Genomic DNA, 285584 nt, shown 5'->3' on the forward strand with positions numbered 1-285584 from the left:
GAGCTGGACACGACCCCTGGACTCTGTTGGAACAGTCACTTCACTATGTAAGTCTGTTTATCCAACCCCACCAATCCTTTGCGTACGTACGTAAATGTAGTGAAGAAAAAAAAGAATTGCTATGAACTTAATCCAGGCTGCAATTACGTTGTCATCACAATGTAATTATGAAAACAGTTAAGCAGTAGAATTTCTAGGAGGCGGGATCAAGTATTTGAAGCATCAGAGGCCCTGCAGGACACAAACAATAAGCGATGCCAGTGCCATGCACCATTGAGAGCATCAAACTAACTGTAGCGACAACAAATTTGTACAGATCCATACTCACAACCTAACCTATTTGACCATGGTGAGTCAACGACACAGTCGCATTACTGATACCACGAATAAGGAGCTTCACAGCATGGAATTCTTCTCTGAGGTGCCTAGTAACAACATACTGAAATACATCTGTCATGCAATTAACAGAAGTGTTCCATGAATTTGTCAACAATTTTAAAAGTAAGAGCTTGGGTACTTGTGAGTTGGAGGCTATATTTGTTTTAAGTCCCAATAAGACTATTTGGAGGGAGCAGACATATTGAATAACACCTTTTATGGCACTTAACTGACACCACAAGAGAATACTTTCACAGTGCCTGAGTGTCATCTTTCTTTTGGAGAGAAAACACTGCAGGATAATGGCTGATAATGGGATCTTAATTTAGCTTCACCATGGCCCTATTCTCAAGAGATTTTTAAAACCATGTCACTGCCAAAGGATTGTTTAAGGGTGAAACTAAATTAAATGAATGCATGTACTTTGACAACATTAGCCTAAAAAACAACAATGTCTGGGCCACATTCATCAATTATTTTAGTCATAGCTTCATACCTAGTTTTAATTATAACCAAAGCATCCCACAGTCAATGAGAAATACAATGTAAATCAAGTATTCATTGTAGTGAAACCACTCTGCCAAAGTATGATCTGTTCAAGTGTTGAAAATCACAGTCATATCCAGTAAGCATGATACGGCAGTAATCTGCAGTTTCATGAACTGTTTTTTTATTTAACAGGATAGAATGACACCAGTTGAGACGATGAGGTTTAGAGACCATCTGACATCATTTTTCAGAGACCAGCTCAGTGGCCTTAAGGGGAGTTGTGCTGCGTGGTGTCCAGAGATTTCAGTATAAAATAAGCACTCCCAGGCTTCTCAGAAGTTTTGGACTGACAGGCTGCCTACGAAGGTGAGTGCTCTCCTTTTGCTCTGTCCATGGCTTTAAGTGAACAAGTTCTTTGAGAGTTCATTGCAGGATTATGAAAAGTAGCTGATTTTAGTTTTAGTGAAACTTGCAAGTGTTTCTGTTTTCTGATTATACTTTTACTTTTCCTAGGTTCCACAAAACAACTGCATCACTGACACCAATAAGGTAAATGAAGCTCATGCAACTTGTGACTGTCAAATTCAAACTGAATTAATAAGAAACACACCTTTATTTTATCAAATCTCATCTTAAAAAAATGTTTTATTGAAATGTTCTCATTTCATTTTAACTTTTCTTTTAACGATTCATTCTTACAGAGGGAGCCATGAGTGGGGACGCAGAAATGGAGTGTTTTGGCAAAGCTGCCATATTCCTCCGGAAATCTGAAAAGGAGCGAGTAGAAGCTCAAAACATGCCCTTTGATGCAAAAACAGCATTTTACGTGGCGGAGCCCAAAGAATTTTATTTGAAGGGGAAACTAGTGAAGAAGGAAGGTGGCAAAGCCACAGTTGAAGTTCAAGGTGGGAAGGTATGTGGACATCTATCGTCAAGAATAATGTACAACAATAGACACACATGAAGGGATTGACTACATTACCTTAATCAGATAGTGCTGCACAGTCTCAAAACGACTTCTTTAATTTTTTGGTTCAGAGCTTCACTGTAAAGGAGGATGAAATCTTCCCCATGAACCCTCCAAAGTTCGATAAGATTGAGGACATGGCCATGATGACCCACCTCAGTGAACCCTCTGTGCTGTATAACCTCAAAGAGCGCTATGCAGCATGGATGATCTATGTAAGACTGATTTAAACTTTAAATAAGATTACATTTGTGTTTGTGCAGTTTATAGAGAATATTTTGCAAGTCTTAGGATGACAATAGGTGTATCTGTCCCTTTCTCAAAACAGACCTACTCAGGGCTGTTCTGCGTGACTGTGAACCCCTACAAGTGGCTCCCAGTGTACGACTCAGGGGTTGTGCAAGGATACAGAGGCAAAAAGAGGATTGAGGCTCCACCCCACATCTTCTCCATCTCTGACAACGCCTATCAGTTCATGCTCCAAGGTATCCCCTTTTAGGATACAATCCATTTGATCTTGTTTTGATACCCTTCTTAATGTTGCAACTGGTAATCATGCATTTGAATGTGCTTCGTGACTGGGTTTAAAAAAATAAATTAAAAATAATGCAACAAAACTATTAAAGATGCGTCACTGCTGCAATAATGACTTGTGCATGATTGACTTCTCTCAACAGATGGTGAGAACCAGTCCATCCTGATTACGTAAGTCAATGCTGAAATGAAATAATTTGGACTGTTTTAACTCTCTGACTGAAACTGTCACCATCAGAGTTTTCTTGTCTCACTTGCACTACTAACTGCATATGTTTGTCTGCATTTTAGCGGAGAATCTGGTGCAGGAAAGACTGTCAACACCAAACGTGTCATCCAGTACTTTGCGACAATCGCAGTGGCTGGAGGAAAGAAAGTGGAGCAGACTGGAAAAATACAGGTAGATAATGTGATATACTTAAATTGTCATGAGAGCTATAAAAATCCAAATTCTAACAGATGTCATTTGACATTGTCTTAAGGGTTCGCTGGAAGATCAAATCATTGCAGCCAATCCCCTGCTGGAGGCTTATGGTAATGCCAAAACTGTGAGGAATGACAACTCATCCCGCTTTGTAAGTTTCGGTTCAATAAATTAAACTTTGACTTTGAGAGTGAGTTAAAAAAATATTCACATGCTTACAACTGTCTCCTTCTTCAGGGTAAATTTATTCGCATCCATTTTGGAACAACTGGAAAGCTGGCTTCAGCTGATATCGAAACGTGTAAGCTTTTGGCCCTTCTTCATCAAGATTCAAGATTTTAAGGAAAAGACGAACCGCAAATCATTTATTCCGTGTTTTACAGATCTGCTGGAGAAATCTCGAGTGACATTCCAGCTGTCTGCTGAGAGGAGCTACCACATCTTCTATCAGCTCATGACAGGCCACAAACCAGAGCTGATAGGTGAGCAATGACGCTTATTTCATTTTCAGAACAGATACAGGCTTTGTATGAGTCTGTATCATGAAATGCATCCACTCTCTTTCAGATAGTCTCCTCATCACCAAAAATCCGTATGACTTCCCCATGATCAGTCAGGGTGAAATCAGTGTCAAGAGTATCGATGATGTTGAAGAATTCATCGCAACTGATGTGAGTTTGCCACCCTTAAAACCTCTGATATCATTCAATCTGTTTTGAGCAGTTGATAACAGACAGTGAAGCAGTAAACCTGTGCTAATACTCAAAGACAAAAACACTGTCAATACTGAAAAAGAAAAAAAATATTTTTCATTCTGCAGACTGCTATCGACATCCTGGGCTTCACTGCGGAGGAGAAACAAGGCATCTACAAGCTGACTGGAGCTGTGATGCATCATGGAAACATGAAGTTCAAGCAGAAACAGCGTGAAGAGCAGGCTGAGCCAGATGGCACTGAGGGTAACTGCTGGAGATAAATCTTTAATATCATGTCACAGTACAACTAGTACTTCAACACTGTAATATATTTTTTTATATCATTTAATTTGAGCACCTTTATAGCATGTCATTTAATTTAACCATGTTTCCACAATTGAGAATGGCTGTGTTGTCAAAATTACCCTTAGCCTAATGATTCCTGTTAGCTGGAGGGAGACTAGAGCAGAAACGTCTTGTCCTAATGGTTTGGATCTCTTATATGGTTCTGTAAATGTGGTCAGGGCACAAACCATCAGGAAAAATACATTTGTAAGTCCCAGAAAATGCTGGATCTGTTTTGTTTTTGGAATGTCTCCACATACCTATGAGATAGACATCGGACAGAGGATTTGTATAATATGCAAGCCTGCCACAGCAGTACTTTCCATCCAAAAAAGCAGCACATGATGAATGGATAGATATTTTGAGATCTTAAGCAGTCACCGTTTTAACCAATGAGAGATGTCTGTGCTTTCTGTTTTCATCAGTGGCTGATAAAATCGCCTACCTTTTGGGCCTGAACTCTGCTGATATGCTGAAGTCTTTATGTTACCCAAGAGTCAAGGTCGGCAATGAAATGGTGGTTAAAGGTCAAACTGTGCCACAGGTAATCTTCATAACAATACTAATTTGTGAACATTTATCTATTTATTAATGGAAAGAAATCACTTGCTTTGTACAACCAAAACCTGTTTTGTCATTAGGTGCATAATTCAGTCAGTGCTCTCTGCAAGTCTATCTATGAGAAAATGTTCTTGTGGATGGTGGTCAGAATCAACGAGATGTTGGATACCAAGCAGCCCAGAAACTTTTTCATCGGTGTCCTGGATATTGCTGGGTTTGAAATCTTTGATGTAAGTTAACAGCATGTTGCACTCCATTATTTCATAGAGAGCCAACGGCTGTACAGTAAAGTTTTAAACCTTTTCCATCTTAAGTACAACAGCTTGGAGCAGCTGTGCATCAACTTCACCAATGAGAAACTGCAACAGTTTTTCAACCACCACATGTTTGTGCTGGAGCAAGAGGAGTACAAGAAAGAAGGAATTGAATGGGAGTTCATTGACTTTGGTATGGATCTGGCTGCATGCATTGAGCTGATTGAGAAGGTACTACAAGAGACATTTTTTTAAATGATGAATACATAGTTATCACCAACCACTGTATTACAATACTGATGTTTTTATTTTGTGTTACTTGTGTTACCATGACAGCCAATGGGCATCTTCTCCATCCTTGAAGAGGAGTGCATGTTCCCCAAGGCTTCGGACGTCACCTTCAAGAACAAACTGTACGACCAGCATCTTGGTAAAACCAAGTCTTTTGAGAAACCAAAGCCAGCCAAAGGCAAGGCTGAGGCTCACTTTGCCCTGGTGCACTACGCTGGCACTGTTGATTACAATGTCACTGGCTGGCTTGATAAGAACAAAGACCCTCTGAACGACTCAGTGGTTCAGCTCTACCAGAAATCTTCTATTAAGCTGTTGGCGAACCTTTATGTAGCTCATTCCTCAGGAGACGGTAGGATTTTTATTTTCATATTTCAAGAATAGACCAACATTTAACATGTATGGAACATTTTCAGCCTGAAATCAGCAGTACATTTGTTACTCTATTTTTCATATGTATTAATAGGAGAGCTGATGGGATTTTGACCCAGTCAGCAAGAAAATATTTTATAATTATTGTTTAAGAAAACAAAATGCTCATTTAGGATGCAAAATGAAAATAAAAGTGTACATTTGTTTCACAGATAGTAAAGGTGGAAAGAAGGGTGGCAAAAAGAAGGGGGGATCCTTCCAGACAGTATCAGCTCTCTTCAGGGTAAGTCTTTCTTTGTTTTTTTCAAAAATACATTTTATGGTGTCTCTTGAAGACTTTTATGTAATATTTATTTTCACACAAAAGAGTTCAGCATTGATTGTCAGTGTTTAGTCTCTGTACAGAGATTAAAGAATGTTGGGTCTTTGTAACGTGATATAAACAAGTGTAAGGTCTTTTACCTGCTCTAATGTAAAGTGCCTTGAGATAACATTTGTTATGAATTGGCGCTTTACAAATAACGAGTGACTGATTGATTACACAGCAAACTGTAGGAGACTAGTCCACATTTCTATGCTTATGCTGTTGGGCTGTATCATGTAAAAGTTATAAAAAAAAATGTTGTGAAGTTATATTTGTGGGAACATTTTTGGGGAACTTGATAAAGTTCTGTCCCTCAACAGGAAAACTTGGGCAAGCTGATGACTAACTTAAGGAGCACACACCCCCACTTTGTACGCTGTTTGATTCCAAATGAATCTAAAACACCAGGCAAGTCACAAAACTCATGTTTCTAGCTGACAGAAATCTCCTGTTCCATACATTCAATCAGATGAATGTTTTTATTACTGCATTATCACCAAATGAATGCACTTGCAGGTGATATCTGCTGACAATCCTTTGCAGTTTCACTGGTAGTCATTTTGGTTAGAAGGGTGTTTTTGTTGCTGTTTAAGGTCTCATGGAGAACTTCCTGGTCATCCATCAGCTGAGGTGTAACGGTGTGCTGGAAGGAATCAGGATCTGCAGGAAAGGTTTCCCAAGCAGAATCCTCTACGCTGACTTCAAGCAGAGGTACGGGAGCTGTTCCAGTATCTTTTAGTTTCCATGTGTTAATTCTGGTGAGTTGGTCATCTTATTGAATTTACTCTTTTCAGATACAAAGTATTGAATGCTAGTGTCATCCCTGAGGGACAGTTCATTGACAACAAGAAGGCCTCCGAGAAACTGCTGGAATCCATAGACGTGGACAAAACCCAGTACAAATTTGGCTATACCAAGGTGAATAGACAAACCTTTTTGCCTAATGAGGTTATATCACCAGGTACCTGAAACAAAAGTAAAATAATTGGTTTCTTTTATCAGGTGTTCTTCAAGGCTGGACTGCTGGGCACGCTGGAGGAGATGAGGGATCAGAAGCTGGTTGAACTGGTCATGATTACTCAGGCTCTCTTTAGAGGTTACCTCATGAGGAGAGAGTTTGTCAAAATGATGCAAAGAAGGTGGGCTTAGTATTTTGTACTCAGTTGCACACAAAAACAACAACATTGAAATATATATTTTTTAATATTAGACAGAAACCTGTAAATATATTTATTGGAAGACTTTCAGTCATCGAGCCAGGGCTAGTGTCCAGGGATTTGCAGGGTATCTTGCTCCAAGCTTGTCCTTAATACGGCTCAGTACAGTATGCACTGTGCAGAGGTTAGGAAACTATATGTCTGTTATTGTAAAGAGATCAAGGGATTATTTAAATCCTCAACCAAAAGTACAAAAAACTGGGTAGATTTCATAAGTGAAAATACTGTCCTTATAATCAATGTTACATAGGGAGCCATCTACTTGTGTCCTCTTTACATAGTTTGAACTCTTTCATGCAGGAACAAAAAGAGGCAGTGTGTCGGTGTAGAGGCAGCTGCAAGATATCTGGCTGTACAAAAGGAGTCTTTAGCTCTTGATCAGATGGAACCAATGGTCTCTTTTAGAGCAGAGAAGAGTCTGCTATACTGGCAGGCATCTATCAGGGAGACCTATTGATGACTTCTATATTTAACAATATAAAAAAATAAAAATTTTAATGTTTTTTTTTTTTTAATCTTGTGTTTCCAGAGAGGCCATTTACTCCATCCAGTACAACATCCGCTCATTCATGAACGTCAAAACATGGCCATGGATGAAGGTCTACTTCAAGATTAAGCCTCTGCTGAAGAGTGCAGAGACTGAAAAAGAAATGGTGCAGATGAAAGAGGACTTTGAAAAGACCAAAGAGGAGCTAGCAAAGGCTCTGGCTAAGAAGAAAGAACTGGAGGAGAAGATGGTTTCTCTTATTCAAGAGAAGAATGACTTGCAGCTACAAATTCAGTCTGTATGTAAAAAAGTGGGATGGGAGATGGTCACTTTTTTTAAGAGATCCTGGTGTTTACAGTGTAGTAAATATTACTAACCTATTATGTCCTATCAAATGTAGGAGAGTGAAACTATCAGTGATGCAGAGGAAAGGTGTGAGGGGCTCATTAAGGCCAAAATCCAGCTCGAGGCCAAAGCCAAAGAGGCGGCTGAGAGACTGGAGGATGAGGAGGAAATTAATGCTGAGCTCACAGCAAAGAAGAGGAAGCTGGAGGACGAGTGCTCTGAGTTGAAGAGAGACATTGATGACTTGGAGCTCACACTGGCAAAAGTGGAAAAGGAGAAACATGCCACTGAGAACAAGGTTGGTATATCCACTTTTTGCATTCTTAAACTGTTTAAATTAGAAAATAACTTGTAATAATCTTGTATTTCAATATTTTAAGGTTAAAAACCTTGTGGAAGAAATGACAGCTCAGGATGAGACCATTGCTAAGTTGACAAAAGAGAAGAAAGCCCTCCAAGAGGCACATCAGCAGATCCTTGATGATCTGCAGGCAGAGGAAGACAAAGTCAACACTCTGACGAAGGCTAAAGTCAAGTTGGAACAACAAGTGGATGATGTAAGCTTTTTTACTGATTGTACCTACGTTTTCTGTACATTCTGGTGCTCATTATACTTTATGTGAATGTTTTAGCTTGAAGGTTCTCTGGAGCAAGAAAGGAAGCTCCGTATGGACCTTGAGCGATCTAAAAGAAAGCTTGAAGGAGATCTTAAACTTGCCCATGAATCCATAATGGATCTGGAGAACGACAAGCAGCAGTCTGATGAGAAAATAAAAAAGTATGTAATCTTCAAAACTTGTTTTATGAAATCCACACTGATCCAAAAATATCAATGTAGCATTTTTTTTTTGATTACTCTAACAAAGGAGGGACTTTGAGATAAGTCAGCTCCTCAGCAGGATAGAAGATGAGCAGGCAGTTGATGTTCAACTTCAAAAGAAAATCAAGGAACTGCAGGTAATGTGTCGATATGAGTTGAGTCTTTGTGTAGAGACGTTTTGAATGGGCCTCAGTTACACATATGTTGGCTGTTATTTTTTTACCTTTAGTTCCATGGATACAACTAAATTCAGGGTAAACTTATTTTATATAAATCATATCAACTTCTGGAACTTTGTGGTTCACTCACATCATTATAATTTAGCCAACATTTATGATATGATGATTTATGATGTGAAAAGAAAAGGGACAAATTGAGAAAGTAATATCTTAAATTAGGCTTAACATGATCATTCAAGCATGACTACATGTTTTCATTTGCATCACAGGCTCGTATCGAGGAGCTGGAAGAGGAGATCGAGGCTGACCGTGCTGCTCGGGCCAAGGTGGAGAAGCAGAGGTCTGATCTCTCCAGGGAACTTGAAGAGATCAGCGAGAGGCTTGAAGAAGCCGGTGGAGCAACATCTGTTCAGATCGAGATGAACAAAAAACGTGAGGCAGAGTTTCAGAAGATGCGTCGTGATCTCGAAGAGTCCACCCTGCAGCACGAAGCCACTTCTGCAGCCCTCCGCAAGAAGCAGGCTGACAGCGTGGCGGAGCTGGGGGAACAGATCGATAACCTCCAGAGAGTCAAACAGAAGCTGGAGAAAGAGAAGAGTGAATACAAGATGGAGATTGATGACCTCAGCAGCAACATGGAGTCCATTGCCAAATCAAAAGTAAAATTTGCTTTTGCTTTTATTTAAATAACAACATAATTATTGTTCTATCATCTAAACAGGCATTACCACATTGGTCACGTTTTTTTTTCTGTAGGGTAACATGGAGAAAATGTGTCGGTCTCTTGAGGATCAACTAAGTGAACTGAAGACCAAGAATGACGAGAACATGCGCCAGCTAAATGACATTAATGTTCAAAGGTCAAGACTGATGACTGAAAATGGTGAGTGTTGTTTGAGATGAGGATGTTAAAAACACTCTGAATCAGCAGTGTTCCAAAAATTATTTAAATAATGTAAGTTTGCACCAATCCTTAACCAAGGATGTCAAGTAATCTTGCTATATTTTCCTATCAGGGGAATATAGTCGTCAGTTAGAGGAAAAGGACTCTCTTGTTTCACAGCTGACCAGAGGAAAACAGGCTTATATTCACCAAATTGATGAGCTCAAAAGGCAGCTTGAGGAAGAAGTTAAGGTACTGGAGTATTCTTTTTATGTAGGGACAAATGATGTGATTTATTTCCGAACAGAAAAAAACTTGATTTGCCACATTATGTATAATATCATTGTTAGGCCAAGAATGCCCTGGCTCATGCAGTCCAGTCATCCCGTCATGACTGTGATCTGCTCAGAGAGCAGTATGAGGAGGAGCAGGAAGCCAAGTGTGAGCTGCAGCGTTCAATGTCCAAGGCTAACAGCGAGGTGGCTCAGTGGAGATCCAAATATGAGACTGATGCCATTCAGCGCACTGAGGAGCTGGAGGAGGCAAAGTAATGAACATAATAATCTTCAAATCACTCAGGTTTTCCTTGTGCACAGAAACAATGAATATTTAAAATCTGTTTTACGTTTCATCAGGAAAAAGCTCGCCCAGCGTCTTCAGGATGCAGAGGAGTCCATCGAGGCTGTGAATGCAAAATGTGCCTCTCTGGAAAAGACTAAACAGAGACTGCAGGGTGAAGTGGAGGATATGATGATTGATGTGGAGAGAGCTAATGCTCTAGCTGCTAGCCTGGACAAGAAGCAAAGGAACTTTGACAAGGTTCAATATATGTTTTGCAGCGGGCTGATTCAGCGGGTGACTGTGAGGTGACAGAAAACACTGATTTGTTTTTAACATGTTCAGGTTCTTGCTGAGTGGAAACAGAAGTATGAGGAGAGCCAAGCAGAGCTAGAGGGAGCTCAGAAGGAGGCTCGCTCTTTAAGCACTGAGGTGTTTAAAATTAAAAACTCTTACGAAGAAGCTCTGGACCACCTGGAGACCCTGAAGAGGGAGAACAAGAACCTGCAACGTAAGAAAAACAAATGATGACTGTGATAATTGGCATTCATTGAATTTGTTACTGAATAAATATTAAAACAGAAACTTAAAGAAAGTTCAACATGAATATGTTAACACGAAACTCCAGCTGTTTAAGTTTTGCCTTCAGTGTCTTAAACCTACCATAAAAAAAGAAATGAATGGAGTACTGTCCTCACAATGTAAATGTTGTCTTTTTCTGAACAGAGGAAATCACAGATTTGACTGAACAAATTGGTGAATCAGGAAAAACAATTCATGAACTGGAAAAGGGGAAGAAGATGGCAGAGAATGAGAAAGCAGAAATCCAGTCTGCTTTGGAGGAGGCTGAGGTACATAGTGCAGTATGACCCGTTTGCAGAATTTAAAAGAAAATCCTTGAATTCAAGATTAAAATTACAAACATTCTGTTTTGTTTTTTAAATCCTGAACCTTACATTTCATTTTGCAGGCCACCCTGGAGCACGAGGAATCAAAGATGATCCGTATCCAGTTGGAGCTCACCCAGGTGAAAAATGAGGTCGACAGGAAACTTGCTGAGAAGGACGAGGAGATTGAACAGATCAAGAGGAACAGCCAGAGAGTGATTGACACCATGCAGAGCACATTGGATGCTGAGATCAGGAGCAGAAATGATGCCCTGAGAATCAAGAAGAAGATGGAGGGAGACCTCAATGAGATGGAGATTCAGCTGAGCCATGCCAACCGGCAGGCAGCTGAATCCCAGAAACAGCTGAGGAACGTGCAGGCACAGCTGAAGGTGAAAATGCAACATAAATATGAACACAAATTAAGCTACCAGGCAGAATATGTTATAAATGCTAAATAGAATTTTGATTTTCCTCATTTCAGGATGCCCAGCTTCACCTTGATGATGCTATCAGAGGCCAGGCGGACATGAAGGAGCAGGTTGCCATGGTGGAGCGTAGGAACAACCTGATGCTGGCTGAGATCGAGGAGCTGAGAGTTGCTCTGGAGCAGACTGACAGAAGCCGCAAAATAGCTGAACAGGAGCTGGTGGATGCCAGTGAGCGTGTGGGGCTGCTGCACTCTCAGGTATTACGATTGTATTTTATGAGCCCCTATCATATCCAAGACAATTACAGAAAGCTTAACGTGTTTTTTTTTCTTTAGAATACCAGCCTCATCAATACAAAGAAGAAGTTGGAAACTGACCTCATCCAGATCCAGGGTGAAGTGGAAGATGCTATACAGGAAGCTAGAAATGCTGAAGAAAAGGCCAAGAAGGCGATCACTGATGTGAGCTCTGTTTTAGATTTTTTGTTTATCCTGCTGAAAAATCTTAATTTAAAGGCCAGATGCTTTAACAGAAAGTTGGCCATTGGAGCTCATACTTGTTTATGACACATGAGTGGAAGCTTTGGAGCAGTTGCTAGCCCCCTTCATTTGAATACATTTCACAGCTGAATGAAATTTATGACAAATGAAAGACTACATATAAATAAGAAGCATATATTAACTTAAATATTGAAATGTGAAATAATGTCAGACAGCCTTCAAAAACTACAATTAAGAATGTTTGCAGTGGTGAGTTGAGTGGTTGTCCAAAAGTAGAAGCAGGTTGCTAGTTCCAGCCTCAAGTGAACAAGTTGTGGTTTGTCAGCAGAGCACTAACAGATAAAAAAATAAATAATGCTTCTATTTTCTGATCTCTACAGACAAGGTTCTCTCAAAAAAGGATCTCAGGAAATGGCTGATATAACAAAATATTACTAAATATACTAGGGGGGCGGCCCGCCCCCCCAACTTTATTGTAGGGATAGGATAGTGGATAGAGTCGGAAATCAGGGAAAGAAGTCATTTAAGGATACCTTTCCGATAGAAAAGGATATCTGTCATTAAAAGTAACACATGAACACCAAGATTCCTTCAAGTGTTTGTGTTGGCGTGTCGGCGTGTCCCCACCCCCCCCAACGCTGTAAACCTAGGGGAAACACTGACTTACTAACGAGGAGAATGGCATCTCTCCCATGCCTACAGCACAGCCCTATCACCTGTTTACTGCAGAATGTAACTTTGGCAGCGGGCCGAGGTCATCTCACAGGAATGTGTACGGCTTTACAGCGCTAGTTCACACAGCAGCCTTCTGTTATTAAAAGAAGCCAGTTAGCCCGTCTCTGTACAGTTTGATCCAATATCTGAGATTAAGAGGGAGGGGACAGTGGCAAATGAAGCTAAGACAAAAAGAAGCAGAGAGTACATCCCTGCAGATATTATTCACAACACAGATCCATCTTACACCCAAAAAAGTTCTGTGAAAGGTCTAAAAAGACCCAATGATGTTATAATATTAAGTTTTGTAATCGTTAAGACACTGCAAGCTAATATCCTTGAATGACCATCCTTTTATTTTATTTTTTCAACATAACATAAAGAGGTCGCCAAAGGTGAAATGCACACATTAGTTTATCTTCACTTCACCTAAAATCTTAAGACTTGTCTTTGTTCTGTGTGATGACATAAAATGTTCCAGAAAAGCTCTGTAGTGTCATTTAGCAACTGCCTCACACATAAACAATGTCACATGCTGAACTCTATTGAGCTTCTTACAACTGCTCAATGTTTAGGCTGCCATGATGGCAGAGGAGCTGAAGAAGGAGCAGGACACCAGCTCTCATTTGGAGAGGATGAAGAAGAACATGGAGTTGACAGTGAAGGACCTGCAGCATCGCCTTGATGAAGCGGAGAATCTGGCCATGAAGGGAGGAAAGAAGCAGCTCCAGAAACTGGAGGCTAGGGTAAATTATTGTATTATTATTATGAATTTAGTTTCTTAATATTTATCTTATCTTAACCTGTCAAAATTTATTCTGCAATGCTTATTGTTAAGGTCCGAGAGCTTGAGTCTGAGGTGGATGCCGAGCAGAGACGTGGAGCTGAAGCTGTGAAAAGTGTCCGCAAATATGAACGTAAAGTGAAGGAGCTGACCTACCAGGTACTGAGAACTAGAACACACTTCTTAAACGGTACATCTTAAAGTTCTCTAATTTAATTCTGCTTAAACAAAGTGCATGTAGAATATGTGTCAGACCTCTAGGGGGCATGAATCCCCATCATATGCCTGAAGCTCCACTAGTGCTTGACACACTGAAGTGATATAGAGTAGACAGCAGCTAAGAATAGACAGTCTACTGTACAGATGCAGCTCCTCTCATGTACACTCAGTTTTCACATGCAGCTTAATTGAGAGAGAAAGCGCTGACTGAAGAATGTTGAGGATAAATATCTGTAAATGCCTCTGCTGGGGTGCATTATTTCATGTCTTATGTACTCACTGCTTGTCTAGTTATACTTGTTCTTGACAATATTCCTGAAGCAGCTTCACTTTGTTTCAAGTGTATGTGGGTATGTGGTGTGTGCTATCGAGTGGATTTTCAAGAAACGCTTCAAACACAATGGAGTGGTGGTATTTGATTTAGTGTGGGTCTCAAACAGACTATACTGTATACTGTGCCGCCTCTAGACCGAGGAGGACAAGAAGAATATTATTCGCCTTCAGGATCTGGTGGACAAGCTGCAGCTGAAAGTGAAATCCTACAAGAGGCAGGCTGAGGACGCTGTGAGTGTGAAACATTCAACACATGCAGCGCAAATATGCGTCACAGAAGTTACACCTTTTTTAACAGCAGAGGACTGACAGCTTGATGCTGCATGATTTATTGACTGTAGTTTTTCATTTTATACAACCTCAGAGATTATCAAAGATATGTCACTGTAAATATAAATGTGGTCTTCACAGGAGGAGCAGGCCAACACTCACATGTGCAGGTTCAGGAAGGTGGCATACGAGATGGAGGAGGCTCAGGAGCGTGCTGACATCGCAGAGTCTCAGGTCAACAAGCTGAGAACCAAAAGCCGTGAAATCGTCAGGGTATAATTATTTTGATTTCCCTTTTCGTTCCAAAGCAAAAACATTTTTCTGCAGGAAAGATCAAGATCTTCATAGAACAGGGTGTGTTTAACTTCTTCCTGTCATTGTTGTTTTGATTTCAAGGTGACCGAGATTAAAGAGTGAGCATCAGCCCCGACAAGACAGTGCAAGAAATCATACAATATGATGTTTTTGTTTGGTGTGTCAAGTTTGTAACTAGTAATAAATCTGCAAGCAAATCAATGACAGTCTTTTCCCCTTTATTTACCAAAAGTCTAATTGATCTAAAGTATCATGGTGATTGTATACACAAACTTCAAATTTAACGTGATCCTTTAAATACAACCAGTTCTTAAAAATGAACAGAATGTTGGACAAGTAAGGCATTGTCTTTAATTTAGGACTTTACCTGTAAACTGGATTTTACATTCTGCTTTATAATACAATAAAACCTCTAAACTTAATATTAACTAGTTACAACAGATTCCTTTATCTTAGTCTCTAAATGAACCTTCAGAAAAAATAGAACATAAATCAAGTTAATAATAGTATCACTGGAAACAAACTGTGGTTTTGAGTATTGTACATTGTGTCTACATTTGAGCGCTGTGGTTTTGTCGTTTAAAATAACTTGGTCTCCAACTGTCGCCAGTAATCACGTATAAATTCTTTAGGTTATGATAACTGCAAATCTTCACCTTGTGGTGATAATGTTACTGACAGTCTGGTGACCTTACACTTTTGTTTATGTGCTTCAACATATGTCTCACCCTGTCAAGTTATGGTTGTGCGATGAAAATAGACCTATTAGTGAACCATTACACGCGGTGAAAGTCTTACTGCCACGAAAGCATACAACAAGCAGTGATTTGTCGAGCAGGGAACTCAATTACAGGATAACAACTATTATGTATCTTTTCAAATATTCATAAATGCAACTTTGTGAAATTTAAGTAATAACAAATTGTCAAATTACAAACTTACCTGCTGCCTGAGCAGTATTCCTACTCAGAAGTAACTGTACATGCTGTGCTGCATTAACTTAACACTAGGCAGGTAAAACATGTTTTAGTATGGATTAGAAAACATTATAAAGCAAAACAGTTCAAGCTGGCAGGATGAATCTAGTTTGCACAATCTCGATGTTTCAACTGGAATATTTAGAATGAATGAAAAAACTTGAATTCATTGAATACAAATCAGAATATAGAGTGTTAGCTTAATTCAGACTTAAAATCAATGTATTCTGACTTCCTTTCCATTTGCACCAATCTCATTATATCGAGGTTTATGATCTCATACACCACATGCTGTTTCCCCTCTATACATAAGTATGCTTTTGTTGAGTTATGGATTGAAACAATAATAAAATGATAAATCTGGAAGAACAAATACAACACTGTCAGACAAAGATAGGCAACACAATATTAATCCCACTAGAAGTCTAGAAGATCAATCAGAGAGCACAGACTTCTAAGAAACACTTTCCATATGCTGTCACACAATGGTAGTGCCAGTGTGATCACTGAAACAATGAACATGATTACTTGTTTGTAAGTACAATTATTATCAATATTATGAAACTCACTTTATATCAAAATGCTTGTGAGTCTGATGTGGATCTTGATCATATGATTGTGTTCCTGGCCCATACTGTAACATTCACCAGGATTCGTGAAAATGTGTGTGTGTGTGTGTTTTTGCCATCATCCTGCTGATTTGAAGACAAACTGTCAAACTAACAGCGGTCAAAACCAAGCATCAACAAATATTGCTAACCTTTACCAGCTTCAGAGATTTTCTTCTATTTATACAGAGGTAGCCACCTCTTCAATAGATCTGATGGTATTAGGACCTGGAGGGAAAATCTGAAAATAACTGATCACTCTTTTACAATCGTGTATTTCAGTAGATCTCTCAGGAACTTAATCAATATCGTAGCTGAAAATCTGAAAATTGGAAAGTGGTAACTTACAACTTAAATGAGTTCCTCTAAAATCCAATCCATCTACTATGACGGCAACTTAATCATCGTCACTTTAATACAACTGTGTTAAGTACAACATGCTCCAAATGTGTATTTTTAATATCTCATTCTAGTATTACTTTAAGACCTCAGACTATATAATGTACAGTTGGACACACGTTCGCTCTGATTTATCATCTATTAGTCTTTTTGTATTGTGTTGATTGATCTGAAAGTAAATGTATTAGTGTTGGAGTTGAGCTGCTGAAAGTTAATACAGTAAGCTTGAACAAAAAGTTAACAAACAGTATGATTTCAAAACATCATAAAGCTATTTTATATGAACTTAGTAACACAAGCATCAGTGAGTATGTTCGAATGATATCTGCAACTCACATTTGAAGGTTGTGAGTAACAGTTGCCCTTTTATCAACAGGACCCTGACAAGCCAAGGAAGCAAGTGTTTTATATCAAAGGTTATTCACAGTAAGACTCGAGGCTGTGACAAATGGCTGAGCTCTGAGAGCATTGCTGAGAAGACATTCTATATTTGTATTTCTACCAAATAAGTACAGCCGGGAGCACAAGAGATCAAGTTTCACATTTTTATATAAAGTCCTATTTTGTCTAGTGTGAAGTCCTCAGTATTTGTCTTCTAATGCCCTCGCCCCATCTTTGCCAGTTCAGTGTCATCTTTCAACAAGGAAAGAATGCAAACTACCACACTTCAGACAACATGATCCCCTCCTCGCCTCGTATGGGGAACAAACACTTGACTTAAGGGAAGGTCATGCTTAATGCCCGGCCTTGTCTTCACATCATCTGTCAGGGCACACAGTACAACAGGACCATTTAAAGAAAGAGTTTAAAAATACATCTACACCCTCGAGACAACACAAGTGCCTGTCCAGAAAAACCTGGAGACACAAATCTAGTCAGCTGTTCACCAAAGATTCCTCATTGGACAATAGAGTAATAAGTGTCAGTAATAGAATTTAGTGTATCTAATAAAACAGGTCACATTATGAGAGAAGACAAACAGAACTGTAAAAATCCAGCAGAGTCACGAGAGACGACAATAATGGTGATAAAGAAAGGTCATAAACATTAAACATGAGAGTTCAGACCTTCAGATAAAGCTGTCAGTCATGTTTAAACCTTTGACTTTAACAGCACAGAGGGGGGATTAGAGGGTCAGCGGCTGAGCCCCCACACTGACTGGTGACACTGTTAGCAATGTAGAGGTGTAATCTGATATGGAGTGTGTGAGGGGTGAAAATGATGTAAGAAAAAAAAAAGTTCAAATGGGGATTTAGAACAGGAGCGATAATGTAATTTTTTAAAAATCATTTGTGGGGAAAAAAACTTAGTAAACTCTTTTCTGAAAATTTGAAATACCACTATTATCATTTTTTAACTGTAATAAGTAAAGCGATAAAACCATGATTCAAATATGGGAATCAAAGGGGAAAGAACAAACTTCACATAATCGTGTTGTTCTATACAATACGATTTCATAAGGTATAAAAAAGTTGTTCTTCTGAATAATAAACAACCCTCACTCTGATAAACATCAACGTTTTTATCACCAGTTTTTGCTGCATATCCAATTCAACTCACCATGCTTTTTTTTCAATCAATCAATCAATTAATTAATTAATCATTAATATAATAATCAATCACAACAGAAGTTGTCTGATTACTCTTACTACAGTATAAAGAAATATATTATTTACAGACTTCATCCACAGTGAGAAAAAACACACTAAGTTTATAAGTTTTATTTCATTTTTATTTTACACAATAAAAAATTACACAAATAACAAAAAAATATGAGATACAGAGCAGAAAGAGGTAGAGAACTCACAGATCTTATTTGAAGCCTCCATGAATACTGCTACATTATCACAAAATTACAGGCAAAACACAATTTAAATGTTATAATATTATAAACACTTAATATGTTAAACTAATAATTAAGAATATACACAAAGTGACAACAGCTAGACCTTAAGCAAAGAGGTTTATGAATACCTGTTTGGGTTTGAAACATTTATTTTACACCTTTATTGACACCAGAGTAAAAATACATAGAAGTTGAAGGTCATTCAGATAAAGGTACATGGATAATATTACCAGATGGATATAGTTATGGATGGATATAGAGAACAACAGTTAAATGTCTTATTGTAACATTTTACAGAGAAACTGAGTTTGCCACTTGAGATAATCTGGTGCTGTTAAATGAGACTGAAAATGAACTTCTGCAAGTAAAACATGAAGAAGGATGAAGTTAAAGAGCTTGACGGGTTGAGAGAATTGACCTTTAAAATGGCTATTTATCATTAGCATGCTAATCTAAAACCTATTAGAATTGATTCAGGTATCAAGTATGAACCATTTAAACAGATACATTTTATTTAGACACATTTACAAAATATTAAACCATCTCATTGTTAGAGATAGCCAATATTATACTTGGATGAATGATTTCAACACACAGTTTGTTAGGGTAAAAACAATAAAAATGATGTTTCGATTCAAACTAACAGCAGAAGAGAAATCCTGTAAACAGTCCATTCATTGACCCTGAGGTCTGAATGAAACAGATGGTGTAGTCTGGTGGATCTGTTTACATCTCTTGGTGATGACTTTTGAAACATAATCAGTTGAAACATTTTGAATATGCTTTAAAGGTCAAACTCATCTTTGAATATACATTTTATCAAATGGATCTAGATGAAGCTTCATTATAGCCCTTTTTAAAATATTCTAATAACCGTGTCTGATGAGCCTCCCTGGTGTGAAAATGTTCACAGTATCAGATTTCAGAGTCCATCCCTAGAAAGCTCACGCCCTTTGACCTCCACTGGATCAAAACAGACGACCCCTTTCTGGGTGGACTCGTCTGTCATTAGTCTGAGCTCCAGGATTATCACACCCTCGTGAAAAACGGTAAAAGTCAGACATGTTCCTGGAGACCTGTAAATATTTGTCATTCTTGAAATGAGTGTGAGTTTTCACAGCCACTTGTAGAGAAAAGGAAATGTGAAAACCAAACCTGCATTCTGTGTTCGAGCACTGACAGTAGGGATTAATGGAAACCTGACACCATCACACTTCCAAGCCGCTCCCTAGAAGTCACGCAGACAAATATGAGTGGAGAACATAAACAAAACACAAACCTTTCATAAAGTATTGTGTAGATAGTTGAAATTATTTTTTCAGATTTGTTAAATTAATCATTTAATGTTATTTTTAAAGGCACAAAAATCACTATACACTTGCAGCCTTTTATTCCTGCCAGCCATTAAAAGAAGAATTGTAACTTATATCAAAATAATTTGCACTTCCAAAATTAGAGTTTGAGATTGTCATGTTTACAACTCTCCTGTTATCACATGACCCACACCAAAACACTCCACACAGGCTCCCTCTACCCTCAGACATCATGAAGTTCAAGTTCAAGTTTATAAGTGCCAGAATTTCTAATAGTTCAAAGTACTTTATAAAGTAAAACAAGAGCAGGTAGGAAACATTAAAAAAACAAAATACTGATACACCATAAAAGTAATAGATTAAGAAACTAATGAATGACTCAGAATCAAAAGAATGCTGACTCGTCAGACAGAAAGAAGTTCATGCATGTTCAAGGAAATAAGAGAAGCACTCAATGATATTAGAAATGTTTCATATAAACAGTTTATTAAGATTTTCAAACTCTGCTTATCTATTTAATGATCATCCGTACAGTATACTGCTTGTAGAAGAGTGTGTGTCAGTGATGTTATGGCGTGCCATATGTTATCACATCATCTCAAACACAGGCCCCTTGCTCCCATATTGCCACCATTATTTGTTGTAATGAGATAATTAGACACTTTGGCAGGTCTCTTTATCATTCGAAGTCATAGTGATCTCTTTATAAGGTTTTTATTTCACAACACTGTAGTGGAGGGATTTCTTACTTCAACTGTTGCATACAAGACACATTTTCTATGATAATATTGAGTAAATTAGCATGTTTTGTGATAAAAGCCTGTTCAAAAAGCTGATGTTTTTATTTGATGGCATCATTTTGTGACGGATTCAATTCAATTCAATTCAATTAAAAAAACTTTATTTGTCCCCGGGGGGCAATTCAAAGTTTGAATTTGAATTTGTGTTTGTGATGTTTGCATCACAGGAACTTAGAAGCCGATACCATCACCATTCATTTGAGTTCTGTCTACTGGTATTATTCTTTCTTTCTTCTTTCTATTCTTTCTATTGTCCTTTCCCCCTTCAAAAATCTCATTAACTTGGGGATTTCGTAAAAGACAGACCTCAAGGAGTCTTTCTGTTATCTTGAGGTATCATTATTTTCACAGGTTCTTAGATTAGCAACTGTTAGGCTCAACTCTGTTCCTTTGTCACAGGGAAAACTTGCAAGGCTTCTGGGACAGAATACCAGTGACATATGAGAGCTTCCCCATGGCTAAAGTCGGATCCTCTGCCGTGCCAAGGTGCATTATGAAGATTATCGTAAAGACCAAAACAATGTCTGAACTCTGAACAGAAGAATATTTACACAAGGTTAATAAAAAAAGGTGCTGCATTGTAAGAGTCCTAGTCTATTTATACACTTTAAAGTTCAGTCTCTAGTTTAACTGTGTCTATTGTTTGGCACCATTACTCCTAGTGACATAGTTTGTAATGGGACAAATGTTTTAAGTGTTTTATGTTACTGCAGCCCTAAGGGACACAGTGATTTCTAAAAACAATCCCTTCTGATTAATATTCTTCTGAATGATTGGGGGAAAACATCACATTAACCTGCTGTTTATCTATGTTTGTGTTGGACATGTGACCACAACACTAAAGAAACATAATCATCAACAGTCTTTGTATTTATTTCCCATTTAAGTTCTGGTCATTGTCTGAAACTTGCCTGGTGGAAAGTGTTGAAAAACTTGATCAGTGATTCCACATATCAGATCAAATGCAGAAATACTCGAGCAGGAGAGCCTTAAAGTGCATGACCAAATAAAGAAAGTAATTTGTGCTGACTGAACACTGATCTCTCTATATAAGAAGGGAGGCTGGACACCCCCAAGGACTGACAGGCGAATAGTCAAGGTGAGTGAGAAACAGTCTTTTATTAGCAGGAAGAAAACCAGCAGCTTAATGAACAATGCAGGGCATGACTGCTTACTGCCAGGCACCACAAGTGCATCCACAACCGATGGCTATTAAAGATTTATTTCAGATTGCAGTCCCTTTTTTAAATTTTAAATTTTAAATTTTTTTTTAAATAGGAATGTCTAATCACAGTTAATTATTTCAACTGTGTGTCTCTTTGTTCAGGAACCTCATTAAACCATCAGCAGCTGTTTTTCTGAGAAGAGGGAAAAAGGTAATTGACTTTTCCTACCACGTTTGAATTTGTCCAGAGAATTTTTAATCATAGCAGAGTACAGAATGGATACGATTAATTGTCAAGTGATTCATTTATCAAGTAATTCAGCTTTTGTTTAGAAAATATGTGGTGCTATGAATAGGCAGACTCTCCCGGTGTTTGTTTCAGTGTTACACGTGTCACAGCATTAAAAGTATTTTCAAAGTGTGAAACAGTCAACTACCATCCTGGGTGTAGACATCAGAGCTGAGAACAATTCATCAAATATGTTCTACTTGCAGTAAAGAGTCACCATGGGGGACGCAGAAATGGAGTGTTTTGGCGCGGCGGCCGCTTTCCTCCGGAAGCCAGAAAGAGAGAGAATTGAAGCACAAAACACCCCCTTTGATGCTAAATCGGCGTACTTTGTGACCGAACCTGCAGAGATGTACCTCAAAGGGAAACTTGTAAAGAAGGAAGGTGGCAAAGCCACTGTGGAGACTCTCTGTGGAAAGGTGAGTGTGACCGCACTGTGGGTGGGGAGAAAAAAAGGTTATTCACAAACTTGAAGTCTTGTAATTCTAATAAATGCATAAATCATATCATATTTCTCAAAGTACAAAGCTAATGAGACAACATTTGTGACAGGTTTTCTGTTTTGTTCAGTCTAGGAGAGCACAATTTTGAGTACCTCACTTCCTCTTAAATGCACCTTATATTATATATTATAATACTGCAATAATCAAACCAAGTCTCTATGAATCATCACTTGTCACTTTACTGCACATAATGTCTCAATTGTCCTGCATAGTTCACTTCCCTCCTTTATATTCCAGTTGTACATCCGCCTATTTTATTCGAATGATTGATTATCGATTCTGTTTTATTTTTTTATTTTTTGTACTACCTACTGCTACTTGTCTTGAGCTGCTGCAACATCCGAATTTCCCCCCTGGGGGATCAACAAAGTATCATCTTATCCTATTTTGTTCAACAAAAGTTGTCATTTGTTATGTATGTTTAGTGCATGTCTTGTGATGCATACTCATAACTACAACACTTTAAGAAAGGTCAAGCCTTGAACATTACAGACTTCAAACTGATCTTTTTCATGGCTGAATATTTCAGTCTGTGTATAAAAAGTAATGAGTACTGATCAGCTGGCTGTAACCAGTTCTGTATGGTTTCTGTCCCTGTAACAGACAATCACTGTAAAAGACACTGAGATCTTCCCCATGAACCCTCCAAAGTACGATAAGATTGAGGACATGGCCATGATGACCCACCTCAGTGAACCCTCTGTGCTGTATAACCTCAAAGAGCGCTATGCAGCATGGATGATCTACGTGAGTTTGATTCTGATTATCACATCAGTTGATGAAACCCGACTCCATCAAGAAGTGTGTCAGTAAAAAGCCTCTCTGTCCTTCCCCAGACCTACTCAGGGCTGTTCTGCGTGACTGTGAACCCCTACAAGTGGCTCCCAGTGTACGACTCAGGGGTTGTGCAAGGATACAGAGGCAAAAAGAGGATTGAGGCTCCACCCCACATCTTCTCCATCTCTGACAACGCCTATCAGTTCATGCTCACTGGTGTGTACACAACACAATGTCCAGAAACTTCAAGGGTTTTAGAAGAAAAGCTATTATTTGTGAAGACAAGAGCATTTACAGTACACATCAATGTTTTAGTATGTTAAGCAAGTAGCTGCTAGATAAACTTATTTTGGTTTATTTTATTTTATTTTATGGTTTAGGCTGAATAATGTACATGAGGCAGGTTTGAAACTTTCTCTTATGTAAAAAGCATACTAATGTTTTGTTTTTTTACAGACCGTGAGAATCAGTCTATCCTTATCACGTAAGTTTGAGCATTTTTACAACCTTTTTACCTCATCTACAAGGAAACTGAAATCAATATATGTCACAGAGAAGTCCTGTCATCCTTTAACATAAACTAAAAACCATACACAAATATTTGCTGGACAATATGCAATACACAAAATCTTTGAACAAGAGTTTGTTTGTGCTAATTCATTCTGTATGCCCAAAGTGGAGAATCTGGTGCAGGAAAGACTGTCAACACCAAACGTGTCATCCAGTACTTTGCGACAATCGCAGTGGCTGGAGGAAAGAAAGTGGAGCAGACTGGAAAAATACATGTAAATGAACAAGGCTTTTAACAAGGACAACAAAACTGACATATTGAATGTCATTTTGGACCCTCAAGTATGACGCTCTAATTCTTGTTTCCCTGTTTCTGGTTTACTGAGTGAAGGGGTCTCTGGAAGATCAAATCATTGCAGCCAATCCCCTGCTGGAGGCTTATGGTAATGCCAAAACTGTGAGGAATGACAACTCATCCCGCTTTGTAAGTTTCGGTTCAATAAATTAAACTTTGATTTTGAGAGTGAGTTAAAAAAATAGTCACATGCTTACAACTGTCTCCTTCTTCAGGGTAAATTTATTCGCATCCATTTTGGAACAACTGGAAAGCTGGCTTCAGCTGATATCGAAACGTGTAAGCTTTTGGCCCTTCTTCATCCTTAAGATTTTAAGGAAAAGACGAACCGCAAATCATTTATTCCGTGTTTTACAGATCTGCTGGAGAAATCTCGAGTGACATTCCAGCTGTCTGCTGAGAGGAGCTACCACATCTTCTATCAGCTCATGACAGGCCACAAACCGGAGCTGATAGGTAAAACATTTGATTTAAATGTACTGTTTAGTACCGGCTTTACTGTGTATGTTTGCTTACAAGTATCAACCACATGGGTTAATTTTTTTCAGAGGCTCTCCTTATCACCACAAACCCGTATGACTATTACATGATCAGTCAGGGTGAAATCACGGTCAAGAGTATCGATGACATTGAAGAATTCATTGCAACCGATGTAAGGAAATGATCAAATCCACTACCTTAAAAAAGCTGTATACATTTTCATTAATTGAGAGCAGAACTCATGGCTTTATTTATTTTTTTATACTCACAGACTGCAATCGACATCCTGGGCTTCACTGCGGAGGAGAAACAAGGCATCTACAAGCTGACTGGAGCTGTGATGCATCATGGAAACATGAAGTTCAAGCAGAAACAGCGTGAAGAGCAGGCTGAGCCAGATGGCACTGAGGGTGTGTTGTATTTCCATTTTTTCCCCTTTATTGCCAGAATTAATAAATAAACCTCTTTATAATCTCTTTTGACTAACATCTCTCAATTAACTGTTTTTTTTTCTCAGTTGCTGATAAAATCTCTTACCTCTTGGGCCTGAACTCCGCTGACCTGCTGAAGGCACTGTGCTATCCAAGGGTGAAAGTCGGAAACGAGTTTGTGACTAAGGGTCAGACTGTGCCTCAGGTAACAGGTTCACTTTCAGACAAAGTTGTGTCAATCTTTTTTCTGTAGCCTGTTGAACACTTGTCATTCATCTTTTTTTCTTTTATCATTATTTCTATGAAATCAGGTCAACAATTCTGTCAATGCTCTCTGCAAGTCTATCTATGAGAAAATGTTCTTGTGGATGGTGGTCAGAATTAATGAGATGTTGGATACGAGGCAGCCCAGAAGCTATTTCATCGGTGTCCTGGATATTGCTGGGTTTGAAATCTTTGACGTGAGTGTGCTTAACTGATAATGCATGATCTTCTGTAGCCTGTTTTATAGAGTACAAATAATAGCAATTTTAGCATTTGCTTCATATAGCCTTCACTGACCTTTGCTTTCTTAATCTTCTTAGTACAACAGCTTGGAGCAGCTGTGCATCAACTTCACCAATGAGAAACTGCAACAGTTTTTCAACCACCACATGTTTGTGCTGGAGCAAGAGGAGTACAAGAAAGAAGGAATTGAATGGGAGTTCATTGACTTTGGTATGGATCTGGCTGCATGCATTGAGCTGATTGAGAAGGTGAGCATTGAGCAACATGCTATTTTTCACTTACCAATAAAACTATCTGATTTGATGACTTCAGATTTTTTGTGTTAAATAATCATTTAATCCTGACAGCCAATGGGCATCTTCTCCATCCTTGAAGAGGAGTGCATGTTCCCCAAGGCATCAGACACCACCTTCAAGAACAAACTGTACGACCAGCATCTTGGTAAAACCAAGTCTTTTGAGAAGCCAAAGCCAGCCAAAGGCAAGGCTGAGGCTCACTTTGCCCTGGTGCACTACGCTGGCACTGTTGATTACAACATCACCGGATGGCTCGACAAAAACAAAGACCCTCTGAACGACTCAGTGGTTCAGCTCTACCAGAAAGCATCAAACAAACTGCTGTGCTTTCTGTATGCATCACATGCATCAGCAGAAGGTAAATGTTGTGATCATTCCAAATGGTAGGAAATATTGAAATGTGACGTGTGTTTCTTGTGCTGAATTGAATCTAATGCTACTGTTGTTCCACTGACAGCTGAGACTGCTGGAAAGAAAGGTGCCAAAAAGAAGGGTGGATCCTTTCAAACTGTGTCTGCATTGTTCAGAGTAAGATATGAAAGGATGGCTTTGAAAGTTTACTGCACTAATTTGATGCCTTTAATACATTTATTGTCCTTTAATTCTTCAGGAGAATTTGGGCAAGCTGATGACAAATTTGAGGAGCACACATCCTCATTTTGTGCGCTGCCTGATTCCAAATGAATCAAAGACACCTGGTATGTGTCTCCATGGTGTTTGTTAATGAAGTTATTTTAAAAAAAAACTGAAAAACAACTTGATTCAAACATTTCTTCAAACACATTTACAAATCATGTTACTCAATAATGTTTCATAGGTCTCATGGAGAACTTCCTGGTCATCCATCAGCTGAGGTGTAACGGTGTGCTGGAAGGAATCAGGATCTGCAGGAAAGGTTTCCCGAGCAGAATCCTCTACGGTGACTTCAAGCAGAGGTAGCAGAAAAGCAATCTATAAAGTAACTGAAAATGATTCAGGGTCTTAGAGCGTACATGCCTAACTTTGTGAAATCTTTCATTTTAGATACAAAGTATTGAATGCTAGTGTCATCCCAGAGGGACAATTCATAGATAACAAGAAGGCGTCAGAGAAACTGCTGGGATCCATCGATGTGGACCACACACAGTACAAGTTCGGCCACACTAAGGTAGAGTAAGAAACGCTTCCATGGACATGGCTGTTTCCAATGCGGCCAAAAGACCATCATTAGTAGTTCTGATTTACCGAATACAATTGGTTCTGTTCAGGTGTTCTTTAAAGCTGGTCTGCTGGGAGTTCTGGAGGAGAAAAGAGATGAGAAGCTGGCTCAGCTGGTCACAATGACTCAGGCTCTCTGCAGAGGTTTCCTCATGAGGACGGAGTTCGTAAAGATGATAGAGAGAAGGTAATGTGTTTTTCTGGTAATGATGTAAATTCATTTTTGGAAATCTATCGTCATATATAATAAGATAACTATTTTTGAAAATTCACTGAACTCACTTTTTCCTTTTCTTCTCCAGAGATGCCATTTTCACCATCCAGTACAACATCCGTTCATTCATGAACGTCAAAACATGGCCATGGATGAAGGTCTACTTCAAGATTAAGCCTCTGCTGAAGAGTGCAGAGACTGAAAAAGAAATGGCAATGATGAAAGAGGACTTTTTAAAAACCAAAGACGACCTGACAAAGGCTCTTTCCAAAAAGAAGGAACTGGAGGAGAAGATGGTTTCTCTGCTCCAGGAGAAAAATGATCTGTTGTTGCAAGTGCAATCTGTAAGTTGGACCATTACACAGCTTATTCTTGTATATTAAATATAGTAAATATCCTACCACAAATATGTGAACCTGTCTGCATTGCCTTTTAGGAAAGTGAAAACCTCAGTGATGCAGAGGAAAGGTGTGAGGGGCTCATTAAAGCAAAAATCCAGCTCGAGGCCAAACTCAAAGAGACGACTGAGAGACTGGAGGATGAGGAGGAAATGAATTCTGAGCTCACAGCAAAGAAGAGGAAGCTGGAGGACGAGTGCTCTGAGTTGAAGAAGGACATTGATGACTTGGAGCTCACACTGGCAAAAGTGGAAAAGGAGAAACATGCCACTGAGAACAAGGTAATAAGAAAGACTTTTGATCACATATTCCCTTTTTTGTTGTTGGATAATAGGCCTTTAACTGAAATTCATGTAAACTTTCACAGGTCAAAAACCTTACAGAAGAAATGGCGTCTCAAGATGAGACTGTTGCCAAGTTGACGAAAGAGAAGAAAGCCCTCCAAGAGGCACATCAGCAGACCCTCGATGATCTGCAGGCAGAGGAAGACAAAGTCAACACTCTGACGAAGGCCAAAACCAAGTTAGAGCAACAAGTGGATGATGTGAGTATTCTTCATTACAATTCAAAAAGTTCAACTTGATAATAAAACTGTGAAAATGGCATTTGATGTTAGCATGCTAACAGGTTAATACGAGATGTCCCAGGATTCTAAGGGCCAGAAACACTCTCAGACAGCAACTTAGTCACATATACTGTTCAACTGTTGAGAGTGCTGCAAAACAATTTCACATTATTTTGTTGGATAAGTCCTTTAGGGATATTTCCATTAAACCAAGAGCAACCCTATCTTACAGTAGGACACAAATCCATAAGTTTGCGTCCTAAGCTGCTAATGTGACCGTTCATTTAGACACTATGTGCCCCTTTTTGTCACTCAAACTGTAATCAAATAGATAATATCTTCATTGGATTTCACTCATGCCTTGTTTTATGCAAATCACTTTTGTGCATGAAGTCAACTTGAAATCCAGCCCAGGAATGGGACAGATACAACAGATATGATAACAATGCATGGCTTAAAGACCATATTAGTGAAAAATGGTTATACCTTTAACCTTGTGAAACATCCCTTCCCTTGATAGCTTGAAGGTTCTCTGGAGCAAGAAAAGAAGCTTCGTATGGATCTTGAGCGAGCAAAGAGGAAGCTTGAAGGAGATTTGAAACTGGCCCAGGAAACCGTCATGGATCTGGAGAACGACAAGCAGCAGTCTGATGAGAAAATAAAGAAGTAAGAATAAACAAACACCCCAAAATTAGATTTTTTATACCTGCTTGTACACTATATTGAACAAGTAGCACTAGTTAAATGTAGCTTTAATATTTGGTTTGTTTTCTGCCACTTCTAGGAAGGACTTTGAGATAAGCCAGCTCCTGGGTAAGATCGAGGATGAGCAGAGTCTTGGAATCCAGCTCCAGAAAAAGATAAAGGAACTTCAGGTATCCTTTGTAGTATAGTCAAAGCAGTTGGTACATCAAAATATTGTGAACAATTTTCAGTTAAACCATGTGTGTTTCAGGCTCGGATTGAGGAGCTAGAGGAGGAGATCGAGGCTGAGCGTGCTGCTCGGGCCAAGGTGGAGAAGCAGAGGTCTGATCTCTCCAGGGAACTTGAAGAGATCAGCGAGAGGCTTGAAGAAGCCGGTGGAGCAACTGCAGCTCAGATTGAGATGAACAAAAAACGTGAGGCAGAGTTTCAGAAGCTGCGGCGTGACCTGGAAGAGTCCACCCTGCAGCACGAAGCCACTTCTGCAGCCCTCCGCAAGAAGCAGGCTGACAGCGTGGCGGAGCTGGGGGAACAGATCGATAACCTCCAGAGAGTCAAACAGAAGCTGGAGAAAGAGAAGAGTGAATACAAGATGGAGATTGATGACCTCAGCAGCAACATGGAGTCCATTGCCAAATCAAAGGTGAGGTTTTAAAGACTTCATACAGAGAGTGAAAAAGAATGCAGACATGCACGGACTAATAAATGTTCTGTGTTTTTTACCAGTCAAACCTTGAAAAGCTGTGCAGAACAGTAGAAGATCAACTGAGTGAGCTGAAAAACAAGAATGACGAAAATGTTCGTCAGCTAAATGATTTGAGTGTCCAAAAAGCAAGACTTCAAACTGAAAATGGTAATTGAAAAAAAGTTTTATAATTTTTGCCAGTTCAGAATGTATTCACATGTTGCTTTTTTTTAACTTACATGGTGAGTTTAAACTTTTGTTTTCAACGACCTAACCTATTAGATTGTGAATTGTCATTCACTTCACTGGCTATATTCAATCTGTTGACCTAAAGATACATGCATGCCAATATTTACTATTTTTTACCTTTGATTTTGAACAACCATGTTCCAGCTCATTGCTTCGTCAATTTCTGATTTTTACATTTTTCATCACACTTTCAAATATCAGCAAATGACACCAGCAGCAAACTGCTAAATAAAATGCACTTAAATTATTTTACATATTAAGAAAGCTATTGCACTTTCTGATGCTCAGTAGGTCAGTTATAATCTTTCATTAGGTGAATGTACACGTCAGCTGGAGGAGAAAGAAGCTCTGGTCTCTCAGCTGACAAGAGGAAAGCAGGCTTACACTCAGCAGATTGAGGAGCTGAAGAGGCACGTTGAAGAAGAAGTTAAGGTAAGGAAACCAGCAGGATAGTAACAAAGACAAAGGCCTCCTGATGACTAGTATCAAATATTAATCATGAGCACTTGTATCATAGGCCAAGAATGCCCTGGCTCATGCAGTCCAGTCATCCCGTCATGACTGCGATCTGCTCAGAGAGCAGTTTGAAGAGGAGCAGGAAGCTAAAGCTGAGCTGCAGCGTTCAATGTCCAAGGCTAACAGCGAGGTGGCTCAGTGGAGATCCAAATATGAGACTGATGCCATTCAGCGCACTGAGGAGCTGGAGGAGGCAAAGTAATGAACATATTAATCTTCCATAAGAATGAAAGTGATCCTCAAATCACTCAGGTTTTCCTTGTGCACAGAAACAATGAATATTTAAAATCTGTTTACGTTTCATCAGGAAAAAGCTCGCCCAGCGTCTTCAGGATGCAGAGGAGTCCATCGAGGCTGTGAATGCAAAATGTGCCTCTCTGGAAAAGACTAAACAGAGACTGCAGGGTGAAGTGGAGGATATGATGATTGATGTGGAGAGAGCTAATGCTCTAGCTGCTAGCCTGGACAAGAAGCAAAGGAACTTTGACAAGGTTAGACATTTTCCTATTTACACTGTTTTGACAGGTAATGAGAGGTTAGAAAAAAAACACTCAGTTGTTATTGCACTTGTTATTCAGGTTCTAGCAGAGTGGAAGCAGAAGTATGAGGAGAGCCAAGCAGAGCTGGAAGGAGCTCAGAAGGAGGCTCGCTCAATGAGCACGGAGCTTTTCAAGATGAAGAATTCATATGAAGAAGCTCTGGACCAGCTGGAGACCATGAAGAGAGAGAACAAGAACCTCCAACGTAATTAAGTCTTTAGTGGATATACACTCCAACACTAAGGACTACTGTCATTACTGTACATTGTTTTTTGACTTATTATTCTAAATAAGCTCAATTAATTTGTCCCACTAGAGGAGATCTCAGACTTGACGGAACAGCTTGGTGAAACTGGTAAGGCCATCCATGAGCTTGAGAAGGGAAAGAAGACGTTGGAAAGTGAGAAGACAGAGATCCAGACTGCTCTAGAGGAGGCTGAGGTAAACTTGAATCCTCGTATCAACAGTAAGAGTTCATAGGCACACTAGCTGGGAAACTCCTATGTTCAAATCATTTAGCTGTAGTACAGGGGAGGGGCAGTACAGGCTTGATATCAAATATGACATGATATTTTGTATAAGTCAAATTCAAAGTCTGAAACTGCAAAAAGAAAAAGTCAGATGAATCACTTCCTGTTCATGTGTCTGCTGTCACTGTCAGACAGTTTTGAATATTAACAGAGCTTTAGACCCTACATGTGGGAGATCTATCTTGTAAAGGTTATAGACTTGGCACCTGTATTCTATTTTTCTTCAGGGTGACTTTTTTTTTTTTTTTTTTAAATAAAGAAACTTCTCTGTGCTCCAGGTGATGAATATCTCATTTGTCCACAGGCAACCCTGGAGCATGAGGAGTCCAAGATTCTCCGTGTTCAGCTGGAACTCACCCAGGTCAAGAGTGAAGTTGACAGAAAAATTGCTGAGAAGGACGAGGAGATTGAGCAAATCAAGAGGAACAGCCAGAGAGTGATTGAGTCAATGCAGAGTAATTTGGATTCTGAGGTCAGGAGCAGAAATGATGCCCTGAGAATCAAGAAGAAGATGGAGGGAGACCTCAATGAGATGGAGATTCAGCTGAGCCATGCCAACCGGCAGGCAGCTGAATCCCAGAAACAGCTGAGGAACGTGCAGGGACAGCTGAAGGTACATCCAGTGAAGGATTAGTGGAGAAGTGTCTTGTGTGGAGAAGTGTGTTCATAAAGTAGCTTTGCGTGTTAGCTGATACATCTATCAATGTTTTGCATTTCAGGATGCCCAGCTTCACCTTGATGATGCTGTCAGAGGTCAGGAGGACATGAAGGAGCAGGTTGCCATGGTGGAGCGTAGGAACAACCTGATGCTGGCTGAGATCGAGGAGCTGAGAGTTGCTCTGGAGCAGACTGAGAGAGGCCGCAAAATAGCTGAACAGGAGCTGGTGGATGCCAGCGAGCGTGTGGGGCTGCTGCACTCTCAGGTATGCTGAAGGGCCGACCATCTACAATTTAAACTTTGTTTAACCTTTATTGTTGAACACATGAGAATTATTCATTGTTGTTTAAATAATAGAATACCAGCCTCTTAAACACCAAGAAGAAGTTGGAAACTGACCTCGTTCAGATCCAGGGTGAAGTGGAAGATGCTGTACAGGAGGCTAGAAATGCTGAAGAAAAGGCCAAGAAGGCGATCACTGATGTGAGTGATTCTGAGACTTTTCTGTGTAACCAAAAACAAAGTTTAGTACATAAAATGTAGGTCCCTAACTACTATTTAAGGCTTTTTCACCTCCATATATGGTGACCTAGTGTGCAATAGATTCACACTCAACAAAACTTCATAATTTCAGGCTGCCATGATGGCAGAAGAGCTGAAGAAGGAGCAGGACACCAGCGCTCATTTGGAGAGGATGAAGAAGAACCTGGAGGTGACAGTGAAGGACCTGCAACATCGCCTTGATGAAGCGGAGAATCTGGCCATGAAGGGAGGAAAGAAGCAGCTCCAGAAACTGGAGTCTCGGGTAAACATAAATAGTACAGCAAATTACAAAACATTTTTTTAATGTAAAATCTTGCCCTTTTTTAGTCATTGCAAGTGTTCATATTTGAAAGGTGCGGGAGCTCGAAGCAGAGGTTGAAGCTGAGCAGAGACGAGGAACAGAGGCTATCAAAGGTGTTCGTAAATATGAGAGAAGAGTGAAGGAGCTCACCTATCAGGTAACTAGTTCATTTATTTATTTATTGCAAATAATTGGTTAGATTTGCAAAACTGTGTCTAAACTGTGTATATTCATTCATTTCTGTCATGTCAACTGTAGACCGAGGAGGACAAGAAGAACGTTGCCCGACTTCAGGATCTGGTGGACAAGCTGCAGCTCAAAGTGAAGGCCTACAAGAGACAGGCTGAGGAGGCAGTGAGTAAAAAAGTTGTTACCTGGAACCTGGGAACAGAACAATACAACCATACTCTCCTTTTTATGTGTGCACAATGTTGTAAAATGTAAACTGAATCACCAGGATCAGTAGATCAATAAAGTCTTGATGGATGTTGACACAATGTTGATTTCCCTCACAGGAGGAGCAGGCCAACACTCACCTGTCTAGGTACAGGAAGGTACAGCATGAGATGGAGGAGGCTCAGGAGCGTGCTGACATCGCAGAGTCCCAGGTCAACAAACTGAGGGCAAAGAGTCGGGACATTGGAAAAGTAAGCAGAATCTCGAAGTCAGGCAATAAGCTGGTAGTAAACGGTTTCTGATAATCTTACAAGATAAAATCACAATATGTTGAATGATCTAATGCTGTTCTTCTTTTTTGGGTTAGTGTGCTTCAATGAGTTTTTAGTCATTTATATCTAATTCATTTTCTACATGGCACTCATTATTTCTTTTTTCTATTTTCCACCCACTGTAGGGAAAGGAGTCTGAAGAATAATGTGCATACTTTTTGAGAGACACAAATGAAAATCATACAATATGAATATTTATTGAACTGCTCTCTCTTACTACTGTAGATCTATATTAAATCAATTTAAGCCAGTCTACTGTCTCCGAAACTTTTGTTCCCACCACAAATACACAAGTTAAACCACATGGTTTTATAAAGAAATGTGGAATCTCTGTTTCCGATACACTTTTGTAGGGAAATTATTTGTGCATACTAGTAAAACAAACATTTGTCGAATTTGAAATGATGGTCTCTTTGATCAACCTGAATATGTAACTCAAACTCAAGCCTTATCATCTTACAACACAGATCTGTATTTTAAAAATTAACTTTCACAATTTGTCGTCAAAATCGCCATAATGTCGCCATATTAAGTATAAAATAAAATAAAAGTAATAATCCTTTTCATGTTCTAACTGCAAATTTGTTAAGGTGCAAAAAGCCTTGAAGCAATTATGAAAACCCATTCACACCAAACTGCTTAGATTCAACGCAGAAGTATTAACCAAGCTTTAGCTTCATCCGTCACCGTCCTCTGCTGTCTCTAGCCTCAGCCATGTATCAAGCTTTACAGATACCGGCTAGCTGGCATCTTTTTAGAACTGATGGCTGCTGTGTGAACTAGTGCCTTAAAGCCGTACACAATTCTCGTGAGATGACCTCGGCCAGCTGCCAAAGTTACATAGTGCAGTAAACGGGCATCAGGCCGAGCTGTAGGCATGGGAGAGATGCCATTCTCCCTGTTGAAAGTTATTGTGCTATTAAATCAACCTTTGAAACTATTTTACTACTACTTTAAGGTGGAAAGATTACACATTGTTGCTTTAATCAGGAATACATGTATAGACATTGTTTTTGCATGTGGAGATTAATATGAAGTTCCACAAATCCTGTGGGGGTAGAGTGACCTTCCATTGTTATACTATGTACTTCCTCTTTGGCGAGCAATTTCATTGACGTTGTGTCGAATGACAGCTGCCTTTCTCCCCTCTCTAAGCTTACTGCACCTGTCTGCTCCTGAATCTGTGGCACCAGACGAGCCTTTAAACCAGAGTTATTGTAAGAGAGATCTTTCATACACTGCTTACCAGAGGCAGACAGGTATTTTAGTATTTGTATTGTGCAGATTGGAACTTTGGTCTTTTCTTCTATGCACAAATAATCATATCAGTGTTTAAGGACGATTTCCTTAATAAAGAGATTTGCATCATCTTTCAGTCCTCTTACACTAATTAGCCCTTTTGTCATAAATAGTACATCATTAATTATTCCCTAAAGCATTCAAATCCTCCAGTACATTAGCTGTTTTTAGTGTTGAGATTTTCTTTAAATAATTCTGAAAATTAAAAGTTGCTCACTCTTGAAAGTAAACATGTTTCCTCAATCTTAAACAAAAACATCAATTTCTTTTTAATAAGCTGCTCTGCTGTACACTAAACCAGGCAGTTACAAACACCTGATGCTACCACAGATTTTGGAATAAAAAGTGTTTTACCTAAAAGGGAGTCAAGTTCTGCTGCAGACCTGCATCCGCCCACGTCTGCTGAAAGCTTCATGTGTTCAGATTCTGTGCTGCTCAGTTTGTGAGTAGAGCCTCTGAGGGTCTGCTGCTTATACCATAACATGTGGGATTCAAATGTCAAAAAAGGTTCAACCTGCTTGCCAAACACTGATAGTCTGATTTCATGTCTATATCAGACCATGTATTTCTCTTTAAGCCTCGTAACAAGGCACTCTGCCTGAACTATATCTTAAAAGAAGATATCTCTTATCCAAACAAGATTACTGAGAGCAGCTGGCCAGTAGCACTTTTGGTGTATCAGAGCAGCCAAAACATCCCAAAGCCTCATCCTGAGCTTTTGGTGTCAGTGGAAGTGGCCAGTAACCTATCCTGTTTCCCCTTTAGAGCCCAGCTCAACCTTTGGTATCTTTACTGAGTGACACAATGAGCAAATGCATACGATGAATCATGCAAGCTGTTTCTTTTCTGGTCCTCACCAAGCCACCCTAAATTCACTTTTTAATCCTTGACAGCTGACATTCAAACACAATCTCACTGCAGTAGATAGTTGAAGTATAATGAAGGGACTGTGCTGACTGAGAAACTTACCTTTTGACTTTCAGAAAAGCCTTTTCAAAGGTAGCTGTCCTACTGAGGGGACCAGGGGGAAAAAAGCCAGATTTGATCTTGAAAAAAAAACTTGTGCCTTTGCTACAGCCAAAGGCATTCACCATGTAAAGTATGTAGTTCTACAGTCCTTTGTAGTCTGTTATATACAGTACATCTGTAATACTCAAAAAAGCAGAGCAACGACATTCTTTCAATACCTTCTGAATTCCCTCAATAAAATCTTTTCACAAACAGGTTTAATAGCTAATCTTTGTCAAGCTTAAGAATCCCAAACACTAACAGATTTTAGCTACTTAAATTTTAGAATTGGTCCTTTTCTCAGTTTCATGTCACTCTAATGTGTTGAAGTTAAAGGTATTTCATTTTGTTAGTTAGTTAAGGAAAACAATATAATGGATCCATCTTGATTAGAAACCAGCAATGGGCATATTTGTGGAATTGGGGTTGCATCGGGACCTCCCGTTGTACCCAAATGGCAATAAATTGAGTCCCCCCACATTGTACATTGGAAATAATACATACGCAAACCCTGGGACTGAGCCCCCTAGTGGACTACTGATGTGTAGCACTGAAACAGCAGAGATTTGAACCAGAAAGGGTACGCTTCAGTTTGTCCAATTGGGTGAAAAGGGGCCCAATTGTTAAGTTAGAAACAGCGAAGAACAATAACGATTCAATACTGAAGTGAAAAATATTGATAGCATTTAATCACCAAAGATATAAACATCTAGATATCCATTTGTAATGTGACTGACAAAATCTTTACAAAGTTAGCCTTCATGGTCTGCTGACTGCATCACATCGTCTGTACAAAAATGAGGTGGCATTGGAGACTGGCACAAAGAGAGGAAACTGTAAACGACGTCAGCAAAATGAAAAGCAAAGTTACAGCAAAAACATTCACATTCTTCTCTTTTCATACTCAGTAAATGAAAGAACATGGACATACAGCATTTAGTTTTTTTCCCCTTCTTAACATATTCTTGTAAACTGCTCAGTGCACGAACGCAAGCTTCAAACACATTCAGCTCCTTTCTGTTCAATACATACATGAGCCACAATACCCAAATAAATAACAATTAATAAAATAATACATAATAAAATGAAATAAGCATTATATAAACCTGTTAAATAAACAAAGATGATTGATAAAGGAGTGTCCCCACACATGCCACTGCCTTGTATATGTTGTTACAGTCTTTAAATGCATAAATCTATTCCAGCATTTCAATGTCACTTTTTTTTTTTTGCCTAAATAAATAACAGAAGTTTAATCAGGCAGTTTGTTGCTCTTACTTCTAAACTCATCTGTGCTTTTACTTGCTGCAAAAGACTTAAAATGCAAACACTGACATATAATAGGCTTCACTGAAGTCAAAATTTCAGTTTTTTCTGTTTACACACAAGTGCTCCAAGGCCTTGACTGCAATACTCAGATCTTTCCACAGAGGGCGCCTTCACTTCTCGCCACAGCAGTGGAGAGCTGAATGTGGCCAGGAATGTAAAATATCCAACAAACTATGTACACAAATCTGTAAATTCTTTCAAAATATCATGCAAATAAATACCAGTAATTTAAACAGAACAACAACACTGACCTCAAAAGTAGTAATATATTGTCAGCTATAAAGAGTGTCACAAAATGTCTCTCCTACAATGTTCAACAGTGTTGTTTGAATAATGCAACACAACCTGAAGGTAAAACTTCAGGTCTCAGAGCTTGTTTTTGTCTGTTTTTTTTTTTTAAAGCTTTGTTTTTGCTGAGGTCTCCAAACAGTGTTGAGATTTAAATCTGCTTCTCTGTGTTCCCAGCATGCTTGGGGACAGCAGAGATGCACAACAGTAAGTTAACTGTACATAAACATTCTCTCGTTTCAGTCAGTCCTAATGGAAAAGTACACATTTCCAACAAGCTTCAAATACAGGATATACAGTGTTTGGATGGGATGAAGAAAATAATCTGAAAGTGGAAAGATTATGTGCTTTGATTCAAGGTTGAAACACAGTGTAGCGATAAACAACACATAGCAGACCAGCAGAACTCAATGCTGTGTCACACATCTGTCCATGAGAAGGCAGGACTGGAGGCCAGCTGTTTAACACACCACTGTTGTGCTCTTTAATAGCTGTGCTGTTCTCCTTTAAAATGTTCATAAGTCCATGAAGAGCTTTCTTTCTTTGTTCCCTGACTGAGAAGTCCATTTAGAGTCAAACTCTTTTCATTCAAGCATGTCTTTCACATGGCCCGCAGGATGAATGTCCACTCATCTAACATCCAAATGTTCCTGCTTTCAAAAAAAAAAAGTGCACCAAGGCACTGCAGGGTGGAACAGCGGGCAGACTGAGAGAAACAACATTTTACAAATATTTTGTCAAAAAAAAAAGCTAAATATCCCAGTTAACTCTGATCAGATCAAATGGTAACATAAAAAGACAACGGCTGATGAATCACTGTGGGAAAATGTTTTCTGGATTTCATCAAGCAGACCTCCTGACAAATCCTGCTTATGTGTTCACCTCACTGTAAATGATCCTTTGTAAAATTGTTTGGTATGAGTTGTGATGCAAATAAAATGGTGTCCAGTGGTTGAAATTTTGAAATGAATATGATTAAGTAAGTAATTTCATGTCTTAACACTGCTCAAAACAAAATCCACATTTAAAGCTTTTGGATTTAACTCTAGGAAACGGTGAGGTGAATCTCCAGCTATTTTCTTTACGTTGCTGTGCATCATTTTTGGAGATAATTAAACCTTAATGCCTGTTTTAACAACACATCACAAAGATTTAAGAGTTGTAACCATGAAAAAAATGTAAATCTGAGTGAAAACAAACATTTTCAATTCCAGTAGTAATGATCTTAATGTAGAACAGAATAGACATTTGCTCTGACTGGATTGCTACGTATTGTACTGTCATCATTATTTTAAATGTTCAGATATCACTTTAACATCGAGGTTCACAAGATAACATAAAATTATTCTTCCACAGCGATTCATCACTGAGACATCCATTAAATCTCAAGAGTCTGAAAGCATCACATACTCATAATATGACACTAAAAGCAGTTCAGAAACTACATTCCCCATACAGAAGCATACAGAAGTGCATAAATTCAAGCTAGACAAATAATGGAGATACAAAATACAAAATAAAAGAGCTTCCCCGAATCCAACAACTGCCAGTTATACTGACATCTAGCATATATTTTGTGCTATTATAGATATAGATCATTACGTAAATGTTATAATAAATCTATGGTCAAGATCATTTGTGCTAGAATACAGTTTCCAATTATCACAGCACTACATCACTAAACCATGCAGTGGTTTGGCAGATTAATACTGTATCTTTCAAATTAAATCAGTGTAAACGTTTGATCATTTTGGTCAGTTTGAGATGTGTTTTACACCCTATACCCATCAACTGGAAGCACTTCAAGATCACACTGAGAATCTGTGGAAGCATTTCGACAAATCAAACTGCGACTTTTACAATCCTGTTAGGTATGAAACAACACTAATGTTTCACCAATGATATGTTATGAAAAGTCACACAATCTTGCCTTGCTGTACGTCTAACACTGACGTTTCTTATCATGCCTACTCTTGAAAACTGTCATCTTATAATAAGTCAAAGTGCGCTAAGAAAATATTTTGGGGTAAACTGCTTTTAATCGAAATGATAGTTAGGTTTCAAGATTTAAGAGGCAGGGCGTACTTGCAGAGGGAAGTCATTCTTGGTCGTTGTGTCATATATGATACGATTTTAAGTACACAAACTGTCTTGGCAAAGGTTTAGAGGTGGATTCAAAGACACTGAAGTGAATGTAAGGTCAAGGCTTGGATCTACTGTCATGTTAAACAAAAAAAAAACTGCTGAAGTTGCAGGAACTCCTCTGTGTGCAGAGACATTTACGAAAACCAGGCATGCAAATTAGAAACTGGTGCAGATCATTCATTTTGAATTTCACAAAGTTTACAAAAGCAGAAGTTTTCAGAAGCAGCCAAGCAATCAAGAGGATTGAACTGTGAAGTTCAACCTGCAGCAGATTCTATTTAAAGAAATTGTCATGCAGTTATCTTAATGTGTGTTGTACACAATGTAGATCTTCTAGCTGCGTCAATGACATGGATGGCTAATCTAAGCTGTAAAATGTAAACTTTAATTCCACATGTACAGTAAACTACTGAGGTTGGTTTAATCCCAGGGTGATAATAAAAGATCTAAAACTCAGAACAAAGTCTCTTCAAATCATGTATTTTTTTTTTTAACTAATCATCGAGTGGTATCAATGAAACAACAAATGATAGCATTATGCAAAATGTAAAAATTGTATTGATTTTTTTTCAATAATTTCTTCTCAAGTTTGTTTATAAAGAATGAGTGTTTTAGTGAGTAACTGATTGTTAACAGAAACTTTGTTTACAAGAAAATAAAACAGCACCTTTAAAACTTATACTCAAATATTCTGTGGAGGGAAATATTATTAATATGTTTAATTGAATATATGATAGGTGTAGCTTTTTTTAATTTCATATTAAAGATTTAGTAAAATAATAGATTAAGATATCAAACAGCAGGACAAGTGAAAATTGAGGAGTTACAACATTATTCTGATGATATAATGCACTGAGATAAGTCCAGCCTACTGTCCAATAAAAACTTAATCTTTGAAACACATGCTGTTAATCTCATCTGACACCCATGTTTAAGAGTAACAGACATTAAAAATGAATATATAGAAAATATGCACCTTGTTGCTGATGTTCTAGTTTACTTATTAGGTCATAGATCTGTAAAAAAAAATACAGGATGTTTCATAATCCTTACAGGAGCTTTAAGTTAAATTTGAAAACTTGCTTGTTAGGTTGTATTGCTGCATTTTTGTATAGAAACTTTATATCAATTAAAGATCTCAATACTTCCGTCCACCATGTTCACCAAAAAGTAAAATTAACTTGAGTTTTTAGATCTTTTACAATTTCACCCCCAACAATCTAACCTCAAATTTGAACTGGCTTTGCCTCAGCTGGGTTATTACTCATTGGTCCATTAAAAGTACATTTCAGCTGCCTCCCTGACTTTTAAGATTGTTCTCATGGCTGAGCCTGTGTGCTTAAATCTGAAGCATGCTTGTCCTAGTTAAACTGGCATGCACACTAAACACATTCTCTGTATTCTGTCCTCAAGCCCTGACACACCAACAAATGCATATGCAATAAGGCAAAAAACACTGAGAGCTGATCCACATTTTCTTTTCAGCACAAATGAGTTTCAGGGCTGTCTGCAGATCAAAAGAAGATTTAAACAGTAGCTGTTTGGCATGACCTTCAGTAGATCCGAGCCTGAACCAAAAGAGATGAAAGATGTCAGTTGGAGTGTATGTTCAGTATGTGTCAGAGATGAAAAAGAGGCAGAATAAGCTGAATTAAGAGAAGGACTCCTATGGAGGACTGCAGAGCATGACCCCGTCCACACTCTGACGTGTTTTCCTGCAACAAGAATTGACAATAAGGATTTTTTTTCAGAGAAGAACATACACATTGTAATCTTGTAACCTTGTATGCTTCATGCATGATATTTGTACCTAACACAGAATTTATGTTTCACAGCCAACAATAACACGTTGTAGAGACATCCAAAAGCACATAAGAATTTAATTTGAGTCACCACAAACACCAAGAGGATTTTTCATAAGCTGTTATACCATCTGTCAAACTATTTTTACATAGTAAAAGACCAAGTGGAAAATAAATCAACACTGGAAGATGTGTGGCTTACATGTGTCACTGAGGGCCCACATAAGCCACACATAGTTCATGCAGTTAAGTGACATACTTTATAAACCTTTACAACATTCCAGTTGAAAGTTGACATGCTCGACTCCAGTACCTTTGAAAACTATCTACCTTGATAGGGAGTTAGCTAACTTCTGTAATAATCGTAGTTGCTAAGTAAGCTAGTTGGCTAGCTTGAAAAAATTGCCAGCCAAACATATTTATAGCCATTTATGTAAAACTGAACAATGCAAGCCACCAATATATGAAAAACTCACTTGTAATCCACTGAACATTTCTACCCAGGCAAACTTGGGTTAGTTTAGCTTGTTTAGTGAAAGCCAATGTTAAAGGTGACATGGGATTAGCTAGCTAGCCTACCAACCAAATTAGCAAGGTGGTGCCTAACAAGTAAAATTTTAAAGAGACTTGAGAGTGGACAGAGCTGGGGCATGGAGAGAATGTGCAAAAAATGCTAACAACTGTGTAATATTGAGTTAGCTCTCATTGTTCCCCAAAACATGCACATAACATACGCATTAAATGTTTTTTATTATTGTATCTGTGAGAAAATAATTGATCTATGAAATGTAGTTATCTGCTTAAAAGTGTTTTCCAACCTTATATTTCTCATTTGACACTAAAGAATTGAATATACTTGTGTACTTACTAAGGCACTGTAGTCAAAGCAGGAAGTGGGGCCTTTACGATACCGTGCGTTGCTTAGTACTTCGCATGGATTCTCCTCCTGAACTGTTATTATTAAGTTAAGGTAAAAGTGACCTTACCTGCCACGATTGATATTCTCACTTTCAGCACAAACAAAAGCCCCACAATTTGTGAGCATGAAAAGGATACATTCTGTCTTGACCTGTGTTAGTCTCTCGATCTCACACGAGCTGCAGGGGAGCGTCTCAGCGACCACAAACAGCAGGTTTGTGTTTTCTATCCGCTTGGCGTGAAACAGCCTGTGGGAGACAGTGATGGATGTTAGGCTAACGTCATAGGCTACAGTGTGTACAGTCCAGGTATGACTGCACAAACACACTGCAAACACATTCTGCTGATTCGCCCCTAAAAACACACCGTGAGCAGTTTCCACAGTCCTGCAGCACGTTGTAGGAGTTTGTGGTGTTTGTGAAGTAAAACTGGCTTTGGATGGTCACACAGCTGCTTTCCTTTGTTTCAAAACCTTCCACCAGGACATCATCTACAACACAAACACAACACTTTATATAAAACCCAATTCAGGCTCATTTTGTTTGATTTAAATGAGACTTCATGTATTTAAAAATTTCCTGTATTTTATGGATAAATCCATCTTCAAAACAACACATTTAATTAATAGTCAGAACAAAGTTTTAGCCAAAAGAAAAATAACTAAATGCAAATGAGCCACCTGTGAGGTTATTGTAGAAGTAACTTTTTTCATCTCTTTGTATCACTTTTATCACTAAATTCTTGAATCTTTTTAATTATGTAACTATCTATGCGTGCATAAAGGATAGTGTTAAGATGCACAAATCCACCTTGGTAGAGCCAGCTGTTGTAGGCCAGTCCATACAGTAGCTGCTGGGTCACAGACCTGTAAGAGAGTTCATATTACACTTTGTTAAAGCCCAGAGGTCATTCTGTACCCATCAACATATAACAGTTAACACAGCTACTATAACACTGAGCTTAAAATAACCAAGCGTAAACTCGGCAGCTTTCCAGCAAGAAAGAAAAGAGAATCCCTGCTGGTTTCATGTGCCAAAGTTTATTCACAGCTAAGATAGTTTTGATGCCTCACATGCTGCTGGTGTCATTTGATTTGCAGGGAACAGGGTCTCACCATGCCACTGACGACGTCCACCAGGCCATACTGAGGATGTCAGCGATGGACGGCTGCAGAAACAGACAGAAGTTACACGTGAGAGATTATCATCATATCAATCCAGGTGATACAATGTCCTACAATCCAACTTCTGCAGGTAGCCTCTCACCACAAAGATGCCCCTGTGTGCTGCTCCGGTGTGGCTGCTGGTGGTTGGCTCACACGCAGACTGGAAGTGGAAAGACTGACGCCTGTTGAAGATTGAGTTGTTGTAGAGTGCGTGCATCAGGTAAGGGTCCACATCACCAAAGAAGAGACCAATCTGTTGTAGATGAAATAAAGGGAAGACAGTAAGACAGACAATAACAGAAAGAAAGTGGATCAGGTCTACAGCGCCACACAGTGGTTCAACATGAACTAACTTAAAGTTTATTATTCGTTTCTTTTATCTGTATTTAGTTCTGTTTCATTAATTTACACTGAATTCAAGGGACTTAAAATAATAAGTGATTCTTGACCAGAAACTTATTTTAAAACCAGAAAACACTGGTTAAAGGCTTAATATGCCATTTTTTGATCCAGCAGATGTCTCCCTTGAGCACCAGCATGAATCCAAAACAACTCGCGCTGCATTGTTGTGTTAGCATGCTAATGCTAGCTATTTTTATTATGCTCGTATCTTCACACTACATGTAAATTTACCCGAAATGACCGTGATCAAGAAACGCAGTTAAGCAGTGAGTACAGTATGTTATTCTTCTTTTCTCTAGTCCCTCAATTAAACAACTTTTATACGCAAGGGGATGAGCCGGCCGTCCCGGCGATGTAAACAAAGTGAAGCTACAGCTAGGAAAAGCTCGGAAAACATCACAGACAGTGGGATTTGGGTGTTACACCCATTGTAGACAGTCATGACTCACAGTTATTTTCAGAGGATATACTTAATTTCTATTGCATTTAAGTGTGAAAAATCGCATATTAAGCCTTTAAACATTGGTATCAAAAACACTATTAACAACAGGTAAACAATAAAAACAAATTATACAATACCTCCTACAGGTAAACAGTATCTGCTTTAATTTATCAGAAGGCAGTTCAGCACACAAAGACGTACCTTTTTCCAGTGATCTCTCTGATTGGACATAACCAGGAACCCACCGTCATCAATTAGATAACAGAGGAGGTCCTACAAACATACAAAAATGGGCTGCTTATACACCATGCCTTCCAACCTTCTCACCAATCAGAGCATATTTTACCACATCATACTTCATACGAGGCACCAGTTGAGTTTACAGCCTGTAAAACTCTCTTATTCATCACTCTGGGGGTTAAATTTCAGACAAGCAGCTCTGTTCTACTATCAGACTAATTTAATAATCACATTAGTACCAATAGCACATTTAACATCTGAAGATTATGGTCACAGAACTGATGATAGCATTTGTTTGTAAAGGTGTTAATGTGAGAAGGAAATACAAAACATCCTTACATCAGTGTTCACCTCACAGTCCATCTCACAGCTTCTGGACGGTCCACACTGTTAAGCAACATGAGAGAGTCAATATTTTTGTCACTGTTGTTGGAGTAAATAAGATCCCATCAAGTCATTCGTGACTATTAGTGATACTGTATCCGCGCTTAACCTTGTGTGAGCCCTGTCGACTGTCCGACACGTTGCTGGCCAGGATCTTAAACTTGTCCACCCACGCCTCCAAGTCCAGCTTCACTCCGACCACTGAGTGAGGACAACCACACGGTCAGAGAACAGAGAGGAAAAAGAGAGCAGGAAACATTATTAAGGGGAAAAATACAGAGGTTACTCAATAGCCAAGAATCATGAATCATTTAACCTTTTATTTTTTTTTTACCTGAAGGTTTGAGCAGTTTTCCTCCTAAATTAACCTCAACAGCTGAAGTGACCAGAATTCCAACAGTTCCATTTTCTGCACCAACCGGGTCATCCATTGCTGGTCACAACAACACAAGTTTCAAATATTGATGGGGGGGTCACAGTCTGATGTCAAACATGCATTAATGCTCAATTAAGCATTTTGAATTTAAGTTGAATTGACATTAACCACAGTCTTTCCAGTTGTGAATATAAAATGACTTTATTGACAAAAAATAAAAAATCTTAACTCAAGGTCAATTTATGAGCTTTGGACCATATTTCAATGCCTCAAGGCCCAGGTGTCATCACGCCATCAATGTACGGACCACTGATTTACAGGTCGCCTTATATATAACTCTTGATTCAAAGACTGTCCACAAATACATCATGTTAAGACACCTGCTGAAAACTGAGATGTTTCCACATAATGATTCCAACAATGAGCTTATCTCACACACACACACGCACGCATGCGCACACACACACACACACACACACACACACATACACACACAGCCATCAGATCCATTATTGATGTAAAATGTTAGATGTTAGACTTTCATTCTTGCACTGTCTCTCACATGATCTGGATGGAGCTCTGAACATGTAGCCCTTGTTGTCAAGGCTCCGTCTGTAATAGTTTGAATTGAAGGGTTCAGGATCCTCGTCCCATATTTCAGCAGCTCTGTACAAACACAACACAAATGATTAAATGTTATCCGAAAAAAATAAACAGTTTATGGACAGAATTAACCTCAAACTTAAAATTTTCTTGGATATGTTACTTTGTGTAACTAAAGTAATTTCTCTTACTATCGAATTTACTTACATATTGGGAAATACTCGTGTTATTCCTCCATCAGTGGAAGCAAACACAGCCAGGAAGCCGTACCTGTAACAATTATATTTGATTTAGTTTGTTTGAAGCTCTGATATCATCAAAACAGATGGCTTTACATTTGCACTGAACAGTGTTAAAGCCCAAGTGAGGAGTTTTTAAAGGATTATGAAACAGATTGAAATGAATAGTGATGCCTCCTTTTGACCTACAAAACCAAACAAGACCATCAGCGACCAGATTGACTATTTCTATAGAGCTCTTATTAATGCCTGTAACCACTAGCATAGGGTAAGTGTCAGATGAGACAGTTTACAGTATGCTAAAGAAACAGCCTTTCCTTTTAATGTTATAAAAAGCTAACATTCACAATGAGGGAAAAATTTGACCGTTAAAAGAGAGCAGGATGAGATTTATTTGTTTTTACACAACTCACACGTGTACAAGACAATACCAGCAAAGAAATTAGGGATAACACTGTGGCCCCAAAATCAACACAATCGCCAAAAGTTGCTCACAGGAGTTTATAGCAACAACAAGTTGACTCACGAGTTCAAGTCCTTGTTCTTCCAAACCCGAGAGGCCAGCTGCCCAATGATCCGAGAATCCAAAATGAGGTTGTGGATGAGGCCTTGGTCACCTGACACACAAAACGTGGGGTATGTTATCTCATCTGTGTGTCTGCAGCAGTGGCAGATGTGTAAAGTTCTGTATGCTGTAAAGATGCTCACACTCATCAGATTCTGGAGAAATGTCCAGCATGAGCGAGAGGAAGTTCTGCAAAAACTGGGTGTTGTTATCTGAGATCTGCAGGCGTTTGCAGTATTCCCTGAAGAAACAGAGGGCAGGATTAATGCAAACAGACGAAAACGGAGTAAAATCAGAAGAAGCAAAAAGAGGTGGTGGTCACCTTGGAGCCAGAAACACATGTCCTGCAGACTCAAAGGAGCTGGGCAGCAGTGACTGCATATCTGTGTCAGAGACAGAGGCTGATGTTAGTATTTGAATCACATATTTGTGTTGTGGTCTGATCAAAGAGAATCTTTAATGCTCTGCCTCTTTGTACTCACACTGGAGCTGCAGCATCACATCGCTCAGGTCTGCCTGGATGAAATATTCATTGTAGGGGGGTAATACCAGACCAAGACTACAGGGGGCAGCATCCAAACAGAAACATGTTAATAAAGATACAAGTGCAGTCTTTTATAGCCCACAGCTGCATGTTTAACTAACAACATAAAAACAGCTCACCTGTAATCTGTACCATTGATCGGAGTCCAGGTATAACCCCTGAACACCTCATCGATGTATTGCTGCAGTTAACAAGAAGTTTGTGACAATTCAGCCAAATAATAAAGGTAACAAGAATTTTAATGACTTGATACAACATTTGTGTGATGTGGCTTTTTGGACATTTTACTGTGTTTATAACAGAAGTTTAGTTTAGTAGTTTGTCCAATTTACATAATCAAAATGTCTCTCAAAGTTCTGATATAGTTTTGGGCAATTGCTCAACAAATTGAAGAGTTGCTGCAGCCAAACATTTGACAATTCAGAGTAGGATTTTCTACAACTGTCACTTTTTCTGCAAATCAGTTTTGTACATGGGAAAAGTCTATGTTGAAGATTTTAGTTAAATGAAAACATTATACTCAATTTCTTAAATAACTAATTTGTAAATAAATGCAAAGTGACAGGAGCACTGTGCTTCATACTGTACATGGTATGTTTGTCAGGCTGTACGTTACAGTCATAGTCTGACAAATAAGCATAACAGTAACACAGGATTTGGATTTAAAATCAAAACTTTCCAACATGTAGAGCTGTTTTCTGTGCTTAGCAACTTTGACATAGTGAATATCTCTACAGTGTTTAATAATTTAAGTAAAAATGTTTGGATTTCACTTTTTACTCTCATTTCTACAAAGCCCCCCTGGGGATAACTGAGAAGAAAGGAGATCTGGGGACACAGATTGAGAACCTGAGAGCAGACAGTTTGTAAATTGAGAGCACAGATTTCCATACAACTCTTTCCCCTAAGATTAGATCAGTAGGTTAGATAATACATTTCACGTGTCATGGACCAAGTCTATAGTCTGTTCAATGTCTCAGATACATAGCTCAGATGTCAAATGAAAATAAACCGTTTGCCCATTTCTTAAAGTTACATTTTTTAACTGATAAGATCTTCTTCTTTAAAACACACATGAATGAACTCTAAATGACAACTTCAATCTAGCTGAAAAGGTTTAACATTTTTCAAGAAAGAGAATACTTGCCTCATCAATTGACTTGATAAGAGTTTTGACCTGCATTTCACCTGGTCTCCCATCTATCATTTGTCGCCGGATCTGAAGATGAAAACACAGTCTTTTTTTAGTCCAGAACACGTTATAAATATATGTTTCATTGGCCTCGTTTACTTGAAAAGAACACCACAAACTGTCTTGAGGCAGATCCTGTCTCTTCGGATTGGTAATAATGTTTGACATGAGCTAAGCAACAGCAAGGAAGAGGAGATTCCTGAAACCTAAAACTTTTAAGTCCCATTAGTCACTAAATGCGAACCTCCTCTTTATTGCTGTCCTCCACCTCTGCATCCAGGAAGTCCAGCGTTACAGGCTCAGGGAGGTTCACCAGCTAAGAGGAGTCAAATGAGAAAAATACAATTTCATTCAAATCAAATGTAGAACAGGTACATCAGCATCATAATCATCTCAAACATAATCAGAGTTTGAAAGCCTTACTTTTTTAGTGAACCATATGCCTGTCTCCACTACCTGCATAGTAATATGTGTTTTTTTCTGCATATTAAATATATACATCACCCTAGGCTGAAGATTGGGGTGAAGGAGAAGATATCCATTGGGATCAATGGCAAATATGTATCCATTGGCTCCAAGCTGTTAAAAAAGTAGTGATGAGTCAGCCTGTACGCTCCATCACAAGCAAGAAGAATAATATGACTAATAGAGGTGCTAATGTGATGTACATACATTGTATCGGGGTGTTAGTCTCTTTATCTCATCAAGATGCACGTCAACTCCCATGACACCCAATATCAGCTGATTCTGGACAAAGAAAGCAAAAAAAAAGATGATTTGTTTTGTTGTGGAGCGTTAGAGAGGATAACTGCTGTACGCTGGTGCAGAGAATACGCAGGGGGAGAAACAGCAGCAGGTTAGCTTAGCGCCTAAAAGGAACTGCATCTGGCAAAAAGGAATCAAGTAAAACATTTTGATTTTAGACTTCATCTTTTGTACGAATTTACGAATCTTAGGGGCACCAGGTAGCCTAGCGGTTATGTTGCACGCCCCATGTAGAGAGGCTACAGTCCTCGTTGCAGTAGCTGTGGGTTCGATTCCGAACTTGGCCCCTTTGCTACATGTCATTCCGCTCTCTCTCCTCCCAACATTTGCTGTCTCTCTTCAGCTGTCCTATCCAATAAATGCAAAAATAAGCCAAAAAATATAACTAAGGGAAAAAAAAACATCTTAGTCATTGTGATTTACAGAAGCTGTGATTTTGTCACCACAGGAGGGAGCCAGGTGAGCTGTATTTCCCTGATTCCAATCTTAATGCTAAGCTAAGCTAACAGTCCCCTAGTGGTAGTTTCATATTTAGTGTTCAGGCATGAGATTTGTCTTTTCATCAATCTCTTTTAAAATAAACTGATCAATGTATTTTCCAAAATGTTCAACCAATCCTTTAAATGGTAGGTATTTGACTTTGTAATATTATACAACAGACCTAAAATCTGCCTTTAAAAAGCCGTTATAAACTGAAAATAACCTGCATCATATTTACAATTTTGATAGCACTATACGTTTTACCTGTGAGTTTCCATCCATGGTGAGATTGAACACAGGCAAAGTCCCAGTTACTACCATGCCAAGACCCTACAGAGTCAAAAGAGAATATCTCCGTATCAAATATAAGTTTATTATTCAGTGGTTTCATGTTTTCTGCATTAACTACATTTGATCAAATACAACCAGAAGGGCCATGCAGTCTCACCAAAGCATCCTGATACACGTTGGTCCATTGAACCTGCTTGGCATCACTGCCTGCCAGAACCATGGGGCGTCCCAGCACATCGAGGTACTCCTGACAAAATAAAAAAACTTACTTTACTGGCAGAAGCTTCAAAACAACCCACAACATCAGGCCATGGGGGTAATGGGTGTGTTACACATGGAGGAAGATATTTCTACAGCGCATATGAGCACCACAAGGAGAATTAGAAACAGCGAACAGGGGATCAGCTGTGTCGGGGGCACTAGACAAACCCACCTGGGTGTTTATCCTTATAGCACAGATGGAACGGATCTCAAAATAGTAACCTGGCAAGCAGCAGAGAAAAAGACAAACAGAAAAGAGAGGGAGAGGGAGTGTGAGAAAATGCTTTAAAACACATGCTCGCATACGCACGCACACACACACACACACACACATACATCAAACACACAGGAGAAGAGCTCATAAATATTCCAGATTTTCAATATTAGTAGACTGGTGAATCAGTCACTTAACTCCCACAGAAAAGGGGAGCTTAAAGAAGTTCACCTGAGACCTCGTGGAACCTGATGGTCTTATCAGAATCTGCTCCATGGAAAAGTATTTCTGATTATTTCTAAGTGCAATAGGTCTGCAACTTGGGGTTACATTCATAGAAGTTTAACAAGGGAAAAGTAACTTATCCCATGTATTAATTTTTCAGTATTATTACTGCAATAAAATGTCAGAACAAAAGTGTCATTCGATATCTTCTTTTTAAGAACAACATCTAAATCCTGAATTTATGTAGTTTAGAGTTTGAAAGGACAAAAATCATCAACTCCACAATATTAAGAGGCTGGAACCTGCACATTTGTTTAAAAAAAAGTATTTTTTATATTTTATAAATCCAAAAACTTTTACACAAATATATGTCTGCATACTAAAACCAAACACCTATGGTGTGATAAGGCACTAAAAAGAAGCAGGCTATAATGTTCAATGGTCAATAAGAAAGATTGTGTGATTCATGCATTTCATAAAAATCACATCATTCACAAACACAGGCTGCATGTGTCATCATCAGCTGTGAAGCTCACTCACTCCAGGCGCTATTATATAAAAATATAACTTGATGCGTGTAATCAGATGAACATTTTAGGTTTTTTTAATTTCTTTTTCAACTAATTTGAGACCTTCCTATTCCTGCAACACTTCGTTCTTCAGTTTGAATTGAACACTTCTTGTCAGAATGATAACAAAAGCTGCAATTCTTGCACACATTTTCTGAGTGGCACTGAGTCACTGCATTGAGTCCTGCTTGAGCTCAAAGCATCCTCACAAACAAGAAGTCTCCTGGAAAGATCAATGTCAGCTCCCTGCAGAGCACAAATCTGATCTCCGAGAGCCAAACTGACCTCTGTTTGAACAAACAGACTTCTGAGCAGCATTGGTCTGCCTACAGAAGGCAGACCCATTAGCAGGGTCAATGCACTGCACTGTACATTAGGCTCAGTTATTTATTCATTTATTGTCTGGGCATCAATGAATAAATAGACAGCAGACAACTGCTTCAAAGTTTGAGCTGAGTGGATCTGACAAACAGAAATAAAAGATACTGTGCTGAGCTAAAAATACGTCAGCTCAATTTACTTGCGATGCTTTGTACATGGCAGGAGAGCATTTCAAGTCAGTTTTTGACACTACAAAAAAAGTCAGGACTTTGATTGCAAACTGCTATATTAACTTCTAAAAGACCTCTTTATCAGTGATTCTCAACTGGTCTAGCCTCAGGACCCACCACCAACTCCTTAATGAGAAATCGCGACCCAAATTTCAGATATTATTTAACCAAGGAGATGCATTTAATGAACAATAGTGCAGTTAGGACCTCAAACAGTAACAGAACAAATGTTCTTCATAGACTTTTTCCAGGCACTTTCGCGACCCACTGAAAACTACTCCGCGACCCAATTTTGGGTCCCGACCCACCAGTTGAGAACCACTGCTCTATATCATGGTTTTTAAAAACATGCTAATGTTCCAATTCAAATCATTTTGTTGATAATATCTCAGTGGCAGTGACACCTGAAAGGAAGTACTTGAATCACAGGGAGTATTTCAGTATTGTTCCAATGGGATTTTGAAATTTGATTAAAGACATTTATATTCACATAGTCAGGAGAATTAACAACCAAACAGAAATATAAATTACAATATGGATAAATAATCCTCCAAACTGAAAATGACATTACTGTGACTTTATTATGAGAGGTTCACTCACAATAACTTTCTAACTTTGCTCTTTGGAAACTGATTTGAGTGATAAAAAAAGAAAGGGATCACATATAAACTCAGCTCACCTTTGTTGGTGCATGCGATCCACTGCAAAGGGGTGACATCATAGTTGTGTTGACCCACAGAAAAGGTGAAAACTCGTACCTTTGGAGGAACAAATTCAAATCAAAGTTTTCATGGGTTTGTAAACGCACTGCATCTTTCTTATGTCGGATGTGACAGATAGGTGTCTGATGTGGTCAGATGATCAGAACAAACCAACCGTTTTGTTGGGCCAGTTGTATTGCATGAAGACGTCCTGAGCTCTGTCCTCCCCTCCATCAGTGAACAACATGATTATTTTATTACAGTTCGCCCGAGGGACATTCGTTTTCTGTAAAAGACATTGAAATGGGACATGAATGACAATGAACAGCAGGGTTAGTCGATACAGTTAAACTGTGAGTAATCCCCTGTCGATGTTAATCAATATTTGACTTGCATTTAACAGCTGGTTGAAGGCAAAATGAAATCCAGACTTGTAGTCAGTGGTGCCTTTAGCCTGCATCTGCTGCACTGCGTCCTTGAAGATCTTTTTGTTGCGCACGTTCGCCTGAACAAGATGTTTAAAGCAGGGCACCACAGCCTCAGCCTTCTCATTGAACTGAAACACAGCAGGAGACTCAGTTTAAGAAAAGACTGAAATGCAGGAAACAGAGAGAGAGAGAGATGTAAAAAGATTGATAATCAGTGATGAAGGGGCAGTAAGGGAAGCACATGCTTACCCTTGCCACGTTGACGTAGTCATCGTCAGACAAAGTGTCGAGCATTTCCATCACAGAGGCTTTGATCAGTTTAAGGGTGAGTCCACTGACACTGCCGCTCCTGAGGAAACACACGAGTATCATCACAATCAAAGACACACATAGGGATATATACTAGGGGCTTGGGAATCACCGGAGGCCCCACCATACAATAGTATCACAATACTTGAGTCAGGATAAGCTATCATTGGGATTTTAAACATTTTCTTATATGCTGAGAATTGCGATACAATATATTGCGATACAATATATTGCGATATATATTGTGATTTAATTAAATAATAATAATAATAAAATTAAATCGAGAACTGTTTTTTTCTAATAAGAAAACATTCTCAGTCTATTCATTTCTCTATATATTAACTATAAGTATTGTTTTAATGATCTGTGAAAAAAACCCAAATTAAACTATAGCAATAAAAAACCTCACAGAGTTTCGAAATGCCCAGTGTATGTAACTCATTGTTCCTTTTGGTACCTGAAGAGGTGTGTCAGTGACCATCTTGACGTAATGCGATGTTTCATGCCTATGAAAGTGTATTCATGAGGAGTTCTCTCTTATTCGTCCATATTCAATTTAGTAATTAGATTAACCTTGAACAGAGTGCCAATGAACCAGATATTACACCTCACTACATAGCAATCTTGGTTAGAGAGCAGTTACAACAACAGACTACTACGTGACCATGAGACTGAATACACCAGCAAAGCAAAGCAAACACGCTGCTCTGTGATCTACCCGAGAAGCAGCAACAAAAAAGACTGATCGTGGAAAAGCCTGACTGAAGATTGATACCACTTTAATTTCTTTACTTTTACGTTTTTATATCTGCTGGCTTGTGACCTTAGCCTTTGATTAAAACTGGGTAAAGTAGGGAAACAGCTAACCAGGTCTAAATGTTAACGCCCCCTTTTTATTGGGGTGGTGGTGGTTAGTATTCTAATAACTGAGCAGTAAAGACAACTTCCGGTTATACAGGGGCAATATGAGGCTAGATGTCACCTCAACAGACACACATTATCTTTCTCCTTATTTGACACTCCTTATTCCTTACATAAGTGATGAAGTGTATTTCCATAAAATGATAAACTCCTCTTCTTCCTAGGCCTTCTTTTGTCTTCTTGTCTGGATAACCTTTACCGTAAGCTTCAGGCTGTTACACATGATAAGCAGAATGAGCTGCACATTCAGCCTGTTTCCGTGCAGAGTCAGAGCCAGGTGCTCTCTTTCTCTTTTTTCAAGACAATATATAATTGTTTTTTTTTCCTTCTTTCTTCAGTTTTGCTAACGTGTAGGCTGAGGTGGATGCAGAAGCAGCTCATGTATGTGATATAAAACCAGATGAAGAGAATCTATTCACCTTACTGTTGAGTGGGAAAGAGAAGTGCAAGAAAGGTTCAGGGAAACTTCCCAGATGGATTTGAACACCAGTTAATTATTTAAAACTGTGAGGAAAGTGCAATCGATGCTTTTTTTCCATTCTCACAGGGACACTGACTGAAGCATACATATACTTCTTGCCAGGAAACTTCACATGTAAGCCAGGAAATAAACCCAAGAAAATTATTTTGCAAAAAAGAGAAATGTTCTCTTCTACTTACACATCAACAAGAATGACCATATCTTTGGGGGATGAGGCTCCCTGGATGTACCTGGGAAAAGGAAAAGAGGATGCAATGCTTCAACTCTGTAAGATTACAGAAATATGACATGCATGAGATGTATTTAAAGCAGCACTGTACCAGGGCCTCCGCCTGACGTCATATAAGTCGATTTTATCAGGAGCTTTCCATGGCGTAGCTTTAAAAAAGAAAGAAAGAAAGAAAGAAAGGAAGAGATGTTCAATCAATTTGAAATGACATACAGAAGTCATTCTTCATGTCCAGCATCATTAAGGAAGCACAGAAATGTGCTTGTTTAAACGTACCTGGGTAGTAGCGTGTGACACCTGTCGCGCTCCCGAACGCTTGCCACAGTAGCGACGGATCCTCCTGACTGTTCTCCATGAACACTTTCTCCAGAGCTTGTGTCCAGTTCAGTTCATTCAGAATGACCGGAGCTGATGGGAAAAAAACATGTACACCTTCATATATCGTTCTTTAAGTGTAAAATATATTGTAATAAATCACAAACACATTTGATTATCAACGCTGCTTTGTAATATAGAATATCACGTGCCTCCTTTATAAATGTCTGTGGGGATCTGAACTGCTGTGTACGAGTAGTTGACGTTGTTTTTGAAGTTCGGATCGTACACAAACTCCAGCTTGATGTGTGAAGGATTCTCCACCTCTCCTTCTCCGTCCATGGAGTACTTTGAGAACAAGAGAAAGAAAGCATGTCAGACAAATCCTCACATATACTTACTTTACTTGACCCTTTTTTGTCCCTTACTCACATAATCCAGTTCAGCCTTTGAGTCATAATAAGCCATGTCCAGCTCCTACAAGAATGCAGAGAAGATAAGTTATGAGAAAGCTGCAGTTTTGACAACCCTGAAAAAACACGAGTTATCATAAGTAAAGTACTGGCAAGTCAAAAGACGATGAAAACAATTTATATTATAAATGATCCTCATGTTCAACGTGTAAAAAGTAAATCAAAAAATAAATTAAGTAAAAAAGCATCTTACAAACATTTGTTTATCCATTTATATGGAACAGCATGTAGCATCACTTAAAGAGATACGAAAAAATGCACCAGAGCTCATTTGCTCACAAGAACTGGTTCTGTCAATTTGTACTTTGATGGACTGAACTGCTTATAGGAAAACCTTGCTTATACATTTATCAATTTTGTGCATTAAATTAACGTTCTGTCTCTTGAAAAGCGACAATATCAAACATTTAAGGCGAGAGAAAGAACAGGGGAAAAGCAGCAAATCCTCACATTTGTGAATCTGTATCCACCAAATGTTTTCTATTGTTTTCTGCTCTGCACCATCACATTTTGAATCCGCTGACAGGCTGTCAAGCTTTTGGTAGAGCATCGCCATCTGTTCCACTTAGTTTTTGTGGAGCCTTAACATGCTTCAGAATAAGCATGACACTTACTCAGGGGCTGCTTTGTTCCTATTTTTGGCCTGTTCTGATGACCAAATCTCATCTCCTAAGAGCGCTTTGGTCTATATTTCAATTCCACTTTTATGACAAGTCTGTGTCTGCTAACCGTCTGCTTGCTGTTATTAATACAGATCTTCTGTCTTCACATGAGAAGGTCTAAAAACTTCCCTCCATGATCAGCTAGCGCTCTTTATCAGTCAGTTTAAAGGAGTTGAATGTACGGTGGTCTGCGGGAGTAAAGGCCTTGTAACGGCTGAAAAGACGTACATTTAGAAAAATGTGTAGCATTATAGTATTAGCTTATATAGCGCTTTTTTAGACTTCCAACTACTCAAAGCTACCCATTCACACCCATTCACACACTGATGGTATTCGTCGCTATGTAGTATCATCCATCAGAAGAAACTAAAACTGCCACTGAAGCAGCGGGAGCAATTCGGGGTTAAGTGTCTTGCCCAAGGACACATCGAACATATGTAGTGTACATATAAACCAGAAATTGTCAGCAGGATTTAATCACATACAAAAACATCTCTTGGTTGATTTATGCTTAAAAAATGGAATTGATTGATACTCTAAGAAAGTTTTAAATGTAAACATCTATGGCTATCTAAAAACCTAAATCGAGACCTGATTCGAACAAAACAATCAGACTGTTTTTTTTCTTCTTCATTGAGTGTGCCTGGTTGATTGTCTCTGTATGTTGGCCCTGTGATTGACTGGCGACCAATGGCAGCTGGGATCAGCTCCATTGCATTAGGTACAATATCATACATAACACCATAATTCGGCGGCAGTAGCTCAGTCTGTAGGGACTTGGGTTGGGAATCGGAGAGTCACCGGTTCAAGTCCCAGCACGGACCAAGTCCGGAAATTGGTCTGGTAGCTGGAGAGGTGCCAGTCCACTTCCTGAGCACTGCCGAGGTGCCCTTGAGCAAGGCACCTAACCCCCCCCCACCAGCTCAGGAGCGCCCGCTGTGGGCAGCCCCCTCACTCTGAGACCTCTCCATTAGTGCATGTCCATATGATCCTGTTTGTGCATGTGTGTGTATTTCAGCCTATGTTTGTGTAGCATGTTAACTAGACAGAGTGTAAAAACGAATTTCCCCTCGCGGGATCAATAAAGTATAAATTATTATATTATAATTCATTATTATTCATGATGCATTTATTTTGAAGTTGCTTTGAAGTGTTGTTTGGCTGCTATTGCTTGAGTTAGACTCTCAACATGGCAAGTAAGCAGCAAGCATGAACTTTAATGCTCCAGTAGAAGTTCTGAATACTATTCCCTCTTTTGTAGCATGCAGCCAAGTTTTGTCTTTTTGTCAAATTGTATTAAAATGCTGCACATGCTATACATTCTGTTTAGCTTACATTATCTATATTGTCATGTTTCTATTGTGTTTAGTTTTAATTATTTGGATTTGGAGGAGAAGCTTCAAATAAACCAGTAGCAAGAAAGCCACTTGTGTCTGCCTGTGCTTGGATGGAATTACACCCTGTCTGATGTTGTTGGGCAAATGAAGCAGACCGAGTGGAAAAGTGGAATGCCAATGTGTGTGGGACTTGACAGAAGTACATGTCTGAGTGTGCTCAGTCATCAGTTTCAGCCAGCTGAGCACTGAGGGATGAGACCAGCTGACTGGTGTAAATGTTCCTTTTTCCCAGGTCATCCAATTCAGAGTCACAGCGCCCGTTTGCTCAGGATTACATCAGTGGTTAAATATGACTGTGTTACATTTCTACTATGTGAGTTTTTTGTTAGTAGCAGCAGCACTGAGTCTATACTTCATAATGGGTCAGGTCAGCTCTTCTATTTACTGTTTTTTTTTTTTTAAACTTGAAATGGCAGCAACTAACAGAGAGAGATTAAAAAAACACCTATTATGTCTGGATCTTTTGTAAACCAATTTAAGTTATATGTTTGATTTCTTCATGGTTCAATATGGAGCGTCACAGAGTGAATGGTTAAGCTACAGTGCACTTCAGACAAAACTGTAAACATTTGTAACAATGACAGGAAGTGGTAAAACAAACAATGCCTTGGTAGGTGAAAAAAACTCATCAGCTCACCCTGACTTCATGCAAGAACTATACCAGGGGGCTGTCAAAAACAACTCTGCGTAATGCCGGAGGGAACAAATTGCCTGTTTGCATTCACACATGCATCTCACCCTAAAAACTTCAGGAAGTTGTTTGGCGTTTTGTGCAAGTTTGAAAGTATCATAACATGAACACTCAGCGTTGTCATGCGATAATTTCTCTGTTTGTTCTTTATGTGGGATTGTTTTTTTTTTAGATTTTCCTCTAGCAATTACTCTGACATAAAAAAGTGGGTGTTCTTTAGATACCATAGCTATCCTGTGATATTTTAGTTTGAGAGGTTGAGGTGGGTTTTTTTTCAATAATCATCATTCCAGCAGGCTTCACAGTTGTTTTATCTTACTGTATCACTATCCGTGTTCAATATTTGAAATACTACCTTTATTCCATCCTGCCAAAGATGCTCTCGCTGGAGCCGCTCTGCTTCACTCGCTAACCTCTGAAAGAGAAAAACAGAGAGAAAAATACAAGAGGAGTACGATTAAATGTCAAATTTCTTATTTATGGAGCTCTCCCCCTCCAACATCTGTCTCTCACCCACTATTGACATTTTTAAGACTCACCTTAAAAAATACTCCTGCTCAATTGCCTTGAATTCTCAATAGCAGATCAAGCTCATGGATCCATAACTGTAAGTTTTGTGTTACACTGTACATAATTGTTAACCGTTCTTTCATTTTTATTGTTGATGTTGTTCTTTCCTTTGTCGGTTACTTTCTTATGCTTTGTTTTCACCTCTATTAGCTCTGTTCAGCACTTTGATCATTAGTGTTGTGTGCTATATAAATATAAGTTGAGTTGGGTTTAACAACCTTTAACAAAGCCCCCACTGCATTTTGAACCAAAAGGATGATGTCAATGAAATTCCTCTCTGTCTTATTAAATAAGCTCCGACTACAGCCATCTGTAAGTTTATGTGATTCAAACTAACCATAAAAAAAACATTTCCACTTTATATACCTGCAGCTGAGCTTTCGTTTTGAAGACATAAAAAACACAGACAGATCTTTGACATTTTGTGAATAAATGTTAGAAAGTTATGTTGAGTCCTCAGGCCCTGTCTTACTAAACTTAAATGCTAGTGTTGCAGGAAGTGTTTGCTTTGTCAGCAGAGTTATTTTTCCACAGGATCAAACAAACTACATCTTCAGTCTCATCCAGTGAATTTCAATCACATCTAAAACCCGGAAGACATTTGAAAAAAAATAATAATAATTTAAATCAACTTAGATATGAAAATGCAGATTTTCATTACATGTAATAAAAGTATATCTCAACTGAAACATTACTCTATAACTCCAAATTACACAATTAAGTACTGATATTGTTTCAATTGTAAGGAAAAAATCAAACATTTGTGTTGAAAACAACAGAAGACATAAGTGGGGTAAAACGCCGCACAGTGAGTGGTGTCAGCTCAGTGTTCATTTGTAAGAATCTCATACTCACATCGAGTGCTTTGCGTTTCTTAGCCAGGAGTTTCTCGATGTCTGAGGCCACCCTCTCAACTATCTTTCGAGGCTGATTCTTCACCAGAGTAAACCGCCGTCTCTCCTCGTTGTAAATCTGTACATTTTTAATGGACAAAGTGAAAAAATGAGAGCGATAATTGATGCACCTTCATCCTATTAGGGTTGGTTCTGCTGACATAATCTCCTGCTATTGATGACTTGTAACCTTTTACATATTGTCTTTGCTGACTTGACATAAATCTGTTACCATTAGTGCAGGTTATGGGGGGCGGGCATTGTCTGTGTGATGGTTTTTGATGTTAGAAGTTCTGTCGGCAAAACTATAAATTGTAAATTATTTTTACAAAACAAAGATGTGAAAATGCCATGAAATGATAGAATTCTGGTGCATGAGCATACTGAATTGATTTTCTTAATTGCTAGATCAGGATAGATCTAAGAAAAAAAAAAGAATGATACATTTGCACTTGAAAACAAATGATGTAACAAGATAACATAATCAGCCTCAAATCACACATCCTCCCTTTTAACTGCACAATTTTCAACTCAAGGTGAAAAAAGGCAAACTTGCGTACAGAAAAAGCATTTCATCACACCCACAAGTGAGGTATCAGATTGAAACCAATCAATAACCCTTCCTTTCACAGCATGTAGGAAAAGCTAATCTGTCCATGAAGCTTGCAAGTAATTTGAAAGAACCTCTGCTGAAGCAAAAAGAGGAACTGTCATGGCTGTTCTTGTCACATTCAGCCAGTACTAGCCAGGTACTTTTTCTTTTGTGATGTATTCTTACTACACAAACATAGCAGCAGCTGTATATTATTGCACACAGACACCATGGGGACTGGGGAGTTCACAAGGTTTATGATCATCTGATCTGATGCGTGAGTCTAGATACCTGCAGCACTTTGATATAAGCTCCCTGTCTGGAGTGTTTTTATTTGTCAGGACATCACAGAGAGAAGATGAAGAAGAGAAAGAAATGGAGACGGTAACCTCGATGAATACATTTTTCATGGATGGAAATTTTCAACATGGAAATATACTATATGGAAGCACTCTCCATAAATTAATTTTAGAGAAAATCAACTTCATGACATTACTCATGCTGTGCTCTGACCAGATGCTTTATTGGCAGGCAGTGAAGAGCAGGGTGTTTCTGTGAAATGTGTTCTGTCTGAGAGGTGATACGTTCTGCTTGGACTGAATCCAGTATTGAACTCTACTAGTGTTAAGTCCAGACCACGCTAACCGAGACCAAGACATCCTTGTGCCTAGAGTGCTCCAAGACCGAGACACTTAGGAATCGAGACCGAGTCGAGACCAAGACCATAAATAACACTGAAAAATCCTCATCTTGTGTGCAGCGTGCATTTCACTCACTTAGACCATAACAGCGGGAAGGTTGTGGCCATAAATGGGGATTTAAAATCGAATTATGAATTAAAGTTAATTGTTGTTTTAGAAAGGGGCACTTTCCTTAGAATCAAAGTAATGATGTGGGAAAATAGCCTTACAGTGCTAAAATCCGGAGTCTTCAGTGACCTTCAGTGACCTTCAAAAAGTGACCGATTTCGAGTACTACAACACCAAGCTGTACTACTGACAAAGGATGTGAAGCAGATCAAACCTTTTACAAAATGAATAATTTTATATAAAAAGGACATATAGGACCTGATAATATTCACTTAAACAATCACCGTTTTCAATTTGTTTTCTTGAATTCAAGTGGGTGGATTGCAATTAAAGTTTAGCACAGGTGTCCTTGTTGCCCTTAAAGTAAATTGTTCATTGGTGGTTTGAAGACTTTTTATCTTGTTCCATCATCACACCAAAATCTTATATTTCCACTTTTTCCATTGCTGCAGACGTTTGGACTAAGGCCCTTCTTCAGTGGCTTCAGGCAAACAAACTCAGACTCTGCAGGAATAAAAAAGTGGAAAAATACGATTTTGGTGTGCTGTCCTGAAATACCTTTGGTTAATTAAACCATTTTATGAAAAAAAACCTTCACAATTAGGTTAATTTTACCCGACAAGGAATTAGGTTTTTTTCAAATAGCACATGGTGCATGGTGCAGCTTACAGAGAACAAGTTATGTAGCTTACATCATGAAAACACAAAGTCATATTTAAAAAAAAAAAAATCAACAACAACAACAGTTGCGGTCATAAGAATTGTCTTGGAACTCTGAAAATAGTTTGTTTTTTCTCTAAACTATCTCTGCTTGCATGAGTCACAATGTCACTTAAAGCTGCTCTCTCATTGGTTGCACGTTGAAAGCTCAGAGCTGAGGCCAGGTCAAAACCGATATGAGCAAACAGCACTCAGTATTTTGGTGGCACTATTTACACCACTGCTCTTTCTTACATCTCTTATAATCAAATGCATGCTATCACCATTAACACAGATTGTGAACGGGATGACAGACATTAGATTTGCTTGACATCTCTATATAAGCATTGTCAGAGACTAGCAGATCCGCCAACATCGTTAGTTTCTTTTTGACGATTAAAAAAAATTGTCTTCAAGATTTCACATTAAAACAGCACCATCAAAAATGTGTCCTGCCATATCATGTGAAAGTAATCCAAGTAGTAAAAATAGACTATATGAAGAGCAGGGCTGTATTTCTGTAGCCGTCAAAAGTGTCTTAATGTGTAAAAAGTCAAATGTAAATTAAAAATGAAAGTGTTTCCTAGAATAGGATAAATTGCTCTGAGCTTTGGGAGTAGAGTAATTTCTTTACCACATCCAGGCTATTTCAGGAGGATGGAGGGATTAATGTGGAGGGGATGAACAAGTGAGTCTAACATGAAGGCATTTGTGCAGGCTGCAGGCTGACCATCTGCTCTGCTCCGACACAAACAGAGAGGACACGAGCGGCTGCTCTCTGCTGAGGGAACGCCCCCACACATCCTCACCGAGTGGGTCTCTCTTGCCCCCTACAGATTATCTTTGGTCCTGGTTTCTGGCATTTGCCTTTTCAGCAGGGAAAGGACAGCCATTCATAAGAAGACACCTGTTAAAGCCAGGATATCAAATAATCTTGATAAAGTTTTGGCCAATAAAGGGACATAGTGAACCAAAGCAGAGAGAGAAATCAGGTGAAAATAAGAAATCAGAATCAGTGTAATATTAGACCAGGGTTTAACTCCTTGATACTGCTCAATCTACAGCAGAGATCAGTACAGTTACGTTCAGTTTCAGGCTTTGCTTTAAATTATTGAGGACAATTTTCAACAACTTGTTTTATTAATGGTTACTAAGAATATTATTTTCCTAATTAATCTATAAATACAGTCGTTTGCCAACATGAACCAAACATAAGATAGAAAAGCTCCAAATGACTGATTGTTTTTTTTTAACAAGAGTTAAAGACTTGTGTGATGCAGCTTTGTGGCATGGATTTCAAATATTGTCCTAAAATATTCAAAATGATGTGCCTCAACATGGCAGAGTCGGGTATGGCTGCAGCCTGAACGCCTCTCGCCTCATGCCCTCTCTCCTCATGCCCTTACGTGCATATCCTCAGCTCTCGCCCAGGCCTTTACAACTGTATGTAGACACGTTTTCAGTGTATGGTGTACATGAATGAAAAATTAAAAAAACAGAAAACCCCCAAAAAGGCATTATATGATCATCTTCTGAAATATTTGGCTAACTATTGAGAAATGTGGGTGTTATTAAGCCCATGACTTCAGGAAACAAAGTTGAAGATATTCTAAATGTAACCAGCATGTGTTCAGGCCTCTCTATTCATTTGTGGCAATCATAGCGTTCAAGATTGATAATTAAAGCAAACAATACACAAAGTAATCGAAAAGAAAAAAAACATGGCAAAGACATATTCCAAAAAGAGGATATTTTCTAGAAACTGATTAAAATAAGAGCTCGAAGTGTACTTTTTGCATGTCCATTGAAAACAAAAGACAAGTGTTTTTGACTAATCCTTCACAGGAAATCATTACTTTTTTTTTTGTTGAACCTGCTAAACTTCAGCTGCTAAAGCTAACAGATTAATAGCTTTTTTGCAGACTGAGCTTTCAGCTCAGTGCATCTTTTTTATTGAATTAAAGCACTGCTCCGATGAGTAAGACATTAATACTGTAAAAAGAGAGAGACACACTCACCCCTTTCAACTGCTGAGCCCCAGTGATGTGCTGAAACACTCTGTCAATCTCCTGCTCGATGCGCCGGGCCCAGTGCATTATCCTGTGGAGAGACATCACAGGCTGACTGACACCCAGCACAAACAAGTGGAAAAGGTGTGTGTGTGTGTGTGTGTGTGTGTGTGTGTGTGTGTGTGTGTGTGTGTGTGTGTGTGTGAGAGAGAGAGAGAGAGAGAGAGAGAGAGAGAGAGAGAGAGAGAGAGAGAGAGAGAGAGAGGATTTTACAGTAAACATTGGTGATTTAAAAATAATCCCATCCATTTACATCCTGTACATTGTTTAAATTATTTATATAATACAAATTACTTTTGGTTGGCTATTATGTATAAAAATGTGCTTCAACAACAAACATAAACAATAAGGCACAGTCATTCAGTTCTTTGATATGAAGCAGGGTGAACACAAACATTTGATAGAGAAGAAGACCGTAACATGTAGGACAAAAAAAAAGAAGCTGATCATGACTGAAAACGGCCGTATCAACTACAACTTTTCAAACTCACTACAATGTGGTACACCATTGACCGTGTCAAGTTCCTATCCAATTTTCACTGACATACAAAAGGAATAGAAATGAAGCAATGGACAATACTGGGGTGAGAGGCTTGTTGGATGTTTGAAAGCCAGGTAATCAGCTTTGGTGACTCATCATCATAATTCTGAGGGGGTATTTCCAAAGCAAAGAAAACTAACAGATTGATACATTATTATTCAGTAAGTATGTAAATAGCTTTTAAACCTCCTGTGGCTGCCATGGATCACTCGGTGCAGATGGATTTTCTAGCAGAGCCCCGAAAATAGAGCAGCTAATGAGGCAGGAGATACAAAATATCCACCGGGTTGTGGGAGTTAAGAGCTTCAATAAAAGGGCAATTCAGTAGAGGAGCAGTTTACTTGTGGCTCAAGAGCTGCGTAATTTAACAACCTCTGGCCTTATCAAATCAAGGTTAAGATAATTTACACCACTAAAGTTGAATTCATATTTTTGCTCAGAGACGTTTCTCTCCTTGTCAAAAGCTTTTGATCGTGTGTTTTAAATCTGTTCTTCAGAAGATCGCATATATTCACAGACTGCAGTCAAATGTAGATTTTGTCTTTGCAGTTCCACAGACTGTTTAAGTATATATCCAATACTCAACTATGACCTGGATGATATGAAACTTCATTTCGACACCACGTCGAGTGCATTTTTTAAAAAATACTTTCAAGAAAACATTTAATGAAACACAAAAGTATTTCACAAAACGCTAAAATATTTCATGAAATGCAAAATAACTTCATGAAACTGAAAAAAGGAAAAGTTAGTTCTACACTACTTGTTTGTAAATGGACAAAACCTAAGACTGTGTCCGAAAACACATGCTAACATATTGCCTACTACTGAAACAGTATACTGCATACTAACCGTTAGAATGTCGTTAGCACATACTAAACTAGCTACATTAGATAAGCTAGCATCAAGCTAGCGCCACCGTCATACCTTAAATAGAATTCAACAACAACATCAGTTCATTGCTAATACAGCTACGTGGTCATTTTCATATGATTTGACAACATATAAAACAAATTATTACAGTACGGTTACTTTCAACTATGCTGCAAGTAAGCTGACTGGCAAGCTCATTTGACTTGAGTGAAACATATGGTGTTGTTTAGTATGACCAGTGTGCTCCTGTATCACACAAAATCTAGTATACATCTTAAATGACCAAACTTTTCCATGGTTGTGCACATATTTGGGTGTGTTGAAGAGGTTTTTTAACATACCGTATTCAAGTAATCAGATGTCTCATAATCCTGCCAGACAAAGCAGCATATGGTGTTTCTCTAGAATTTTGAGTTTCAGTTCAGTTTCTTTTGTTGTCTTTTTTAAGGTGGAAACCAGCCTCTTTTAGGCTTGCTCACTTTGACCCGCTCCCTCTCTAAACCACAAATAAGCCCAAGTACTCACCCGCTCACCCATACTGTAATTCAGAGCTATAAATTGTGATATAATAATTCTATAAGATAACTGATAGTGCTATCGACCACCAAGCCCACAAATAATAATACAGACAGTCCAGTGTCCATTACGCATGCAGAGCGAGTTAAGGCCAATTCAGGATAACCCTGATGACATCTCTACGGCATCCTCAAGGTTATTGTCTCACAGTTTGGAAAGATCCCTCCAGAGCCACAGAGGACATTATATGAAAATTAATGAAAATTAACAGCCAACTAAGTAGCAGTGAAAGTATTTGTGACGCTAGGCTTTCTTCTGTGCTAACCTAGAGGCCACACCCTGGTGCTAATCAGGGTCAAATTAAAAGAGGATGTTATACTCTCTAGAAATAAATGAACAAAAGTCTTAATCGGCTGGTTGTTCTCACTCATCCTCAATCCTTAGTGCTTTTGCTGTTCGCATTGCCCTCAACAAGCAGCTCTGTTTTATTGTGTGAACTTGCATAATTTAACTCTTGACATCAGTTTTGTGTTCTTTCATAGTGTTCAAAAAGTTACCTTCAACATTTAGTTATGACCCAGTCATCAGATTGGAATCATGATGTGAGTGCTGAAACAGAGTACAACAGCACTGGGACCTTTAACTATGTGGATCATTCCACCTCAGCCATGTGTTCAAAATACTCTTAATGAGCATTACAGCAGACATTAGCTGTGTCCGAAACCACATACGGACTGTAAACTACATACTCAATATGATGCAACCCAACCTCTAGTATGTCATTAGCAACATAATAAACTGCGGGTCACATGACTACATCAAACGTGTATTTCTGGTCCAAGCGACATTGTGATCCAACAATAATATACACAAGTTCAATACTAATAAAACAACATTGTTATTATTTTTTTTTTTTAAAGATTTATTTTGGGGCTTTTCGTGCCTTTAATGTAGAGATAGGACAGTGGATAGAGATGGAAATCAGAGAGAGAGAGTGGGGAATGACATGCGGGAAAGGAGCCACAGGCTGAATTCGAACCTGGGCCGCCCGCTTGGAAGACTACAGCCTCCATACATGGGGCGCGCGCACTAACCACTGCGCCACCAGTGCCCCACAACATTGTTATTTTAATGTTATTTGACAACATATCTAGCGTATTAAAGTACAGTTACTTTCATTTGTACACCACTTGTTAGCTGGCTGTCGAGCTCCAACTGTCTGAGAGCTGCAATGCTTTTTGGGGCGATTTTATGATCAGTGTGCTCCCATATCATACTTAAAAAGTCTGTCAAATCGAGTATACATCATTTCTGTCATTCACAAAACTACATACTATGATTTTCGATTGACTACATACTCAACTCTTGGACACTGGCCACTGTTTTTTTTCTGACTGGTCAAGCTGGTGCCTCAGAATCACACAGGCCACCAAAGCAACAGTCAACCATAGACCTCCAGAGAAGGTATAAAATACAAAGCAGCTGCACTGCTGAAATGTATGGAAACACAGAAAGTAGCAACGATGATGGAAATGGCTTTTGTGTTGCTTGGCAACAGTCCAGTTCAGTTCAGGTCCAGAAATAGTTGTCTTGGAGAAGCCAAATTAATTATTAAGAAGGAGAGTTAGTTATTTATTTTTAATACTGTATGCTACAATATCACAAAGAAGGGAGTTGTGTTGTACAAAATGTGGTTATCTCTCTCACCCTGCAGCCGGATGTCTAGCACCAAATCACAGTTGTGCTGATATTTCGTACTACAGAACTTCCTCCTGAGATATTTGCTAAAACTACAGCCCTGGAACACAAACTGTTTTCTAATGCCTAAAACTATAAATTATTTAAATAGTTAATTTAAAAGCAAACAGATGACGACTAATCACTTTTGGAATATTTAGTCTCGAGCCAGCCTGAAATCTATAGGGAACCTTATCACTCACATGATTTGAACTACTACAGTTGTTAAAAAATAAAATGTTGGACACAGTGTATGTAAATGATGTTTAGTACACACTGTAAGCCACACAAGATATAAAATATGCACTATGTTTACCTTCTTCTAAATGTGTCCTCTTTAATATAAAACAACCTCATTCCAAACAGCTCTTTAAATGCAGCACTACTGTCAAACACACGCTGTCAAAACAAAAGCAGCACCCTGCAGCAAAAGGAATGATGTCTTTCATGCTTGGTACATCAATTCCATGTCGAATGGTATGCCATTAGCCACAGGGGAAATAAAAAACATACTTTAAAAGACTGAAGATATTGTAAATACTGTAGGATTTCTGCCATAGACGCTTTCATGCTCAGTCTTTGCTACCCATCTCCAGAAACTCTGAATAAATACTCCAGTGATCTATGAATGAATATTTGCATCTCCCTCCTTCACCTGCCTCACCTCAATGGTTAAACCTTCATTCATTGACTCAACTAGTTGCCCTGCTGTTCAGCCTGGACAAATGGATGGGAAGGAGCTATGTACAGGAGAAGCATTTATTTAAGCTTTCTACCTCATTTGTTCAACTAGAAACTATATCTTTATATCAAGAAAAATCGCCCTGAATCCTGTCAGTGCCCAGATAGTCAATTCTTTATTATTCAGACAACTCCCAGGTGAGTTACAAAACATCATTGCATTTAACATGTGAAAGATTCAAAGGCTTGATTATAGAAAGCCCTCTTCAGAGAACTAGACTGTTAAAACTCCAGAAATGTACCTGTGAGTTACAGAAAAATGCCTCGCACGTTAAAGGGCCGGTGTGGAAAAATTGAGATGTAAGGTTTTTTCTGCTGTTTTTGAAGGCCTATTTAAGACATGACTGAATGCTTCACAAAGAGTCTCTGACAAGCAAAGCAAGATTTAAAAGTGAAATTATTTTCAGCTTGAGGCAGTGGAGGCAGCTGCAACAATAAGAAGAAAAAGAACAAACAAGAAAAGGAGTGCCTGGGAAAAAATAAAGAGCAGCAGATCTTTAAATAATCATTTCAAAAAACATATTGTGGTTGTCATTAAATTTAATTTCCCTGATATGTATCACTGGGTAGGGGCTTGTTAATGTGATTAATGTAACTCTTAAACCAACAGCACCTTTGCTGATCAAGCAGTTTTTTTTTGCTCCAGAGATTTCCAAATATAAAACATTACACATGGTGAGTCAGCATCTTGTGACTCACACTATTCTTATATGTTATGGTCTTATATGGCAAAAATAAAATGTATAACATAAGGATATAAATAGTATTGGAAAAAACAATTTGACACTGTTTTCTAAAAACTATAGACCTGAAATATACATTTTTAAAACCTGAATGAGTCTGAGTTTATAAATTGTATCGCACAAGAGGAGCAACTCTGAATGTATAAATATATACAAGTACATGATAAAGTGCATAAGCTCAAGGAATCTGCACATATACAAAAAGGGGTCCTTTCATCACTTGATTATTAATGGGTGTAGTCATAAGCGATATCATCAGTGTGTGTTTCTTATCCAGTAAAAGAACGTTCATGTCATGTCAGTTTACGTTTTGTCACGCTATATGAGAAAGTTCTCATAAAATATTTGTTACTTTCTTTGTCAGTTTTTTATGGTACCAAGTAGATGCATTTTAAAGCCAATAGCTGCGATACGTTTCACATTTTTACATTTTTTAAGCTAGTAGATGTCGCCCTTTAGCACCAGCATTCAACCAAAACAAGCTGCTGTTTGGCGACACCTTCGCAATTCTGAAGCCTCCGCTCTCCTCCAGCGGCTCACCTCCAGCGTTCTCCTCCCCTCTCCACTCGCGTTTGCGTGAAGGAGTTATCAAATGGAACGCACCATAATCAGGCACCATTAAGCGCAAGCAGCGGGCAAAATTGTCCTTTGCTCGAGCTGCAATTGCCTATGGCCTGCATTGTTGTGTTAGCAGGGTTAGCACACTTCAGTTAACGCATAGCTTTATTTTACACATAAAATTGACATGTGATCTAAACACACGTACGTGACATCCAATTAAGCAGGCCAAGTTATTCTTCTTTTTTTCTAGTCCTCGACTGAAGCAGCTTTTATACGTAAACATGATGTAAACACGACTCCAACAGTACAGCTGGCGGGACACGCGCTTCTCACTCATTGTAGACAGTCATGACTCAGAGAGACATTTAGAGGATAAACTTGATTTCTACTGTAGTTATGTATAAAATTTCACACATCCTTCCTTTAAAAACATAACTTTAAAGAGACACATCATCAACTTGTGTATTTTATCTGTATAACTTTCTTGCTCAGAGAAAAATATATTTAATTTGGTCTTGAGCATGAACACATTGAAATATTGTTTATTTGTTCTTTTGGTCAGCGTTTTCAGTGTCATTTGCTCTGATTATTTGGACTTGTTGGTTTGAGAAGGTAGTTTAGTTTGAATTTGGTTCTTCATTTTGGATGAGATCACAGTTTTGACACAGACAGTCAAGAGCGGACTGGTGTAACGCTGTGCTTCAATTCAATTGAATCATTACATTTAATCTACAAAGGAAGGGATCTTTTCTTTCTAACTTGTGCATTTGTCAGGAACACTACAAGCTCCCTTTCATGTCACTTGGTGAACTGGTCAAGTATTGGTCATGTAACGACATTTACAAATTTGGACTATTTCAATTCAATCCAAATCCTACTCACAAACAACCTAAAGTTTCTTCTTTCCAAAAATACAGTTTTTATAACTACACTTATAGATATGATAAGTTTCCATCTTTATTTGACATTTGTGCATACTGTATGTAGATAAGAATAAAGTGCCTTCTGTTTTCACATGTGTATGCTATTTTCTGTGAAATATTTATAATTATTCCAAGAAGATACAGATCTGTGTCAAGGTCGTGAAGGTCGACATGCTCTGAGTGCCACTGTAGTTAATTAATCATGACAATCACTGCACAATTTTTAACGAGTCAGTTCATCTAGTGTTCAAGATTTCCATTTAAAGTATAAAACTGAGACCGGTTGTGAATAAATTAGATATGTTGTATGAGTCTATCCCACAGAGCTGCAGATCGGCTTCCTCTGTGTGAGTCAGTGCAGCTGAGGCTCAGTCCTAACTTTTACACTGTGTGCTCCATTTCCTCTCCTCTGAGCCCAGTGGGACGTCAAACAACTCTGGATCGCAGCTCTGCGCTGAGGCGGCTGTGCAGCATGCTGCATTTGTGCCTCTTCTCAGTTACCTGCTTTACTCAAACTCTCCTGAGACGAGAGAGAGAAGGACTGTGTGGTGTGACCCACATTCACTTACAGCAGAGAGAGCCACGGGTGGAGAGGGTGGAGCAGCTGAGTGATAGGTGGAGCATGAGAAGCAGATAGAACAGATGGTTATAGGCAGCTCTATGTACATGTGTGTGTCATCTGTCTGTCTGCCTACTGTTGAAGTATCTACAGTACAGGGTCAATCTCTCCATCCATGCAGGACCAGGGTCAGCTAAAATGAAATCAATATAATATTCAGCTGTTACAGAAAATATAGAGGTAAATAATAGATGTGACATTTAAAAGAAAACTTATTAAAAGACAAAAAGTGAACAAACATGATCAAATCTCCACTTCAGATGACTGTTAATTGATTATTTTAGGCGTTGGGTCTCTCAGTGGAACAATCAAGGCATTTGAAGAGTTCCCTTGAAGCTCTGACAACTTGTGATCAGCTTCTTTTTCTTGTTTGTTTTTTTCTTTAAAGGTCTACTTAATAATAAACCATGTGGTTCAAAAACATTTTATGTGATGCCTTCCTTTGAGCGGCGGATGTAACAGATTTCAGCAGACTGATTTAAAGGATTTTTTTTTATGATATCACATGATCTAGCACATGAAGTGGATGTTTCTTTTCATCTGGGTTTCTCTCCATTTACTGCCTAGTCTAAAAGTGCACCAAAAATGCACCAACAGGGCTCTGCTAATCCACTGACAGAGAACTTTAGAGAATTCCAGACACTGTCTTAGTTTAGATGTGACTGACGCTTGATGAGCATCACCAGTGTTTCTTTCCTCCTCTCTTTATCTATCTATCTATCTATCTATCTTTTTTTATTTTTTTTATTTATTTTACATGATATTCTATTTTTACTGTATATATGTGTATTAGTAATTTGAGTGTTATTGCATGGCCTTGCGGAACAGTCTTTACATTTCACTGCACATCTGTATGAGCATGTGACAAATAAAAATCTTGAATCTTGAATCTATCTATCTATCTATCTATCTACCTACTGTATCTTTCTGCAGAGACACAGACAGTCGGTACAGTAAGGCGGGGGAGAGGGCAAGGGGAATAAATCCTGGCTGCTGCAGTATTAATTCTTAATTGGAATGAGATGCTGTTCTTCAGTGTAGCGATTCTGCTTCATTTAGCTTACATGAAGAGACCCAGGGCAGAGGGCTGTGTAGCTGTTTCAGAGCACTCAGCAGAAAAATAAAGAGGAAAGAAGGAGGAGGACAAGGAGGAGGAGGAGGAGAAAGCAGCAGCTATATCCTACATGAAATAACCCAATTAATCATAAAACACACACAAACATGTACACTCGCACCCCCCTGATTTATAGACCCCTTTCCTAATTGGCAAATACACCTCGGCACTCCAGTTGTGATTGGACAGAAATCCCTCACTATGTGCCCCGAAGATGAGTGGACCATCTGGCCTGTTCCTCCCTCCAGAGCCGCCTGATTGCAGAGCTTGGAGAAGGGCCCAGATAACTGGAGTCTCGAGTTTAGTGCCAGCTGTACTTAACAGTAACAGGTTAAAGGTCAGGAATTAAGCAACTAAGCACAGGATGCATTTAAAATCGAGAGAAAATGTCAAATCTTTCTTTTCTACGCAACACACACCTCTCTCTCTATGAGTAGAACTAAGCATGAAAGACTACGAAGCCGTTTGAGAGGTTGCAGGAGAGTATTTCTGAAACGAAAGGAATTGTTTTCTCTTTTCTTGGAAGCCTGCATGGAAACATCTGGTATACTCTATTACAAGAACAGCAAGGGGGAACACAAGGGGAAAAAATACATTAAAAAAAAACCTTTTTCAGTTTTACAACAACTGCACAGATTTAAGCAGCCTGTCACCTGCAACTTCACCAACTGTCCTTTAAAGTGTCAAAACGAGAACTTCTCTGTCACCATACTTTACATTCAAACAGAAGCAGACTGACTGAAACGAGAATAAAATGAAAATTGACATGAAAGAAAACAACATTTGGTTCGGGGTTCAAATGTATGCTACAGCTTGCTGTGCTCGGTTGATTAAAAAATAAAGGTTGAAACTCATCGAGGAGAGAGAGAGAGGCTGCATTATTTTTCAAATGCTGCAGCCTTTATTGTGTTGTTTTGAAGAGCAATTTTCAGATCTTCAGTGAGATTAATACACTGACATGTGAGAGATGTAAAGGCTAAATAATATGCACAGCTCTATGCATGCCAAGTCATACTGTGGACTACACCTTACAGCACTGAGATTTAATACCCTGCCTTTTCCATTGATGCAAAAGCCAACACTGTCAAAAAATTACATAAGAGCAGAAAATAAACCAGAATGAATTTAGTAGGCTAGTATCTATTCATACAGGGCTGTTTGGAAAAGCTCAAACTTGTCTCCCATCAGAGCCCCGCTGTGTTTTCAATCAGGGTTTTACTTACGTGTATTGCTGCGGGAACGTGAGACCCTCCGCTCCAGGCCACGATGCGCTGAAAATCAAGATCATCTGAATAGATACCAAGCAGACGATGCTGCAAGAGCTTCTGCCTATCGCCATTTTCCATTAACAATTCTCGTCACGGGGTTTCGGTGCGTGAATGAAGCGCTCCGGACCGTCTCCGGGGCATAAATAGATACCGAGATGATAGCGTGGATGTCCGGCTCAGTTCCCCGACGAGTTCATGTCGGTTATCTGCTGTCAAGTGCACGCGGAGGAGGCAGGCATTGGCCGTGAAGGCATCGCGGACGGTGGGAGATGCACTAATGCAGCTGCCAAGACACTGCAGAGACTCTCCTCCTGCTCCCACATACACCAACACCGACACCGACACCACCACCACACAGGCCGGCGCGCACACGACACATTTCTCTCTCCCTCTCTCTCCCTCTCTCTCTCTCATCAGCAGCGCGTGGGGCAAGGCGCGTTCATGTTCACCAGGCAACAGCGGAGAAGTGGAAGAATCTAGTTTGTCTTTATTTATCTCAGGGCCGCATGGGATTTGTCATCGGAATCAATTTTGTGTTTTACTCAAGACTGACCGCAGCTCTTTTGTGAATTCAAGTGTAAACCTTTAGAATGAAACAGGTAGCTCTGAGTATCCTGCTGAAAGGTCCCCGAATGCCAATGTTTTAAATTAAACTCTTTAACTGATGCATTACGCCAATACCATAGCCTACCTCTTAAGTCTAGAAGTCACTTACTTTTGGAAATGTAATTAATCAAATGTTCCTCCACAAAATCAATTCATACGAAATTGTAAAACATGATTAGATTCTAACCCAGTGCTATACCAAAGCATTTGAACCCTGTACAAAAAAAGCTTTGTGTAGTGAGGGACTCTTATCATGTGTCAAAAGTCAGACATGAAAGGGCTTATGTGGGCCAGAGCCCCTGTTTGAAGTGGTTGCTTTGATATCTCCTACTTGCTATAGTCAGAGAGCTCAGAGGGTCTTCGATTTGAGTACCTGCCATCCAATCCAAAAACGAATTTTATTCATGGCTACTTATTTTCCTCTTTGGTGATGGCACTAGAGCTACATTAAGAAATATCAGAAGCATGTAATCATTTCTATTGTGTGCTGTTGTATTTTGCTCTTCAGCACAGAGAAGTGTCAGTGTGCATTTGCTGATGTAGGAAGATCTGGACAGGAGCCAGACGCCCTTTCCTAATCTCCACCATGAACAAAATACAAAATACAGAGAGTAGCATGCAGAGTACCAGAGAAGCAGCAACAATGCAACTGTCAATTAATGCAACTTGCAATGGGGTTCCTGATTTCAATACAATGAGAAAACTGTTCAGATAGACCCAATGAAGTAAAAGACAGAGACTGCACTGCACTGAAAATTAAATAATGAAAGTTGGCAACCAAACTGGAGCTCCACATTTCAAGGGAAAACAAGATTAACTTGAATTTGCAAAGTTGTCATAAATATTCACTCTTCATAGTTTCAAAGCAGATGTGAGTATATTTGGTGTGTCTAAAATAAGTAAGCTCAAACCAGTTTGGATGGAAACTACAGTACAGTGAAGCCATGAGTGTGCTGTCATTTGTGCACAATGTACAGATGGAATGGGAGAGCAATCGACAACATGGTGACTGACATGGCTTCAGAAAGATGGACAAAATATATGCTATAAAAATGGTAGGAAATACCTTTTGAGATTTGATTAGCTAAATTTGAACGACAGGGAAATTTCAAAGTCTAAAACTTTCCTGATCAGTCTTTTCCTTTCTCTTAAAAACTAAATCAGAATGTGATATAGACTTACTTACATCACACTAAGTGATACACAGTGCATAGAATCAGTATTTAGTATGAGTTTGGGACATGGTGTAGGTCTTATTTTCACTCACAATATGTAGTTTTTATTTACTTACAACATGAATGATGCTTCTTCTACAAGTCTCTATACTTTTACCAGTTTACCAGTTTACCAGTAAGCCACATAACTATAGTAAGCACAACGGCAGGGCCAAGGAGCTGAGCTATTATTCACTGGATTTATTTATGTTGTTAGAGAAATTCAGTTCCTTTATGTCAAAACATCTGTTTTTAAAATAGTTTAGTTGCTATATACAGTATGAGAATCGTAATGATTGAAAACCAAGGGGCAACAGTTAAGTGCAGTCAGTGAAGTGTTAAAAGAAGCCAAACAGCATTTTTTTTCCTCATGAACGCTTTGGGGGAATCCTTGTGCTCCCCCGAGATGAGCCTGTAACTTACTAGAACCAAAGATGTTAAAGTATATAAGGTGAAAAATAAGCGCATGTCCATTGCGGTTCTAGGTGCTTGTGAATCTGTTATCCAGCATCTGGCCTATAGGAATGCATATGGCCGGGATATGCACCCAACTTCTTGGTCCCTTACAATTTTTTTGAATAATTCATGGGTTTAAAACATTAAGTGAGATCTAACAGAATGAGTAAAAAATAGCAAATTCAAAAGCCAAAATTCAAATATTTTCCTCCTTAATTAATTTTAGATGAGCATAATTTAAAATAGGATAAAAATATCCAACAGATGAAAAAGAAGTGTGTTTCTCATTTATCTTCATCAGTGTCATAGATTAAATTTTTTTATTTAATTTTTTCCAACATGTCTTACAGAAATCCCCTTTTTTAATCACATTTTTTGATGAAAACATCATTTTCTTTATTAGCTTATAAAGTTATTTCCAAACCCAACATCCTAAACTCTGTAAAAAAAACAGAAAAGAAAAGGGAAACGGTGTATCAGTACAATGAACTATATTGTGTTCACAAACAGCAGTCCCTGACAGACTACAATTAATTCTCGCTTAAGGGGGCTATCACAGCAGGGTTTAGCTGTAATTAAATCCAGTGGACAGTTGTAATTGCATGCCAGGAGAGAAAGGCAGAGGGAAATACAATCCAGATGGAAGATTTACTGTACGTGTCTTCCTTCATGCACTGCAGCTTCTCTGAATATTAACAGCTCTCCCTGTAAGCAAAAAAAAAAAAAAAACACAGAGAGCTGGAACTCAGTACTATGATGCTAAGATGTAAAAATAAAGCTGGATCTGAGATTGATTTAGTGGAATGGAAGATTTTGATTTATTTTTCACCATATAGTTATACACATGTACGGTGATTGGGATGATATGGTTCTTTCTTACCATCTTACCTTTACACTCACTTTCATCATAGGAAAAAGTCAGCCCTCTAGTTTCACTGTCTTTAAGACCTGTTTGAATATCATAACATTAATGCTGATAACACCACAGCAGGGTGTGTGGAGAGACTGCAGGAGTCAGCTTAAATCTCCACATGTGGGTAAGCTCCCTGCTTAGGTGTCCTTGACTGAGAATTGAATCTCCACCTCACCTTGTCTATGATGCCTATGTTAATAAATCTGACCCCTGATTGAACAAGTGCAAGATTAAAATGATCATATTTCATGCATGTAAAGTACTACGACAGCAGATCGGGAATTTCAGGCACAACTTCATCATCTAACAAGATGCATGAAGAGTGAAAGGCTTGAAGAGGTCAAAATGCTCCATCAACACTTGTAATATGAAGATCAACTTTATTAACAAATAAGATCGACATGTTTCGGCTTGGGGCCTTCACCAGGGTCATGTATGATGTAAAGTACTTTGGCCATGTGGCAGAAAGGCCTGCTTTTAGGTTTATGGAGTTCTGCCGAAACAGCCGAATATGAATCTCATATTGAATAAACTGCTCAACACTATGTCTTTTCACAGCCAGACATTCAGATCCTCAAAAGCTCACCCGACAGGATGACTGCCCCTTTTCCTGGCCCTTCTGGGAGAAAGGATGTGGGATCAGCTTTTTAGCAGTCTCCCTGACGGCTCCATGTGCTAATACTGCTGTCATGTCCTGGGGAGAGAGAAGACTAATTACTGACTGCAGAGTCTTCCTGCCAGTCCCCCTCGGAGAACCATGCACTGTTAATTGGACTACATCTCCAAAGGGAGCTGAACTGTAGATGAGACTGACCTTTACCTCCTGTAAACAGCATTACACAGCAAAACCATTTTATATTTCCTATTGCCCTTTAATGCGCCTCTGTTACACAACACTGCTGTTTACAACAGCCCTAATTTTATCTGTATTTTTTCCTGTCAAGTTCACTTGAATGATTGTAAATAACCTCTTCTAGTGATTCAAGGAACATATTTTAGCTAACTCAGTGTAGTATGGTAACTTTACTGTATGCTAACATCTACCTTTGTTTTATTTTTTTGATTGTTCAACTCAAATGTATGTGTGTTTCTAAAATGTATGTTTTAAATGTAATTCTACTAAGAATTAGCCAACACATTGACTGCATTGACATGACAAGGAGTCCTTCTGTGGGGCTTTGAGGTTGTACCAAAGCACGGCAGTGCTTTAAGCTAAATGCTAAAATCAACACACTAACACACTCGTTATGACAAGATTAACTTGTGTCCATGTTCATCATCTTAGTTTAGCATGCTAGCATGCTTACATTTACTTTATTAGGCCAACAGCCTGGGATACTAGTGATGTCATTTGATATTAAACCACAGAACAAGAGTATGAAGATTAGAGCTAGAAGATGGCATTTCTTAAAAAGTTAAGGAAACACCAATCATTCAAGTTATTTGTGCTTAAAAAATGTTCCTGATTTGGAAATCCACTGTTTTGCTATCTTGGATCAATAAACTGTATTTTGTCCCGGTTTTTCAAAGAAAAATAGATTTGATTAACCATAGGCTACTCGACTTTTAAAGATTACCAAATGTTGATGACTGGCGCTCTTCACGGGGTTTCCTGCTACATTATTTTTCCACAGAGGGCGCCAAACTGTAAAATATTGGCAGGTGTTTACTGGATTATGTCATAGCAAACCCTAATGTATTTATCTATCTGCAGTGTCAATGTAGCTATACAGCAATCGAAATGAAAAATATTAAATGTGTGAGGTATTATCACTGAAAAAATGTGTTTCGACCTACTAAGATTTTTTATTTTTTCCTGAATTTTTTATATCCCTCTTCTATGAACAAGATCATCTTGATATTTTTGATTTGAGGATATCCCAGTTCCACTCAAAAGTGTTAAACACAAACTAAACCATAATCCAGATAAAAAAAAAAACAAGAGTGGATTACCTAATCTAATTCATCATATTTTTTTTGCCTCAGCATTTGATCCAAACTGATTCAGTTAACTTTTGAACAACTTGACAATGAGTAAATGTATTTCATCATGAATTTGAGTGGCAGCGGTTGTGGTAAAACATCCTTAAGATGTTGTGATATTTTCAGGAAATCAAACGTCAGCACACTCTACAGTGAGAAGAATTTATCCTGAAGAACAGCATTAAAAATTGTTGCATCAACCCATTCTGTACTTGTTGAGTTACATCTGTGAAGTTCTCACTGAACAACCAACATTTGCTATCCATAGATCCATGTCCTTCATATGGCTTAAAATTATTCTCTTATTGCTGTATTCAGCCTCTGTGCTTCCTTTAGGACAGAAAGTACATAATGCTGAGATTCACTTTTGTGTATTTTGACTTCACTGTACCTAATGGCAGTTTTGTGATACACTGTTGAACATTGTTCAGCTACACTTACATGTTCAATGATCCTTTGGCATTTTTATTAGTGCAGTTATGGTCAATTTTATGCACATCCTTGAAGCAGATGCTTGTTTAGGGTTACATATTTTTCTGGAGGCAGTCAGAAATCGTCCTCCTCAACCCAGCTAAGCACTGCTGCTCACTCGACTTACCATCTGACACAGATCTCAAACTTGTGTAGAAGAAAAAAGAGCCCCTCAAAAAGTAAAGAACACATACTTTTATTCAATTCAAGTTTATAACTCAAGGTATATCTGTGGAATCGTAGCTACGATCAAGTGAAATCTTAAAAAAGGAATTAAGCTTAAGTTTACTGATTAGTTTATCAATCAAAGTCGTCTTCACATTATAGTAGGTTGATTTTTCCAAACCAACGTTGTGATTAGAAATACAGTTGTCACAATGTATGATATTTCTTTAAGACTGTATACACACAAGCACACTCATCACTCAACAATACGGACAAACAGTAAGTGTGTTGTTAAAAAACCTGATGTAATACAGAGTAATAAAATCTTAATGTCTTTATCCTGAGAATCAAGAAACAAAATCACTTCTATCAAAGGCTAAGTGCTCAGTTTTGGCTTATGATATATATGTTATTATTCTTTGGTAATCTCCTCAAATATTCCAAGTTAAATAATCACATCGTCATTGTAGAAAGGATTAAAAGTGAAGACTTGTCTAAGCCTCATTGGGACAGGCAGGAACGCTGGCAAGAGCTTGGATGAGCCTTTCGAACACACTGATGCCTTTCAGGAAGACTCGCTCATTCAGAAACTCGTTGTGATCATGCAGCAGGATCGGCGTCCAGTTCATTGGGGAGAAGCCGATAGCAGGGATACCCACCTAGATTGAAAAAAGTAAAATGCTTTTTTCCCTATAACAGAACTGAATGTCAGACATCAAAAATAAAATACTGAATATGATATCAAACTCTTGATCTATTCCTGTTGTCATATCCTGTTCTCATACTCACAGCTCGGATAAAACGGCTGTCAGTTGCAGCTGGAAATATCTCTTTTTCCAAAGTTACATTCCTACAGTGGAGAAAAAAATGACACAAGACACTTTGTTTTCATAATACTAGAAAGAAACTCAGCTTTTCCTCAGATTCTGACACAAGTACCATCAGATAGACCAGACAATGCTGTTCTTTATAAACATGAACAAAAAGGGATTGTGGGAGCTGTGTGAATATTTGCAGCTAAGGTGTGAAAACTCATAAGTGACTGCATTAGAAGGTTTGTTTCAGCAATAACTAGAGAATCATATCTTGTTTTATGATCTACTTAAAAAGTGGTTGCTTTATACACATAGTGTATAAAGTGCCTTTGTTTTGTTAACAGGTTTAACGAGAAAAGGCTTCTATAAATCCACTATCAACAGCCTGTTTACGCTTTAATAAGAAAGCGAGGCTGACGACAGAGAGATTATGATTTAGTACATTTAACTCACATTGCTTTGCAGACAGTGCTGAAGGCATTCCACCAAGGATCACCTTCCTCTGTCGAAGTCACGTTCTGGTTCATATGTTTCTGCAACGGATGGCATAGAGAGAGCTAGTTTAATCTCTTGAATAACAGGGACCAACCAACATCACTTTATATCCGAGTACACTTTGTACTGACCTGAGCAAATTTGTATGTGACGTCCTCTCCTGCTTCTTTACACCACTCTTTGATTTGTCTTTCAAAGTCCTGGAAGGAATGATCATAATTAGGAGGCTAGGTCATAAAGTACAGCACCAGACACATCTGTCTGTGGATCAGATGTCAGCAGGACTACAAAAGCACTCTGCAGACACACACTTTCATTAATACAGACATGCACCCACCTGTAGATTTACACTCGGTGGTATCCTCAGATCAAAGCTGACGTCCATTTCAGCTGGAATGACATTGTAGGCCACGCCTCCTTTGACCATGGTCATATTTACTGTGGTGACATCACCGAGCGTGAAGCACTCGCTGGTGTTGAGCCTGAATACAAACATGTTGGCCATAAAATAAACTGATTTACACTCTAATGTGAAAGAATATAACACAAAATAATACATTTCAAAGAAATCTACATCATGTTTATTTTCTTTGTACCACACAAATCACCAGACACCCTGTTTCCTCTCATATTTATTTATGTCCATGGATCAACTAGTGTTTTTTTTAGTATCCTTAGTTGCCTTTTTTTTGTTTTTATTCTAATGGTTTATTCTGATGATTTAATATTTTATTTTTAATCTCTGTAGCACTTTGAGATTTTTTCCCAAAATATAAAGTGCATTACAAATCAAATGTATTATTATTATTATTATTATTATTATTATTATTATTATTATTATTATTATTATTAATAATAATAATAATAATAATAATATTAACAATAATAATAACAAAAACAAACAAGGGACGATTAGCCACCTAGCATTTCCTTTTTCCTTTCAATGACCAGGGGACAAATTCCCTAGATCTCTGATTAATTCCCTTAAAGATTAACTGTTGAGTTTTTGTAACTGGCTGTTAAATAGAGTCGATATAGAAGTAGTATGTTAAATAGATTTCAGTTAGCTGTCTTAAGTTCTTCCTATCCCAGGAAACTTCTCGGAAATATATATTTAGACTATAAAGACATATGGACTCCCAAAAGCAAGCATCTTGCTAGATTGTATATTAACCTACAAATATTGAGGATTTCTATCTTACCGTCAATGCTGGAAAGAATGAAGATGTATACTGTTTTTTTCCACCTCACCTTTGTTTCTCCTTCTCTCTGAAGTCCAGGAAGGAGTTGATGACATGGCGCTGAGAGAGAAAAGAAAGTGATCAGTGACACTGTCCCTCTCAGTCCATGTGGCACTTTCATAATTTATCAGAAATAATATGGACACTTACAAGCTTCTCAGCAGCGGTGTTCTCCACAAACCTGGAGCCATGACCTGGACTGCCCGGGCAGTGGACTGTGATCCCTATGAGAAGAAGTCATTCTGCTTGATTCAAGACTTTATTGCTACAGTTCCAGTACTAATGGTTACAGTATCTGTATTAGTAGTAACAGCTAAGTATGATTACAGTCTGATCAGTCCAGTAATCCTTAAAATATCTGGATTATGATCAGATGACAGAGGTCGTTTGCTGTTTGTGTTTTACACTTACACCAGGGGTTTCTCTCTCCGTAGAACACTGTGTAGGCCTCACCAGGGTTTGCAAGACCTACAAAACACATAAGTACACAAAAGGTGCTGTATTAGGGCAAATACAACACAATTCACAAACTAATACATAAGAAAAGAAAAGGGGCTAACTGCAAAGCAAAAGGACAGAAGTTGATGATGTACAGATTAGCTGCAAAATCCCACAAACCTCAACAACCAGGGACTGAAATTTAGCTACATATTTTTTGGATTAAAAAAAAGTGTGCAACTTTAGAACATTTTAGCATGTGACTCTGGTCATGTCAGACTGAGTAAAATACTAGCTCTGTATCAAACGCCTCTATACAGGCGTTGAACTTTCAGCAACAGTTATTTGACCACAGTTATAGAAATGTACTCCTATTGACCCAGAAGTTCAACCATCCAGTCACCTCACAGTAATGGTTAACTGGTCATGCTATATTTTTTACAAGGACAACCATCACAACAAGAAATGTAAACATTGGTGTTTCTAAATAAGAAAAAGATAATATAAGATGTCCTGGGGGTCAAGATGCAGACCATGACCTACAACATTCAACTCCAGCTCAGGAGGTTTGTAAAGACTTAAAATGCCTCTAAAAAAAATATTGTTTTGTAGTTTAGTCTGCTGTATAGCCTTCGAAAGAACATGTAGGACAATATCGTCTCGTTATGAGAATTAGGTGAAGGCAGAGAAAGCCAAACCTCATTTGTTTCACTTTACTGGTAATGTAGCAAGAACCAAAAGTGTTGCTGCTATAGTAACAGACACTGTAGTATACTTTACCTTGCACACTGATATAGAGTAATAACTACACTATTAATAGGGATGTTAGATGTACAGTTTTATCATACAACTGCAAACTAAACAGTTACTAAACTAAACTCATTGTCCTTCTCCAGTGAGATAACACAATAACTGACCCCAGTTTAAAGGGTTCAGTAACTTTGTGACATTCAGTGTTTGTTGTCTTATTCATTGACTTTGAAAGATGGTGCCAAGTTGTTAACAATGTTATCTAACAGAAAGTATGGTCTTAACCTGCTCTTTGTAAAGAGTCTTGAGATAACATTTGTTATGAACTGGCACTATATAAAGAATGATTGATTGATTGTTTGTTTACCTTCATCCAATGCAAAGCCAATGTTTAATTTTTGGAACTCTGGGTGCTTCACAAATGTTTCCATTCCCTTGTGACCCCCGACTTCTTCATCTGAAAAAAAAACAAAAAACGGTTGTTAATGTCACGTCTTTTCTTATGACAAAATGTTCACAACTGGCAAGTAGATATTTTAACATCTGCATGTCCGATTAGACTTCTGTTCAGGTTGTGGAAAAACAATACATGTATTTTAACTCATATCTAATGAAACAACAAAACCAAAATAGGCAAGCTGATATAAAATTTGGGTTATATCTGATGCCTCACATGTTGCTGGAGCCTCACTTTAAGCAGGTTTTTCCAGATATGCTACTACTTCACACGGACACAAGTGCCCACTGACATACTTCTAATTTGTCCCTCCCGAAAAGATAAAAATTGAATATGCAATTTAGTGTTATGTTTATGTGATGATGATGCACTTACTAACTAGAGCAGAGTTCATCTTTGTTCAACACATTCACTGTTCTGCTGTGTCTACTATATTGTCTATGAAATTGATGTTCATTTTTGGGAATACCAGGAGACGGGCATGTGTCGTTAAACTCAGCTTCACTTAAGAAGAGTTCAAATAGGTTCAATAATAAACAAGTTAGTTAAGAAATATTTGGGTGGATAAGGAGGCAAGCAATCAAATATCTCACCAGGAACAAACATTAAGTGCACAGTGCGCATTAGTCTCTGCTCCTCTGCCTTCAGTCTTCTGATGGCCTGGATGTACCTGCAAAGGAAAGAAGAACACAAAGCAAACTTATTACAGACATAATGCACTGAGTCTGAGCTGACAGAATGCAGGCTAAGAGGAGCTAGTAAAAACAGAATTAAAAGTCAAGGTCACAACAACACTGGAGCTCAAATCCTGTTTAATAACAAGTCATTAATGCAGTTTATACCCACTGTATAGTTACACATTTCATGTCCTGTGATCCCCGGGCATAAATGTTGCCCTCTGCATCTTTGAAAGCACTGAAAGCATCGTATTTCCAATGTTCCTGGAGAAGAGATTCATATCAAGTCCATTTTTTTCATGTCTATTACAGATGAAACAGGATTCAAACACCACAAACAGAGTCAGGCGACATACCTGGTAAACAGGCACAACATCTGTGTGGGAATTCAGTAAGATGGATTTCAGGTTGTTGTTTGTCCCTTCCCATGTCATGATGCAAACGACTCTGCCTGGAAAAACCTAAAGGCAGAAGCAGCAACACATTGGGAACACCGTTTACTCTCAGAGAAAGTTTTACTAACGTTTCGTACAGTTTGTACATCAATGTTTTGGCACATAGATTATGATACAATCGCTGACACACACCTCAATCTTTTTTATGGGTAGCCCAAGCTCCTCTGCAATCCTGTCCAGGAACTTAAGAGCAGCATCTGTAAATGAACAATCAGAGGGCAGAAAGTCTGTTTAACAGTTACAAACTGGACACTGGGGAGTCATAACGTTGTGATTTTAGTTGTGACAGCAATGTCACACTAATCCAAGAATGAAAGTCTTAATCTTGTCAGGGAATCGATTTTCAGCCACTTCCAGGATGGTGTGAGAAGGCAACCACAAGGGGAAAAGCAGCCTAAATGTCTTTTACTGGGCAAACTTGTTCAGCTGCCCGGTCATTATGGAGATAAAGTCCCTCAAGCACATCCGCCTGACACACGTCTAAATTAATGAGAAAGCCTGAAAATTAGGGTTAGGGTCACCATCTTTAGATCACAGTAATTTAATTTATCTATTCTTTTCATTTCAAATTAGGGCCAATTACAGCAGCGCCGTGTTTTTTTTTTTTACATTTCAAGTCAATATGCTTGTGATACAAGTGACTGTACTTAACGTCTAACAGTGGCAGATAAGAATTGGACTTTGACAAATCCTACCACCTGAGTTGACAACATTAAATATTAACAACAGACATTTCACACTTCAAGATGGTTTATTTTATAAACTTACTTATCCTTAGTAGATTTTTACCCAAAGATGATCAAAGTGATATAATCTTACAATTACAGAATTTTAAGTGAATTATCAAAAACTCGTTTTCTTTTTCATATTCCAATGGGTGCTTTAACTCTGCCCCATAAATGACAGTGTAAGACCAGCAAAGGCTAAAGCCAGAAACTAATTCTTGACACTCTAAAAGATATGCCTTGATTTCAGCATGCAGTGAGGAGGATTTCTCACCATAGTCCGGGTCTGGGTGGACAGTTTTGAGGCGGAGGTACTCTCTGAACAGACTCACAGAGGGGTCCTCTCCCTCAGGACAGCTCTGTCTGCCCCCCACACCTGGACCATTTTTGTCAGGCAGCATGGTGGTCTTTATTTACTCCTCTGAAGAAATAGGGATTGAAACAGTTAGAGAAAAATCACGGCAGCATATCAGAATCAAGCACATGCAGATGTTTCTCTTAACCAAATGCCTATACCGCATTAACTTCAGCTCCAGTTAAAGGTAGCTTTTGTTTGTGTCAGGCCTGGTACATTACTGACAAACAACTGCAGTAAGCCCAGTTGAATGCTAAAATAGCTAGCTAGCCTTGTTGTAGTCAACTTACTATTCTCTCCCTGACAGCTGTACAAGCTGCCTCTGAATCATTAGCTAACTAGCATTATAAACTGGATGTGGTATATGAGAATTACATGACTGATGATGGGTTGAATCTGTATTTCATCTAAAACACTTACCTTACGCAGTGAACTTGCTCGGCAGGTGAGCAGCTTTCCCTTTTAGTTGACAGCAGCTCAGCAGCGCCTGACAAACTGCGGTCAAGCTAGCGGCTCCTACATTTTGAGTGCCCACGTATTCTGATCTTTATGGTAAATGCTCCGGACTGCAGAGCGAGCAGGAGTAACAGACAGAGAGAGCGATTTTGACCCGTTATTAATCTCCTTTTCCAGACAAAAAAAATTCTTCCATAAGTAGAAAATGATTCTGATATGGTTGGACTTAGTACGTCCTAGACTACGTGCACAAGTAATATGTGCACGTAGTACCTGTGCATGTAGTCTAGGACGTACTAAGTCCAACCATATCAGAATCATTGTCTACTTATGGAAGAATTATTTTTTACAAGACATCAAAGTCATAAAAACGACTCATTATAGTGATTTATAAGGGACTTTGTCAATGGATTTCTCAAAAAGTACACAGTAAAAGTACTTCATATTACTTGTGCACGTAGTCTAGGAAGTACTAAGTCCACCCATATCAGAATCATTGTCTACTTATGGAAGAACATATATTTTTATATTTTTTTCCCAGGAAAACACCTTATTTTGAAAAACGGAAGTTATCGCAGACTCGCAGTATTATTCTCAAACTAATTTCACCAACCTCCGAAACTATTCCCTGAACAGTATTTTGTTTGCTCCCGTTTCATACACGTATATCTCATAGTCAGTCTTATAGGCATTTAGCACTTCACTTCATCGCTCTCTCTCTCTGGAGTCCGGAGCATTTACCATAAAGATCAGAATACGTGGGCACTTCAAATTTAGGGGCGGCTCACTTCACCATGTAAAAGCGAGGAGCGGCTGGCTTGACCGCAGTTTGTCAGGCGCTGCTGAGCTGCTGTCAGAAAGTCAGTCAGCAACAGCTAAAAGTCCTAGCTCATGGTGCTTCTCTATAGTCTTCTATTTAGGTTATTATTGTACCTATAAACACTAAAACAGTAATTACGTTAAAAAAAGAACCTTTCGAGGAATAAAACAAAAAATATACAACTCGAAGAAAAATATTTACGTACTTGGGCTTATTGAGTGCGTGGTCTGACCAAGCAAAGTAAACAAATGTCACAACGAAAATAGACAGGACCATATTCATCAAGTGACACACAAACAAATTAAACAATCTGTTTTTATTTTAAGCTATGCATATTTCTTATTTTAAGTTTGTTCTTCACATGATTGTCCAAACTTACTGCAAATATATATTACATATAACTTCATCTCCATTATATACATACATGTTTGTTTGTTTTAAAATCAATTTATTTGTTCTATTTTCTTTTTTTTTTTTTCCTTCCAGTTATGTTTGCTCTTTTCAAACGAAGCATTACTTTTTGTTGGACGCTAGAATGTTTAATAGATCTTGTAAAAATGTGTTTGTCAAAGGGAAGCAAACAGAAGCTATTCAAACACAGACACCTGCTACATTTGCATATTTACAGTGACCTAAATGTCACCTAAAAAATAGTAACAGTGAAACAAACACATTCCATGTTTTTACATGCAGAGACAGACATGAAACACATTAAACAAAACTCCCCACTATACTGTACAAGTCTATTTTTAAAATGAGCTGAGATGAACTAGTCTCACATTTTTGGGTGAATGGGAAACTCAAAGAAAAAACTTAAATAATAAAAACATCTGAAATAATTCAGTGTTAACTGTCAGGACAAGATTTGACATGTCATTTTCATGTGTTAAACCCTGCTCGAATGACCACATCCTTTTTTTCAGGTGATAATATGACTACTTCGTACTGTAGACAGATCAACACTTAGTACTCGTGTTAATCCACCTTTTCCTCTTCTTTATTTTGTTTCCATCTTTCTGCCTCTTTATTATCCTCAGCTTTACACCTCACTTCAGTGTGCTGAGGAAGTCGATCAATCCTTGGTGAAATTCTCTGGGTTTGTCCATGTAGCAGGCGTGGCGGGCTCCTTCTAACCTCAGCACAAAGTGATGAGGAAGTTGTATGAGGTTCTTGTGGGACTGTGCACCCAGATTTGTGTCCAGGGCTCCATAAACAATCAGGGTGGGGGTCTTAAAAATGAAACAGACGGGAGAAGACTGTTAGAGTGGACGGTGACAAAACCTTTCAAACATGCAGCTGAGTGAAGACACAAAAGCATTGGATAAATATGTAGAGTATATCAACAGTATTGTTATATTGTAGGTGATCATATGTATATCCAAAAATATCCAAAGATACTGAGAGAGAGAAATATGAAAAACTTTCAGACCCCAGTGATATCTTTATAACGGGCAAAAAAAAACCATGATGTGCTAATTTTTAAATAATACGACTGCACAACATAAGACATATAAAATACAACAAGTAGAATTCATGTCAACTATTACGCTTTAGGTTATAACCAACAAATATTATGTTAACACATTTGAAAAACAAATAAACATTTTCATACAGAGCTGTTGTGGAGCTAAAATGCTCAATGGATAAGACGATCAACAGAAAATGAACAGGACATTATTGTAATAAAGGCGTTGTGATGTTATTATGAATTGTAGAATTGTAGTTGTAGACTATTAGTCCAGCAAAAGAGAGATCTGAAAATGTTACACTGAAATGTATGATTTCTTTTCCACATATGTTTAAGCAGTAATTTGGACTTCTATATATTGAAATCTGTGATTGGAACGTATGGAGAATGTTACAAACACCAGACTCCAAGCTAAGACAGAGCAGCAGTTCCTTTGGGACCTGCAGTTCATTTTTGTTCTAGGACACTTACCGGAATACTTTGGTACTGTTGTGGAGTGTAACTTCGGGTACCAACTGGCGCTATGGGAACGAAGCCATGTAGCTGAGCGTTGTTTTTTATGAGGAAGGGAATGGAGTAGTGTCCACTCATGGAGGGGCTCAAAAGCACAGCTGCCCTGACGCCCAAGGACTCCATGAACCTTGAAATGAGGTCCACACGATTCTGTTCTGTCTTCAAAGCCTCTGAGTCCGGCGATTTTCCATACCCTTAAGGAAGAAGAACTCAGGCTTACTAGACATCTGTTTAGATTGATTTGGATTGGAATTCTTCAAACTCTATGTATTGGTTATTATTGCGCTAATAAAGTCACCCGGACATGTGACTTCAATTCAAATAAACAAAGAAAATCACATTTGCAAATAGTATGGCACACAAGGCAACCCAAACAAGTTCATACATCATACACCATACACAATCACAACACATGAAGTACATTTCTGATTGAGAATCTGTTAACTGAGATTTCTATTTCTTCTTTGCATAGGAAATAAAAAAAACATGTGACTTGTTCAGCCTTCATACAGCATTTATTAATCTACACTCAAAATCATTACTAGTTCATATCATCTTTCTCACCCAGAGCCCATATCATTTCTTAAGAAGCTTTGTGTATATGTAGTTTTTTTAATCTTTGGCTACCTGGCAGGTCCATTGCTAAGGCTTGATATCCATGAGTCGCCAGAAGGGCCATTGTGCCAAGTTCTTCCCAGGTTTTGGATGTGAAGGCCTGGCCATGAAGAAGGACCACTTGAAGCCTGCAAAGACAAAGAAAAAACAGTTTTCTGATTACCTTTAAACAGTAAATTCTACAAGATGAAGGTCAAAACTCTAGGTTAGAAACAACGCTGGTGTTTGAAGGCAACCGACTATTCTTGATGCCTGGCATTTTAACTTCCCAAATAATTGGTTTGATATTGAAAACAACAAGAATAACGCTTATTATCTTACAAAAAAGATCTCACCATGTGTTCACCGTGTTGACTAGAATCAGCTCACCTTGGCAATATCTGTCGTCCAGCTCCATCAACAGGTAAAGCTTCTCTGAAAAACAGTGGAGGGTCCCCTGGAAGCTGTCCTGTGCGGATAGACACGTTGATGGTTGGAATTGGTGGAGGCGAAGTGGACATCAGTCCCATTCCTTGAGCCTCAAGAGACGGCTCCATGCTGCCCTGGCGGATGGACGGTAGCAGCAGGTACAGAAGTAATGTGGCCAACAGCACCAGGCCCAGAACAACCAGACGATTACGCAAGAAATTCATTTCTTCTTGATTAAAGACCTAAAAGAAGTTACAGACAGAGCACTATCTGAGAGAAAATCAAATGGATCCCATTCATACAGTTTTACATTGTTTGACAGTGAATACATAAAGTGAAAAAACAACAATATCCAAGTCCAATTTGAAATGATTCATAGACACATAACCATTGCACAATAATTTGAATACGTTAAAATATCATGTAAAAATATAAACTATGTTCTTACTGTAAGGATGAGAGCTGGCAATGAAACAGATACAGAATAAAGCAAACGACATGTAACCTGATGAATTAAAGCGAATCCTCCCGGACAAAGGATGAACCTCATGCAATATAGTAGCGATAAAGTATTAATTTACCTTTCTGGTTTAATCAGAAAATACTGGTGAAATGTAACGTTAGCTAGATGTGACGCGTCTCTCACAGCTAGCGTTGAATCTCAGAATAATGTGACACCAGGACAACAAGATGTAACCCCAGAGGGAGACATACCAACACAGATGAGACTAATGTTTGACACCTTCACAGACAGAAGGACGACGCTCTCTGCTTCATCGTCATGTCTCCTTCATGTTTGGCGGCTAGTGATGAGAAATATTGCTGAATGGCTTCTCGTAGTCGTTGCTGGTAGCTAGCTTTCTATTTAACACAAATTGTGCGCTCGCTAAGCTGCACATTTTTCACAGACATGAAACGGTCTATATATTTTCATCGTCCTTTGGTTCATTTATAAATTAAACTGCATGTAAACGCTCGGAGAAGAAAGCCGATAAAAAGTTATGGGACATTTACGACTCGTTTCCTACACATAATAATTTCTGCAGCTGTCTCCAGGACTGTAAATAGCTGTCTACAGCTTTTGTTTCGGTCGGATCACATTGGGAACTGCACATAACAACGCCGAGCAACACATCGTCACTTCCGGTCTGTCTCATCTGCTCTCATCTAATGACAAGTGACGATAAAACCAGATTCAGTGACAGATGGTATTGACATAAATGTTACAGGCAGTAATAAACACAAAGGTCTACGTCCTTTTAGAATAAATAAAGGCTTAAACATTTTTATTGATACGTAAGGGGTAGGATTAAATAAATTTTATACTTCATCCTACTCCTTTTCAGGCATATCAATTGAATATATGTAATTTTCTTTTTCTTTTTTTTGTGAAATAATTTGAACATTGTTTTTTGTTTATTGTATTTTCGTGCTTTTCATTTTGTTTTGTATTTTTGATATGTTTGATTTTATTTGATATGTCTGAAATAAATGTAATCAATCAATCTATTTGCATAGGGCATATTATTGCTATATAATTGCTGTATTTCAAGTAACAATGAAGAAATTACTGCATAACTTTTATTAAACATATATTCAACCGACCTACAGCTATCTTAATTCGTAGATATTAACTTCTTTGTTCGCATTCAACTGGGCTCAAGTATTCAAATATACAATGTCTAACACTCAACATAAAGTTGTGATTGAATTTAAAAAATATTATGCATTTTGAAAATGACAAGAACATTGTAAGCTTGTTGATACTTTGATATAAATGTTATATTCATACATTGCACGATGGCGAAAAGAAAACACAAACTTAGCTTGGTTTTTGTGTGACTTTACACACATTTACGTACATTAAAACCCTTAAACTGATAAATATATTTAAACAAATAGACTACAAATCATTGACATTTTTACAGAGCAATGGGCTTTTTTGGGCTCTCTCAGGTAAATATTATTTTCAAACTGAACACTCATGTCATTTGCTTTCCCTGAATCTGGATTTTATTTGGATTGAGTTACTTTTAATTTATCGCTGGAAAGTTATATTATATTTTTCATATTTTTCTCACTTACCTGTCAACTATTTCTTTATGTACCGGTAATACATGATGAATTATATGTATAAGTGTTCAATAAAGTAAAAAAAAAAAAGAAAAAGAGAGAGAACATACAAGTATTTGAACCATCAATAAGTTTAGGTTAAAACAATGCATGTGATCCAGTAAATGTGTGTTTGATTTGGACAATTTTTACTTTTTTTTTGATGAAACTTAAAATAATTGCTGAAGTTCTTCAAAGAAGTTTATCCATTGATGTAAAGATATGTTTGTGTTACTGGTGTAGGGAGGAATATGTGAGACACAAGACTTTTACCATCATTTAAAAAAATTTTTTTTAATGAAAAACTACATTCTTATTTGGATGGAATCTCTGTTGACTACAGTACCCAGAAAAGTAAATCAGACACAGAAGAAAAATAGATCCAAAATCAAATATGTAATGTAAAAGGAGGTTATAAAATGCTTTTTTCTAGATTTGGTTTAAAACAAAAACATCAATACATTAAGGCAGAAAGGGCATGTTACACATTGCTATGTCCTTAATTAGACTCAGGCTGTTTTTAAATCCCCCCCCCCCTCCTTTAATAGTAATTAAATACCTCTCAAACAAGTTCAAACTCTCATGTCTGTATTGATGCTGATGCAATCGTGACCAGACTGATGAAAAAACAACAACATGGAAATACACTGTTGTGTGATTAGACATGGGTGACATTCTATCATACTATCATTCAAGTGTTACCTTTTACAAGTTGGATTCATCTATTCATGAATCTTTCCTTAAACACTAAGACATATGTTACAGTTAGAAAGTTAAAGCTTGTATTACAATTGAACTGTGTTTAGAGGCGAGGAAGAGATAACAATAATGGAGGCAATCATTTCTTTTATAGGCAAGATTCACAGTGGAGCGTCTCTTTTATATGACAATTGAATGAAAAAAAAAAATCAAAACACTGCATCTGTAATGCACCGACAATACACCATAAAGGTCTCTGTGCCAGCAAAAAAAACATTATTTCACTTCTTATAAATATCAACATGTATTAAAGCCAGATCCACCTTAAAAAGCAGATAAAGTGCAAAAATAGATACAGTTTGCAGCATATATAACATGTTTTATTGCATTACTACTCGAGTGATTTCCCATTCTTCAGTTTTGAACAGCACAGCATCACTTGCACACTAGTACCATATCAGCTTTAAGGGTGCTAAATACTTTTTGATTAAGGCCATAGAGAATAAATACAAAACTTACTGTATAAATATGAAAATGCTGAGGAAAGACATTTATTTGGAATAAAGCTAACGCAAACTGCTGTACAATTTCAAGCAAGTCAAACTAAAAACCTAACCCAATGCTGGATGGATGGATATCTGAGGCTGATTAAATGTAAAACACTTTTAAAAAAACCCGATAACAGTGTATCAGCCAAATGTATTTTTACCCAGGTAAAATGTTTTCAAAAACGTCACTTTCATTGGTTATGATAAAATTGTGGCAAACAAAACATATATTTTGGCATTTGTGTAAAGAAATGTGTTGATATTCATCAGTACAGAAATACACCAAAATACCAGTACATCTAGAACAGTGGTTATTAACTGGTGGGTCGGGAACCCAAATTTAATTCTTGAAGCCGTTTACTGTGAATCACAAATGTGTGCCTGGAAAAATAAATTGTGTTAAAGAAAATCTGTGCAGCATTTCTTTTTTTTTTTTGCTTTGTTCCTTCACTTTGTTCCGTCACATGTTTTGTACCATCTGAGGTCCAAATGGCAAAAAAAAACTAAAATTAACACTAAATTAATCTTATTGGTTGAAAAAAAATAAGAATCAGAATCAGAAATCTTGGTTGCCATTATTCATTAAGGAGTTGGTGATGGGTCCAGTGAGGCTAGACCAGTTGAGAACCACTGCTCTAGATCACGCTGAAGTTGGACTCTTTGTATTTATAGTTCAATTCCAAGTACCTGTTTACTATCTTGAACAGTTTGAGGAAACTTGACTTTTTTATCATGCTTTTTCACAGTAATGTCCATGTATATAAGGAGCCAGAATTTGCAAACAATACTACAGATATCTATCGAGCCTTTTCTGATTTCCATACACTTTTAATTGAAATACATTGAAAAGCTGCTAGGCATTAAGTGTTAATATCAATTTAAAAAAAGCACTGTGCCCAGGAGATGGGCTGAGATGAAAACCTCTATAATCAGAGACGGAAAACAATGGCACTAATATGCAAAGTATGTAGTCCAGTTAAGGCACAAATATCATCGTAAACAAGCAGGCCCCGCCATGTTGTTTACCTATCTTCCATTTCTTTCCAAGTCTTTTTTTTATTATGGTGTCCAGATAAATAAAAAAATGTGAACTGATAAAAGGCATCCTCATCTGGTGGTCAAGGTCAGAATGACCCGATAGAGGTCTTTTAGTTGAACTTGTGATTTTTTGACATAATTTCATAAAGAAAATGACCAGTTGTAGTATTAAAGGATGGATATTAGTTCAACAAGGAGGCCCTGAGGTTTGAGCTCTGCCAGTGCAGCTTGTCATTGGGCTGGGATAGAAATCTCCTGTCTTACTGGGAGATGGTCTGACTGTCTGCTGCTGTCGATGAATCAGTATCAGTATCACTAGTGCAAAGAAACTTACCACCATCATGTTGAAAACCCTGTACTGTCCTACTCCGGGGTTGGCAGAAGCATGGAATAGTTTCACTTCTCAGTTTCCTCAGTGTAGCAGGGCGAAGAGTCCTAGTGGGAGTAAAAGGCACAGAGGCCAGGTCCCTAAGACAGAGGAGCCTCTATTCTGCCCTTTTTCTTTCTCTGTACAGTCCTCACCCCTGTACCCACTGTAGCACTGGCATTGAAAGTGTGTGTGGAAAACGTCCAGCTCAGCTCGGCCAGGACTCCCTGTAACCTTCAGCTGGCCGTCCTGACTGGTGATGCTGTGTGTCGAGGGGCTGAGATGGAGGTACACGTCATTGTCTGGTATTTTGCGTAGACAGCGGCCGTGGGATTTACACAACTCCTGACTGCACCGTTCTGCAGCTGTGGACACATTGAGCAGGTACCGGCCCAGCGGTCCTTGGAGGTATCCATCAACGCTTTGGCAGTTGGCCTGCAGAAGAAATTAAAATGTTAGCCCCAAAGCACTAAAAATGAAGCTATTCAGCACTGAAATAGAAGATAAGATATGACACTGACCTGGCTGCTTGCATAGGAGGTGTCCCCCCAGAAGACTACACCTGCTGCTCCAAGTGCAACACTCTCACCAATGGTAGAGACCAGATCCATCTAAAATCATTTACACAAACTGTGAGTGGTCTACTTTAAATCAAAGAAATTGTGATCATAAAGAAAAAAAAAAAGTCATACATTTGAATCGCACTTGGGTCAATTTTTCAAATGGTTACAAAAAGACCAACTTTATTTTCATCCTTGTAATATTTCACCTTCTCATGGGAGTAACAGCGATGCTAAAAGCTCAAACATTGTTTAATGTCCTGTCCTATGGTCACGTGTATAATTGAACTGCTAGTTATCATAACATATATTTACGCTTTCTGCTCTCAATGACTTGTTGCTCTAGCCTTCTTACCTCAGTTAGGAAGGTCATCTGACTGATGTAAGTAGGGCGGGTATAGACAAAAACAGGACGTGCTAATCCATCCCCTGCAGACGCCAGGCGCATTGCCTCCTTCACCCTATTTCGGACAAAGAGGCGCCCATAGTACGTTGAGCTGAGTACAGAGCCGATGTATATGGATGGGAAAAAAGCTGTGCATTCCATCCACAACCAGTTGAGTTGATCATTGCGCGCCTTCTCTACAGCAGGACAGCGTCCTGTGTAGTTTTTCAGGCCACCCCTGTAGTCATGGTTGTAACAATCTGGAAACAGGTAGAATCCCCACAGTTGATTTGGCCTCAAATTCTTGGCAAGTCTTAGGGTCTCCAGCATAAATTTGCGAGCCGACAGCTCAAAATCCTGCTGTGCAACTTTTCCCACTTGCTCTGGGGTCCAATGTGGGTTCTTTTTAGCCACCAGTTCACGCGATTTACTTCGATAGATATCTTTAGTGTCCCAATTTCTGATCCACAATGGTCTCCACTCCTCCCAGTCAATAACAGCCAGACCTTTTGCCTCTGGCTCTCGGATATATTTTTGCACACCTTCAGGCATCTTTTCATAATGCTGAGTGAGGCTGGCAAGCTGCGGAAGGCCTCCGTTCACTGCAGTGCCGTCACGCTCATAATAGGGATACAACCCAAGGCGCTCCTTATAGAAGATTGTTAAGTTCTGCCGGACAAAGCCCTCATTGGGGGAAGCCACAACATCAAACTGGTCCAGAGACAACGTAACACCATATCGTGGGGCACAATCCTGTGTTGGGGCATTCCAGACAAGAAGAACTGGCTTCTGGGAATATAATGGCCATCTTGTCTGCTTTAAATCTGCCGAACACAAGACTGCCCACGATGTCAACAGAGTCTGGAGCAACCAAGGCAGGTTGCCTGCCGTGGTGAAAACAGAGTGAAATGCAAACTTCATGGTCACTGCTCACCTTCTCTCCGCTTTCACTAGAAAATAAAAATAAAGTAGTTTTATTAGTATTAATAGGACTGTACATACATTTGCAACAAATATTGAAGCTGAGGGCGGGGGGGTCTATAGGTAGACTTTTCGATGTTATCTTTATTAAAGTGGCAACATTTAGCATGTTATGTCATGAATACATGTCTGACTGTATGTGTTTTGGAGTTCTTGTGCTCCTGCATTTAACTTATGTAAGCATTTCTCTGCTTTAAAGGCTGCACTTTGGCACTTTCATTACATTTATAATGACAAGGCGACAGAGTATCTTATCTTATCTCTGATCTTGTAATCTCAAGGGTAGACTGAGTTAAAATATAGAATAGAATAGAATTACTTTATTGATCCCAAACTGGGAAATTGTGGCGTTACAGCAGCAGGTTATCCAAACACACAATATGAGTAAAAAAACACAATGTTAGCAGATCTAAACACAATATAATATTAAATACAAAGTAAATAAGTACTAAAAATATCAAAACTAAGAATGTGAATATATACAACCAGGATTTAACTAAGCATTACTAGTCTTAAATAGGAAGATTAAATATGGAAGATTAAATGTAAATGTGCAAAAACAGAGTCGTAAATGGTTGTAAATTAAATATGAAAGATTAAATGAACTTCCTGAAAATAAGTAATATATTTAACACTCAGCTAAATTGGTAGCTTCCTTATATTCTTACGTCTGCTTTAACTTCCGAAACTTCAACGTTGGTTAGAAGGAAATATTAAAGGGGGGAAAAAACATCCACATTATCTTAATTCAACATTAAACTACTTCCTCCTCATTCTTATTTACTGCCTTTCCGTCCACGAACATAGTGGACCTCATTGGAAAAGTTCGTTCAAAGTTTCATTGAAACTAAAGGCGTTTAAAATGAGCTAAGGTGTTGTTCCTTTTTCAGACTGACCTGTTCCGATGAAGCTGACGACGCGCTCTTATGCCACTAAAACACCCGTCATTTACATTACTTTTCCACCGCCCTGCCATGTGAAAAGTAACAACCATAGTCTGCTCAATCCATGTTGATGACTAACAAACTTTGTATGTAGAGTATAACAGAAAGCACGACATGAGAAGTGGTGACGGGGGGATGTTGGGCAACATCAGTTCTGTTTATCGAGCTCCTGAGGAGGAGGAGGGGGGGGGGGTCTGAAATTATGAAAGAAGTCATTTGTCTTGTGCTGCTGTTTGTACAAATATGGTGAAGTGTTTCAATTTGAATGTGTTTTTTGTTTAATTATTAACCATAGTTTCTACCAAACCTTGTGTAACTAAAACATGTTTTCTAGTCCCCGTGCCGATAACCCCTTGACTTGACACTGAAGTGGTCTGTTCAATCGCTGCTCTGTGACGTCGCGCTAACAATAAGAAGCACTTCCGGGTAGGTCCAAAGCAAAAAATTGCGAAAAAGAGTGAAAGGTTATTACCACGTTATCAAGGTTTTTTTTTAATTCAAATTCATTAATTTAACCTTGTTAATTAAAATTTATGTTATTTTTTTGGCAACGTTTTATAGTTATGACGTGGCAGAGATAACCACAGACTCTCCCTGCATTCAGATTGTTGGAATAATCTGTAAAAAGTAGTTTCCAATTAATATTGACGTGAAGACTCCCTTAAATTGGAAAAATTTATGAGAACATTTTGGTAGCCTACATGAACTACTGAGTTGACAGACTTGATATTATAACAGAAACATGGCGTACTAGAGTAGCCTGAAAGTAGGTTTAATGGACAAACAACTTTGCTTTGATTAATTCTAGTTGGCCCATCTTTCTTTATTTTTTTTGTATAAATTTGATTTAGAAATGTGGAATACTGTTTTCCATAGTGTGATACAGCTGAGCTTGAATTACGTCTGTCGTTTTCACAGAACTTGAAACTCACATACACAGCAAAGTTGGGAAAGCAAATTCCTCAGCTCATGAAATCAGATTACCTGAGGAGCACTGACAGTCTACATAGACACCACATCATGGCAATCTTCTTCAAATTATTGACATGTTCAGTAGTATCGTTAAAGGGTTCAGTAAAACAGAATCACAGGCATTCCTGCTGTTTTGGTGGATATCCTAAACTTGCCCTTGAAGAACCTGCCATTGGTCCCTGTCCTTCATCTGCCAATATGGACCTCCTACTTAAACAAGCCATTGAATGAAGGGGCAAGTTTCATTAGAGACTAAAAGGGAGAAAGGACAACTCACACTCAAAAATGTTTGATAGCTCTTGTATTTTGTTACTAGACAGGCATCTTTTTTTATGGCAAAGGACTCAATCTACAGGTAAAATGTTGCAATTCAGCCTTAATGATCAAGCATTTAACATTTGTTCAGGCATGCTCCCTATACTTTTATTTTCTGAAGAAATGGCATTGATTGAAAGCAGTTGTTTGAAGTAAGTTTTTTATATTTGAATTTACATAGACTCAGTTGACTTAAGATCATTTGGTCTCCAAAGGTGAGATTTCATTAGATAATTTGCAACATACCCAGTCTCCTTTTATTCCTAAACAGTGATCGATTAAGCATTAAGAAGTTCATAAAAGCAGTGCTGTAAAACTGAATCACATTATTAGCATCTTTTCTTCTAAGTGACCACGGTCACAACTGAAGTCCCCCTGTGATAATGTTTTATGATTACACCGCAATGGTTATATTTTCAAAAATAAAGTTGTCATCATTACCTGGTGTGTGTCCAGAACATGTCACTTACCAGCAATCGTTTTGTCTCTAATCTCCAGATGAAAGTCGAATCAATCAAGCTGATCCGGTTTCAAACAGGTCATTCTTGTTATTCTGTTTCATTGTCACACTTGAAAGAAGAAAGCAGTTGTCCACTCGGTTGAAGTCCAACACTGACAGCTATTTAAATATCCTGTAGGCTCCTCCTCTGTCTGAGATATAGCGAACACACATGGGCAAAACACCTCACCATAGGAGTTTTCCTTTTTCCATTTTTCAATAAAGAGTTGTCTGAGGAACATTTTTTATCTCAATGCATGACCAACCCAGTTGAGCCACATTCAAAACTTGAAGTATTAGTTCAATGTCATTGACAGTTTTCTTTTTTCAACCTGTATTTAGTTTAAAATAAGAATCCGTTTTGGTCATCATAAACTCTGATCCTGTGAGCTGTTTTTTATTTATTTATATATATTGTTTTCAGATGTTATTTGACTAGGTTTCTCCGAACTTCATCAAACATTCTTCTAAAAGGAGACCTGGCAAAGAAAAAAAGCAGCAGCACTACCTTACAACAATGAATTAAGAAGCAAACATTACGTTTAGAGAAACATTAAATTGATCATAAAGTGTTTGCACAAGAGAGCCTCGATTTCATGGCATTGGCCAGCGTTTTAAAAACTGGAAGTGATTTAGTTTTTAAATTTAAGATCAGTTTTTAGATAGTTCTGTGCAATATGAAAATAACCTTACCAACTGAGTTCATACTTTGCGATCAACAAGGTTGTGGTTTTTATGGAATGATTGATAAGATACACGTTGGGATCATGAAGAGCAACATCACAGTAATTGTTTTACTGTCACAGTTATAGACATATCAACTGCTGCTTTGTTACACACTTTTATAAGCTAAATACCTGACAGACACTTCATGGATTATAAACAGAGCCATAATAAGCTTCAGGGTAATCATGTGATGGTTTGTTGAGAACACTATGTTCTTTTTCTGTCATTTTTGAAAGAAAAATCTCACAGAGGGTCATCTAACTGTCTCAAGAAGATGTCACTAATGTCACCTCAACACAGGGATCTACTAAAGGTGGCAATACCTGTGTGCTTCCGTTTGCATCATAACGTAACTCATAATAGTTTGATGAATGTACACAAAATACATTTACAAGAGCTGATAAAGTAAACAGGGGTTATAGCTGGTTGGTAGCTGGTTTGTTTTCAATGAAGTTGATACAAAACATTCTGGTAAGCTCTCTGTTTGCACTTTAAGCTGAAAAAACATTTAAAGAGCTTTAACAGAGTAGATAATTCAGCTGACTTATCCAAAGTTATTCTTGATTTCCTTCATCGGTTTCCCACATCAAACAAAGCCACGTCATGCAGCTCTATATAATGTAGAAGAATCCACAAATTAATTCTAATGACACGGTAAAACACAGTAATGGTTCCAGTGACTAGAACCTCAATTTGTGACATGTCTTAAAATGTTCCCAGACTTTGGTCAGCAGACTCTAAGGGGCCGGCTGGTGGTTTGCTGATTTCTTTTTTTTTTTTTTTTCTCCGTTCACCCCCCTGATAGTGCAGAATATACTGTGGCCTTGCATATTATTACAGCTTTGTAAAAGTAAACAACAAAAAGTAATTGTAGCACCATGTCTCCCACAGACTCAGCTGAAATAAGGTGCTTGCCCAGAGATAAAAGAGCAGAAAAACCTGTGCCAAGCAAAATCAATTCATAGAGGCAATAAAGTGGAGTTGATTTTGGCCCAGCCCTCTTTATCCTCCGAGGAGAACAATATCAGATAGCTTTGGACAAAAGCCTTTCCCATGGAGACTGCACTGTTGGCATTCCCTTCTTCCTTAACTTCATCCACCCTTCATTAGCAGATACGCATACATCACTTCCCAACAATGCATAGGAAATTGCATTTGCAATTTCCTGTGCAGTCGTTTTATTTCATCACAGGTGGAGGTCAGCCGCTTTATTTCCCTTACATGGGTGAACAGATCCTGTCAGTTCATCTTCAGGCCTTGTATGAAAAGCTGAATTCTTTGTCCTAATTAAAGTGTTTGACAAATAGCTCTTATGGGCTTGCCACTACTCGTCATAGTAATTGAAAAGCCACATTTGATATGTAGGTAAAGAGATGTCCAGTAATATGTTCATTTATCTTAGTTTTTTAAAAATATATATTTATTTTTGGGCTTTTCGTGCCTTTTTTATTAGAGATCGGACAGTGGATAGAGTCGGAAATCAGGGAAAGAGAGTGGGGAATGATGTGTGGGAAAGGAGCCAAGGGTCGGATTCAAGCCCGGTCCGCCCGCTTGGAGGACTACAGCCTCCATACATGGGGCACACGTACTAACCACTGCACCACCAGCGCCCCCATTTATCTTAGTTTTGAGTGCAAATTACTAGCTTTACCATAAAGAAAGCTCAAAGGTCATTTCTCCAAAGTGGTTAATTTTTGGGTGTCTTCTTAATATTCACATTGGGACATTTCAGGACATGCAGGTGTTCAATGCAGCATCAATTGAATTGGCTTAAATTGTTATTTGTACACATTTCGTTTTGCTGCTACTCTTTATTTATGGTACAAAATGTCTAGCAATAAGCTCTTTGTATTTTTAGTATTGAGTTCTATCGTGGTTGTTTGCTTTATGGGAAACACAAATAATTGAATAATAATAATAATGAAGAACTTTAAGTTATAAACATTTTTTTTAAATGGAATCAGATATTTAGATAATCACCTGTTACTTTCCAGTTGTAACTCTTAAAGGTTGCTTTAACTTCTGAAACAGGAGAAAAAACTAGACACACCTCTTTAGTCCTGTTGTCTGGGTTAAGCAGCCTCACCTGTTGTTTAAAAGGTATTGTGTAAAGATGTCAATTAATATTTTTAGACAGCTAGTGATCTATATGCACTTAAATACAATATTCAACTGTCATGTACCAACACAAAAGAGCACCATGACACAGTTCAGCATTTTTAAATTGTAATTAAAAAACAGTTATAATAAATTAAAAGTGAAACAGAGTATGCTGAAGCAGCAAAGGAAACAACAGGATCTCTAACTGGACTCACTGCTGCTGTGTACATGTGTGGCTCTGAGGTCATTGAAGCCAGTCCATCATACTACTACTATGTGACATGAATCCACATCAGAATTTGTCGCCCACTGATTGTCAACACTTTAGACTATTACTGATAAGCAGATACTGTCTCATGCATAATAAAGCAAGTCATCATGGTGTCATAAAAATTAAAGTGTGCACTTTAACTTTACAGCTCTTTGTATGACCATGAAAGAGGAAAAAAAATATGTCACATTCTTCTCAAACTTCTCGAGTTCAATTAATCAACCCATTAAACATTCGGCAGCAAAAACTTCTGGACTCTGACACATTTCATCCCGTGTCTGCACACACGCTCACACTTACATGCATACAAACCATGAACTGTAAAATGGGTAGGTCTCGCCAACTTGGCACCCTTCTAGATCTCCATTGATGATCTATTTTGTGTCTAACTGCACACAAGCCAAAAACAGATCACATGCAGAGGCTCAGCACACATTTGCAGCAGCCTGTCCACGTAAGGGCATCAAATACATCAAGAGATCATGTTATTTTTAAAAGGTGGTTCAGGCATCCAGCTGTAGGGGAAAGCACTGGACGGAGTTGACAGTGACGAGTCCAAGACGCTTCTCAGACATCATCAGGCTTCACAGAGGACAACTGGGAAATCTACATGGATGCAAGGGTGGTCCAGCTTTATAATTCCCTAAAAGATACAAAAGGTGTTAAGTGTTTGGACTGATCATAAAGAGACTTAGCTGATGTTTACTCAAGCCCAGGTGAAGTGCCTCACCTGAGGTGTGAGGTTTTTCTGAATCCTCTTCAGCTTGGCTCTTTTACGTCCATTTCTTGTCACAATTGTCTCTTCGTAGAATTCATGGGCCAAGTCGCCGTCTTCATCAAAAAACATAGAGCTGCAAGCAGAGAGACGAGAATAATTATCAATCCATAAATGGTATGCCTGTGAGTATCCTTCAGTATACTCTAAAAGAACAGATGGTTTACAATAACACAAGATATGGAGCAGATATACAAGAATTGTGCGAAGGATTTTTGGCAACCTGGTGAAGACTGAAGCACGGCAAAACTCAAGCATAAGAAAATGTGAACAAATTAAGCTTTTCAACTTACTCCAAAACATTACAATCCACAGTGGTGTAAACAGAAAAATATTAAATGAACTGTCTTCCTATATTTATTACTTGGGAACCAGGAGAACAAATGAAACATTATGGTGTCAATTTGCAGAGGATGGGTCACAAATGTTGGGCAAACAGTGTGAAACAAGTAGATAATACAAGGCTTCATACAACATTAGTCACATGGTTATTCCATGCAACCACCGTATCTGCACATCCCCTTTTTCAGACTATTTAAAGGGATATTAACCTCAAACTAATCTTTATGTAACAACATGTTATTACGTGAAGTATGCAGTAAAAAGGACATATTCTTTCAGCAGGAGCAAAGAGTAATGACTGTGAGTATTCGTGTTGTAAGACAATACAATAATGTAACATATATTGGACACAACACTAACCTTCGTCTTGTAAACACAAATGGCGTTGCACCAGCAAAACTTCGAACTCTCGCCAGTGGCTGCTCGTTTCCATCTTTGGTGGGATCGTCTGTACTACCTGAGCCAGAAAAAGGCCAATATCCTCTGGATTTGGAGCCACTGCCACCCATCTTCAGCTGCAGCACATTATTTTCTTGGGTCCTAGGACTGCCAGTAGTGTTACAGCGTTACTGTGCCAGATTAAAATATACAACTTCCAGGATATGAATCCTATGAAAATGGACACATTAAAGGGAGGAGATAAATCGTTTTAGTCAATACATATTAACACATTTCACCCCCCCCCCCCCCCCCCCCCCTCCCCCCATTATCATACAAATTCAGGGGGCAGGACAAATTACACATGTATGGTGAATCACAATATATTTTTTTCTTCTGCAGACTGGACAAGGGAAGCCCAAGTAATAAAAACAGCACAACAATAATTATATTTACAGTCTATATGGGCCATAAACCTTTTTTTTTTTTTTTTTTTACTGTATCCATTATATCTTATATGTAAGACATAAACTATAAGACAAACTCCAGCCTGACTCTGGGCCCAGTACATTTAGATAATGTCTGCCCTTTTTGTCTCAGTTTCAGAATATACAAGGCCACTTACGTGACATTGCAACTAGACAATTCAACATTACATTAACTCAAAGCCTGCCAAAGGTGACAACTCTTTCATGTCCTTTAATCACACTAGACTAAATTGGTATTTCAAATTGAGAACATATTGAATAACATTAGTCAGACATGCCTTAATTCTAGAAATCTCGGTAGCAGTAGGTTAAATGAGCAGGAGAGCTAAATTAGGTAGCTGACTTTTACTCGATAAGAACACTAATAAATGAGTTTTGCATTGTGCCCTGCTGTTAGCACTATCGTAATTCAACCCACAGTTAACACTCGTTCACTGACATTAGCTCAGGTCAACATGTTTACCGACCATGCTCATCGTTATCATTAGCTTATTTCATAACACATAAGGGTTTGTTGCTTTAGCTGAACTCGTTGAAAACATACCTAAAGTGTGGTTTGTTGTGTTCGCAGCTTTGATATTTTCTTTGATAAATTTGTTCTAGTTGATAGTTTAATATCTCGACAACAAGAAGATCTCAAAAAACACACACACGACAAACGCTAGCTGTGTATGCTAAGCATCGTTGATCTTCGTCGTCTTTTTCTGGGACGGCTCGTGAAGAGGTTTCGATGAGCTACCGCCCCCACGTGGACAGGAGTGTGAAGTTACAGAACTACAAGGACACTCAGCTGATAGACTGGTGGGCAAAAAACTAACTGCATGACCTTTTACATTGTCATTGACCGGAAAGGGTGTGAAAACATGATACACAATACAGAAAAAAAGTATGGACGGCTCCTACCTTTGAGTTCTTCCTACAGGTTGTCGTGGTTTTGGGCTGGACCACTTAGTGCCGAAATGATTTTGGACTATCCTAATGTACTGAAAATTACATAAACCAGGGGTGTCCAAAGTGTGGCCCGAGGGCCATTTGCGGCCCTTAAGGGGATTTTTTGCGGCCCGTGATTTCAAATGAAGAATCAGAAGATTTTGGCCCGAGGATTGGATTAAGATTGGCACATTATCTTATTTTTATTTTTCATGTTATCAACAAGGGCTGAACAATATTCTTAAAATACAAAATGTTCAGTAACATGTATGTTGTTGTTGTTTTTTTTTGTTTTTTTTTAAATCTACAGCTTTTACTATTTTCCACCTTTTTTTGTTAACTATGAAAAAAAACGTATGCAAAGTTTTTGCAAACAAGCGGACTGTTGTTTAACCATTTAATGACCTGCGCTAAATACAGAAAGCTTTTCCAAGAAAAATGAACCACGTTACAGGCTTGATTCTGAGAAAAAAAAAACAAATAAAGTAGAACGAAGAAATCAAAATATTTGATTTCCTTTTATTAAAGGGTTTCTTTAGCGAGCCTTTTGATTCTGAGCTGCAAAGACTTACTATTTTTTCAACTATATTTTAAAAAACAGAACCTGTGGCCCGCGAGCGATTCTAACACGACAATTTTGGCCCGCAAGAAAATAAGTTTGGACACCACTGACATAAACCTTAAAACAAAAGCACAGTGGTGTAGTGGTTAGGACTGCTGCCTAACAGCGTGAAGGGTCATGGTTTAGGATCCAGTGCACAGAAAGAGAATGCAACTGCAAGGAAAACAGTTTGGAAGGAAAGTTCCTCTCCACCCCTGCCTGAAAGTTTACCTTCATTCTTTAAAAGAACAAAAGTGCAATGGAGGTGTTGGGTATAGTAATTGTGTGGGGTTGGCTTGGGCTGTGTTGGGTCCCACAGGGATATCTTTTCATGGGGCCCAGAATTCCTGCTAACACGGCTGGTGTAAACCATGGACTGTCTGAAAAAATTAGATCTCCATATGAATAAAACAAATGCAACATTGAATTATATTGTCATCAGTTTATTAGGTAACTAGATAACAGAAATAGTTTTAAATCCAATTTCACAGGTTCATTAAAGTGCAAACATTTAAAGACATTATATAAATGAAGCCAGATATTCCCTGATAAATGACCAGAACTACAAAAATGGCCTATAATAAAACTATAAATATTCATATCAAGCAGCATGTGTTTCAACAGGGAGCTGCATCCAATTGCTTTCATGATAAACATTTTTTTCATCCCCATTCAGTTGCTCTGCTTGCACAGAATTAGCAGGGTCTATCCCGTGACACGCGTCCCTATAATTGTAACAGTAGTATCCCTGCTTCTTAAACAACATTTCATTGTCAGAGCTCTTTCCTTCCCTTTTACATCCCTGATCAATGATTCAATACATAATGCTGTTCTTCATGTTTATGCAGAAGAGCTGAATAGCCAAAAGTCAACCAGGAGTGGTAATCCTCGCCATCGCCTGCTTCATCATGTCTCGAGCAAGAGCGTGGCGCTTCACAATCTGCCGCACATGTTCCTCTTCCTCCCGCTGCAGGATTCGCAGAAAGTTGCACAGCTCAGGGAAACTAAAAGCATCCCACTGTGGAGCAGAGTAATTTTACATTAAAAGCAGTAGCACATGTGGCAGGGACTTTTCATATATTGTAAAGTTTGTTTAAAACTTACATTGACTTCTCCGGTCTCATTCTCTTTCAAAACCAGACTCAAGACTTTTTCACTGGGGCCAGCACACAAGCGCAGGTACAGGGGGCACTCTTCATCAGACAGTTTACGCATGTACACTGAAAGAAGTTAAACTAAGTATTTTAGCATAATAAACAAAAATTTAAGTTTTTTTCTTAGCATTACTGAGGACTGTACCTTGACTTTGTTTCTCAGTGCGTTCAAACAGGGCAAACTTGGCTGGGTTGTCCACCACGGTGAACTTGTTGAGCAATGCCTCGATCACTTCCCTTACACGTGTGTGGGAGCTTATATGCAGGTGCTTGGCAGTGTCTTTGGGGAGGTAGAAAGAAGTCCGCCTTTTCAACCATCCACTCTGCTCCTCTTCGTCCTGCGTGGAGCTTAGGCTCTGGCGAGGAGGGAGGGAGATGGGGCGGACCAACTGAAAGTGGACCTTGATAAAACCAGTGTAAGACCCGTCTTTATTCTGCATGGAGGACAGAATTATCTCGTAAAAATCAATGAGTCAAGCAGTCTCATGTAATAACAACAATGTCTGCCAAGAACTATGTAAGAGAAAACAAAAGAAAAAACTAGTGTGTGCACATCCAGGCAAAATGCATACAGATGCATGACAAAAAATGTACTAAGTGCACACTGTTCAGCTCCCAATGGGCGATTTAATTTAACCAGGGCAATGTTTCCATCAACAAGATCTTCTAGATCCTCAGAGTTTTTAGTGTGTTAAATAAAATTGCCTATTGGGAGCTGAACAGTGTGCGGAGCTTTTTCCTTTTTGTCTGTGAAGTATTATATACTGATATAATGAAATTAAAAACAGAGTACAAAGTATGCTTGATTAAACTGCACCCTGAAGAAGGCGCAAGCCGATACGCGTTGGTATTTTTTTATTTTAATGTTTTAGCCCATTGAATTAAAGGCCTTTCATATTTTCCAACCATCCTGAGGGCCAGTACCTGGATTATTTATACTAATGGTTTTTGGTCTTTAGTCCTTGTCCCCTTTTTTAAAAAAGTTTTCCCTTCCATGAGCACCGGTGGTTTAAGGGATACCAGAACTCCTGTTGTCTCACTTATTTTTTTGGTTGATTAAATGTTCAGATAAAAGAAGTGTACTAATCACTTACAACCACCATGTAGAGATTGCTGTTGATCCGTGCGTTGTACTCCTTAATCTTGTGTTGAATCTCACTAACAGACAACTTCTGCTTAGCCCAATCGATCGGCTCATCCTGAAAGAGAAAAGAGCCGCACAGTACATCAGATACGCTACATGATGACAGAGATGGAAGTTGTAGGAACAGAAAAATACATGATTTGACTGAATGAACCAAATCCATAAAATACTATAGCCTCACCCCATATTTACTGCCTTTCTGAAAGAAAGACGCATATGCAGTAAAATATTGTTCCTGCTCTGAGCTGCTGTCCTCTTTACTGCACAACGTGTCCCTTTTAGTGCTCCCCCTCGTCATCTTTAGGTTCAAGTAGGTAAGAATGCAAAAAGTCCTGGTAATCTCCTTTTTTGTAGATCCCAAAAACCCAAGAAAAATTTCTCAAGTTTGATCAGAAAATATCCACATTTCTTGTGTATCTCTCATGTGTTTGGGGTTATCTGCCTACTGAAGACTTTGGGCTCTTTTGACCTCAACATTTCCATTTGCCCCTCCCTGACCATAAAACCTGACAAAGATGTCAAAAGGCCGGCCCACTCACTGAGAGATCTTCTCGAATTATCATAAGAGCAAAACTTTCACCCAATTTTCTGGTTATTTTTGGTTCATTTATTAGGATTAAATGTATTTTCTTTTCTTAAATAATTGACAATAAAGAAGCTCCACTAGTAGCTTCATTTACTTTTGTGTTCTGGCACATTTTACACTCGGTTAGTGACACAATCATTTCGGGCTTCAAAGTTCAGAATATGTCAAATATGGAAGCAGATGCTGAAAAATAGGTAAAGGAATCCTTCATTTTTAGTTAACCTGAGCTGGTTCCACGGACATCTGTTGTTGCAAATGTTGTGGTTCTGAAATAAAGACAGCTGTTTTATTGTGAAGTTGTTAAGTCATCCCTTCCCTCAGCTCTCTCCGAAATGACTTTCTGTATAGATGCCTCGACAATGAGGCGGTAATAAAACCAGTATCTTTGAGCACATATGGCACACTAATACCATTTGGATACCAGTGGACATTCAAGTAGCATCCATCTGCTGTGACGTGCACACCTACACAATAAAAGCATAGTGTATAGTGTGATAAAGTACACTTTATTTTCTTTTTATAAAGGTTGAATGTTTTTTTTTACAGTCAAATTAGAATTTCGGATGTACTTTAACGCAGAAAAGTATCTTTCAATTAGCTATTTTATATATAACACACTAGCCCACTGTATGAGCCCAGCTTTAACAACAAATGTGTGTTGATCAAATGTGTGTGTGTAGCCTTAGTCCTCACCACATTTGTGTCAGTCTCGATGGAGTCAACAGAGAAATCTTCTTGGCTTGTTAATAAACGTCCATCTGTGCTGCAGTCCAGCTGGATGAATGGTCGGCAGCGGTAGTGACAAGTATAACTGCAGTCTGAGGGGAACAGAGAGTGCTCACCATTAGTAGGTCAACGCTTGTTGTGTGGACTACTTTGGTTTGAAATGCCGAATGGTTTCTTGGTACAACATCAAAATGAGTGCTGTTTGACATTTACTGGGATGTTAATAATTGTTTTTGTTTTGTTTATAAAGTGAAACAGCTTTTCAATTTTGGGGTAAATTGGAGGAAACGCCTCCTGACGTCAAATGATAGAGACAGACAAATACATTCCCAGGAACTTTGTACGAACATGAAGCTTACCAGAACTTCCTACAGATTAGAAAAAAACCATGCGTTAAAGTTTCTCAGGAATGGAAAAATAACAAGAGCATCCTGAACTCAAGTGAGAATGGAAAGTGAAAACCTAAAACAAGGCTCAATGCTGTTTGAATGGATGTAAGTTTTTAATTTATTTTATATGGTTACAGAGCGGATTTGAGTATTTGAGTACTTCTTTAGTACTTCCACCGCTTAAGTTTAAATTTAGGACATTTTGGATCATTTCTTGAAAGGTTGCTGGTTTATAGAAACACCTGCTATTGTGAACCACAATGGTGTGACCATTTTTTAAGCCATTTTACAAAACATGATGATTCAAGACTGATACTGTGTGTCAGTGTGTCAGATGAATATTTGGTGGCTGGTCAGGTGTAATTGCTTTTAGGTCAGAGTCATGGGAAAAAAATGTGAGGAACTTAAGAGTTTGTTTGTATTTTGGCGCTGAGCTTTTTTCTTTGTTGATCTTGTCCTGTAAAATAGTATCTGCTGACCAAAAAGAAAATCACCCTGCTTTCTTTTATCAGTCGACTGTTTCACTCACTGTGAATAATTTCCACTATGTGATGTTAATGTCCATGCCTGAAACCTGCTGTGGCAGTGTTTACAGACATTCAAAGTAGATAGAAGTAATCATTCTTCTCATTCTGCATCAGCATTACTTAAAGTATGTTTCGTAACGATATAAAAACTACCTAAGAAGCTTTAACTTAAATAAACGTTGTGTTATTGTATCAGAACTGAACAACCTTCCCAAGGGGTAAATTATTTTCTCTGTGGGACTACTTGGGAGTTTGAACTCACTTGCGCAGCGCACACTTTGCTGATAAAGCCCCCAGATGAATTCTCCACACAGGTCACACCAGGTGAGATGAGTGTAACTGCAAGGCTGAAAGTCATGACCCACTCCAGCCTCTCCTGTTTGACAGCGGGGTGTCTCGATGCTGACATTTTCTCCGACCAGGCGCACGACGTGGAAGTGACCCGTCTGAGTCGGGTTTACAGGAGACGGGGCTTTGCGGACTGCAGGAGCAGCCAGCTCGATGGAATCATTTATACTGAGGTCCTTAAGCTCGATCAGCTCACATTTAGACATCCTGTGATACACACGCTGGCATGTCATGTAAGCCTTCGCTGTCCATGAGTTAGCAATATGTGCATCCAGATGGGAGAACAAACATCTTGATCATACATGCATTCCTGATGAGGAGGTCAGTCTCTATAGTGAAATGTACACAGTTTGGGCCGAAAGGCAGCAGGTCAGAGTTCTGATTCAGTCTCCCTACAGAAAGGTGTGGTGTGCAGAAGAAGAGGTGACCCATAAGTTCTTAGCACCTGCAAGGCAGTAAAAAAAAACATTTATATTTATGGCTCAGTTTAAAATAACGTGTTAAGAATAATAAACATCATAAAATCAATGAGCATGCTGCTGCATGGAATGAGCTTTGCAAACAGGAAAACAAAAGATTAACCTTTAATAACTGGTGGCAGGAATCATACGATTATAATAAAATGTGGGTCAAAATGTTTCCTTTAATCCGTGAAATCCTGTCTGACAATTTAAACTGCTTTTCTGTTTGAGAAACCGCATATTTCATCGTTTAGAAGAACATCCTCCAAAATATAAACACAGAAGTTGGCCTATAGGAATTTGTTCAGAAACTTAAAACATATATATTCAGAATCTACTGGCCACAAGACGGACATACAAATCAACTGAAGCCTTAACATACAATAAAGAATAAACAAAAACAGTAGAACACTTTCAGGTGCAGATGTGAGGCAGTCTTTTAGTTGACTTTAGTAGACTGATTTCATTTTGTTATACAATTCGACCTATACATTTATGTTTGTTTTCATTTGATAAAATATGACGGCATATTGTAGTTCAGACTACACAGAAGTGTCTCAGTACAATGGGCTTCACAACATCCTACTAAAATTCTGCTTGCATGTAATCCTTGGCCTAGAAATGAATGTGTGATATTAATCCCTTTAAAAATATTTGATAAAATGCTATCAAGGGTCATACTGCTGGAAATGTTCATTTTATGTGCATTTTCACAAAGTGGTATTCATTCCAGTTAAATGAAGAACCTAAATACTTCCACACTGCTGGTGAAAGATGGACTAGCTGTAGCAGGGACTGACATATCCACAAACACTTCATGACAGAAAACCCAATTTTATGGACTGTAGACCTGTAAATCCTTTAAAAGGTACTTCAGAAACTTGGCTCCATTCGTTTTCCCATGGTGCTCCATTGTGACTTGAATATGAACAACCCGGGGCAGTATCTGCCAACTGGGTCACCACACGGCGATTTATCCACGCAGGGCAACAAGAACACACTGTAACCGGGACCGTCCATGCATATTTTAAAGGATTTATAGTCATTTGTTTTCACGTAGGATAAATCTTAGCATTATTGGCTTGATGATCTAAAAATCCAATCGGTTCCTTAATTTGTCATTTGTTGCAAAAGCAGTTCAGTCTGTAACGGGACAGCCCGGTTTAATCCTGTCTGAAACGGGACGACACGCTTATTGGATGTGACACCCGAAAGTATCTTCAATGACCGAAAAACCGGTAACAAAAACAAAACCTTACCTCGCTCAACTCTTCCACCGCACGTGTTGTGAACGACGTTTGGAGAGTGACAGTCACTTTGTAGTTTGTATTACCAGAGAACTGCCACTCGCAGCAAACACGCACTCCTGTCCGCGCATGCACTTTGTGACCGTGGGATTACCGTTTAATCCCGTGTGTGTGTTGGAGCATCCTGTGGGAGGCTCCACGGGAGGAATCCCCTCTACCACTAAAAATGTAGCCTACCTCAATAGTAACCAATGATATAACTCCCTAACTATTCACCAGACATGAAGAATGTAATGGCAATTATTGCATTTCTAAAGTCGAGTTAATGAATGCATGAAGTTCAGTTGAAGGTGATCTTTTAACACTTTCACATAGTTTTTTGATCATAAGAATATGCATAATTTTAAAAATGCAAAGAATAATTAAAGAAAAACAATGCAAAACAAAATGTTAGCACTGGATTTATAAAATATTGATTAACATCGATATTAGGGTTTGTTTGAACACAATTATTAATACATTACAATCAGGCCTAAAAACCATGTCAGGACAATCTTTCAACCTAGTTTTATTATGGGGAGACAAGATCTCACGGGAAGGACATAGTGGTCATATTTGCCATGCCACTAAAGCCCCTTAGGTAAATGTTGATTTAAGATTTTAGGCTTTAGTAATAATGCAATTCGCTTGCACTGAATACTTCTTGGATTATTCTTCTGGCTGTAATATAAAGTACTTGTTAGATAGCCTACATGTAAAACAATGAATCATCTTTTCCAAATTGTTCATATTTTATAGCAAAACACCTAACCTAATTAAAGATATTGATTGAAGATGTCTCACTTTGATTGTTATATTTTAGTGTCAACATCACATCAGGAACCCTGCAAGTCTGATTTCCCTGCAAAATAAAGATCTAAATTGACTGTGAAACTGATTTTAGACAGAGAGAGATAGACACAGAGGGAGAGAGGGATTTCCTGAATGAACATGTTGTTTTCTTGCATGCTGCCTGCGTGCTCAGTTTGTGGTGATCCTGCACAGTCACAAGCTTAGTACAGAGTAATTGGAGCACAATAACCAATGATCAGCTGACCAGTGAGTGTCCACTGAGTTCTTGACTATGGAATGGTTGGTATTAGTCTGAGACATCACTTAACCTGCGACTGGCTTCAACCAACAACATGCACCCAACACATTTTACACTCACTGCAAACGTTGAGCGTGGTTTTTACCTTAAATTGGTTAATGCAACTCTAACTAATCACAGCATCTGTCAAAACAACCTTTAAACCTGACGACACAAACTGGATTCAGCCAGAAAATACCCCCCCCTCCTTTTTAAATATATGTGGGAAATGTTACTGGGAGGTGTCCACGTCATCGAGGAGTAGGAGTATAACCATCACAAAAATAAGCAGAGACCATATCCGTTTATTCTTGTTTCAAAGTAAAAGCTTATAATGAAAACATTGGTAAACTGGTTGAAATTGCCTTAATCGATGTAGGCCTACACGCTGCAAAAAAAACACGGCAAAAAGCCAAATTGATCACAAGGCATTTATCATAATATAACATATGTAAATGCTGCATTTTCCCAGACAAATGGGCCCCTACAGTAATCAAAAAAGATAACCCATAACAACAACAAAAAACTTCTCAGAAAATTATCATTTGAGCATTCATCAGCATGATAAGAATGAATGAAAAAATGACAGAAAACATATTTGAGAAAATATTGAAGTTAATAAAAACAATTTTGTAAACCTCATGTCCGTTCTGTTAACATGGAGGGGGCGGGAGATTATGACCTTAACTGCAGCCAGTCAGTAGGGGGAGCTCTACATCTTTTGGCTTTACTTCGAGGTAGCTCTTGTGCTGTTTATGCTTTCCTTTAGTCTATGTGGTGGACTGGTTAAATAACACTTTATTTTGAAAAGAACAACCGGAAGTCTTGCTTTCCTCCCCGTTATATTGAACAGCTTGATAACAGAAATGATTTTGCTTAAACTAACTGGTATGAGACTGGTATGAGACTGGGATTCGTTAATGTGTCTTTCTGTTTAAAATAAGATCCGTCTTTTGATTTACAGTCTAAAAATCTTAGCCTCGAGGGGTTTCCGTTCATCACTTCCGGGTCTGTTTGCATGATTCTTCGAGTTCACTGTAGGTGAGAGGCTGGTGTTCATTTATTGGCTTTAACATGGTTCACAGCAAAGAGACTGAACCTGAGCACTGGGTTTACGGTTTTACCAGAACAGTTTCCGCATCTCTCACCCACCTGATGTGCATCGTGTTCACTGTTTTCATTACTGTTCTGTCCCGACCGGGCACAAGTGAGTGTTACCAAAGTTCAAAGATCTTAATGTCACTGGGCTTCCTGTTATATCATTTTTTTTTTTAGTGTTTTTTTTTTAATTTTCCTCGTTTATGTGTTTTGTTTTAGGTTTGTTTTCCTGGCACCCATTCTTAATGACACTAGCAGTAAGTTTGATGTTTCAAATAAATCTTTCTGCAGTACAGTCTGAATTCAACTCAATCAAACCATCCAAGTTATAATCTGTCAATATCTTTCTTTGTCAACAGAAATTTAAGTAGCAACTATTTTGAAAAGTGATTGGAATTAAAGCCATTTACAAAAATAAAATCAAATCAAAAGCCAAAATTTATCTTGTACTAGTGTTAAACTTCAAATTTGAATATGTAGATTTTGGCTTTTAAAAAATGGAATGGTCTCACACATGATACATGTTAGACCAAAGGATTAACCAAGAATTCAAGAAAACTGACAGCCCAATTTATGTTCTCTCTCTTTTCCACCAGTTCTCCTTATTCATGACAGAAGCAATACTCCTCTTCTCGCCTCGTGGCTCCCCCATAAAAAGTTTGCCACACAAAACCAAAGGCCGTGTTCACTGGATTCTGCAGTGCATCTGTGTGTCTTGTGCAGTCCTGGGCCTTGCAGCCATCTTTTACAACAAGCACTTGAATGATAAACCCCACTTCACCTCATGGCATGGTTTTCTGGGGCTGATCACAGTGTGTGTGGTGGGACTTCAGTCTTTGGCAGCTGTGCCTCTCATCTTCCACTCTCTGGCCAAAGGCTGGTCCCTGGCCAAACTCAAACGCTACCACGCAGCATCTGGACTGGTCACGTACCTGCTGGGCAGTGCCAGCCTGCTGCTCGGTCTCTGCTCTGCCTGGTTCACTGCATCTGTGAGCGGATACACCTGGTACCTGTCAGCACTGTGCCCCGCCCTCACTGCCCTTGTTATGATGAACCAAGTCACCACTGCCTACATGGCTAAGAAAAGGTTTCAGTCCTGAGAGAAGACACCATTTCAACACTTATACAAGAAAATCACAAGATGCAAGGCTTGCCAACGAGATTTAACTATTAAAGGCACATGCATTGGATGCATTTGCACAGTAGTAATATGAGAGATGAGATAATTAAAATGTTATTTAAGTTAAAAAATATATTTTTCTTTACATAACAATCATACTGAAGATCTCACTGAGGTCACTGAGTGAGGGTGTCCTGTATTTATTATTTTATTGCAGGAATTTGGTGATCACATGATCATTCATTATTTCACACTTTCAGGTATATTGCACATTTTTGTCTTTCTTCTGTGGATTCTGATTATTCAAGCGATGCTGAAGTACATTATGACCAAAACGTGAAATGAATGATAAACCATTCAGCCTCCACTCTACTTTGTGTTTTGGGGGAATATGCAGATTTAGCATGCAGATTACAACATGAGAAATATTTCACCTGCTAGACATCAGCATGTTTACATGTTATATTCTTAGCTTTCATCCAAGAGTTGTTGTTCATAAATCCAGCTGCAATGTCCCTTGAAGCAGCATGGCTGTAACCTCTAAGACATTTCTTAGGCTTAATTGGTAAAATCTTGACTGAATTAAGGCAAACAAATTAATAAATCATCAAATTGCAATGAAATTCAAGGGTTAGAGCTGCATTTGGTAATATAATATAAACCTGATGATTGCATGATGATGTCACTTATTTGAAGCCCCTGTAAATAGGTTTTTATGGGGTTATGAATCAGACTGAAATGAATAGTGATGCCTCTTTGTGACCAAAGCAAACAATAATATCAGAATAAAGACTGATTATTTCAATGTTGTTGTTTGTAATGCCTTTAACTGCAGGCTATCTGTCCCAGTGCAGGAAGGGCCCATGCCCGATAGAGGCCTTACACATATTAGAACAGTAGTTAATGTATTTTCAATATTATATTTTAATTTTTCTTGGGGACCAAAATTCCTGGCAGCACCCTTGATCTACTGATGTTCCTTTTTTTCTGTTTCAAATGTATTTATTATACCTTTTGTGTCCCCCTGACTTAAAATCATTAACTGACAGTTGATTTAAAATAACCCCATTAAGTTTTAGGAAGCTTTTTGGTATGTGTCCTCTGACAGGAAGCCGATATTTGTTGTGTATTTATTGATTCACTGATTTACATCTGACGTTATGATGACTGTTTGCAGGCTTGTAGCCACTTTCTATTGAAGTTGCCCCGCCCCATTTTAACAAACTGTTTGCCTGATAAAGGTTTTAATACCAAAGTTTTGCCAATAAATGTTTACAAGTAAGACAGTGTGTGTGTGTGTGTGTGTGTGTGTGTGTGCATGTCTAACAAGTAACCAAATGAAATGTATAATTTGGTTAAAGGGGCTTAAAAGAGTTATTTGAGCCGAAGAGAGGGGCATACGATTATTGCAGCTTAAACATGACCTCCAATGTCCAAATGTTTCCTGGGTTCCTGATCATGTTGAGTTGTTGTATCTCAGGTGGCTTATTTTCCTTCCTTCTGATCATATGCTGCCTCTGATTTGTTCAGCCACCTGTTTGAATAAAACTTTAGATAATAGTAACATGAAAAGCTTTTGTAATTGATTCACACTGCAGTAATAGAGTGTTTTATTGTTAAAATAACATAGATAACACAGTCTTATTCTGCTCCGATCTAGGCAGCATGTACGAAAAAGTCTTACTGGATCAGCCATCAATGGGTCAAACTGAACGAAAAAGGTAAAAAAAGATGTCATTACAAAAACAATATATTTTCCATCATAAATAAATACATTTCAGACACTTACATTGAAATAAGAGAAACGACTGCCAAGTGAGTAGACCCCGATAAGAAGTTATAAAAAACATAAAAGAAGCATGAAACATAAAAATGCATATAACTGACAGGAACAGGCAGACAGGCATTTTTACAGACTGATGATTCCCAAGATTCATATGCAAAATGTTTCCAATGGATAGAGAAGACTGAGAATAAAGACATGGTGTTGTAATGTACCTTGTACAGTTCAAACGCAGATTTGATCCTTTTCAACGTAACAACTCCAACTTCCAAGTCTGAAGAAAATCACAATTCACCTGAACATGCTGAGTTTCCTTAAAGATAGAAATGAAACATCCAACAACAGGGAAGGAGCCAGTAGCAAATCAAAAAAGAAAAGAAAAAAAAGGGAAAGTACTCAGCATGGTTGGAGAAAAAGGTGCCCACAAGAAAACATTTTCTACAAAAAAATGTAACCTTATAGGGGATGACCTGTGTTCTCAGGTTCTCCATGATTATCTAAAGGGCTAATAAGCAATGTGACTTGCTTTTTTCAGGGAAAGAGACTTTCCTAACATCTACATACCTTGAGGTGTCATCACAACACAGAAACACAAGGCTACGGAGAACAGCAAACACCTAAACTCTCTAAAGCATGGCAACTCACACCGACTGAGACTACTGAGAGAAGATACTAACGTGTGCACTGCTTTAAGAGACACACCTCCGTTAAAAGCTACCACACAACGGCACAGTCAGTTCTGTAAGGCCACCACACTTCTTGACCTGGCTCTGCCGCAGTCACAGGTTGTTGTAATAAGGTGTTTAATGGTTGAATGGTTTGTGGCTACACTGACTGAAGGTTTCATCCACTAAGGCGGTGTTAAGTGCATCGTTTTCTACAGTTCAGGTTGTGTTTGTTCGCTGCGATGTTCTGAAAGGAAGAATCCCAAAAAAAAAAAACCTACTTGTGAGGTGTCTGAGTGATGAGATATCCACACATGATGGGAACACTACTCTACAGAACTGCAACAGAACGAGTTTGCTCATGAGCTAGCAACAGAAAAGGACAGTTTCAAGCTACTTTTGCTGTCACTTGGTGCTTTTAGTCACAATGCTGATTCTGCCTTCAACTTGTTTTTTTTTTTTGTTTTTTTAAGTGAAACACTGAATGTCTAAATGCTCAGTAGTTCTTCCAACAGTTTTGTAAAAGAAAGAAAGTACTTAGGATAAATGCTAAGACTCAAGACCCCTATGTGTATTTATATTTAAGGCCAAAAATCAAAGAACACAGTCCAAATCCATGTCCCTGCCCCTGTGGTATCCAAGGCTAACATGAAAGTACATTCATTTTTAGTTTAAAAAACAAACAAAACCAGAGAAGAAAAAAAAAAAAAAAAAAAAAAACGGAAATTAGAAAGTTGAACAAAACTTTGTGTCCAAGCATCAAAACAAGGGCTTATTCATCATCAGGATAGTCACTGTAATAATGAGCCATCTCCCTACAGCTAAAGTCTACACACTGCACAGTATCGACTTGAAATATAAACAATGATAACTGCTATTTACAAAGTATCGACATGACCACTTTATAGTATGACGCATAATATTCTTTCAACAGGATGCTACGATGTCTATCAAATCACTAAAGACTAAAATATGCCCCGAAAGCCTAACATTTCTGTCAAAGGAAAGCTTTGAGGGAAATATTTTTTTTTTGTACAAATATCAACAGCACGTTCAGTAGCAGCTGTTACTTCACTGTGGTGTGTGTAGCTGTCCAGTTCTGTTAACTCCAAAAGAAAGACTGCTGAAGAAAAGAACAAGTCATTTAGCGTTCAGAAAGTGTAACGGCAACAGACATTTTGGTTTGCACTCTACTGTTTCACAGCGTTTTGTCATCAGACGATCCAACACAAAGCTGATTTTTAATCACATTATTTCACTTTGATTCAGAGGAAACCCCCTTGGCCCCCCTGCATGTCAGAGGTTTGTTCCCACTACGCTGATTCTCCAGGTGAACAAGTCTAGAATATCCAGCAGGATGAGGATGATTTTGTAACTCTGACTTGATGAAGTCCTCAAAGTTACAAACTGATGTCAGTGTGGGGGATTGAGCGTTTATCAAATTTAATGAGAGCACAAGGAATGGGAATGCCGTTTGTTCCACTAAAGATAAGATGGCATAATGAAACTATTTTAAATTGCCAGTTTAACAGAAAGACCGAACGCATATCATTTGTATAAATGTTTTCCAATTTAAATGTATGTGTTCGTGGTTAAAATCGATTTGTATTTCCTGAAAAGTTTAGTCTTATTTCAGAATCAAGATCCCAACCTTATGTGTGAAACTGCCTATTTAGGTCTCTACTGTCCTGTCACCTCTATGACGTCATCATCAGAACTGCTGCCGCCATTCTCCGTGCTCTGATGTCTGTCTGGCTGGCTGAGAGCCGCCCCCAACAGGCTGGAAGTGGGATTGTTGAAATGGGAGAGGAAACGTGACGCGGTAGAGCTGGAGTTCGGCGCCTGGAATCCCCCTGACCCCGAGAGTAAGGGGTTGGAGAACATACTGGGCTCTGAGAGCAGAGACTGGCTGTAGTTGAGGGGGAAGCCTGACGAAAGCAGGCCCGCCATGTTGGGGTTCATCAAGTACGGAGGTAGAGAACCCGACACCATGGAGGAAGAAGTTGCCGCTGACGGTGATGATGACATGGGTATGGTGGTGGAGGCAGAAGAGAAAGCTGTGGGCAGAGAGGAAGAGGAGGGGCTGGGGAGGTGTCCGTTCCCTGGGGAGGACTGTCTCAACAGGTCTGAGCCTGCAGAGGGGAACATGGTCTGTAAATCAGTCAGAGTTTGTCCTGGGGTTTGAAGGAATGATGATCCACTGCTACCACCCATCAGAAGAGGGTGACCCATGTGCCCTAGGTTTCCCAATAAGGAGGAGGAGTTCAAACCCACAGGAGGGAAACTGAGCCCACTGGAGCTCATTGACAGGCCAGGAAAACGTGCCGCAGCATTGCGTTTGCCCCCCGTTTGTGTGTTTCTCTGGCCTTCAGTACTCCTGCGTTTGCTGCCACGCATCTCTAAAGCCGAGCTCAGGAGGTCGTCACCGAGCTGCCGGCTGACATCTCCGGCCTGAATGTTTTGGGAGCTTCCACCGTCATCTGCTGGTGTGGCCGACATGTCAGAAGGCGAATGCAACCCCATGTTGGCGTCACCTGTGGATGACGTGTAGCGGCTGATCTCTCGGAGGATCTCGGAGCTCAGGGGAGAGGAGGACCGCTGCTCCCTGTTTGGGGAAAGCTGCCGTTGATCCACAGGGGAAGAGCAGCCATTACTGATGGGATGGATCAGGGAGTCTTGCATGCCTGTGGAGGAGGAAACACGGTCATGAAATGTCAGTTCATCTGCTCTGCTTTGGGATAATTTATTCTCTATATGTTCATACTGGATTAAGCCAGATATGTACTTTCATTTACAAGTACTAATAGAAACTAATACATCATATCAGGAGTGATAAGCAGTGCCTCCTTAATGTGCTTCATGCTAAAAAATAAATAAATACAGACCCACAGAAGACATGAAACAACATTAATGTAGAGTACCTTTCATGATGTGTAAACCTAACTTTATGTATCCTGTTTGTATTGTACCAAAGCTATGATGTTACATGAACCAAAATAGGAAATGTGAACTCCTACCTCTTTGAGCTGCAGAGCCCCCACCTACTGCTCTACTGATCTTTCCAGATCGAATAGCAAATATTCTTCCATCATTGGTCCTTATGTATGTACCTGTGTTAGAGAAACCAAATCAAGTGACGCAAACTGTATTGTGGGCTCATGTTTTTTTGTGTGGGTGGGATATGTATGTATATATGTGTTGTGTTGTGTGTTTGTATGCTGGCTGCTGGAACACCTAAATTTCCCTGCTGGGATGAATAAAGTATATCTTATCTTTATCTTATCTTACATAGTAAGTCGAAATGATTTGAAAGCAGGGAGCAACTGTCCTGTAGTTGTTTCTACCTTTAGATCCTCTGATCACATGGATGCTCTCTCCTGCACTGATTCGTGCTTGCACATCTGTTGTGCTGTTTGCGCCCGGGATTACAATATCTGTAGATACAGACCAGATGGTTGGAGGTATAACACATGGGACAATTCATAATGAATAATAATTCATAATTAATCAAAACATGCAACATTTTGTTGGTGGTGTGATACTCTATTAATTCAAGTATTGAAAAATATTCGATATACACATTACCAGTGGTGGTGACGATCCTCTGCACATAAACTCCAGCTTTCTGTAGGAAGTTAACGGGCAGGCTGCCTGCAGAGCCGGAGCCACCAATGCCCATGCCAACCTGGCGAGGCATCATGGGGATCGGAGTTGACTGGATGGGCCTGACACTTGCCACAGGCTTGTCATCAGGCCGCACCATGGGACGCCTAAAAATATGAATAATCATCTCGTCAGTCATGTCCAGGAAATCTCTTAGAAAATACTTTTTAAGATATCATACACTGCAGATTAGTTTAAGGTTGTAGCTGAGGAGTTTAACTAGTGAACAATATTAGATTACTAGCATCACTTAGCAAACAATTAAATGAGACATTTAAAAGCAATGCAAAGCATGCAGAATGAAACACACCAGCCACGCTGGTTGAATGCTGGTATGTTTGTGAGCGCCTGGTCACTGTTTGGGTAATAGGGGGCATACGATGTGCGTGTGTAGGGCACAGACGCTCGTTTCTCGTCCTCATAGCTCTTCTTGGCCGCTCTCTTCTCTGCCTTGGTTAGTTTAGACTCCTTACGATCCACCAGCAGTGACTCGTGATGGAAAGGTTGCTAATAAAGCAAATGAAAAAGATAATTTATTACCAGAATCTCTGTTTCAAGTAGGTTAACCAAACTTATAGAAAATGAGTCAAGGCTCATACATATCAATGATAGTGCTGTACCTTGGTGATGAGGTGTGGGTGATACTGACAGGCTTTGAGCATCACCTCTTCAAATTCTTCATTAGAGGTCAGAGAGTGGTTGTCAGGTTCATCCTCCACAAAGTGCAGCAGCGACTCCACTTCTTTACGAGTGAAGTTCAGCACCGGGTTTAGGTCATCAACAACACGGTCTACACACACACACACACACACACACACACACACACACACACACACACACACACACACACACACACACACACACACACACACACACACACACACACACACACACACACACACCATTTTAAGGCTTAATATCATTCAGTTACATGTTTTTAACTGCTCACATTAAATCGGAGTGTGTTTATAGCTAGGATGGTGGATCAAAATGGATAATGAACTACCCTGTAAATGGAATATTTAACAAACATCTGGTCCAAGCAAATCTCTTACCAGACATTCCCTGTTTGGAGACTTGTCTGTCATAAATCTTTTTCTCCAGGGTGAAATCACAGACCAGGCGATAAATGTAGCAGGGTTTCCTCTGACCATAGCGGTACACTCTGCACACAGCTTGGGCGTCGTGGCACGGGTTCCAGGAGGCATCAAACACAACAACGCGGTTAGCCCCGATCAGATTCACCCCCAAGCAGCCCGCTCTGAAAGGAACAAAGCAGATGTTCACTGCAACTTCTTGTCAATGTCTCCAGGGAGTGTGAAACATATTTGTAAAAGTATAGAGTAAAGAACGAACCTCGTAGAAAGAAGGAAGACCCATGTTGCAGTGTTCTCTGGGTCGTTAAACTGATTGATTAGTCTCTCTCTCTCTGAGGCAGATGTACTCCCATCCAGCCCTTTACAGAGACAGACAACTAATGTTAACACTTTCTTAACTTGAACACAACATGTGGATGACTTTAACATGTTTCACTAAATAATAAAGATACGTTTAACAGGGTCAAAGCATCTTTGGAGATCAGTAACATGTGTGAATCTAAACCATCCAGTCACAGAGCATAACCGTATACTATGTATGAAACAAAAGTCTTAAACATCTTTGACAAAATTTAATAAAAAAAAAAAAAAAAAAAAAAGATTTCTCCCAACTTTGAACACGCCCTAATAAAGGATGATATGGGAAAGCTTGAGAAATTAGAGTTCAGAAAAAAAATCAATAAAGTCCATCACAGCTTTGAGTTTTCAGTGTGATGACCGCTCTCTTTGCGGTTGTGTTTGGGGGAGAGCACAGATTGGATGACTCACTGTAGTAATTGAGGTTGCGAACCCAGTTTTGGCTCTGGGCGTCGGAGGAGGCGATACCTGGCGGCATGGCTCTCTTTGATAAGAAGTCCTCAATGACTGACAGGGTGGACAAGCTTTGACTAGAGGGTAAACAGGACAAAGAGATAATAAGGAGTGAGAACAAGGAGTGAGCTGTGCTTTCGCAAAAGGTTTCACTTTGAAACTCAAGCTTAAAACCCTAACCTGGAAAAGTAAAAATGAAAACCTTGTAAAAAGGATTAAAATATTAATTTCCAACAGCTTGTAAAAATCTCAGAAAGCTCATAATAAATCAGATTAATTAGCTAACTCGTCCCATCTCTGCTCTAAGCTGCTTAATGCTGGATTTGTGTTTAATGTTGCGTACGCTGGAGCAGAGGACTTTACCTAAACACCAAAATCTTGTCTCTTCTTCTCACACTCTCATCAATCAAATAGAAGAGCAGAACCATCTTGGCAGAGTTCTCCAGAACTCCCATCTGGTAGTTTGACATGATGTCCTTTGCCTGAGACATAGACATAGAAGGAAAGGCTGTTAGATGAAAGCAAGTGGAAAAAAGTAACAACAAACTCATATACTCACATGAATACAAAGATTACATGTTGGTCTAGCACATCTACCTGCACTATTTCAGAGTTTGAAGCTTTACTTAAAGGTGCTTGAGCTTGAAAACAAAGAGAAAAATCTGCAGAGAAATAGTTCCGCATCAGCTGTTGTCATGACATACCCATTCATACGTGATGACTTGATTGGCTCTTTCCTGGGAGTGATTGAGTTGTGGAACAACGTTGTTGACTTTGCTGTTGCTGGAGTCGGCTACTTTGGCCTTGAGGCCAGCACCCGGTGCAGGACAGCGTGGGTTACTAGCCGAAGTGATGTCATCCAGGTCCAGGTCCTGCTCGTTGGCCTGGCTCTCCTTCTGAAGGGCCTCGAAGAGAACATCTGGGTGATTCCATATCTGTCGGAATAAGAAGCTTTCATAATCAAAGAAAATGCGCTAGAAGCACTTTTTAACAGTTGTCTGTGGAAAGAGAAGATTGAGCTGCCGTTCTGACCTAACAGCAGGGAAAACAGTCTCACCTTACAGCATACACAGAAGGCTTTGAGTGGGTTAAGACCAAGCCAGCCGGTGTTCCCTGCTTCTCGAAAGCGTTTCATAAACTCAGAATAGAGAGCCCTCTGAATGGGAGAAAGCCGCACCAAGATCACATGCTCCTCCTTGGTTGGAAGCTGGTCTCGTAGCACATCATGACCTCGTCTTTAAGCAAGAAAAGACAAAGACAGGTAAGCAGCATCCGGGATGGACGAGCGGTTTCTAAGCCCTGCAGAGTCAGAAATCCGTTTTTACCTCTGAACGAACCCCTCCAGCAGGCTGTGTAGCACGTGGCTGCGGTAGCGCATCAAGCGCACATCCTGCGGTGTGCTGTCCACACACTGCCCGTTGAGGATGGGACGCTCGAACATGTTGCTGAACTCCTGCCGCGTGCCTAAAAAGTCGGGCCTGACAAAGTCCACCATGCACCAGTATTCGATCAGATTGTTCTGCAGGGGGTAACCTGTCAGGACCACTCTGCGCCGGGAGCGGATGTTCTTCAGAGCCTGTGATGTGCTGGCATGGTAGTTCTTAATGCGATGACCCTCGTCACATATCACCACATCTGGGCCGGGCCGTGCTATGGATTTTTCTATACCTATGGAGATTAAATAATAAAAGGAAAAGGTGTTAAAAAAAATAGAAAAAAGGTACATCATGTGTGCATTTGTTTGTTTTTATGTGCTTCTGACATTCTCTGACCTCTCATGAGCTCCTGTTGTCTATCTTCTTCGTCCAGGTCGATGATGATTGGTCCTGCGGGCTTCTTTGATTTCCTCTTCTTGCCCATTACAAAGCTCTTCTTCATGGAGAGCAGGCGGTACATCTCGTAACCCATCAGCAGCACCCCTCCCCCTTTGGACCAGTCCTCCACCACCTTGGCCCTGGCTAAGGTGGTTCTGCAGGTCATACAGTGAGGGGGATTAGTCGAAACGTTTGTTAACCAAAACGTCACATTAAAGAATACACAGCATGGAACCTACTTGTGCTCATCGTTGAGGATGTGAACTTTGAATGTGCGGCCTGCGACAAATACGGGGTCATTGTCCGGGGAAAGAGCTTCTTGCGGAGGGAGCCAGAGGTTAAACTCTGTCAACCAGTTCTGAAGTGTGTTCACCTTTTAAAAAAAAATTAAAATAAAGCAAAGATTTCACTCAATAAAAACCAAAAAAAAGCTTTAAAGAACATGAATATGTGCTCAGTCTGTATAAACTCTGATTACTCACAGGAACGATGGCCAGCACAGTGTGAGCCTCCGTATTCCTCAGTAGGATGTCGATGAAAGATATCACCTGCAAAGTTTTTCCCAAACCCATGCTGTGAGCCAGGATGCAGCCAAACCCGCTGCTGGACTTATACCGATCCAGTGATTCGATGAGGTTATCATAGAGAAACCGGATTCCCCCGATCTTAAAAAAATAAGAAAACAAATGTTTTTAGGTGAACCAGCGAGGCTGTTTGTTAGTGAGGGTTTCCATTTAGCAGAGTTTAAGGGAGGGTGTGATTATGTGAATACCTGGTGAGGTTTTACTGCCTTGGCCAACTGTGGAGCGAGGTAAATGTCTTTCTCCTCTGCAGGGTGATTGATATTAACCAGCACGCGACCCTGGGCGTCAGGCATATTCTGGGTGTCGTTGATGTGCGCCCCGCTGCTCTCCTGTGAGCCTGCAGTGCCGTCAGCATCCTCGTCGGCAGACTCGCTGCTTATCTGCAGGGCATCTTCATCCCCAGAGCTCAGCTCAATTACATCTGCGTCATAACAGGAGAAGAAAACACTGTGTGTGTGACAACATGCTCATTACGCATACAGTCTGGAATCTACATAGTTTAACACATTTAGAACTCACCATCTCTAATGGCAAGCGCAGGCAGCTTGGCTTCCCCTTCTTCATCTTCATCGCCGCTGCTGTCCAGACAGATCACATCCTGCTTGCTCAGGAGAGCCGGGACCAAGTGAGATACTTCTCCTAAAAGTGACGCAGTGTCCACTGTTTGAGACATGGGAAGGTTAGTGGAAAATAAGGATATCAAATACTCAAAAAAAGTAAAAATCATACATGAGTGAAAAGATGTGGCTTCAAAGAAAGAGGGGTAATCACCAAGCTGGGACTCTGGGACAGCTGGGGCAGGTGTAGGGAAGTCCTTCCGCTGCTGCTCCAGACGTTTCCGCCTCTCCATCTCCTCTTGTTGAGCCGCCTTGGTCCCAGCCTCCAGCTGATCCTCTTTCAGCAGCTTTCTGTAAGCATAAGGAAAAAGTTCAGTTTAAATACAAACTTCTTCAGAATACATGATGTTTTTACCTGCTAGGGGGGGAAAAAAGTAGATCAACGTACCTGATATTCTTCCTCATGTGTACAGGTTTAGAAGGCTTAGAAGGTTTGGAGCCTTTTGAAGACTTTGAAGATTTGGTTGATTTAGAGGCTTTTTGCTTCTTTGATTTGCTGGAGGGTTTCTTGCTCGGGCTCAACGTTTCTGGGCTGCCTGGAGGTTGAGAGCGAGAGGCAGGTCTGGAGGCAGGTCCAGAGGGAGGCCTGGAGGGAGGCCGGGAAGATGGACAGGATGCCGGCTCCGAGGATGGCTCTCCGGAGGTAGTTGAGGCGGAGTCTTGGCCATCCTGGGCTGCATCTTCCTTGCTCTGGGCACTTGCAGGTCGTTCTTGAGAAGGAGTAGAGAGTGTTTATCTGAAATGCCTCAAATTACAAGATGACAGGCAATGACGTCTGATATTAACATACTATTACATATCCTCCTAAATGACCTATAAATACAGACTACCGATGCAAGTCTTGAAGTGCAGCTATGTTCATATTTTACAACACAACAATCCTTGCTGCTATTTATCACACAGAGTCACTTTAATCACAGTCACTTTATCTTGTCATTCTCTGTAAATACTGTCTCAATTCTCAATTCCCCCCTGCTAACTTCATTCATTCATTCATTCATTCATTTTGTACTTGTATATACCCCTTGTTTTTTATTTTTTATTTTTTTTATTTTTTTTATTTTTATTTTATTTTATTTTATATTTTATTCTTATTTTTATTTTTATTTTTATTTTATTTTATTTTTTATTTATTCTGTTTAATGTGTATTTTGTATTTTCGAGCTTCTTGTCTGTGCTGCTGTAACACCCGAATTTCCCCTCTGGGGATCAATAAAGTATTATCCTATCCTATCCTATCCTATCCTATCCAATCTTCTTCCTGTTCTCAGGTGGTTGTAAATGAATCACTGCTGGTAAACACAATAAACTGCAACACAGACAGTAGTTAATATGTTACTCACCAAGACTATCTTCTTCATCATCCCCATCATTGTCATCCTCATCTTCCTCCATGTCCTCCTCTTCTTCATTTTCCAAATCCTCATCTTCACTGTTAAGGCTGGGCTCCAGGTCACTGTCTGACATCGCCTCTTCAGACATGGCGTCTTACAAAGGCTTTCACAGTATTACCTGCACACCTTCATCAGGAGCCCTGATATATGAAAACATCACATATATTACAATGATGTATGTTATCTGATGACACCTTACAGCAAGCTTTGGGGTTTGTAATTCACACATGGTTGCACTGATAATCAACTGTAAAAATGCAAATTATTTGACTTTTTGTAGTTGGGTCTGTTTCACAACGGTGTAACTTTTTTTGCACTGTGGGCACTTCATGTCTTAATAAAGAGACTATTTTTACATCAATCTCAACTTGTGGACTGTTTCATGGCCTTTTAGACCAGTTCTCCGCAAAGCCTTATCATAATCTAATTTCAGGTCAAAATAAAGTAAGTGTAATGCAAACGACTATCCATTAAAGATCATAAAGCAAGAGCATTTCAACCGATCTGCTGATCTACATGTTTCAGACTTGGACAGAAAATAAAACAAAATAATGTTAATACTGGTTCTCAGAGGACGGAAGGCTACTTCAGTGCTGCTAACATGCAAACAAGAATAAAGACTCAGCATGAATAATGACTCTGACGGGTTTAACTTTGTCATGGTCTCCACGTATGGACAGACCAGTTGCTAACGAACATATATTAAAAAAGACAAATACATAACAATGTTTCAGTTACATTGTTTAGAGGCAGTCCTTTATGTGGTCTATCCAAATGACAGACTATTATCCTACATGATGTTCACAGTAGTTAAATACTAGCCATCTATATCAGAACATGATAGTCAAAGAATTCCTTATTTAAAGGATAATATCTGTCTCTCCATACTGTAATTTGTTCTGTAAATTTACAAGTTATCCCTGCACTCATGTTCACTTCATCTGTCTGTCTACTCGCCGTTATATTGTATAGTTTCTGCTTATTATATGTCTACACTCATGAACTTTAACTTATGTCAATACTGTCCATTTACTACTCTGTTTTTGCACATTTACATTTAATCTTCCATATTTAATCTTCCTATTTAAGACTAGTAATGCTTAGTTAAATCCTGGTTGTATGTATTCACATTCTTAGTTTTGATATTTTTAGTACTTATTTACTTTGTATTTAATATTATATTGTGTTTAGATTTGCTAACATTGTGTTTTTTACTCATATTGTGTGTTTGGATAACCTGCTGCTGTAACGCCACAATTTCCCAGTTTAGGATCAATAAAGTCATTCTATTCTCTTCTATTACCTGATGGTAATTTTTCCTATCGAAACTTCACTTTGTACATAATGAACCCTTGATCAGGATTGCACCTAAAGGCTTTCAAGACAAGGATGGAGGCAGCTAGCAAGTAGCAGTGAGCTACCCCTGCAACACATCTGTCGTTGTTTTGTTAGTTTACATAATATCTGGCATCTCGTTTTAGTGTCTCATAGGTTCACACTGGTACTAACTAGTCAAAGACACACTAATATCATTGATTCCAGGACCGAATCTGCAGATAATTACACAACAATAAACGCGAATACAAACGCTAACACCACTACATTTGATTTTTTTTTTTCATTATCCACAAGTGGTAGAAATGCAGGATGGCTGGTTGTTACTTGGGTCGGAAAAAGAACAACGATTTCTGCCACCAGTTGTTTGGCTGCTACGGAAAGATAACAATCTTACATTGTGTAGGTGTTGCGTTCAAGTAGCTAATGCTAGCCTGTATTCATACAAGGCTAACACTCTCGGCAAGGTAAGACGATAAACTCGATGGTTGGTGCTTACCTCGTAAGCAGCTACACTTTAGTCTTCAAAAACCTCCGTGTGCATACAACTATCGATCATTTATTGGTCCAGTTACGATTAAAATGATCGGATAAACGTTAGTAATTTCCAATTTTTTTTCCAGTGTAACCATAAATACCGTCCCCGTAGGACCGGCTACAACTAAGGTTCCGGAAGTGAAAAAGCCCGGCAACGATGTAATTTTATGATAATGACCACCACCACCATTATTAACTACTACTACTACTTATACGAACTACTACCTACTTCTTACTACTACTAATACTACTATTACTTCTACTACTACTTATGTTATAGCCTACTACTAGGACTGCTCAGCCACCTCTAGTTTTATAAGGAATGTGAGAGAAACAGAAAACTAAAAAGTAGAAAGGAAAGAAGACACGCACATGTATGTGCACAACTACATTTACTATTTCTTTATAGTGCAATTTGAATTCGTTAAATTTCCCAAATATTTCTTAAAGTAGGAGTACACTTATTATTCCCCTCCCTATTTGTTATCCATTGTTTATCTCCACCCCTTTATATATTAAAAATATTTTAGAAATGTATTTCTGTTATTTCATTTATATACCCATAATGACAAATGATGATAAAATGAGTCAAATATTGATTCCAGTGATTTGTGTAATGCGGACAGGACTGTTTTTTTTTCTTTTCTTTCAACCACCCGTCGTTTTTTGATGACGTAGATTGTAGGCGGCTAAATCTCTCTATTGTGTTTATCTTGAGCCCTACACAGTTGTTTGGTAAATGGGTACGACATTCTCGCTGAAGATTGTTAACCCTCCTCTCGTCATGGACTGGCACACGTCTTAAATATCACACGGCTCTGCATAAATGCAAAAATGAACAAAGGCTGGCTGGAACTCGAGAGTGATCCAGGTGAAACATTTCGACTATACACAGCTAACTACGGATAACATTAGCTTCCACATTAAGCCCGATGCACGGTTCGGTTTAACAATATTTAAAAAAACAACTTTAATGCAATAATTCATTCTTTAAACGTGGGAAGTTAGACATTAAGCGTTAATGTGTTTATTGCTTAGCAGGGTCCCTAACCACAAACACCCTGTTATGGCTTTGCAATGGTTTTTCTACGCTAGTTGTTGAATCTTAAAATACTGTTTTTTATAATTTCAGGGCTGTTCACTTTGCTTGTGGAAGATTTTGGTGAGTAACACGACTCTTCTTCCTCCTCCTCACGTAGCTGCAAATTATATAGCCCTCACATACAACTCCACATAGAAATCATGGGGTTCATAAAGTCAGTAAAAAAAATCTTCCCGTATGTTCTTAAGGTGTCAAAGGTGTCCAAGTGGAGGAAATCTATGATCTTCAGAGCAAATGTCAAAGGTTTGTAACTTGGTCTGTTTGATGAGCATCCATACAATTAAATCCAGAATGTGAGGTGGTGTCTGAAAGAAAACAGTGAGCCTTTTTCTTGCACACTCTTGAAATGAAGCATTAAAGTGTAACTTGTGTTTTATATTATTTTATTTTCTAGTCCTGTCTACGGCTTCATCTTCCTGTTCAAGTGGATTGAGGAACGGAGATCCAGGAGGAAAGTTAACACTTTGGTGGATGAGACATCAGTCATTGATGAGGAAATTGTAAATGATATGTTTTTTGCTCATCAGGTAAGTGTTCATGTGATATGTTGACAGTTGTTACCTAATGCCAGTCATAAATTAAAAGCTGTTTAGTAATTGATATGAGATGAGTCTATAATGAAAAGGAAATGCTCCTGAGTACATTTCAATGAAGTCAAAGTAAAAATATTGACAAAATAGTGGTTTTAAGGCACAATAGATAACAACTGATTTTGTTTTTAAGTCATTTTTTATTCATATTATTGGTAAATAATGATACAAAATTACATGTGTAACATGTAAGGTCTTCGTAGTCTTTCATTAGAGTTTGTAGTTTGTTTTGATTACAACACAGTGTTAATGTTAATGTATTTATTTTATTTTAAATGTCTGTGTCCAGAGTTCAGTGGTAATTTAAACTATCTCTATTTTTTTTGGTGTATATCTATCTGCCCATCTCCCCCCCATCTCTCTCTCTCTCTCTCTCTCTCTCTCTCTCTCTATATATATATATATATATATATATATATATATATATATATATATATAAACATGTTTTTTTTCTGATCATTATCTAGCTGATTCCAAACTCATGTGCCACCCACGCTTTGTTGAGTGTGCTGCTAAACTGCAGCGGTGTTGAGCTTGGCACCACCCTGAGTCGCATGAAGGCATTCACTAAAGGCTTCAGTCCAGAGGTGAGATGTTTCTTTTTTTTCAAACTATCCATATATATCTTTCATAAAGTGTTATTTGGTATTGTCCTTGTTATTTCCAGTTTTCATTTAAAAGTGATGTGCCAGATGTTTTTCCTCTGCTGTAACAGTAGATAAATCATACAAAGTTGAGAAATGCTACACAGGTTCTAGTTGAAAAAGGAGAAAGTCTAAATCACCTAGTATTTTGTCCAAATCATGGTGAATGAACACTGGAACACATCAAGATCCTTGCTTGTGTTGTACTTACTCTCTGATGTGCGTCGTTTTGGATAAAAGCATCTGCTAAGTGAATTGTAGAATTGTAGAATCAAGACTGGCTGCTTGTTGTTTGTTTGAAACTCTGCCTGTCTTGAGAAGGACACTCTTGGAAAAGAGATCCTCAATCTCAACGAGTTTCTTCCTTTATTAAATAAAGGTTGAAAAAAGTCTCTCACAGCCTCTGCCCCTTCTCCTTCCCACACTGTTTTGTTGAGATTTTGCTTTTATGAATTTTCAGAGTAAAGGTTACGCAATAGGAAATGCCCCAGAGCTTGCTAGAGCACACAACAGCCATGCCAGGTAGGTTACAGTCACTGGTTCTTTTTCACATTTCCAGGTGTCTGACTGTGTAAACAAAGAAAATCCTCTTTGCTTGTTCCGTTTCACTGTGAGAGATGTCAGGCTTTGTGAATTCATCAGTTTCACAAGCTCTCTTTCCATGTTTCTATGGAGACCGGAGCCCAGGCACCTGCCAGAGAAACAGAATGGGATCAGCGCTGTGCGGACCATGGAAGCTTTCCACTTTGTGAGCTATGTGCCCATCAAAGACCGCCTCTTTGAGCTCGATGGACTCAAGGCTTACCCCATTGACCATGGTAAGACTACAGAATCTATTCCTGTCTTTTAAAAAAAAAAAAATATTAGCATTTTTTTCATTCCATAGAAACACTGAAATCTTCTTAAAACCATTATCCAGTTTCTTTTACTTTAGAGAAATGACTTCAATAGTTTAGCTGATAATGTTTCCTCACGAAGCCCCTTAACAATGAAATGCTCCTCCTAAAGTGACCAAGCAAATTTAGTTTTGTCTTGTAAAATGTACCTGAAGTCAGTTGTGATCTAAGTTTTGTAATAGCATATTTGTTGTGGAATGCATTAACATATTTAGTGTTGTGTTGTTAATTTCTTGAGTATTGAATATTGCTGCCTGCAAGTGTTACATTTCACTCTATCTTAGGACCATGGGGAGAGGAGGAGGAATGGACTGATAAAGCTCGGCGAGTAATCATGGAGAGGATTGGACTTGCCACTGCTGGGTGAGTCATGAGCCGACTAGTTCAAGCCGCGGTGGTTCACCTTCCACGTGTACCCCCAGGGCTTCATTCTTATGCTGCTGCTCTGCTCTTTTCCAGTGAGCCATATCATGACATTCGCTTCAACCTGATGGCAGTGGTGCCTGACCGCAGGATGAAGTATGAGTCCAAACTGGAAATTCTTAAGAGGAATCGACAGACAGTTCTGGAGGGTCTGCAGAAGGTCTACATCATCACATCCTTTATTACAGTTAGCTCCTTTTGGCGACATTAATTTGTCAGGATATTAATTGGATGCACTTTAATTTGAAGTACTTTCAAGTAAAAATTTGAAGGTGTCTTAAATTTGGCCAACAAGGATCTCTGTAACATTGGTTGAATCTAGTGGAATATGTTTTGTGTGTTGTCATATCTTCAGATGATCCGGCTAACTCAACCCGAGCTTGTCCATGACAAGAAGCAGCAGGACTCTTCCTCTCCTGATGAGAACACTGCTGTGATCAAGAAAGAGGCAGATGCAGAGCCAGTTACAGCTCAGGGGGCCGACCAGGCTTCTTCAGGTACATTAATTGGCTCTAATACTACACTTTTTTGTTAAAAGACATTCTGCCATTTGTGACGGGTTTATCAGGAACTTTAATCTGAAATTGACGCTTCTCTCATTTTCGACGCAGCAGAGGAGTCCGGAGGTCAGACTAAGGACGCAGCAAGCACTGGAGGAAACGCCAAAGTCATGGGCAAACCACCAGTCCCCTCAGGAGGAGGTGCTCAGCAGGTTACCAGTCCCAACCCCATCGTTCAACGCCTTCCTGCCTTCCTAGACAACCACAACTATGCAAAGTCTCCAATGCAGGTGAGAGGAGAATCCGGTTTCTGGATCCCAGTTCAGAAAGCTCTTAGTTGTTTCCAGTGTGTGTGAAAGTATGAAACAGTTTACAAAAAAGACCCTGGATGAAATGAATACTTTATAGCATTACTATTATTGATTGTTCATCAAAAATAAGAAATCAATGAAGTAGTTTTCTCTTCTTCTTTTGTTTGGTATTTGCCAACAAATTTACAAGGATTTTAAGAAATTTTGCAAGAGGGGGAGAGCGAGATGCTAATGCTAACCTTGGCATGGACAAACTTTGGGAACCGTTATTCTAAGCAATACAATACATTTGATCCATCTTGTCCTGGAAAGACAATTCATTTTTATAAGGCACTTTTATGACACCGTTTTTCCAACTGTGCTATAGCAAAAAGCTAGGTGTTACATTCAGGGTGACATATCAGATCACACTTTCTCCTGTGTGTTACTGTCTTCATCAATCGTCCGTCTGAATTTGTCATATCTCTCTCTTTAAGCTGAATGGAGCTGTAGAAAACGTCATTCTTATTTTTTAGTCAGAAACAGTTCCCTCTGCACTGTAACACTGATAGAACGACGATTTGAGCTTTTAATCTAACACCAGTTCCTTTTGTTAAGGCAGCCTTAACATGTCCCTGGTGCAGGGGAAAAAAAGACGTGTTTAGAGGTTTATTTGGAGATTCTCTGATTTAACAGGAAGAAGAGGATCTGGCCGCTGGAGTTGGTCGCTCTAGAATACCTCCTCAAACCCCATACTCTGAAGATGAAGATGACTATGAGGATGAGGAGGAGGAAGTGACTGGTTCTGCAGGCACTTCTAAAAGGTAAACATTTATGACATGAATATGGATATTGTGTACAGGTAATTTATGTTTCTAGCTCTGAGTGCTGGATGCTTAATACATACAGTGGCTTCTGTAGATTTATTTTTTTTTTAAAGATTTTTTTCGGGGTTTTTTTTGTGCCTTTAATGGAGTGATAGGACAATGTACAGAGCTGGAAATCAGGGAGAGAGAGTGGGGAATGACATGCGGGAAAGGAGCCACAGGCGGGATTTCGAACCTGGGCCGTCCGCTTGGAAGACCACAGCCTCCATACATGGGGTGCGCGTACTAAGAAATGCGCCACTCTCTCAGACTCTGTCTCCCTCTCTTTCTTTGATGGGGATTATATATGGATAAAACCAAAGAAAAATGGTCGGCAAATATGCTTGGGGGTCCGTAAATATACCTGGGCGGCCCGTCCAAGTATCGTCTATATGTTGGAAATACTGCATTTAACTTTCTTTTTAGATTTGACTTAAGTTTTCAATCATCCATCTTTCAGGGTTAGACGGAAGGCGAGTCTGCGGTCACAAACGGGTCGGGTGGCGACTGGAATGGAGAGCCAGATCGCCCTCACTGTATTGGCTGAGAAACTGAAGAAAGAGGCCCAAAGGAAAGACGCCTTAAATACCCCACTTTCTGTACGCACAGAAGGGCGCACTGGGGGCATTTGTATCACATCTGCATCTCAGCCCTCCCCCACACCCAGCAACGAAAGCACTGACACCGCCTCTGAGATCGGCAGTGCCTTCAACTCTCCGCTGCGCTCGCCTGCACGCTCCCAGGCTGCCACGCGGCCGTCCAGCCCTGTTGCATCCCATCTGTCTCGAGTGCTGTTTGGAGAAGACGAGATGCTGAGGCTAGACTCTAGACACAACCGTGCTGTAAGAGAGCTGGGTCCCTCTGTCAGCATTGCCTTGCTACACCTGCAGGAAGATGGAGTCATCTATGCTTTCCCTCCGTCTGGTGAGTACAAGGGATGTTATTTACAAAGGTGGTTTAAAGGCTTTCCAGTCTGTCACTTAATATTTAGAGCACAGTCAGAGCACATTCATCATTTGAATGGAGAAGTAAACTATGCAGGTTGATGCTTATGCAAATAACATGCACTTCTTATGATATTAGTCTGCGTGTTGCCACTTTTGATAGATGTTACTGTTTTCTGTTTGTCTGCACAGTAGATTTGGCCGCTGATGGCACAAAACAGACTTCTGTGCCTGAGAAGATAAAAGACAAAGTGCAAGCAGGCCTGGTAGCAGGCGCAGCAGACGAAAAGCAGGGAGTCAAAGAGGAAGAGGAGGGACCATCTGTGGAGGTGAAAGAAGAGGAGAATAAAGATGGAGCGGAGGTAAAACCCTGCAAGGAGAAGCTCAGCGCTGTGGAAGCTGCTGCAGACAGCAAGCCCGCTGGGGATAAATACTCTCCCAAAGTAAGTCTGAGCATTTCCAACAATGCACTGTGGTATAGAGCCTGCTTTACTTATCAGCCTGCCAACAGAGCACTCTCATATATATTTTTTTGCTTGTGTTGCCAATTAGTAAGTGTTTTCTTAAGCTGTGTACTATATATTGTAATAAACAAATACACAGAGCGGTCAATCTTCTTCTGTTTCTCGCAGGAGCTGCTTGCACTGCTTAAGTGTGTTGAAGCAGACATCGCCAATTATGAAGTGTACCTGAAGGAGGAAGTAGAAAAGAGAAAGAAATTCAAAGTAGGTTTTTTTTTGCTGTTGCCTGAAACCAAACTAATATTTTGATGCAAGGTTTTTCGATTTTCGATTCATTAAATCCAAATGATTTGTTTCATTCAAACAGATTGATGATCAGAGGAGGACTCATAATTACGACGAGTTCATCTGCACCTTCATATCCATGCTGGCCCAGGAAGGTAATCCGCAAAATCCTTTTTTCTGTCACCATTTTACCCTTAACTGTAGGTCAACATTGAACCTTTATCCTGAAATCCCACTTCAATCCCTGTGGTGGGTTATTAGTGTCAATATACATCTCTGCACACACATAACATCATATTTAAGGATATATGTTTTTTAACTAAATATCTCAGATAACTTACAGAGTCAGTTTGGAGTCATGTCATTAAGAGACTAAATTAAAAAATGACATCACTGCAAAGGGCTGTGCATTAAAACAGTCTGTCCTCATACTCTTTGTGGGAAAATGACACAGTTTGGTCATTTTTCATTTGTTTATCAGATAAAAACTATCGATGCAGAGAACAGCCATTCTTGGAAATATATTTGTAATGACATCATCTCCACAATACAAGATTTCTTTTTGGTTTTTCGAGAAAACAAATTCTACATTATAAGCTAATTAATCACGACTTAAAGACAGATTTTCTTGGCGTTATAATAATGAAGAGATAACAGAGATATGGAGAAAACAAAGCTTGTTTTCTTGTGATAAATACATTTCTGTTTATCTTCAGATAATGGCATTAAATAATTCTAGTCAAGCTGGTCTGTTCTTGACTGATGTAGAGACAGAATACATTTTGAATCCTTTCAATTGTGAGGGTTAATTGGAATAGATGAATGCAATCTTAATACATAGTGATATTTATTTTATCTTGACTCATTAACAGAAACAAAACAACTGGAACAAAAGTTCTACACAAACTAACATTTCTCATTCCAAAAAAGCTGAATAAAACATTGCTGTACTGCTAAAACATGTTGCGTTGCTGCTTTTTTTTACTGATTGTTCTACATGGTGTTTCCTGAAGGCATGCTGGCCAGCCTCGTGGAGCAGAACATCTCCGTGCGTCGTCGGCAGGGAGTGAGTATCGGCCGCCTGCACAAACAGAGAAAACCGGACCGCAGGAAACGCTCCCGACCTTACAAAGCAAAGCGCCAGTAAATACAAACAATCACACCATCTGTGTATAAGTCAATCCTGTGAGCAGTGATCAATCACCACAGAGTAAAGACACTGATGCTGCACTCCTCAAACTGTCTCTTCAAGGCAGTTTGGTGTTGTATTTTAGTCAGACCTTCCTCCTTTTCATGAAATCAACCATGTGATTGGTTTAGTATTTTAATCATTTCTGTATATATGTACTACCGTTTTAGTCTACTTGTACATTTTCTTCTTTCTTGTGAGACTGTTACAAGCAGATTGTAAATATGAAAAAAAAGGCATGTTCCCATAATGCACCTGAACTCTTTGAGTCTTCATTCTTGTTAAAAAGCTCTTCTCTACAGTCTTGCAGTCAGTACAGTTTAGTATGTGGCGAAATATTCAATTTGAAATCAAAAAGTCTCACTCATTTTTTTATTGTGCCAATGAAGTATTGAATGTTTGGAAAGTTACAATCCATGTTTCGAATTTCTCCATAGCTTTTCCGTTCTAGCTGTTCCGTTACACTGTTGGTAATTCCCTTAACATGAAAAGCATCTTTTAATTACATTCTTCATGGCCAATTTTAAACTTGAGAGAAAGTCATGATACATTCAAGGGGTTTCTCTTGACATTGGAATGTTTTGTCTGCCTAAGCTCTCTAGCTGTGTATGTATTGTTGGTTATTTAAGGTCCTGCAGATGAATTACAATCTCCGGGGTTATTTTTCTACCTACAAATGGCTTTCAGAGCGAGTGAATATTAAGTCTGACGTGTGCACTTGTGTGTTTTTGTACATATGTATCCATTAAATGGTTAACCTGTACATTGAGTTCATTTTTTCTTTGTGCTTGCTAGTTCATAAGATAATAAAGTCAATGAAAATATCTTGCTTTAATCCAAATTTCTTTAAGAGGATGTGAATGCAGTGGTCGATTTTGTGTAACAACGTTTTATAATGATGGTGAGTGGATTTGGGTGGGTTTCTATTTAGTCGTTCAACAAAGAATGTTCCAATTGTAAATCACAAACATTGTCTTGCTAGTGTAAGTCTGTTCATTAGATTGTGTGTAGGCGTGTTAAATCAACCTCATTGTTTCATTGTAGTGACAGTTGGTGTACACTAGGGAGAGCAATCATTCAGAGATGGTGTGGGAGCATCTCATAATCAGCTGTTTACCACAATCAAGGGCGATATACAATAACATTTGACTTTGTTTTTTTTTTACTGCAAAGTGACTGTTGTCACACACTGGCCTTTATGTACATATTTAGTCAGACAAAAGTGTCATACTCGTGGAGTTTTGGACAAGTAATTAACTTTTGCTATCAAATATTTCAAATGAAAAAGATTTTTGTTATATTTAAGGTACAGTTTATTTTTTCCTGTAGAAATGATATATCTCAACAGCACATCTTTGGTGGAGCAAATGTTAGGATTCATACTGCAGTGTTATTACACCACTGCCTGCCTATCATTTTCACTGACCAAGACTTCATCAGCCCAACAACATATAGAACATTTTCATGGCATTACATGATTGAGTTTTCAATGTGCATCATAAGTAATAAATTGTTCTCCAGTTTTCTTCAAATCATAGGATAGCCATAAAAATCTCATTCTTCGATAAACATGGGAAATTAAGGAATCTGATATATTTAGTACTTCTTCTTCTTCTTATTGTTTACAAAATATTTGTTGATGTAGCTCCTGTTTGACTACTCAATTAATCAACGAATAATTTTAATTCAATATTGTGATTCAATGCCTCGGTTATTCATAGTGTGGGTTAGCTACCTCTTGTGGATTTCCAGGAGAAGAAAATTAAAAATGTTATTAAAAATGATAAAGAATAGTTGAATTCTAAATATTTGGTCAAGGATATTTAGTCAAGGATTCGATGACGACCCATCAGGTACGTATAGGTATTATAAACTCAAGTGGTCTATAGACCTCATGAGGAGTAGACATTACGTGAATAGGGAGGTCCCAGTCGGCTCAGCTGTAGCCTATTTGCGTGGTGACTTGAGATCATAGAACAACGTGAACGCTCACGTATCAGCCTCCCGAGTTCCCACCCATTGCGTCAGCGCGCTCCCTCGCCCTCTCCGTCAGCGCGCGTGCTCCGTGCGGGATGCTGAATTGTAGGTGATGATGGCGGAAGGGGAGAAGCGCTGAGTTTCATCTGAGTTCTTACCACAGCTGTAGAACCACCTACAACATCGTTTCTCTCCGTCGAGACCTATCCCGAGGCGATGGGGAACGAGGCCAGCATGGAAGGGGAGGGACAGGCGGGACAGCCCGGCCCCGCCGTCCCTGCAGCGGGGGCTCCGGCTTCCATTTCAGCACCACCGGACTCTGGACAGCTCATCAAGCCGAGCAATGGAGCGCCTGTCGGAGGAAGCGGGGCTGTTCCCGGGCCGGGGATTAACAGGTAGCCGCGATAGCTAGGACGCTTCTCCGCCGAAGTGTGTTGAGAAATAAGGTTGTCTAAACGGCAGCGTGGCGTGTACCTTCTTTTTCGTACATCTGTACACGGTGCAGCTTAGATATAGGATCAACCGACTGCGTGTAGATAGACTTGAATGGGTGCTTAATTATTTATTTCAATATCTTTGTCAACACAATTCCCCACCTCCTTTGAGAGCCGTTTCTGCTTTTTTGGCAACGCCACCCTGTCTCTTAACGTCAATATTGGTCGAAGTCAAATCAAATATGCAACACCTTCGATGAAGAATCAATAATAACGTAAATGTAGATTCCACTAGGCATTTCTACGCCCGTTTTCACGGTGTTTGTCCTGAAGCATGGCTGAGTATCATGAATGAATGAGCGACGATTTTTCCTCCTCGTAGTGAGACAGTCCCAACATATAAGCAATATTCAGGCGTGTTGTTTCATTTGATAATGTTATCTGGTACACACATTAGACATGTAAAAGATGCAAAGTGCAATGGCTCTCACGTTGGAGGGGCTCGCTCGCTACCATTTGGCTACAAGCTGATTTTCTGAACATGCTTCGACATGAATGCCAGTAAATACAGAGTCATTCTTCCCGTTGAGGAGACGCCTGTATCCCGATGACAGCATATGTAGGATGATGACCATCAGATATCACCGGCGTCATTGTGAGCACAGGACCATAACGCTTATGATGCCATAGCTGTCTCACTTGTCAGACCTCAATTCAAATCAATGTGCTGCTAGTGAGCTAGTAATTGCTTTTCACTATCATGCACATAAAAAAAAGGTAATGTCTTCTTAAAGAGTGATGTTGCATCTCTCTATAAGAAATCCAGACACTGAACCTGGACACTTTAACAGTGCTAGCCTTAAAAGGCAATATTTCCATTAATGTGACAGCTACATATAAAAAACAAATTGTTGTCATTATATAAGCATATGGAATATTAGCCTCTTCCAAAATGCAGCCCAGATCATTAGTGTTTAATAACATGTAGTTGCCTGTGGGTCTGTATTTTCTGTGTGGGTGTAGGAGGAATTACCCTTCTTACCAGCTCTGATATTGCTTTAATTACACAGTTCAACAGTTGTGGACCTGAATAAGAACGAGTGGCACAGCTGCATCCAATACTTGCACCACCAGCTTCCACCCTGAAAGACGTTAAAGTTTCTCGTACAGTACTAGGTCTAAGTTTAAGGTGAAATTCTTTGGAAAACGTGTTTGAGGTAGAAGTTGACCTGAGTCATTACATAGGTGATTTTAAGGTTAAAGGTGGCCTGTAAGATGTGCTCTGCCACTAGAATCCTGTACCAGTAGTAACACTGAGGCCCATCTGTGTTTATATTTGGGAAAAAGCCCCAGCTCTTCATCCTGCAGGCTGAGTCTAAAAGCCCAGAGCTCCCATGTAACCTCATGATTCTTTCATGTCTTGATTTCTCTCAGGGAACCACCCAGGTGTCATATGAGGCTAAGGGAAGTGATGAGGGACAGAGAGAGGGAGTATATCATATGACTGATGAAAATTGTTTTCTACAGATCATGGGCCTGCATTCTACGACAAAAACTTGTGACAGTGAGAAACAAGACAGTAGCTTGATGGTTGAGACTGCAGAGACAAGTTGCATAAGTTTATTTTTATATGAACTTTGACATATAATGCTATGAATTGTATAACAACATTTATAAGTTCTATACAGCATTTCGCTCTGTCTCTGACTATATAATGATTTATTCAGAACAGTCAGAGCGCTAAATCTGTGCTCATATAGGAGGCCATGAAGCAATGGAAGTCATCCTCTTGTGCACCATGTGGTTGTTTTGTCCTCTGATCACGACAGCTTTGACTAAGTGCACAGTCATCCATGACCTGATGACCAGAACTGACAAGCATTTACAAGTGTAAGAAATTCTGCCTTGTGTTGACCAGAAGCCCTAGACATTTCTTATTCATTGAACAGAAACAATAATGCGCTGTTTTGTTTTCTGTTTATCAACTGAGCCAGTGAAGAGTCGTACTTGCTGCATCATGGGGGTGTTACAGTGCATGATTCATGTTTCTTTTTAAGAATGTTATTTGTAAATACTTGAAAATCACTTGGAATCAAATTTCAAACAAATTCAGTTTGTCAAACCACTGACCATAATTGGATACAGTTATTTTCTGAGACACAAACAAGACGCCCTCATAATTAAATCACCTTCGGAAAAGCACTGCTCACCATATAGGCTAAAAGGTCTATCTCAAACACAATGGGACTAGACTTTGGCTCAACATCAAGTTTAGTTTTCTATTGTTTGAAAGTATTTTTTTGGAGCCATTTTTGACCTTTATCAGATATGAAAGCTGAAGAAAACTACAAGTGTTGGGAGGAAAGAGTGAGGGAGGACATGCAGCAAAGGGCCGAAGTTGGATTCAAACCCATGACCTCTGCGACATGGGCTATAGCCTCCTCACATAGGGCACATGACATAACCACTAGGCTCTCGGCTTCCCTAGTTTAGTGTTTTTACTAGCAGACCGCTACCCCAGTATGTGCCACTCATGCAAGCTAAGCTAAGTTAAGCTAAGTACGGATATCATTGAGAATAAAATGATACAGTCAACAACATAAAAAAACAGAAGGTTGCCTAACAATACTTAACATCGTTCTGAGTGAGTTTCTTTAATCCTGAAAGACTTTTTAGCAATCTGGATGAAAATAAATATGTTGTCGGCGAGACGATAAATATTTTAAACCCATTTCTCCTGTGACTGCAGTTCTTGACCCATCCAAGTAAACTAAAGCAAAACATTTTATATATGAAAAGAGTAGTGGAAATAAACAATACAGTGATGTTACAGATAATTATTCATTAGATCTATCTTCATGATTTACAATTGATCAAGAACATGTAAACCAGGAAAAGGAATCAAGTTTGGGAAGTGATATTTTGACATGCAGTGGTAAAACGGGTTCTGTGCCTGTATATCTGAAAGATAACAAAACACAGCAGACACTATGTGTGCTGTCATTGGTATCTTTTTTCAAGGCCACTTGCGATTTTGATGTGGTCTGCGTCATCTGACAAGCCTGGTCTTCCATGGCATGCTGCAAAGTTTCATCAGCACAGCTCCTGTTTTTGTATCTGAGCAACATGTTTGGGAACATATTGTCTCTACAATTAGCTCTCCCTCATCCATGTCTCTGCTGCTCATTTATATATCATATTTTTTTCCAAACTTTTCTGATAGCTAATGATGAAATGTCTGTAAAATTGAAAATAAGAAGTGCCCTGGGCCAAAACACTGCAATCCATCAATTGTTTATTTAATCATTTTAAAACAGCCTTGACTTTGGACTATTTGTCGCAACTTCTGTCATTTTTCTTCTGATAGTTAACAAATTAAAAAAAGATGTGTTCATCACAATTTCTGACAAAATTCAATTGAATTCGTGTCAGTTCCCTATGAACACTGCAGAGCTAGTATTATCCTAAAGGTTTTTAAAAAATATATATTTTTCCATTTTAATGTCAAAAAGTCTGTGGTCACTGACATTAGTGGAACTTTACTGAAACAGCAAGTGTAGTCCCTGTGTGAATGAGCAGACATTTAACAGTAGATGTATTCTCTACTTGATGTCCTTAACATCCATTTACAAGCAAAGAGTGCATTTAGACATGCCTTCAAGTCGGATACATCCTCTACCTTTCTGATTTAACCTTTAGGTATGACTGAACTGACAGCACAGGAAATGTTTCAGGAGCCACTCAGGTTCATTTTCAGTGGACAGAAGAATAAATCAATAAGAGACATAAAGAACATCCATTATAGAGATACTGACACACATACTCTGTCAGGCAGAAGAACAAGTACCTGCTGCTTTTTAACTGTTTGAAGGGAAATATTTGCAACTTGCAGAGTTAGACCAATCTTTCTGCTACGCTAAGCTAACCAGGTGCTAGCTGTTGCTTCCAATTTGCAGCAGTGACATGAGAAAGGCATTGATCTTTACTCTCCACAGACAGAAAATGATTATAGTTCCTGAAATGTTGAATTGTTTCTTGTCACATGTATTATTGATGCTGTGTAGAGAATCTAATTCTCTCTCTGCTTCCTTATGATAGAAAGTTTTACAGGGCGCTCCCGTTACAGAAGATTGGCAGCTTACAAACCCTTAAACCTTCCACTATCCACTTTGTGTTAAAGCAAGTCATTTGGAGTGATTTATATATAAAGCCACAAGTAACTCTCAGTGGACTCCCATTTACTGATGTAAGAGAATATCTAAAGAAATCTTTTTGAGAGGTGTCCTTCCGTTTTAACTACTTTTTTGGGGGTCTCATTAAGGTGCCTCTGCATAAATCCTAAAAGGCATTGAATTTTTTTTCTCCCCACTGCATCTTTTTTGAGGAGTAATATGCTCTATCAGTGGTCAGTTGTTTGAACATGTCCAGTTCAGGCTTAACTAGAGCAGAGTGAGGGGCAGCACACTATAAGGAGTGTATTTCTAATGTAACAGTGTAGAAGAAGATATAGTTTATTAATCCTGTGAGGGGAAATTCAATTTTACACTCCGTTATTGAGACATGCTACACATTGGCTGAAATACACACACATGCACTAATAGGATCCTATGGTCATACACTAATGGAGAGATGTCAAAGTAATGGAGCTGCCCACAGTGAGTGCTCCTGAGCTGGTGTGTTTGTGTGTGTGTGTGTGTGTGTGTGTGTGTGTGTGTGTGGGGGGGGGGGGGGGGGGGGGGTTGGTGCCTTGCTCAAGGGCATGTCAGCGGTGCTCAGGAAGTGAACTGCCGTGAACCAGAACAATTTTAAGACATAGTCCGCAACAGGACTTGAACCAGTGACCCGGTGATGGTTTGGCAAATGCAGGTTCTTCCTCACTAATCTGAAACATAGTGCGCCCCTACTGAGAGCAGAACAAGGTTAGAGTTTTGTTGAAGCTCAAGTCATCAGCCATGACTCATAATTGCTAACATGCTCTATTTGAATTCCTTTATTCGTCCCTCTATTTCCACCGTTCTCTCTGTGTGGACGCAGAGCTGCTGCTGAGACTGTCTTTGAAGATGACGGCCATGACAAAGCAAGGCCTAAGTTGTTATGACAGCGGAAATCCTCCATTTCTATTAAACTATTGGCGTGGATGCTGGAGGGCATAAGCTAGGAAACCAAAAGTTTATAATACAGTTGTCTGATACACTAACTTGAATTCATTTGGCTGAGGCCAGAACAGAACTGCTTCAAGTGTAAAAACAAGCCACAAGAAGCACTTCACAGAAAACTGATAGAGGCAATATAAAATATTCAACATATGCCTCTCTGTGTGCCAGCATTTTGAGAAGTCTGATTTCACACTTTGATCAACAATAAAATCTTTTAATGGCATGTGGACCGAGTGCATCTCAGAGCTCAAGGCTTCCAAAGTAGAGCTCTCAGGGAGAAGTGCTCTTCCTCCTGAAATTAAGTAGAGCTCACTGGAATGAAACCTACTTGAGAAATCATTAGATACAGCTCATTTAGAAAATATTGTTAGATGAAAATGTATAAGCTACATATTTACAGCGCATGAATAAAATGTTATTAGATATACAAACTAGGTAGCTGTAATAACAACACAAAGCCAATTAAAGGTCTCAGGTCTCTCATTTTCTTGTGCTCATATTCCCTCTTTTCCCCTTAATTCACCAACTCTCTCTTCACTCGACAAAAAGGCTTAATTTGTTACTCTAACAGTGTGCACATAAATTATGGTTGACAAAAGAAACATTACGCTGAAAAACCTCTTGAATGTATTACGTAAAGGTTTACAATTCTATATTATTTAACCACTTGAATTTGTTGAGTTTTGAATAAAAAAGGGTCAAATGGACATGTTTTGGATTTTATACATGAGATTATTTTAGCTATACACAATATTATTTTTCTATTGTGTGTGAAAGTGCATTCTAATCCTGCAATATAACAGTAACTCCATACTCAAGGCCCATTCACTCACTCCTCTGAAGGGTTTGACCACAGCTCAAAATGAAAAACATAATTCTTTGAACAAAGACATCAAGACTCCATTAAACACTCATGGTGATGCTGGGAAGTGGACCTTGAGACTTATTATTTTGTCCACTTGTAATGCATTTCTCTCAACATAGAGTTCACCTTTTGTAACTTTCACACACGGGGCACAACAGCAACACTAGACTTCATTGTATTGTTTTCTCAACTAATCCCAACCACGAACAAACTCTTGTATTATTCAACTTGATTTTGCAAATTTTTACATAGTATTGTAATGATATTACTTGAAAGCATAACTCAAAATAACATTATATGCAATTTACTGTTTTTTCTACACCTAAAACCAAACATAAAAAAATCCTATATTCCTCCATGATAACAGACGACATAACATTGTGTGTCTTTATGAAAGACTTATGCCAGGCTAAAGAAATGTAGCAGGTGAGACAGAATCCAAATCCAGTTTTGTAACTGTACAGGATGATGTGGGGTTTCATCATAAAAAAATGTCTGGCCTGGAGTGGGAAGTTTATGACCATGAGATTGATCCAGCAGGCAAAAAACATTATTTTCCAGGTTTTACAAAAGAGGATGGAAGGTGTGACATGGATGAGAACTTAAGGTTGGCTGGCACTATTGCATTTCTATATGTGTAGCTTTCCAAGTAAAGTTTGCATCTTGAAGAAGTAGAGGTTTGTTTCACATGTCGGTGTCAAATGCAGGTAGATAGGACAGTAGTGAAGAAGTGCACTATGACTTGTTGTTATGGCATCTTGCTTTATGCTATCCTAAGATGTGTTTGAGGTGTTTTTGTTGCATACTGTAAGTGCACGTTACACATTTTTTTAAATTGTGAACACGCTATATAGATACATGTGTGTCCAAAAATGTAACAAACTGTTTTTGAGTAAAAGTAAAAGTTTAAAATAATGCTTCAGGTAATTTTTACATCATAGATCAAGGTCTAATATTCAGCTTTTGTGCTTTCTTTGTCATCTCTACTAGACCACCTCCATCAGACCCAGGACCTAAAGCAGGAGTACAGAGTGATCCTGGGACAGGTGATAGGTTGGCCTCTCATGAAACCCGTCAGCATGCTTCACAACAGGGAGAGCCAGGCCAGGGTCATGTGGCCAGAAAGAGTCTACAGGTGGATTTGGGGAGCAGCAGGACAGGGAGGTCCCCCTCTGTGTCCCCTGACCGAGGCAGTGTCCCCAGCTCCCCTTATTCTGTGCCACAAATTGCACCCATGCCCAGCAGCAAACTGTGCCCCGTCTGTAAAACCACTGACCTGATGGGCACGGGAGATGACAACGTCAACACCTGCACACAGTGCCGCTCCATGGTGTGCAACCAGTGTGGTTTCAACCCCAACCCTCACCTCACAGAGGTAAGCTGTGCTGCTCAACTGGAACAATAATAGAAGTGCAGATAGGGTATCATACAATAGTTATAATTTATTTGCTTCACAGTGGATTGGCATCTATAGAATATGGAAAGTTAAAATCTGAAGGGATATTTGGCCATAGCTTAAAGTAAAAAAATAAATATATATATATAGGTTGTTAGCTACTGTTTGTAATATCATACTACATTTGAAAAGTTTAAGTTATTAGCTAAAATAATATAGTATAAGGTATATTTACTATGAGCTAATTAATAATTAGCTAACTTTACGGCTAGCTAATTAGCTTGACGTTTGTTTAACTAAGAACCAGGGGATGTACATTGTCAACTTGAAATAGGTTGAATTTTATTATTTTTTGCTTAATAGTAGCTAACAGGCTATCAGAAATGTTGATGAACTCTAAAAAAGGCAGAAGTCTCTCCATTTATTAAGTATCAATTGTCTCTTCAGTAGCTATACATTGTGAAGCAAGCATATAATGTCACAAAACAGTTATTCTTGTTTTGCAGTTTTCTAGTTTATGCTCATGTTAGCTGTTGTTTAAGCAGTGTATATCCAATATCTTCACATTACTCATGTTCCTATGAATGACATATTCTTTAAATATCTTGAATATTGTGATCAGGCGGAGAAACCCTGCTTTAAATAGAGCCATATGTCTTCATATTTGTCAATAGCATTCACAGCATCCATAGCATGTAAAGCTGAGGGCATCATGCCAAAAAGAAACCTTAGTGCATAAATAACATTCTGGTATACACTTAGAAGTATTATAACAGGAGTCTCTTACAGTGAGTGACCATTTTTTAAATGTGTTTAAGTGGATGACTCAGGTGATTAAATCAATGGTAATTCATTCTTCTTGACATTTGTGAGTATGCAGCGATGACTATTGTTTTTGAGTTGGTTATGACAGCCTTGCAGGCTGGAGTGCACCAACTGAAGTGAGGTTATGAATCAGTTCCCTGCTGGTTCAGAGCTGTTAGCATCCTGTTTTTAGCCATTGTTCATCTTGATTTGTTAAGTGTTTAATGTTCTGTTGGCCTCATGGTATTTCATCCTTACAGATTTTGTCATCGCGTTAGTCTTCCCAGTAACATTTTGGTCACTTCTTGGTAGCTGTAATGAATCTCGAGCCTCTTATCTTGAGCAAGTGCTATGTTCTTTTTCAGCCCATGCTACCAACCTAAAGCACATAACAGTTGAGCAAAGCTACATCCATCGTTCCTGACAGGCCATAGTGAGCATCCAAACCGTGCCCAAAGCCTCTCCCAAACAAAGCCTTTACTAACACCACCACTGACCGCAGCAGCACACATAGCCCCCCCTCTTTCACATTCATTCATATGCATCTACACAGTCATCAGTGTTAACAGGTAGCTGAGAAAGAGTATTGCCTTCATCCAAAAATAAATCACTTGCCTAATTTGAATTAGACTATGCTTCACTGTTACTGTGAGTCAAGTGTGGCTGTGTCATCTGTCACAAAGTTTCAGATCAACTCCAGTGAGTCATGTGCAAAATTGCAGCCAAGATGCAATGTCAGTTAAGCTGGCCTACAGGCTATAAGAGCAACTGTAGGATAAATAAATATTAGGATTCAGGGAGTAAGTGGTTTGTTTTTGGACTTTTGTTGTGTTCATGTCGATATTTTATTGCACGAGTGCATATTTGTGTGTTTGAGAGTGGAGATTCTGCAGAAGTCGGAAGTGGTAGGAGATGGAAGGACTAGAAAAGGAATGCGTGGAGCAAAGAGGAGACAGACAGTGAAGAATAGATGGTGGCAGCGAGTGAAGGAGAACATGGCAGTAAAGAGATCTGCGGAGGTGGATGTTATGGGTATTTTTCAGCTCAGCCTTGGTGAGCTTGTCAGATGTTGACAGGGAGGGAGACAGAGACACAGAGGGATAGCGCTCAGCCTCTGGAGACCTGAAGATTCACCCCCCTAACCTACTTAGCATGGATTGAGCTTTTGCCTCATGCATCAGATCAAACAGAACCTTATCACTCATCAGATAAATTGATGATGGTTGCATTGTTGGAAGCAAGGTGATGATAATGCTGGAGATGTCGATAGCTTGAATACAGATTACAGTGATGGTGAGTTGCTGTTGAAATTAAGGGGACATTTTCCTCAGCCGTTCAAGCATATATTATTAAATTTGTTTAAACGATATCTGAGGATTTTCTGGGGTTTTAAGTCTTATTTTAGTAAATAGGATTGGCATTTTAATAAAAAGTCACCTGTGGCATAAAGAAATAAAAACAGTGTTTCATTTAGGGTTGTTCCAGTATAGCTTATGGATGAAAACGACAGCTCTGTTACATTCCTCTTGGTACGAGCTACATTTTTTGTTTACAAATATTTTACAGACGCTGATTGAACTGTTCCAGATTATGGGGATAATATGGGAAAAATCTGTTGTTGAAGAGGATTTTCTTTCAAATTACAAAGAGATGGCAGTGCTGATTAAAATGTTGATAACCCAGGGCGATTCCATATCTGGAATTCTTAGATTATGCTTATTCAGCATAAAGTCCCAAATGGTAATCTCAAACCCATTTAAATTAGAGCATTTTTTTAAAACATTCAGCAAAAAGTCCTATTTCTGATCAAGCCAATCTCTGCTTATATATGGTGATTAAAATCAATTGTAGAATTACAGGTTGATGCTTTGTTAAACAATCAGTGGAATGAATGTACATATGTAAACAGCAACAGATAGTTGTTAAATACATCAGTCAGAAAAATGGGCTGAAAAGTGTTCAAGCAGTCATAAGAAAGGGCTCGTTATGATGTAGATTACAGCAAGACAGAAACATTTAGTGAGGGAAAGAAGAAAGCCAGACGGGGAGAAATGAAACAGTCAAGACGAACTCAGAGAGGAGACTAAGACAACAAAGAAAAAGAGCACAGAGAGGTAATGAAAGTACCAAACACCCGACAGTGTTCTCCCACCGTTATAGAGGGGAACATCTGCTTTATAATTGGTCCAATTTCTATTTTTAGATGTACCCTCCTTCTGTCTGCTGCGATGGCCTGGTCCTGAGAAGCCACAGCTGAAAGAAAGAGATCAAGAGAGAGAGAGGGAGAGAGAGAGAGCGAGAGAGAGAGAGCGAGAGAGACAGACAGAGAGAGAGAGAGAGAGAGAGAGAGAGAGAGAGAGCGAGAGAGACAGTGAGGGACAGAAAGACAGCATTACAGATTTACCATAATAGAGCATTCATGCTAAAGCTATGCAAGACTATAGCTCCAAGTGCTGCAAAACAAAAATACAAAAAGCTTTTCTTCATGCATTCGTGTTCTTCTTCATGATGAAGGCATCAGCATTGATTAAACACTGGAAATTTGAAACTTTCTTTGATCCAGTCGACATGAAATGCTTTTGTGTGGAAAAAATGGCTTGGTACTTCTTCTTTGTCTTTTAACCAACAATCCCACAAGTTGAATAACAGTTTTAACAAACGCTCCCACACACAGGATTCTGCAGAGGCGCTCTATAAATCTTCTCCTCCCCGATCAGAATAGATCAGGTAGGAAGCCACAGTTGACAATGTTGGACAAGAACTGTTAAGTTCTAATAAAAAACTAAAGACACGTTTATTTTATCTTCAAATTTCACTAGTTTTCACTTCTAAGCTGTATATATTTGTTTGGTTCAGAGATCTGCAACTTGAAAGTGTTCAGTCCAGTTGTGTTTTCATGATGATAACAATGTAAGCATCTAACTATTGAACATAGTTTAGAAAAATCTGATAAATGTCTGAAGGAAGTATGAGAAAAAATCTTTAATTCACTCATATGGAGCCACTTCTCCATTGAATGATAATGTTTCTCTGTGTCTGCTGGAAGTGTTGATGGGTGCTAATAGATTTGTTACAACAAGTTGTTAAGAGCACAATGATGCCTCATGCAGTAATAGTATTAATTTGTTCTGCTGCCCCCATGTATGAAAAAATAGGTATTTCTACTCTAATGTTCTCCTTTACAGGTAAATTGAGAAGTTTGTGTGAAGTCAATAAAACATTTTTTACCAGCTCTCCTTTAAAAAAAAAAGGGGTGCTTTTTTTGAACTGTGCCTAGCAGCTTGTATGAGTCACTCTGTTGGTCAGTCAGATTTTTCGTCGTTCAGCAGAAAAATCTCTGCAAATGTACAGCTGTAGGATACAGATTATTTGTTAGATACCTTTTGAGTTTGTCAGTCAGAGACAAGGACTCTGCAGCTATCAAGTCTGCTCATGTTCTCATCCCAAGGCCCACCATTGAGTTCTCAAACTTTTCTATAGTAACCCCAAACCTGAGGGAACAAGCTGTTTATAGTTTCCGTAAATATTCAGTGTTTTTTTCATAGTGTGCTTGAAGGCAACATTGTTGATTGTGTAAGCCTCGGGTACAGAATTGTTCTCTTTTTGAACTTCAACATGTGATTACTGCTAAACTCTTCAATAATTTACTTACTTACCTTTCAACTGAAAGCACTGAGTCATTGTATAGAATGCAAACTGTTTCAAATAAACCACCAGATTTCTATTGCATGTCTACGGATTAAAATATATGAACAGAAATGATGCAGTCATATCACTGAAGGATAAGTCCATTATACCTCGAGAGAGCCAGGGCCTGGTTCCAAATCCCTTCAAATTAATTCGAATATTTAGCATCAGACATCTCTAATCCCTCCCTAACTTTTCATTATAAGGCACAAGAGATTCTGTGGCTTCCAGATCTGTCAAAGTAGCAGACAATGAGGTTGTTATATGAAACTCTCAGTAATACTGGTCTGAGCTTCGCTTGCATTCAAGTTAATGTAGACTTAGGATGGCATTGGTACTAAAGGGTGTAATTATTTAATGTAATCAGTGTGATTCATTCAGATTTAACCATTGTACAAAGTTGAAATATTTTATATATTTTATAATACTATTACAGCTCTTGTCCTTGAGGAGACGTTAACCACAATATGTCAGATCTTTTTTCAGTCAGATAGGTTTATGAACGAGTGACCCTGGTAACTGTCATGCTTTCTTTTCTATTGCATTTATTTAGGTTTTGAAATTATTCTTGCCCTGATGAGGGATAAAGAATCTGCCCAAGGCTTTCTGACAGTATTTAAATTACAAAGTAAAAAAACAATTATAAATGTTTTATCTATTTATATAGTTTTGAGACCATCTGCCATCATCAAAGGTTTTGCAGAAAAATGACCTGTTCAATTATTTTTGAATACAAAGAAAGTCAGAGTTTCATTTTGGGTTTCCCGCCAATAAAGTACAGTAATGTCAGTCTGTGTGCGTCATTTGCTGACTTAAAAGCTGAGGCTGTGCTCTTCACAATGAATTCAAAACTTTTTTGTTTAAGGAGAAATATGGTACAATACATTTAAAAATGATATGGTCTTTGTCATAAAATAGATAAAACAAAGATGTAACAGCTTTTATATTTAAAGGTTTACTCATCTAACGTCTGAAAGCATGCATATATATTATAAACACCTAAACAGTCTGACCTAAAAAAAAAAAACCTAATGATCTCAGAATTTAATGTTTGAGCTCAATTAACATCACAGACATACATTTGTTTAAAATGTTGAAGTAGACTCGTATACACTTTTTACTGCAGGTCCTTTCATGTAAATCTGAACAGGGAATCATGCAGACTGTGATCAATTTACTGAACTTACCAAACAGAGAAAAGAAATCAGTGTTTTTGTTCATACTGTGCACCAGGCTGCACAAACACACTGGTGCTTCAATTGGACAAACAGTCTAAAGTGGGTCAAGAATTCAGCTGAGACCCTACAGTACATGCTGGATTTTGCATATTTTCAAAATATTTCTCAGTGAGAACTACCAAGACTAAATCTGGGACACAGGTTTAATTATTACACCAAAGCTCACTTCATGTAGAGTCCAAACTTGCTGAAGTCAGCGGGGCTATCTTCATAAAGGAATATTAGGAATGATCACAATCTGTCATTATGTTTGAACTGAGAAGTTACACACCTATGTTTCTTTATTGTTTATTCCATTTTCTTTATATAGCTCCTGTTATAACCCGGGTACAGGGTAGACAGTCATGCTGCACAGAGGGACAATACAATGTTCTGCCCTTTTTTATATGCAACCATGCTCCTTGTTGTATATATATACCTGTAGAAATAATTTGTTTGGGTCTTTGTGCTTCAAGTTGGAATACAGTTTTTGTAGTAGACTTAAGAGCTTTTAAGAATATAGCTCTATTTATCTTACATTCACTTTTCTTAACATTTGTTTTGAAGGTTTCACAATACACTCGACCACCATGCAGACTGAACTAGAAATCATTTGCTTTTGGTTCAGCATATTTTGTCAATTTAGTTTGCAAATATACATGTATTGATAATCACAGCTCAAAAGCCTACTCTAAAAGGAGGGTAAGGAAAAGCACCTGCATAATGTAATGCAATCCAATACAAAACATTTCTAAGTACCTTTATCTGAACAATTTAACAACTTATTAATTCAATTTATGCTATTGAGACTTGTCAGATAGACACAGCAATTGTCCTGTTCATGTGTTGTGACACTGTATGTTATCATTTTGCTGTGTATTTTCCAATCATAACACTACTAAATAAAAAATTTACATTAGCTCAACAGTAGCACAACATCAGTATTTCATGTTTTTCAGGGATATAAATGATATCATTTTTTTTACACTATGATATTCAAATGTTCATTATATTGTGTTGAACTCCTGTATCTCAAGCAAAAAGAATTTGCAGTACTTTCCAGAATCCACCGGCTTCCTGCTGTGAAGGTACACCAGCACACCTTAAGAGAGATACTCTATGAAGAGCAAGAAAATAACAAATAATAGATTGACAGTGATTTTCCCCCATAGCAACTCAGAATTAATATTTTTTCAAATGAAATTCCAGCAGAATTTTTTCGAGATAGTGCTTGTTTAGCTGTTTGTAGGACTGACTGACTATGAGTTTGTTAAAGGCAGGGAGGACAGATTGACAGCGAAGGGGAGAGAGTGAAAAAGAAAGAGAGAGGCACAGGGAGGAATTTCAATGTCTTGTGGCCCAATTTGCAAGGAATTGATAAACCGCTGCATCCCAAGCATCCTGATCTCCAAACTGCAAAGCTCAGCTGCTGCACGCGCTGCATGGTGATACTGCATTGTGATCTGAGCTTCTTTCTTCTGCAATCGTGTTTGGCGGTAGTTTGATTCAGACTCTGAGCGTGTTCCTTACCCAGCTTTCCTGGGAAATGTTGGAGTGCATAATGTCTAATACCTGTCAACAAACATAAACCGGAGAAGCTATTGTGGGAAAGTTTGTGCAGCTGTGGGATGTAGTCCCATGATGAGTTACATCTTTTAACATGTTTGAGTTATGTGAGAAGCAAACATATTTTCTACCCTTCCAATTGGCTATCATTTTACTCTTGTAGGATAATTTGCATTCACTTGAATGCTTATGTTTCATCACCGGGTCACATGGTGAATGTGAAGCCCATTTCACACATGCACTGCGCTCCTGAAACATTTCCCATATTACCTGACTGGGCTGCCTGTGAGAGCACAAATCTCAAAAGCATTTGCTGCTGGCCCTCTAGTATAAAGTCTGCATGAAATTTGAAGTTGTTCACATTGACCCAAATGTCTCTGTTTTATACTCCTTATTGCTTGCTAGTATTATGTTTCAACTTTTGAATTTGTAGAAAGAAGAAATGTCCTTATTAGGGCTGTCAGCTTTAACATGTTCATTGTCATGCGATTAAGGTCCAAAGTTAAAGTATTCATTTTTTAAAAGTTGCTTTACACTTGTGCCATTTTGTCCCTTTTCGGCACACCGTAGTTAGCATCTTCCTGCTCTCCTGAGTGATGAAAAAACAGCTTATTTTGTGCAAAGCCAATCATATTCCTGATGTATATATATATATATATATATATATATATATATATATATATATATATATATATATATGTATAGCTTTATTTCATGGCATGGTGAAGAAGACTTTAAAAAAAGCCTTGGAAAAAAAGTGCCTTGGCTTCCTACCTGATTTGTTCTCTACCATCCAATCAGACTTTTAAATGACTTTTTAAGAAATGTATTAGATCTTGAGCAAATCAGCATCAAATTCTGAATGTAAACATGTGTGTTTTTGTGTTGCCAAGTGTGCTTGCTCTCATTATTTGATCCATATCCAACTCTCTGCGGGCCCTTGCTGCTAAAAGGTTCTATTTATGGCAGCAAGTCGTCGTTCCTCATGAAGCCACGTTGCTCAAGCATCCTGTTGGCAGACGCTGAGCACTCCCAGAGCTAAGGGCTGCAGTCCTGGTTTATGACCTTTTGAAGTGTATTGTACCATTGTACCATTGTACACACACACACACACACACACACACACACACACACACACATACACACACACACACACACACACACACACACACACACACACACACACACACACACACACACACACACACACACACACACACACAAATAAGCTAAGGCAGAAATTGGATCCATCTATGAAATAAAGTGCAGATGAGGCTCATCCTATGGAGATGGAGGAGGAGATATGTGAAGAAGGAAAAGTAAAGATGAGTGAGGGAGAACAAGATGGAGGGTTGCATCAGAGAGCTGAGAGAGAAGGAGAAAGACAGGAGACAGAGTGTGCAGCGCGCTTGTTTTCTGCTGATACAGATCAGGTTTCATAAAGATCCACATGATTGCCTCATAACAAGGGGGACGCAGAGAGGAATGAGACGGAGAGATGAGGCGGAGGCAGGCAGAGACACGATGAAATTGATAAATAGCTGCTTGCCCTCCTCACAGCTGCTGTCTTTGTTTTTTTCCCCTTGTTTCCCCCCCCCCAATGGGCTTTATATAATTATCCTAGCTGTAATTTGGAATAAAAAAATAATCAAGCACAAAAACAATAATGACGGAAAGAGTTTGTCCCACTTGTGCGTCTCTAATTGGATGAATAGTTCTGTCCTAGATGGTGTTGTGTTGCTTCAGTGTTGGCTTATTTCTCAGTCCATATTACTCTTAATGTCCCCATGGCTTCTCTGTTTCCCTGATTGACGGTGAAAACCACGGTCCCATCACCGTGGCTCCTGAGGACTGGCAGGGGGCCAAACACAAGGCTTAGATACTGCTGAGCCTGTGACTTACTCTGTCTATACTGACTTGGCTGACTGACTGACTGACTGAATGACTGACTTAGAAACCCACTGAGAACTACCAGAAAGCAGGTGGAGTAGTACTGTAACTGAACATTGTAAACTAGATAAAAGTCCTGTTTGAATAAAGTTATTAGGATAGAGGACCAAATGAGCAGAAAATATCGAGAGATTTTTTAGGCGATAACTCACCGTTACACCAAAACATTTTGTTTACTTTGGCATAAAGAATAACTTAACACCATGCTGAAATGATCATTGAGGTATCTGATAAAACATTGAGTTTGTCTGTCTGAAAGGTGGGTGTGGTCAGAACACAGACAGTTAAGAACATGGACACACCTTTAGTGACGTCACCCATTGGTTTCCGAAGAGACGTTTTGAAGCTGAACGATGGTGGTCGCCATTTTAGATTTTACATTAACTTTCCAGTAATAGGCAAACAGGTGGAGCTGAGGTGGAATTTAAGCAAACAGCTACAACACGCCCATCTTAAAGTTAAGTAATCCCGTCCCAAATCAAATGCAAAACTCTTACTTTTTATATAAATACAAGAGAACAATTTCAACCCCTTTGTACAGTGTTTACTAATAAAGAAATTAGCTTTAGAGACTTAAATAGTTGTTTGTAACAGGCATCAAACTTGTATCTGTTGTAGAGACAATCATTGCAATGCAGAGCCTAATGGGGATTTATTTGCTTTTTCAGCTAGTCTTAAAAAAACAAAACAATCAATGTAATGTAGTGTAGGACAGTTGCTATTGAGCCATTCAAAAGAGTGCTTGGTTATGAGGCACGCTTAGTGTATTGTCTATTTAAATATTATATGACACACACTGACCAAAAAACTATTCCATAAACAATCATTATTACAAAAAAAATTGGAGCATTGACTTTTCAAAATGTCTTAAACACAACCCAAGATCTCCATAGAATCATAGTTCTATGTTATTAATATTGGGAGCAGCAGGAGGACATTAGCAGAGGCTTTAGCTTCTGGCTTTAGCAGAGGAAATCTGAAAGTCAATATCTGATCGATCAATTGTTTCTCCAACCAAATAGAAGCAGTCATCGGTGAGCAAAACACAAGCGTAGGAAAAGTGAAATGAAACTGGCATGGAGTAGGAATTCTGAAGTCTAGAAACAGTTATCTGGATCACTGAAAAAAACCAATGTTGTCAGTGGCTCACTTAATGGTTATGATTAGAAATACACAACACGATAAGTACATTTCCATCAGGACTTTTGTCACTGCGACTGTTTCAGACCTCTCAGTCATTGCCTATATCTCCATTTTCTCCGTAACTTAAAAAGTGATAATCATTCATGAAAATAAAGTGAAACAAAGCGGCAGTTTGGTCTGATTATCAAGCTATAGCTAGATGTTGAGGGTTCAGTTTTAAGTTCAAGTCAGACCATGGCAGTGAGTCAGCACTTTGCTATATTGGGAGCAATACTACACTTTTAGTTAAGTGACTCATACTACTGGAGCTCCAATACGAAGTGACAACTAGCTTTTTTTTAGCAATTAAAACCTATAGAAACATACAACAATAATAACAAGTTATTACAAGGGCAGGATTCAGCATATAATCACCAATAAAATGTCCAAACATTGTAAAAGGGCCTGAGGCGTATTACCATCCTTCTTAAATTCATATAGGCTACATGTAATGTAGTTAAAGGGATACTTCACCTGTTGAAACATGAATCTGTATTGACATTGGGTCATATATGTAGGAGAAATGTGAAATATATTTTGATGTTGGTGCCTTCTTGGCCGAGAAAAGGCAGAAAGTGTCTTATTGGCTCATGTGGATGAAAGACACCAAATCCCAGAATGCACAGCACCGCAGGCCACTCCCACTAAGGTCCTCTATTTCAGAATCAGAATCAGAAATACAGAGGGAAATTCGATCGTTACAGTTTCTCCAAAATATACAATATAGCAGTAGAAATATAGTAATAAAAACATTTACAGACATGTTTACTTCAACACATACGGCCATTTCCTCAACTGATTCCGAAATTTCTTCCAGAATTGATCTTGGAAAATCCTGGCAGAAAACAGACTCTATGTCTGTGTCCATAGGCAAACAGTGAGAGCACCGACAGAGCCCGGCCCGGGCTCTTCATCCTCACTGGCGCCGACAGGCAAGGCCTTATGTTCTGGCTGCTGAGCTGGCAGCGGCCGTCGGCGGCCAGCAATATAGCGACGAGACGGTTGCTGCCAACAGGCCGGTCGCGGCGGCCCTGGCACCCAGCGGCCAGCGGCTGCAGCAGCCAAAACACAAGACCGGCCTGTCAGCAGCAGCCGTCTCGCCACTATATTCATATTTTTTCGCCATTATCAGCTTTCTCCATAGAGCATGTTAGCATAGCTTCCAAGCAATATGGCGGACGTTAAGTTTCAATTCTGGGAGTGAGTTCCCACCCACTGATCTGTGATTGGTCTGTAGCTTCAGTGGTCGAAAATATGAGGAACTAGCGTTGTAGTTTCACACCGCTAACCGCAACACCTTTTCAGTGACGCAAAAATCGTCATTTTGCGTCACTGGAAGCTCCTTTTCAGACTTAGAAATACAAAGATTTCCCATCTCAGAGGAAAATGAGGGCGGGATGCACGACCATTCAAAAATACTACCAGGTTTCTAATAGATAGATAGCTAGATGAATGTGATTAGGTGAATGTTGTGTGTGTGAGAGCTGCTTTTATTTGACTGAAACCACAGCTGACAGCAGCAGAGAGGGACCGTTTTAAATTTTAACAGCGATGGGCTGATTGGTTCACAGAGTTTGTGACACCACATGATAAATTTAACTGAAAGAGTGAAATGCCCAAAGTCAGCTGAAGACAGAGAGAGTGAGAGAGAGTGAGAGAGAGCATGTAAATACTGAATGAGCATCATGATAGTCAGTCTTCCTGATTTCATTTTTGAGAAGTTAATGTCAAAGGAAAATGATGTGTTATGATTTTAAAAAAACCTACTAACTCACAAAAGTAATCAGCTGTCAAAGTAACTCAAACCACATTTTGATGTTTGTGCATGTGTGTTTGTGAGCTTGTGTGTGAATCAATGGCTCCCATGGCCACAGGCTTGCAGAGACATTTGCGTCCACAGCAGAAGTGAAGAGATCTTTCTGCATTATTAGTTCTAGGCTTGGCAGCTCTCTGAGCACGAAAAACTTTCAGCTGAAACCATACTAAAGTCTTTATGAATCCACCAGTGAATTTGAACCCTAAGGTGTAAAGGTAAATAGCTGGTGGCCAGACCTCCTACCTGGCCGTGTGTGCCCGAGACCGCCAACCCTCAAACAACCTTTCCTTGTGTGCATTATTAATGCATTAAGGCATTATGTAATGATCATGCATCCAAAACAGATACAATAGTGTGGCAGCTGTCAGAGCACTAGGATGCCAATTACCACATATGGCCATGTGCCACCACTATGGCCTCTTTCTGACTTTCACTTTCTTATGTGCCCATAAAGAGCCAAAAAGGAAATCACAGAGTAGACAGGAAATAAGAAAAAAGAAAAAGGAAACAACAACTGAAGGAAACGGTAGAGAATGGTTTGAAGAATTTCATGAGAAAGGAAACATTTTGTGTCATGGTAGGAAATGAACGGGAAGATTCAAAATCAGGGGCAGTCATGATTTATTGATGAGTTCATCCCATCTGCCACATTTACTCCAACACATTTGTTTGTAGGTAAATGATGTTTACCAATAAATGCCCCTGTGGAGGTACGTTAAATCCTTCTCAATTAGATATTTTACTTCATTTACAATAATTCTTTCATTCAATCAGTTTCCATCCACAATTTTTTTCCATCTTCAGAGCAGGCTGGAGGCGATCCCAACATGCATTGGATGAGGGAGAGGGAATGCAGCCAGTCTGTCTCATAAAAAGACCAACACACTCATGTTCACATTCACACCCAAAGGCATTGTTGAGTTTTTTTTTGGTTCATGCTATTGCATCTTAGGACAGTGGAAAGAAAGTAAAGCACCCAGTAGAAATATGAGGGGGAATGCAAACATCAGAACCAAAAGATTAAGAACAACATGCAGTATTTTGCCACTTCAATCGAGAAAAAATCAGAGTGTAAAAATGACAAGTTTTGGTTTCATGGGGTGTTATGTGCTGGACTCTTTCTTGGCTGAGAGCAGGACTGAAGTGAGATAATTATCAATCTTTTCAACTAAGACTGAGCATGAAAGCAAACAAGAATATTTCCCAATAAAGCAAACTGTTTCTTTACTATCCGTAATCATTTATAGACTGAAAGATTAAGACTAGAAACCGTATCTATCAGTAAGTTTACGTTCACAGTTAGGTCAAGCTATGGTTATAGCTCGATAATGACATTTAATTGGACTACTGTATCCTAGTATAGAAGCACCGGGGGGGAATTGATTTATGGACAGGAGTATGTCCAACTCCTCTTTGGTAGGTGGGGATATGCCCCCTTTAAGCTTGAAACAATGTGTTTCCAACAATCTGTATACTTCAATATGTTTAACTCCTTCAACTGACTTAACGAACAGTGTCTCCTCGTCTGTCCAAAAATGCTTGGTCTCACTCAAGCTTGAGCACACATGTTGACCTTGGTCTTGTTTTCTTCTCGGCTTTCTCCCGAACATTTAAGCTGTCTGACTTCAGGGTCAAACTAAGCACGGAAAATGTGGAGCATGCACAGAACACCAAGGCCAGTTTAAAGCTGCTTGAAGTGAATAGATGCAAGTGTGATCAACCCCCAACCACATCCGACTTTGATTTGGCCTAGTACGATTTCAGTTGGACTAACATGTTTACATGTGTTCTTCAAGTCAAAATAAATCGACTGTCTTTAACATCATGTAAACATATTGATTGTTTTGTTTGTATCTTTCTCCTCTGTAGGTTCAGGAGTGGCTCTGTTTGAACTGTCAGATGCAGCGAGCGTTGGGGATGGACATGACCACACCACGTTCTAAGAGCCAGCAGCAGATACACTCTCCTCAAGCAGCCAAACCTGAACTTAATCCTGAGGCTCCTACTCAGCCTGCACCTCAGACTCAGCCCCCTCCTCAGAAACAGCCTCCAACACAGGCCCATCCAGCGCCCGCTCCAGTTAAACAGGCTGGTCCAGCTGGCCCAGTTCAGCAACATGCTAAGCTCCCTCCAGGGGCAGTCCCTCTCCCTGGCATGGCCAAGGCCCCGTCCCAACCTGATCTGTCTCGCAACTCCCCCGCCCATCAACCCCAGCACCCTCGCCAGGACCAGACACGCAGCGCAGGGAGCTCCCCGTCACGACAGCCCCCACCTCCAGAGCAGACTTTTGGGAAGCTGTTTGGCTTTGGTGCATCTCTTCTAAACCAAGCTAGCACTCTTATATCTGAGACCACTCAACCCCAACAACAGCCCCCGAAGCCGGCCCCCAAGCCAGGAGGAGCTCCTGGTCCGGGGCCGGGGGCAGGTAAACCCTCAGGACCTCAGCCTGCACAGCAGCAAGGGCCTCGAACTCTTACTCAGCATCAAAATCTACACGCTCCCCCGGACTCCTCTAAACCCAAAGCCTGTTGTCCTCTCTGCAAGACTAACCTCAACATCAGCAACACAGCAGAACAACCCAACTACAACACCTGCACACAGTGCCACCAGCAGGTGTGCAACATGTGTGGATTTAATCCCACGCCACACATAGTAGAGGTAAGACTCTTGCTTTTCCCTGTTTGTCATTCAACTGCGTGAAACTGGTCTGAAATGGCTTCCAGACCTAATTCTCTAAATGAAATGATTTATTGATGTGTTTCTTTGAAAAATGCTGTGTCATAGTGCAGCTGAATGGGCTGTATTGTTATAAATGTGTGGCTCTCTGGACATTTAACAGAGGATTCCTTTGTGCATGACTCATATATGTGGCTTCAGGTGCTTTTAAATATTGAATCTTGTCATTGTCAACTATTGTTTCTTGTTTCTCAGAATGATCAATTATACAGCTCTCTCTTTTTTTAAGGACAGAAAGATCAACATGTGTTTTTAGAACGTGAAAAGTAAGAGACTGGTGAAAGGAACAAGCATGCAAGCGTCTCGCCTTTTCCCCAGCCGGTTTTTCTCTCTCTCCGTTTCTCAGTGTGGACCGGCTCTGTTCGGTTCAGTCTTTCATGTAGTAAGCAGAGTGAATTTTAGGCTGTGACTCAACCAGTCAATGAGCATGCGAGCCTGGGGTTGAACGGAAATATATTACCAATCTTCCGGAAACGGAGCCTTATCAAGTCCAATTAATGTGTAATCTAAGTATTGATTAGTCTCATTCAGGGGTCAACTGAGGGTATTCCTCCCTAAAGTGTCCCCCCCTGTTTTCCGTCAACCCATTCTGTAAGAGAGCAGGGACTTGCAGTGGCTTCCAGAGCCAGGCAATAACAGAGTTTAATTATGCAAATCAAGTCCAATTGAATGATAGCAGTAATAACAGGCTTTCTGCGGAGTTCTGGCTTTTTATGGGCTAGCCTTGTCTTCCCAGGCATCTGGTTGTCACAGGCACTAGCACAGGCCATTCACAGATCGCTATGGAAACAGAGATAATTTGTTTGTCAGCCGTCCCTTTCATGCTCGGCTGCTAAGAAGCTGAGGGTCTAAAAAACTTTTCAGACTGCAATTTCTCCATTTTCATGACAGAGGCTCTGTCATTAGGTGTCCTATGTTTCTTCTTGGCTGGCTGCGTTTTTCTATTCAGTCCAGCATAAGGTGCATTCGTCCCAAACCTGAACGCTTTTTTGTTGTCAGTCCATGTGAGCTGCTGGCAAGATGGTTGTTTTCAGAGTGGGTGAGAACCATTTGGGCATGTTGTGAGGCTTTGTACTTTGATTCTAGGTGCCTCAGCTTGATTTCAACAGCTTGTTTGGCACTTTGTTCCTCTTCATCCTCTCCTAATCTCTCCAAACTTTTCTGTTTCTCTGTTTCTGCTTTGTCACCGTCTTTTTCCGGCTGCTGCAGGCAGAAATGTAATTATTATTATAATGAGGGTGTGGTGACAATGAAAGCCTGTAGGTGCTTCAATTCTTCACATGATACTTCTCAGTCCTGATTTAATTTATCAAGTATGATCAGAGCCCTGTTAGATCAACTGAGCGAGATGAGTAAATTACTAATTCATGAAATGTATTAAAGGATGACGGAAACAAACAAATCTTATGAAAAGACTGAAAACAAACAATGCACAGGTTAATTTACAACATCGCTTTCCCTGCCAATTCTGTGTCTCTCAGCCTGAAGCCTGGTGAGTATTTACAGCAGGATCTGTGTGTGCCTGTGTGTGTGTGTGTATGTGTGTTGGTGTTTGAACATCTAAAAATACACTATGTCACTCAAAAGTGTGGCTCATTTACGCATGGCTTCTTCTTTAAACATATTTTACCACACAAGAAATCAGTTTAAACTAATATTCACTTGGACTTGGGATATGTACTCATCTACAACAAAAGATATAAAATATACAAGTTTTTACTTTTTTTTAGATCCAAAATGGAACAATGTACAGGAAGCAAAAGCTGTCTTCACATATGCACTCCTAAAAATGTCTAGACAGCCTGCCCCTCCTGAAATCTTCCAGAGTTGCTTGTTACCACATGTCCCTCATAGAGATTTTGCCTTTTTGGACAGGAGGGATAGATTATGGTCTTAGGTGACAGGACAGGAGGCAGGACAGGATGTAAGAAGGACGCGCAAAGATGTCTGACAAGCAACAGAGTATGACTATATGATGACAGTTTTTACTTACAATGGCATGTGTAATAGAACTTATTCACAAGAGAAACATAATGAAGCATTTTCATTACAAGACAAAGACTACAATGGTCATGGGCTAGTTGCACAATATAAATGTCATCATCCCGCAATACATTTCCATGCCTGTTAACTGCTGTGACACATATCCACTCACCCCAACTTCACGTGGAAATTTTACAAGGGTGCTGGCAGAAGGAAGTACAGGTTAAGTCGGAGTGACATTTTTGACTGATTGTGTTCACAGATGCAGCTCACCCTGAAAATGTTGGGTTAGTTTCAGGAGTTTCATGCATTAGTGACTAGAGCTTAATCTGGTCAACTGGTTATGCTTCCAGATAGACAAGACAAATTGTTAAAAAAAAATGCAAATGGACTGCTGTTTTATGGGTCATGTGTTTCAAGTTTTGGTAAGTTTATTTTTTCTTACACTGAAAAAAGTAAAAACTGCAGAAAAGGAGAACATAACTCTACAACATAACTTAGATTTATCACAAATATATATTTCTAAAGTACTGAGTGGCACGCGTCTTTACTTTCTGCAACATCACTTTTTTTAAAATGATCTGCATCTCGAGGAAATGAGAAACATGCTGGAATATTTGTGAAAATATATTCTGCCCCCCTCCCCAGAATGACACAATGCATAATTCATTTTGAACAAATTAGGCTGAGCTGTATCATGGGGAGAAAAAATAGCCAGCCCCTTTTTAATCTGTGATGAGAACATGAGTGCCAGCGAGAACCGGTGGAAGAACGGAGGAGGAGGAGAGAAAGAAAAGAGGTGATACATAGATCGAGGAGGAGGAGGAGAAGAGAGAGAGAGAGAGAGAGTGAGAATCAGAGATAATGAGTGAGAGGACGCCAACTGTTTGTTACAGCACACAATATTTCCCGTCAATTAGTGCTGAAAGTCATGTGTGGCTCTGAGTAAATAAGCTGTCCTTGTTTTTCGGATGCTTTTCTCCCCCATTACGCTTCTCAAGGAGATTAAAAACCAACCTTGTGTCATTGTTGACTTCCTGGAGTTATTGAAAATAAAACTTTAGATGTTTAAGCTGCTCAATCTGATTTACAGTACGCTGCCTTCAACCTTGGTTCTTGAACGACTCTGTCTTTCCATTAATTGAAGCAGCCATGCTTGAGATTTTTCTTGAATGTAAATACAGGTAGAGGTGTGTCTGACACAATACATTACATTTTCAGATCCTGCAGTCTGAGTATAATATTATGGTCCCATTACCAGTTTTCCCATATGCCTTATACATCATTCCCACGGTCATGCCAGTGCACCAAATGTGACTGTTTATGTGTCTATTCTTTTGATACTGAAATGTGGCCTGTTTGTAACAAGGCAAGGCCCTGAGTGGATCATTAGCGAAACGACTGAAATTCTCACAGAAGTGTAGAAAAGTGTAGAGAAAAAGAAAACATAGCTCATCAATAATTCAATGAGGGAGAACATTATAAATAGTTCATGCAGTGTGCAGCAGTGAGCGAGTTGTGTTTGATTCCTCGTGTCACATAAGGTCGGTGTGGGTTGATGCCCGTCTGTATTTGTGTATGCATGTGTGTGAGAAACACATGCTGCAGGTGTTTTTCTGTGTGTGTTTTTATGGAGCAGGTGAGGTTTAAGTTCAGATTTATGATGAAATTGAATACTAAAATACTAACTAAAGCCGTTTTCACAGATGCACTCCTGAAAATATCTAGATAATTTCAGGAGGACTGCTCCGGATATTCTGTTGGCCTGGCTGTTCACATTTGCACATGACAACAGGAGTCAGACTGGAGGGGGGTCCCCTGAGGAAAGACGTGACGTAAAAAAACAATGCGGAAGTAGCCGACTAAGCAACAGAGTCCGATATATGATGCTATATTGAGAATATTTGCCTTAATATCAATGCTACGTGTAATTTAACCGGATCCGATATTTGAACTAAAGAGCGGAGAACAACATAATCGAAACAGGAAACATAATGCAGGTGTTTAACACCGTGCAGCAGTCACAGTATATAAACGTCCATTGACTCGAGGAGAATTCTCCAGATAATATCCTGCTGTGTTCTCACATCAGCCCACTCGGATTTGCTGCCGAAAAAGTCTTAGGGGGCTGGCAGGAGAAACTTCGAGTGAAGTCGAGGGAAACATTTTGCTGTTTGCGTTCACACATACAGCTCCTCCGGCAAATATCAGGAGTTTTTCTAGAGTTTTCTGCAAGTGTGTAAGCCCTTTAATTCTTGTTCTTTCAGAGAATATATTGTCCCTCACATCAAACTAATTATTTCATCTTAGATTTACATTGCCCCTTCAGTGTGGGGATAAGTTTGAAATTTGAAACAAGACATAAGGTTGATCAGACAAACCAACTGTAGATTCATATTTGCATATGCTCGTAGTGTCAGCAGAGCTCTGTGCTCTGTTCTGGCTCTGGTACTGCCAGAAACAACCTCTATGTATCAACATATAACATAACATAACATAACATAACATAACCTAAAAAATGTTCTTGTTACTTCTCCTTATGTCGCTCTATTTAAAGCGGTCTTTACATCGTATGTACAATAAAGTGATAGAATACTACAGGACACACACATAGGTGCACATACAGGCTCTCCAGCAGTCTCATTCTGTAATATGCTCAGCTGTGACAAAGCAATTACAGGCAAAGACTGTGCAAAGAGAGACCTTTAAACTGTCTGAAAAGCTGTCTGTGGTAACCAGGCTCACTTGTAAGTGCCTCGAACACAGGGTGCAGTAAACTGATGAACTGTTGATAATGAGAAAGCGCACGACATTGCGTAGCATAAAATGTACCCTTTAAAAACGACATTTAAAACAAAATGATGTATTTAAAGAAACACATTTACTGTATCCAGCAGCTTCTTAGAGCAACAAACAGATTCAAGCTGTAATTTTAATTTTAGAAATTCTTGATGGAAATCCTATTGATTTGTATTTGTCTATTCAGGCATATGAATTTCATTTGACCGCAGTGTGTCCTTGAAGACACAGCAGGCACACAGTAAACATATGTAGAACATGTAGTATTTGTGAATGTGTCACAGCTCTGCAGGAACACAGTTGCCACTCTCACACAGAGTATAGATGAACACGTCATTGTCATTCTCAAACACGCTGGAAGTGTTTTCTGAAGGTTGGCACCAGCCGCTTTCTCCCTCAGGAGTCCCATCCAAAGCCAGATGGCTGCCGGCATCATGCATCCAAGCCTGCCGTGCTCAGCCTGGCTGCTCCCAAAGTGATGATGGTACACCATCACCGCTTCAAACGCCCACCCAGCCTCAATCAGCTGCTCAACGCCTTTTAATACTTCTATTTTCCTTTGTACTGCAATGCACTATATTTTTATACAAGGCAGTTGGTAGAAGAATGAGGACTGCAGAATAAATTGCAATTTGGTTGCCATACAATGTGTTTATTGCATTTCAATAACACACACAAAAGATTATCTTTATTGCAATAAATTAGAAAACTGTTTCATACACTTGTGCTGACATCCACAGACATTTAACCTATCAAAGGGGGAGCCCTGGACACAGAGACCATTCAATTATAATTATGTAGCATCAGCTAGCATTAAGCTATTGGTTGGTGTCAATGAGCAGCAACCTAATCTCTATTAACAGATTCTACATAAATATGTAGAGTCTGTACACAGGGGTCTGGATTTTCAGCATGGGAAGTGTTCATGTTTACATTTGTAGTACATTTGTAGTCCGAGCTGTATTGACTATTTACGTTTCAGCAGGTTTCCACATATGCAGGAAAAAAATAAATGTGGACAGAAAAACATGACATACCAGCTCCCATCGATGTTTAATGATGATTTATTTGTCTCAGGAAAACTGATATCAACGAGGCCATCGTGGCCGTTCAAAAGATCCAACATTTGTACTTGAGCCACAACTCTGTGTCACTACTTTTTAAAAATCTGCATCATGATCATGTTCACTTTTCTCAGAAGAATAGTTTTAATTAGTTATTTCATACAAAAAAGAAAAGATTTTAAATCATCATGATTGATATCTCTATTCTATACTCCTTCTGCACTGTGTATCAAATAAGCAGAGTGGAGAAGCAACTGAAACGCTAACACAAGAGTCATTAAACTTTCCACTAGTGTCTGCTTCAAACAAACACAAGAATCTATTTTTCTTTGGACTGTACCGTCTGGAGGAGTCTCTGATGTTTTATAATTAAGTTTAATGTGTGCCATGATAATTGGAGGGGGTGGGGCATCAATTCTGCGGATCCACCAGCCAGATCCCTTCTGCGTATTACTTGGCTCCAAATGACATCATCATCGCAATATGCCAGCGCCCTTGGCAAGAAATTTTGGTTTAAATTTTGTTTATTAGAAAACGGGGATGGAGCTGCACTGTCCATATTCATATATGGTATATAGGATAAATTGAGAGTTGAGTTAGCTCTATTTGAAAGGACAGACTTGAAGAAAATGTGGTTGATGAAAACCTTGAGGTGAAAAACACAGTACTTCTGCTATTTTATTTTTATTTTATTTTTTCAAAAACTGGCACTGTTTAAAACTAAATTTAGGTTATAGCTAAAATACTAGAATGCAATGCAAGAATTCAATTTATTAGTTTTTCCTAATATCCTGCAAGACACACACACACATGCATCTTTCTCATGCAGCACATGCCAGCATGCATGTCACACACACACTGAGAACTTACCACAGTGATGGAGTGAGTGACATTGTAAAAGTTTTCAGTTCACTGTTCAAAGAGAATTCAGGCACAATTTTGAGAATATACATTTTTTTTTGTTGCAGTTTAGTAAAATCAACCTTACTTCCAACAACCATTTTAAAATGCTAATGGTAGCATCTGGCACTGCGTAAAGAAAGACATTTTGCAGCGCTGCAAACACCCACATACACTTATAGTTTGGACACCCACACACAACAACGTCCTGCGCCCTCCTGTTCTCTTAGTTCAGATGTATTAAATTGGTGAAATGTGTGATCCTGACTCACCTCGCTGTAAAACTGAGAGTATTCCAAAAGCAGGAATAGATTCTCATGAAATATTTAATTATTGTCTTGCAGGTTATTTCATTTAAGCTCTTTTTTGAAGACGTTAAATTCTCTTACATTACACATATATAGCTCTTGTGGCAAATTATCTTTTTTATGTGTCAAATTCTTTAACAGGACACTGCTGTTGTTTTGTACATTTGTCACTCTTGTTTCCCTAAAGTCAGGATGGATGTACTCATGGGATGCCTCCCCTTCCTCCTGTCTGCATGCACTGGAGAGTGCTTTGCTGTTGACACATTGATTGAATTGGCAATTACTTCAGGTTGAGACGCTTGCAGTTGACATTGCAACACAGATACTCAGCCCCTCTTGATTCAGTCTATACGCTCTGTTGGTTTAGCAGCAACAGCGGGGCGAGCATTTTAAAAGCCCCTGCCGTAAAAAGTCAAAGTATTTGTAAGAGGTGATTCAGACACAAACAAAAGGAGACATGGAGATGGGTGTTTTTGGTTTGTGTTTGTGTGTGAGAGTGAGAGTGTATGTTGTAGAAGGAGCTAATAGTTAAGAGTGTTTCTAATCTGTGTTGAGGGTGTTTAGATTCCCTTGAGTATGCCGCTTAACCCCAACACAACACTGTAAAGACCCACCCACACAAATAAGAGCCATCTGAGAATTAGAAGCCTTGTTGGCTGATTAAACTGAGACAATGCCAGTTTGAGTTAGCCTGATGAATATGTTAGCAATGAAGAGATTGTAATGGGGAAATAAAGAGTTTTCAACAAATTCCAGCAAGACAGAACATGTTCAGTTTAAATTACATGAGGCATGTTTGCCCCAAATTCTTTTGTTCTCGCAGTACACTCACTGATAAAGTCTGTGTAGTAGACAGGGGGACAGGAAGAAGATGTGATGACTGCTTCCTGTTGAGATTATGTGGCGCCCAGCACAGATGGCTCGCTGGTTTGGCGGCTTAAATGCCACTCACTCTCATCTCTGGGCCTTTTGTGTTTGGCAGCAGGTGCCGAGCTCAGACTTAGTGTGAGTTACACACACTTTGACTAAACTCCTGTATACATCTCAACACCACGGCTAAGCTCCCACAACTGCTCTTACATTAGTTCTTATTTTGGTGTGTGTTTTTAGTCAATTGAGTTGCCCGTACTATGTTTGTCAAAACCTTTGATACATGGATTCCTTTTAATACCATGTGTTTTAAAGTTATGCAATATTCATTTTTATAATGATTAAAATATCCAAAAAGTACAGATGCTTAAAAAAACTACAAATCATCAGTATTATGATTATCCCAAAGGGCAAACAAGACGGAGAGCAGTGTTGGTCCAATCAAACACATAGGTCAGAAAGTTCTTAAGTCACAGAAAGCAGTGTAGATAACTCTATCTTAATTGTACAAATATACTTGTGATATTTGGATGGTATGCAGGTTTGCTTTTAATTTTGGGGTAATTTAAAACAAGAAATTACCCAAAACTGGGTGCCTTTGTCTTGTATATTTGCTGCTGTTGTATACAAACAGATACAAATATTGTTTAACGGGAACATAAATAGAAAAAAATAAATATATATATATATTTGACAGTTTTTGTGCCATTTTATAATGCGATTTCATGTGCGTTATTCTGCTAAGATTCTGTGCACCATAAGGGTTCATTTTTCCGGCCTGAACCAGCAGCGCTATCAGCTCTTTTGATGAATGACTATATAGGAGCACGGTGACCATATTGAACTTGAATTACCCTTCCAGTCCTTTTCTGTTCTTCTATCTTCAAATGCCCCTCCTCCTGTACCTTGTGAGCGAATTTGCTCCACATTGGCTTAATCACCTCTTCAGAACTCATCATCTTCAAGGCCTGGTGGCTATGCTAACGAGCTTTAGCAATGCTCCAGGGGCAGCTGGCGGTGCTGTGTCTATCCGCTCTGTCAGAGGCACAGAGGTGGGGCGGAGAAGTCCTCCCACCCCTGCTACTGGGCCTTCCTGTCTCAAGACATCACTTCATCAGCTTCATTGCTGCTCCAGCTCTCTCCTCCTCGCAGCACCTCAGGCATGCGACTACTCCCTAATGCTGGCATTAGGAATGGAGGAGGAGGGGTTAGCTGGGTGTGTGCTGTGCTTAGAGGCTGCAAATACTAAAAGGCTGGCGACAAAAATGTGAGATTATAGAATGGAGATGCAGTTGTATGTCAGGGGAACAAAAAAAACAGGCAGACAGAGGGAGCTATAATGAAAGGGAGCAAGAGATTGAGAGACAAAATGAAAGAGATAAAGCTCACTGATCGCTCAGATATTACATTTAACCCCTTGCTAATCTTCTCAGTGCTGCAGCTGTCGGGCAGCAGTGGAAATGACCAGATCTGTTGGTGAGGCCGAGGGCTGCAGCCCTGAGCAGCAAAAGCAACAATAGCAGAAACTGAATGAGGAGCATTGTACTTAACAAGAGAGATGTTCCTCCCACTGGTTCCATTAGTAAAGACATCGGACTCCACTGAACAGTTTATTTCTGGGGGCTAGAAAGAAACAAGAAGGGGTAATAGTAGTGAATTGGTTCACTTGGTGACTGTCATTGACCTGCATTCTGATTAAACCTCACTTCACAAACCAACAAATACACTTCTTTTTTGTCTCAAATTTTAGGTTTCCTTTTTTTTAAGCTGGATTAGTGATCCCCTCTGCTACAGAAAGAAGCAGCAGAGATGTGTGATCAATCTACTACTGTCAGCTTATCCTCAGTTATCCTCCAATGAACTCTCTCCAGGAAACGTGATACGTTTTTTTTTAACTTTTAATTATTTTTTTTTAAACAAAAATATTTTTCAATCTGAAATTTTGTATGAGCAATGAGGTTCTACATGGTGCAGTTTTTTTAATGGTTTTGTTGCTTTTTATGCTCTTTTTTTAGGTTTGAACTGGATTTGAAGTTATATTGCTCACACCAATTCTGATGTAACAACATTGAATCAAATACTACATGATTTGGGCAATGGACTCTTATAAATACAAGCATAATCATCTTATTTGAAGAACTGAGGATAACAATTGAGGAATTACTTTCTTAACATCCTTGTTTATTTATATTGCATATCTTTATTTTTATTAGTCTATTATCAGAGTTGTTTAACTGCTGTCTTCAGGAATTAACATTTACATTACGCTTGTGCTGTACTTATCACTTTAGTGAGACGAATAGTCCAACTGAACTTGTTCCAGTATTAAAGTCGTACGGCTAGACGCTGTCAGTAGGTTACAGCTTGAGTAACTTGTCTACAAGATTAATGGTAGACACATACAATGTATTTGCTTGGCTGAAAGCTTTAGATTTGCCTGACAAGAGAATGAGAAACTCATCTAATATAAAAGAAGGCTGCAGAGACAGCCTGATTAACTTGTCCTGGAGACAGACATATGCGACAAGACATAGAAGTTGTTTCAGCTCGGCTGCTTACCATAGTGTAAAATACATTTGTCGGGCTGCGGCTTGATTACAGTCTTAGAAAACAGATGTTTGTTTAGGTTCTCTTACTTCTTTTTTATTTGATGCTTGGAGGAATTTCAGAGAAAGTACAACTGACTGTTAATCTTCCTGTGTGTCCATGGGAGTAATCGAATTACCCATCTTCTGTATGATGCATGCTGATAACCTATTCTGTTATTGATGAGTGCATACATGACTTACTTAATCTCATTCAACCACACTAGAATACTGCATCCTATTATCTGGCTGAAATAATGCCTGTCTGCTGATCAATGCTCCAAACAGCGGGGAAGTGACAAATAACAGGAAACATGTCCGAACAGTCAAAGAGGTAGATAGTACATGAAGGTGAAAATATGTCACATCAGAATCTTCTTTTTTTTACTGACTGCAGTATAGACAGCTTGACTACAGATAGAGGTGCCTTTTACTAAACTAGGCTGAGCTGTGCTGCTGCACAGGGTGATTTTTTTAAAGCAAGATTGCAGAGGGATAAACACTGCAATTCATCTGAATATTCTCAAGGCAAATTAGCAGAGCTGTGCTAAATAGCTTCTTTTTTTTTAAACTAACTATAAGGAGAACAGTTAAAAAGCAGAGCAGCTGCCTTCAGAGCGCTTCACTCATCCTTTGAATACTATCTCACACGTTTTGAAGTGTGTGGAGAGGGATATTTGATTGTTCCTGTCCTCTAGGAAAGGTTTCACTTGTTTGAGGAATGGAGGAGGTGGATCCTCTGAATATCCCTTTATTTTTACAACTAAAAGGATTTAGTTATAATTATCATGGAGGCAATGGATGGAGGTTATTAAAAGCCTTGTTTAATAGATAAGTAGGCTATCTGAAATAAACCGATTCTAGCAATTTATAGTTTAAATTATTTTATGGTTTAAGAAATCTCTTTGGATGTTTTTAAGGTGCCAATGATCCTAATTGTATTAACTGCAGAAAAATAGAAAGGTCCACACACTCTTCAGCTCCCAATGAGCAACTTAATTTTAAACAGGGTAACGTTTGGCTCCAAAGGATCTTCCTCAGTCTCCTGCCACATTTGCCTAAGGACGATCCTTTGAATCTGAACATCGCTCTGTTCAGAATAACGTTGCTCATTGGGAGATGAAGCCGTGTGCAGATCTTTTTCTCGTTTTTCTGCAGTAAATATGAAATCTTCAACATAAGGTTTTCAGACAGAAGCACTAGATCATTTTTCTGTTTTAATGTATTCTGTTTCATTGTTGGTCTAGACGTAATTGTTATTGTCTCTAACTGTGCAGAGCACTTTTTATAAAAACGTTTGAATCTGGATGAGGCTTTCAAACAAGGTTTACAAGAACATTGAAATAGTACTCTTATCGACACATACTAAAAGGTTTCTGTACAGAAGATTCTTTTTGGAGGTCTGTAACATTGTCCTTCAAGGGCATCTTATGTCCTCCCAGATGCATCAGAGGCAGACACATCATCATCACCAGTCTGTGTCTGTCTCAGACTCACTTTAAAAAGACAGCGGATAGGAAACCAGCGACATAACACAAAATGATCCTGTGACATAAATTGGATGTGTTGGTTCTTCTCACTTATGTATTGATGGCCCCCTAATGAGACAGGACAGTTTCCACAAGGTGATCCGCCTGTGTGTAGGACAAAAGGGGACACCTGTTTCCCCTGTTGAAAAAAACAGTAAGCGACAGAACAAGTAAATAAAGAGCAGAAAACATGACCTGACCCTGTTCTATCAAAACCCCAGAGGGACAGCAGAGATACACACACTTAATGACAGATGACACTCTGTTTTCCTGCAGCAACAACTCTGCCTGAGAGGAAAAATAATTCTCACACTGCAACTTGCCCCCCCCCCCCCCCCCCCCCCCCCAACAATAATCTTAATCACTTTGGTAATGCGCATGGAGTAGACTCAAGTGTTCGCTTTTAAAATCAGAGTTTGTAATTTTTTGGTGCAAACAAACAAACAGAAAAAGAAATAAGCACATACACAGGGGTTTCCCTCAGAAAAGTTGCCTGGCCTGGTGACAAGTATCCTTTGACAGTGGCTGGCAGCCTTGTGCCTCCCGTCACTATTATGATAAATGCGATAAAGGGTCAAGTGCTAAACTCTGATGATATAGTATGAACTTGGCACTCTGCACTTTACTGATCCTGCCAATTGACATCAACTTACATGTTATCACACAATGCTTAAACCATGTTTTTTTTTTTGGACAATTTTTGTTTATTGTATGATCTTTGTAGTAGTTGATGTCTTTGTTATTTCAAAAAGCAGGAACAGATGTGCCATTAGTCTCAGATTGTATGATAAGCAGATGTTAGCATGCTTACCTTCTGAAAGAGTTCTAACATAGTTAACTATCAGAAGGATGTTAGTACTCTGGTGTTAGCCTTTGCTTAGTGAATTTGTTCGCCTAAGTACAAGTTACATAGCCGCTTGTTTAGCTGATGAATTAAAAAGCATCTTAGCTGTTTTTAAAAGGTATTCTCGAGTGTCAGTAAGGTTGCATAGTAATTTATTAACCCTTTTTACATCTGTAAAAGAAAATGTGGTACACTGCACAGACAGTGGCTGGTTTGCAGTAAGTTAGTGTTGATATAAAACATACATTTTCCTTTTGGAAAATTTAACTGATACTTACAGTTCTAAATTTAGAATCTGCTGGGGAGGTGCTTTCAATGTTTTTCACACTTACACCAAGTGATCTGGCTGCTTTTAGAAATCAGAGATTTCTTTAGTTTTAAATTTAACTCTATAATTTTAAAATCTGACGAGCTTTGTTTATTGGATTCTTCTTCATGCTTTGAATGTGACCTGTTTGAGGCAGACTTGATTGTTTAACATACAAGAACTTTGAATATACAGACACTTTGGCCCCTATATGACTAGATTATGATCATTTATTATATTTTATTATAATCTTTAGTCACGGGATGGGCCTGTACATGAGTGACTGTGACTATAGTTGAGTCCTGCTTGCCTGTGGATGATCCTTCATTTCCTCTCTAATCCACAGGCCTGACCACGTGTCCCCATTGAAGGAGTCCCAGGGGATTGACCTATATACCTGCTGACTCTTACTGACCTGTCACAGTCATGGTGTGGTTTGGCAAAGCCTGGCGCACTACTGCGACATGTGCTCGCTCACGCTTCGCACTGTGCACTTGATCATTTTAAACCTCTGTTTATTCTGACAGCGCACAATAGAAATGGATACAATGGTTTTAATGGCTCTGATGGGACTTTAATGGAGTAACTTGCACTGCCGTCATTTGACTCTTATTGTGAATATTACTGCATCCGAACAGGATGGAATACAGTGAGTATAATATTTTGTAGTGATTTTGACTTTAATGAATGAACAGTGCATTTTGTTTACATTTATTTATACTTTCCTCACATTATGTTTACATGTTCCTACGCCCTTTTAAGGGCATTAAACAAGTGTGTCTGGGCACTGAACTACGTATGACATATTTCCCCATACACCTTAAAGTTACCCTGTTCCTTCTTTTTTACAGTCCATGGTTCCTACCTGCTCAGCAGCGTACCCCTTTGCACGTGGTAGTTAATAATTCATACTGACCCTCTACTCCCCTGACCTTCAGTTGTTACGAATTAATTATGACCCCCTCCGTCGTGCAAGCCTCATTAATCTCTGAGGGACAGAGAACGTGAAGGATTACTATGATGATTTCTGCCTTTGTTGTCACAAAGTTATCCTTTGTATTTTGGCTCTTTTTTCTTACTTTAAAGGCTAACGTGGCAAAGTAGTTTGTTTTTAATTGTCAGAAAAAAATGTAAATACAGATAATAACCAAAGCTGTTTTGACAGAAAAGAAAAGATGTGAAAGCTTTAGTTGAAATATTTTCTGAATACTGAAGTGGGAAGAGTATTTGAAAAATGTTCCGCTTAATTAACCCTTTTTGGGAAAGTATGACAGTGTTATTATAAAGATTTCATATTGTCTAGCAACACTGTCACACCCTCATGTACTTAATTTCCTTCTTGTGATTTATTTGTTGCATGAAATCGATAACTTTGCAAGACTGTATCTTCCTTATTGTCATGATAATGAGCACCTAAACTTATTATATCACTGTGAGGTATGTCATGGCGTTTAATGACAGCTGACATTTCTCACTCACAGCTTGTGTTCTGGTTCCTGGCAGAAAAAGCAGGCAGGGGAACAGACTCGTGCTGTGAGTTGACTGACAAGGAGAAGAGAACACTGGGGCTGTAGGTTATGCTCAGTATGTCTTCATGCACATATGTTCATACACTTTTTTGATCTGCATATTATTCTAGTATGCATGTGTATGTATGAGGGGGCAGATTGAGATAGGACATGGCGTTGTGACAGTCACCATCAATAGTGTAAGGAATAAGATCTGAGGTAGTATTCAAGAGGATGCTGTTAAACATGCAGCCCACTCAAAGTGCAGTATATAGCAGGATCTGACTGTGTGAGTGTTTGTTGTTTTGTTCTGCGCGTTCATGTTGTTGTGTGGGTGTGTTTGCGCCCACGGGGCTCCATATCTATGAAATTCTGCACTCTCTGGCTCCCTCCATGGGTAGGAGGTGTTAAAGCTTTCTGTTACATTTTAGCCTCATCAGTAATTTGTCTCTTACTAATGTGCTTTTTGCCCTTTTATTTTATTATGAAACTAAAAAAGAGAAGGTCAGTAATTAACAATCAGCATGGAGAGTTTCACTGGTGCACAGAGTGACCTTTTATTTATTTAAGTTTAGTCAAGAGAGAAGTACAGAGGACCATCTCTAAATTGCTCCTTGAAAAAAAATATTCTGTAGTCACTCAGAGAACAAAGCTGCATTTGCACCAGAAACTGAAGTCACTGGATACCAGACAGTCAGAAAAGTTTGATACCTGAAAACAAACATTACATATATTAACTGAGCAAACACACAATGTTTTTTTCTCTAATCAGAAGATTCTTGTTTGATACAATACATTTACCAAAATGTTATTTGAATACATTGAAGACTTGGTGTTATGTAGTGACTAGCTTGTCAATCAAAGTTAAACAGAGAGTGACTTACACTAACCTACATCCAGAAACAAAACTCAAAATAACTACAAATCCATTTCTTGATTTTGCAGCCCATAATCCCCCCCCCCACACTTTATTGAGTTAAAGTTTGAGGCTGCATACAGGTTTAATAATTCACCATGTTCATGTTTTTCTACTGTTGATATCTTGTGGGGAGTCTTTCACATGTGGGTGTGTATAATTGTTATTTAATTATAATTCATTTTATAGAATGGGAACAGCAAAGAAAAAGAAAAACAACTTCAAGTTGTCTATTTAGCCACACTGTGACAGGCCATTCTGCGGGGCTTTACAGTTTGTTTTCCCTTCTCTTTGCACGTTTGCCTGAAGCAATGTTGCTCTTATACTTTATGGTGGTTGTTTTTAACAACTTCAAAAACGCCTTTTATAGCCTGGAGTTTATCCACTGCTTAGAGTATTTGGGTGTCCTGCTCCATTCCATTTTGGCTCACTCTAAATTGAAAGAGAGAGAGTAAACATGTTATTTTAATTAAGGAAACCACATTCCTTCATCAAAGGTGTTTTAAAGTGTATCTGACAAACCTCCTTTTATCCTTGTTTGTCTTAGTGGTAGTGGTAGTATCTGATTAATACTGTACATAGTGAATGCATTACATAGTTTGGTGAATTCGTACCTGTGCACGTTTGCATTCATGTGGACATGCTACACATGTTGTTGTGCACAGACACATGTATATTCAAACACACCGTGAGAGTGATCAGGGATGTAATGTCTCAGCAAGTTCCTCTGAGAGTAGGATCAATCTATGAGAAAGGGATCAATCTCTCTGACCTTTTCCTTGAGGTAACCTGCAGTGTTCAATCTCTCATTATTTTTTGACAGTGAAAGGGCAGCTTTTCCGGCTGTGATCTCACTTCACTGTCAGTGTTCACACTTTCCACATTTGTCTCCTGTGGCACATGCAGGTCCATGTGCTTACTGCTCTGCTCAACTTCACTCATAGTGCCTTGTCAACTTGAATAAATAAAAAATCTGTCTTATTGCATCAAACACAAAAAAAACACTGACTGTATGCTTGAGCTGGGTGTATGGTATAAATATTGACTGCAGACATGTACAAATGTGAAAAAGTCAGCTGTCCATGGAGCTCCACACTGCATCTCCTCATGAGGGATGTATTTCTAGATTTTTCCATGTTACTATAACACCTCCATAAAATCTGTCATGCCAACACATGAGCAGCATTGCAGATGCAGAATTCAAGTTGACACAGAAACAAACTGCACATACTGTCACCAGTAACAGAATACAGAAAATACAAGGAAATCCACTTCAATTGCTGCTTAATGAGTTAATGAAAGTTGTTTTAATCAGTGCTGTCACGATGCTGGGATTTTAAACCTCCACACAATAGTAGAAAAAGGCCAATGATGTCGATACCTGTCTCGATACCACAGCAAAAAAAAAAAAAAAAGTATCAAAGAAGTGAACAACCTCAGTTGTAAATGAATTGTGTTACTCTTACAGTCCTATAGTCTTCAAATTGGTAAAGATTTGTTCCTATTTTTCTGGTGTGTTTCCAGTTGCCCTGCATTTAGCTCTCAGTTAACACTGTACAGATTTAAATTCTTAAAGATGCGGGACACAAAGAAATAAAATGTTCATATGTGTAAGTGTAGCTCTGGTTTTCATGTAGAGATCAATAGTTCCAAAAAGGTTTGAATCAAATGTCTTCTTCTTACTTCTTCTTTCTTAAGCCTTTTGCTCCTCTTGGGTGCATAGGCCGCTGACGAATATCCTCCATTTCACTCTGTTTGTGGCTTTTCGCTCACGCTCTCCCCAGTTGAGCCCACTCTCTGACATTTCTGCCTCTACACTTCTTCTCCAGCTGTTCCTGGGGCAACCTCTTTTCCTTTTCCCCTGGGGGTTCCATTTCAGGGCTTGTCGGGTGATGTTTGTGGCAGGTTTTCTGAGGGTGTGGCCAATCCAACTCCACTTTCTCTTTTCGGATTTGTAAGTCTCCTTTCGTCATCATGATTGCCACTCCCTCCGTATGGTTGGCTGCCTCCTCTTCGTGTCCAGAATAGAGAATGGACTGGCTGCTGGTCAATTTGACCTCACCCGACTGCGTCCATCTTGTTTCTGCCAGGCCCAGGACTGAGAGGTTGTAGCGCTCCATTTCCTTGGCAATGGTTGCAGCCTTGCCAGCCTGGAACATGGTTCTGATGTTCCATGTCCCCAGGGGGATGGGTGTTCTTGGCGTCAGAAGGTGTGTCGGATTACCAGCGCCCTTGCGGGTTTGGCTGGTAAGCGTCATAGTCCCCATTGCTGGGGCACCTTCTTCAGCCAGGTGTGTGATTTGGTTTTTATTCGTTAGTGTTTCTGTAACTGGAATGTTTTTACAGGATGGGGTAGTTAACCCCACGCCTAACCCCCAACCTGGAGGGCCAGTTACTGCTTTTCGTCTGACCTCTACTCTAGAAATCTGCCCGGCATGGTTGAACCTGCTGGGGGGTATAAACCCCCCACCGGTATAGCCTTCAGAGTCACGGAGGCACACAAGCAACCCCACCACGACAAGGTAGCAGCACAGGGGAAGTTGAATCAAATGTGAAATGATAAAAATGGCGTCGGAATTTACGAGACGTTATAAACAATCTGATGCAATAGTGACAGCAAAATAATGAGGCAAGTATAAAACAGTCTCAGTGTTTGGACTACATTCTTTGAAAAATAAATGTCTCTGAAGTGGAGACTGACATCCACCTCATATTGGCTCATTAGATGTCATAGTGGATAAGAGCCCCAAATGGCTGAACTTGAAATGTAATTGATAGATTACAGCCGGCGTTTTGTCTTGTCAGCTGTATCTGAGTCACAGTTCACAGCCAAGGATAAAAACAATCTCAAGCGAGCAGAAAAGCTAACCTCCTGCCATTTAATGAGGTTATCAGCTCTCTAACAAGATGATCTCACTTACAAAGTGAGCCGGCCACCGCCAAACAAATGTGCCAAACACACATCCAGGGAATGGTTAAAAACAACTCAAAACAAAAACAGATCTGCAGAGCAAAGTCATTTTTCTAAGTGTTAAAAAACAAGTAATGCTTTTGAAAACTAATTATTTTCTTCTAGAATAACTCCTTTCGTTATCTATCTCATTTGTGGTTTTAGCTGCAGTGTAATTTCTCTGTATTGAGCTGTTGAACTGCTGTTCTAAAGAGGGCAGTTAACCAGTAGAAAGGGATTGTCACAGTGAATTGGATGCTCTGTTTTCAGGCTGCTTTAAATGTCCGTCTCAAAAGAAGCAGAGCCTCAGTCGTCCACAGAAGCGGGATAGAGGTGGGAAGCACAGCCCACATTGCTTACTGCTGTACAAGCTAAAGCACTCTACATGAATAATTTGCTACTCCCAGCTCCGTTTTGGCCTTGCTCCTCTCTCCCTCTCACCCACGCAGTGATGTTATGCTGATTCAGGAGCAAAGAGGAAAGTTTGGCAGTGCCAAAATGGCACGAAAAAGCTTCTCTGTGGAGGAAAAATGTTCATCATTATCTAAATTAGGTATCTGATAAAATGCTGCTTTTATAAACCTGCCTGGAGGATAGAAAAAGCAACTTTGACGCAGCTTTAAGTTTAAAGTGACTAGAGATTCAGGGGCTTGGGTTCTATTTTTATATAGTAGATCATTGTGTTCTGCTCGGTCTATGATATGCTATGTGCACACATATAACTTCAGTAGTTTTCTATGCACACTGTTGTGCACAAACACATAGACGCTTGTCTCTTACATTTCTACACGTTTTATTGTACGATTTTTCTTGTGATAAAACCAGCACAGATGGCTAGTTCTGAGAGGACAGCACCTGTTTATATATAGCTTCTCAGTAGAGCACTTGAGAGAGATGAAAACAAAGCAAATCTGTCTGTTTGGCATGCCAATGGCACCATCTACGCTTGGTTATCTCAGATGAGAAAACCAATTCCTGTAGGATTTGGGCACGCTCAAAAAAGGTTGCATCTTGAATGGGAAAAATATTCTCATTAAATGTTGACTGTCTTACATGTAGAATAAAATGTAGCCACAGTATCTGTCTTTATATCATGTTATGTTTTGGCAGTTATCATGACTTAAGTAAGCTGACGATGTAATACAACTCTTTAGTTTTTGCTCTCCTTTGAAACCTCTAAACTGATTGCCTGGCTCTTATTTTATGTAACTGCCCACACTGTTCCAGCATTCTTTATTGAACTACAAATATCCATGATTAAAAACACATTTTTAAACAAGGGGGGTTGCATAATTTAACACTTGTGTTGCATAAGGATTCTAATTGAGCAGATACTGTAATTCCTTTCTTTTATTAATATTTTTACAAAGAAATTCTGAACCTTTACATGCAAAGGGTTATGGTTACATGATCTCGTACATATCTCAGGTGTAAAGTAACACTCTTGTTCACTCACCTGTGCAAGAACAGTCCCAACTACAAGGCTGCTCCAAGGACAGCGCCATAAACATGCACATATTAAGTTATTTTGATTATTTCTGATTTATTTGAAGTTGTGCTTTTAAATGTGTTAAGATTTTTTTGGGCTCCTCACAACGGCTCAGTGATAGTGACTTGCCACAGTGGCAGATGAGTGGGAATAAAACATTATTTTGAAATATTATAGCAACATGATCATAACCACTTCCTGTTTTTCATCCTCCCCCCTCTGCATCATCCTTTTCATCATCTTCTGTTAACTTTCAGCTGTTGAACTTTCAATTCATCAAGTGCTGATACTTTATTTAAAGATGTGTTGGCCTTCACAAATCTGTAGTAGTGAATAGTATACATGGCAGGTGACTGTCTCTGTCACCTGATCATTAGGGCCAGCAGTGAGCTAAACAGCATTTTCTAAACAAATCTGAGAGACACATAAAGACCACGATTTCTGTATTTATCTGTTTATTTGTAAGGGGAAAATACATGCAGGCATTGTTACATCTAGTTAATGTGCAACAGATGCAATTTATAAGACACTTCTATCCATGGCCAATTTGCACTCCTTGTCCCTGGTTAGGCTTTTAGGAAATGACACATGATCAATCACTCACCTTCACAGCTCCTGATACATTTCTCTGTACTGTTTTAGTTTGAAGGTTAAAAGAAGGCAGATAGGTCCACTAGATCCGCACCCCATCACTGAAGACTGGTCCATCAAACACTGGTCTCTGGGGGTTTCATAGACTTACATGACTATTATGCTGTTTGGAATTTCCTTGTTAGATAAATAACTGTCGCTCTGTCTATCTCTTTGTATTGCTTGTAATGGAGAGTTTTCTAAGTTAAATTTATTCAGACAGTATGACTCTTAAAATAAGTCATTTACTTGGCTGATGGTTATCTGTTTATGGGGTTATTTTGTTTACACTGTACGAGTCTGTGACACAATATCTCTCCTTTTTTTTTTAAGCCTGAGGCACGAATGATTATCATGGAAACAGAGGACTGTGTTACAAACATGGGGCTGCCTCCTCTCTTTTCAGCTTTATAATCTGTAATATAACCATTTCATTCCATTGAGCAGTTTCATCGATCCAGTGCATTGACCTGAAACTGAATCTTTTAATGTTAATATCCTGCCTCTGTTGGGTTTTGTTCCTCAGTTCAAGCAGTGTCTGAATCTATAACCGAGGCTGAGCACAGAGCTCAGTGAGGATGACTGTGAAGGACAAATCGTCTTACAGATAGAAGGTTTGCTGTTGGCTCGACAGAAGGTTTAACAACACATGCGTCCCACCAGTCTAATACCAGATGTGTTCATTTGTATTCACCCAGCTCTCTTCTGCTGTGTACCCTGTTTGAGAGTGCTTAATGTTGTGAATGATTTAGTCTTCACAAAGAGATGAAAGGCCTTGTTTGCACAGGCTTTCAAATATTCAGTTGTTCAGACATGCTTAACTAAGTTCTTGGCACTCTGTGTCTGTTTACAAATCCACAACTTTTGTTTAATTATAGGAAACAGACACATTTGTGTCCCTGTACTCATCAATCACCATGAATAAAAATGTATGTGTTTCATAGAGCCAGAAAACTGAGTAAACATCAGCGTTGAGCAAAACTTTGTGTTACCAGTCCATTTTCTGCCCATAAACACAGTTTTCATTATTTCGTTTCCTTAAGTCTTGGCACTGGATTTAATGCAGGTCCCCTAAGAGAAATCTTCAATTTTATTTTGTTTTCTGAATAGATTGGCATTATTACTGATGCCTCTAAAAGATCTACAAAATCAATTATGACCATCAGCAAGAATATTTACTTTTTCTATTTATTTTGCCGATTACCCCTTCCATGGGTCATTGTCAGACAACACTAATAACTATACTCTCAAATCAGCATGTGTGCACTTTCATATTGTTGATTCATCATATGTCAAACATTTGGCTGTTAAAATAAAGTAGGATGAGGTTTTTTTTAGGTCAGGAAACCCTTATATAACATGTATAGGACAGGCTAAGCAAATAGAGAAGACATATTGCTTGGTCCACAGGAGCTTTAAAATCAGAGTTTGAAAGAAATAAGTGCTTTAGACTATTTCATTTCAATTTAGCTAACTGCTATTTATTTGTGCTTGTTTTTCAGAAGAAAGAATGGCTATGCTTGAATTGCCAGACGCAGAGGGCTCTGTCAGGAAGCTTGGGAGATATTCCAGCTCCTGTTGCACAGCCCGGATCCCCCCGACCACCTGCTTCAGCCAATCAACAACCACCTCAGCAAACAGGGCCAAATCAACTCTCAGGGCCTAAGCCCACAGGTCCTCAACGACAACAGAAAGCACCGGGTCCCCAAGTAAGTGGCCCTCTTTCTCCTGTGAAACAGGCTGGGCCCACTCCTAGTACTAAGGGGCCCAGTCAAGCTCAAACCAAGAGTTCTGCCCAACCCCTTCCCCCCCCTAAGGCTTCCGCTCAGCAATCTCCCCAGGTCAAAGGTCCGTTACAACCCTCAGGTCAAAGTAAGGGACCTCAAATTAAAGGTCCCAACCATTCCAATGCTCAAAGTAAGGGTCCTGTTCAGTCTGCTAACCAAATTAAGGGTCCCAACCAGGCCAAAGGACAGACTCAGACTAAAGGATCTGTTCAGCCCTCAGCTCAGACTAAGGGCCCCTCTCATCCCTCTGGTGCCAAGGCTTCAACCACCCCTGGTAAAGCCGCACCCAACCATGCTAAGGCCTCACCTACCGCATCAAAAACAGCTCCCACTCAGTCTAAACCCACAGGTAACATCCAGAACCGCAAACAGCCGCAGAACCAGGAGAAGAGTAAAGGCTCATCCAAATCTCTAAAAGAAGACACCAAGGCCTCACCAAAGAAAGCATTGTCAGAGACTGTCTCTTCACCAAAAGACATCAAGATAACTGAGGATGCACAGAAGTCAACACACCATGAAGTGAGCTACCTGCAACTTCTTCGCCTTCACCTGTTACTCTCACCGTTTTTTATTTTGTTTTGATCCATTTGAGTAAATGTAACTGTGTTTTAGTATTATCATTATCATCATCATCATCATCATCATCATCATCATCATCATCATCATCATCGTCAAAATGATTTTAAATCCAACAATGAGCATCCTTTATGCTGTCATCATCCTATGCTTATCTCTAGCTTGATTTTTTTATTTCTTCTTTTTATATATATATTTTTAAGTTAATATACTTGTTCTCCATTTTCATTATTAAACCAATCAAAACTCTGGTTCTTTTTCTTTCATTTCTTCTGCATTATCAGATGTTAATTTTCCAGTTTCATCCTTTTCCAGTTTCCTTCATCCATTCATTGTTCTTTTCAATATTAAAGTACATTTATATTGGTTAAAACTAGCTTGTACTCATATCACTATTGTAATAATAGTAATTTTGCATATTTTTCATCATACCACACCTTAAATTAGCCTACATTATGATAATTCCCTTTATGATAATTATTCCTTAATCCCCCTCATCTTCATTTTTTTCACTTTTATCATCTTCATGTCATCCTTCTCATCATTGCATCATTTTCACCAGCATTGTCTCAGTGGTCGTTCTTTGTCTTCAGCCAATTTGTTTGACTGGATTGAACACTTTTATTTTTTTTGCAATGAAATCAAGTTTTTTGTTTAATGTGACCCTTTGTTACAATACTTTAAGCATTCTAAGCATGTTCATTTTTCAGTGGTTCAAAGAATGCTGTGGAGAATGCAACAAAGATGGAAATCAAGCATGTAACATAAATGACATTTGTTTGTAGATGTTTGTATGTTCAACTGTCTGTTATATTCATTCTTTGTGTAAGTGTATTAATCCATCTATGTGTACATTACTTTGAAAGGCCAACTCAACCCAAAGAAAAAAAAAGAAAAACAGCTTTACCAAACTACTTAGAAACATTATATTCACAAAATATTCGTAATGATTTATATAAGGATGCAGTTATTTCCTGTTTTTGTTATTTGTAAGATATTCTAAGAAATATTAGTAAAGTTTGGATATTTTTTAACTGAGATTGATAGTACCTGTCAATAATAAGTGTAATACACATAGTAGATAATATTCAGCAAGATTTCTGTGTGGAGAAGCTGAAAGCTACTAAGCTATGTACCACCGCAGACAGAATCAAGAGAAACACATAATTTAGCAAACAAATGAAAGTCATACTGTACATTTAAAACAACATTTCAAAGGTTAAGCTATCTTTGAAGATGTTTTTTTACCGCTTCGCCTTGACATGAACAGCCCTTTCTTTCACTATGTTTCTTGGCGTACAACAGCCCTGAATTCTGAATGTAAGCTGTTTAATGTGTTTTGATGTCCGTATGTCTGTGGTTTGGGTTTTACAGTCAGATGACCAGTGCAATGATGATAAAATTGTATTCACTTGTATGTTGTTTCTTCAAAGTACCCCTGACCAAATAGCAGATCTGATGCAGTGCGCAGAATGCGTAAAAACACAGGTGCAGTTAAAAACATAGGAAAAAAGGAAAGGGCTGTGTTTATGATAAGGTGGAACAATGAAAATATCAACAAAATAAGTATACATTTAAACTGAAATGTTGTTATACAGGTAGGACTTTATTCAGTGGATTAAGTAAATCTTTATCATGTCCCCATCTGCCGTGGTACATTGCTGATGAGAAACTCTGGCTGGCTTCTCTAAACAGGGCCCTTTTTAGATTATACCTCTTACAACCTCACTTCTAAAAATGCAATTATCCATTCAAGAAATACAAACATATAACATACAGTATTAATAATATTAAGAATAAAAATCACAAATGTATACATAGTGCTTAGTGGTCACTGTTTCAAGATTAAAATTTGTGTTACATAAGGAACATAAGGAATTGAAGAACTCCTGCAATACAAGCTTGGGTTGAGTTTAGCCAGTTAGTGGTATTACATCTTGTTTGATTAAGGGTTTGTTCTTTCTAAGGAACCTCTGATACTTACATATCTTAATATAATACTATTTCAGTTGCACTAGGTCCAATGCATTTATTGGTATCTCCTTATATCATAACATGCTTATGAAAATGTCACTGCTGATGATTTTAATGACGTAGTTTAAGGAAATGTTTACACTGACAATGTTACAGACCTGGCCATTGCTTTATTTAGAACAATTAATTGTCTCCACTTCTGACCTCTCATTTTTGTCTCTGTCTTTAGGATTACAACAAATCAAGTACACAGAGTTTAAGTGACACTGGCTACTCCTCAGATGGGATCTCCAGCTCTCATGGGGAGATTACCGGCCAGATTCGGGAAGAAGGAATTAAGCTCAATGAAAGGGGAGCTTCCATACCCTCAGAAATCACCAAGCTAGAGAGCTCCATGAAGCCTCTACTAGAATCAAAGACAGCCTCAGACCAGAAGCACAGGCCACATTCACTGTCTGTTGGACATGAGCGAGATTACAATCCAAATGATGATGGAGCAAGGGATGAATCAGAAGATGACCTCAGTTGTAAGCTTCGCCATGATTATGTGGAAGACAGCAGTGAAAGCGGTCTCTCACCATTGCCAGTAAGACAGAAAAAGTCACATAAAGAAGTAACAGATGAGGAATTCATGAGGAGGCAAATTATGGAGATGAGTGCTGATGAAGAGGAGTTGGAAGAACATGGAAACCAGAAGAGTAAAAGGGCGCATAAAACAAGTGGGGATCTGAGCAAGGAAAGACGACGACTCTCTCACCAGTCAAATAGTTTTGAGGAAGATACCAAGGCATCAGAAGGTGCTTATAAGGTAAATGAAGAAGAAGATGTTGTAATGGCTGGGGGCCTTCGGCGATTTAAGACTATTGAGCTGAATAACACCAACAGCTACAACCGAGAAATGGAGCTCAATACTGAGCATGACTTGCGAGAACCAGAGCTTGAGATGGAGAGTCTAACTGGTTCTCCTGAGGAGCGTTCCAAGGGAGAATATTCATCTACCCTACCTGCTACCACTCCTAGCTACACTTCTGGAACATCTCCCACATCTGTGTCATCCATGGAGGATGACAGTGACAGCAGCCCCAGTCGTAGGGCAAGATTAGAGGAGGCAAAGCAGCAGAGGAAAGCTCGACATCGGTCTCATGGGCCACTGCTGCCTACTATTGAGGATTCATCTGAGGAGGATGAACTCAGAGAGGAAGAAGAACTACTTCGAGAACAGGAACAAATGAGAGATCTAGAGCAACAGAGGATTCGAAGCACTGCACGAAAAACAAAAAGGGACAAAGAAGAGCTAAGGGCACAGAGGCGCAGGGAAAGATCCAAAACTCCCCCAAGCAATCTCTCTCCTATTGAGGATGCATCACCAACCGAAGAACTGAGACAGGCTGCAGAGATGGAGGAACTTCACAGATCATCATGTTCTGAATACTCCCCATCTATGGACTCGGAAGCAGAGGGCTTTGAGATTATTGGTGGAAAACTTTACAAATCCGGAAATGAATATAACCTTCCAACTTTCACATCACTCTACTCCCCCACAGAAAAAACATCAGCAATGTCACCATCAGATAAAACACTTAAAAGTGCAGAGGAGGTCTACGAGGAGATGATGAAGAAAGCCCAGCTCATGCAGAGGCAAGGACAAACAGTTAATCAACACAAAGGTTCTTCTCAACCTGATAGTAAACATCATCTTGATGCAGGAACATCCCTAACCCCTGGCTCAAGTCCAACGCAAATTACAGCACCAATGTCCTTCTCCACAACAGGTAGTGATCCAAGAATTCATGCAGCTCAGCATCTATCTAAAGAAACACAAAATAGGATGATGACGCAGAGTGCCAAAATTGAAGGTGTTGTTGGAGTTGCCATGACCAAAGCACAAGTTAGCCAGACTACCACCACAAAACAGACAGGTAACACAGTGCCTGCTGGCAACAGAGCAAGTTCTCAGAGGCCAACACAGGCATTGCCTGATCCAGGAGCCTCCTCCCTAACCTCCAAAGTCTTTTCCCTTTTTAAAGGTCCAAGCCCCCCAGTCTCTCCCATTACCTCTCCAGCACAAAGTCCAACGCATATGCCATCTGTAAGGCCCACTGGTGGTAGTGGCAGACAGCTGCCCTCTTTGCCTGGTGGTCCTACATCAGCAGCAGCAGCATCTCATGGAGCTCAAACACCTCAAAGGGCAAATTCACCACGTCTTGCAAGACAGCGGTCCTCACAAGATTCACCAGTGATGGTGATAACACTAGGCTCTGATACAACTACTCCTGCCAAGCCACTTACTGTAAATTCTTCTACTTCCCCTCTGTCATCACCAACACAGGCCAGTTGTAAAACCTTGTATAGCTCAAAGCCCACTGGGACAAGTTCCCCAACATCACCACAAATGCATCCATCACAGCAGTCTCCAAAACATTATTCACATATGGACCAGAATGTTGAAAAAGTAAATGTTGGTATTAGCACCGTGACCACAACTGCACAAAGCCTGTGTAAAATCTCCAATATTCAAAGCTCTTCAAAGAATCTTGGTCACAGTCAAACACATCAAAACACTAATGTGGTAGATCTGAGGGCCCCAGTGAGGCCAGCTCCAATTATAATGACGGACCAGGGTATGGATCTAACATCCCTTGCCACTGACACAAGAAGATACTCTTTAGGAACAGAACAGCCATCTGTTCGACACACAGCAGTCCAACCTCTTATTATGAATCTGAATGCACAAGAGCAAACACATATATCTTTATCAACACCCACCACAGTAAGCATAACAGTCGCAGGTTCTATGTTTATGACCCAGCCCAAACAACAGGTTGTGTATGGAGATCCTTTGCAAAACCGTATGGATTTTGGGCAGGGTGTTGGATCGGCTGTGTGTTTATCCCAGAGTAAAACACCAGTTAGTGACCCATCTATTCCCAGAATTGATGCCTGTCTTGAGAACCTGGGTATACAACAGCAACAACTCCAGTTACAGCAGCAGAAGCTTCTGCAGCAACAACAGCTCCTTGAGCATCAGCTCCAACAGCACCATCAGCAATCCTCGTTTGCTCGTTACAATTTAGCTAATCAGGTTCAGCCACTGCTGATGAAAAAAGATCTGGTAGTGAGTCAAACGAGCAGTGCCCAGCCAGTAGTGACTGCTAGTGTCATTCCTAGAGTGTCCCCCCAGGCCCCACCTCAAGGTTCTGGGGTTCCAGCTTCTAATGCCCCCCATGAAATCTATGGTGGAATTGCCTTAGAGCTGAAAAACAAGCCAACAGTAATGAACTTATCTACAGGAAAGCCCCATGTTATGATGGTGCAACTTGATGAGAGTAACACATCACAAGGGAGCACAGTGACTCAACTGGTAAAGCGAGAGGAACCTCCTCCCACTCCTCAGGTCTTGGATCTTACTGGACAAATTAAATCAGAAAACCAAGTGGCTTGCTGTGATGTTGTTTACAAGTTGCCCTTTGCTGGTTCCTGTTCAGGGTCATTAACTCAGAAGCCTACAACAGTATCCTCAGACAAAACCCCCACTACAGAAACCTCTCAAGCAGTGCAGCCTCCACATCTACCACAGTACAATGTCAGCCAACAACAACACCAACCTCAAACTACACAAGGAGGGCCAGAGGAGCATAAATCCTATCAACCACCTGTAGTCCCCTCAGGCAGAATCCAGCCCTCCATGTCTGATACTAACTTGCCTTCAATGACTGATGCTAGTCACTATCAGAGTAATGTCCAGGGTGGTCTCGCAGTGGATCTTAGCAGCATGAATCAGGCTTATGATGGTGGATACCTTGGTTTGGGAGCACAGTATGGATCTTACACAGACTTGCGTCATCAGGGAGATTTTACTGGCCCTTCATTACCCCTTCGCCGATATGGCTCCATGTCAAATATCAATTCTGACTATGCCTACAATTCACGGGACCTATCAGGATCACAGGACACTAATCTGGCTCAGTACAGTGCAACCACTGCTAGGGAAATAAGCCGCATGTGTGCAGCTCTTAATTCTGCAGACCAGTATGGGAGTCGTTATGGAAATAACCCTGAACTGATACCATATGGGGCTGGACGGGGTGGAACTTTAGCTAGGCTTAACCTTCAGCAAAGCTTAGCATCAATAAGAGCAAACTTATTATATGGCCCAGATGGAAGAGCAACGGCGAATGGCCAAACACTGACAAACCTAATTAATGCAAGACAAGCAAGTTTACGGGCCTTGTACCCTGCTGCTATGAGAGGGGGTGATGGCATGATTTATTCTACAATAAACACTCCAATAGCCTCCACCTTGCCTATAACTACCCAGCCTGGCTCTGTCCTGCGACCAATGCCTAGAGGAATTTACAGAACATACCCCACAGGTGTAACTGCTGTACCATTGGCTAGCCTTACCAGGTTACCTCAAGTGACTCCCAGAATGCCGCTGTCCACACAGGGACCATATTCCTTCCCTCCTCCAAACCAATATCCTACTCCAGCTGAACCCCCAGGATCTATGCCTGATGTAAGCATTTCACACCAGGAAACTCCTGTATACCTTGGAAGGCCTCTAACAACAGTTGCTCCACAAACAGCTGCCACTATTCCACCTACCCAAACTGCAGCACACTTGGGACCCCAAAATGTACCAGTTACTGGTATGCAAATCATGTCAGAACAACAGACAGACCGCACTCAACAGAGTGTTCCAACACTATCTCAGCCTCCAACTGTCCAGTCAGTGCAGGCCCAAATGCAGCCACAGCAGTTACCTACACAAACTGAACCTTTATCATTGACTCAAACCCAATCTCAAGTTCAACCTATCAGTCAACCGCAACCATTAGTTCTGCCACAGGGCCAGCCTCAAGCAACACCCCATGGTACTGCCCTAGCACAGACTTCCAAACCCTCTCCTCCCATAGATTCACAGAAAGGTAAGGAGGAGGAGAAACTTAGTCAGCAACAAGAGCACATGCTGCAGCTGGAGCGAGAACGTGTTGAACTGGAGAACTTAAGGCAGCTCCGCCTACATGAAGAGCTTGAAAGAGATCGGATGGAGCTTCAAAGACACAGAGAAAAAGAACAACTCATTGTTCAGCGGGAGATACATGAACTGCAATCAATCAAGCAGCAAGTCCTTCAGCAACAGCAAGCAGAGCGGGAAACACAGCTGATTATGCAAAGGGAGCAACTAGCTCAGCAAAGAATGCAGCTTGAACAAATTCAGTCTCTGCAGCATCAACTCCAGCAGCAGTTGGAGGAGCAGAAAAGGCAAAAGACTGCAGCAGTGGAGGCTGCTGCTGCTGCAGCAGCAGTAGAGGCCGCTGCAGCAGCAGCAGCAACAGCAGCAACATCTGCGCAGGGTGCAATTCAAGGGGTTGTTGTGGGTGGAGGGCAACCTCAAGGATTTATTATCTGTGATCAGAGTGGCCGAGTTATTCAGCAAGAGGGCCAAAGTGTACAATTTTGGCAGGATGGGCAAGTGGTTCAAGCTGTAATGGCTGCTCGACCTATTCATAGTTCTGCATCTGAAATGTCTTTGAGAAGCACTGAAAAACAGGCAGATTCCAAGATTATGAAAAAGCAGAATTCCATGCCTGGGCTGAGGGATGGCTCAGAGGAGGAATCATTGAAGAGGATTACAGATAGCTGTGTGCAAACTGATGATGAAGATGGAGAGGATAAATTTATGAACAGGCGAAGAAGAACCAGACGCATTGCAGACTGCAGTGTGCAGACTGATGAGGAGGACCAAGGAGAATGGGACCAGCAGCCCGTAAGGCGCAGAAGGTCTCGTGTATCAAAGCACTCTGAATCCAGCGGGGAGGCCAAATCAGAAGGATCATCCAAAGTTGCTTCTTCTAGTATAGCTATTCAGACCACAAATGATTCGTCGTGCCAAACAGAATCAGAGCAACTAGGCAGGATTTCCCCTGCAATCCACATTACCATGGCAGAAACCTCAAAGGTTGACCTGTTACATTACATAGCAGCTCCTGAAAGGACTCACAAAGGAGAGAGTCTTGCCTGCCAGACAGAACCAGAGTCTCAGTCCCAGGGTGTTGTCGCACCACAGCTCAGTGTCCCTACAACTATCAGTCCATACTCAACAAGTCTTCATATAGTAGGAGCAAACACATCTGACTCAGGCTCTCCTAGACTCCAAGGAGTTGCTAAATTTGAGAGGAGAAAACCAGACCCCCTGGAAATTGGCTATCAGCAACAACAAAATGAATCCCCATCTCGCCAGCCCCCTAAATCTCCTCAGGTTCTATACTCCCCTGTGTCTCCATTGTCTCCCCATCGAATGATGGAGACAACATTTGCCTCCCAGGAGAAACTTAACAAAGCCCATGTTACACCCCAGCAGAAGGCTTTTACTGCTGAATCACCCCAACGTCACCAAACACTACCAAGACCCATAAAAAGTGTGCAGCGCTCCATGTCGGATCCTAAACCTCTGAGCCCAACATCAGAAGACCCAGCCAAGAACAGGTTCTCCCCATATCATCAGCAAGCTCTATCCAACAGCCAGGTATGATGCCTTCACTTTTTCCACTAAACACTAAACAGTTATTTATATTTATGAAAAATGACCAAAATAAGAATAAATAGCCTAGATATTTGTCTGCAATTCACTACAAGGATATTTATTTTTCATTTTTAGAATAACAGCACTTTCTTCAATCAGTGCTACTGTGCATCATACACAAAGTCCTTATGTGTTAAATTTAAATACAAGCATTTTAAAAGAAGTATTTTAATGTTAATTGTCTAGTATTGGTAGAATTATATTGTGGAGACACAGCTTTGTATGGACATGGATTCTCACACAGGATCTGGCAAGGAGAGGGTGACAGAATGTTCTTTAGAGAGCAGCTGGCTATACCAGAAAAGCTTTTCCCATCATCCTTTTCTGCTGTGTCTCGTCCCTTATCTTTCCCTTCTTTACTATTTTAGTCTTTTTCTCCCTCTCTTTCTGTAATATCGTCTATCTGGCAAACATTTAAGAGTTGCCAGAGGGACATACAATGTGAAATCCCATTGTTGCTATGCTGTCTGCCTGATTGTTAGCAGATGGTTAAAATGTATTTAAATGCATCTATGCTTACACCAAAATCAGAGAATATATATACATTTTTCAACTAAGGTCCAATTGTTACTTTAAAAAAAAAAACCACACAGATCCATGATTCACAATTATTCTGACTGTATAGAACTAGCAGAGATATTTTTCAGTTTAGTTTTATTGTTCATAGCATTGGTACTTGTTAGGTGGGGGTTATTTCTGTAGTAGATGGACAATTATGAAAACGTGAAACAGACTGTGGATCATCTTAGATATATTCAGCCATGGTCAGACAACACAGAAACACAACACACATGGCTGACAAAGTGCAGACCATCGCTGACCCATGCTGACCAAGATCTCACAATCATTGACAATCATTGGCAAAGTGGCCATCATGGGCAAAGTGGCAAAATGGCAAAGTCTTCATCACACAGTGTGGCTTATATTCTGCTAGAAGGTACAGCCCACAAATTCATTTCCATTTGGGTACATCACTATAAAACAATAAAGATGACATGACACTGATTTGTATACGTAACAGATGTAGACTCTTTGTCTAGCAAACAGTTGTTGACAACATATGGTTGGCTCCTATCCAAACATAGATCTGCTACAATTTACATGTTTCACCATATAAGGTTACAGCTTCAGAGGCCCAAAAGTAGAATTACTGTGAGATGGTTGACACAATTTAAAGATATGTCCACAAAATCATCAAGATGAATGAATCCATGAAAATATGTACTAACAGTACTGTAACTACATGAACCTAGACACTCAAACACAGGTTTCTTTTGTATTTTTAAATCTCACATTGACATTCCACATTTAGAACATTGGATATGAACTGGAGTAGCAAAAAGACTTATTGGTAGAGACAGGTTTTATTATTTTTTCATAGAACAGATACACTTTTAATGTGTTTAGTATTACAAGCAATATGGATTGATTTTCACTTAGACATATATCAACATGTAACAGAATTGATAACAATGATTACCACTATTAACCATGGTATTTAACATTGTTTATCAGCAATAAAATGTAAAATCACAGTCAATGTCTTTGACTCAAGTGACAATATTCAAACAATGTTTATAACAAAATATGTTTAAAAAAATACTGATGAAGCCATCACCCCTGCAGTGCATATGTTTAACAATTGAGCAGCTTGGCAATGTATCTGGCTGCATAGCATATTACTCAGGTCTAGGGATGAAAAATGTGCAGAACCTCTGAGTTACCAGTGTACAGCAATATAGTCAAAATTATCACATTCTGCTTACAGCTCAGTGTTTCTTGATGTGTCTCTCCTCCTGGCAGATGGCCTCCCTGCAGCAACAGAACTCGCTGATGAGAAAAGTAAAGAGGACCCTCCCTAGCCCACCTCCAGAGGAAAGTCCACTCCCCATTGTTACTCCAGCCCAAATGTACAGCTCTCCTGGCATGCCACAGAGGGTTCTACCCAGACCTGGCCAAGGAGTCACCAAGGCGGGCTTGCTGAGTGAATTGAAAGCGGTAGAACAAGAGTCATCAAAGCTTCGGAAGCAGCAGGCTGAACTTGAGGAAGAAGAAAAAGAGATTGATGCAAAACTTCGATACTTGGAGCTAGGAATCACCCAACGAAAGGAAACAATGGTGAAGGAGAGGGAGAGGAGAGAGCTTGCCTATCTGAGATGTATGGGTGATGCTCGGGACTACATGTCAGACAGTGAGCTTAATAACCTTAGGATGGCAGCTGCAACAGGAACCTTTGATGCTAATGGTCTGCTGACGAGGCCTAGCACTGCACCAATGAGCCAATTTACTAATGACCTCAATTCAACCTCCCAGTATCCCTCAACCTCATCTTATATGTCTTATCCTTACCCTCAAAATCAACAATCAATGCAGCAGCCGGGCTCAGCTTACCAACAGATAGGTTTCCAACCTCCCCAATACCCTTCATCTTCTGCACCCCAGCCAGGAACATTCCAACCACATCCCCCACCAGGCCCTGGCTACCAAAACCAGGGAAGCTACTCCTCTCGCATGTATGCACAGTCCTCCTACCAGACAGACCTTGGCATGCAGCAGCACAGTCACCAGGGCTTCCATGCACCTGGTCAGCCTATGCCAGGCCAGAGCCTTCCTTACCCTAGCCCTAGCTCCTACCAACCGGGTCTCTCCTACCAGCCCCAAGCAGAGATACTTACCATCCATCAAAGACCTCGGCAGACATCCTTGGCTGACCTAGAGCAAAAAGTCCCTACCAACTACGAGGTCATCAGCAATCCAACAGTATCAGTAGCAACATCAGCTCCAGATACCAACTTTGGCCCTGTGTACAGCAATGCATATGGACAATATCGCCCCCCAGAGCCAGGCCTAACTCACCCTGTAGACAGCCCAACCTCTGCTTATGCTTCTGATGGACTCTACACCTCCAACCTGGAGCAGAATATTCCAAGGAACTACGTCATGATTGATGACATCAGTGAGTTAACAAAAGAAAATACCAGCCAACCCAGTGATGCTCTGGGCCATCCTGTGGCAGGACGGTATCGCAGTGAGAATGGCCCTGCACGTGGAAGTGCCTATGGTAGGCCTGAAGATGAGCCTCTCGATGCTTATGGCAGACCTACAGGCACAACAGGTTACCAGAATACAGCTGACAATCGCACCAGCACCACAGTAAGTGGAGGCTCTTCCTATTATTACGATGATTATAAACACACATCACGGAGCAGTTCCAGTAGCCACAAACTCAATCCAAAGAATCTTGCACCTGCAGTGGTTTCATCTAAACGTAGTAAGCATAGGAAGCAGGGAATGGAGCAGAAAATTTCTAAATTCTCCCCTATTGAGGAAGCTCGAGATGTGGAGTCTGACCTTGCCTCCTACACAATGACAACATCAACAGGAGGCAGCTGTACAGTTGTGTCAAGATCAAAGAAGCTTCAGGATGATGCCACTTATGGGATCAAGAAAAATGCCTATGAACACCAAAAATATTATGGCACCAGTCGTGAGGGCCTTGAGGAGGAGGACCGTATGTACAGCTCTGGTAGATCCAGGTCTACTGGATATGGTATGGACAAGATCTCCTCCAGAGATGCCACGGGCCATAGAAGTAAATCCTATGAGAGGGATGCCATGGAGCGATCTCAGAGAAGCAGCCGTAGTGGAAGGCCTCCCATGCGCCAGAACTCAGAAGAGGAGAGCCCACTTAGTCCTGTTGGGAAGCCTGTAGGCATGGGAAGAGGCTCTGGCATAGCTGATGCCAGTGATGCGAGGAACCAATATGGCTCCAGCCATTCATTGCCAGATGTGCAGGACCATCACAAGAAAGACCTGCCCAGGAGTCATGTATATAAACCAGATGATCCTTACCTCGTAGATGATATGCACTGTGCTGTTTCTGACAGCGAAGGTAATTGGTGCTGAACAATCTGTGCTGCCTGACATTTGTTGCTTTAATCGGTGCTGGGAAAAGACTGCATGCCAAGTGTGGGAATGTAAGAAGAGTACTATAACTTTTTTGTGTTGTTTGTGGAATTTTCCCAGCTGTATATTGAGCCAAAATTGCCTGTTATATACCTAAGCTTATGCATGATTTTTTAAGTGTGAGGTAATGACTGTTTTTAAACTTTTTGTTTGTTTGTCGGACTCGTTGAGAAATTGCATGGCTCTTGGCTGTAGAGCATGTTTTCGCCGTTTTTTTGCATTGCTTCTATCTGCATGCCACTCATCTCTCCACAAAACTGAATTGACTAATAAGGTTTGTTTTGGTTTAAAAGCCTATCATTTGGGACAAGAGGAGACTGATTGGTTTGAGAAGCCACGGGAGGCCCGTTCTGATCGCTCTAGGCATCATGGAAGTGGAAGTCACTCATCCACAGGTAGGCGTAGTAAACATACCTACCATGATTATGACGAACCTCCAGAGGAATATTGTCCCCAGGATGAGTACAACCAACAGCGCCACTCCTCCTCCACATCTCGAGATCACCGTCACCATGGCAGCAGTTCTGGTAGACACAGCTCTAATCGCCACAGCTCAGATGATCCCAGGTCCTCCCGTTCTACCAGGACAAACCCCAAAGATCCATCAGGCCGCTCTGATGGTAGAAGCGCAACATCTACACAAAGAAGGGGATGTCCAGACTCCCGTTCTGCCCAGGCAAGCCCGCGGAACTCAGGCGACTTCTCTCGGGACTCAGCCTCTGGTCATCACCATGGCACTGGGGGACGGAGCCAGAGGCCACAAGCAGATCGCACAACCTCCAGAAGGCAGGAGCCATCTGTAGCAGGGCAGAAACCACAGCAGCCACCCCAGGGCCATGCTGGGCAGCAGCGGTCAGGTGGCCAGGGCCAGACTGGGAGACCGACAGGCTCTGAGCAATTTGATGGTAACCAGCAGGTCCAGCAGCAGCACCAGCCAAGTGCACAACAGCAGCAGCCTCTGCAGCACAGCCAGACCCCTCAGAGTAGCCAGCCGCCAACAACCACTACAGGAGCAGGAACAACACAGCAACAGCCGAAATCCAGCCAAGCCCAACCACAGGGCCGTCAACCAGGAGTTGGGTCTGCAGCAGGACAGCCGACTACGACAGCGGTGAGTAGATCTTAGCCTGCTTATACTTTTCTTAGATTACAATTTTTTCTTAAGGATGTACCACTTGGAAATCTTGTTTGGTGTAATATAAATAACTTTTAAAAAGTATAGATGTAGAAAAAAAAGTATAAATTTTTTCATTCGCTCTATTAGATTATATTTTAAACTGAATTGAATATAGAATAAAATCAAATACTATAAAAAGACATGTGATTAACCCCATTTGTCTCCATTCAATTAATTGCAGGCCAAAATGGATGCTACCCCTGCAGCAACAGCCACAGGAATAAAACCCACAACTGGAGTGCCAACAGCACCTCAGCCTATGAAAACATCCACACCCCCTCTTACAGGCATTGGTAAGCTTGCTTCGCACAAATACAATTTACAATAAGCACAGGTAAATGAAGACATATCGAAATGGTGTTATCTATACTTTTGTTCTGTTTTGTTTTGTTTAAAGGCTCCAAGGCAGCCCCTGTTGGGATCGGTAGCAAACCTGTAGGTATAGGCAGTGCTGCAGCAGGACAGCCACCTGCTGAAGGAGAAAATGTTCTCACCAAAATCCTGCAAGGAGGGGCAGCCGAGCAAGCTGGAAAACTTGGAGATGGTACAGTCATGAATATTAGTAAATAAATGCTTACTGTAAAATAATATAAATATAGCCTAACTTTGGATCTAACAGCTATTTGAGACAATGAATTGCAGGTTTTGTTTACAGAGTAGTTCAATAATTCAGAAAAAGTTGAGCTACAAGTAAGCCATGAATGTTTATATATTTTGTTTGTATATTTCTTATTTATTGTATGCTTTCTTCACGTTATACTTATAGCATTATCTGGCCTTGGGAAGAAGTTCACATCATTGTGGTGAACTAAATAGAGGGTAAGTGAATGTGTGTTGTTGGGGGTTCTTTAGTATAAAAGAAACATGCTTTAGTAACTAAAATGTATATTTTATTTAGGACTTTTAATTTAGAAGCATTGATTTATGTTATGGTGTGTGACAACAAATGGCAGCCTGCTGTATAAACAGAAATTATGAGTTGCTTCCCCCTTGCAAATAATGAATGTTAGGGGAATGTTAATATGTACATATCTCTTGACTTATTTCCTTCTTGTAGGTTAGGCAGCATTGAATTGAGATGGACTGGTAGCTTTGTACTTGAAAAACCTATGAAACTTCATTAAATACATTTCACACCACAGAGGAAACAGAGAAAGAGATCCTGAGCGCATCAGTGAGTACCTCATTAACTCATCTTTATCCATTGAGAAATGGATTCTTGGACATGCTATTTTATCATATATATTGTGTCAACCGATCAACTAAGCAATTGGAAACTATGTTGTTGAACAAAAAAAGTCAGAATATTTAATTATGTGTTCAACCCCTTTAGTGACATCTTCATCATGTAGAACTTCAATCTGTGTCTGTTTTGATGAAATAACTTAGTAATATGTAGTTTGATCAAATATGTATCTTAATGCTCTATAAGCAAACAATTGCCCTTGTCTGCATTTTGGGAAGACTCAAGCTGACTGATTACTGATAAAAAAAGAGTATGTTGGGTGTGATCCATTGTATCTTTAATTGTCCCCAAAATTACTGAACAGAACTGGAATCAAAGGATGCCTTGTCAGCACTGAATTCCCCAGACATGGGCACACAACTGAAGTGAATTAAATTAAGGACGGACGCTTTGTCAGCAGGGGACAGGGGGACAGGAGGACAGAAGAAACCCAAAAGTAAGTGAATGCTTGCATGACTGTGAACTTAAGCCGTATCATTTAGTGTACACCATTGACTGTAACTGCGATGAAAGATCGCATCATCAGATGGAAAATGCATTTGCATGTCTTTCCATTGTTCAACACAAAACCCAGCAGCTTGACTGGTCTTCAACCTAACCAGAAGAGCACTCCGTTGTTCATCTCCCTCCACTGGCTTCCAGTTACTGCTTGAATCAAATTTTAAACCCTGCTGCTCGCTTACAGAACCTTCCTTCCTTACCTAAACTCTATCATCCAGGTCTACACTCCCTCCCACCCACAACGCTCTGCCAATAACAGGCATCTGATCCAACCTTCACAACAGGGCCTAAGTCTCTAACTAGACCCTTCCCAAGGGATCAATAAAGTTCCTATCTGTCAAGTCCCTTTGCACCTTTAAGTAAAAGCTAGAGACCTTGCTTTTTCATGAACACCTAAAACTTAAAGATGTTAATATGATGATATTTAGGATGGTTTTGATGCTGATTAGAATTCTGAAGAACAGCTGTCGATGTTGTGCTTTGCCTCTGTGCACTGCCTGTCAGCATCTGTGTCTGATCAGACTTAGATCCGTTCTTTGCACTTACTGAATTTGTTTCCTCATCTCAAGATCCCTGCTTGTGTTATGCTTGCTCTGTGATGAAGGTCGCTTTGGATACCACACACCTGGCATACATTCGAGTATAAAAACTACAGATTTAACCTACATATGTAAGTGTTGCACATGTAATCATAATACTTAAAGTGCAGTGAATGAAAGTAAAATAATAATTATACCCAATTGTAAACTCAGCCTGTAAACTCACAATAATATAGTGTACTATTCCTGCTGAAATATACTAAATCCAACACAGTGTAGTGTATATCTAAATAAACATAATAAATGAATGTTATAAAGTCAAGTAAAAACACAAAACATACAAATGTACTTTGTGCAGTAATTAAGGTTACAATCGATCGTGACCACATCAGCTCATGCTCTCACTGTCGCTCTGCTTCACACGTACACCCACATCCATGTCCCCTTCTGTCTGGCGACAGACCACCACTAACATATCAGTCCCATTTCGTCTCGTAAATGTAAACAAAACATACCTGTCATCAGATTTTTTATCAAAAATCTCTTTTTAGCATGTTATCATCTTGTCTTGGTCAACAAAAACAATCTACCTGTGCATTGCTTCTTTGTACTGCCTATAAGCTACTGTGTCTGATCAGACTTGAAGCTGTTTTTTTGGCCCTTATTGACATAATTTCCTCCTCTATAGATCCTTGCCTGTGTTGTATGTTCTCGCAGATGTGCATCACTATGGACAGTGTGTCTGCTAAATGAAATGATAGAATTGTAGTAGAATTGTAATGAAACCTGTTTTGAAAAGATTGATTCAATGTGTATTTGGATTTTATACTTTGACCCATGTCCCATCTGTTAATATGGACGGCTTTAATGCCTATACTGCAGCCAGTCAATAGGGGGACCTCCAAATATTGTGGCTTCATCTTTTTATAAAGTCTATAGGGTACACATGTATGTTTGATTATATATATATGTTGTCATGTTGCAGGATTTAGGGCTGATTTACTTTAGTTTGCAGTTTTTGCTTGCTTCAGCATTAGTTCAATGCTGTGTCAGGTTAGGTATCGAGAGTCATAGTCCCCTTCAACCTTCAGCTGCTGAGGTGAGAGGCCAGGGGAAAGGACAAGGGAGGACAACACTACTACATCTTACTTTTGACTTCACACATCTCCAATAATCTGGGCCACACGCCGCTATAATTAGCTGGAGAAGGCTAACCGTGGCTTTGCTTTAATGTCACACACACAGTGACACGTAGGGACATGAGCACATGCAGGGACAAAGAATCATGACTCATGGTAAGAATCACTCATTAAATGGAAGAATGAGCTAATCAACTCATTTTGCTCAATGTAGCAGAAATACAGAAGCACCAATAAAGCAGAACTTGATTTAGCATCTGTCAAAACACATGCTGTGTAAGGATGAAGTTATGGCTCATTTGAATGAAGGTTTGTCATTTTATGCTGTTTTATGCTGACATTTAGATTATTATCAGTGGCAGTGTGGGTCATTTCTGTGTCTGTGGCCAGATTAAGTGGGGGAAAGTCGGGATAAACCTGACTCAGTGTTTCTTTGGCAAGGCAGCCTGCACAACACTGGATTACTAGCCATGAAGCCACAGCTCAGATGATTAAAACATTTTTTTTGTCATTTGTTTTTGTTTATTTTATTTATTTTGATTTTGTCTAGGTTGCAGCTTTTTGTGTATGCATTTAGTCTTATGCATTGGATATTTAATTAATATCTAGTTACTTTCTGCTAACATTCACATCTCATTTGTTTCTATTTCAGGAGGACAACAGCAGTAAATAATGAAGATGCAGGGAAGCATAGGAGAGAGGGGGGAGGGGTTCATGTGCTGCTTCCTATCCTCTCCTATAGCAAGCCTTCTGGGATTTGTGTGACAGTAAAAGGCATGCTAAATGAAGCACCTGGATATCTTGGGAGGAATTCAGCATATTGGTCGAGCATGTCCCTTCTTTCTAACAGCTCAATAAAGGAAGCCAAACAGCGCCTTCAAAAGGGATTTAATGGAACACTTCTTATGTCTGAGGAGTGCACATCTGGCAAGGATATTTGATTCTACATTGATGTCTTTGCAGCCTTTCCAACAAAAAAAAAACAGTGAAACGAGAAAAAGAAAGATTTTCATAGGTTTTCCTTGTACCAAAGATACCCATATTTTAGCCCAAAATGACAACACAACTGGAATAGACAAGATGTATCACAGCAATGACAACTTACCAGATGACTCCACTCACAACCCTCGAATGCTTGGTTTCTCTGATCTCTGCAGTACATTCCAGTTTAGGGAATATGACCCTTTCTCTGAATGTGATTTTATTTCTCCTCTTTTTTTCGTGTCTACAGAATGCATTGTGTAAATGTGGACATGAGAATGCACGCACAAGTATTTAAAAAAAAAAACAACAGAAAAATAGAAGCCCATATCAGTACTTTTTCACCACCTATGAGATGCCACTAGTTAATAACTGTAGGTTTTTAGGGAAGGAAAATACTACCAGTGTGCCCACAAGTGTGAGATTCACACAGATGAGAGGACCAAATGAAAGAGTGGCCACGGCTCTTTGTTAGCCATTGTAAAGCCATCCTTATAGTCAGCCCCAGAGCTGATGGCAACACTCTGGGTCTAACTATAAAAGGATAGAGTCCCCTTGGAGATTCGATCCTTTTTATTGATTTTTCTCATCTTTTAGTTTCTTTTCATTTCTGCCTGATATTCACTGAATGGAAGAGCCTTATTCAGTACGTTTTTACTTGTATACCTCACATGTTTGGAACTGTCCATGTCATCATGCATTTCTTTTTAAAAAACTGTAAACTATTGTATGTACATAACAAACAGAGATCTACTTATGTAAATTTGTCTTCATGTATTCATCAAATCACTTTCCAGTGACTCATTTTTTTGTTGGTCTGTGTCTTTCTTTGGTAAAACTTTATATTTTTCACTTTTTATTTTTTTGGTTCTTTTTTCTTGCATCAAATAATTTGCTTGTTGATTTTTAAAAGCAATAGCATGCAGAAAATGGTATATAGCACAAAGTATAAATGTTGAAATTAGTGATAAAAGATATCAAACACTTCTGTCAATAAATAGCCGTAATACGATGTTGTCAGCGGGTTTACAGCCACAGTACCACGTCCAGAAGTGCATGTCATGTGCAGAGGCATAGAGCATGCAGACAGGTACGAACACACTCACACGGGAACACTCTCTCTCTTTGTCTCTTGCAGACACACACACACACACACACACACACACACACACACACACACACACACACACACACACACACAACTAACAGTTACTTGTCAGACCCATGTTTAATTGTCCACTAAATAGATATGTTAGCCTCCTGAGGTAACCTATTCACCAACAAGATCATCTCACTAACAGTCTGGGCCCATTTCCTCTATTTTTGAAAATACATCCACACATGCACTAACACACACACTCTTACACAAACATGCACACACATACATACAGGAGAGGATGAAAGCAATTATCAATTCAAATGTTCTATGCAATGACTCATTTTGAACCTGGAAATGATTTAGCCTAAAACAGTTTATTATCATCATTCTATTCACAAGAAAACAAAAAAAAAAGTTATGGACTAAAATATAAAAAAAAGGTAATGAAACGTTTTTACTTAGCAACTTGTCTGTATGAATTTGAATATTGAACTAGAATTGTTTTTTATTTTCGTGGCATGTTTTGACCCCTCACTCCCCACACGGGGGATTTGTTGCCAAAGGGTAAACTGTGTAGACTGTCGGTTTTGAATGTCCACCATCATGTTGCTTTGAAGCATGGGTTTGCTTGGCTTTGTCTGGCTGTTTGTAAGTCCTCATTCAGTTTTTGTGCATTTTGGCTGACCTGGGCTCCTCAGTGTTTGGCTTGCAGTGACTGTCTGTGCTGCTATAAACCTGTGATACAGATGGCCAGCACTTCTCATTATTACTAGTCAATGTACATATTGGGTGTCAGTATAACCTGTGGGTTGAATGGAATGCTTCTATCTGATATTTCATTGTTGATTAAACCACTCAGCAGCCAAGCCATTGAAAAGGTGCATGACTAGATCTTATATACTTTGAAACTGTACCTAAATTTAAAAGAAAAAAAAGGGAAGGCATGATTTCACAAAGGTTTACTGAAAAAAACCTTGAGTTTCACTGGCCAATATAGAGAATATTGATGAGTTAAATGTTCAGCCAGTCATTCACAAATCAGGGCATGTCATACGGAAAGCACAAGCCTGGCTGGTTGCACCTGCTGCTCGATGAAGCGCAGAAACACGGAGGTTGCGTAACAGTGCCTCCAACAGCGTAGGATCTGTATCAGAACGAGAGGTAGAGTTGCTTTCGGGTCGACATGAGGTGCATGAGACAAAACAGCCTTCAGTGCAGCCGTCTGATTTACAGAAAGGCAGACAGACACACATTCTTACTGTAAATACAAGTTCATTTTTCTGTACAGCTTTTGAGTTTTGAGTACGGCTGTCATCTGCATCCCATGCCGTATTTGCTGCCAACTTTTGTGTACAAAAATAATTTATTACCACAATGATGATGATGATGAAGAAACTAATGATGATAATTATCATAATTATTGCATAAGCATAGTGTATGTGGCTGACTTGTATTGACTGTTTACAACAGTGGAACAAAATTGTATTCAGAAACATATCCAGTCTGTGTATAGTTTCTATACATATTGTGTTTGTAAACAAGAAGAAATAAACCTCCACAGTAACTGCAGAGTAGAATGTCTTTGTCAGACTATCAGGAGGTCTTTGATGGATGGATATCATCTGCAAAGTGATGAGGGTAAAGGGAAGTAGCTGAAAAAAATGAATAAAAAAAAAAATCTGGAAAATGTCATTCACTGTTGTAAGTGCAATGGGCAAAACGTCAGTCGTGTATCCATTGTGAAACCTTGTGTTCTATTCAGTGTATTCCTGTAAACAGATAAGAGTAAATTTTGGTGCATCATGTCAAGTAACGTGAGTAATGAAAATATTGACCCTGAAATTTCCAAACAGAGAGAAGAATAAAAAGAAAAGGAATATATTGTGTTTACTGTCTTGAGTCTGTGTTTTTGTGTGTACCATTTTTTTTACACTACTGATAGCGATGCAGTAGGTTTAGTTATAGCTCCACAGCAGACAGTAGAGAGATCTAGAAAAAGGCAACACATCTGTTCATATAAGACCAGGCTTTACGCGTTGAATCAGTTATGACTTGTCCCAGTGTGGGTGGGTGGTAGGGAGACGAGAGAAGCGAGGGGAGAAGTTTTTGCCAATACATAGCGGGGGTGTGAGTGTGTCAGAATGTGTAATTAAGTCTGCATGTGTGTATCAGGAAAAAGGAGAGTATTGTTGTTTACTGATGCATTTGTCCTCTATTACTCTGATAAGATCAGTACAGTTTAATAGGGATATTAGTTCAATCTATCTCAAGCTTAAACTGACTAAAGCAACTCAAGCCTGCATCTAGCAGTTATTGTCATGTTGATTGGTAAACTGATTATTATATCCAGAGTTCAATGACTGTAAAATGAGAGGAAATAGTGAAATTTATGTCCATAAAGATTCCATCAAGAACACATTTTCACATTATCAATATTGTATCAATAATGACAAAGAAAAAAATAGATAGTTCTTACCGTTAACTCGCTATTCCATTGAGATAACATTCTTTTTATGTAAATCAATTAATTCAGCTCTTGTGCTTTTTATCATGCACTTACTGCCACATATTCATAAATACAAGATGAGTAAAGGATATCTGAAGTGAGTGCACAAGGTCTTTAGTCATTCATGTTATGCAGTAAGACGTTAGCTAGTAGTAACTAATCAAACTTGGATTATATAATCTAAACTCCTATGTAACACTAAAGATTGGGAGCAGGGTCTACGGTTAAAACAGCTAAATAAAATGCACAGAGCAGCTTCAGGGACAAGCTTGTGACTGGTTGTGGCCTTCTTTTCTCAGCTCTTTTTCTAAATTCTTCACATATCCACTCCTTTCCTTTAAAAATCTACACCTCAATGACACAAAATAAAAAAGTGATTCAGTAGAATCTGAGATATAATTTGTTTAGTTGAATCCTTTTTTCTCCTTCTCAAAGCCTACATTGCCCACAATGCAACATGTTTCTCCACCATCTGTTTGGGTGTGTTGTGCGAGTTGCTCATGAAGCTTTGAGCTGCTAGCTTTGGGGGAATTGGTAACATCACCTGTTTATACTCTACATCTACACAGCCAGATTTTGTTTAAATTTCAAACTTGTACTCTTCCGATCAGACCTTTTGCAACTCCCCTGCATACTAGAGTCTTGAATTTGCTTTGCTTTGACATGTTGATAATCTGTAGGTCACATGGGAGCCACTCAGGTGTCACATAAATGTATGTAATTAAAGGTGAAAAGTTAAAATAAAGATGTAAGTTGAGGTTTTCAGAGATGTTTGTCAACACTTAACACTCTTTTGACCAAAGATGTTTATTTCTTTTAGGCTATTTTATGGAGTCTAGGCCTATAGACCTTTTCTTCTGTGTCATGTGCTTCTACAGTAGTTGTTGAATCAGGTACTGTATACAGTAGATTCCTGTGGTCCTCAAGTCAATGTGGTGTACATCAATTATTTCATTGCTTTACTCACCCAGTGAAACAGCAGGACTGTCTGACCTACCACTCCAGCAGCGCAGATTTGGCGGTAATTTATCAACATACTGAGCCTTCAGGTTGATGTGTTCCTGTTTTAGTTACAAAGCACAATCCACTCTGCAGCTCGTTCCCACTGGGTAAGGCATCAATTGTCACATCTGCAGAACTTGGCTGCCCTCATCTGGTTAGGGACAGAACTTGAAGCAAGGTAGACCTAAAAAAAAATCAAGAGGTAAGCTGGAAGGAAAACTCTTGGATTCATGAAACTGTTATAAGTGTTGTGTTAGGGGTAGTGGGTAAAAAAAACTCTGGCTTACTATGAATAATTTAGCTTGATTGGATTAAAAAAATATACTGAATAAAGATAATACTGAACTGAATGAATACTGAAAAATAAAAAATGTAAGTGAAATTAATATTTACTGAATGTAACAGCATGAGGTCTGTCAGAAAAAAATTGAATCATGAAAGCATGAAACAGAAGACCAGCAGATCTTTTAAACTAAGGAAGCGTTTAGTTTGTCTGACTCTAAAAGATCCGTCCAAGCTCTGGCATACTATAAATAGCATAAATACTAGAGTAGATTAATCTACGTTATTTAGAAACAGATTGACAGAAAAGCTAGTATTAGACAATAATGTATAATATCTAACTAATATAACTAATAAGTGAATGTGTACAGGTCAGGATGAGGCCTTACACTGAATGTATGCGCTACATCCTTGATGCTTGTCCAGAGTTGGATTTGAGGAGGTCAAATGTAACTGCATGATCTACATATTCAAAGGCAAAGCTGTGATGTCAAAGGATTAAACTGAACTTTAACCTGACACTGCAGCTCTAAGAAGTTCACTGGTTTCTTTAAAGAGGTCAGTCCCTGTACATTGATACGAAAATGACATAAAAACGGATAATAGATCATTAGATTTTTTTTTTCCCAAGACCTTTTTTTCTTAAAGCAAAGTTAAAAAAAAGGATGATACAGTAAGTATTAGCCTTTGAAAGAGCTATTGACAATGCTTACCATACCAGCCTTGCCCTTTTCCGAGAAATTTTCAAAGAAAGCAAGTAGTGGACATCATACAATATATATTCTTCATGAGTTTTATTGCAACATGTGTGCACAAAGGTTAAACTACCACTAAAATCCTCTATCAACTGATATGACCCTTCAATGACTGGGCTGTGAAGCTTTAAGTGCTCAGTCTTTCCTCTAACACAGATTTATTGCTCGTCCCTGCAGCAGCCAATTCTACAACACTGGTGTCCAACCGTTTCCCCCCCTTCAGGTCAACCTAATGGAGCATATTTAACATCATGATAATCTATAACACTGCCATGCACACTCCTCTTTTACTGTCTGGGGTCACTTTATACATTTTATCATAGACATGCTTCTCAGTTTTTCCAAAACTGCAATGATCTAAGACGCTTTCCTCAGAGCTTCTTATTGGCCTCAGTTTAGGTCACTAGCAGTTTAGGACTGCATGTCCTCTTATTAGGGAAGTAAAAAAAAAAGTAAGTCATGAAATTATGAATGGGATGCTTGTAATTGTCTTTGTCCTGAAATAAATCCTCAGTTTCTGAAGTCTAAGAGCCTTTCTAAACAGGTTCTTTCCGTCAGCGATGACCTCAGAGAAACATTTAATGACTCATCATCATGTGGTGGGAAGTGTGACGTAGAGGTAGAGAAAGCAGATAATGACCAGAAGAGCTACCCCGATTAAATTTATTAAATATTACACATTCTTTCTCAGAAGGAAGCTGATTCACAGATACAAGCAATGTTGTATTTCTTTTATGATGCCAATGAGAGACACTTCTGAGAGAGACACTTGTTTCCTGACTTTTGTAAATGTAACCTAAAAACAATCCTAGAACTGATTGAGGACCCCTTTAGTGACTTTGATGTGTTGTAGCCACACCACAAGAGGTCAACAGAGAGCACACCAGCAACTCTAGTCCTAAATATATCCACATCCATCAAACTGCTGGGCTTAATTACAAATGAATGGGGCGGAGGGAAACTGACTGCTCAGGCTTTCCTCCCTTACCTGTCACTCAAAGTCTAATCTGCTTGGTTGCCAAATCTACATACTGCATAATCAATGTGCAATCCTTTGATAATGAAACAATCCTTTTACAGGCATTTATGCTTTCTAAAGGGGTTGTTTGTGGGCATTCATCTTAAAAAAAAACCGATCAATACACTGTCTCAGCAAATGAAAAACAACTGAGATCACTGAGGTGCAGAGGGGAAACTTTAGAGCTACATTGGTTGGCTCAATACCTGTATAAAGGTATTTTATACAAAGCAGCACATTTATTTGTCATTTTTTAAATCTCAGGATTACTGAGAAAAGGTGTGTATTATTTTCTCACATATAGGCCTATCCTGAAAAACATGTTGGTAAAGGGACAAAAACTCAAATAATTCTCATTTGTTTGTTTGTCTACATAGGCTACTTTTTCTGACTGGGCTTCCTATTCAGATTCAAAGAGATAAATAAGAAACCAAATTGAAATCATTCATCATTAAAATGTAAGATAATTCCAGAGATTAGCCTATATAAATTAAATAGTGTAAACAGTGCCAGTCTCAAGCTACCCAACATACAAACAGGCCTAGGCTGGTGTGTTCCATTAATTGTGTTTCCAAAAGACCTAATAAAGGCTTGATGACTGTAGTCAGAAAGACAGCTTCCTGACATGAAAAACTCTGGCTGTTTTTCCGAAACAATACAAGTAGCACGTACTGATTTGGCTAAAAATGCAACATGCAAACAAATGCAAGATTGTGTGTGTATGCCAAAAACATACGCTGATGTCATACTGATTTGGAAAAAAATTACAGTATGCATCAGATCAGTCTTCCAATTCAAAGCTTCAGGTCAGAGATCAGAATGACTGACAGCAATGGATATTGTAAGAGGGGAAATAATCACAATCAGATCAAACCACACAAAGATAACCACCAATTATCTTTTTTGATGCTCAAAATCATGAAAATCCCTTGCTTTCTTTTCCAGACAGTAAGTTGATGCTATACTGTTGCAGCATTTACTGTTAACTGTGCTATTATTTACTGCATTACAAACCGTAAACCACCTTAGCTGGGCCTGGCATACTGCAAAATAACCACCCACTGGCAGTCGTACATTCTACTGTCGAATATAGTAGTATTCAGTACTGCATACTACCTTCAATGGAAGAATGTCGTTGGCAGTTTTTTAAAATCAGCATCAGACTTTAGGCTCAACAGACCGGCACCCGTAATCCCCAAAGATCTCAGTGGGGGCACAAGACTATGTCGGCTCTAAGGTTGCCAAAGTTAGATTTGCCAATACAAACTAAACTTGGGAACCACTGGTTTAAAGGAAGAGTAGAGCCTGTATTTATTTGATTTAAAGGCTTTGTATGCAATTTTTTGATCCAGCAGATGTCGCCCTTGAGCACCAGCATGAAACCATAACAGCTTGCGCTGCATTGTTGTGTTAGCATGCTAATGCTAGTGATCTTTATTATGCTCATATCTTCACACTGCATGTAAATTTACCCGAAATGACCGTGATCTAGAAATGCTTATGTGACATTCAATTAAGCAGTGAGTACAGTATGTTATTCTTCTTTTCTCTAGTCTCTCAATTAAACAACTTTTATATGTGAGGGGATGAGCTGGCCAGCCGTCCGGGCGATGTAAACAAACTGAAGATAGGACTCGGAAAACTCGGAAAACATCACAGACAGTGGGACTCGGGTGTTACAATCATTGTAGACAGTCTCACAGAGTTATTTTCAGAGGATATACTTGATTTCTATTATATTTAAGTGCGGAAAATCGCATATTAAGCCTTTAACACACTAGCTAATCAGAAGCATAGGGGCATTGACATTCTAACAAAAAACTTCAAATGTGATAATATTTCAATATTGTTTTTATTGCTTGTCATTTCCCCGTCAAGTAGGATCAAAACCTTGCGGCTTAAAAGCTTGTTATTACTTAACTAGGTGCTATTATGACTTGATGTGCTCTTTTTTTTATGTTTGGGTTTCAAACAGCCAGCTAACTCTTCCTCATGCTAGACCTGCAAGTAGAAACTTAAAAAAAAAAAGCAAACACAACCACTGACAAACTAAACCACACAGCAAGCAGTGCTATTTTTAAAGTCCCAACCATTGCTTTCACTAGCCTACGTAAGTATGAAACCAGCATGCTCTGTATTAATTTGATTAGCAGGTAGACTAATGGAACGATCATCAAACATCATCATTATACTCTCTCAAAAAAACTGACACGTTATAAATATTAAACATACTTTTGAGACGATTCCTCTCATTATCCTTTTACAGAGCAATTGGAAACAGATGAGCTTTTCCAATATTTAACTGCAGCTGCAACTTAGAGGATAGGCTGCATCTCGTCTTGTGTTGCTCATAAAGTAAAGGTAGGCTGCACTTCTGTGGAAGTATATTTTAATCAGTTTTGAGCGCTACTTATTCTGAAAGTCAACATTTAAGAGCCCACAGGCATGGTTTTGTAAGAGCAGAATTAGATCAATGTGGGGGAGGACAGGAGCAGGTGTAACATGACTGAGGTGTGCAAAGGAATTGTGTAAAGCTATATCCTGTCTTTCAAATTGTTGTTGTCAATATACTTTAATTGTAGGAATTTTCTAAAAGCTGGGGGCAGTGATTATTCATGCCCAGACAAAGGTCTGATCTTCTGTCTAAAAGCAACCTAATCGACTGTATGTTCTTTCTGCCGGAGCGTGGCCTTCCACCCACCAAAAATGTCATTGGTATGAATTAAGATGTTGATGTGAAAATGGACACAGATCAGATCGCAGGACAGGATTCCTTTACATTGTTATTATGTTTTCTTGGTGATAAATCCTTGAATAAAAGAAAATATTAAGCACATGGCGCTATCTAAGCCACAGCTAACATTGCCAAAGGAAGTGGTGGTTAACTTTTTGTAACCTATAGCAAGAATGGTGAGGAGTGCCCTGAGACTGAGGTCTTGAACGCTGCCAACACAAAAAACATAATCTTTGGACACAGGCCCTAATTCAGACACTGAACTTAATTTACTTGTGTTCCTTTCCTCCATTCTACCTCCTTCTTTTTTGTGATTTTCACACAAATTTTGACATTTGCAATATATTATACAAATAGAAATCTGCGCTCTGGGTTTTTCAGTGAGAAAAATTCTATGATCTTGTTATTGCATTTTGGTTTCCACAGTTTCTTCAGGAAATAGGGACGTTATTACCATGACACCTCTGAGAGGATGTATTTAAGTACCCTGTCAGATTTTTCAAACAAAACTCCCTCCGTTAATATGAACATCTTCAAATGTATCTCCATTCTCCATATTGTTGCAGATTCATCCCTCCTTCTTTCTTCAACTTTGTTCTGTTTGAAGTTGAATTTGTTTTTAAGAATTGACAGACCCCTACCAATACATAACATGATTCTATTACAGGATCTGAATTGTGTGCTTTTCTTAACAGCTCTATCAGATATGTATTTACTTGGATTACATTTATCATCTTTTTGTGAACAAAATTTTGCGTCTGGGAAAAATGTCTTCTTTCTCAAATGTTCTTCTTTAATGATTTCAAAACTAAGCAGTCTTCCTTCTTTCATTATGCTGCATAGAGCTGTTAGTCCTTTAGCCGTCCATTTTGTAAGTCAAAGTCAGTTTATGTGGTGTAAAGTCTGAATCATATGCAGACCATTTAAGCATTACAGTATCTCCCTCTAATTTATTTTTTCTTGTGATCATTTTTCAAGAGTCTGTTTCGCCCACGGGTTTACGAGAGTATTTATGATCTGTGGTGTTTTTTTTAAAGCCTCTGCACTTATTGGTACTCTCAATCATTAAAATGTCAGAGATTGTATAGTTTAGTATCCAAAGTTCTTCCGACTCCTTTTTCAGACGTGTGAATTGAAGTAACTAGTATTTGAAAGCTTCTTTTGTACGATGTCTTCCATTGTTTGTACATATTACTTATTTTCTGTCTGCTTATTGTTATATTATCTACTTTTATTCTTTTCTCTTTTTTTACATGTTCAAATTAAAACTTCAATCAATCAATGAAATGATCTACAATTTTGACAACCTTACTCCTGATGGAGATGAGGACAAGCAAAGGAGGCAAATGGGTTGCATTTTATTCACACTGATAAATAAGGAACTACAGTCAGCAAGCACCACAAATAAAGCTTAATGAAGTGGGAAACATAATGGTTAACTAGCTAATTAGTCAGCTAATGAATTTGCCACAGGCTAGCTTGGATTACTTAATGGCTGCTAACCCCTGGCTCCTCTCCAGCATTACCCTCTCATCCAAATATGGTCAAGAAAGCCAAAATGCCATGTTTGAGGTCTCAAGTAGTTGACAAACCAATTGGTGACATCACAGTGGCCACAAGCAATTCTTTAATACAGCCTATGGAGCATGTGAACATATGTAAGGTCAAATGTTAGAGAAAGAGTTTCCTCTTGTACCCATATCCCCTCTTTCCTGTCATATGTGTGAGGGAGTCAGAGAGTCTGTGGGTTTGTGTTGAGGACACATAAATGCTGATGATGCCTCTCCTTTGGGCCCTGTCAAGCTAACTTAGCGTCAGTGTTTACATTGCTAAACAGGAGAAAGTCAATTTAAGGAAGGCTAAAGGCAAGCGAGAGCAGAAGGAAGACAAGAGGGGGACATTGCTCTGTTTTTGAAAAGCTAGGAGGGCTGTCCGTTAGGGCACTTCTGAAGGACGTTCTCACCTCATGACGAAGTCAGTTTATGATGTCATTCATTTAGATTGATTCATGCTGCGACAGAAGTTCCCCTGTCAGAGCTTCTCAATGGATCTGTTGTTTTCCTCTGGCAGTTAAATCCAAATGATTTTGTTTGCAGTCTGAAGGCTCGAGAAGACCCAGTTCACTGGTTCATAACCAACACTGCCTTACTGTATCAGTTTTAAAAGAATAGAATTTAAAAAGAAGATTAATGCTTCCTTAGTATTTTTTTGTGCATAAAGATGTTGCCTCTATAGACTTGTCTTCACACAGAGGTTGCCAGGCAACCTTAAAGTGTGAAACATGCCTGGGCATAATGCAAAGAAGAAAAAGAAAGCAATATTCTGGTAGCTAAGCTGCAAAAAGGATAGATTTAAAAATACCTTTTTTCCTACTGCAATTGCACTTTATAACGACTCCCCTTTGAGTAAGGACAGAAGACATTTAAACTTTTAAACTTTAGCCTGAGTTGCATATATCATATATCAAACTGTATTGTGGGCTCATGTTTTTTGTATGGTGAGATATGTATGTATATATGTGTTGTGTTGTGTGTTTGTATGTATGCTGGCTGCTGGAACACCTAAATTTCCCTGCTGGGATGAATAAAGTATATCTTATCTTATCTTTTTATCTTATGAATACCTATTTAAAAAGTAGTACTTCCTTTAAGAGACTTGATTCTGTCATGAGTTTTACAAATAAAATTCAGAAAGTAAAATGATCCCCCCTCTGGTTTTTAACCTATTTATTCTAATCAGACGTGCTGTTGGTGATGTTTTCTGTTTCTTTGGATCTCAGCTCAGAGCAGCTGCCAAATGTGTGGTAGTACCAGCTCTGCCATTTGTAGTTGATGGCCCAGAAGATCTGCAGGCTATTTCAGAGTGGAGTTTCTTTCCCTTTCTTGCATTGGCAAAAAGACTACAAAATTGGGAATATACGACATCCAAAAGTATGAATCATCATTTTTTGGATGAGGATACATTTGACAGTGTTATGCCTGTCTGGTTATTCAGCTGTATTTATATGAGCGTATTATATAGACGTTATAATGAAGTACAGAGAGGCCAAGACTGCACACAAAACATCATGGTACTTGTGAATTGGAGCAATAAGAAATGTAAATAAAAGATGGTGAAAATGTCCATTAAGGGTTTATACAGGCAGGTGGACTTTCATGTCTGACAAACCTGCCTATATCAAGTCCTCTGGCCATATAGCTTCATATTTATCAGACATGAGAGTTATAATGATCTTGCCATCTAATTGGGCTCTTCGTGTGCTACAAGTGTTTATTTAATCTTCCCTTATGCACAAGTTAATTTCTGTTCCATCTGTTCATAAAATAAGAATTAACTGGATCAGGTGCGTAAGAAAAATGAAGAAGCAAGCAATGAGCCAAGAAGCTGAAAAAAAGATTGTGCTGTATTGCCCAGAGTTCAGTCTGCCAGGCGTGCACATCTCTCCTCCCTCGCTGGTGTTATCATACTTAAGTCCCGTCCCTTTAATATCTAACCATATTTAGCCCATAGCTTTTATGGAAACAGCTTCATGAGGCAGCGTGGAAGGAAGTGCTGCCTGAGAGTCTTGACGAAGGGCAAAGAAAACACCAAGCACCTGGCTCAACCCACAGGTTTGACTAGTGATCCAAGTCACTCATATAATTGAGAATAGACCCACCTATTCTAAAATGTGCTGTAACCTACATCAAATTATTTCCGGGTAACAGTAGAACCTCCACCACTGAGATAATTGAAGAGAAAAAAAAACCAAAACGTGAGCTCGATTTAAAAACGAACTTGAAGTGCACATGATTCCCATTCAGCATCAAGAGGATGTGAGATTCAGCCGCATCTCTTCCGCCCATCCCCTCCTGCCAGCTGCCGCTGTCAGTAGCCGGGCTGTAGTGGTGATGCTGCTCCCTGGTGTGTAGAGGAGGAGAGAGAGCGTGTCCGCTGCCCAATGACAGCGCAGGTTGCTGAGAGACGCTGCTGGGGTGAATGGAGGCGACAAGATGCCGTCTAGATTGGCGAAGAAAGAAAGGAATTAACATCGATCAAGGTACATTTGTGTCTTTTATTTGGGTCCCAGTCCATCCGCGTTTCATCAGTGATGATAAACGGAATACGTGAAGTGTCCTTTAGGTTTTTTTTTTTTTTTTTTAGCGTTTCGTGAGCGACCTGACGGAAAAGGCACGGGCTATGAGCGTTTGAACAAATCTCTTCTCGTGGTCGGTGATTGCATGGACACAGCCAGTCAATGATGATTCGATACCGGCGGATTTGTATTTTAAACCAGTATTAAAATGATAGAGCAGCGGGGTATTTGAAAATCCAGGTTGCAGCTGGCTTCCTCACGGCGGGTAAGCCCAATATTTCATTGGTGCTCGACGGACACCACGCTGGAGCCATCGAAAATGAAGGCCCAATGAGCTGTCAATTGCACGGTCGTGCTTTCAATGCTGCATCAAATGTTACTCAGCTTGCACATCTAACAGCAGACATCAATAATTCACATTTGAATAGAAAACCTCTGTGTATAATTAAGACTTGTCGGAGAGGTTTTACATGCGTTTTTTCATTTTACGCCGGCAAGCCATTTCAAAGAGGGACAATCACTGAGCTTTGGCTCGGAGTTGACGGTAGAACAGGCTATGTGCACATTTACATTTTCTCATCCAATCAGCCAACCATTAAATTCAGTGGGAAGCATGGGGGCGTTAGACCCTCTATTAGAATACGTGATGAGGAAGCTGCATGTGTGTTTGCACAAGCAGCTCTGTACCGTGCTGAATGGGTTGGCACTTCTTTTTCTACAGAGGATATTCTCTATTATCAAAGGCTATTTATAGAAAAATGGCCCTCTAGTCCTACCCTAGACATGCGCTCTGACCTCAAAAGCACGTTCTCACTGTCAAAGATCCATGCTTTTAAGTCTTATTTAATACAATTAGTTCCAGGAGGAATACAATGCATGGACGCTTGCTTTCAAAATGTCATGTTGGCCCCATGGAAATCAGCCTCAGCGTCCCCACAGATAAACTCAGGAACGCCTGTGGTGAAATCTTTACAACATCTGTATCATCTGCACAGTTAACGCACCACTGCTCTCACTGAGCATCTCTTTAGTAGCCTGGTCTGGTATTTGATGACAGGTTTTCAAGTCCTTAATAACTGTAATGCTCAAGTTAAACCTGAGCATTAAGGACATCTGGTCAGATATGAATTCAAGTGACAGCAAGGCCATATGCTGCAAAAATGGCATTAAATAATTTAATCGGGAGAAACTACTGCAGTCTACTGTGTCCTTGTTTATTGAATCAGGCTCAAGTGTATTCTTAAGCATCCTTTGTAAAGTGAACTGTAGAGTAAGGAAGGGGAGGCGGAGTACGATTGGCCTTCTCAGCTGGCATCTCTTCTGGTGCTTCCATCATATTATTTTTCTGCAAGCATGATCCTCACATGAAATTGCATTTTGGTCAATTCCCTCCGCCCATGCAGTTCACTGAAAAATGTGCTTTAGATCTGTGTGGGTGAAATCTGTTCATGTACAGAAGAAATTCTGCTTTAAAACAGGGTTAGAAGAAGAAAACGATCACAGTGGTATCTGGAGGATAGCCGGCTCATGGGTGTTTCTCAAGATGATTGGACAACGTTTGTCTCAGATGTCCACATTAAAAGTGCTGCAATCTTTAGTCAATTAACTGATTAGTAGAGCTACAATAAATTAGCTCAGAACAATTTGGAAGATTGCATGATTGTTAACGTTTTCTGTTAAACAATTTAACTTTAAAGCAATTTATTTGCTTCAGTGTCTGAAATGAACAAACCTTCAGTATGCTGTTCTCTGTATTATAACACTAGTACACTGAATAACTTTGGGTTTCCACAACTTAAGACAAAAGAAAATGATTTCAAAATGTGAAGCGAGCCATTGTAAGTAAGTGTTCTTTACTTGATAAAAAAGACAATAATGTTACAGCTCTACAATCTTCTTTGATCAATTACCATGTTTATCAGTTTTTATAAGTCTTTAAACACCAGGCTGTTAATCTGTAAACCCTATGAGTATATTAGAGTGTATGATATAGGATTAACAGAAAAACAACACTTTATATAAAGTAAATAACAAAACAATGTGGAAGCTGTCAGAGACAAGCGCTCAGTGTGTTTAATTCGTCAGGGGAAGTGTGTTTTTGTCTTTAGCAGCGTCTGTGTTGACATTGGTCCTCATCACAGTGCCATGTTCCTCTGTTTTTCCCATGTCATGATTTTGTCCCGTAACTATTTCTGGATTTATTAAATAGCGTACATTGAGGGTTGGCAGGAAACACAACATGCGAGGGAGAGGACAGGCAACAAGGATCCCCAGCTGGGATCAAAGCGGGGAAGTTTTTAGTCAAATGGCACTCATCCCAGATCACTGGCCCACCAGCACAGTTGGCATCATTTTTGAAAATTTGAAACTCCCCACATCAAATAGTTTTCCTTTTATTAAAAATTACAAAAGTGAAATGACGAAGTGAATCATAGCTAAAGCTGAGTACCATTTAGTAGGACTCATCAGCGTTAATAAGGAGTCTGACAAACACAATTTATAGACATCCATTTCAGGGAAACATAATGCTACTTGAAGAAGTACAAAGAGGACAGAGAGTCACCGCCTGATTCACTGTTTCGACAGAACATCCCAAATTAATGCAGACATCTGCCAGACACAGAAAAACATACTATTACAAGTAGATCCTGACAAACACTGACTGAATGATGCTTTTCAATATGTTTGGCTTCACACTTCAGACCACAGCACATCCCCTCTGAGTTGAAACATTTTCAGTTTAAAGCAACATGAGAACATTATGAGGCTCAGTAGACTGGATGCACAGGTGGTCAATTATAATTTTTGTTGTTGCTTTGTCTGCAGTGTTCTATGCTGTTTTTATTTGATTTTAAAAAATGAACTAACTAGACTGCACAGACTTGCTGTAGCAAGCTGACCACTAAAGATAAGAACTACAGTGATTATTGTTGCATACGTTTGTTTGAATTCAGTTTTCAATTTTACCTCTCAGAGGTACTGGCAAAGAAAGGAGAGTTATTTTACACACTATAGAGTGTCTACAGCATGTACACACATGCTCTCTGTAGACGTTTGGACTAGTTCTTGTTGATTTGCTTGCAGTTTTATATTTGCAAATTCCCATATCTAGACAAAGTTTGCTTCATATAACTAAAAACATATGATTGTATGCTGTCTGAACCCCTCTGCCAGACTGCAAAGATTGTCCCTGGCCGAATTCCCACAAACATGATGCTTCACTGGGTGCAGCTGAGGGTTCAAAAATCTAACTTGATTTCATACAACGAAGAGACCTGTAGACACACTGTGCTGTGCCATGAGATCTCATTTCATGTCATCTGTGCCCCAAAAAGTAAAAAAAACAGGAAAAATAAAATAGATGTATCATTATAAATGTAGCCTTGAAGCTGTAATGTCACATTGACACTGTTGAATAAAATACCACATTACAAAATTTCCCTTAACCTTTTGGAAACTTTTTGCTAGCTTTACTTCAGACCACAGATGTCCTTTATCTCTGTTAGCTCAGGCATTGTCGCCATAGCAACTGAGGCTGAGCAGCAAGTGTCACCAGAGGAGAGAAAGTCTTAAAGTTCACTTCGATGAAAGAGTGTCATTTTTTTTGGCTGAGGTTATTCATTACAGCCTGTGACATCACAGCCTGTGTGTGTCTTTGTCGTCAACTCTTTTCTGTACTTTACCTTTTTTCCACAATGTAATAATGCCACAGCCATTATATGTCATCTCCAGCTTTAATATATCACAGACTGTGATTTATTAAGGCTGAAATGGCTAAACTATTATTTTATAACTCTATATTATTTTTAACATTAAAAAACAAGGATTCCATATCATTGTTTCCTTGTTAGCCCGCAGGATGTGCTGTATATTATAATATTTCCATAAAAAAGACGTGATATTTTATAATTTCTCCATTTAATTCAGTTTCCGACACTTACGATAGTAATAAAAAGGTTGCTTTTTTTTTTCTTTTTTTTTCAATTTGATCTCTACAAACTTTGTGAAAAGAACTGATCAAGTAGGTAGCAAAACAGGGTGGCATCATATTTAACCATTCATTTTGTCTTCACAGCTTTTCTGGATGCATAGTCTTTTAAATTATATAGCCTGCCTTTTGCATGTGATCAAATTTGGTAAACAAAACACCTGCATTTTCACATCTTGCTAAGTTGCAGGATTTCCTCTTGATACAAAACGATTGACAACCATCTACCAGGTTTTTTCAAGATAAACATGTTTTGTCCTGTCGTTTTAGTTGAGTCACTATTTAGCCGATGCACTGTGAGGTTGTACAGCCATTCTGACTTTCCCGCATCTTTTAGCAACAGTAATGAGATGTAGACAAATGTTGACCAGTGGGAAATCCAGGATGATGCTGGGAAATTCCTGCAGGCCATTTGAAATAGGAGCCAAGCACAATGTGACAGTTTGCTGCTGATGTTATAACTAGTAGAGTCCTTAAGCTAAGTGAACTATTTATTCCTCCTTTTGAAACATCTTGAAGGCCAGCTCTGTTTGTTTTTAACTGTTCTGTCTCTTGTGGGACTTGCACTTTAAATTTGATAAGAATACACTTTTCTTTTTGTGCCTTTCATGTGACAAAGTTGTTCTTCATCTAACAGGTGTTTCTCTCCTGTTTCCTCAGATCTGACTTTGATGTGCACAACCTTTTAAAGCATGAAATAAATCACCCATGTACGGTTCAGAGAGTCAGAGCAGCCTCATTTCAGCGCCCTCCCGTTAAGGACCCTCTGGTGGCTCCACCGCTGACTCACAGGACATGTACGGCAGTGCCAGAGCTGTAGGCCATATAGAGAGCAGCCCCGCACGGTCCCCGCGCCTGCCAAGGTCCCCCAGATTGGGCCATCGGAGGGCCAACAGCGGGGGTGGGGGCGGTGCGGGGGGCAAGACGCTCTCCATGGAGAACATCCAGTCCCTCAACGCTGCTTACGCCACCTCAGGTCCCATGTACCTGAGTGACCATGAGGGCGTGGGCTCCACTGCCACCTACCCAAAAGGCACTATGACTCTGGGTCGCGCCACCAGCCGGGCCATGTATGGGGGGCGCGTCACAGCCATGGGGAGCAGTCCCAACATTGCTTCAGTGGGGCTGCCTCACCATGCTGACCTGCTGTCTTACAGTGACCTGGGCTCCCTCTCCATGCTGCACCACCATCACCACCACCAGGGGGTGCCCTCTGCCCTGCTGAGGCAGGCGGTGCGGGGCAGTGGGGGGGAGCTGCTGGAGATGCAGGCCCAGCTCAGGGACACGCAGAGGGAGAATGATTTGCTGCGCAGAGAGCTTGACCTGAAGGACAGTAAGTTGGGGTCTTCCACCAACAGCATCAAGAGCTTCTGGAGCCCTGAGCTGAAGAAAGAGAGAATCATGAGGAAAGAGGAGGCCGCCCGCACTTCCATCCTGAAGGAGCAGATGAGAGTCACTCATGAGGAGAACCAGGTGGGAGCATTCTTTCTCTTATCTTTAATCCACTCTTTGCTGCAATGAGTTTCACTTGATGCTAGTCCTTTTTCTTTCTGTCTTCTTTTTTTGTCAGCATTTCTTTCTCTGCTGTGGACCGCTGTCACCCTCAGTCCAATAATTGCATTCATGTGTTTTAAGTACATGAGGAAACCTTTCTGGAAAGAGTTCTTAGCAAACATTAATATTTAACACACACTCTCCTTCAAGGTGCTCCAGCACAGCATCAATGTCAGAGAGAGCACTCGAGCCACAGGAAATACAAAACCTTTCAAACTGCTTGTCTATAATCTGCTTTTTGAAATCTGAGCTAATATGAGCTTTGTGCCTCATATGAAACCCTCGTACTGTCATTGAAAGCCTATACTTTCAGTTTGTAACTTCTGTTTGCGTCCTTGCCACAAAATCTTTACATTTTGGTTTCTTTTCAAGTGTTTTATCAGACTGGCCCCTTGAGTTTGAGATGTCAGGAGATTTTCTTTTTTGCTTGCTTCAGTGTGGGGGTGTAGTCATGGCCCGGTTCAATCAGTTACTGACAACAGTAGGCACAAGGCCCAGAGACAAATGTCAAGGCTACTGAAACACTTTCTGTTTCTGTCTTCCCTATCCCACAGTCTTTCCCTTACACACTGCGACTTTGATCATCTCTCGCTGTCTACCTTTGTTCATCTGACCCTCCCTGTCTTCAAATATAAATACCCAGTCAGTCATTTTCCGACAAAATCTAGAAAAATGTCAATTTGAAATTACTCGTTTTTTTATTCATCAAATCTCTCCATCTACAGAGTAGCAAAAATCTATTTCAACTATGGAAATATTCCAGATATAAAATGGCCCATCTTCACTGTGGACCAATTTAATATGGAACCATGGTCTTCATGCCTCCAGTACTGATATGTTTCTTGGATATGTTAAGCCAAAATTTGATTGCTGTATGTTGTCAAAAGTTTTGATAATTAGATTCTTTACAATACGACATGGTTTAAAAGTATACAATCTCCATTATTATATTGATCATTAGTACCAGATGTACCAAATAAACGACTGATCCCAAGTCACATTTTTAACCAAAAGCTGCTGTGAGTGAAAAGAGGGAGTACTGTCTAAATTGCACGAATACATTGGCAACATTTCAATATTGAAATGTCACCAACTTATTTGTGAAATTTCAACAATGTGCAGGAGCTTACCGCTAATGTTTGGTAATTAAAACAAGAAATGGCCAAATATTTGGTGCCTAGGACTTTTATTTTTGTCGTTGGGGATCCAAACAGGCATTGATGTTTGATTTCTGCTGGAATCATATTTGACTTCATAATCTGAAATTGTGACTAAATTAGCTTACTTTTGGATATGTTGTGTGCTTTATATAACTCGTATTTAGGTTGTATCTAAAGGGAACAAACACTGAGGAAGATGTATAAAAGGTCAGAGTGTTTTCTTTTACTGGCTTCTTCTGTGGCATGATGCAGCAAATTGCACACCGCCTCACGAATCGTAAAGGTTGAATTTTGCTAGCTGATAGCGCTCTTTTTTTTTTCCCAGTGTGTCTGCGTTTCTGTCAGTCCACTTGAGTGATACTGTCGACCACAGAGCGGCCAGTGGGCCATCCATTACTCACAGTGGCAGACACTGTCTCTCCGACCTTCAAAGTCATCGCAGGACACCATTAGCATGACGACCCTTAGATGCGACCTGCCTGTCTGCGTTTGTGTATAATGATTAGCATTAGCAATTTGTCTGGAGTTTAAATGGTTTTCATGCTTTTATCTAAAAAAAAAAAGGACTGGTCGTCTCTGTGTAACAACTGAACGGTCTTTACCTGCTGGTGGTTCCCAATGGGGAATGAGAGATGTTTCATAATGTTTCATGTCAATGTGCAGGGCATGGGAGGAGAATGTTCCTCAGACAGGGCCAAAGCCATTCATAATTTTTCTTATTCCTTATGTTCAGTGTGATTAAAAAAATCAGTGTGAATCCTTCACAATTTTTAGCTCCGTTTCACACCTAGAAGCTGAATTTGTCTAGAAGAATATAAAAGCTGTACAGTGTGGGCCTTCATGCCTTTGTGCTCGATACAAAGACAGGCTTTTTTTATCCTCAACCTAGTCCATCAGTGTTCGCTCTCACTCTGTGCTGCATATATTTATATCCCTCCTGGTAGGGTTCATTAATGAAGCATGAGTGCTAATAAAAGGCAGATGTGCCGTGCTCCTATAATTGATCGTTTTTTATCTTGATTTCTGGGCTGAGGCATCCTTATGATAGTGTATGCTTACAGTGGGAAAGCTTCAGAGCTTGACTGAGGAGAGAATTGCCTCATTAATATTGAAGTGATTTCAGACCAATCATTACATCTGTCTTGTAGCATTGTTTACAATGACTACAGGTGCTTCAGTCCTCAATTAGCTTGAGCAAATGTTATACATTATTTATTTTGTGAACTGGGAATTTGTGCCTTTTTGTATCACATCAAAGGAAGAGAGGAATTTTGTCTAAGTTTGTCTTTCTTTGTTTTGTAGAGCAAAGAATCAACTGAAATACCAACAAGAGCAGGCAGAGTTTTAATAAAGACGGTCAAAGGCCATGACTTGAGGAAATGATTAGTCCAAGACTTTATGTGGTACATCTGTAATTTACTTTGCAGCTGGCTCAGGCTGTAACAAAAGTGAACCGTTCGACATGAATCCAGCAGAATATTTTGTCGTGCTGAAGCTGGACGAGAGCTGCTCGAGGGAAGTGTGTGAGCTAGAGCGTACCATATCTGTCTGAGTCATGACCACTGCTGCTCAGCCAGCCAGTCAGCCCAAATCAATGCAATCCCCAAAATGGAGGCCTGGCTTTCCATATGACAAAGCTCTGTTCGTGCATGTACATAACCTGTATTTTGTCATTTACTGTGAGTTGCAGATTGCTAGGTGTCACTGAGAATTTCAAGTGTGAACATGTGAACAAATGTGCGTGCTTGTAGACATTTGTATGCACGTTCACATAGGTTATTTATTTATGTGTGTTCCCTTTTGGTCTGTGACGTGTACTTTAAGTAAACAGGGGTGTTTGCAATTTTTTGATGACAGCTTTCTTCTCTTTGTAGTTGTGCCAGCTGCAGATGTGTGTGCAGAGGCGTAGTCATGACCACCAGACTGCATTTAATGTGAGAGAAAGAGAGATGTAGAGTCACAATTGTTTTCAGGTATGATATGCATATTTGGTGTTGCAGCAGGTGAGCACACTACAGCAGACATTAATGCATCATGTTCAGTTTGTAGAGACTAGCCTGTAGCTGTATCATATGCATAACAAGCAAAGGTATTGATATGTTCCGCTAATGTCATGAAACAGTAAGCTCACCTTGGACCCGGGAAGTGTCATATGAACAGTGTGAAAAAAGCACATGCATTCTTCCTTTGGTAACCTCCCCCTCAGCTGAGCACATAAGATGGCTGCTGCTTCCTCCAGAGGACAGGAAGGTGATGAGAGGAGGTTTCTCTCCCTCTCCTCAGTTCATCTTAACAGGACGAGATGCCGAAAAGCAGGGAGGCATTTACTTAGCACGAGGCTTGAAAGATTAAGGTGGGAGCAGGGGATGAGGGAACAAAGTAAAGGGGATAAAGACATGTTACAGTCTGCTCGTGTCTTTTCTACACTGAAGATAAGATCAGAGCCTACAGGGCAGGAGGAGGTAGTTTGCTAAGGGTTTCATGTCCAAATGACCGTTTTTTTATATAATTCAATGGCAAAAAGATGACCATATTGAGAAAACTGTAAGATTAATATGTCTTGCAAAAGCATCCCGAGAAGAAGAGTAAAGCTTAAACACATTTGTGTATTATGTACCTGTACAGTAGATCTCAGCTTAACTTCCTATACATTTATGTAGATAGCTAATGAAAGGTATTATTGTTCATCTGCTCTCAAAGTTTAAGCTCTCAGTGACTCTCGAAAATAATACTCACATTTACATGAGCCTAAACAGGGGGAAATGGGTGAAAATCACCTCAAAAATCATTAAAATAATCAATTATATGAGTTTGTTTATTTGTTTATTTGTTGCTGTTTTGAAAGGCATTCATTTGGTGGCATTGCTGTAAATGAAGCTCAGTGAATGGGTTATTGATCACTTACATTGGTAGACTGGTTGTCTGGTTTTCATACGAAATCACTGTGAAATTATAACTTCACCTCATACTTAGTCAGAAAGAAAACGCGTGAAGAAGGGAAAGATTCAATACACAACATCAAACCACATGGATGTGGTTCATTAACAGACATCAGAACCTAACATATGTTATGGGTGTGCAGGCTGTATTTACAGCTGTGATCTATACAGACATATATATCGTGATATCCCTGTAATGAATGGTAATGAAGAAAATGTAAATATTGATGAAAAAAGTTAATGACCTTGGACACAACCTACAATGACTTGAAACAGAATGAACTGAAGACATGCTCTTGATTGACTGTTAACTTTTAATTAACCCACATTTCAGAAGAGTACTTCATCAACTCAGCATGGCACTCCAATGACATCCTTTCAGCACACGACAAGATAAATGTGGAAAGTGCCAGAAAAAGCTGCCTTTTTTTTTTTTATTCAACACATTTATCTTTAATGTAACTTCCTGGGGCTGTATTACCCACAATGCATCTGCCATCAGATTTGTTCAGGGATTCTGGCATGTTACGCTAGTGGCTAATACTGTATAGTCACTCAGTTGAGCCTCATAATTCAGAGATGTGGAGCGTTCTAGTACCCCCAGAATTCTTAGCGCAGCCTCCCCTGGAGACACACACGTGTAAAGGCTATAGAGTTTCCCTATGGCACATTAAAAGACAGATGCACAAATAGTATATGCACAGGCAAAGTGCATTGTGGTCTGTGTTTGATATTCATAGTTTCATTATTAGTAACATCAGTGTAACTCAAATGATGTAGGGCCATCTTTTAGAAACCCAATACTGTGAAATAAGAAACTATATGTGTGTAATTTAATACCAAGTCAAAGAGACTTTCAATATTTTAGTACTTAAAAATATTTTTTAAAGACAATATAACAGTGTTCAGATTCACTACTGAACTCCTGTGTGATGTCCCCACTCTCAGATTCCTGCATTTATACAGCTTTTACATCCCTTTTAGCTGAGCATAGACGATTAAATACCAGGTTTGCTGCCATGGCCGTGGGCGTGATTCTATATTGTCAGCCATCACGACATACAACACAGAGATTAGATATGCAGTGAGCTTAGGCTGCTCTGACTCACTGCTGTTGAGCTGTCCATCTGTCATATAAAAACACCCACTGTCTCTAAATGCACACACATATACGGCAGCTGCTGGCGCCTTTCCCACCTGGTAGAAAAAAATCGTTAACAAAACGACAAAACTGGACGTGACCTGGACGTGACAGCCTTGAATGTCAATCTGTGTACAGTCAGTGTTAAGTCAAGGTAAAGGATCAGCTGTTAACATGTCCAACGAGCCAACATGTTGTTAGCCTTGTTAGCTTGAGTGTTAGTGAGGGTGTCACTCAGTAAAACACTAATGCTGGCTGAAATATCATAGCAACTAAAGGATCACTTGCTATGGAATTCGTACAGAATAATCTAGAACCTGAGATGATGAAATCTGCTTTTCTCTAAAGCGCTCTAAAATCTGGTCAAAATATTTAATAGAACTCTTTGACATTTCTGTCATCCGCTGCTACTATGTGTGTTGTGCATATTAGAAATAGTAACATAAGTAGCATTTTGAGAATAATAGACAATATACCTACTGTACTTAGTATATTAGCATGCTGAAAGCACATATGCATCTAAGTAGCTTAGCTACCACCTCCCATTGCAACTAGTACGTTGATTAGAAGTAAAGTTAACTTCCCATTTAAAAACATGATTTTGACTGATGATTTTTTGACCTGCATTTGAGCAGATATAAGGGCTTGGCATTTTTGAGGTAGATTTTAGGGGAACACAGAATGTGAGTCTTTGACTCTTGTAGCTTTCAGAAGGGTTTTATGTTTCTGCATGAAAGGATTTCTGACAGGCAGTTACCCCCGGATGCCCCGGTGTCAGTTAGACACAGGGGGGACACAGTAGCTCAACATCAGGCCTTGACTCAGGGAAACTTCTGGAAGCTTATTTTATAGGACATACAGAGAAAGAGAAGCCTTTGCTTTATCTGTCAAAGCACTTCATAAACATGTGTTTTTAAAGGGGCTATATAAATTATTATTACTGTTATTATTATTTCAGTTATTATTACAAACTTAAGGCAGGTTGACCACAACAGCAACATCTGCTAAACCACGACTGACTCACAGGAAGTGGTGCTGTCCTGCTTTAAGTATTGAGGGGATTAAGGAGGAACTGCCATAGTCATTCTAACCCACCGTGCAAATATGCAAATGGATCACTGGAGAGTTTCCTGTAGTTAAGATCCAAGGCAGTAGGTTATTGATCAGGACAAAACAAGGAAGTACTGATAAGGAATGGAGAGGGAGTAAAGTCAGGTGAGGATACGTGGAGGGAGAGGAAAAGGTTTCTGTTTAGTGTTTGAAAACTGCTCTGTGTGACATACATGGATTTGATACAAGTGGGGTTCAACAGGTCAAGATTTAAAGGAACCTTTTCTCAAAGAAAACCAGCCTTTTGATTGGTTAGGTCTGATAACAGTTGTGTTTCATGTAATTGTTGTTAAGAAGATGTTCTTTAAAATGTGTTTTTCTCTTTGTAGCAAATTATCATTTTAAAGATAAAAATGCGGATTATTTCACGTGAGATAGAAACAGTTTGACTTAAACTTGTTTAGAAATACAAATATTTTCATGTTTAAAGAATGTTCAGATCCTTTGTCTTTTATTAAGTGGCAACAATGTGTATAATGGCATGTAAAAAAAACATGCATGTTACATTTCAGTTGTGTCAGTTCTTCAGTGCAAGAAGAAATAGCACTGACACGAGCCAAAAGCACTGATGGTGGTGGGAGCGGTCCTGCAGTCAGCTGGAAAATCATCAGCTTCTTCCTGTAATACAAACAGTGCCACCTGGTGGCTGGGAGAGCACATGCTTCATATGCTACCAGTTTCCTTGTTGTCTTTACTGAGGTAAGGAGCCAATGTAAAAAGAGGAATGATGTGGAAGTATTTCAACTTTAATATATCTCATTTGATTATTGTTTTGATTATTATTACACAGAGAATACTCTGTCTTTTATCCTGCTGTAATTATAGTGTCATTAAATCACAGCTGCAGATACTGACTGTTTTAAATTATAACAATAATGAGTATAATGAGTCTTTAGACTTCCAAAATCCCCATTACAAATAGCTTCAAAATGTTTGAATCACATGACCTTAAAGAAGACAAATTCAAATACTGCAGGAATAGCAAAGAATTGGAAAAAGGTAAAATATTTTTTTATCTTAATATAAGATAAATAAATTCAAGTTTTATTCTAAAGTAAAATCAGGAAAGTTTCGCTCTAGACAAAAGACCATAGTGTAAGGACCTTAACCGTTTTTTAAAGTACCAAATGGTCAAAGCTATAGCAAGGCAAAAAGGCTATGAAACCCTTAAAAGTAACCAGAATAATTGTAATGTCTTTTTTTAACATATTGGGAAGGCAGTGCAAAGAAGCTAAAATAGGACTGATGATCGATCACAGTTCCTTGTTTAGGGATTGATCATGTTTTTGGAAATAATGACCAGTGAGGTCGGTCTGTCCAACAGGAAGCTGTGATTGATCATATTAAAGGCTGTGCTTAGGAGAACAAGGCAGTGATATCGTCGGCAAACATCCTCATTGGTAACCCAGAGCAGGGAAATCTTAATGCCTTTAGACCAGAAAGATTATAATCTTTAAAAAAAATTATATTCCAGTGAATAAATAAATTGCATTGTTGTTTTTCTGTTTTCTGTTTCTTGATGATTGGACAATGAGTGGTTGGAATCATTTTCAGTCATTTTGAACCATATATCTCTTTCCAGAAAGGTCACCTCAATGGGTCACATGTTGTCTGTTGGCATATTGTGAATAATATGATATTCTGACTGACGGCTGAAGGCAGATAACAACCCAGCTGGACAGACTGATTGTTGCCTCCTATTTTAAATCTTTGGCTGGTGTGTGTTGATCATCCGTCTCTGTTGCATCATGCTCTGATGCTCTGTTTTTACCATACATTTGTTTTTCTGTTCATTCTGCCCATGCTCTGCAGCTGCTGGAGTCAAGGAGAACTAAGGTTTGTCCCTATGTTTGCACCACATGTTGTGTGCACAACATAGAGTCACCTGCAGTGTGGTGTGTTTTTCAGACACCTGGCAATCCCTTTGCACCATTACAACCTCCTCTCCTATGAACCTTTAAAAGAAATGAACATTTCCAGCAGTTAAGCCTGCATCCTTTTCTTGTGAAACCTCATATCTTCCCCTACAAATACTGTAAAACTATAAAGAGTGATAGGGTTGTACAGTGGTGTGAATCCAAAAGTGTCTGGTGCTCCATCCCCCTGTAGTACAACAAACCCTGAAAGCCTAGTCTGCCTGTCATGTGGATCTTATTTCAGTTTAAGAATCTGTTTCCCCTCCTCCTTCTCCTGATTGGGTCGCTTTCTGGATCTAGATTGATTGCATTCTTGAAATATCTGCTGGAAGAAAATTTAAACAGTGGCAACCCAAATTCTTGGTCAATCTTTGACAGAAACTTAGCTCTAAGGTTGTTCCCCCAACACAGAACCAACACACCTACATACAATCAGATATTGAATCTAATAGTGTCTGTTAATGTTTGATTTCATTCTTGACACAAACAAACACCTGACATGTTGCTGGCCTATCAGGCTGAATGTCAGAGACCGAAGACCCTTGGGTTCACTGCAGTAAAGTATCAGGATGATCTCCAGCTTTAATAAGCTGTATAACAACTGCACATATTTGTCAGCTCACCAATAATAAATGCCGGAGTGAATTTCCCAATCTTTGATATATTTTAAAACATCTTACAGCTTTGTTTCTTGTTCCAGAAAAAAGAGAAGTGAGAATGTGTTCGACAGAATAAGTAGTTTACAGTCTGTTTGCCTCTAAAAAGAGGAAAGTGATATGCCCTCATGTTTGACCTGCATTTTTCTACAGACGCGTTGGGGAAAGTATTTCACAAGTATTGCATTGTTATCATCAAACACTTCTTACTGTTTTGTTCAATCTCAATAACTGTTCAGTCTGTCTATTCATGTGTCATGTATCAGCATCTCCAGATGACCATCCAGGCTCTGCAAGATGAGCTGCGGACACAGCGAGACCTGAACCACCTGCTGCAGCAGGAGAGCGGTAACCGCTCTGCCTCTGACCACTTTACCACCATTGAGCTGACAGAGGAGAACTTCCGTCGGCTGCAGGCCGAGCATGACAGACAGGCCAAGGAGCTGTTCCTGCTCAGAAAGACCCTGGAGGAGATGGAGCTGAGGATCGAGACCCAGAAGCAGACGCTGGGTGCCAGGGACGAGTCCATCAAGAAGCTGCTGGAGATGCTGCAGAGCAAAGGGCTTACCTCTGGCAGAGTGTCGGAGGAGGAGGAACAGGAGAGAGCGAGGCGCATTGCTGAGGCAGAGGCTCAGCTTGGACACCTGGAGGTCATCCTGGATCAGAAGGAGAAGGAGAACATCCATCTGCGAGAGGTAACTTTAACCAGTCATGTTAATATGGATATGTTGGATTCACTGTATAAGACTTACACATGACTGTCTTCTTATTTGTCATCACTAGAGGGCACTGCTGAGTATGAAATTATCTGCTGCCTTTATTTGATCATATAAATAATTTACGTATGTGACAAACTTAAGATGCATTACTCTGTATTTTTATTTAATGAAGATTGCTATAGGTTATGTTTTACTGATGCAATATGCTGGGTTTTTTCTGAAAGGAACTGCACAGAAGAAATCAGCTACATCAGGATCCAGGCAAAACCAAGGCCCTGCAGACCATCATAGAGATGAAAGTAAGAACCTCACTCACAACACAAAGCTTTAGGAATCCGCATGCAGCTTTCATCACAAGTCAAATTACCCTCGTATTATTCCTCAGAGTCACGCCTCATGGAGTAAATAAGGGGGCAGCTTTATCCAGCTTCAGTTGTTTTTTTCATTATGTTTGATATGAAGGTTCCTCTGGCTACGACTGTATACTAAAAAAAACACGTTTAATCATGGACAGTCTGCTATGATGGTAAAATACTGATGTCTTATTCTTGTGTGTTCAGGTCACAGGTTACTCCACCACTCGCTTGCCTGTCTAAACAGAGGCCTGTGACCTGTGTGTGTTCTACTGAATCTATTGTTGTCATTGTTATCATGAGCAGCTGGGTCAATAATAAACACAATGACACATCTCTTTATCTCCCCTGGCACAGAAACACAAACACACACACACACACACACACACACACACACACACACACTCAAAGAAGTTGTGTAAACATCAACAAGAATCAATATTACTGTTCATGTTTCAACCTACTTAGCGTGCCAGTCATGGCAAGTGGCATTTCACTTTTTTAATGACAAGCAATAACATGTTTTATTTCAGAAATCAAATATTCAACATTAGAGTCTGTGTGCCAGCATCACAGACTGCACTTCTATCATGTCAGCTTAGTTTTGAGCACATTAGCATTGTTTTTAGCGTGATAATTATCATTGAAAGTCTCCACATAGGCTACTGTATGTCCGGCTGATTTATAACTAAACGTTTGCAAGATATAAACATGTATATACTGTAATTGATAGTTGAGGTAGGTTTGTCATACATAACTGTCATCTTAGTTATTCATAATTTACATCGACTAGTTGAGTTGAATATCTTCAGTGAAGCACTTGGACAAGCAGAATACAACAAGAATATGTATGTAATGTGTTATGTAACTTTACAGCTTCAGGGGAAATTAAAGGGACATTCAAATATTTCTGCAAAAAAGATCATAGAAAGATAAAAAAGGAAAGATACTCTCAGATTGCATTTTCAGAGACCCCACCCATCACCAGTTTAGCTGGCTGAATCTCAAGAACCATTCTTTAAAACCCTGCAGCAGTTACGTGCAAGCATGCTTGTTTAGACGTCAGTTTCGATCAACACATGTTGAGCCGCTGAACTATAAAACATGTGTTGTAACACTGTACACACACCAACATCCTTACTGCAGAGGCATGACATCACTTCCTCAAAATAAATCATGACATCATTGTTGAGCTGACACAGCCCCTCTCACTCGGCTTGATCTGCACTGTGCAGGCCTTAGCCTTGGCTGCACGGCACAGTCATGTGACTTCTGTGCTCTGGGATCCTGTTGATTTGCATACAGAGCTACCTCCTCCTACTCCGTCTCTCGCTTCTCCTCCTCTTCTGTCCTGTGTCGGCAGACTCTGCATCTCTCCCCGCTGCTCTCTCCCTCTGCTGTGTTGATGCTGCTGCTGATGGAAGCACGAATAATCCCCCCTCCCTCCCACCTTCTCCTCCTCACTCACCAGAGACAGTGCACAGTATATAGCCAGCCTGCTGCTGCTGCCATGGAAACAGGTGTGGTTGTTTATGACAGTGAGAGGCCAATATGCAAGAAGATTGATGGAAATAGAGACACACAGAGGCAGGGGAAAAGAGATAAAGAGCAAGATTTACTGACCAGGTCGATGATTATATGTGGATGGAATAAAATCTCCCTCCATTGAAGGTACGATGTCTTATATCTATTTCAGCGATGTTAGTTCATTGATGTTCGTCTCGTAACACCCGCTCTGAAGTGAGATGCAACTGCACGGTGAAGTGCATGTACATGTGCAGCGCTCATGTGTTGACGTTAACACCTTACATCCTGCTTTGATGGTCATTCCTCATTTTGATACATTACCCACATTCCCCTGAGGTGGTCTTTGACTGACCCAGCTGACGGCCACAAGTTCACAAGTTCAGAGCCACCAGGAGGGGAGAATGAGAGACACAAAAAGAGAGAAAGTGGGAGGAACAAGGTTGCTCCATGCTCTACTGGAGAGGTAGATGGACCATGTCTAATCTTAAAGACGTTGTATTATTTATTTAAAAAGCCGTGAAGCTAAAGCTGCACTCACAGTCGCAGTTCAGGGACTGGATTCTGCATTGATCTGCAAGCAACAACGCCAAAAACAACGTCTAGTTACTTTTTCTGCCTTCCCCTCTGCACGTTCCTCTCCGGTCCGGGCTGATCTCTCCTAGCTGGATGTGTGCTCAATATTTCCACATGGTGATTAATCCTCTGAGCCGCCGCAAGGAGCTGGGTAGACGCTTCTGATTTCACCGACAGATACTGCAGCTGCTCTCAGCCTCAACACAGAGATCTACCAGACTCTCTTCTTCTTTCTATAGCTCTCTCTTTCTGGTTATCTGTCTGTCTTTTAGCCTTGTTTTTATCAGTCTTTCAATCTGTCTGCTAGGACCCTAGTCTCTACTTCAGGGTTGATTTGCAGCATGCAACTTGTAGGCATGCCAGCCGAGGTTTTGAGGTGTGTCTCCTCTGCATGTTTGTGTGTAGGACACCAAAATTGCCTCTCTGGAGCGCAACATTCGGGATCTGGAGGATGAGATCCAAATGCTGAAGGCGAATGGATTACTGAACACAGAGGACAGAGAGGAAGAAATCAAACAGATGGAGGTCTACAAGAACCACTCTAAGTTTATGAAGACCAAGGTAGATACCGTCCGCTCCGTGCATGCTTCTGTAGAAAGAAGGGTCATGTGAAAATATGGCTTACTGTAAATACACAACGGACTGCACAGATAGACCAGTTCTGAGATGAGACCGCTAAATGAAGCTGAGTGTCGCTTAAATTAGCTGCATTAACATTTAGTTTCATCAGCAAAGTGTATTACTGGCAACAATCCAAGAGGTGCTTTCCTCTCAGAGGAGCTTAGAGTCAAGAATTGCAACAAAAAAAAAGGCAAAATCAGCAAGTGCATGTTATAGAATGATAAAATACTGAACTTTTTGTCCTTAATCTTTAACAAAAGGGCTTATCTTTCTAATTCTGATGGCAAGAGACAGTTAAAAAACTTTTTTTTTTTTAATTCATGAGCCCAAAAATTCAAAGTATCACTTTACCTGCTTCATTTTTTAGATCAGTCAGTGTTTTGATCAGCCCACACTGCAGGATGAATCGTGTTTTCAGCTGCTAGGTGTCAGTCGATCTAGCTTCCCTGTCAAGACACCAGCAAACAGAAGCTACACTAAAATCTGTAATCGTGTCTCAGTATGTATCTGCCACTCTCTGGCTCTCGTGTCCTCCAAGAGCTTTGACACTGTGTTTACTTCCTGCTCCTTATATTAGTCAACCAGGCACCGACCAGCTACAGTTTTGTTTTTTCTATTTATAGACCTCTTTTCATCAATCATGTATGGAGATGATGTATAATATATGACAAATGCAGGGGAGTCAGTCCCAAATGCATATTTAATGAGAGAAAAGTGTGTTGATGAAAATAGTACAAACCCTGTGCTGACTCGCTTGCTGTTTGGTTAAAAGAGGCTCCATCAGGCAACCACATGTATACACACACACACACACACACACACACACACACACACACACACACACACACACACACACACACACACACACACACACGGTAAACGTCATAACGCTGATGTAACTGGTTGTTCTTGTTGTGCATTTCATATGCATGCAGATTGACCAGCTAAAGCAGGAGCTGTCCAAAAAGGAGTCAGAACTGCTGGCTCTGCAGACAAAACTAGAAACCCTCAACAACCAGAACTCCGACTGCAAACAGCACATCGAGGTGCTCAAAGAGTCTCTCACTGCCAAAGAACAACGTGCTGCCATTCTGCAAACAGAGGTGATGAAAAACCCTTCATTTGTTTGTACACACACAGTAAATCAACCCAACAACACCATGCCGCACAAGGATTTTCATGAGCCAAAACTGGGCAAATATGAAAACTTCCCTAGGCCTGAAGCTTATTACTGTAACTTATACAAGCTCTTTATTTACTTTTGGACTTAAAACGAACTGAGCTGTGGCTCCAAAGAAACAGTTCCACACTACTATCATGGTGCCTCTAATACACATCAAATACACTGAAAGCTAGACTGATGAATAAACAACTGGGGAGGTATTACACAAAATCTGATGCACTCATCGTAGATCATCAGAAACTGCTTAATATTTGCTTACCTCCCATGTATATACAAATATATATATTTTACAGTTTCATGGACACTGAACGACTATAACCAATGGAAAGGTGTTGACATTATTGGCATTTCACTAACTTATTTAAAGTGAAACCAGCCTTTCTTTTACTTGCTCTAGTATTTAGACTTCCTCTCAGGTGATTTGGGCTGTTTTGTGCTTCAGGTTGATGCTCTGCGTCTGCGTCTGGAGGAGAAGGAGTCCTTTCTGAACAAGAAAACCAAGCAGCTGCAGGACCTGACAGAAGAGAAGGGCACTCTCGCTGGAGAAATAAGGGACATGAAGGACATGTTGGAGGTCAAAGAAAGGAAGATCAACGTCCTGCAGAAGAAGGTGAGAATGACTTGACCATCTTAAGGAAGCTTGAAGGCAATTTATCGTCAGAAAGAGGGGATTCAAAACGAGACACGTTTCTTTGAAAAAGTCTAAAGCATTTCCAAGGTGTTACGTATCTGTTTACTGTACTTATCAATAAACTATGGTAAGAAGATCGAGGTCTGAGTAAATATGCTCCTGATGTAATACGAAATTAGAAATAAACAACACGGAATGGTGCGAGTTGTTCAGTCAGATTCAGATGTCCGGGAGTAAAACAGCCACTGTGTGAAAATAAAAAGCAGAGCGGTTACTCTCTCCATTAAGAGTAAGAGTCTGTGTTGCTCTCAGAGGGAAAGTGTCCATAGAAAGACAAGCAAGAAGATATTTCTGCCTCACTGGCTCCTGTGTATGTGTGTGTGCTATAAATACTCTCAGTGTTACTCCCTCTCTCACCCTGAGCCACTCACCCTTTCTCATTGCTTTTTTTCCCATCACACCTCCTCTCCAACATCACTCCACTTTTATCTCTTTTTGTCATCTCTCGTGACTACTACGTCTTTGTATTCCTCAGATGTGGTTATTTGCTTGAGTTTCTCTGTTGTGTGCTAAATCAGGGCACGTGTTTGACTGTCTCATGGAGGTTTCATACACAATTTCTCTCTGCTCACAGTTGACAGCTTTATTTTTGTTGAATTCTATTCAGATTTTTAAACTCTTCTTTAAAGTCTGCCAGTTTGGTTGTGTTTCTTCCTGGAAAGGAAAGGGCTCAGCACATTTCAAACATTTAACATGACAGTGTCTGCTGAGGGAATTAAACTTCAAAGACTTTAGTAATCTCCAAGTCCAGCTGTAACACCAACTTCAAATTCTGCTTTGGTTTTGAGATCATACAATGTACCTCTGTTTCTGTGTGTCTCCTCCTTCCCTGTCAGATTGAGAACCTGCAGGAGCAGCTGCGGGACAAAGACAAGCAGCTGGGAAACCTGAAGGACAGGGTTAAGTCTCTGCAGACCGACTCCAGTAACACAGACACTGCCCTGGCCACCCTGGAGGAGGCGCTGTCAGAGAAGGTATGCAGCAGCACTGAAGTATAAGGATATAAACGTGAATGTGAATGGATTCAAAGTCACAAAATCCCAGTGCCCATCCCACTGACATAAATCAGGTTTGAAGAGTTCAGGGTCTGAGTTCATCAGAAGTGTTGTATATTAAGAAAAAGTTCAACATGTTTCAACAGGTTTTTGCTTTATGAGTGACTGTAAATGAAGTTGGCAGGCTTTAAAGCGTCTTTATGAGACGCCAAAGCGACGTGACAATCATCAGTATTTGCCAGTCTTTGAATGTGAATGGACTCCCACTGCTTTCTCTCTTGCGACAGTTTTGTGTTCAAAATATGACTGATCATCTGTAGTTTTAAAGCTAAGCTACTATTGATCATTAACAAAGATGGTATTGTTTCAAAGTATCGAAATATTCAGGTATAACATTTTATGACAACCTTAGCTAGCATATGATAACCTTAGTTAGCTAGCTGCTGCTGTTTGTTTCTTACTTGAGGTCATCATGTACAGACATGACGGGTATCAATCTTCTTGTCTTACTCTCACCAAGAAAGGTGATCAGTGCACATCCACAAGGCTTCTTGTAATCAAAGGTCAAAGTCAAAACATTTCAGTATTACTCTTTGGCCTGCTTGCAGACTAATGCTTGTTGTTGTTATTTTGTGTCATTCACAAGATTTTGGAATTGAGAATGAGCAAAGGTTAACTGTTGTTTTGAATTTATTGATCTTTTCTGTCCCTAATTGACCTTTTCAGAATTAATTAATCAATCATTTTTACAAAACAATTCACACAATGTTTCTCTTGTCCTTCGCTGTTAGTTGCTTAATAAATTGGTCTTATTGCGAACATATTACCAACATATTTGGAGCATTCTTGAGTAATATTCTTTTAATTCTGTCGTTTGTGTGTGTTAGGAGAGGATTATTGAGCGTTTAAAGGACCAAAGAGAGAGGGAAGACAGAGAACGTCTAGAAGAAGTGGACTCGTATAAAAAGGAAAACAAGGATCTGAAGGAGAAGGTCAACAGCCTGCAGATAGAGTTAACTGATAAAGAGGTGAGTAAGTATGCAGGGAGCATAGGTAGTAAGAGGGGTGTGTCTACATGATTGCATATTATGAAACAGATGTGCCTTTATGGTTCTCTACGGCCTTTCTGTAACATTGAAACCCCATGTTTTGACCACCTGCAGTCGAGTCTCATCGATTTGAAGGAACATGCTTCATCTCTGGCGTCTTCTGGCCTGAAGAAAGATTCAAAGCTGAAGTCGCTGGAGATCGCCATCGAGCAGAAAAAAGAGGAGTGTAGTAAGTTGGAGACGCAGTTGCAGAAGGTAAGTGTGAGTCATATAAATACAGACTAATGTATGTGTCTGAATTTTGTAAAACAGATTACTCGTTCTGGAGACTAATCCCAGATCCAAAGGGCCTTGAATATTTGTTTGGTGTTTGAAATGTTTTGTCAAATGTTTTGTATTTTGTCTTTAATTTATGTTGTGAATGGAGCTGCTGTGAGGCAAGTCAAAAACTTTGACAAATCAGTTTCAATCAATCAATCAATCAATCAATCAATCAATCAATCAATCAATCAATCAATCAATCAATCAATCAATCAATCAAGAATTACTTGATTGAAAATTCTTAATTAATTTTTTTAAATACAGACATTTTCTTTATTTTACAGTCAGCACATCTGAGCAAGTGCACAAAAACATCAATCATGAAGGCATGATGTTTACATTCTATAAGTATTTTGGACACAGCAGTTATTTAACACTATACAGATAAGTTTCTCTCCACATTCATCCTCAGCTGTGTTATATTCTGACTCAAAGTTCTGTCTTTAAGTGTTGTTGCAGTTAAAATGGAATAATAGCAGCAATCTTAGCTGTGGGCAAACCCCTCCACAGTTCATACAAGCTAACATGTGACACCACAGCAAATGTTTGAACAAATAACAGTAGTTGGTTGATGTAGTTTTTCTCCAGCATCTCCGATGAATTTTGTGGTCATGTTTTTTTTTTGCCAGTCCATGTTTTCAAGGTGATTCATTAACTCTCTGTCTTTGATTCTTTAGGATTTTACATGAAAAGAATCATTTATATTTATGAGGAAAATAATAAATATGGGTGATGAGTTTCAAACAGATAATTGTGAGAGGTTCAGGACAATAGTGACCTATTCTTGGAGTGAAACACAGTTTTCTTCTGTTTAATGTTTTGACTTTGGCTGAACTGTGGAGAGCGTCTTTGCTCTAGAAGGCTGTAGAAGTATTCCTCATTAACTGCACTGAACTGTAGCTAAAAAGCTTAAGCTGAGTGCCCACACGTAAGAAAGGAATTAGCTCACCCACACTTGAATGGAGACTATTAGGTAGTGACAGACTCCATCGTTTCTTTGTTGTTGTTCTGAGAGAAAAAAGAGTTGAGCTAAAAGCTGAGTTTGTGTTATTGCCAGCTCATACATGAATACTTTAATTAACCGCCATCTTTCATGAAACTTACTCAGTTTTGAAAAAATTTAACTTCTCTTATTATCAATATTATCTTGACAGATCCACAAAAGTCAGTCTCTCTTGTATAAAAGCACAGTTAATTAAGAAAATGGGTACATTCATTCTTTTTTTTTCTCCTGTAAAAAGCTGCATTGCTTTGTTAAGCTCCTGCAGGGAGCAGCCTCTTCATGAAATACCCTCCTCCATGATCCACAAGCCCTCCTTGTGTTTGTTCCTCTGCATTTGTACATCATGTAATGTCTTTAACCTGTACCAACATGTGCTGTACTGAGACTGTCGAACATGTGTTGTAACATGTCTGATCCTGCTGTTCTCTCCTCTGGCTCAAACTAAATCCTAATACTTACTCTCCTGGGTTCCCCCCCCTCCATCCTGACCCCCTCGACCCGACTCCCCTCCTCAACTCGTCCGTTTGCAATGTAGCAAGCTGAGCAGCTTTTCAGTCACATGAACAATCCTGTAAGTCCCACTCCTGAGCGCTCTGAGGCACATATTGAAAGCATGAGGACACTGAGTACTTCTGTAAAAAATGCTAGATGGTGATCATGCCAGCCCCCCCCCCCCCCCCCCCCCAAGAAAAGGTTCTGCTTTCACCCACCAACCCGCCAAGATGCATGCTCGTCATCGCACTGTACTGATATAATGAGCTTTAAAGTGCACTCAGAGGCATTCTGCAACTGTTTGTGTTTGTGACACGTGGTGACACTGGTGCTACATACAAAGTTTTTAAGTTCACCTTATCAGCTCTTTGGAATTGTTCTCTGTAAATATTTATTTGTAAGTTTAACTGTGGCTCTCTGGTTGCTTTTTCTATGATAGTTTGTTTGATCACACTTACAATTTAGAAAAGAAGCTTTTCACACTCACATCCTAAATGTATGGAAAGGTATACTGTACATCCCAGAGCATCTACCCATGTTTGTCATGCAGGACCATGAGAAATGTTGCTAAAAGTCTGGCTTTTAAATGTCGAATTGCATTAAGTCTCAGTCTAATTTCTTCATATCCTATGAAAACTTGAAAAAAAAAAGTAAATATGAAAAAGTATGAGGATATATATTTTTTTAAATGTTTTTAAGGAATCATAGCCTTTATATTTTCTTAATCTCCATGTGTAGCATTGCATTTTTGAATCTGATAATAAACACATGTATCTTTCATATCAGTCATTTATATCTTTATATATGATTTTTATTTTTAAGAAGCTTCATGAAACTGTCTATACTGTATATAAAGCATTATTCTTTCATGGTCATGGATTTTTTTATGATACTTTTTTAACAACAGCAACATTTCCTTGTATCAGATGACAAATCAATACATAAAGCAGTATTCTATTACCATTAAAATAGACTCGTACCAAAGCCATCAAAAAGTGAAGGTCATACAACCCTCATAACCATCAGAACCCCCATCTTTAGCAAAATGCTAATGTTGTAATTGGACACGGTAATTTTGATTTAAGTTTTAAATAAATTATTTTTAATATACTTTCATTTGTATTAGTCAATCTAAAATTACTATTAATTATATTATTTAAAGAGTTTTACTCATTGAGAAAAAAGTTCCTACAAGTTAAAACCCTGACATTGCTCCTCATGCTTGAAATATGCAACTTACTGTTAGCAGACGGTGGTCCCTACTACTTTGTTTCTCCATTTTTGTCTGACAATCACAGAGACTGTGAAGCTTTGTTGGGTTTGCATGAAAATGTCGACCTTGTTGCATGTTGTCACTGTCAGTGTTGCCAGGCTTTTCTCTTGTCTCAGTGTGGTGCGGTCAGCTGATGTATCAGCCCGTGGTTGGAGATCACTGCAGTGTTTTGGTGGATGCTCTCTTGTTCTGTTTAAATCTTGCACTTCAGCGAAACTGTGTTGACATGTGTGGCTGCATATTGTCTTGAGGGTAATGTGTATCACTTTAATGAACTTCATTGGGAGTTTCAAACTATCTAAATAATAGTGATATTAAGCCACATTTTCACCAAAAGTACCAAGGACTTTTTGAGCCAGGAACTAAATTTGAAAAATAATTTCACTCCCAGATAAAGACCATTTTTTTCAAGCCCTTTGTTCCCGTCTGTACCTAAATTATATAGCAGTGTTGCCATGTGGGATATTTGTTAAATAATTTGACAACAAGGAGTAGTTTCAAGTTTTGGCTTTTGTTTGTGATTGACTATTTTGCAATTTGGTTAAGTGAATCAACATTGGAAATAGATCCCCACCTTAACCCACATGAAGCTTTGAGCATACCTGTTCATAGTCAAATATTTTTTTAAAAATAGTGGCTGGAAAAAAACCGAATGCTCAACCAGTAAATAACACTTAGCGCTGCAAAACCGGCCTCAAAGTTCTTGTAGTCTTGGAAAGTACCATTTCCACAAGCAGGGACTTTTTCTGGTTGTTGGGAAACTTGCACAGAATGTCATTTAGACTCTGGTTCTTGCATTACATGGAAGTTCACTCAAAGGTTCGTGTCCCTGGGGAATGCTTTTGTGGTGGAAACGTGACTTTTGTCCATAGTGATCCAGCAGTTAACGTCTGACCAGCTTGTGTCAGAAAGCCCATTAGACAGACTCATGAGTAACATTTTGGTAGCACAAGTTTGTTACCATTATTGGTACAAAGACAGACAGTCAGACAGACACACACACACACACACACACACACACACACACACACACACACACACACACACACACACACACACGCACATACATACACACACACACACACACACACACACACAGACACACAAATGCACTCAGCTAACTATTCTATATACATTCAATGTGCAAAGTGACTGGGAGTCTCAGAAGGCTAAATAATTGCTCTGTTAAAGATAATGAGCTGTCACAACCATTAATGATGCCCTTGCCCACAACATTTTACTCTGCTTCATTCATTAAGAAAGAGAGAGAGGGAGGAGAGAGGGGGAGAGAGTAGTTAATAAAAGACACAGATGGACTGAAATGTGGCCATAGTGTGTATCTCCTTGCTGTTCGCAGTAAAGATCTCTGTGCTGTAACTGCGTGGTTGTGCTGATATTATAATGTTAACTGAGTTTGTTTTTGGGTGTGTGCATTTTTGTGTGTCTGTTTGGGTCTCTCCCAAACTCTCTCTGGCATGTGGAATGCAGAAAGCCCACGAGGTGGATCATCAATCGGGCTCCAGAGGAAACCCGGAGTACGTGGACCGAGTGAAGCTGCTGGAGAAGGAGGTGAGCTACTACAAGGACGAGGCTAACAAGGCTCAGACGGAGACGGAGAGACTCCTGGACATCCTGCGAGAGGTGGAGACGGAAAAGAATGATAAGGACAAGAAGATCGCTGAGTTGGAAAGGTAGTGAACTCTTAACTAAAGTATTCAGTAACAGTATTCAAGCGTCTTAACCCTCAGTTTATCCTTGTGATTATACTCTCTTTTATATAACATCATATATTGTCAACCCTTGTTGTAGTAAGATCAAAATATTTAGTGTATTTGTGTGCTATGTGGGAACACTTTCACTAAAGCAACTTTCTTACAATTGAAAGTACTTACAATGTGCTAATAAGTGCTTTCAAAATTGTTTGGTAAAAAAGTTCTTGTTATTACTGTTAATAATCTTTTAATTACACCAAAACAACCCTTAAATACTCCGGACCAAGACGTATAAGATAAAATAGTTTAAAGGAAGAATGTGCGACTTTTCGATTCAGTAGATGTCGCCCTAGGGAACCAGCAATAAACCAAAACAAGCTGCTGTTTGGTGACACGTCTGCTTTTCTGAAGCCTCCGCTCTCCTCCAGTGACACACCTCCAACCCCTCTCCACTTGCGTTCGCACTAAGGAGTTATCAATTTGAACACACCATAATTAAGCACCATTAAGCGCAAGCGGCAGAAAAAATTGTCCTTTGCTCGAGCTGCAATTGCCTATGGCCTGCATTGTTGTGTTAGCAGGCTAATGTTAGCACACTTTGGTTAACTCATAGCTTTATATTACACATAAAATTGACACAGAATAACCAAGATCTAAAGACAATTACGTGACATCCAACTAAGCAGTGAGGAGACTATGTTATTCTTCTTTTCTCTTGTCCTTGAGTGAAACCACTTTATACGCAAGGCCGTCCCGTCCATGTAATTATGATGTAAACACGGCTTTGTGTTTATGTGTAAAATGACACACATTCTGCCTAAAACAAATTACAGAAAAGAAGGATTCACAAGCTCAAAACAAACAGAGAACAACACAAGAAAAACAGAAAGGCTCATTTAAAATGTAATTGGTTCCGGTCCTGTCACATAAATGTAAGGCTTTAAAAATGTCTTTAAAGGGCAGTTAACAAAATGAATGGAAAAATGCTTCATTTCTCACTCTTTCTAACTATATGGTAGCCAAGCTTTCTTCCTTTTAATGAAAATAACCAACAAAATTCCCTGAGCAGATGATGTTATTTCAGCATTTCGAGTAAAAGCAGCCTTTACTGTTAATATGCAGAACATTAAGTACTGATCAGTGAAAATAGCACACATACATTTTGTCACCTTTAAAGTATACAGTTCTTTTTTTCTACGTGTCGTGAGTGAGCTTCCTTGTGCTTCTGTGTACATACAGTATTCTGCAATTTTCCTGTTGTTGTGTGTAAGCGTGTCCAGCACTGTGAACTGGATCCAGTCATGGTTCACTCTTAGTAGAACACCTGTCAGGGATCATTGTTGCTGCTGTGTGTAGAGATATACCAGAAACTCTGTGTAACTCTTCGACCCCTCAAAGGACAGAGGTCACACTGATAACAGTTATTGGACACATACATAAAGCTTGTGGCCTCATCAGCTCTTGGCTCACCTCTCAGTGCACTATGTGGTCTAGTGTCTCCACGCTGACAGCAGCTTTTGGATTTGGCTTTCTTGTTGGACAAGACCATCCTCATCCCACAGGAAAGACTGAGACAGAGATCAGTCAGAGTGAACGAGAACTGCATGAGCACATGTCCACCAATGACAAGCCCCTTCAACTTCAGAAGTCCCAGTCCCACCACCTCATGTTGAAAACAGTTATAGTTTACCTTCCCAGCCTTAAATAATGGCCATTTTGTTTCAGTGTCATGCTAATTTGTTGGTGGTGTTGAATTAACTGAGTCTTCTTGTCCTTTTTTTTGCCATCTTTACCCACTTTTTTCTGTCCCGTTCCTCTATCTTCTCTTTCACACCCACCTGTCTCTCTTTTTCCCCCTCTGCCTTTGAACACTTTCAACCTCGGTTCCACGCAACTCTTTCTCTGTTGTGCTCCCCTCCTCCTTCCCGACACCAGCCCCCCTCCCTCTCTCCCTCGCCCTACCCCTCGTCCCGGTGGCAGAGCTCCCCCTGACCCGCTCCCTTCTGTGTCCGCTGCTCCTCAGCAGATAGGGGGCATGGTGTGGGATTTCCTGGGAAAGTGAGTGCTCTGCCCTGGCACTTCAGCTCGGCTGCGTGGTTAAAGTCTCCGACTGCGACTGCTGCAACGGCTTCTGGTTTCACATGTGTGCCTGGGTCTGCCTGCTGTCTGAAGCATTCACAGATTTTTGTATCACAGTGTCTGTGCTGTTAGTGAGTTCTTGTACACGTGATACAAAGATCACTGGATACACGTTTGTTTTTATTTCTTTGGCATGTTTTTGCTTTGTTTTTACATGTATTCCTATGTGCTGTGAAATTATTTTTTGATTAGTCTAAGTTAGAGATTTTGTACAAGAGTTTTATGCTGCACGTTTATTTTCTCTGCATGTTGTATCTGCCATCTATCTGTACTGACAGAGAAGGGAATTAAGTACACAAAGATTTTCTTGTGTGTCAAATCACATTACAGTCAACAAAAGCAGCAGCAAATCATAGTGGTATAAATTATAAATACGGCCTGATTACTGTATGTTTGAAGAAATAAAAGTCTAACTGCTGCGCCGATTCAGAACTATCTTAAAATATATGTCAGTGATGTCATATTCTCTGCTAATTCTTTGATTCCCTAAACAGTAGACATGACTTCACTTAGGGAACCCCTGTTCAAAGTAACGTCTCTTCTGCTGTTACTTCCTACTGGGGATCCTGTTGTTTCTGTATGGCAACATCACACAAAAACAATCACACTAAGGAATAGAGCAAAAATAACAACCACATCTTACCAACAAAATTGTAAAGAATATTTTACAATTAAAATAAAAGCCCTAATTTGAAAAAATCTTCCCTTGTAGTAATACTGTAAATACTTCACTATATACAGTGTTATAAGCAGTCTGTAGAGTTTGTAAAACTTGGTGTGATTTTCCCAAACACTCCCTCTTTCTTCTGCAATTTTAATTTTCTGTACTGTAATTTTTGTCCCTCTGTGTTCTTGGTGGAATATCAATATATGTGCACACCATCAATCTTGCTGACACACACATACACACACATACACACGCATACACACGCATACACACGCATACACACGCATACACACACATACACACACACTTGTTTGTGTCTTTTTGTAGTGTTGGCTGTTTGTTGTAGCTTGTGTAGGAAGTTTGTGTGTTTAGAGCTGAGGCCTCCTCCTGCCATGAGCACGCTTCCCCTGTGCATTCCATCCACCCATCTGCCCCCCTTCCCCTACATCACCCTCTCTCTCTAACTCTCAGTCCACCTTGCAAATCGTCCCAGTAACACCACTCGACAGCCCCGTTCTTTCTAACAATCTTTCCCAGTGCCCACCTCCTTGCTCTTCCTTCCAATCCACCCTGCCCCGCCCTTCCTCGCTTGATCGACCAGACACTAAGGGAAATGATCAGCCTAGTGGCCTGCATGAATAGAGCTGCTGTGCTCCAGGTCTACACGCGCTCAGTAAGTGAGGTGCTGTAGTAGGTAGGGTCCGGACTGAACCCCCGGTCCTGAAGTGTGTCAGTCCAGTCGGGTCTCTTTTTGTCTGAAGAACCCTGCATCCATAACTGATTCTCTCACTCCTACTCGTTGTCAAACCACCTTTTGGCTTCCCCTGCCTTCTGCTAGGCTCTGAGACCCCCCCCCTTCCTCCTCCCCTCTTCCTCCCCTCTTCCTTTGCCCGGCTGATTTCTGCCTGTCTGACTGCATGCCACTCCCAGGCTTGACAGTAGATGCAAATGGTTCCATGTTTTCAGAGAAGGTACATCCTGCATTAGCTGTGACAGGCTGCAGTCACAAGCTACTTTGTAGTCTCCCAGTTTGTTTGACAAGAAACACTGGGATCTCCTCTGGGTCCTCTGTATTGTTTTTTGTTGTTGTTGTCTCTTTATGTTCTGGTTCTAATGTCTCTTTTTTTTTTTTTTTTACTTTTGTCCTTCGTGTGCTCTCTTCTGCTGCCTTCAATGTCTCCTAAACTTGTTTCGTCACCCCCCTTTCTTCTACCTTTACCTCCCCCTCTCTGCAGTCTAGCTCCTAGGTAAGTTATGCCCCTCCCCCTTCAGCGCGTTCATTTCTACCTCTGTCCATCCCATCCTAACTCTGGTGCTCTAACCTTTAAGCCATGACAACAATGTCATTTTAACATGAGGCAATCAATTCATGTCTGATGCTCATGTCTGTTGCTGTCCCGGTGATGTCATGATTGGTACTATTTTGAAACAGGATTTATTCAAAATGCCCATGGTGGTCCATCCCGCTGTATTTGCTCTACGTGTGTTTATTGATTATGATATATGGGTTTATATTGTATCCTACTCACATATCTACTAACTTCAATTAAAACTGTTGCCCCTAGAATTAAAGTTGAATATCTGGTTCACACAATGATATTCAGAAGAACTGGTAAAGGAACAATCTTAAGGTTTTGTGATTTTACAGACAAGGAGGCAAAGACCTGACAAAGAAGGGGCCAAACATCAAACTGGGACCACAAGGGGACAAGAAAGGTTTAGGACAAGACCTTCGTAAGGATGGCACCATGGATGGTGGCCACCACTCAAAGGTACAGGTTAACTCTTAAAAGCCAACAAGTGTTCCACTCAGCTCCACGAACTGGATTCAAATAAAAAATGTATGTGTGATTTTCAGGGGCATGTCCAAACTTTTTTTTTAACTGGGGTGGCCCACCTCGGGCACTGACTTCTTCAGGGGTGGCATCAAGTTTGTGGGCACACACGCACAAATAACATCATTTTTTTACCCTTTCTATTACCACTAATGATACATACGTATTAGTAACACAATTTGGCAACAGATAAATCTTCTCAGCTTGATTATTTAGGGACTTAAAAACAAAGATGTGTAAAGTCACAATATACTTTAAAAAATGAATGCTTACTCTTGCACACTGTTTAACTTGAACAAATACATTTATTGGCACTTAAGTCCATTGCAAGTTAGACACTGTGCACATGTTTTTTCTTGAAAAATTGTATGCAAAAGCAAAGTATTAATTCACAACTGAAAGTAGTACCATAAGCCTGCTGAAAACAGCCAGAATAGTTGATTTGAACCTAAGTACCACTTCTGATTAGGCAATCAGCTTATCAGATATTTGGATTTTGGGGTAGCACCTGGGGTGGCCAATCAAATTTCAAGGGGGGCCCATGCCACCCCTCTGACCAAGCCCCGTGTGATTTTTAATGATTAAGTTAGGTGTTCTCATATAATGATGGTTTTCATCAGTTGGAGGAGCTGATGAGCACTCTGGAGAGGACGAGGCAGGAGCTGGATTCCACCAAGCAGCGTCTCTCCTCCACACAGCAGTCGCTGCAGGAGAGGGACACACACCTCACCAACATGAGACAAGATCGCAGGAAACAGCTGGAGGAGATCTTAGAAATGAAGTAAGCTCTCTTGTTGTGTCTCTTGAGTATGCATTACTACCTTTTCTGGAAAAGTAGACCGTTTCCCCCCTTCCAATCCACGTTAATAAGTGGTAGAAGTGGATGCAGCTTCCAAAAAGTCAAATATTAGTTGTTGTGAACTTCAATTGGTAAGCCTTGAGTTCAGGATTTTGAATTGTTTTGTAAAACCAGAAATGACCATATCTGAATGACAGGGTGGATGGATACGCCTTATTACATCAATTGAGATTTATTATTGAGCGTTCACACTTGTTTTTCAACAAGTACAGTCATCCCCTGCTGGCCATGAGATAGATGTCAGGTTTAACATAGAATTTTAAACCACTTTGGTTTCACTTTTGAAACCCAAGGGCTTCATCCACATCTTTTACAGTTTGCATATACTGCCTTTGTTGTAGATACATTTGAGGCATTCAAATCATGTAAATAACTACTGTAATTTAAAAGTCCTTGTGTATCTAATCAGGCCTATCGTTCACAGAGGCACTTGAACAGCATCTGGCAAGTGTTTGAATTGCTCCATTAAATTGCCCACCTACCGTATTTATCATTTATGAAATGTTCTTCCTTATTTCAAAACAAAAGTTCAGATGGCCAAATGGTTTTTAACTCTTTTAGGCAACAAGCTCTGCTGGCAGCCATCAGTGAGAAAGACGCTAATATTGCACTACTGGAACTTTCTGCCTCCAATAAAAAGAAGACCCAGGATGAAGTGCTGTCCCTCAAGAGGGAGCGGGACAAACTGATGCACCAGCTCAAACAGCACGTAAGTACTGCAGCACAGTGTCAGAGAATATGCAGTCTGTGTCTAAGTCTGTATCTCATTGCCAAGGCAACATTAATCACAATGAAAAATAAAGCTGTAGAAGGAACCTAGCCATATTTCCATTTCATCTGCCGAGAGTGGTGCGCATGCATGCTCACAGATTCTCTGTGCTGCTCTAGTTTTGGCGCTATTCCCAATGTTAGCATCTAATTTTGCAGCATGAGTCAGGGCTACTTTTACCTCTTTTTGGGCCGCTTAAAGCTTGAGTCATTCTAAAGAGCTACAAATCAAGCTACAAGCTTTCATTAGCAAAGTGCAAGGCGAATGCTACTTTTTTTCTGACCATGAATATACATTTCACATCAGCGTGGATATTTTGCTACAAGCAATGTGTTTTTTTGCAAAGCGTAATGTCAAATTCATACTAAAGCCTTATAATCTATTATTCAAGATGTGTTCATTAGGTCAAACATTGAGTCTTAAATGTTTTTGCTTTCAAGCTTCAAGTCATGTCAGGTATTCAAGGAGTCAAGTCTCAAGTAAGTAGAAACATCCAGCCGTCAAGCCCAAGTCAGGACCCAAGTCTTCTTTTTTATTTCTTTACTTGAGTCTCTTTAGAGGAACTCGGGTGGTAACTATACAATATACATGTCTTAAAAATGACCGATGCCTAAGATGATAAGATAGTCACTAACGCTAGCCTCCTCCCTCCACCACAACCTTTTAAATATATAATATCATGTGAGTGAGGCAGTAGATTTGTTTTCCCTGTTCAAGCTTATCAACTGATTGTTGCTTTTGCATATCTCTTTTGGTTTTAACAAAATATGGGACCTTTCCCCAAATGTTCTTTTATCTTCAAAATCTAGATATCCTTCAGAATGACTACCCATATTAATCAACAGTTGACACAGTCTGAAGACTAAAAAAAGCAAAGTTAAAGCCTAAAGTGTGTTTGTTCCTATGATGATGCATTTTAATACATTGTAAGGTATTGCTGTTTAAATCAAGACCCACATATACTTAAAATAATAATCATAATTTTCTATTAAATCATTTCTTCTCTCATCTTCCCGCAGACACAGAGTCGAATGAAGCTGATCGCAGACAACTATGAAGACGAGCAGTATCACCCACACGGTCCTCACCACCCACAGCCGCAGCCCGCCCACGCACAGCCTCAGCCCCAGCCCCAGTACCCCCATGCTCCCCACGCCCAGCAGACTCCATACTCACACACCATGCATCCACAACATCAACAGCACCCACAGGCCCCCGCACAGCACCCGCACCCACAGCAGCCACAACCCCAGTACCCACACCCTGCCCACTCGCAGCACCCCCAGCAACACCCCCAGCAACACCCCCAGCAACACCCCCAGCAACATCCCCAGCAACATCCCCAGCAACATCCTCAGCAACACCCCCAGCAACATCCCCAACCACCTCCCCAGCACCAACAGCATCAACAACAACAGCACCCACGTCCCCAACAGCCCCAGCACCCTCACCAGCAGCACCCACAGCATCCTCAGCAGCACCCACATGGACATCCTCCACAGCAGCACCCTCACCCACAGCACCCACATGGCCCTGCGCAACAAGGACCCCATCCACAACATCCACATCCCCAGCATCCTCAGCACCCACAGCACCCACACCATGCCCAGCATCCACGTCACCCGTCGCCCCATCATCGTGGAGGGCCTGCCAGAGGACCCCCGCACGCTGGTCACCGTCCCAACCAGGACCAGGTGAGGTGTCTTCCATGTGATAACATCACAAATTCCCACCGAATTCTCTAGTTACTTCAACATCATTGACACATTTAGATGAAATCTTTTTAAGTAGGCCCCTAAAACATCTTCTGCATCAAAGAAAGACATTGAAGCGTTCCATTTACAGCCTGATTTTAGTCCTTTTGACCGCAGAGTTTACGTTCTCTCAGAACTTGATGAGAACCAAGGCGCATTACAATTTCTGTTATTAGCAAAGAGATGAGGTGTACCTCTTTGTCCACAGGGGTCACCAAGATAAAATGAAAGTTTCTCACGGTAGCTTTAATGTGCTTCCTCTGTTACAAATCTCTCGACCTCTTGCTCAGAGTTGTTTTTCTGACTGTTGAGCATCAGAAAACTCAAGTTATAGCATGCTGTTACTATTACTTTGACAATACCTGGGACATCACTTGTTATGAGCAGGGTTTGTTCCTCACTTTTTATTATTGTCGTTCAGTGTTGATTTAGGAAAATATTTGTTGAAAAATGGTATTGAAAATAAACAGTTCAAGAAATGATAGAAGTCAACAAACTCTGGAGCATTGTTGGTTCTAACTATGGTGCTGTAGGGAGCTGCAGCAATTACTTTCTTGTGATGCAAATTCATACGATTCAAAGTATAGCCTTATACAAACTGTGCATAAAGCTGCACTGTCACTAGGAATTACATTATTACATTTTTTGCTGCTTTAACTTAAAAGAATCTTTACGCCTTTGCCAGTGTCTGATTACTTTTCTCCTTTCTTGCATATCTCAGGATGACGACGAGGGCATTTGGGCATAATCCCAGCTGTGACAACCAAAGCTCTGATGTTGTTTTGAGGGGTGAGATAAATTTAAGACTTCCACATTGATATGATTCACTGTTGCCTCTCCGCCTGCATTTTAAAACAAAATGTTGTTACATCTCCTACATTTAGATGATTCAGTCACTACTGGAGGAGCACAGCAATGCCATGATGTTGAAACACCACCCGACCAAACATTTATTACCTCCACCTAATCAACACTCAGCTATGGGACCTTTTTTTCCGATGGGAGAGGAGGGGGCACTCAGGTGTGCAGGTCATGCGGGGAGACCGACAGCTCAGCAGGTAATGTAACGAATCAGGAAACACATTGTCTATACTACCATGAAAATGCATTAATTGAAACTGCTTTCTCTTACGCTATGCATCCCTGAAAAGTTCTAGAACAGGACAGCCAAGTCTTTATTCACATATGTATCCCACAGCATGACGTTTTCCCTGAAAGACGGGAGAGGGTTCTGGGGAGGTGGGACATAAAAAGGAGACTGCAGTAATAATCTTAACAAGATATCCAAGATGGCAGGCAAAGTGTAGTCTTACACTTTTCAGAGCTTTGGAGTGACATCACACACTTATGGAACCACCCACCTGGCGACTGTAGACTTTCCTCCTACAACAGTGTAAGGAGAAGGATTCTCCATAAATATAAGGTCACTAGAGTGATGTTCTGTTGTGACTTTAAGACAAATGCGACTGAAAGTGTCCCAACAAATGCCTCTATGTTTGGCTTCTGGATTATTATGATATCAGAAATACTTCTTAGATATCAAAAGCTAAACAAGGAGGCATTCGTTCGGCCATTCAGTCTGACAACCGCAGGCACATTCAACTGAAAGTTGCTAGTTACCATGGTAACTCTTAAAGCTGTAATACCGGCAAGAACTTTTCTAGCGATTGGCATAGTGTTGTGTTTACTCTATAAGGGTTGCAAGTGCCCAAAACTCACAGGCTATCTTAATATCTCAGTTTTACTTCGGTTGTCAGGTGATGTAAACGTGTCGTTTTGAAAAGATGGAAAACTAAAAAGCCTCCTACTTTATTAATCTCATTTTGCAGAAAGAGCGAAGAAGAACATTCTGGCGAGGATTCAAAATGATGCAGTTTCATTACCTACATGACCATAGCACTGGTTGCTCACCGGTCGCTAGATGTAAACATCAACACCCCCTCCTTCTTACTTGCAGTGAATTTTCTTGAATAGCAATTTTCTTGCTGCATTTACACATCTGATCATTTTACTTAATGCAAAAATGTAACTAGGGGACTGGCAGTAGAGATTCGGCAAAAAGTCAGGGTGATGACATTATCAGTTCGTGTTCACACATGCAGCTCACCCTAGAAAATGTCAGGAGTTTTGTGCAAGTGTAAAAACACAATAAGTGATTAAAGTTACATTTTAAAAATGCAACTCACACTTTGTTCTTCTTTGTTTTCTGCTCAAGGTGACCCTGGACGTCTTTTTGTTCGCACCGGAGCTGATCACAGATAAAGGACTGAAACTGAAGTAAAGAGAAAGAAATTGTTGCTGATGGACCACAGTGTTCTCTGTGTCAGACCTTGCTTTGACAAGTCATGTGATCAAAACAGCAGCCCAGAACCAGAGGTCACCTCACCTGTCTGTCACCTGCAGGACGCTGCACCTCCTCAGGCCAACAATGCCCTCTTCATCCTCCCAGCAGATAGCTCTTGACTGTCTGTGCTCAGTATTTTGTTGTTCATCCTCTTTCCACTGACAGATTCAAGATCATGGTTGTGTTGGTGTCTGCGTCACTTTCCAGACTGACTCCTCTTACTCTGGTTGGCTCCCAGTTGACTTTGTCTCAATCCTCACTGCCCTGCTGACCCACTTGGTGACATCTGGCCCCTTTACCTGGCTGTCATGACCCTCAGAGTCTCTTCTATTGTTTTAGTCACCTGATTGTGTCCATGACACTTTGTGGTTCACACTGTCCTCTTTTATAACCTTTATACCTTCCCATTTCTAGTGCAGATCATATTCAGCATCCTTAGAAGTGATACAATGTCCCTTAACTTTAAAAAAAGAAAAACAGAGTATAGCATGTTCTACATATCCCAGTTTTGAGTGATTTTTCATCGTCGGAAAGAAAGAGCTCAGAGTTTACAGTTAGTCCGCCTTTAGCCTTGCCTGCAGCAACAGGGCTGCATGAGCTAGGGCCCTCCACTTCTCGGGCCCATTTTGGCCTTAAGGCTGTGGCTGCCATTGGTGTTTCTTCATGTTACCTCATTTGAATCAGAAGTAGTCAAAAAAAAATCAATCTATGCAGGTGTTAACATGGAGTGAATGCGTGTTTAAGTTCCTCATCCTTTCTCAAATTTGTCAATCAAAGTGTAATCCACCATCCAATCAGAGGCCAAGAGAGCGGTCAGCAAATATTCATCGGTCCGACTATTTTGAGGTTCTGAGACTATGCACCTATGCACCTCCTCCATGTTGCAGGAATTTTTACTATTGGTGCTTCTGCTGGTGCTCAAACTGAATGGTGTCAGACGACCTGGTAATAAGAGATTTAAAAAAAGAAAAGCCTTCATAAAAACACTGTAAAAGACAGCCTTGTACATATGATTCGACCATGGGGGACTACTGCTATTATAAATACTGTTACAGACTATGTAAGGGAGGAGATGCTCAATAGATGTTTTCCCTGCAGGCCTATTTGAACCATTGACAGCCCAATGTCTGACCTGCAGTGTGCTCCTGCTCCCCTCTCTCCTGTAATCCTCCTCTTCCAGTAGTAGTCTGTGTGACCTCCCTAAACATAGTGACTCGTTTTCTCCTTCTTAACAAGGTGGCCTGTGCCTCGTAAAAAAAAAACTGTACACATATATGATAGATATACATATATTATACATATAGAGAGAATTCTATAGAGTGTGTCTATACGTGGTCAGAAAATCGTTTCAAACTGACAAAGATAATATATCTACGTTTTTTCTTCATGGTTATTTTTCTAACTGGCTGGAGGTCAGAGAGGTGTCTTATTTAGTGTGTTGAGTGGTGTGTTTTTCCTCTGGTTTGTATTTTGTGAGAAAGCCCCTCAGCAGCAAGTAACATTCCCTGTCTGAAAACACAGGACAGCCCAGAAAAAAAGAGCTTTGGAGGAGTTGATGGGAAATAGAGAAGTATATTCAAGTCTAAATGGAAGGCTAGAAAAGCTGATATAATAACATTCCTTTTTAAATGTGAAAAACATTCAGTTGAAGACCATTTGCTTGTGGTGACAACTTTCAAACAAGAAATACGATCTTGAGTTTTTGCAACTCACATAGGTAGCAATGAGATTATGTCTGCTGCATTCAGCAGGCAGAAAAACTTGCACTTGTGAGTGAGGACTATCACTACTTACATCCAAGTGGAGGGTTGAGTGACTCTGTCGGATGCATTTCTTTCACCTGTTGTGTCGTCGTCGTCTTGTGAACCGAAGTGGTGACAAAATGTGACTGTGACAGCTCGTTTAGTAGAAAAATCCAGCACATATTGTTGCAGTGTTGTGGAAAGTTGAATTAGACTGTTACTCTCCCCACGTCCTCTCCCTCCCCTTATGGTGCCTGTGTGTGTCTCCCGTTTTTGGCCAAGTGTTGATTGTTATATATAAATGTCTCTCCCATCTTCCACTAACCGAGGTGATCCATGCATCACGTTTTGTGTCGGCTCCGAACATGACCCTCTACTGCGTCTGTCACTGACCAAGAATCGGCAAATTGTGTGGTGTTTGTGTTTACAAAAGTTCTAAGAAAAGTCCTAATTTGGATTTTTCTTTAAAAAAAAAAAAGGGAAGACAATGCAAACAGACAAAGGAGCAAAAAAACGTATCACTTCACCATCAGGAGGTGGAGTATGAATCCTCCATTTTCAGGTCCATATCTACTGAATACTTGAAGTAGGGGGTTCTCCTACCATGAAACACCATATATGATTTACATGGTAGAAAACATGAAACATTTCAATTGTGCCCATGCATGCTGATTTTTACATAACGTGCCAACTGAGCGTGGTGATGTAAGGATAATCTCCTGTTGTCTATGCAGAGTGATTTCTCAATCGTCGTGTCAAAAAGGTTTCGGAGACACAGAGGCTTATTGAGGCTGAGGCTGCTTTCCTGGGCTTAGACTTAAGACTAATCCTGGTTGTGAATGACTGACACTGCACTCAGTGTGAGGTGGAGTCAAGAAGTCAAGTCTGCATCTGTGCCTGCAGGCAGCCATGTAGGAAAAACTCGAGATAAAGGCCTTTAGAGTTAGCAGTAATTCCAAAGCCTTTGAGAAAAAGTATGAAAAGACAGAACATATATTTTCACCTTATTGTTGTTATTCAGGTTGTTTTTCTTTTTTATATATGTTGCTAAACCTTTGGATCAAACAAATCACTGTGACCAATGCCAGAAACTTTTTTTTCTTTAAACAGAACAAATATTGACTTTTTTATTTGTATTATTTGTATTTATTTTTTCTATTTCAGTTACCTTTATTTTTTCTATTGTTTCTGCTTCTTGAAAATGCCAGTTTGAGACTGTACTATTTAATTTCAGTAAATGTTTGAGCTGTACAGTAAAAACCTAGGAACAAGTTCAATGTGAGTGTCCAGCATGCTGAATGAAAACCTGTGTGAACGTGAGTTAATCTCCCATGATGCATCATTCCTCACTCATTATTGCATCCGCATCGTGCATTGTGACGGTGTGATGTTGTGTTTGAGAGTGATGTGTGTCTCACTTACTGTGTCCCATTAGTAGACAGCCTGTACAGTTCTGTGAGAGTGAAGCATGTTTCTTGGGGTTGCTTGTGTAAATGTATTCAGAAAAGAGGGATGCGAGTGGGTGTGTGTGTGTGTGTGTGTGTGAGTTTGAGTGTGTATAGCTGCCTTTATGGATGTGTTTGTCAGTATGTGTGTGTATCTGTGTGTGTCATGAATGCACAAGAGAACAATCTATTCAAAAGAAGAAAAACTTTATCAGAAGAAGTCCCTAGAGAAAAAAAAAAGCGAGACTGAGTCAAAGTACTGAATGAAGCATGGATACTCTGTGATGTTTTTTTTAAAACCTAGGAGGCTGTCCTCAGTGCCCCAGTTTGCTATTGTATGTGCTGTAACAGAATATTACTATTGAGTGTTGGCCAGCTTGTTTATATCCATCAAATAAAGGTGACTTTCTTTCTGTCTCTGTTGGTCATTTTCTACTTCCAGTTAAAAACATTTAATATTAGTAGTAGAATCTACTTTTTTCTTGTACTAAAAAAAATAGTATGAACCTTTTATAAATTGAATGATATCTTAGCTAAGTACAAACCAAGCAGCAACCTCCAGTGTTGAAAAATGAAGGCAAATGCCAAGGAAGTGTAAAAAACTGCAGTTCCTTGAATGCCCACTTGAGGCTAGCTACAAAAGCCCTGGAAGTCACAAACACCCACCCAAAGCAGAAATAAACGTGTTTTTATTCAGGTTCAAATCACAAATTTGGTCTGAATAGCTCGTATCTTTATCGGCACACACTGTACGGGGGACTAATGACTCATCCATTTTGATTCCCCCCCCCCAATGACTTAGAGAGTTAATCATAATAATGGGCGTGACTGATATGACTGACAGACGGGCAGCTTGTAGCCGTTTTTCAGGAGACTTAAGGCCTGCATCAGCTTCTCCTCTTTGCCTGTAACTAGGTTGACCGAAAGTTAGTTTGAAACAGCATGTTAAATATGAGGACTGCCATCCATGGGCTTCAGAAACCATAGGGTGACATCCCTGAGACTACGTCCATGTTTATACAGTATATTGTCCAAACAAGCACACAGGTGAAGAAGGTATATGGTTTATAGCTTATTTGTGACTTATTGTAAGAATGGGTACTACCTGCTTTAGTTAAGTTCTACTTTACATCAAGTTAGCAGGTTTTTACAAAGCGCTTTAAAAAACAGGGTTTGTACTAAAGTGATTTACAGTAACAATAAAACCAATCTTTACAAAAGGATTTAAGAACACATTCAAAGAGCCCTTTAATTCATTAAATATGATACACTCTGTCATGTCAGTGAGATAACTCTTAGGAATAATTTGAAATGTGCACTGCAGCAGCAAAAAATAGTTTGAGTAAGGCATATAGGATCCAACCTCATTACGTCTCGCAGATTCATTGTACATGCAGAAATTTGAGGAGATAAGAGATCATTTCTAAACCCCCAGTTGGAGTTTACAGGTGGATGCTGGGGTGGTGGTGGGGTAAGAAGGTACGAGTAGAGCACAGCACTGAGCAGTGACTGAGTAGAGGGGGAGATTGGAAATCTTTCAGCTTAGATAAACAGTAAAAGTTGGATGTGTTAATGGGTCATTGTGAAGAATGATGAATGTGAGTGTAAAATCAGAGCCGCTTGAGTTGCCTGGCTAAACTAGCTTGAAGGTATCGCCACATACTGTACATTGGCTTGCTTTACATGAGGAAAGGCTTCCACTAATGCAACAGTATTCAACTATTTAAGTAGAAATGTGTTGATGATGAAAATGATTAAAGAGGAACCGTTTGGTGTTGTACAAGAAAGTTCTAGTTCAGTGTTTAACAATGAAACAAAAAATTAAGATGCTTTTTGGGAAAAGGGTCAAATTCAAATTAAGTTCAATTTGTTGAAAAAATATTAAACTGTACATGCTTTGTATTTAGATTATCTACTGTAAATACAAAATAAGAAGTAAACCTATTACATGGTACCTTAAGACAAACATGTTCATATATTAGTGCAGGCTGTTTGGTCGATTACAATCGTCAAACTTATATTTTGGTGGCTCAATGTGCCAGTATAAAGAAGCTCCTTCAAACAATAATAAAATGAGACTACAACAGCTGAATAGTTGAAATGAAAAAGAAAAAGAGTATAATGTAAAGTCGATTACCCTCACAAATGAACCCCTTTCAAATGCATCTCTCATTATAGGTTACAATGATTTCTTCTTTGTCTCGACGAAAACTGTGCCTGCATTGAATGTTGAGAATTAAAAACACTGCTGATAGCCAAGATATTTTCATTTTAATTCATTTAAATACAACTCAGTGATGAGAGAAGGTAAATCAACCACACATTTTAACCAAAGTGGAAGCCAAGGGAGAGAAAAAAAACGGCTAACAATCATTTCTATCAATCCAGTCACACAAGTAGCCAGAGCAGGTGAGCATAAGAAAATGTCTCTTGCCATTGGAAAAGAGTGATTTGATTAGAGCTTTCCATAGTATGATGTATTTGAATATCAATAAGTCATATCTCTATATTACAAGTAATTGTAAAATATTCAAATGACTTTTCTGAACAGTGATTGTTACCTGCCTTGCTGAGCTGTAACCCATGCTAATAGATCTACCTTCTTAAATATTGAAGTCCTTTTTGGATCAGCTCAGAGCGTTACCGTACCCTGAAGAAGTTGTCTACCAAACGGTCTCCCCGGTCAGAAAGCCAGTACCCTGCCATGGCTGCCGTCGCTCCCATGAATACAGACGTGTAGACCATATCTCCTTTAGCGGCCAGCGTGGCCAGAGCACAGAGTACCACCCCGAAGAACATCTGCTGCAGCACTTCCACCTCATCATCCTGCATGTCCTCAAACAGACCTTTCCCCTGAACACCTGCACAGAGAGACGGACAAGTCAGAGGCTGATGGAGATGCTCAAGTGGTTGTGGGTGCAAACATCTTCCGAGTATTGTAAGATGAGACTAACTTGGCTGCTGCTTCCTCACACAGACACCATCCCTGCGTATGAATCCTTTTGCACAGTCACAGTGGAATGAGCCCACTGTGTTGGCACAGATTTCATCCAGACCCTGACAGGCCAGCACCCTGTCACTACATTCATCTATATCTGAGCAAGAGAAAGACAGAGACAGCATCAGATGATTTTAGATCACTGCTTTCTCATATAATATAACATAATGAATGCATGCTAATAATATAATATTCAGAAATATTCTCTGTTTACCCAAACACTTGGACCCTGTAAGTGTAAACCCCAAGGCACATTTCCTGCACCGTGCTGGTCCGCTGCCCATACATCCCACACAGGCCGGGTCACAATCTGGTGGAAGAGTGAAGGTTAAATATTTGAAGTACAACTCTGAATCCCAATGAAATTATATGAGAAAGGGAGCATCATGTCATTTTAATACCCAACTGGAGCTTAAGGTTAAGTCAGTTTTTTAAAGTTAAAATCTCATCCTGTTGTCTTGTAACCTTTACTGTGATCTTTGTAAGGGGGAATATAAAATAGGTCTGTTTCAGCAGCAGGCTATAACTTGTTTGACACATACCCTCCAGCAGTACACACAAGCACAATAGATAACAATAAAGAAATAACCAGTCTTTTCACTGATGGTCTTATTTGCTTTTGTAGGTCATTAAGACATCAATATTAACACCAGTCTGTCTTTTAACCAGTTAAAGACTCCCCACAGGACATTTAATTGATACTGTATTTTAAGGACAATTTTGCCACATTCCAAAATTAGAAAAACTAAAAAAAAATATGGCATCAGGATAAAAAGAGTTGAAAAATTAAATGTATTTGTCAAAAATCAAAAAAATATTTAATTGTCAGTTTAACACAATATTTTAACAGCTGGTGGTAAAATACAAACTATATAAAGATGTAACCCTGGGAAATTGAAACCTTTTAGTTTTACAAGATTAATCCGTTATTCATTCACTTTTTACTCGATTTCAACTTTTACTTATTTATTCGATATCTAGAACTATATACTTAGCCCACTAGAAAACTCTAAATGTTTAGTGTATACCAAAGACTTAACAAGCATTTAATACAAATGTACTTTTTCAAATATACTGTGCCTTATATCATTTTAAAGCACTAACCTCTGCACTCAAAGGAACCCTCTGTATTGAAGCAGTAGTTGTTTGCAGGACAGATACCCAGCTCGGTGTCACACTCATTTAAGTCTACGACAGATCAGAAAAATGTAACAGATAGTCAATAGTCTGTTTGTTTTACGTCTCATACACAAGCACTATTGGCTCTGCAGACTCTGTATACAGTACCTACACAGGTGTTGTTATGGAGTATCCATCCTGTACTGCATCCCTCACAATGGTGGTTTTCTGGGCCTGAACACTTACTGCAGGCAGGAGGGCAGCTGTGTGCCTTAACAGCTAACAGACAACACAGCAAAGCAGCCTGCAGCAGGTTCATGTGAAGCATCCTCATTCCCATCTGTCCCAGCAGGTCCACCAGATAAAGCTGCTTTGTGTTTCTTGTTAAGAAGATAAACATGTTTCTTGCCAGGTGGATAATGAGGAACAGATTGCTAACAGAAGAGGGTACATTCAAGTAAAAAAATTAATTGTTTTAACTTTTTGTATCACTACATTGTGTAGCTAAAGGGCTTTGCTCTCTCTCCCTCTGAGTGTGTGTGCATGTTTGTGTATCTTGCATGTGTGCATGTGTATCAAAGGACCACATAGATCTTTGACTAATCAGAATCCATACAAGCCATAAGCTATTCGCCCTAGAAATATATTTTAGTGAAAGGAAGCCCTGTGAGAAATGTCTGTTTTTGTTGCTACATTTCTCTTAATTTCTTCATTAAAACGGATTGTAAAATGTTTTTGATCATTTCAAATCATATTTAGGCCTTTACGTTATTTATGTTATCACAGAAAACTTTCTTTACCCACGTTTTATTATGGACGATATAGGCCATACATCTTACCACTCTATTGTCTGTCGACTCAAAGTAGTATGTTACAGAAATGGCTATATGTCATAACTATAAGGGGTAAAATCAAGGCTTTGTATTATTGGAGTCAGAATATCTTCGATTACAAAAGTTTATTTACAATTTAAAATAAAGTCCCATTAGGACAGGCTGTGAGCGCCACACTGAGCGTTGTGTTTGACATGCTGAGTGTTCGTATCACGTCCCACAGAACACACGGTGAACGTGACACTGCAGCAGTCAACACAACACGTGTGTGTGTGTGTGTGTGTGTGTGTGTGTGTGTGTTGAGTTTAGGGGTTTTCTTTTGCCTACCTCTATTCAGCGTCACCGTATCGTCATATCGTAAAGTGATAAATGAAGTCAATATAAGTTAGACGGCTTTATCACACTTGTGACATAACCTGTTAGTGTAATAAACCACACATTAACAACGGGCGGGACATGCAGGCCTCACACGACTGCTCCTCCAGTATCGGATGGGAAAATGTTCAGACGCGTCTGTGTCCTTAAACTGACACTAGATTACACCAATGAGATACACTGCCCTCCACGGAGAAGAAACCAATCACAATCCGAGATCCACCAAGGACAAAAATAGACTAATGTATTTATAGACCGGACTGCTGACAGTCTCACACTAAATGAATTCGTGAATCTGTGTTTAGGTTCAATATTTTGTAGCCTAATGTCTTCTGCTTCAATCATATTTAAAACATGTCAAACTAATCCAACAAAAATACACAAATTAGTCGAACTGAATTAAGTATAGCCTTTGTCAACTTTTTTTTTGATAGGCCAAAGACTATCATTACTGTCATGTCCAGTCCGAACAATGAACATAATGTACAGTAATTTAAGTCAGTTCCATACTGACATCTCCAGACAACACATCTCGAACACAGATATAGTGACACAACCAGACAAAACATCAGAACAACAGGTAGCTCTAACAACACAGACAACACATTAGAATGTGTACTGACATTGTCTGACGCCACATCAGAAAGGCAAGTATAATGACACATACGTCACATCAGGACATGTTTAATGACGTTGTCAGAGTAACATCAAGATGAAGGGGAGTATGGGGCTCAGATGGGATAGCGGATAGGTTGTTCCCCATAGAGGCTATAGCAGTGCAGTGAAGTAGCTTGGGTTCCATTCTGATCTGCGGCTCCTTTCCCCCTACCTTCACCACTCCCCGATTTCATACTTTATCCAGTGTCCTATACAAAATAAATGCTAAAAAACAAAACAAATAAATATTTTGATGACATGGAGTACAACAAAACTACTGAAATCTTGTTAACATTTTAATTTACACAGACGAATGTGTCGTCAGGTGAGCAATTGACACAGATAAACTGAAAGCACAGTTCACTGTTGAAAAGTTACAGCCAAATGTCTGTTTGGTTTTTGCACAAATGGAACCCCATATAACAAACATTAACAAAATAGATTTTTTTTTTCAACAGGTCTTCATTAGTGTCCTACGATGTATGCCAGGCACATTTAAGATGAACTCGCCCCTCATGTGAGCAGATCAACATTATCTCCAGCATGAAATCTATATGTATGCTTCAAAGGTTTGTCCCAAAACTCCAACGTGATTTTCTTCTTTAGTTTTGGGTTTTTTTCATCCATCTGAGTCCTTTCATTTCTCCTTTCATTTCTCCATGGTTATGTCCATCCTGTTCTCCTTTCTGTGCCCCCACAGTTAGCTCAGATAGGAGAGCCTGGATCTTTGAGGGGAGATGGAACAGGGGCAGGCCCTTAAAAAGCTCTGGTAGTCTCCTGTCACTGCTAGGATGGGAGTCAAATTTGACAAGAAGAAAACGCTCTCCTGCCCTGCCCTGCTGTTTGTCCGCCTGGATAATGCACAGAGAGGCTGTGAACACATCAGAGTAAGGGGAACATGTCTGAGGAAGATCATTGTTGTCCACCTTCATCTTGATATCCTCTTTGTGCAAACGGGTCCATTCCTCTGTTCTCTCTAAGGCATCGTGGGTCAAGACGAGCACGACTCTGCCACCCTGGCTCTTCAGCTCCAGCAGTTGTGAGTGCAGCCATGGCAGAGGTCCCAGAGTGCACTGCTCCTTCCTGCTCCACTGGTCCACAGACACATGGAAGCCATGGTTAGAGAGCAAGGACCCTAGCTCACACACTGACTCTGAAACACCAGCATCCACATCTGGGGGGCTCAGCAACACCACATGAGACATTCTGCCAACTTTAGAAAGAAGAAACAAAAATGATTACTGTAACAGTTGGCATGTTTCATCTTGATTTTTGTGTTAAAGTATTAAATACTCACCCTTGACAAATCCGCCATAATGACAGCTCCATACCCATTCTATAACAGGAGGTGAAATAAAGTATATATATTTTAGAAGGCTTAGCAGAAACACATCATAAGCATATTCATCATTATTGTGCCCTTATAAGTATTTAATTTCATTGACATCATCTGTGTAAAACACTGGTATGCAAGAGGGATGCAAACATTTCAAGACCTAGTCAAAAAGATATGATCTCAGCGGCAAATGAAAGCAGACTTATGGAAGGGGCCTGAGGGAATTTAATCCAAGCTAGACAATGCATGTTTTATCATAGCAAACAAATTCCAGACGGCAAAATATGACACTGTCTTTTCTTCTACTATCTTTCCTTATTAAACGTAATGCAAAGAGAGAGAAAAAGACTCACTCTTGATGAAGTCATGAAGCACATAGAACATGATCATAGTCAAGCAAACTATCAGCATTACACCAACAACCAGGAGACTCCAGCGCCACCTGTCGGCTGCATTAAAGATAAAACAAAACACTGTTTATTAAAAGCTCCGTTGGTGTAGTTTTTTCCCCTCTGCTTAATTTGTGTCATACTCACTGTTGTTAAAACAGAATGGACCCAGGTCAAGTCCCATTCCTCTGACCTTCACCTGAACAAATAGACACGGACATTGGTTTGTTAGTTCGGCTCAATAAACTTACAAATGTAGAAAAAGAGGAAATCTTTAAAAACATTACCATGACACATGGCGAAAGCTGAAGGTTGATGTCTTCAAACACCCCCCTTGTCACCTAAAAGGCGACACAATTACAAATCTTAATGTCACATATTATTAGACCTTTTGAAATGTGAGTCTGCCAGTAATAAAAACACCATACTGTGTAGCCAGATTGATTTAAATTCTAGTCAAGGCAACAAATGATTTTAAATGATTTTAAAATTATGCATATATGTTTTTTTTTTTTAATATAGGCATCGTCACATAACATTTTGAAAAAGCAATCTTAAAAAAACAGACAATTTCCTCAGCAACACACAGTTTTCAATTAAAGTCAAAACAAGCCAATTCAGATTTCTCCAAATTTAAAGCAATTAGATGGTAAAAAAAAAAAAAAAAAAAAGTGTAAAGTCAAGAGGTTTTAAAACGAATTTTAAAAAAATTCTTACCCACAATTCCTTGCTGTTTTGTCTCCATTCACCCGTTGCCAGCTGTTGTCTGAAGCCCTTCACCTCCCGGCAGCTGAGGTCTCTCTGACAGGGCCACACTTCCCCCTCCAGCCTGCAGGGGGCAGACACGTTCCACGACAGCATTGAGCGGGAGTTGCTCATCTGACCCTGACCAACAGACACTGAAATATTCTCCCAAATATTCCTGTGGAGTAAATCTAGAATGGAAACAAAAAATAAAATCAGCATGCTGAATGTAATTGGTAAACTGTTACAAGACAGAAAGTAGTAGGCTACCGTTAGAATACCTCCAGACTTCAAACTTGTGTTGATGAAAGGGCAGCTTAGAGAGCGCCGAGACCTCTGATCATCCTCATCCCATACCTACAACACACACACAAGTCAGGCCTATGAGTCAGTACATACACATCCTTGTTAGTGTGTTAGCTGTGAGTGATTATGATTTTCCAATAAAGTTACCTGAAAACACATGCAGGTGGTTACAGAATACAACGGGATGGGCAGCCTCTTCCATCTCTGTAGAGTAACATTTAACACAACATGAGAGTAAGAAATGAGTGTTTGTGGGCTTATGAGTAAAGTGTGCATTTTTTCTTCAAAACTTCTTTCATAAATATACTTTGATGTGTAAAGTCACAATTTGATTTGAAGTTGCATAGACTGGTAAATAATAATCTTTTGAAAAGTACAATTTAGTACAGATTGAAGTACAGATGAATGCTTACAGTTTTAAACATTTTATCAAGTGAAACTTTCTTCATTGCGGACTTCTTTCACCTTGGGTACTTCGTCACCCACCAAAATTTTCATTAATGTACGACAGTATCTTTACTGCTCCAGTTTTATTCTTCTGAAACATTCTAGATGGAGATTGAAGTTTCCTTGCAAAGATTCTCAAATTAAAAAAAGTTCAGCTTGTCTGCTGCACTGCAAGATTAAACAGAGCAAGTAAAGCTATAACTACACCTGTAGCATCTTAAAATCATGTTCATATGGTAATGTATAAGGAATAATGCAATAAGTTCACGCTCCTGTAAGAAACTTTAGCATCCCCCTGTGGACAGAGTGGTTCCTTCTATCCCTTTGCTGATATAGTTCTATACATGTTTAAAGGAGCAATAAGTAACTTTCAAATAACGTCACTTCCTGGAGCTTTCCAATCCGAGTAAAAATGTTAAACAGGCAACACAGATAGACAGTGAACATCTACTTTTTGACATTAGTTAACCTTTCGCTTATTAATGGGCGATAAAAAAACGATTTATACATGTAAAAGGTCGCACGCTCAAACAGTGTGAAGAACGTATCAGGATCACGCTCATTAAACTTGGGCACTTAATGCAAGTTAGAAGCAACATCAAAACCCCCTGATGACGCACCACTAGAGGCACCAAAGCCCCCACGATGAAGCTTGACCTCTCTTATCAACTGTAACCTGGACTGCTCTAACTCCAACTTCATCCTCTCAGTGTGTTGTCTCATTTGCTCTAGCTCAAGCCGCTCTTCCCTCTTGAACTGTCTGCGTAGCTTCTCCTGCTCAAACTGCAAAGCCAACAATTCTTTCTGCTGCTCAAAAGTTATGCCTGCAGCCTGAAAAACTACCGGTGCAGACACTGACAAAGGCACTGGGTCTTCCTTTAACACCCCCTGATCAATCAAAGACAAAAACACAGTTTTACGAATCTCATCTTTAAGACTCTTTCCAGCAACAACAACACCATAATGGTCAGCTATCTCCAATAACTGTTCCTTCTTACAGCAATTTATAAATGTCACTGTGGGCGTCCTGAAAAACTCTGACAAGGAAGCCATGATCACAAAACCAACATAAAGACAGAAAGTAAGATAATTGCTTTTATATGCACTTGGGCAGGCTTTGCCCTCGACAGACAACTTCCCCCAATCTGCCTAACTGAAAGCTAGCTAAAGCTCGACCCTAGTCTTCGTGTGGTACTGATGGTGGGTATTTATGCACTGCATCGACTGCAATAATCCACATTTTATACACTCGATGACTGTAGCCCGACAACTCGGGAAAGCAACCATTTATATGACGACCCCCCTGCAGTAGCGAATGTGCTCCTGAGACAACTGCTCGGTCCACTTTCCCACCACTTTAATGAAAAGAAAAAAAAAACAGGCACAATCCCTATTGGAAAGTACCTTACAGTCTGACGGAGAAATTTATGTCTACTGTGCATCAGCAGTAACAAATACTTCCTGGATGAACAAAAAACCAGCATTAATTCACAAACAGCAATATTCAACAGAACACATGGTGTATCGCCCAACAAGCAAAAAAAAAAACAGAGCCCTACACTCCAGACAAGGACGACTCTGGCAACAAAGCACAGCAAAATAGCATATATGTAGCTACACCAACTGATCAAAGGACCAACTAACAATTTCACTTAAGGACTGCTACCTAAGGCACAAAAATATAAAAATGGACGAAATGGACGAGCCCCCACTTGTCATGACCCGGCTCAGGAAGTCACAACAAAAAGGGGAGACAACACCAAGTAGCAGTTTAAATAATTCTTTATTTAAACCAGAATAAACCAAATTAGATAACTGAAACAATTTGTAATAACCACATTAAACCAAATTAGTCTTTATTCTTTATCTAATTCCAATTCGACCAAATTCTCAAACCTGTGGAGAAGAGCAGGGTGAGCATAGAGAGCAGCAGGGAGTGTGTGTGTGTGTGTCTGCAGGAACTTAAGTAACCTCAGCACACCGGACCCAGTAGTTACTCCAATTAATGCTCCAACAAGATCACAGGTTAGACACATCTCCAAGACAATCAACATACGATGAAAACAATTATCTGCTGACCCTACTGGGGCATCACATAGGACCTTTAAGAAATATTTTTCAAAAAATATAAATGTCGTCATTCTTTCTCTTCCAGTTAAATGTATCACTCACTGTGAATATTTGCTGTGAAGAGTGCATACTAAGGATGTTTCTGCAGTTTATCACTTCGTCCGACATCTACAGCAGCAGTTTCAGGCAATAATAATTTATATAAATAGAAATAGTCAACCTACATGGTGATGAACTCGTTTACCTTTTGTTGGTCATATCGATGATCGATTAATTAATATTAATTTCAGTCTGTTTCATAACCAGCAAAGAATTCTGCACAGGAGCTTCAAATATAATACGTTTAAATGGGACAGTATGCATAGTGAGTTTATTTCATTCATTTGTTTGACAATAGCCTCTGTACTTTCACTTACGATGTTTTAAACGGATGACTTTTGTTAATTTGCGATATTGCTAAAAAAACAACAACAACAACAACAACAATACAATAAACAACTATGGCAAAAGAAAAACAACAACACAAACTGTGACAACTACAAAAATTAGGCACTGATATACACTGACCTTGCATTTTCCATTCTGCTCATACTGAAGGCACACAGAGGGTGAGTTCATATTCCTGCCAACAAACTGCAGCTCAACACGATTCTTCTCTTCGTTAATAACACTGAGGAGTCTGGGCACTGAGAGGGGGGAGAGAAGTACAGCACTGTTCCCATTAAAGATACAAACCAGCACAAATAAAATACATGCAAGTGGGAAACTTACCGCCACACTCTTCTACACGCTCAGACAGATTCTGGGAGCAAACTAAACACAGATATAAAAAAAGTTCTTAAAGATGTAGAAGCTAATCATCAGTCAAATTTGTACGGAAGAACATTTCATTCACAAAAGAAAATAAATATTGGATTATTATATCTAATTATGAGATATTTTCTTGAAATTACCAATCCTGATCTCTCAAAAGATCCTTGTCTTGTAATAACTGTTCGAGATGAGGGGTCCAATTTTATTGTATTTGGTGAATGCCATGCACTTCTGTTAGCATGTCCTTAGAGTTGTTATATTTGTAAAAGACAAAAATCTACCTTCATCTAGAGAAGGAGCGACAATCGGATGAAACAGATGATGTTTAACAGAATAAATCCTCAATTGACTGCTGAAGGTAACCCCAGCTGGCTCAGTAATCACCATGGAAACCTTAAAAACAAACACACACACACACAGTTCAGACATAATTCCACAGAGTATGATAGCACTGATAGTACACACCCTCTTGTATTACAGCACATGAAGCATACAGTACCTTTGCCTGGTGTTGTTGAGTAAGAGCTGCATGATTAACCGTAAACTCCACCCTCTTGCAGCTGGGCATGGTGTGTGCGGTCTTGAAGCACACTGACACAGACGCTGTTGCAAAAGAGGCAGTAGAAAAAAGGACAGGGTTTAACGCCCACTAAGAGAGTGAGGAAACTGAACACACTCAACAAACCACATGTTGTTTGAAGGAATTTGATACACTTGATATAGTAGGTGATATTTGACAAGATTACACTTACTTCACATGATCATTTCACAACTGTCATGTTTGCTCATTTCAAAAACAAAAAATCTGTGTGTGTGGGAAGGGTTGATAAAGTACTTAACTGACCTTTGTTACATTTTCAACAAGAGATACATTTTGCTGTTAAGATAAATTGAGGGGAGATATTTTTTAATGGTGGTATGTACTGTAGCTACAGTAATGCTAATATTTAGATTTGGTTTCAACATACAAAATTACGTATTTTGTCTTTAGATAAAAAGAACAACTCAACATTGTGCTGCATGTGTTCTTAGTTTGTACCTTTAGAATTGCTCAGCTCCTCGTTATATTCCTCCTCATCCCTCCCAGAGTGGCCTTCATCCTCCATGTCCTTTTCTGTGTGGGTGTTTATCTCCATGTCGATTACCAGACATAACCAACATGATGCCCCGTCTTTGCAGCAGAGCTTGAAATATGGTGTCAGGTTTTGGACATTTACAGAAGTATTTTCCTCCTTAAAAAGAGGTATCTCATCCTTCATGGTGCAATTGGAGAGACCCTATAGGAGACAAAGTTGGAAATAGAAGAACAAGATTCACTTGTTAGCCATTCGGATGTTAGTACTACATGCAATTGCAATAATTCTACTTGCAACAGAGATCTGTATTGTGAGAAGATGCCTGATTGTTTGCTTTGAATAAATATTTGATAATAAAACACCTTATCGGTCATAAGGTAAATTAAAATGTTAGAGCAAGCACTAAAAAAGGAAATTAAAAGTGTAATCCGTCAACATAATGTATGTACTGTATTGCAGCAGAGGAAAATACTGCTTCAGTATATCCAGGCAGTGAAGCCTTCAGTACCTGAGAGCAGATGACTTCATGGCTATTGTATCCAGAAGCTTCCAGGTTACAGGCTGACATGTGTAGAGTCAGTAAAAGGCACCAAACGGTCCATCCAGGAATAATCATTTTGTGTGTGGACACTAAGCATTACACGATTTCCCTCCAAATATCTTTCATGAAGACTTTGTTAAGTAAGTCCAGTCTTCTCCTCTCCATTATGACTTTGGGTTGGAGATTAACTTGATGAAATCCTGGCTGGAACAGCTCAGCAGCACCGAAGGCAGTGACTCGAGATAAACTGTCAGAGTGTTCACCTTAAGTTCACCTTAAGTTATTGCCTGAGGAAGAAAAGATCAGTAAATAGAGTTGTTCTTCTTCTGGAAACACCACAGTTTTATAAAGCTTCCTGTTGGCTTGGCTGTTATTTTAAAACATGTTAAGAAGGAGCCAAATTGTTGCTTTTTTAAAACACCTTCAGGAATAATGGAACGGTGGTACAGAAAAAGAGGATGTGAAAACATAATAACACATAGCAACATGAGTCATGTAAGAATACACCAAAGCAACATCATGTCGGTTACTTACTGTGTCTGGTTGTCCAGCGTAAGTCTCTCTGTGGTGTGTTTTTCTCCAGACAGACTGTTAAGCTGCACACCTTGTTAGAGTTATTAAGAAATGTTTGCCTTGTGGGAAAATTGAAGCAACAGTCCCTCCCCCCCTCTCTCTCTCTCTCTCTCTCTCTCTCTCTCTGTTTGTCCGTATGTTACACTCTGATCACATTTTTGAAGTGAACCCTTCCTGCTCTAAATTCTTTATCCCAGCATAACAAGTTGGGGTCATAGTCCATAAGTGCTTTAAATCAGTTCGAGACTCCACCTTGAATGCTGGATTTAAGTAGCTTTATACACAGAGCTGAGTTTATGGTACAATAAACAAGTCACAGCTGATAAGTTGAAGGGGAAAATGTGTAGCATATCTTTTCCGTGTTATGTGCTTTTAAAAAAATTATACTTTCGCAGTTCTTAGGAAACTGTGTGCCGACAAACAAGTTTCTCTCGTAAGGATCCATGCATACCTTTGAACCGCATTCATGATGCAATCCATTGAAAGACAACCCCTCTTAACACAATGACACATGGATCACGCAGCAGCTCAACTGGTTGGACCACATAATATTGAACCAAGCACAAACCTTGTCTACCACTCTATCGTTGTGTGTTCAGACCATAGTAAAATAAACATCCACCTGTTGTGTACATTGTAAATCGATGTGGGCAAGCTGCATGGCTCCAGTAAAGATGGATAGTATATTAACTTAAGCTCAGTGTGAACTCTCAGTGTATAACTTCACACTGCAGAGTTTAACCCTGAATTATTTCACTGAACAAAATTTAAGTGACGATTGCTGTAGTTAAGATTTGATTTATTTGCCTTAAAGCTAAGCAGCTCTGTTGCATCCTTTGTGGAAACACATCAGACTCAAGTTTGAAAGGTCACATATCATCCTCCGTTTCAACAAGTTGAAATAAGTCTCGGAGCTCCCCAAAACATACCTGTGAAGTTTCTTGGTAAAAATCTACTCAGATCCTGTATTTTAGCATGCCTATGAACTCCTTTATTGCAGCCCTGCACAGAACTGTTTCTGTGTCTATGACAATGAACTGTGTTCGACCACACCCCTGGAAGGGCTTGGGTGGCTCTGGCTTTCTTGCACCATGCCCTATTGTTTACGTTGAGAAGGCAGAATCAGAAGACAGAACAAACACCTAGCTGTGGGACATGGGCGGTTCTAGGCAGGGGCCAACAGGGGCCAGTGCCCCTGCAAAACAGAGCTTGGTCCCCCCTGTGGCCACCCCTCCAAAAGGAAGAGCCCCCATAATAACACACTGGTATTTGACTCACAATCTAGTATTTAATTCTGTTACTGAAACAAACATAAATCATGGTATTTGGCATAATATATATATATATATATATATATATATACATATATATATATATATATAAAAGCGATTATCTTTGTCTATTTTTCTTAATGTTTTCTATTTTTTTTTAATGTTCCCCTCTGACAAAACAACTGGCCCCAGTTTGTCCCCCTCAGTAAAAGTGGTTTAGAACCGCCACTGCTGTGGGAGTATCACCTAACTGGGAGAGGGGTTACTGTCCTTTGTGATTCTGGATTGATAAAGCTTATTTGTATCTTAAAGGAAGAATATGCAACTTTTTAACCCAGTAGATGTCGCCCCCTTGAGCACCAGCATGAAACCAAAACAAGCTGCTGTTTGGCGACACGTCCGCCATACTGAGGCCTCCACTCCTCCAGCAACACACCTCCAACACCTCTCCCCTTACATTCACAAAAAGGAGTTATCAAATGGAAGGCACCATAATTAGGCACCATTAAGCGCAAGTGGCGGACAAAATTGTCCTTTGCTCGAGCTGCAATTGTCTGTGGCCTGCATTGGTGTGTTAGCAGGATAATGTGAGCTCACTTTGATTAGCTTGTAGCTTCGCGTTGCATGTAAACATACATGGAATGACCTTGATCTTAAAATTCTTATATGACATTCAAAAAATAATTATGTAATAGTTATTTTCTCTAGTCCTTGACTAAAACAGCTTTTTACATGAGGAGAGGAGTTGGCTGTCATGATGTTAACACAGCTCCAACAACAACAACACAACCAGTGGGACTCGTGCTTCTCACTCATTATATATAGTCATGACTCAGAGAGACATTTACATAATAATAATTGATAACAATTTATACTTTATTAATCCAGCGAAGGAAAATTCGGTTTTAAGGTCTGTTTAAAGGGGCTATATGTAACTTTAAAAAATACTGCGTTTGTAGCGATACCGCATGGCCGTTAGGTGAACTGCACCAGTAACCTGTTCCTCGATCTCCCTCACGTGCTCGTCATTCGTCCTCGTACGTACACAAACGAGCATCATCATCGGCCGCGAAACACTGGATATTTACCAGCATAATGTTTACAGAGGAGGTAAGTGGTCATACACATGTGAAAGTCTGTCAAGGAGTCTGTGTGTCTGTATTCATTCTCCATCCTACAAACGACAGTCTCTGCAGGCACTGGCTGAGAGCAGGAGTGTGTGATGAGTTTGTCCGCCTTGTGTGTGGAAGGCAACCTCTGGCTGTGGAGGTGAAGACCGGGAGTGTGTGATGAGTTTGTTCTGTTGATCTCTGTAAGCGGAGTGAGGCGGATGTTGAGAATGTGCATAAAATGTCACTACCTGGAGCTTTTGTGGAAAATACGACCCGGGTAAACTTTTTATACAGGCAACACAGACAGTGAACATCTACTTTTTCAAATCAGTTAACCGTTCACTTTTTAATGGGCAATAAAAAAACGATTTATACATGTAAAAAGTTACATATAGAACCTTTAATGAACATGCTACACACACACACCCTGTTGCTACACACTCGCCCTGGTGCCCTTAAGCAGTGCCTTGCTCGGCAGTGCCCAGGAAGTGCCCTGGCAACTCTCCAGCTACAAGACCATTTTCCTGACTTGGTCAGTTCCAGGACTTGAACTCCCTACAGACTGAGCTACTGCCACCCCATTATACAGTAGGATATACAGTATACTTGATAAACTTATATATATTTATGCTATATTTATGCATAAAATGTCGAAAAATTCTTCCTTTAACTTTGAGAAAAACATGTTTAACTATCATACATGATATACGTATCTCTCAGAAATGAAATATATTTGAAGCCGCAGGGTTTCTTCTGAAAACATATCTTGTTATGTTTCTCAGAGACTGAAATTAATAGCTTTTTCTTTCTGTTTGTAACATGGCTATACAGAAGGTTGCCATTTTTTCCCTATAGGTCTAAAGCACAATGATTCTTTACAGATGTAGTTGCTATGCTATTAAAGACTGTAGGGTTTGAAATATAAACTCGGATCATTAGCTTTGGTGACACCTTTGCATCGTATCAGATATGTTATACTTTTATGTGCTGCTGACTATGTAACTCCAACTGCCGGTTGATCTACAAGCACTCTATAGTTCACACTTCTTGTGGTACAGAAATTACAGTGTGTCGTGCTGTGTGCCAGCCTGCCTATTAGTACACACAAATATCACCATAAATCAAAACCCACAATAACCAGACAAATGTAGACAAGTCCTTTGGGAAAATATTTATTCATTAACGTCTTTCCAGACAACTAAGAATCTGGGACAAGTTTTGTCACTAAAAGGTCAAAAATATTTTTCCATGGTCTAACATGTTTTTTTAATGAAATCCTTGTAAGAGATTAAACACCTTTCCCAGTTAAATTTGTGTAACGATGAACTCATTTATGGGTCTCTGTAAGGCGAACTCAGGGGGCACAAACCAGCAGTCCAGTGTCGGAGCAGAGGCGATACTGTAGTCAGCAGTTGTGGATCTTCAAATAAAAACATAAAAGATCTTATATTTGTGTATCAAAGCACTCTCAAATAAATCGTTTTGTTCATAATAACACAGAACAATGGTACTTTTCTTAATGTTGCCAAATCCTGGGCTGGATTAATGTTGGGGCTTTCTGAATAATATAACAAAGAGTACGTACTTGACATCCTCTTTTTCTAAAGTGCATTGGAACAATGGAAATCAAATTGATTGATTGATTGATTTAAATATTTATTTATTGATTGATTGATTGGTTGATTGATTGATTGATTGATTGATTGATTGATTGATTGATTGATTGATTGATTGATTGATTGATTGATTGATTGATTGATTGATTGAACAAAACGCACCTGGTAGCAGTGACCTCCATGTTTTGGATCTTGAGTATAGTTGAGGGGGTTTGCTGTACCTCTTCATAAACTGCTGGCTTTAGAGCTAAGGAAAAACAAAAAATAGCAAAATATATTAGTGAATAATTATAACCTCAATAACAGCGAGTGATTGCAAACATTGATTGAATATTTTATGTACCTGATATTAAATCATGCAAACAAATCCACCCACCTAAAATCCCTGTAACGTTGGTGTCCATTGGCTGTTGTCTTATAACAGGCCAGAGATAAAAGTTGCCTTCCTTCTCATGAATCAGGAAGACAATACGTGTGTCTCCACTTACAACATCTATTTCATTGGCCCGCCTGATCACCGTCACACTAGAAAAGAAAGCACAGATCTTACATTTCTTGTGGATTTGCACCCCTGCTCTTGTGTGGGCTTATTAATGGTGTGTGCAGAAATGTTAATGTAAACACAGTTATTAAGTGTAATTTACCTCAGTTCTCACAATTTTGAAACTATAGTGATTAGTAAAGCTACAGCCAGCAGCATAAAGACTGGAAACAGGTGGAAACAACATTCTGAGCACTGTTCAATAGTGACAGAGCTCATTTTGTAGCTCATAAGAGTTAAATTATACTAAAACCTTTAAGAAGGCCTAAATCAAACAGGAAACTTTGGAGTCGAAAAAATTACACCAATGGGGAAATGCAAAAGCCTAAAAACACAAGTATAACATGTATTCAGCATGGACAGTACAGAAAATGGACATAGTCTCAGTGATGCCACCAATTGGTATCAGAAGCAGAGTTATGAAGCCAACACTGTCTCGGTCAGCTAAGTAACAGATCGGGGGAGCTGAGGTGGGCCTATACTTCTAAGTAAACAGCTACAAATTATGCAAATGTATGCATAACTCTCAGCATTTAAAAATCAAAGTGGGTGACTTATAAAAACCTTACCTCCTACGTGTGTACCAATAAAAACATGAGCTGTTCGTACCAATTTTTGTTTTTTGTACCGGTTAATAACAGTGTTTATTTCTGTAGTAATGGGCATTTTAACAAGAGGGTAAATGGGATGTTGGAGCCAGCCTTAAGTGGACATTCGAGGAACTGCCGTTTTTTTGCACCACAACTGTGACTTTCAACAGTAGAGGTTGCTGCTTGGTTTACAGCCTGTTACAAAAAAAACGGTTTGGGTCTCTAACTAATTTTTGAACTCATGACAGCTATGCATGGGCTGATTTAAATGTTAACACTGTGTTATTTCATTCAGCTTCAAATGTACAATATGTAGAATTGTATTACAATGTTTACATTAAAATATCTAAATTAATAAAAAGATGGACTAAACCTAGGTTATATATATTTTTCTTAAGTACTTACATTACCTCAAATATTTACAACAGTTATCAAAGCCAGTGAAATAACCGTTAGGCTATGGATGCCCCTAAGCTGCAATTTTTAAGTTAGGTTTCCATTCTCTCCCTGGAGATTCCTGCAAGCAAACAGCAAGTCTGCATCATTTCAAATCAGCCTCTTTTGTCTGATAAATAACCAGCTGCAGTCAGAAACTGCCTAAAGTAGCATATCACTCTTTGGGAAACAGGAAGGAAAACTAGCTGATCAGCCTACAAACGTTTCCAGATCAACCATATTCTTCAAATATAGTCAATTCTGGCTCACGAAAATCAACATGGCGGCAATCACATGCAGAACTTGAGTCTTCATCCAGCTGTGGGACCAATTGGTGACATCATGGGGGGCTACATCTCTTATTTATACACGCTATTGTGCAAATTCAACAAAGTACTATTTATTTCTCTTTTGATCCTCTCATCTACAAGTCACAGCAATGTCTCAATGAAGTTACAGTTTTCCTTTAAGAGTTGCTCTGATTTGATCTTAAAACCTGTCTGTGCACACAGACGAAGCAGTAACCTTTATGTATTATCATCTATGCAGGTCAGAAAGTCTGTTTGATCATGGTGTAATCATAACTGAGATTATAATGCAAAATCACCTATTACGAGAAACAACTTCAACCTGTTGAAGGTACTCTACTGTGGACTGTCCATCTCGTACAATGGTTTTCACGGCATCAAACTCAAAGTGTGCAGCAGCTGCATGTATGGCAATCCTTTTGAATCCTCCAAACAATACTTCATCAAGCTCACCATTCACAAACAGCTCTAAAGCAAAAGAGAACAACAATGTAACTCAACATTATAATCAAAACAAGCAGAGGTGGAAGAAAAGATAAGAGGTTTTTTTAAGGTTTATTTAGAGATAGGACTTGGATAGAGTCGGATGGGGCCCACAAGCTACCATCGCCTCTGTGAGGGGAATAAAATTAATACTGATGCCTCTGTATGAACAAAAGCAAACAAGACGAACAAAACTGAATATTTCTATATTTGCTTTTTTTGTGAATTAAGTTCAACAAACAAAAAACACCAAGGGCCTCTGTTTTAACAATATGTTTAAACATATATGCTGTTTATGTCAAATCATGTTTTTTCTGTTTCTGTTTTACATGTAGTTTATGTGCCTTATTGCTTTGAATTTATAGCTTTAAAGGTAAATAAGGGGTCAAATAATTTGTTTGTTATAATAGGGAATTATAGACCCCCATCAGCTGAAACTAGGTCTATTGACTGTCTAGCTGAATTACGCTCTCAGTATACAAACTCTGAAATCATAGTTATGGGTGATCTAAACTTGGATTAGTTGACGAAAAACTCTGATTACCTGAAGGAAATATCATCCCGTCTCAATTTAACCCAATTAATTAATGAACCCACCAGACCCAACTTGAAGAATCCTTCAAGATCGACTTTGATTGATTTATTGTTCTCAAACAGAAGTGAAAAAATTACTGCAAGTGGTGTCTTTGACTTAAGGGTTAGTGATCATTGCCCTATTGCTTGTATTAGGGATATGCATCTAAAGAGAACTTCTTCACATATTTTAGTTAAAAGAAATATGAAATATTTTAATGAACCTGCTTTAATGAATGACCTATTTGAGAGCGACATCCATCATACATCTCAATTTCAAGATACCGAACTAGCCTTACACTTTTTTACAAATAAGTTCCTCTCTGTGGTAAATAAGCATGCACCTTTAAAAAAAGTTAGGGTAAAAAATAGATCTAGGCCATGGTTTTCCCATGAACTGTCAGCTGTATTTCTATCAGAAACAAAGCTTGGTCCTTAGCTAGACGTACAGGAGAGGCGTCCCACTGGGCTTCTTTCAGAGCACTCAGGACCTCTCCAAAGCATTTGACACTGTTGACCATTCATTGCTTTTGCAAATTCTTGGTTTTATTGGTTTTAGTGCAAGTGCGTGTGCGTGGTTTTTGAACTACCTCACTGACCGACGGCAATCAGTGAACCTGGGAACCATCCACTCTGAGTTTCTTCAAATCACTAAGGGTGTTCCTCAAGGTTTAATCCTAGGCCCAGCCCTTTTTACAATTTTTATTAATAAAATTATTCCATTATTATCTAGCAACCATTCACATGCTCACTTAATGCTATCACTATATACAGATGATACAATATTGTACTGTATTGCTAATTCTGCTCAGCTTGCTCAGCTTGCCCTGGAGAACCTGCAACATTCCTTTAATGTTCTCCAAGTTGCACTTAACGATATTAAATTGGTTTTAAATGTTCAGAAAACTAAATGTATGTTGTTTTCTAGGGCTAAATGTGAAACTGATAATAACCTTCACATTACCACCCTGCTAGGATCCATTATCGAGAGAGTTAAAGACTATAAATATCTCGGTATATGGATAGATGACAGACTAACATTCAAACTTCACATTGATAACCTTACTGTCAAACTATGACAAAAGGTTGGTTACCTATATAGAAATAAATCAAATTTCCCTATGTTCTGTCTGAAAAGGATAATTGAAGCAGTTTTTCTCTCAGTTTTGGATTATGGTTATGTGGTCTATAGGCATGCCTCTTCCACTATGCTAAAGCCCTTAGATGCTGTTTACCATTCTGCGCTTAGATTCATTACCGGTGATAGCAACATGACTCACCACTGCATTCTTCATAATAAAGTTGGTTGGCCCTCCCTCACTGAGAGACGCAATAACCACTGGCATCTTTTTATCTATAAAGCCCTTACTGGAAAGCTTCCATCATATATCACCTCCTTGTTACATCTGAACCCCGGTCCATTTTTAACCCGCTCGAGAGAGAGGCTGGTTCTCCAGGTTCCTCATGCCAGGACTGACCTGGGAAAAACTGCTTTTAGTGTTAGTGCTGCAAACTCCTGGAACATTTTACAACAGGACCTGAATTTGAGCCCCTTTAACCCCTTATGGACACTTTAGAAATATTATTTTTAACCGCCCAATATCTGACTGTAACTGTTTTATTTGATTTTAATTACTGACTTATCACTGTAGTAATTTCAAGCTTTTAAATCATTTTAGTGTATGTATTTTATTGTTCTTATTTCTCTTTTATTGATTTTATTTTCTGTAGTAGCTTTATCTAATTTCTCGTTGTTTATCATTTATGTATATTTTCTCGGCATCATTGTAAATGAGGGTCGCCCTCAATGATCTCTCCGAGAACTTAAATAAAGGTTGATGATGATGATGATGATGATATGCCTTGAAGGTTGGTATTCCACTGTTTTCTTAAGCAATGCATTTTGTTCTTTGCACTTATATGTTTTAATGTAGTAACTGTATGTCACATAAATGTAGTGAATAAAATAGAACAATATTTTCATTATGATATGTAATGAAGTACAATTAATAAGACGCTGAAAGTACACTTAATTTATAACTGCTGCAAGTATACTGAGGAGAAGCAAGAGAAGAAAATTCTGCTATTACATGTTGTAAACAAATGGTGAAATATCAAGGGTTTATTGACCAGACTGTTTTTGAGGGTTTCTAACAATTTTCACAAAGAGAAACATTACTGACCTTTATTGGGATGGTGAAGAAGTTTAAGGCTGACAAGTCCATAGACACCATAACAAAGTGGAAGAGACAGGCTCTCAGTTTTAAGCAAAAACTGGTGGATATGCAAAACTGGAAGTGGAACAAATGGAAGACTTGGAAGCAGAGAAATTGTAGAAGGTCTGACAGTTCGGGGGGGCATGAAACCCATTTGGACATGATGGGACACTAAGGAACATAGAGATAAAGAGAGCAACAGAGTCATAATCACAGTAAAGCCACAGGAAACACAACAAACATCAAACAGCATCAAAACTAGCTCCCAATAATCTGACAATCCAAAAAAGGTTTAAACAAAATGCATGCCGTGCTTAATTTGTTTAAATAAATGTGACACATTTTCCATTGAGAGTTTTTGCATTAAAAGATTAAAAACTATCTTTGGCCACTGCTGAAAAGACATTCTTAACTGAAAACGTTTAATAAACATCTTTGTTTAGATTTCACTAAGGAAATCTGTTTCTGTCACAAGATATTTTGCACATAAATAGATCATCAATGCAAACAACATGTATGAGATTTAAGTATTTGTTGTTCAAGTATTTGTTTATCTGTTGCACTCTGTGAGCCGTGGTTTGTAATTCTCAGGCAGTAATGGTAAACTGAACATAAGATTATGTACTAAAGTTAGGATGTTTGGAAACATCTGGCTAAAATTGTGCAGAGTGTAAATGTAGTTGTTTGAGTGGTCTTTTGTTTGCATCTAACATGACAATAACAGACAACTTCAAATATGTAGTGATGACGCCATGAGCTGGATGGGCTACGATAACTTTGGCTGGACAGTAGGGGCGGATACAGGTGGAGGGCAGGGTGGCCAGGGCCCCAACAGGCTGCCAGGATAGTGTTAAAAAATACAAAGGTTTGAAAATTGTGATTAACTGGAACTAATAATCAAAGCCTCTTTTGTTATTGATCATTATTTTTTTTAAATGAATTACAGCACAATATACTGTAAATAGTACCATGAATTATATCTATTAAATACTCCTAAACCTATAGCGTTTCCCATTGTAGCACTGGGTGGCTCATATATAGCATCAAATTCTTCTTCAAGAAAATCTGCTTACACGAATGTAGTTACAGTTTAAGCAAGTAAAATTAATTTTTATGACGAATCTTAAAAAGATTTCAGGTGTTTTTCCAAAAATGCTTTGAAAGTGGTCCATTTAGAATTTTTTTCAATCAACACATTAACACATTATCTTTTGTTTTATAGTTCTCAAACTGAAATGCACAAATTCTATACAGCCTTGTCTATGTAAATCTATACATTTCATTTTTTGAGTCTGGTCAAAAAACAGGATGTTTGGTGAAGGGAAGCTGACATTAGAGTGTTCTTCATAACATCTCGGCGTTCTGCCCTGTAAGTTCTTCTTTCAGTATGGGCAAAGTTATAACAACTAATTTATGTGATGTAAAGCCACTTCACAGTAACTCATTAAATATGAAATCAAAGCCAATTCTTTCTTTTTTTCCCCTACAGTATTGTCTGGGAAATCTCTCACAAAAAAAAGTGTGTGATTAAAGATGAAATACTTATAATGATATTTTACATCAACATTTGTATAGACCTTTTCTATTTAGTTATTTGATTCATGCACATATGAATTGTAACCTTTCCTTTTGTGTGTTACGATACAGATACAGGAAGTTTCTATTCATTCACTTTTCATAGGACAAATTAAGAGGACACTCCCGCCTTGGTGGATGTATGTGTTGACTTTGTGCTTTTTATCTAATCAGGCACATTTTGTAACATTATTTCAAAGAAAAAAACCAGATCAGAATTAGAAAAGAAAAATATTACCACGATCCACCGCAACATCAGCAAAGCTAGGACGGTCAGCCAAATCCTTTACTACAGTGATCGCCATCTTGTTGACCACTCCTGAAACTAAATACAAAATTTGGACAAAAACGTGCCTGATTAATGTTATTTTTGCAAGTGCGCTCTCTCTTTCTCTCTTGAATCAACTGTTGCATTTTAGAGCCACGGCACTCGCTAATAACAGTTTGCTAGCATGGTGGAGGCGCCGCGAAAGAAGGCGAAAAACTAACAATTTCCATCCAGAATGGGAAGAGGAATTAATGACCCTAACCCTAACACTAACCCACTAAGAGTGAGTGCCTACTTTGGATCCACTTACCTCTGTGAAATGACATTTTCACAAATGAAAATAATCAAAACAAAGTACAGGAGCCGCCTAACTGACAGACACCTCACTGACTGTCTCAGACTGGCTGTCTGTAGCTATGAGCCAAACTACAAGGCACTCACAGACAGTATTCAGTCACAGCCATCCAGTGAGTAGCATGACTGCAACAGTTTTGCCTTCTGATGATGTGAAAAGTGATGCAGAGGATGGGAGGGGACACATAACTGTACTTATCTTAATTGCACTGACTAAGAATTTTGTTAGCACATGTTAGAGTTCTACTTTCTAAAATACACATGGTAGGCTAAATGTATTAACTTGCATGAAGCTTCAATTGATAATGATCTGTTCACTGCAAGTGTGTTGATTTTTTCTTTGTCTACTATGAACAAAATCATTTCTTCATACAAATGGAAAATAAGCCTCAAGCCTTTATTTTTTGTTAGTGTTTCCTTAGTTGCTAAAATTCTCAAATTTGAACTAAAGCATGTCATGTAATTAGAAAGCAAAATGGTTTACAATGGCACTTAATATGATCTGCTCACTGCAAGTGTGGAGATTTTTTTTCTTTGTTGTCTTTTATGAAAACAATAATTTCCTCATACAAGTGGAAAATTAGCCATATGCATTTATTTTCTGTTACTGTTTTCTTGGTAACAAGAGTTTGAAAGTTGGACCAACGCATTTACTGTAATTCAAATACAATTAGTTTAAATAAAAGGCCTCAAGTTGGAAGTACAATCTGGGCTGTCCTTTTTTTCCTCAATAGGTAGATCTTGCCTTTCACCAAAGCTGAGGTCAGGGATCTTGGGCTTAAAAAGGTTGGTGACCACTGGAAAAGGAAATTTATTGTCTCGCATGTAACTGAACGCCTGAACTTGTAATTGGCATAGATTGTTTAGAAGCATTTTGGGTGAAAGTCTAAAACTCGCTTTGCTACACAGAATGAAAACAACATTTGTGCTGACATGATTAAAAAAATAAAATGATTAATTACAGGCTTTTAAATTAATGTAAAATGGCGATGAGATTTATTTTTGTGAAGTTTTATTTTAAAGATCTTTATTTTCTCAGGTTGAGATATTATACATTATTTGATTTAATGCTAATTCCATTTATATTTACATTTTGTACTTTGCAAGAGTATCTGTTTGATATGATGAACTTTGCCTTTAAAGTTACCGATGGTTACGGTTGGAGGAGTGATATTGCTTTAAGACACGTAAGGTGTCGCTGTTGTTGTGC

General features: G+C 39.4%; 17 protein-coding genes across 31 annotated transcripts in view; 6 read left to right on the forward strand and 11 right to left on the reverse strand.

Moving 5' to 3' along the window:
* Positions 1 to 1282: 1282 nt before the first annotated feature.
* Positions 1283 to 14817, forward strand: LOC132977935 (myosin heavy chain, fast skeletal muscle-like). Its single transcript, XM_061042857.1, has 40 exons — positions 1283 to 1416; positions 1569 to 1780; positions 1906 to 2049; positions 2163 to 2319; positions 2512 to 2539; positions 2660 to 2768; positions 2851 to 2943; positions 3030 to 3093; positions 3176 to 3274; positions 3360 to 3463; positions 3613 to 3751; positions 4258 to 4376; positions 4474 to 4623; positions 4708 to 4878; positions 4984 to 5290; positions 5523 to 5593; positions 5995 to 6082; positions 6268 to 6385; positions 6469 to 6592; positions 6677 to 6813; positions 7421 to 7676; positions 7779 to 8021; positions 8104 to 8280; positions 8356 to 8501; positions 8590 to 8680; positions 8992 to 9381; positions 9479 to 9605; positions 9739 to 9857; positions 9956 to 10152; positions 10241 to 10424; positions 10509 to 10674; positions 10890 to 11014; positions 11134 to 11442; positions 11535 to 11738; positions 11817 to 11942; positions 13271 to 13441; positions 13534 to 13638; positions 14167 to 14262; positions 14443 to 14574; positions 14698 to 14817. The coding sequence occupies exons 2-40, from the start codon at positions 1577 to 1579 to the stop codon at positions 14716 to 14718; spliced, it is 5811 nt and encodes a 1936-aa protein (XP_060898840.1). The 5' UTR covers positions 1283 to 1416; positions 1569 to 1576; the 3' UTR covers positions 14719 to 14817.
* Positions 14818 to 22231: 7414 nt separating this feature from the next.
* On the forward strand, positions 22232 to 33948 carry LOC132977933 (myosin heavy chain, fast skeletal muscle-like). The gene is made up of 39 exons (XM_061042856.1): positions 22232 to 22432; positions 23120 to 23263; positions 23353 to 23509; positions 23750 to 23777; positions 23970 to 24078; positions 24195 to 24287; positions 24374 to 24437; positions 24516 to 24614; positions 24707 to 24810; positions 24910 to 25048; positions 25156 to 25274; positions 25381 to 25530; positions 25654 to 25824; positions 25924 to 26230; positions 26330 to 26400; positions 26483 to 26570; positions 26690 to 26807; positions 26896 to 27019; positions 27120 to 27256; positions 27372 to 27627; positions 27720 to 27962; positions 28049 to 28225; positions 28767 to 28912; positions 29031 to 29121; positions 29202 to 29591; positions 29675 to 29801; positions 30196 to 30314; positions 30400 to 30596; positions 30706 to 30889; positions 30977 to 31142; positions 31254 to 31378; positions 31772 to 32080; positions 32187 to 32390; positions 32483 to 32608; positions 32760 to 32930; positions 33022 to 33126; positions 33228 to 33323; positions 33485 to 33616; positions 33823 to 33948. The coding sequence occupies exons 1-39, from the start codon at positions 22232 to 22234 to the stop codon at positions 33841 to 33843; spliced, it is 5808 nt and encodes a 1935-aa protein (XP_060898839.1). The 3' UTR covers positions 33844 to 33948.
* Positions 33949 to 40820: 6872 nt separating this feature from the next.
* On the reverse strand, positions 40821 to 65412 carry LOC132977936 (voltage-dependent calcium channel subunit alpha-2/delta-2-like). The gene is made up of 37 exons (XM_061042858.1): positions 64183 to 65412; positions 60027 to 60143; positions 58957 to 59016; positions 55811 to 55855; positions 55591 to 55726; positions 55340 to 55471; positions 55155 to 55212; positions 55014 to 55064; positions 53373 to 53472; positions 53090 to 53251; positions 52871 to 52981; positions 52674 to 52752; positions 50608 to 50657; positions 50332 to 50421; positions 50148 to 50213; positions 49311 to 49385; positions 49143 to 49217; positions 48883 to 48954; positions 48594 to 48665; positions 47566 to 47627; positions 47385 to 47461; positions 47225 to 47303; positions 47046 to 47143; positions 46864 to 46954; positions 46306 to 46368; positions 46034 to 46161; positions 45454 to 45552; positions 45229 to 45320; positions 45075 to 45122; positions 44697 to 44768; positions 43752 to 43904; positions 43601 to 43653; positions 43296 to 43351; positions 42853 to 42976; positions 42625 to 42734; positions 42437 to 42519; positions 40821 to 41481 (listed from the first exon to the last, which is right to left on the reverse strand). The coding sequence occupies exons 1-37, from the start codon at positions 64480 to 64482 to the stop codon at positions 41386 to 41388; spliced, it is 3435 nt and encodes a 1144-aa protein (XP_060898841.1). The 5' UTR covers positions 64483 to 65412; the 3' UTR covers positions 40821 to 41385.
* A 14280-nt stretch (positions 65413 to 79692) lies between these two features.
* On the reverse strand, positions 79693 to 86571 carry LOC132977937 (aminoacylase-1-like). Of its 2 annotated transcripts, none has more exons than XM_061042859.1 (15): positions 86506 to 86571; positions 86005 to 86151; positions 85138 to 85202; positions 84907 to 85011; positions 84720 to 84814; positions 84467 to 84543; positions 83784 to 83873; positions 82640 to 82696; positions 82379 to 82452; positions 82239 to 82288; positions 81325 to 81469; positions 81119 to 81187; positions 80946 to 81025; positions 80467 to 80527; positions 79693 to 80336 (listed from the first exon to the last, which is right to left on the reverse strand). In XM_061042859.1, exons 2-15 carry the CDS (start codon positions 86129 to 86131, stop codon positions 80172 to 80174), a joined length of 1260 nt encoding a protein of 419 aa, XP_060898842.1. In that variant the 5' UTR covers positions 86132 to 86151; positions 86506 to 86571; the 3' UTR covers positions 79693 to 80171. The 2 variants fall into 2 exon arrangements, with proteins under 2 accessions (XP_060898842.1, XP_060898844.1); XM_061042861.1 differs by having other exon boundaries at positions 86005 to 86146; positions 86502 to 86551.
* Positions 86572 to 87662: 1091 nt separating this feature from the next.
* On the reverse strand, positions 87663 to 91459 carry abhd14a (abhydrolase domain containing 14A). Of its 2 annotated transcripts, none has more exons than XM_061042862.1 (5): positions 91080 to 91459; positions 90327 to 90607; positions 89970 to 90085; positions 89301 to 89536; positions 87663 to 88590 (listed from the first exon to the last, which is right to left on the reverse strand). In XM_061042862.1, the coding sequence occupies exons 2-5, from the start codon at positions 90587 to 90589 to the stop codon at positions 88408 to 88410; spliced, it is 798 nt and encodes a 265-aa protein (XP_060898845.1). In that variant the 5' UTR covers positions 90590 to 90607; positions 91080 to 91459; the 3' UTR covers positions 87663 to 88407. The 2 variants fall into 2 exon arrangements, with proteins under 2 accessions (XP_060898845.1, XP_060898846.1); XM_061042863.1 differs by lacking the exon at positions 91080 to 91459 and adding an exon at positions 90947 to 91078.
* Positions 91460 to 93048: 1589 nt separating this feature from the next.
* Positions 93049 to 99892, reverse strand: hyal2b (hyaluronidase 2b). 3 transcript variants are annotated; one of them, XM_061042865.1, is made up of 5 exons: positions 99757 to 99892; positions 98307 to 98418; positions 96045 to 97024; positions 95651 to 95740; positions 93049 to 95564 (listed from the first exon to the last, which is right to left on the reverse strand). In XM_061042865.1, exons 3-5 carry the CDS (start codon positions 96993 to 96995, stop codon positions 95175 to 95177), a joined length of 1431 nt encoding a protein of 476 aa, XP_060898848.1. In that variant the 5' UTR covers positions 96996 to 97024; positions 98307 to 98418; positions 99757 to 99892; the 3' UTR covers positions 93049 to 95174. The 3 variants fall into 3 exon arrangements, with proteins under 3 accessions (XP_060898848.1, XP_060898847.1, XP_060898849.1); XM_061042864.1 differs by lacking the exon at positions 98307 to 98418; XM_061042866.1 differs by lacking the exons at positions 98307 to 98418; positions 99757 to 99892 and adding an exon at positions 97952 to 98134.
* Positions 99893 to 102440: 2548 nt separating this feature from the next.
* Positions 102441 to 105569, reverse strand: tusc2b (tumor suppressor 2, mitochondrial calcium regulator b). Its single transcript, XM_061042867.1, has 4 exons — positions 105410 to 105569; positions 104360 to 104608; positions 103613 to 103733; positions 102441 to 103525 (listed from the first exon to the last, which is right to left on the reverse strand). The coding sequence occupies exons 2-4, from the start codon at positions 104506 to 104508 to the stop codon at positions 103460 to 103462; spliced, it is 336 nt and encodes a 111-aa protein (XP_060898850.1). The 5' UTR covers positions 104509 to 104608; positions 105410 to 105569; the 3' UTR covers positions 102441 to 103459.
* A 1254-nt stretch (positions 105570 to 106823) lies between these two features.
* On the reverse strand, positions 106824 to 111751 carry rassf1 (Ras association domain family member 1). The gene is made up of 6 exons (XM_061042868.1): positions 111185 to 111751; positions 109974 to 110098; positions 108645 to 108749; positions 107696 to 107984; positions 107501 to 107616; positions 106824 to 107414 (listed from the first exon to the last, which is right to left on the reverse strand). The coding sequence occupies exons 1-6, from the start codon at positions 111501 to 111503 to the stop codon at positions 107265 to 107267; spliced, it is 1104 nt and encodes a 367-aa protein (XP_060898851.1). The 5' UTR covers positions 111504 to 111751; the 3' UTR covers positions 106824 to 107264.
* A 3191-nt stretch (positions 111752 to 114942) lies between these two features.
* On the forward strand, positions 114943 to 117130 carry LOC132977942 (transmembrane reductase CYB561D2). The gene is made up of 3 exons (XM_061042870.1): positions 114943 to 115314; positions 115425 to 115462; positions 115802 to 117130. Exons 1-3 carry the CDS (start codon positions 115182 to 115184, stop codon positions 116303 to 116305), a joined length of 675 nt encoding a protein of 224 aa, XP_060898853.1. The 5' UTR covers positions 114943 to 115181; the 3' UTR covers positions 116306 to 117130.
* Positions 117131 to 117907: 777 nt separating this feature from the next.
* On the reverse strand, positions 117908 to 130726 carry rad54l2 (RAD54 like 2). The gene is made up of 22 exons (XM_061042871.1): positions 130587 to 130726; positions 128702 to 128892; positions 127747 to 128068; positions 127513 to 127649; positions 127261 to 127401; positions 126930 to 127162; positions 126640 to 126822; positions 126397 to 126530; positions 126116 to 126312; positions 125669 to 126011; positions 125401 to 125578; positions 125048 to 125278; positions 124707 to 124825; positions 124302 to 124420; positions 123793 to 123892; positions 123492 to 123697; positions 123057 to 123226; positions 122747 to 122943; positions 122359 to 122543; positions 122118 to 122207; positions 121791 to 121883; positions 117908 to 121457 (listed from the first exon to the last, which is right to left on the reverse strand). Exons 2-22 carry the CDS (start codon positions 128838 to 128840, stop codon positions 120454 to 120456), a joined length of 4521 nt encoding a protein of 1506 aa, XP_060898854.1. The 5' UTR covers positions 128841 to 128892; positions 130587 to 130726; the 3' UTR covers positions 117908 to 120453.
* A 565-nt stretch (positions 130727 to 131291) lies between these two features.
* On the forward strand, positions 131292 to 139577 carry bap1 (BRCA1 associated protein-1 (ubiquitin carboxy-terminal hydrolase)). 3 transcript variants are annotated; one of them, XM_061042873.1, is made up of 17 exons: positions 131292 to 131495; positions 131757 to 131786; positions 131915 to 131969; positions 132121 to 132253; positions 132784 to 132903; positions 133421 to 133482; positions 133636 to 133778; positions 134141 to 134219; positions 134316 to 134439; positions 134635 to 134776; positions 134894 to 135069; positions 135766 to 135893; positions 136396 to 136859; positions 137072 to 137322; positions 137512 to 137604; positions 137708 to 137780; positions 138639 to 139577. In XM_061042873.1, the coding sequence occupies exons 1-17, from the start codon at positions 131459 to 131461 to the stop codon at positions 138770 to 138772; spliced, it is 2244 nt and encodes a 747-aa protein (XP_060898856.1). In that variant the 5' UTR covers positions 131292 to 131458; the 3' UTR covers positions 138773 to 139577. The 3 variants fall into 3 exon arrangements, with proteins under 3 accessions (XP_060898856.1, XP_060898855.1, XP_060898857.1); XM_061042872.1 differs by having other exon boundaries at positions 131293 to 131495; positions 134891 to 135069; XM_061042874.1 differs by having other exon boundaries at positions 131293 to 131495; positions 134891 to 135069; positions 137075 to 137322.
* Positions 139578 to 140907: 1330 nt separating this feature from the next.
* Positions 140908 to 207739, forward strand: bsnb (bassoon (presynaptic cytomatrix protein) b). Its single transcript, XM_061042887.1, has 13 exons — positions 140908 to 141186; positions 148237 to 148621; positions 162734 to 163522; positions 185785 to 186588; positions 188849 to 195148; positions 197009 to 199097; positions 199465 to 200282; positions 200530 to 200641; positions 200746 to 200892; positions 201115 to 201167; positions 201406 to 201522; positions 201899 to 202030; positions 204426 to 207739. Exons 1-10 carry the CDS (start codon positions 141008 to 141010, stop codon positions 201153 to 201155), a joined length of 11664 nt encoding a protein of 3887 aa, XP_060898870.1. The 5' UTR covers positions 140908 to 141007; the 3' UTR covers positions 201156 to 201167; positions 201406 to 201522; positions 201899 to 202030; positions 204426 to 207739.
* Positions 207740 to 217951: 10212 nt separating this feature from the next.
* erc2 (ELKS/RAB6-interacting/CAST family member 2) lies at positions 217952 to 254248 on the forward strand. 7 transcript variants are annotated; one of them, XM_061042875.1, is made up of 21 exons: positions 217952 to 218189; positions 222874 to 223686; positions 231930 to 231953; positions 232956 to 233384; positions 233633 to 233707; positions 236267 to 236422; positions 237418 to 237585; positions 238108 to 238275; positions 239193 to 239330; positions 240239 to 240379; positions 240515 to 240655; positions 242260 to 242295; positions 244978 to 245180; positions 247137 to 247259; positions 249656 to 249779; positions 250463 to 250623; positions 251263 to 251410; positions 251911 to 251949; positions 252490 to 253164; positions 253946 to 254013; positions 254109 to 254248. In XM_061042875.1, exons 2-20 carry the CDS (start codon positions 223009 to 223011, stop codon positions 253970 to 253972), a joined length of 3654 nt encoding a protein of 1217 aa, XP_060898858.1. In that variant the 5' UTR covers positions 217952 to 218189; positions 222874 to 223008; the 3' UTR covers positions 253973 to 254013; positions 254109 to 254248. The 7 variants fall into 7 exon arrangements, with proteins under 7 accessions (XP_060898858.1, XP_060898860.1, XP_060898859.1 ...); XM_061042877.1 differs by lacking the exon at positions 242260 to 242295 and having other exon boundaries at positions 217953 to 218189; XM_061042876.1 differs by lacking the exon at positions 231930 to 231953 and having other exon boundaries at positions 217953 to 218189.
* A 6763-nt stretch (positions 254249 to 261011) lies between these two features.
* LOC132977949 (protein disulfide isomerase Creld1) lies at positions 261012 to 264344 on the reverse strand. 2 transcript variants are annotated; one of them, XM_061042885.1, is made up of 6 exons: positions 264033 to 264344; positions 263041 to 263252; positions 262858 to 262941; positions 261968 to 262063; positions 261710 to 261850; positions 261012 to 261616 (listed from the first exon to the last, which is right to left on the reverse strand). In XM_061042885.1, exons 2-6 carry the CDS (start codon positions 263210 to 263212, stop codon positions 261396 to 261398), a joined length of 714 nt encoding a protein of 237 aa, XP_060898868.1. In that variant the 5' UTR covers positions 263213 to 263252; positions 264033 to 264344; the 3' UTR covers positions 261012 to 261395. The 2 variants fall into 2 exon arrangements, with proteins under 2 accessions (XP_060898868.1, XP_060898869.1); XM_061042886.1 differs by lacking the exon at positions 262858 to 262941.
* Positions 264345 to 264475: 131 nt separating this feature from the next.
* On the reverse strand, positions 264476 to 273165 carry il17rc (interleukin 17 receptor C). Of its 2 annotated transcripts, none has more exons than XM_061042882.1 (15): positions 272994 to 273165; positions 272427 to 272746; positions 271882 to 272119; positions 271342 to 271445; positions 271124 to 271235; positions 270801 to 270842; positions 270597 to 270715; positions 267660 to 267716; positions 267488 to 267563; positions 267180 to 267397; positions 266750 to 266803; positions 266610 to 266661; positions 266427 to 266522; positions 266035 to 266073; positions 264476 to 265950 (listed from the first exon to the last, which is right to left on the reverse strand). In XM_061042882.1, exons 2-15 carry the CDS (start codon positions 272532 to 272534, stop codon positions 265340 to 265342), a joined length of 1926 nt encoding a protein of 641 aa, XP_060898865.1. In that variant the 5' UTR covers positions 272535 to 272746; positions 272994 to 273165; the 3' UTR covers positions 264476 to 265339. The 2 variants fall into 2 exon arrangements, with proteins under 2 accessions (XP_060898865.1, XP_060898867.1); XM_061042884.1 differs by having other exon boundaries at positions 267503 to 267563; positions 272994 to 273164.
* A 3402-nt stretch (positions 273166 to 276567) lies between these two features.
* On the reverse strand, positions 276568 to 282331 carry LOC132977230 (uncharacterized). The gene is made up of 5 exons (XM_061041698.1): positions 282145 to 282331; positions 279205 to 279373; positions 277408 to 277556; positions 277194 to 277278; positions 276568 to 276835 (listed from the first exon to the last, which is right to left on the reverse strand). Exons 1-5 carry the CDS (start codon positions 282329 to 282331, stop codon positions 276721 to 276723), a joined length of 705 nt encoding a protein of 234 aa, XP_060897681.1. The 3' UTR covers positions 276568 to 276720.
* A 95-nt stretch (positions 282332 to 282426) lies between these two features.
* The window catches only part of LOC132977953 (inter-alpha-trypsin inhibitor heavy chain H3-like), a 10764-nt gene continuing 7606 nt past the window's right edge, over positions 282427 to 285584 (reverse strand). Inside the window, exon 14 of the mRNA XM_061042894.1 lies at positions 282427 to 283242. Within this exon, the coding sequence (XP_060898877.1) occupies positions 283118 to 283242 (125 nt within the window). The 3' untranslated portion in view covers positions 282427 to 283117. The remainder of the gene's footprint in view (positions 283243 to 285584) is intronic.

Source organism: Labrus mixtus, chromosome 7, assembly GCF_963584025.1.
Source record: "Labrus mixtus chromosome 7, fLabMix1.1, whole genome shotgun sequence".
Lineage (NCBI taxonomy): Eukaryota > Metazoa > Chordata > Actinopteri > Labriformes > Labridae > Labrus > Labrus mixtus.

Bases quoted from the DNA above. Each gene is read 5' to 3' on its own strand.
- LOC132977942 (XM_061042870.1), top strand. From the start codon at position 115,182: ATGGTTCACAGCAAAGAGACTGAACCTGAGCACTGGGTTTACGGTTTT. The intron at 115,315-115,424 runs GTGAGTGTTACC...GTTTTGTTTTAG, and splicing joins TCTGTCCCGACCGGGCACAA to GTTTGTTTTCCTGGCACCCA. The intron at 115,463-115,801 runs GTAAGTTTGATG...CTTTTCCACCAG, and splicing joins CATTCTTAATGACACTAGCA to TTCTCCTTATTCATGACAGA.
- rad54l2 (XM_061042871.1), bottom strand. From the start codon at position 128,840: ATGTCTGAAGAGGCGATGTCAGACAGTGACCTGGAGCCCAGCCTTAAC. The intron at 127,163-127,260 runs GTGAGTTCTAAA...GTTATGACGCAG, and splicing joins TGCGCTTGCCATTAGAGATG to ATGTAATTGAGCTGAGCTCT. The intron at 126,012-126,115 runs GTCAGAGAATGT...TAATCTCCATAG, and splicing joins ACAACAGGAGCTCATGAGAG to GTATAGAAAAATCCATAGCA.
- bap1 (XM_061042872.1), top strand. From the start codon at position 131,459: ATGAACAAAGGCTGGCTGGAACTCGAGAGTGATCCAG. The intron at 133,483-133,635 runs GTAGGTTACAGT...GTTTCTATGGAG, and splicing joins GCACACAACAGCCATGCCAG to ACCGGAGCCCAGGCACCTGC. The intron at 135,894-136,395 runs GTAAACATTTAT...TCCATCTTTCAG, and splicing joins TCTGCAGGCACTTCTAAAAG to GGTTAGACGGAAGGCGAGTC.
- erc2 (XM_061042875.1), top strand. From the start codon at position 223,009: ATGTACGGCAGTGCCAGAGCTGTAGGCCATATAGAGAGCAGCCCCGCA. The intron at 239,331-240,238 runs GTATGCAGCAGC...TGTGTGTGTTAG, and splicing joins AGGAGGCGCTGTCAGAGAAG to GAGAGGATTATTGAGCGTTT. The intron at 240,380-240,514 runs GTGAGTAAGTAT...GACCACCTGCAG, and splicing joins TAGAGTTAACTGATAAAGAG to TCGAGTCTCATCGATTTGAA.
- LOC132977935 (XM_061042857.1), top strand. From the start codon at position 1,577: ATGAGTGGGGACGCAGAAATGGAGTGTTTTGGCAAAGCTGCCATATTC. The intron at 2,944-3,029 runs GTAAGTTTCGGT...CTCCTTCTTCAG, and splicing joins ATGACAACTCATCCCGCTTT to GGTAAATTTATTCGCATCCA. The intron at 10,425-10,508 runs GTTCAATATATG...TAACATGTTCAG, and splicing joins AGCAAAGGAACTTTGACAAG to GTTCTTGCTGAGTGGAAACA.
- hyal2b (XM_061042864.1), bottom strand. From the start codon at position 96,995: ATGAAGTTTGCATTTCACTCTGTTTTCACCACGGCAGGCAACCTGCCT. The intron at 95,741-96,044 runs GTAAGAAGGCTA...AAATGATTTTAG, and splicing joins AGATGACCTTCCTAACTGAG to ATGGATCTGGTCTCTACCAT. The intron at 95,565-95,650 runs GTCAGTGTCATA...TTTCTTCTGCAG, and splicing joins CCTCCTATGCAAGCAGCCAG to GCCAACTGCCAAAGCGTTGA.
- LOC132977937 (XM_061042859.1), bottom strand. From the start codon at position 86,131: ATGCTGCCTGACAAAAATGGTCCAGGTGTGGGGGGCAGACAGAGCTGT. The intron at 85,012-85,137 runs GTGTGTGTCAGC...TTCTGCCTTTAG, and splicing joins TACCCATAAAAAAGATTGAG to GTTTTTCCAGGCAGAGTCGT. The intron at 82,453-82,639 runs GTAAGTGTAAAA...TTCTTCTCATAG, and splicing joins CGGAGAGAGAAACCCCTGGT to GGATCACAGTCCACTGCCCG.
- LOC132977949 (XM_061042885.1), bottom strand. From the start codon at position 263,212: ATGGGAATGAGGATGCTTCACATGAACCTGCTGCAGGCTGCTTTGCTG. The intron at 262,942-263,040 runs GTACTGTATACA...GATCTGTCGTAG, and splicing joins CCATAACAACACCTGTGTAG to ACTTAAATGAGTGTGACACC. The intron at 261,851-261,967 runs GTAAACAGAGAA...TCTCTTGCTCAG, and splicing joins TACAGGGTCCAAGTGTTTGG to ATATAGATGAATGTAGTGAC.
- il17rc (XM_061042882.1), bottom strand. From the start codon at position 272,534: ATGATTATTCCTGGATGGACCGTTTGGTGCCTTTTACTGACTCTACAC. The intron at 272,120-272,426 runs GTACTGAAGGCT...TGTCTCCTATAG, and splicing joins ATGAAGTCATCTGCTCTCAG to GGTCTCTCCAATTGCACCAT. The intron at 271,446-271,881 runs GTACAAACTAAG...CTTTTGCAACAG, and splicing joins GGAGCTGAGCAATTCTAAAG to CGTCTGTGTCAGTGTGCTTC.
- abhd14a (XM_061042862.1), bottom strand. From the start codon at position 90,589: ATGAATTTCTTGCGTAATCGTCTGGTTGTTCTGGGCCTGGTGCTGTTG. The intron at 89,537-89,969 runs GTAGCCAAAGAT...TTCTTCCTTAAG, and splicing joins CTTAGCAATGGACCTGCCAG to GGTATGGAAAATCGCCGGAC. The intron at 88,591-89,300 runs GTAAGTGTCCTA...TTCATTTTTAAG, and splicing joins AACAGTACCAAAGTATTCCG to ACCCCCACCCTGATTGTTTA.
- LOC132977933 (XM_061042856.1), top strand. From the start codon at position 22,232: ATGGGGGACGCAGAAATGGAGTGTTTTGGCGCGGCGGCCGCTTTCCTC. The intron at 24,615-24,706 runs GTAAAACATTTG...AATTTTTTTCAG, and splicing joins CCACAAACCGGAGCTGATAG to AGGCTCTCCTTATCACCACA. The intron at 27,963-28,048 runs GTAATAAGAAAG...AAACTTTCACAG, and splicing joins AACATGCCACTGAGAACAAG to GTCAAAAACCTTACAGAAGA.
- tusc2b (XM_061042867.1), bottom strand. From the start codon at position 104,508: ATGGGTGGCAGTGGCTCCAAATCCAGAGGATATTGGCCTTTTTCTGGC. The intron at 103,734-104,359 runs GTTAGTGTTGTG...CTCTGCTTGCAG, and splicing joins TTTGTGTTTACAAGACGAAG to CTCTATGTTTTTTGATGAAG. The intron at 103,526-103,612 runs GTGAGGCACTTC...TGTATCTTTTAG, and splicing joins AGAAAAACCTCACACCTCAG to GGAATTATAAAGCTGGACCA.
- LOC132977936 (XM_061042858.1), bottom strand. From the start codon at position 64,482: ATGGATGGGATTATTTTTAAATCACCAATGTTTACTGTAAAATCCTCT. The intron at 55,727-55,810 runs GTGAGTAAGGGA...TTGTTCTCAAAG, and splicing joins CAAAGGCTGAACTGGATTAT to TACTCCATGGACGGAGAAGG. The intron at 48,955-49,142 runs GTGATGTATATA...GACTCCTCTTAG, and splicing joins ACCCCAATCTTCAGCCTAGG to CTGGTGAACCTCCCTGAGCC.
- bsnb (XM_061042887.1), top strand. From the start codon at position 141,008: ATGGGGAACGAGGCCAGCATGGAAGGGGAGGGACAGGCGGGACAGCCC. The intron at 195,149-197,008 runs GTATGATGCCTT...TCCTCCTGGCAG, and splicing joins AAGCTCTATCCAACAGCCAG to ATGGCCTCCCTGCAGCAACA. The intron at 199,098-199,464 runs GTAATTGGTGCT...TTGGTTTAAAAG, and splicing joins TGCTGTTTCTGACAGCGAAG to CCTATCATTTGGGACAAGAG.
- rassf1 (XM_061042868.1), bottom strand. From the start codon at position 111,503: ATGACATGCCAGCGTGTGTATCACAGGATGTCTAAATGTGAGCTGATC. The intron at 108,750-109,973 runs GTGAGGACTAAG...TTTCTCTTTCAG, and splicing joins TCGAGACTGACACAAATGTG to GATGAGCCGATCGATTGGGC. The intron at 107,415-107,500 runs GTAAGTTTTAAA...TCTGCTCCACAG, and splicing joins ATGAGACCGGAGAAGTCAAT to TGGGATGCTTTTAGTTTCCC.
- LOC132977230 (XM_061041698.1), bottom strand. From the start codon at position 282,331: ATGGGTTTCATGCCCCCCCGAACTGTCAGACCTTCTACAATTTCTCTG. The intron at 277,557-279,204 runs GTGATTTTGCAT...TTTCTTTTCTAG, and splicing joins GAAGTTGTTTCTCGTAATAG to TGTGACGGTGATCAGGCGGG. The intron at 277,279-277,407 runs GTGGGTGGATTT...GTTTTTCCTTAG, and splicing joins CAACGTTACAGGGATTTTAG to CTCTAAAGCCAGCAGTTTAT.